This window comes from Ovis canadensis, chromosome 1, assembly GCF_042477335.2.
Source record: "Ovis canadensis isolate MfBH-ARS-UI-01 breed Bighorn chromosome 1, ARS-UI_OviCan_v2, whole genome shotgun sequence".
In the NCBI taxonomy this organism is placed as follows: Eukaryota; Metazoa; Chordata; class Mammalia; order Artiodactyla; family Bovidae; genus Ovis; species Ovis canadensis.
Window position 1 is genome coordinate 76,633,450 of NC_091245.1, and position 288,358 is coordinate 76,921,807.

Genomic DNA, 288,358 nt, shown 5'->3' on the forward strand with positions numbered 1-288,358 from the left:
ACATACTTTCAAAGTAAGCATTTTTTAAATTATTCAATCACATGTTTACTTTCTGAGAGCTTTTTATTTTTCTCTGATTAATCTATTTTAGAGATATTTTGATAAAATACCTTCTCAAATATTTTCAAGTCAGTTAGAGCAGTCTTGTTTTTATTTTATATTTTTTCTTATTTTTCTCTGGGTTATCTGGATATTTTTCATAAGTAATTTGCTTTGCTAGTATGTCTTCTCTTTTAAGCTATTATATTACTTCATTCTTTAAGCCATTATATTACTTCAGTGTATATTTTTAAATGGAGGACTTGGTTTTCCTTTTTCATTTTTTGATGTATAATTGACATAGGACTTCCAAGGCGGCTCAGTGATAAATAACCCACCTGCCAATGCAGAGGATGCATGTTTGATCCCTGGGTAGGGAAGATCCTGAAGAGAAGGAAATGGCAACCCACTCCAGTATTCTTGCCTGAGAAATCCCATGGACAGAGGAGCCAGGCGGGCTACAGCCCATGGGGTCACAAGAGAGTCGGACACAATTAGTAACTAAAAAACAACAACAACAAAATAATTGGCATACAGCATTCTATTAGTTTCAAGGGTACAATATTATAACTCACCATTTGTATATTTGGCAAAACTCAGCTGACCTTTCTGGATAGCTGATATGGGCTACATATGCAGGCTTGCTCTTTCCTCTCAGGTCCCTCTGTTGAGGGGTCCCTAAAGACACATTCAGTTCAGCTCAGTTCAGTCACTCAGTTGTGTCCGACTCTTTGTGACCTCATGAATCACACAGAACGCCAGGCCTCCCTGTCCATCACCAACTCCTGGAGTCCACCCACACCCATGTCCATTGGGTCAGTGATGCCATCCATCCATCTCCTCCTCTGTCGTCCCCTTCTCCTCCTGCCTTCAATCTTTCCCAGCATCAGGGTATTTTCAAATGAGTCAGCTCTTCACATCAGGTGGCCAAAGTGTTGGCGTTTCAGCTTCAACATCAGTCCTTCCAATGAACACCCAGGACTGATCTCCTTGAGGATGGACTGATTGGATCTCCTTGGAGTCCAAGGGACTTTCAAGAGTCTTCGCCAACATCACAGTTCAAAAGCGTCAATTCTTTGGTGCTCAGCTTTCTTTATAGTCCAACTCTCACATCTGTACATGACTACTGGAAAAACCATAGCCTTGACTAGACAGACCTTTGTTGACAAAGTAATACATTCAGGTTTGGTAATTCAATAGAGTTAATCACAGAATTTAGCATGTGGCCATATTCACAGTTACAACTCACTACAGTAAAAAGATACAGAGCAAAATCAGAAAAGGGAAAAGGCACATGGAGAGATGTCTAGAAGAAATCAGACACAAACTTGTAAGAGGAGAGTCACATGACAGTTAATTTTTCCAAAAATGATTTGAGACAACATTTTCAAAATCTCTCAGGAAAGCTCAATAGAGACTTAGCACCCTAAATTTTTATTGGAATATGGTCACATAGCATACTCTGCTAACTGTTCCACAATTCCAGACTCTCAGGGGAAAAGACAGCCAGCATAAACTGCATTGTTCATGAAGTCTAGGCATAGTGAACCACCGTTATCAGGTACCTATTGACTGAAAACACTCTGAGAGCCAGTTTCCCAGATGCCAGTAAAGGGCCACCCTTGCTATCAGGCTTTTCTAATAATGGCAGTCCAGGCCTTCTAAGTTAATTCTTTACCACACATTCTCTCTTGTGAATATGATGTCTGCTTCAGAACTCTGTAAGCTGGGCTGTTAACATTCACATTATGACAAGTAGGTAGGGAATTGGCCTGAGGTCAGGGAAAGTGGATACACATGCTAGAAAGAGAGGCAGGTTGCAATACACTAAAGCATTGGCATTCATCTTATTTTTTTTTTTATTTTAAAATCTTTAATTCTTACATGTGTTCCCAAACATGAACCCCCCTCCCACCTCCCTCCCCATAACATCTCTCTGGGTCATCCCCATGCACCAGCCCCAAGCATGCTGTATCCTGCGTCAGACATAGACTGGAGATTCGATTCTTACATGATAGTATACATGTTAGAATGCCATTCTCCCAAATTGGCATTCATCTTAATACTGACATTTATCCTCAGCAGTTCTTTATATTTTTGGAGAAGAGCCCTATATCAGACCCATAGCTCCCAAGAGGTCTCTGCACTTTCAAATCCCTCTAAGAGTTTGGTTTTGTTTTTGTTCTGCCTAGATGCCAGAGCCCCACTTCTTCACTTAGAAATGTCCCTCACGTTTAGTTGTTATTGTTTAGTCACTAAATCATGTCCAACTCTTTTGCCATCCCATGGACTGTAGCCCACCAGACTCCTCTGTCAATGGGATTTTCCAGGTAAGAACACTGGATGGGTTGCCATTTCCTTCTCCAGGGGATCTTCCTTACCCAGGAATTGAGCCTGCATCTCCTGTATTGCAGGCAAATTCTTTACCACTGAGCCACCAGGGAAGGCCCCTTGTGTTTAAGAACTAGCTATTAATAATACCTCCACTAGAACTTTCTCCATTTCCACTAGTCAGAATTATTCCTTACTTAAATGATTCAACAAAAATGTTCTGAATGCCAGGTAGTACACTAGGAGACGAGACTTATTTGAAAAGTCTCAAAGCATCAAAGTTGCTTCACCCACAGAAGTTATAAGTGCTGTAATTTTATTACTAACATGTGTTTGCATAATGCTACAGATCCAAATGTTTTTCTCAATAATAGTGTTTTCTTTGACTTTCTGTTATTTATCTATTTTTGTGTCTACTGTAGCAAAGAATGCACTCACACAATAGATAACAAATGTAAAACATTTTTGACAAAGGCAAATACAGGTCAATACAGTTCAATAAGTGTATTGGGATACTTAGAGTATTTCAATCTGCTATGTATATATTTGGCTGTGTGTATTAACTTTGAAACTGAAAAAAAATAACACATTGAAGGAATGTGAATATATTACATTAACTCTAAAACTTAAGAGAAGATGAGAATTCTGCCCAGCACTCAGAAAAAAACCTTTTTCTAGCTCCGACATCAAAACATCCAAAGTCTACTTTCATTTTCTGGGATGAAATGTTTCTAATGTTTTATCTTTGAATGAAAGACATCTTTGTAAGTGACAATCCAAACCAAATTGGTTTTGTACAAGGTTGCAATTATGGTTTCTTTGTTGTTTCCACTATCATTCTGATAATAATTTCTAGGTGAAATCAGAATTGAAAAACCTGAGAACCTGGAATTGCTCATAAACGTCTCCTTGGTGAATATATTGAGCAGAAAAGTTAAAGAAAATCAAGTTTCTTTCAGGAAGGGGAAATGTGGAAGTCCTTGTTAACTTTATTTTAATATTGGGTTGTCTGACTTTACATTTATTTTGTTTTGGACTTCATTTTAGACTTTGAGACTTTTATTTTATTTTAGTATTAGTTTATAAGACATTCAAATTTGCCTTAAAGCTACTTCACATATTTTATTAACTTATCCAAAGCAATTCAGCTTATTTTTGCTTTTACAGAAGCAAATATGCAGATATAGGATAGACTTTTTCCTTTTATGAAATGAAAATATTTGTTATTCTACTGACTCTAATATTAAATATTGCGCAATTTTAACATAGAGATTTGTTATCCTCACAGTGCATATCCATGTTTGAAAAATGGTAAACTTTAAAAAATTATTACCTTTTAATTCACCAGTTGCTCTTTCTTTTTTTGTTGGTTCTCCTTCATCTGCCCAAACTAAACATTGGAATACCACAGATTCAATCTTCAGATATCTTTTATTTTACACACTGGGAAAGCTCATTAAATCTTAGAGCTTTAAATGTTATCCTTATACTTGTGGCTCACATTTTTTAATCTCCTGCCTAGACTTTCCTTGAAATTTTAGCCGCAATATCTAACTGCCTACTCAACATTCCCACTGTGATATCTAATAATTCTCTCAAATTTAACATGTCAAAATTTGAACTCCTGATTTCTACCCTTCCCCAAACATACTTATTACATATTTTCTCATCTCAGTAAATAGCAACACCATTCCTCCAACTATAGTGAGTGAAGTCACTCAGTCGTGTCTGACTCTTTGTGACCCCATGGACTGTAGCCTACTAGGCTCCTCTGTCCTTGGGATTTTCCAGGCAGTAGTCCTAGAGTGGATTACCATTTCTTTCTCCAGGGGATCTTCCCAACCCAGGGATCGAACCCGGGTCTCCTGCATTATAGACAGACACTTTACCATCTGAGCCACCAGGGATGTCTAGCCCCAAAACTTTTACAGCCAGCTTTTTCTTGGGCATGAATCCATGGCCCAGTCGATTGTATTCTAGCAAGAAGGACCACATGACCCAGGTCCTAAGATCTAATTGGATGGGAAATCCAGTTGGTTAAATCTACAGGATTTACTCAGCAACCCACCACATCCTCACTGTTCTCAGCAATCATCTTTTGCCTGTGTGTGTGTGTGTATGTGTGTGCACGCACGTGCTCAGTCTTGTTTGACTCTTTGTGACCCCATGGACTGTAGCACACTGGGCTCCTCTGTCTATGGAATTCTCCAGGCAAGAATACTGACACGGGTTTCCATTTCCTATTTCAAGGAATCTTCCTTACCCAGGGATCGAACCAGGGTCTCCTGTGTCTCCTACATTGGCAGGTGGACTCTTTACCACTGCAAAAGTCTCCTTTCTGGTGTTTCAGCTTCCACCTTCACCCTTCTAGTCTTCTCTTCACACAGTAGTCACAGTGATTCTTCAAAATGTAACAGATTCTTTTGCTTAAATCAGTCTCTTGATATTTTTCCATCCTCCCCAAATTAAAAACCAAAAGCCTAGGTGATCTGATTCCTGGCCACTTCTCTAATCTCATATTTATCAATCTTCCCCTTACTTACCTCCATGACATTGCCTAGAACTAAGCTGCCACAGGTCTTCATATAACTGTTCCTTTCACCTGGAATGTTATCTTCCTGTCTTTAAGGTCTCTGCTCAAATATTACTTTATCAGAAAGGCCTTCCCTAATTACCTATAAAAGAGTAAATTCCTCAACATTAATTCCCTCATCAAGTTTCAATTTTCTTCTTGTGCATACAAGCACTTAATATACTTTGTATTTATTCTTTTTTAATTATTTGATTCCATCTACCGAAATGGAAGCTGCAAAAAGGTAGAGCATTTATGTCTCTGTTTTGTCTGCTGCAGTAATCCCAGCACTAAAACTTCAGTCTGTCAAGTTATAGATACTCAACAAGTAATTGTTAAAATTGCAATAATTTAAAAGTAAGTAAGATTGATTTAATTTTTAATATATGTTAATATAATGAATGCTATCAGCTGCTTCCCAGTGTGGCTCAGACCATAAAGAATCTGCCTATAATGCAGGAGACCCAGATTTGATCCCTGTGTTGGAAAGCTCCCCTAGAGAAGGGAATGGCAATCCAACTCCAGTATTCTTGCCTGGAGAATTCCATGGATAGAGGAGCCTAATGAGCTACAGTCCATGGGGTCACAAAAAGTCAGATGTGACTACCACACACATAAACATCAGTGATGAAAACTTTAAAACATATATAAGATAGTTATAGTATTAACGAGAAAACTATTCTTAGGCTTCAGTTCAGTTCAGTTCAGTCTCTCAGTCGTGTCCGACTCTGAGACACCATGAATCGCAGCATGTCACGCCTCCCTGTCCATCACCAACTCCCGGAGTTCACTCAGACTCATGTACATTGAGTCATCTCAACCTCTGTCATCCCCTTCTTCTCCCGCCCCCAATCCCTCCCAGCATCAGAGTCTTTTCCAATGAGTCAACTCTTTGCATGAGGTGGCCAAAGTACTGGAGTTTCAGCTTCAGCATCATTCCTTTCAAAGAAATCCCAGGGCTGATCTCCTTCAGAATGGACTGGTTGGATCTCCTTGCAGTCCAAGGAACTCTGAGGAGTCTTCTCCAACACCACAGTTCAAAAGTATCAATTCTTTGGTGTTCAGCTTTCTTCACAGTCCAACTCTCACATCCATACATGACCACTGGAAAAACCATAGCCTTGACCAGATGGACCTTTGTTGGCAAAGTAATGTCTCTGCTTTTCAATATGCTATCTAGGTTGGTCATAACTTTTCTTCCAAGGAGTAAGTGTCTTTTAATTTCATGGCTGCAGTCACCATCTGCAGTGATTTTGGAGCCCAGAAAAATAAAGTCTGACACTGTTTTCACTGTTTCCCCATCTATTTCCCATGAAGTGATGGGACCAGATGCCATGATCTTTGTTTTCTGAATGTTGAGCTTTAAGCCAACTTTTTCACTCTCCACTTTCACTCTCATCAAGAGCCTTTTTAGTTCCTCTTCACTTTCTACCATAAGGGTGGTGTCATCTGCATATCTGAGCTTATTGCTATTTCTCCTGGCAATCTTGATTCCAGCTTGTGCTTCTTCCAGCCCAGCATTTCTCGTGATGTACTCTGCATAGAAGTTAAAGAAGCAGGGTGACAATATACAAACTTGACATACTCCTTTTCCTATTTGGAACCAGTCTGTTGTTCCATGTCCAGTTCTAACTGTTGCTTCCTGACCTGCATATAGGTTTCTCAAGAGGCAGGTCAGGTGGTCTGGTATTCCCATCTTTTAAAGAATTTTCCACAGTTTATTGTGATGCACACAGTCAAAGGCTTTGGCACAGTCAATAAAGCAGAAATAGATGTTTTTATGGAACTCTCTTCTTTTTCGATGATCCACCGGATGTTGGCAATTTTATCCCTGGTTCCTCTGCCTTTTCTAAAACCAGCTTGAACATCTGGAAGTTCATGGTTCACATATTGCTGAAGCCTGGCTTGGAGAATTTTGAGCATTACTTTACTAGCATGTGAGATGAGTGCATTGTGTGGTAGTTTGAGCATTCTTTGGCATTGCCTTTCTTTAGGATTGGAATGAAAACTGACCTTTTCCAGTCCTACTAAATATTTCATGAATCATAAATGTCTCCTAAGCCTAGAATTCTCTTCTGAAGGAAACAACCACAAGCCACTCCTTCCAAATAAACTTGCCAAGCCTTGGGTCATGGGATTTTCTCTCCCGGGCCACAACTAACAGGGTAGGAGATTCTGCTGAAGGTAAACAGTGCATAAAGGAGAAACAGAGTTGACCTTAAGAAGGTTATCAGGAAACTATGTCTTGATACTCAGTAACTGGCAAATCATCCCAAACAAATCTCTTTTTGAAATTCTGAAATTGAGATTCACTTTGAGTGAACAGTAGGTAACAAACATGCACACTTCACAGAGTCTAGAAGAAGATAACGGTCAGAGGTATTAAGCTAATAAAGCTCCTGTCATCTCCAGGATGATTGAGGACACTTGATACAACTCTTCCTGAGGCTGACTGTATTCTGACCTGGAAGTATTGGGACCTACATACTGAGATGGTCTTTTTTGTTTATTAATCTCTCCAAGTGCATTTATAACAGTAATATTTTCAAATTAAACATGTTAACAAGCATCACAAACTGTTTAGTGACCAAATTTATTGAGGAAAATTCTAAGCTTTTCTAGAATTTTCTTTACCATCAAATGAGAATTATAAAATACATTTCTTTACCATCAAATAAGAAGTATAGCACATTAGTTAAAAGCAGGGATTTTTGATGCATTCTGCCCTGGAATGAATCCTGACTCTGCTGCTTACTAGCTGGGTAATCTTGGGGAGTTAATCAATCATATAGCCCTCAAGTTACTTATCTGTAAAACAGAGATAATAGTATTACTTACCTCTTAGGGCTGTTGCTAGAATTAAATAAGTTAATATGTGTGAAGTTTTTAGAGATGTGTCTGTCACAGAGTTGTATGCCATAAGTACTAGATACTGTGATATATTACCTCATGCAATGCTTATAATTCCATGACATTTATTCTGTTTGTGTAGGAGAAAATGAAGCCTGGAGATAGTGAGCAATATGTCTCTGTTTGAGCTAGAATTTCAACCCAAGTGTTCTCTGACACCTATGTGGCTAAACACTCCATACTCCCAAGAATGCATTTGACTATGAATTTCTTTCCCTCAAGACCTTGAAAGAAACTCATGCTCTGTGGAATACAGTGGACAGTGCTAACTTAAGGTAAATAGCCTTTGGGAACATAGAGTTTTGGGGTCTTCCTGAGAAACATTTTAATATGGTTAGAGTTAACAATTTGGCATATTTTTTACTCACTGTGTTTCACAGCCATCAGAACTACTATACTTTTCAGTTAAGAGAACTAATAAATCTTCTTTTTTATTCATCAATATTTATTGGGTTCTTTCTTATCTTCAACTGAAAACACACTAAGTGCTACCCTAGAGATATTTTGAAATGTTGTCTTTCCTTGTTACCACCTTGAACAAAGCCTAAAATAGTATTTCTACATTTTAAATTTGCCTTCTTATCAAGGGAAAAAAAATCAGTTTTTTAATAACTTCCCAAATTTTAATTTAATAAAATTTCAATATTAGAACATTAGAATTCTGTTCAGAATTGTTAATCATCAGCAATTAAATTAAGTAATTCTAGGAATTCTCATAAGTGCACATGAAAACAGATTAATCACAGGCAAAAATCAAATATGCTTTGGTTATTCAACTCCGGATTTGGAATTCAAAACTTGAATAGAAATTACTTTTGATTCAATAAATAATATAATTATAGTAAGGAAATTCTTTTACATAATTAACTATACTCAAATCATTTGTTCTTTAGCTAACTTCTCATTTTTTTATTCCCTCGACACAGACAAGCAAAAATTATATTGATTCCTGAGAGACAGCCCATCCTTGAGAGATTACGGCAGCTCTTCCTTTTGTTTTGTCCTGTCATCCCACCAGATTCCCCCTGGGGCCCACTATACACATAATCTGTTTCTCAATCCGCACTCTGCAGGAAGAATGTTTGCAAAGAAGTAAACAAGGCCCAGAACCATGTCCTTGAGAACTAACACTAAACTATTTCATGGCCAACTTGAGATGAAGACTGTGACAGAGAATGAGAAACAAAGAGAAAGATGAATGAGAGGACCAGGCAAGTCTGGTGTTGATCCAGTTATGCTTTCCATTAGAAGGTGAAAACCTAACAAGCAGTGGTGAGTTTGACTAACTCTCTTGAGTAAAAGTCCTGATTAACAGAAAGCTTCAGGCATGATTCTATCAGGATTCTCATTCCGTTTCTTGGAGATTCTCTCATGGTAGTGTTTCCACAGGATTGTTTCACTTCTATGGTAAATGAAGCTCAGCAGAACACAGACTGTGTCCTTTTCCATTTACTTGTGAGGGAGAGAGACCACTTATAGGGATCACTCTTCAGTGTGACCATGTGGATGTCACTATGGGCATAGGTCTCAAATCCATAGCCAGTATTGAATAAATTACTGTGGCAAGAGCAAGGAGACTAATACACACCCACTCCTAAAACTGGGTAGGTTTAGTCCTACCTAAACTTCACCTATGCTATAGGATGAGAGAGGGATGGAGTGGATACCATACAACCAAAATGTCTTTGGCAGTTGTTATGGGTATCAGGGTAGGTAACTGTATCAAGGATGAAGGAGTTATCAACTATATTTACTTTTATGGGGTTGGATGGGCAGAAATCATACTGGAGAGGACAGAGGTGTGAAGTGTGGTACAGAAAAAGGATGGTGTGTACAGGTGATTATACTAACATGGCTTGGATGGGGGCACAGCAATGCAACTGTAGTTGTAATAGGGTTTGGGATCAATGGATTTTTTTTTTAGAATAGGAAGCTTTACGCACGTTTTACACTTTGGGGAATGATCTAGTTATGAGAGAAAAAGAGAAAAAAAAACATACCTGATAAAGCTGAAAGAAAAGACCATAACTGATTGTTATGGTCCAAATTCATATGCTGAACTCAACCCCAGAACCTCAGAATAAAACCATACTTGGGGTTAAGGTCTTTAGAGAGGTCATTAAGTTATAATGAGAAAATTAGGATGGGCCCTAATCTAATATGACTGATATCCTTATAAGAAGAAATTATGATACAGGTACAGAGGAAAGACCATGTAAAGACAAAGAGAGACGAGGACCATCTATAAGAGAAAGAGAGAGGTCTCAAACCTTGCTCATATCCTATCTAAGATGTCTTGCCTCCAGAACTGTGAGAAAATAAGTTTCTATTGTTTAAGCCACCTAATCTGTGGTATTTATTATGGCAGCCCTCACAAGCTAATCCAATGTTAAATTAAAGCCAGTGAGACAGTGAGAAGGCTGGGAGACAGAAGCATATGAGGAGGAACTTGCTCTCCATAAGAGGGAGGCTGCTTCTTCACAACACATGGCATCATGCACCTGCCAGTGGAGGATGGTTAAATTTCCATCAGATAGGTTCCATTTTTTTAATGAAATATGATACCAGTTAGGTTTTTGTTGTTGTTGTTTCTGTTAAGGGTAGGCTGTCAGCACTAGAGGTTTCAAAAGAAAAGGGAAAACATGAAATAATTGCTTTGATGAGTGAGAAATCAAGAAGGGTCATTACCTGACAATTTAACTGAACACTTGTTTTTGGAAAATAACCATGCCTCACTTTAGTTCTTACATAATATATGCTTTTTAAAAATTTTAATTTAAAAATAGAAAAAAGGGAAAAGCCCAAATCTGTAACAAGTAGCCACAATTTATTAAGTGTTGGTATTTATATAACTATAATGTCAGGATTTAAAATGATACTTTTTTAAAGAAAACTTTTGAAAGTTAAAAAATTCTAATCTTTTGGTAATGAGGAAAACAGATATTCCTTTAAGAATGGAATTGTTCATTTCACAATTCATGGTCAATTGCAATCATGTTAAACGTCCTCCTTGTCAGCAACGCTACATATTGGTCGAAGAGATGGGTCAGCTGTATTAAAAAAAAAATCTGAATGAGAGAAACAAATATTAGTTATGACTATCCAAGTACTTTCTAGGGAATAGAGAGTCTCAGCTATCGAACTTTGAGTATGTTAAATTTCAATGGTGAGCTAACCTTGTTGAGACAAATGTATTAAGTTATAGTTAAAGACTTCAAACTTTTCAGTTGCCTGGGAAACACCACCTTATTATAAACTGAATATATTAGAGTGTCTTTCTTAGCCTAATGCTATTAAACAAATTATTTCTAACTTCCTTTAATCCAATTTCGACTTCAAAACTCACTTTCTCATATCTGTATTGGTCTGCCAACATGGACAGACTCCACTGCTATGAGAGACAGATCTTATAGTAAATCAATACGGTTGTGTCTTATTGTAATTTGGAATCTTCTGTTGCTTCACTTCAGGGAGAGAATGTGCTGACCATGGTAAAATGTGTATTTTAGGACAGTGTCCAAATATATTTAAGGATAGAATCAATTGAATCTTTTGGTACGCTGGATGATGGGATGGGAGGAAAGAAAGGGCACTGCATCTGGGTTTCTGATTTGTGTAACTAGTGTGATAGTCATGCCATTTGCTGTGATAAGGAAACCAGAAGAAAACATAGTGGAGAAGATAATAAACTAAATTTCAAAGTTAACATTAAGCATGGGAAAATATTTTAGTAAGATGCAATCTTTATTTCTGGGCAATATTCAGAAGGTAAAGAAAATTCCTTTATTACCTCTTATTAAGAGCAGAACAGTCATCTAAGAAATTTTTGTCATTTTCACAGAGAGAAAACCAAATTCTAGTTTTATATCAACATAATAACATAGTAAAATTTCTTTTTAAAATCTTATAAATAAGCCCATAATCTTAGCCAGGTTTTTACCACAGAAATAAAATTCCTTTCCCATAAGCTTTCTAACTTTTCATATTCATTCAGATTTTATCCGGCCCTCTCTTATTCCTCATTCTGAAGCAACTAATAATTTTAGTTTAGTGTAAAATTACCCTTTTTTTAAAACAGAAAGACAACCTACATATTTTGCATAATTAATTTGGCATAAAACTAGGGTTTTAAGTTACCCAAAGACCTTAGAAACTACCTTCAAGTTGACACACTACATGTAGAAACTAATTACTGTTGAAATAAAGTTTTTTTCCAGAATAAGTTCAGTTTCATTAATTTCTGAGAAAATCAGAAACACGAAAAGGTGTTAAAAAGGAAGAATGAGGAACAGGGATGATTGCTTAGATAAGCCAGTTTGAAGGTTGTCAAGTTCTCCCAAGAGGCAACTAAAGTTCTAAAGAGCCTTTTGGGAAATTTGGCTCTTTCTTAAGATGTTAGACTGAATCACCACTGGAGTAGAAAGCGTGTAGTCTCATGGTGTCAACAGAGAATAAGAGGAAAAAAATGGGCCTTATAGAATGATATAACAGAGGAACAGAGTTTGAGGGAACCCTCGCCCCCAGCACACACACACACACACACACACACACACACACACACACAATCTTCTTGGTTCTGAGAGCTGAGGAAATTCCCACATTCCAATCCTAGTTTAGAGGATCCAAAGGAAAATAAAAGAAGCTCCCAAAAAGGGGCAAAGAAAAATCTGTTTGCCAAAATGAATAAGAGTAACTCTTTAATACCATGCTACAACAAACAAATTTCCTGAGCACTGGATTGGATTAGGAGTTGTGATTCTTCACCAGGGATCCTGATATCTCTAACTAGAAAAGGACACAGAGGGGCTGAGAAGCCACTAGGAATACCAGGATGAAGGCAAAGGAGTCCAAGGAGCAGTCAACAATAGATCCGAAGCAGGGCACCATTAACTGCCAAATGATATACAACTCTTTAGTAAAGAGAGATTTTATTTAAAAGGATGATTACAAGGTAGAGGAAATGACTACTGCAATACAAGGAAGGGGAATTTTGTAATAGGGAGAATTCTTTGACTAGAGATCTGTAAGTATCTCTAAATTCAACTTTAGATATGCTACCTTTGAGGATTCTGAAAGAGAAGGCATGAGAGGAAGTCATCAAGGGGACATGACTTCCTGTTGACCCTAGAACTGGACCTGGACAATCAGAGACTCTTTACTCCTCTCCTGTACTTGGAATGTACATACTGCCCACCATTCTCACAGTGGGAACTGTTTTTAAGGATGTAGCCTTGAGAAAACAATGTGTTGTTGAGACAATCTGGACAGTACATGGGACTGAACCCAGTGAAGACCTCTATATACACTTTTAAGATTGGGTTGGTACAGAGATCTACTCATTTTGCAGCTGTCCAAGACAAACCTCCTTACTTATTAAACCTGCCATTACCAATCTGGAGTGACTGCCTCTTTCTTGGGTCTCTCCTTCCTCTCTGTATTTAGGGCCCATTTAGGTTTCACCCAGGAAATTTTCAAGGTTTTAAAACAGAAAGGTGTCCTACAAACAACTTAGATTTATTCATCTGAAGCTTAGAAGAAAGAAATCTGCAACTATAAGGTTTAATAATTATTAATATATAAAAGAAATTGAAGCACTTTGACTAATGTGACCTAGGAAGAGTGTATAAACAGAGTAAAGATAAAATTCTGAGTAGTACTAACACATAACAATGAGCTGAGAAAGTGCCTCAAAGAATAGAAAGGATCACCCAGAAAGTGAAGGGAAAATCAGGAGCACAGCCCACAAAATCCAGGCAAATAGGCCCTTTCATGAAGGAAACAGAGATGGAAACTTGTGGGATCAGTTCACTCACTTGGTCATGTCTGACTCTTTGCGACCCCATGGACTGCAGCATGCCAGGCCTCCCTGTCCATCACCAACACCTGGAGTTTCCTCAGACTCCTGTCCATCGAACCAGTGATACCATCCAACCATCTCATCCTCTGTCGTTCCCTTCTCCTCTTGCCTTCAATCTTTCCCAGCATCAGGGTCTTTTCCAATGAGTCAGTTCTTCGCATCAGGTAGGCAAAGTATTGGAACCTCAGCTTTAGCATCAATCCTTCCAATGAATATTCAGGACTGATTTCCTTTAGGATGGACTGGTTGGATCTCCTGGCAGTTCAAGAGACTCTCAAGAGTCTTCTCCAACACCACAGTTCAAAAGCATCAATTTTTTGGTGGGATAAGAAGGTTGAATAAGACTGCAATGCAGATCATGGATACTCATGAATAAACCAAATATTTTTCTAAAGCAAAGAAAACAAACAAAATACTGCAATGGACTGGAATGCAACAAAGGGGAGAATGACTGTAGCCATGATCAACCAGCCATGATCCTAGTTACCAACCATGATCGCATCTACCAGCCATGATCACACCATCTACCTGGTGAATATTTAATAAATTAATGAATGAGCTGCCCCCATCCTTATTCCCTGTCACCCTGCACCCTAGTGTAGGTCCCCTACACTACCTGCAAAATGTGACACATGATGGATCAGGCAGTGTCCACCAGGAATTTTAAACTTGAGTGAACTAGAAGCTTCATCTTTCTGGTTGAATTGCTTTTTATGGATGATTATTTCTCGCCACTCAGTAATACAAGTTATCTTGAGATCAGTTTGTTATAACACTATGTTTGCTATAATATAGCCTGTGCCAAGGGAGCCCTCAAATACTTAGCCTTACCCAGTGAGTAAGGTCCACTCCATCCTTTCTCTGGATATCACATTTCCCCTGTTTTTCTAAAACTAACATATTTGCAATGTTCTCTGAAGAAATTTTCAACAATCATTGGCTTAAGAAATCATATGGTGGGTATGGAGAACACTCCTAGTGTTCATTCACTATCTTGCCAGCCAACCCAGATGTTTCCAGATTAACAGCTAAAATTCCCGGACTACTCTGCAGCTAGGGATGACCTTGTGACACTGATCTAGCTAATGATGTGTAAGTTGATGGCTGCTTGTTGGGGCTTCCAAAAATACTATGTCTTTTCCTGATTAAAATAAAAAAGATAGACTGATGACATTCACAGTTTATTCTTTGTCTTTATTACTTCTTCCTCGCTGGAGTATAGACTCAATGCACAGAAGTAAAGTTGCCATTATGAAACGATGAAAACAGAAGCTACGTGATGAGACTGCCAAGCAGACAGAAGAATCTTCTTATCTAGAAAACTAAAATTTGGAATGCCTCCATGGACTTCTTATAATCTAAAAACATTAATAGTAATAGTAACTCCTTATTTGTTAAAGTTACTCTAGACACTATACAACCACTATAGACAGTATACACCCCAAACACAATTTAACAGACAAAATATTCAAGATACTCTCATGGAAGTGGTATCTGTTGTCATGACATGAACTTGACTAACATGACTTTCTAGCTTTTTCTCTCATTATCTCTATATCCCCAAATTTCTGGAGAATGCTGCTCTTTATTTCCATACCTTTGCAAATTCAATCTCCTCTTCCTAGAACTCACTCCTCAGCTCTACATCACAGTTACCTCACCTAGGAAATCTCTGCTTTCTACATAACTTTCTACTTAGATACTACTTTGTCCAGGAAGCCTTCCCAGAACTAACATATCTAGGATGGGCGCCTCCTTTACATGTTCCCTGAGTATCTTCTACCTACCCTCTACCATCCTGATCACACTATATTGTCATCACTTGCTTACTTTTCTGCCACCCTGTCTAGATGGTAAACTCTTCAAGGGAAGTCCTCCTGTCAGTTTTACCTTTGTATCCCCCAAACCAAGTATGGCTTATAGTATATACTAAACACTGTTCATGGAGTGAATGAATGGAAATATATAAACATATTAATATATACATACATACGTACTCACATACAAACAACAAATGGTGCCTTGGGAAGTTTCTGTCTTTAAAGAACTATTGTGTCTTAAATTTCAAATATACTGAAAGATATGTGAAATAGTAAAGGAGACATTTTGTAATTATAGCCGGGTCTACACTTCAGATTTTATCACTCATAACCATGTGACTTGGGGGAATTTACCTATTTCTTTTGAGTATCTATATATTAATTAGTATAATGATTTAAAACTATCTTGTGGGTTATTTGTGAGTACACAAAGGGATGATATATGCAATGCCTACCACAGTAGACTCTCAAGAATGTTGGTTCTCTTCCTTTCCTAACATGCAGCCTCTCCATCAGTTATCTGGTCACACATTCATTTAAAGGATTCAACTTTATACTGAATTCAACATGCTCCTCTATATGTGAGCCCTTGTCATTCCTTCACTTAACCAATCACAAAATTAATACAATTATTAAAGTACATAGAAAAGAAGAAGGTAAAAGGGAGTAAACAAAACTAATTTTGTTTAACATTATTCACAAATGTAACAAATTTAAAGAATATATACATAAGAAGAAAGTATTATGGTTTCAAGCCAAAATTTGTGAGTGTAGGTTTTATACTTGACAAATGGCTATCAACTAACTATTCTGATGGAAATATTCTATATCATGATTTTGGTTGGGATTATACAGCCGTATATAATTATAAAAACTCATCTATTTGTATATTTAAATTTAGTGAAATTTATTGACTGTTAATTATACCTCAGTAAGGCTTTCCATGTGGCACTAGTGGTAAAGAATTCACCTGCTAATGCAGGAGACATAGAAGATGTGGGTTTGATCCCTGGGTCAGGAAGATCCTCTGGAAAAGGAAATGGCAACCACTCCAGTGTTCCTGTCCATGGAGAAGTCCACGGACAGAGGAGCCTTGTGGGCTACAGTCCATGGGTCACAAAGAGTTGTACAAAAGTGTCCTGCATAGCAGGTGGATTCTTTATCACTGAGCCACCAAGGAAGCCCAAGATTCCTAATAAAAGGAAGAAGAACTGCATGCAGGCAGAGGTGAGTGGGTCTGTGTTTGGCAACTGGAAGCTTTTGTTTCTTTTTTATTTGTAAACTAAGAGATAAAGTCATCTGTTGAAAGTGAGGAAGGAGTTTATGCAAGCTGGGTTCAGAATCTTCTCTGAACTTTTAAGCGACATCTGACTTTTGAAATAACCATTGCAGTAAGAAGGAAAACAGAATAAAGAAACAGTAGAATAACTGAGCATTGGTGAGAACACAGTTGAGATGGGTAATTATGAAGTCGCTAAAACATGTTCAATGTTTCTCTTTCAATAGTACTCAGTACTCAGGTGTGAATACTGAGAAAATAACCAGTTGTAATTGTCACATTGAGGGTATTAGTGTCTGTGCGTGCTAAGTCACTTCAGTCATGTCTGACTCTTTGTGACCCTCTGGACTGTAGACTGTAAGGCTCCTCTGTCCATGGAATTCTCCAGGTAAGAATACTGGAGTGGGTTGCCATGCCCTCCTCCACGGGATCTTCCCAACCCAAGGATGAAACCCTTCTCTCCTGTGTCTCCTGCTTTGGCTGTGCTGTGCTGTGCTTAGTCGCTCAGTTGTGTCCAACTCTTTATGACTCCAGGGACTGTAGCCCCCCAGGATCCTCTGTCCATGGGGATTCTCTAGGCAAGAATACTGGAGTGGGGTTGCCGTGTCTTCCTCCAGAGGATCTTCCCAAACCAGGGATGGAACCCAGGTCTCCCGCATTGCAAGCAGATTCTTTACCATCTGAGCCACCAGAGAAGCAGCAGGGGGGTTCTTTGTCACTAGCGTCACCTGGTGAAGGTGTAAGTTGTTAAGCCACTCAGTCGTGTCTGACTCTGTGATGCCATGGACTGCAGCGCTCCAAGTTGTATTAGAGGCACATACAAAAGAAGAAAAAGGGGACAAGAGGACAGATTGCTAGAATAACAGAAATAAAGGATCAGGAAATCTAAGCTGAATGATGATATATTAGAGAGAAGTAAAGATATGACTATCCTGATGGTTCAGTGAGACATAATAATGGTCATGAGATAGTAGAAAGAATAAGCTAGAATAATAGAAGATTGTATTCAGGAAGCACAATGTTTAAAGCACAGTGTTTTTGGTAGCAGAGAAGCTTTTTAAAAAATTAAATATTTTAGGGGAAAGGAGAAAGGGAAAAATTGGGAGTTTGGGATTAAGAGATACACGTTTCTATATATAAAATAAGTAAACAACAAGGATTTATTGTATAGCACAGGGAACTACATTAAATATCTTGTAATAACCTATAATGGAAAAAAAGAATCTGGAAAAGGTTTTATATATACATATAGATATATCTATATATACATCTAAATTATTTTGTTGTATACCTGAAACTAACATAGCATTGTAAATCAACTATACTTCAATCATATGTTACTTGTTTTGAAAAAATTAATTTTTTATAAAGCATGAAAACATGAAGCCATTCTCCTTTAAATTTTGAGAAAAGCCTAAATTCTTACATGCATTTAAATAAAGGTTATATCACCTTTGGCCACTCACATCCTCTCCTCCTCTCCAGAAAGGTGAATCATGATCTTGGTTTGATGTTTATTTCACATACATACATAAGTACCCATACAACATATATTGACTTGTGTATATGTACATAGATTTACTACTAAAAAGCATGAGAATTCCAGAAAAATATCTATTTCTGCTTTATTGACTATGCCAAAGCCTTTGACTGTGTAGATCACAATAAACTGTGGAAAATTCTTCAAGAGATGGGAATACCAGAACACCTGACCTGCCTCTTGAGAAATCTGTATGCAGGTCAGGAAGCAACAGATAGAACTGGACATGGAACAGCAGACTGTTTCTAAATAGGAAAAGGAGTACGTCAAGACTGTATATTGTCACCCTGCTTATTTAACTTACATGCACAGTACATCATGAGAAACTCTGGGCTGGATGAAGCACAAGCTGGAATCAAGATTGCCGGGAGAAATAGCAATAAGCTCAGATATGCAGATGATACCACCCTTATGGCAGAAAGTGAAGAACTAAAGAGCCTATTGATAAAAGTGAAAGAGGAGAGTGAAAATGTTGGCTTAAAGTTCAACATTTCAGAAAACTAAGATCATGGCATCCAGTCCCACCACTTCATGGCAAATAGATGGGTAAACAGTGGAAACAGTGAGAGACTTTATTTTGGGGGGCTCCAAAATCACCACAGATGGTGACTGCAGCCATGAAATTAGAAGATGCTTGCTCCTTGGAAGGAAAGTTATGACCAACATAGACAGAATATTAAATAACAGAGACATCACTTTGTCAGCAAAGGTCCATCTAGTCAAGGCTATGGTTTTTCCAGCAGTCATGTATGGATGTGAGAGTTGGACTGTAAAGAAAGCTGAGCACATAAGAATTGATGCTTTTGAACTGTGGTGTTGGAGAAGACTCCTGAGAGTCCCTTGGACTGCAAGGAGATCCAACCAGTCCATCCTAACGGAAATCAGTCCTGAATATTCATTGGAAGGACTGATGCTGAAGCTGAAACTCCAGTACTCTGGCCACCTGATGTGAAGAGCTGACTCAGTTGAAAAGACTCTGATGCTGGGAAAGATTGAGGGCAGGAGGAGAAGGGGATGACAGAGGATGAGATGGTTGGATGGCATGACCAACTCAATGGACATGAGTTTGGGTAGGCTCCGGGGGTTGGTGATGGACAGGGAGGCCTGGTGTGCTGTGGTTCATGGGGTTGCAAAGAGTAGGACACGACAGAGTGACTAAACTGTTGTTTGTACTGCTACTTGCTGTTTTCATTTGATGTTTTATTTAACCGTCATATCTGACTTTGTTGATAAATGAAGCTGCTGTTCATTCCTTTAACTACTGTAGATCATTTAATTACATGAATATATCATAATTTATTGAATAATTTCCTTATTGGATGTGTATCAGTCAGGGTTCAGTACAGGAGGCAAATAGCTATATGTATATTAAGCATGTACAAATAACATACAGGGAATCGGGGCTTACAAAACTATTAGAAAAGCGAAAAAGAGAAAGTTCTCATCAGGTATTTCAGAAATGTTTTGCAAAACAATGTGAAATTGACCAACTAAGGTAGACACTGCCTTGAGGCCACTTCTGAAGCTGTACCAAAATCAGTTTGCCAACACTGTTTCTACTGCTTCCACCCCAGCTTTCTCAACACCCAGGAAGCCAGGGAATGGATCCTGAAATAATACTACTGTAGGGACAGTCAGTCAAACAACAACAGCAAAGGCCAAAACCTGTACATTTTCACTGCCTCACTTCCTTTTAGAAATTACCAAGTAAAATCAGAAAGATGGTGTCCACCTCACTTCCAAACCCCATGTGAACACATTTAAGTAATGAACCCAATTTGCACTCAAAGCTCTAGCTGCAGTAGTGTCTAGTTAGCTTTCTGATTTCAAAGAATAGGAGGCAAACAAAATTTGAGTGAGCTGATCCATAATATACAACACAGAAGAAGGTTACTCAGATTACTTCCAATTCTTTTCAATTATAAAAATTACATAATGAGCATACCTGTATGTGTCTCTGTGTTTTTATCTAAAGAAAAGACTTAACTGGAATTTCTGGGTCAAAATGTATCGCATTAATCATCTCAGCCTGCTATAGCAAAATACCGCAGACTGGATGACTTAAATATCAGATATGTATTTTCTCGTGGTTCTAAGGCCAGAAGTCCAAGATCAAGGTGCTGTCAGGGCAAGCTTCTTATTAGATCTCTGTGCCCAGATTACAGAGAGCCATCTTTTCATTGTACTCAAACAAGGTCTTTCCTCTGTGCACAGGAGGACACAGACAATCATTTGGGGTCTCTTTATTATAAGGACTTTTACTATAAGGACATCAGTCTTACGGGATTAGGGCCCTACCCTTGTGACCTCATTTAACCTTTATTAGTTCTTGATAGGCTCTATTTCCAAATATTGTCATAATGGGGATGTGGGCTTCAATGTATGGGTTTTTGGAGAAAGGCAATTCAGCTCATATTATATATGTAAAATTTTTATTTGCCAATTATTTCTAGGTTTCTTTTTTTTAATTACTATCAAATTGAGCCAAAACTCTCTAAACAACAAAGTTTGAAAAATTAAAAAAAAACCTTCAAGATCTTAGATAATTACATAGATTAAAAATGAACTTTATTTTTTAAATTATTATGTTTTTCTTTTTAAATACTTAAAATCCATTCATATATATATATATATATATATATATACATTTTTCTGACAAAATAATTGAGTTGAAATGGTCAGAAAATCTTCACTGTTATAGAAGATAGAGAACTTAGAAATAATCATGAAGAACACATTCGCTCAGGATGACTGTAGGATTTTGAATATAAGGAAAAACTGTAGACCTAAAGCCAGAATCATTATGTCTTTAGGGAAGAGATAGAGAGCTAAGTGGATGGCATTACCAAGAATGGGAGGAGTACGCTCTATCCCCATGCCCTATGCCTCAACGGCTTTTGATATGCAGGTTCACCCAGCCAACAAATACTCTCTAGATTCATATGAAAGACTATGTGCTGAGGTTTCTGCCTTCAGAGAGTATGTGGTTAGAGCATTCACCAGTACTGTCACTATTAAGTTGTTTTTTTGATACAACCATTCAAAAGAGAAATATTCTTATCTGAGACTTCTACACATAAAATTCTTCTTATCTTTAAAAAAAACAGTTCTACCACATAAGATCAAACATTTACATAACATATTTAAAGCAATATTCAGTCTCATGATAATAACTGCAATTTTTTTCAAAAAGATAAGGTCAAGGTTAAAATTGTTGTTTAATACTTATAAATATTCAATACTGTTGCTTCTGTTCTCAAAGAATATTAATAATTCACTGCAATTTTTTCTCTTTTTCCTAGAGCTATTAAATGTGAGAGTTTTAGTGTGTTTATTTATTTATCCCTGTTTTATGCATTTATTTGACATCATCATTTTTTACAGCCCAGGTATATTAAAGAGTTAATTTTTCAAACACTCTTTAATTTTCAGAAACTGTATCTAATGTAGATCATTTAAAAATATTTCCCCAGGCCAAAGTGTTGATACTAAGTTCTGATGCTAAGGAAATTTCTTGACAAGTTCTTTTTGAAACAAAAATGCAATTTTAAGAAAAAGAAATGAAAGATTTCCCTGGGATCATGCCACATTACAAAAATTGTATCTTTCAAACTCAGCATCATAAGGAAAGGAAGTAAAAACTACTGTAGCAATTTTCTAGGTGGTTTTTATTTACAGAAAGTGAGCATTAGCAACAACTTCCAGAACGGCAACATGAGGAGCTCCATAGACCTGATTCTCAGAAGAACAATGATCGAGCCTGTGCATTGATTCCATCTCTGCCACCACAATCACTTAGTTCATGGGCCCATTAAGCAAGCGATGTGACAGCTAGGAGGAAAGGATGACTGACATCCCCAGAGTTGATCATTTTGTTCACCTGATCACTAAGAACCTCCTCTGCAGTACTGGTCCTCTGGCGGACATTTCACATTCACTAATACCTCCACAGTCTGTGCCCATTCTAAAGTCCATCCACGTACTTATTCTTCCCTAAGCTTACTTTCCATCAGTTTTCCAATATTGGTCCTTCCAAATCCCTGACCAGTCCAACCAAACCATTTGCAACTACCCATAAATTAATACATACCTGTTTGCAAACCAGGCTCAGGGGTTTTCTTCTTTCTAAGAAGAAATTCGGAATGCCATCTTTGCAGGTTATTTTTCTTTTTTTCCTCTGGAATCATTCTTGCATTGTTCGGTGTCCAGTAAGGAAATAACACCATAGAGTCATTTGAACAGGGAAAATTTAACATAAAGCTTTATAAACAGGGGATTGGAGTAAGGAGGAATTGGCTACTGAGAGTTAAAAAGAATTCTAAAGAATCTAGGAATAGCAGATATAAGACATGGTCTCTACACCTATGGCTGAAATAAGTACCTAAGAAAAAGCCTTCTTGCTGTGGTTGAGATGCAGATGTCATCAGAAAGAATACCATCTTGGTTTCCTGAATGGTAAGTCAGTGAATTCACTCATTAGTGGAACCTGTTGAAAGTCCAGCCTCTGGGAGGTGCTGAGCCTCAGAACTTGTTAGGCACCAGGAAAAACTACTAGACACTGTCAGCCAGGGGCTTGTAGGTCCTGGTCTCCTGGAGGTAAATGCACTTCCATGTACAGCACGGACTGGGTCAGTTCCGGGCTGGCTGTGCAGAACAAAGGTTAGGGAATGGCTGACCTCCAGTGCACCTGAAGTGCATCCATGGCTGGGACTACGGAGGGGATATGGGGTGTAGCAATCTGGGCTGAGAATGCCACAGTATCTGGATTTCTAGACTCTGCCTCTGCAGCTGCATGCGTCTGAGCAAACACAGTGAAACTGTGTCCTGCAGGAACTTTACATTCTAGAAACTATGCAGGGGCTGAACAAAGGAGGAAAAAAGCTTTCTGCAGGACACTAGCTAAGAGAGTGCACCCAAAACAGGAAAGGAAAACACTTTCTCCTCTAGTGTCCTTCCAAGCCCTCTACTGACAAAGCTTAACATTATGCTAGGGTGCGAAGTAGAAATATTTGTAAGGCCCAACACCATTATTACGGGGGCTTCCCAGGTGGTGTTAGTGGTAAAGAAAGTAAAAGTGAAAGTCGCTCAGTTGTTTCCAACTCTTTGCGACCCCATGGACTACACTGTCCATGGAATTCTCTGGGCCAGAATAGTGGAGTGGGTAGCCTTTCCCTTCTCCAGAAGATCTTCCCAATCGAGGGATTGAACCCCAGTCTCCTCCATTGCAGGAGGATTCTTTACCAACTGAGCTTTCAAGAAGCCACCCACCAATGCAAGAGACATAAGAGACACAAGTTCAATCCCAGGTTCTGGAAGATCTCCTGGAGGAGGGCATGGCAACTCACTCCAGCATGCTTGCTTGGAGAACCCTATGGACTGAAGAGTCTGGTGGGCTATAGTCCCTGGGGTCACAAGGAGTCGGATGTAACTGAAGCAACTCAGCACGCACACACCATTATTACAAAGCAGGCAACAAGAGTCAGTTTGAAGTGAACAGGCAAAGAAACCAACCATCAGTTCATGGTAATTGTTTTTCATTCTTGGATTTTTAGTTTTTTTGGTAGCATCCTGTAGTTATTTTTGTTTTTTTTTTTTATTTATTCTATTTATTTATTTTTGGTGTATTGTTTAAAGTTCTTTGGGGCCCTAATCCTTTAATTATTTTAATGGGTGTATGTGCTCAGTGCTCAGTCCCATCTAACTCTTTGTGACTCCATGGACTGTAACCCTCCAGGCTCCTCTGTCCATGGAACTTTCCAGACAAGAATACTGGAGCAGGTTGCTATTTCCTACTCCAGGGGATCTTTCTGACCCAGGGATTGAACCCATATCTTTTGTATCTCCTACACTGGCAAGTGGATTCTTCACCATTGTGCCACCTGGGAAGCTCTAATCCTGTTTTGTATGGTAACCCTGGTCATGGTAGATCACTTCCTTCAATGTATTTCATTTGGATTGTGATCTCATCTGCAGTATTGCTTTTCTGAAGTGGTTCTGCCAGAAGTGAACTGAAAAGAGATTTTGCGTTTGATTGTGCCAGAGATCCCAGGGATATATTACTCAACCGGCCTTTCTTGTAGTTTTTGAACTGTGGCTTCCTGAACCATAGTCAGGATTTTGAGGGGAGAGGTCTCTCCCACTGTGAGCCTAGGCTGATCAAGAAGAGTTTTGTTATTGAGAGAATACTTCACAAATTTCCATTTCCATTATTCTCTCATGACAATTCAGACTCATACTTTTAGATTCTTTAGGCCAGCCCTACCACTCTACCCTTGGGAGCTGGCAGAGTATCATTCAAATGTTTAGTCTCATTCTCTATTTAAGCTTTCTTTGTTTCTCCATGCTAGAAGTCAATTACTTCCTTGAAAGCTCATCCGTGCATTTAAAAAGATTCTTGTTATAGTTTGTCAGGATATTTAGCGGAAGGATTGTAGAATTATATATTTTGCTACAATCCAAGTACCAACAGTCCCCTAATATCCTTATAAGTCCTCTCCTCTATTTTTTAAGGCAACATGCATAACACTTTCTTTCAGCGAGTCTTATTTACCAGTTGTTATTTACCTTGGGTAAGTTATTAAACCTCAGCTTGCCATGGCAGCTACTACTCCTGGTCCTCCTGATGCCCCAAGATCTAGCAGAACTCATTATTTGTCCTTTGTGGAAAAGATACACTGGGTTTGCTTCTCCTGCTTTTCTCCCAACACAGTCATCCATGAACTTACTGACTGGTTTATTTCCCATCAGATTTTGCATATCACATTTTTTCCTGATCAATTAAATCACCTCCAGCAAAACAAGCAATGATCATGGGGTGACCTGTCTTATCATGGGTCTCATTATCAGAAACAGCTGACTTTATGAATGGCTGAATGGCATATTAACAGGCAGTTATGGTCTCAGGAGATCCTACCTGGAAAATATGAGAAAGAGGGAACTTTCTGACAAGATGTATGTTTTCAGAACCAAAAATTAATATATATTAACCAGAATAAGAGTCCCAAAACCAAGGGACAAAACTGGGTAGGACATCTCTTAATACTATATCTGTATTTAAGGTTTTGTATTATAGTGATTGAGAGAATTTAGTACCCAACTAAGAACTCTTCCATTAAAGGACTTAGTGATGACCCTATTTAATGGGAAATTGGGACTGTTATGTGGCAATTTAGCATTTTTCATACCATTGAATACATAAGCATGGCATGTTGGTAATTAAACTCTGAAATGTAGTTCATCAGGTACAAAATATCAACAGTTACAGCAGAACCACACGAGAAAAAGACATGTTAGAAGCGCGCGCGCACGCGTGTGTGTGTGTGTGTGTGTGTGTGTGCGCGCACGCGCGCGCTCAATGGTGTCCAACTCTTTGTGACCCCATGGACTTTAAACCAACTGACTCCTCTGTCCTTGGGATTTTCCAGCAAGAATACTGGAGTGAGTTGGCATTTCCTTCTCCAGGACCTCTTCCCTACCCAGGGATCAAACCTTGTGTTTCCTGCATTGGCAGGCGGATTCTTTACCACTATGCCACCTGGGAAGCCCTTTAGACTTAGAGCTACCCTAGATGTGAGCAGGTTTGGATTTTCCTCCTTTGGGGAGCCGGGGACTATATTCCCAGGAGTTTGAAGCATAGCTGAAGTATAGTTAGAAGAAATTGGGGAAAAAATAAAGTATGTGAGGAATTGTGATTTTACTGTTGGGTGGCCAAAGGAATGAGTTATAGTAGGGATTTTTTTTTTTTTCTGTTCTTTCTTTCTCTCTCTCTCTTTTTTTTTTTTTTGGCTGACCAGTATCAATCTGGACTTAATACGCTTAGCAACCTAATTTGTCTTTTAAATGTCTAATTTGTCTTTTAACCCCCTTTCGGGGTTTTGAAAGTAGAATAATTAACAGAGAAACAGGACTTTCTGTTAAACAGAAACTTTGGGCACTTTTGTGGTGTAACAGCAAAGGAAGTTCGCAGAGACAGCTGTGGTACTGATGTGGGATCAGCACCTGGAGCTCAGTGATATCACTGTCAGTGGCAGTATGCGGAGGGGGTGTGATATCTGATGCTCAGTACTGGTGGTGGCAATGTCTGCTCTATTAGTTCCGTGGTATGAGTTTGGCTGTGATACAAGCTTGGTTTGTTCTGTCCATTTTCTGAGCTTGTTTCTATGCTTTCTGGCAATTCTCTGAGTCACAGTATCCTTAAGAATTTTCTGGTTCAGACTGCAATTTGAAAAACTTGAATCTTTCTCACTAGCCAGTGTGAACTTAGAGAGGAAAAGGTCTTTTAATAACTTGTATCCTTTGTATTCTCTTAGCAGAGAGCCATTTTGAATGAGTACATCTGCTACTGTGATTTATTAATAAATAATGTGATCTCTAATCTTAGAATGATATAATTTAATAAAGAATGTAAGACATTTACATGAAATAAATGCAATCTATTACATGAAATAAAAGTAAATGCTAAATTGGGAACAGACTGTGTCAATCAGAAAATCTTCCTCAAAGACATGGGTTTACAGTTAACTCCTGAAGGATGGGTAGGAGATGGCATTTTGGGTACAGGAACCATAAAGTATAGGAAGGAGCTTGGATATTCAACCAGCAGGGAGACATGCTTGATTGATTTAGTGTGTTTGTGAACTGAAACCAATATGACTGGTTAAGAGGCCCATATTACTAAGGGCTTGTCTTCTAATCAGAAAGAAATTCTCTTACACATGTAAATTTTTTTCTGAAGTTAAACATGTTAAACATTAGGCTGAACATTTTGCCGCAGACATTTTAGAAACCAAGTTTGAATTAGCCTCTGCTCTATGTGCAAACTTCTTAGCTATTCTTTCCTGGCTGATGGGAGAAAAGAGTTGGGCGGAGGTGAGTAAGTAATAAAACCTAAAAATAGTTCCAAATATATCGATTTACTTTCAATTTTCCTTTATTTTTGGAATTTCTTTTTAAAATTATTTTTAATATTAATACTAAGTAGCGAACAACTAAACAGTTACAGCTTTGCATTGGCAGTGTAAAGACTGAAGACTATTTCTCAATGGCAACATCCAGTCATGCTTGCTGTCCTTGACCCTTAGTAACATTCTTGCTCACTGATTTCAGAAAGACTTCCAGGAGTAAAGATACATTTGAAAGTGGCTGAGAATAGTTTTAAAATCCAACTTCCCTGGCTTGATAGTGAAATGACCACACTGTCTGGTCACTGGGTCAAAAATCAATTACAAAACAGGAGAGTTTTTGCATTAGCCTTAGTAAAAGACGGACTCGAAAACCACAACCGGGGGAAAAAAAGCAACCATTAAACTACAGGAAATACACTATTGGTTTTTTCCTCTTGGCGAGATGGGTCGACTGCTTTCCAGCTCCGCTGTGGATCCTCTGAAGTTCACGGTTCGCTCTGTCGCTTCTGCCCAGACCCCCGTCCCCATAGAAGCCTTCGCAGGGTAGCCTTGCAGCCAGGTCCCACTCCCTACCTTCAGGGGACCTCGTGCCAGGCCCCACCCTAGCCAGAGCCCCAGAGTCCCACTCCATCGCCTCCGGCAGGCCCCAAGCCAGGTGGGGGACGAGCCCAGGCCGGGCGTTAGCTCCCAGTTCCGCGTCTGCGCAGCGGACGTGGGGCTGGAGCGGGGCCGGCCGGGGAGGCGCAGGATGCGCGGGAGCCAATGGGCAAGCTCGGGGAAACCGGGCTGGCGGCGACGGCCGGACCGGCGCGCACTCTCGGGATGGAGGGCGAGTGCCGGGCGTCTCAGGCGCGCTCCTGGGGCCTCCCGGCTGGGGGCGCCGGCGGGGAGAGCCCGGGGGGTGACGCCCCCCTCTCCGGCAGCATCAGCTCCTCCGCCCTGCTGCAGGCCGAGGTGCTGGATCTGGACGAGGACGAGGACGACCTGGAGGTGTTCAGTAAGGTGAGGGCTGCGCGGCGGCGCGTCCCCGGAAAGTTCCAAGTCAACTCCCGGAGTTGGCCCCGCCGCGCGGCGGCCGCCCTAGCGCGCTCCCCCGGCCCGGCGGAGGCTCGGAGCCGAGGGTGGACGGGTCTTCCCAGGCCGCCTGATCCTGCCTGGCTGCTCGCCGCCCCGGGGCTGACTCCCAGCACGTCCCGAATTGCAGCAGTTCACTCTTCTGCACTTTGACCTTGCGTTCGGCAGGGCCATGGCTTCGTGGAGTCTGCAAAGTTGTGCCATTTCCCACTTTTCTCCTCTTTCCTTCTCTGACGCGGATATTTCCAGGGGCAGTGCTGGAACCCGGGAGGCGGTAGCCCGAAAGTGCCCCCGCCCCTGGCAGCTTTTACGGCGCAGCCAGCCTTGAACCCTGGGAGCGAAATCACCCGAGTCTAGGGAAATTATTCTCGATTTAGTGTCGTTGCTGGTTTTGGATTGGAGACTTGGGTGGCGCCGGAGGTAAGTCTTAAGTCTAGTGGGAAGAGGCGTTGGGAAATCCCTCTTCAGGAGAAAACAATTCGTGTGTCCAACTAGGAAGCTCCTGCGCTGCGGAGCTCAGGATTTTTTAAATATTAGCTCCTGCCACCCAGTTCACCACCGGCGCTTTCATTTTTAAACCTAACCCAGGGAAACCTAGAGACCAAAGGGTCCTCTGAACTTTCAGGATAGTTGGAGAGAAATTGACTCGGTCACTGGCAGACTTGTGGTGCCTGTAGGCTGATGGTTGTAATTTTGTTTTGGAAAAGAAAAATACCATTCTTGGGAGGCCATTCAATGCCACTGCAGCTTCTCTCAGTTGCTGCTGGCAGAAGAGTTGAGATGGGAACATTGTATTTCATTACTAAGAAGCCTGTGCAGTAGGTGTTACCTTGAGGTGTTAAGTAAAGCAACAGACTTCACCACTGCTTTATTCTGGGAGAGAAGTTATAAAGTGGACAAGCATACTCAGACCCCAAAGAAGAATATGCAAAACTCCCCCCTCCCCCCCCCCCCCATTTTTCCCTTTAGGATTAAGTGAAGTGGTAGGCACAGGTGTATTGGGGAAGTTCAGACAGAGTATCTGGTTTATATGCTTGATGAAATCACGTGACCTTTCAGTGTGTTTAAATTGTAAAACAGTGGAATTATTTTTTGTTTACTTGTAAAAAGTTTACACTGACTTTTTTGTTGTTGTTCCACACATACTTTATGTTCAGATCAAGGACAGTTGATCAGTTCTTATTGCCTTCTAAGATACCATTGTTGTTTAGTCACTAAGTCATATCTGACTCTTTGGGACCTGGTGGATTGTAGCCCACCAGGCTTCTCTGTCCATGGGGTTTCCCAGGCAAGAAAACTGGAGTGGGTTGCCATTTCCTTCTCCAGTCCCGACTCAGGGATCGAACCTGTGTCTCTTGCTTTGGCAGGAAGATTGTTTACCACTGGAGCCACCAGACTATGAGCGTTAGCCTTTGGGGCTCTGCACTGTGAAGCTTGGGGTGGGGAGGATGTGTACAGGGAGTATGTAGAGAGTGGCAAGTGCATACGTATCAGGATCATCTGGGGTGGTTTAAATGTCACGTGCTTTCTCTCTCCCCAGATTCTAAGTGTCCTGGCCTCCACCAAGAATCACCGTTTTAATGAGCCTCTTGTAGTCTGAGGCTGATCTTAGATGAAGCTAATGAAATTTGAGTTTGGGCTGTTTGTTTGCCTAGGTCTGTGGAAAATGTGAGATACTGGGAGTAGTACAGGTTCTAGGTGGGAAAGGAATGATAGATTGTAGCCAGAAGCATTTCTTTCATTTTTTTTAAAAATATAAATTTATTTATTTTAATTGGAGGCTAATTACTTTACAATATTGTATTGGTTTTACCATACATTGACAGGAATCTGCCACAGGTGTGCATGTGATCCCCATCCTGAACCCCCCTCCCACCTCCCTTTCCATCCTATCCCTCTGGGTCGTCCCAGTGCACCAGCCCCGAGCATCCTATATGTGAAAGGAATCGCCAGTCCAGTTTCGATGCACGATACAGGATGCTGGGGGCCAGAAGCATTTCTAAGTAAGCATTTCTGGTGAATTGCTTAAAGCCATCTCAGAAGAAAGGAATCTAGAACTCTGAGACTCCAATCAGCTGTTGAGCTTTCTTTTCTCATTCCAAATAAAACAATTGTTTTTCCACCTAATTTTGTTTTGTAATTGTGTATTCTGTTTTAAAAGAATGTAAGTTTCAGCAACATACTTAACCACTGCTTTATTAAGCAGTGCATTTAGTAAGGTGCAATATTGTATCTTTACCTTAACCTATGTGGCTGGCTTCTATAGAAGAGGGCCTTGACTTTTATATGGCTCCAATACAACACTAGCAAGCAGGATGGATCCAAGCGTATGAATCCTGCTTGATTATATTTTAGTAAGTTGAATTTTGCAGCCATTAACTGCAGTTCGACAAGCAGATTTAAGAAACTCGTCTTCACTTGGCCTGCTCTCTCTGCTGCTGCTAAGTTGCTTCAGTCGTGTCCAACTCTGTGTGACTCCATAGACGGCAGCCCACCAGGCTCCCCCATCCCTGGGATTCTCTAGGCAAGAATATTGGAGTGGGTTGCCATTTCCTTCTCCAATGCATGAAAGTGAAAAGTGAAAGTGAAGTCGCTCAGTCGTGTCCGATTCTTAGCGACCCCATGGACTGCAGCCTACCAGGCTTCTCTGTCCATGGGATTTTCCAGGCAAGAGTACTGGAGTAGGGTGCCATTGCCTTCTCCTACTGCTCCCTTTTTAGCCTGCTTCTCTGTAGAACCCTACCACTGTCCAGCATACCTTAAGCTGGTATCAACTATTGCTTTTGAAGTGTACTAACTTTACCCTTGAGAACTTTGAGACTGACAGTTTTCATATTCAGTTTATATTTACAATTGTATCTCTTATTTCCTTAGATTATTTATGAGTATATATACCGTACCCCTGTCCAAGTGCTTTTTCTTTTAATCTTTTTATAATGGAAGTAGAGTTGATATACAGTAGTATAGTAGTTTCTGCTGTATGATGTAATGATTTGACATTTGTATGCATTATGAATCCGACTACCATGATAAATCTAGTAACCATCATAAATTCACTGCAGTATTATCGACTGTATTCTCTACATGTGCGTTACATACCTGTGACTTTAGTTGCTTTATAACTGAAAGTTTGCACGTTTTAATCCCTTTAACCTATTCCTCCCTCTTCCAAACTACTAGTTTGTATCTGTGGATCTTGTTTCTGTTTTTATTTGTTCATTTGTTCTATTTTTTATATTCTACATATAAATGAAATGATAAAACATTTGTCTGACTTATTTCACTTCCTAATACTCTCTAGGTCCATCCATGTTGTTATAGGCGGCAACATTTTATTTCTTTTTTATGGCTGAGTAATATTCAGTTGTGTGCATATATACACAGTATCTTCTTTGTCTGTTCATCTACTGATGGACACTTAGATTGCTTCCATAACCTGGCTGTTGCAGATGATGCTACTGTGAGAATGAAAAAAAAGTAGTGAAAGTGCTAGTTGCTCAGTTGTGTGCCACTCTTTGCAAACCCATGGACTGTAACCTGCCAAGCTCCTCTGTCCATGGAATTTTCTGGGTAAGAACATTGGAGTGGATAGCCATTCCCTGCTCCAAAGGATCTTCCTGACCCGGGGATCAAACTTGGGTCTCCTGCCCCGCAGGAGATTCTGACACTGCCCTGACAGATTCTTTACTGTCTGAGCCACTAGGGAAGCAAGTGAGCATTGGGGTGCATGCATGCATGCTAAGTTGCTTTAGTTGTGTCCAACACTTTGTGACCCTGTGGACCATAGCCCACCAGGCTCCTCTGTCCTTGGGATTCTCCAGGCAAGAATACTGAAGTGGTTTGCCATTCCCTTCTCCAGGGGATCTTCCTAACCCAGGGATCGAACCCACACCTCTTATGTCTCCTACATTGGCAGGCATAATTTTTATCACTAGCACAACCTTGGAAGCCCCAAAATATATAGAGGTGTGTATATCTTTTCAAATTAGTGTTTTCATTTCTTCAGACAAATACTCAGAAGTGGGATCGCTAGATCATATGATCATTCTTAATTTTTTGAGAAACCTTCATACTGTTTTCCATAGTGACTGCATCAATTTACATTCCCACCAATAGTGCATGAGGGTTTCCTTTTCTCCAAATTTTTATCAACACTTGTTTTTTGTTGTTCATTTTATTAAAACCATTCAGACAGGTATGAGGTGATATCTGCCATATTATGATTTGGATTTGCATTGCCCTAGTGATTAGTGACATTGAACATTCTTTTCCTTTGTCTTCTGACCATCTTTATGTCTTCCTTGGAAAACTGTCTATTCAGGTCTTCTACTCATTTTTAAATTGGGTTGTTTCTTTTGTTTTGCTTATTTTCTTTTTAGTGATTATTCATTTTATTTATTTTATTTTTTTAATTTTTATTTTTACTTTATTTTACTTTACAATACTGTATTGGTTTTGCCATACATTTATATGAATCCGCCACGGGTATACAAGAGTTCCCAATCCTGAACCCCCCTCCCACCTCCCACCCCATATCATCTCTCTGGGATCATCCCTGTGCACCAGCCCCAAGCATCCTGTATGCTGTATTGAACATAGACTGGCGATTCATTTCTTACATGATAGTATACATGTTTCAATGCCATTCTCCCAAATCATCCCACCCTCTCCCTCTCCCTCAGAGTCCAAAAGTCCATTCTATATATCTGTGTCTCTTTTGCTATCTCGCATACAGGTTATCATTACCATCTTTCTAAATTCCATATATACGTGTTAGTATACTGTATTGGTGTTTTTCTTTCTGGCTTACTTCACTCTATATAATCGGCTCCAGTTTCATCCACCTCATTAGAGCTGATTCAAATGTAGTCTTTTTAATGGCTGTTCATTTTATATTGAGTTGAAGGAGTTCTTTATATATTTTGGATATAACACCCTTATCAGATATATCACTTGCAGATAACTTCTTCCATTCAGTAGGTTGCCTTTTCATTTGTTGATGGCTTTCTTTGCTATGCAAAAGCTTCTTAGCTTGATATAGTTCCATTTGTTTAATTTTGCTTTTGGTACTCTTGCCTGAAGAGATAAATTCTTAGATATTGCTAAGACCAAGATTAAAGAGCAGCTGCCTTTGTTTTCTTTTAGGAGTTTATGGTTTCAGGTGTTACATTTAAGTCTTTAATCCATTTTGAGTTTACTTCTTTTTTTTAGTATAAGAAAATGGTTCAGTTTCAGTCTTCTGCATGTCTCTGTCCAGGTTTCCCATTACCACCTATTGAACAGACTGTCTTTTCCCTACTATATATTCTTGTACCACTTTTCATAAATTAATTGGCTATATAAGCATGGGTTTATTTCTGGGCTTTCTGTCCGGTTTCATTGATCTATGTATCTGTTTTTGTGACAGTACCATACTGTTTGTTTACTATAGTTTTTTAGCATAGTTTGAAGCCAGGGAACATGATACTGCTCACATTGTTCTTCTTTTTTTTTTTTAATGTTTTTCATTTTATTTTATTTTCAGATTTTATTTTATTTATTGACTTTACAATATTGTATTGGTTTTGCCATATGTCAGAATGAATCCGCCACAGGTGTACACATGTTCCCAATCCTGAACCCCCCTCCCACTTCCCTCCCCTGTTCTTCTTTCTTAAGATCACATTGATTATTCAAGGTCTTCTGTGGTTCCACACAAATTTTAGGATTATTTGTTCTACTTCTGTGAAAAATGCCATTCATATTTTGGTAGGGCTTGTATTGAATCTGTAGATTGCTTTGGGTAATATGGACATTTTAACAATATTAATTCTTTCATTCCATAAACATGGTATATCTTTCCATTTATTTGTATTTTCTTCAATTTCTTTTATAAGTATCTTATAGTTTTTAAAGGATAGATCTTTTACCTTAGTAGTTTAAATTTATTCCTTGGTATTTTTTTCTATGAAGTTATTTTAAGTGGAATTATATTCTTATTTCTCTGACAGTTGATATTAGTGTATAAAAACACAACAAATTTCTGTATGTTGATTTTTGTATCCTACAGCTTTAATGAATTCATTTATTCTGATAGTTTTTTTGGTGGAGTATTTTTTTTTTCCTATTTTTATAGTGTCATGTCATCTGCAAACAGTGATAGGTTTTACTTCTTCCTTTTCAATTTATAATTCTTTTTACCTCCCTTTGTCTGATGCCTGTGGCTAAGACTCTCTATACTCTGTTGAATAAAAGTGATGAGAGTTCAGTTCAGTCGTTCACTCCTGTACGACTCTTTGTGACCCCATGAACTGCAGCACACCAGACCTCCCTGTCCATGACCAACTGCCAGAGTCCACCCAAACCAATGTGCATAGAGTCGGTGATGCCATCCAGCCATCTCATCCTCTGTCGTCCCTTCTTCTCCTGTCCTCAATTTCCCCAGCATCAGGGTCTTTTCCAATGAGTCAGCTCTTCACATCAGGTGGCCAAAGTATTGGCGTTTCAGCTTCAACATCAGTCCTTCCAGTGAACACCCAGGACTGATCTCCTTTAGGATGGACTGGTTGGATCTCCTTGCAGTCCAAGAGATAGTCAAGAGTCTTCTCCAACACCACAGTTCAAAAGCATCAATTTTTCATTGCTCAGCTTTCTTTATAGTCCAACCTTCGTATCCTCACATGACTGCTGGAAAAACCATACCCTTGACTAGACGGACCTTTGTGGACAAAGTAATGTCTCTGCTTTTTAATATACTGTCTAGGTTGGTCATAACTCTCCTTGCAAGGAGTGAACATCTTTTAATGTTATGGCTGCAGTCATCATCTGCAGTGATTTTGGAGCCCAGAAAAATGTCAGCCACTGTTTCCACTATTTCCCTATCTATTTCCCGTGAAGTGATGGGACCAGATGCCATGATCTTCGTTTTCTGAATGTTGAGCTTTAAGCCAATTTTCACCTCCTTTTTCACTTTCATCAAGAGGCTGTTTAGTTTTTCTTCACTTTCTGCTATAAGGGTGGTGTCATCTGCATATCTGAGGTTATTGATATTTCTCCCGACATGCTTGATTCCAGCTTGTGTTTCTTCCAGTCCAGCATTTCTCATGATGTACTCTGCATATAAGTTAAATAAACAGGGTGACAACATACAGCCTTGACGTACTCCTTTTCCTATTTGAAACCAGTCTGTTCCATGTCCAGTTATAACTGTTGCTTCCTGACCTGCATACAGGTTTCTCAAGAGGCAGGTCAGGTGGTCTGGTATTCCCATCTCTTGAAGAATTTTCCACAGTTTATTGTGATCCACACAGTCAGAGGCTTTGGCATAGTCGATAAAGCAGAAATAGATGTCTGGAACTCTATTGCTTTTTCGATGATCTAGCAGATGTTGGCAAATTGATCTCTGGTTCCTCTGCCTTTTCTAATACCAGCTTGAACATCTGGAAGTTCACGGTTCATGTATTGCTGAATCCTGGCTTCGAGAATTTTGAGCATTACCTTACTAGCATGTGAGATGAGTGCAATTGCGCAGTACTTTGAGCATTCTTTGGCATTGCCTTTCTTTGGGATTGGAATGAAAACTGACCTTTTCCAGTCCTGTGGCCACTGCTGAGTTTTCCAAATTTGTTGTCATATTGAGTGCAGCACTTTCACAGCATCATCTTTCAGGATTTAAGATAGCTTAACTGGAATTCCATCATATCCACTAGCTTTGTTCCTAGTGATGCTTTCCAAGGCCCACCTGACTTCACATTCCAGGATGTCTGGTTCTAGATGAGTGATCACACCATCATGATTATCTGGATCATGAAGATCTTTTTTGCACAGTTCTTCTGTGTATTCTTGCTACCTCTTCTTAATATCTTCTGTTTCTAGTAGGTGCATACCATTTCTGTCCTTTATGGAGCCCATCTTTGCATGAAATGTTCCCTTGGTATGTCTAATTCTTGAAGAGATCTTGTCTTTCCCATTCTATTGTTTTCCTCTATTTCTTTGCATTGATTGCTGAGGAAGGCTTTCTTATTTCTCCTTGCTATTCTTTGGAACTCTGCATTCAAATGGGTGTATCTTTCCTTTTTTCCTTCCTTTTCACTTCCCTTCTTTTCACAGCTATTTGTAAGGCCTCCTCAGACAGCCATTTCGCTTTTTTGCATTTCTTTTTCTTGGGGGTGGTCTTGATTCCTGTCTCCTGGACAATGTCGTGAACCTCGGTCCATAGTTCATCAGGTACTCTGTCTATCAGATCTATTCCTTGAATCTATTTCTCACTTCCACTGTATGGTCATAATGGATTTGATTTAGGTTATACCTGAATGAGTAATAGAGTTTTGCCAAGAAAATGCACTGGTCGTAGCAAACACCCTCTTCCAACAACACAAGAGAAGACTCTACACATGGACATCACCAGATGGTCAACACCGAAATCAGATTGATTATATTCTTTGCAGCCAAAGGTGGAGAAGCTCTATACAGTCAACAAAAACAAGACCAGGAGCTGACTGTGGCTCAGTTCATGAACACCTTATTGCCAAATTCAGTCTTAAATTGAAGAAAGTAGGGAAAACCACTAGACCATTCAGGTATGACCTAAATCAAATCCCTTAGGATTATACAGTGGAAGTGACAAATAGATTTAAGGGCCTAGATCTGACAGATAGAGTGCCTGATAAACTATGCACTGAGGTTCACAGCATTGTACAGGAGACAGTGATCAAGACCATCCCCATGGAAAAGAAATGCAAAAAAGCAAAATGGCTGTCTGAGGAGGCCTTACAAATAGCTGTGAAAAGAAGAGAAGTGAAAAATAAAGGAGAAAAGGAAAGATATAAGCATCTGAATGCAGAGTTCCAAAGAATAGCAGGAAGAGATAAGAAAGCCTTCCTCAGCAATCAATGCAAAGAAATAGAGGAAAACAATAGAATGGGAAAGACTAGAGATCGCTTCAAGAAAATTAGAGATACCAAGGGAACATTTCATGCAAAGATGGGCTCAATAAAGGACAGAAATGCTTTGGACCTAACAGAAGCAGAAGATATTAAGAAGAGGTAGCAAGAATACACAGAAGAACTGTACAAAAAAGATCTTCAAGACCAAGATAATCACGATGGTGTGATCACTCACCTAAAGCCAGACATCCTGGAATGTGAAGTCAAGTGGGCCTTAGGAAGGATCACTACGAACAAAGCTAGTGGAGGTGATGGAATTCCAGTTGAGCTCTTTCAAATCCTGAAAGATGATGCTGTGAAAGTGCTGCACTCAATATGCCAGCAAATTTGGAAAACTCAGCAGTGGCCACAGGACTGGAAAAGGTCAGTTTTCATTCCAATCCCAAAGAAAGGCAATGCCAAAGAATGCTCAAACTACCACACAATTACACTCATCTCACACGCTAGTAAAGGAATGCTCAAAATTCTCCAAGCCAGGCTTCAGCAATACGTGAACCATGAACTTCCAGATGTTCAAGCTGGTATTAGGAAAGGCAGAGGAACCAGGGATCAAATTGCCAACATCCGCTGGATCATCAAAAAAGCAAGAGTATCCAGAAACACATCTATTTCTGCTTTATCGGCTATGCCAAAGCCTTTGACTGTGTGGATCACAATAAACTGTGGAAAATTCTTCAAGAGATGGGAATACCAGACCACCTGACCTGCCTCTTGAGAAACCTGTATGCAGGTCAGGAAGCAACAGTTAGAACTGGACATGGAACAACAGACTGGTTCCAAATGGGAAAAGGAGTACGTCAAGGCTGTATGTTGTCACCCTGCTTATTTAACTTATATGCAGAGTACATCATGAGAAATGCTGGACTGGAAGAAACACAAGCTGGAATCAAGATTGCTGCGAGAAATATCATTAAGCTCAGATATGCAGATGACACCATCCTTATGGCAGAAAGTGAAGGGGAACTAAAAAGCCTCTTGATGAAAGTGAAAGTGGAGAGTGAAAAAGTTGGCTTAAAGCTCAACATTCAGAAAACGAAGATCATGGTATCTGGTCCCATTACTTCATGGGAAATAGAAGGGGAAACAGTGAAAACAGTGCCAGACTTTATATTTTGGGGCTCCAAAATCACTGCAGATGGTGACTGCAGCCATGAAATTAAAAGACACTTACTCCTGGGAAGAAAATTCATGACCAACTAGATAGCATATTGAAAAGCAGAGACATTACTTTGCCAACAAAGGTCCGTCTAGTCAAGGCTATGGTTTTCCAGGGGTCATGTATGGATGTCAGAGTTGGACTGTGAAGAAAGCTGAACACCGAAGAATTGATACTTTTGAACTGTGGTGTTGGAGAAGACTCCTCACAGTCCCTTGGACTGCAAGGAGATCCAAGCAGTCCATCCTGAAGGCGATCAGCCCTGGGATTTCTTTAGAAGGAATGATGCTAAAGCTGAAACTCCAGTACTTTGGCCACCTTATGCGAAGAGTTGATGCATTGGAAAAGACTCTGATGCTGGGAGGGATTGGGGGCTGGAGGAGAAGGGGACGACACAGGATGAGATGCCTGGATGGCACCACTGACTCGATGGACGTGAGTCTGAGTGAACTCTGGGAGTTGGTGATGGACAGGGAGGCCCGGCCTGCTGCGCTTCATGGGATCGCAAAGAGTTAGACACGACTGAGCGGCTGAACTGAATTTGAACTGATATCTGAATGGTTTAGTGGTTTTCTCCACTTTCTCAATTTTAGTCTGAATTTGGCAATAAGGAATTCATGATCTGAGCCACAGTCTGCTCCATGTCTTATTTTTGCTGACTGTATAGAGCTTATCCATCTTTGGCTGCAAAGATTATAATCAATTTGATTTCTGTGTTGACCATCTGGTGATATCCATGTGTCGAGTCTTGTCTTGTGTTATTGTGGACAACTCATTTTGTTCTTGATCATAGAGGAAAAGCTTTCAGTTTTTCACTGTATGTTAGCTGTGGCTTTGTCATATATGCCTTTGTTATGTTGAGGTATGCTCCCTTTATTCCCACTTTGTTGAGAATTTTTCTTATAAATAGATGTTAAATTTTGTCAAATGCTTTTTCTTATCTATTGAGATGATCATATAGTTTTCATTCATTTTGTTAATGTGGTTTGTGTGTATGCTCAGTTGCTTCAGTCATGTCCGACTCTGTGTTCCCGTGGACTTTAGCCCGCCAGGCAATGGGTTGCCATGCCCTTCTCCAAGGGAACTTCCCAACCTAGGGATTGAACCCTTGTCTCTTGGATCTTCTACATTGCAGGCAGAGTGTTTACTGCTGAGTCATTGAGGAAGTCTTTAATGTGGTTTATTGGGGTACATTTGCAGATGAGAAGCTTTTTAAAGAGCTTATTTCTTTGATTTATAATCTTTTTTTTTCATAGTCCGTTACAAGTAAGTACCTGTTAAATACCTGTTAAATATTTTTGTGTAAGATGCTATGCTAAGGATTCTTTGGAACAAAGAAATGCAAGATTCGTATCTTGTTATCACAGTCTTGGAGTTCAGCTGGAAGATGTGACAGAAACTCTAAATGACAGTATACATCAAGAGAGATAGGAAAGTAAAACAAAGTATTGTTCTGAGTTTTCAAATAATCCAGTTAGGAGAAAATGACATCAGCTCTCAATAGAACACAGAGAATGCAGAGGCTATTGACTTAAAAGGACAAAAATAGATGTGGAAGATAGGAAAACATAAATGATAATTTGTAAAAAAAGGATAAGAATAGGATAAAAAGTGTAGCAATAATTTTAGAACTGGGCCAAAATAAGGTGAGACTTGCAAAAAATTTACCTAGAGAATAGGGAGAAACTTGCATATATAAAATAAAGTTTTTTGGGGAAAAAGATTATATTAAAATAAGTTACCTTTATTTTTATTAAATACTGTAATGTATAGAAGAAATAATAGTTGAAACAGAGCATAGGTGAATATGTCACAGTGAAACACTGAGATATTTATGTGTTACTCAGTAAATAATAGCCAATAAAGTGAAGGTCTATATTATTTAGGATAATCAGGGAATTTACACATGTAATTATTGTCATCACCACTAGTCAACCTCGAGAAGTCATGGTGTGTAGGCTTAGTGTTCAGAAGCTGGAGCTTCTGAGGTGAAAATTCTTTTTAAAAATAATGGGGCAGAAAAAAGGTTCTGCAAGGTATGTGCGTGTTTCCTCAGTTGTGCCCCACTCTTTGCAACCACGTGAACTGTAGCCTGTCAGGCTCCTCTGTCCATGGGATTTTCCAGGCAGTAATATTGGAGTGGGTTTCCATTTCCTTCTCCATCTGGAAGGTACAGACAAACAAAATTAATTTCAAGCTCTGACAAAGCTTTAAAAGCAACAGAACTATTTAGTATATTTAGTATAAACACTTTGAAGAGAAGGAGGTGATCATTTTTAATGAGAATGGTAGATAACTAAGATTATTTTATAGTAAATTAGAAATATAACAATGTATGTATTATATATGTATATATTATATGTACAATGTATATAGTATATATAGTATGTATGTATATTTATATATATAATATACGTATATGTGTATAATATACATAGTATATGTATACCTAATACATAATACATACACAATATATGTATACATATAATGTATGTATATTATGTATATTGTATATATGTATATACATATATACATAATATACATATACATACATATACATACATACACATACATATACATATATACATATATATTATATATACATAATATATGTATACCTAATATATAATACGTACACAATATATGTATACCTAATACACAATATATACATATGTTAAAATACACAGTACATACATAATACACACATATATAATACATACATACTATATGTATGTGTACCTAATACATATACATACATAATACATGCATACCTAACACACACATATGTACATGTAAATATACATATGTAAATATATGTATATGTAAATGTACATATGTAAATATATGTAAAATATATAATGCATTATATATTAATAATATATTAATAATGCATATTATTTTATGTAATATATATAAAATATGTATATGTAAATATACATATATAAATATATGTAAATATATATTTTATATAATATATAATATATATTAATCATACATATTAATATATAATATATATAATATGTACATATTAAAATATATACATATTTATGTATTAGGTATACATATATATGTATAGTATATATAATATATACATGTATTATATACAATATGTATAATATAATATGTATATATTATATGTACATGTATATAGTATATATATAGTATATATGTATATATTATATATATAACACTATATATTATGTTATGTATATAACAATGTATATGTTATATATATAACAATGAATATACTATTTCCGAAGCTTGAAAGAAACACTCATATTTTTGTGGAAAAGGTTATTTTTGAAAGAATAATTAGCTCTATTGTTGAGACTTCCAGCTCTGATATGTTGTGTGTTTGTATGTGTATGTGTGTGTGTCTGTATAATCTTTATCAGTGGAGGGACAATTATACTATTTAATAATTCTATCAAATACTTAGAAGATATTGGAAATCTGGTTACTAATTTTCACATTTGTTCTCGAAACCATTTTTATTTAGCTCCTATTGTTTGCCTCTATTAGTCATGATCATGATAATCAAAATTCTCTCCATTGATTTAAATGAAGAGAGTTTAATGCAAGGACTATTTATAGCATTTTGGGCAAGTTTCAGGAACAAAAGAAGGATACTGAGGTATTTAGAGACTTGCAGTAATAAAAAGCGATTAGAACCCCTTAGTTCTAAAGGGAAGAGAAATGGAAATAGTGTTGCTGGAACTCAAGGATGCTTGGAGCTGTGGAGAAGAGGCCACTTCCACATGAGCTGTGTTGACACGGAGATGAAGCTAGAAACATGCCACTGCCTGAGGTGTGGTCCCAAAGCAGGGAGGAAATGTAACAGTGTATATATTTATTTGAACAAGCTGTTGAAGAAATCACTCACATTTTGGTTGGAAAGGTTATTTTGGAAAGAATTAGCTTTCCAAAAGCTATAGTTGTTGAGAAATCCAGCTTTGATGTGTGTGTGTGTGTGTGTGTGTGTGTAAAATCACTTTAGCCGTAGCTAAAGTTCCAGGCAACATCCAGCATTAAATGACTAGCTTATGAGTAAAGATGTCTAGCATGATGTCAGTCCTTAGCACTGAGGCATGGTATCTTCTCAGCCAAGCCCCGCATATAATGCAGGTGAAACATCCCGTTTCTGCTGTATCTTGTCAGAATTCTTGACCTAATAAACCACTAAGCAAATAAAATATAAAAACAAAATATCTGTGTTGATTTGTTATTCAGCAGTAGAAACTATAACAAAAGCTAGTAGTCTGTAAAACATAATCGGCCTTTCGGATCTTTTGATAAATACAGGATTACAGCAGGCAAGTTATGTGTTCCCCTTTCTCTGACCCTCATCTTGATCCTGCCTCCATGAGTCTTAGCATTTTGATGGTTAAAGAGGAGCCGATAAAGGAAAATAGGGCTGATCCAGGACTATTTCTGTTCCTCCCTCTAGACACTCCACTGTCTACCAGCTCAGCCTTCTTATATGTTAAGTACTTTTATATTCCTCCTAGAGGAGGAAGAGTAGGTGAATGAAGTAGAAAGATGAAAAATCCTCAAGTTCTCCTTATGAGTGAGCATATATGGTCAGCAATAGAATTAAAACAAATGAGGAACTTGGAGGGTAAATTTGGATAGATTGTGTATAGAACCATTTTATGTACAAGCATCCCTAGTGGTTTGCAGTGACTGAATGGAAATATATCCAAATGACACAGTTTCTGAACAAATAATATATTTCAAGATCATATGGTGTATTAATTGTACTGTAATTCAAACTGTCTATGCAGCTGAAGTTCCATTCCACCTTCTGTATTTTAAAAGGGAGTTGATAGTCTGTGTCAGAAAACAGCAAAGGGATATTATGTCTTCTGTGGATACCAGTGACCTGACTGTTTGGAATACTGTTTTGTGAGACAGTCTTAGATCCAGTCTGGGCTTGGCAGAGTGAGGGTTTGGATCCAACAGCACTGTCTTTCATTGGCACAAGGAGTAGGGAGGGCTGCTGCAGTAGTAACAGTCTCACTGTACATTTGCCATCATGAAGGAGAATAAACTAAGGCGTTTCACTGATGATATGTTCTGGCAACCATGGCCTCTGAAGAAAGGCTGGGAAGAGCAAAATGTAGTTTAGCTTGGAAAAAGACTTGGGCTGATTTTTTGAAACAAACTTTATGAAGAGTTCTTCCAGTGGATTAAATGTGTATAGTTTTGAAGGGCAGAACCAAAACCTAGGTCAAAGTATATAGAGATCAGTTTTAGGTCAGTTGATGGAATAGTTTTGTAATTGAAGGTTCCAGAATAAAAGTTATACTCAGCTACTTTGGCCACATCATGTGAAGAGTTGACTCACTGGAAAAGACTCTGATGCTGGGAGGGATTGGGGGCAGGAGGAGAAGGGGACGACAGAGGATGCGATGGCTGGATGGCATCACTGACTCGATGGACGTGAGTCTGAGTGAACTCCGGGAGTTGGTGATGGACAGGGAGGCCTGGCGTGCTGCGATTCATGGGGTTGCAAAGAGTTGGACACGACTGAGCAACTGAACTGAACTGAGGCCGTAAATCCTGTCACTGTAATTGCTCTAGGACAAACTGAATGATTAAGTGTCTCAGAGGAGAAGAGCCTGTGACGGTTGCACAGTCGCTTCCACTATTAAGAGGCTGTTACAAATGGAATTTTAACTTTTGCCAGACTTGACTATGAGAGCAACAGGGCACATCACATAGGTGTTCCTGCTCATCCCTTCAGCTAACCACTGCAGCTTAATTTCCAAACTAAATTATGTTTTACAATTCCCGAATTCTAATATTTCTCTTCCTACACCTGTTATGTTTTTCATTGAGTTCTCTATTAAGGGTGTGGCAGTTTCTTAGCTATCTAAGATGAAATATCTGTGCCATGTCTTAACCTTCTGTTTATGCCTTTCACTCACTCTCTCTGTTCTTTACATATCTGAGAAGTCCCATTTGGTTTTATCTTCTTGGTATCTGGAATTAGTGCCATTGCTCCAACCCTACGTAAAATTGTGGTTACCTTTGAGAACCATTAATATAGCCTCAGAAGGTCTTCATTCTTCTGATGTTTTGCCTGTAGGCTGACCTACATCCTCACAGAGAACTAATGTTTCCAGAGCACACAGCTTGGAACATACTGAATATATTGTCACATTGTGACATCCAGGCTCTTGGTGATTAGACTACACCCTGGCTTTCCTTGCCTCCTCCCTCACCCACCTACCTTTCTGTCTCTCCCCTTCAGTTCAGTTCAGTTCAGTTGCTCAGTCGTGCCCGACTCTTTGCGACCCATGAACTGCAGCACGCCAGGCTTCCCTGTCTATCACCAACTCCCGGAGTTCACTCAGACTCACGTCCATCAAGTTGGTGATGCCATCCAGCCATCTCATCCTCTGTCATCCCCTTCTCCTCCTGCCCCCAATCCCTCGCAGCATCAGACTCTTTTCCAATGAGTCAACTCTTCACATGAGGTGGCCAAAGTACTGAAGTTTCAGCTTTAGCGTCATTCCTTCCAAAGAACACCCAGGACTGATCTGCTTTAGAATAGACTGGTTGGCTCTCCTTGCAGTCCAAGGGACTCTCAAGAGTCTTCTCCAACACCACAGTGCAAAAGCATCAATTCTTCGGCACTCAGCTTTCTTCACAGTTCAACTCACACATCCATACATGACCAATGGAAAAACCATAGCCTTAACTAGATGGACCTTTGTTGGCGATCTGCTTTTGAATATGCCATCTAGGTTGGTCATAACTTTCCTTCCAAGGAGTAAGTGTCTTTTAATTTCATGGCTGCAGTCACCATCTGCTTCACCTTAGCACCCAAAATATGTTCCATGAGTCTGTTGGATCACCTGGGAGCTTTTTAGAATTGCAGTCTCAGAACCCATTCCAGACCAAATGAATCAGATTCAGTATTTTAACAGGATTCCTCAGTGATTTATTTGCACCTTACAATTTACTGTTGGGTCTCAACAAACCAAAATCCTTTCTGTTATTTATGGCCCATTGTAAAGTGACCTCTTTCCTAAGGACATTTTCATTCTCTAGCTAGAATTAATTTCTTCCTATTCTGGGCTTCCTGTAATAGTGTTTTGAATCTCATTAATACCTAATATGTTTTGCCTTATAAAGAGGTATTTTTATTTCTTCTCTCTAAAATCTTGATTGCCTGTCTAGCTCCAATAAATTGAACTCCTTGAAGGTAGAGAGTAGGAACTCTAAATATTAATGGAATAAATACATTAATGAATTTTATGGCCTGTGCATTTTTTTCATGCATACGGACACAGTTATCACAGTAATTTGCCACTGATCTGTTTTCAGTAAATTTGGTTTGTATTGTATTGGTCTTTCCAGTCAGGTTACTAGACCAAATAGAATTTAAAATAAATTTGTCTTGATAAATGTTGAGTAAATGTTATTGATGGATGACACAGGGCTGTGCTGAGCATCAGTCCTAACAAAATCTCCTATTTAGATTTCATTAGGAGAGATAAACACAAAGAATTAAAAAACCCAAAGAAATCATTTAGAAACCTTTTATTTGGAAAAATAAATCCTGTTAAGCCTATAACACCTGTCTCAATCAGGGGGCTTAGTTGCAAGCAATGGAAATCAACTCTGGCAGGAAGAATGAAATAGTAGCTCACAGAGTAGATCTGAAGGCTGGAAATGCAGATACAGAAAAGGACAGGCTCTAGCAGTATCTATGTTGTTGAGTTGCTAAGTCATGCCCAACTCTTTTGCACCTCCACGGACTGTAGCCTGCCAGGCTTCTCGGTCCGTGGAATTACCCAGGCAAGAGTTAACGTGGATTACCATCTTTTTCTCCAGGGGATCTTCCCGACTCAGGGATTGGACCTGCATCCTCTGCACTGCAGGTAAATTCTTTATCGTTGAGCAACCAGGGAAACAGCAGAATCTACACCCAGTTTTCTATTTGGAAATAAGATTGGATGTTGTGTAGCTAAAAGAAAATAAAATCCACGAGAACCTTCAGGGAGAAGAACTGTATAGTTCTTTTGTGCAGATAACAATATTTTGTTTATTGGTCAGTGACACTGGGGAAAATTATTACAAGTATTTCAGGAAAATAATATTAGAAGACCAGATTTGAATTTAATATACTTTATTCCATTGAGTTTTGAAGATGGTGTTTTATTTTTGCAGTTTGGGGGTTCGGATAGGATGTTCTAGTGTAACCCTGATAGCCTGCTAGTTTTTACAACTGGCTAGTGTGATCAAAGGAGGAGGCAATGGCACCCCACGCCAGTACTCTTGCCTGGAAAATCCCATGGATGGAGGAGCCTGGTAGGCTGCAGTCCATGGGGTCGCTAAGAATCGGACACGACTGAGCGACTTAACTTTCACTTTTCACTTTCATGCATTGGAGAAGGAAATGGCAACCCAATCCAGTGTTCTTTCCTGGAGAATCCCAGGGAAGGGAGAGCCTGGTGGGCTACAGTCTATGGGGTTGCACAGAGTCAGACACGACTGAAGTGACTTAGCAGCAGCAGTGTGATCAAAATGAAACAACAGATTCAACAGTTATGTAGTTGTAGTGTTTAAAATTTATTTTTTAATGCATTTTAAAATTGTATCACACACTTTTCAATGACGATATTAGACTAAAAGTTAAACATTTACAGTTACTTTAAGAAGATGCTTTATAGTTGTCTCAATGAACAAATAAAAATTTATAGGCATGAACAGTTTTGTCTGTTTTAAACAGAATATTTGATTAACTCTGACACTACATATATCTAGTCACCCTGGATAACGCAGTGTTACTTGTAGTATTAATAAAAAAGGATGTCAGACAACCAAAATTATTAGCAAATACTGATATAAAAATCAGTAAAACACACCTATGATAAAATAGAACAGAAGGTTAAATTGGCAATTTTTAAAACTGATACTGAAATGATATTTTTGGACCTTAAGAAATTCTTTGGTATGACATACCCTTTGAAAATTATTTTTAACTAACTTAATTGAGATATAATTATATACCACAAAATCCATCCATTTTGGGTAGATGATTTTTTTTTAAAGTAAATTTACTGAGTTGTTCAACCATCACTGTCAACTAGTTTTAGAACATTTTCATCTTCTACCCAAATCTGTCATTCCATTTTCAGTTAGTACCCATTTTTACGCCCAGCCATAGACAACTACTAATCTCCTATTTTCTGTCTCTATAAATTTGCCTTTTTAGGACGTTTCACATAAAAGGAATCGGACATTTTTTTGTGTGTCTGGTTTTTTTAATTTAGCATAATATTTTGTTTTTTTTTTAATCATTTAAATATTATTGTTATAAGAAATAAAAATTTTATTCTAAAATGAGAATCAGAGCTTGTTCATTTAAAATGAAACATTAGGAATAGAAATCCTGTTTAGAATTAAAATGAAAACCTTATTATGTGTGACCAAAAACAAAAGGTAAACTCTTGGTATATGGGTTTTGAAAATTGGGGGGAAAAAGTCCCTCATTCATTCTTTTGTATTAATTCTGAGAAGGTTAAGTATGTGCATCTGTGTGCATACATACATAATACATATGTACATGAATACATCTGTATTTAACTCGAATGAAGGTTGAATGGTATTTTGGGTCAAGCGGGCTTCCCTGGTGGCTCAGAGGTTAAAGCGTCTGCCTGCAAGGCGGGAGACCCAGGTTCAGTCCCTGGGTCAGGAAGATCCCCTGGAGAAGGAAATGGCAACCCACTCCGGTATTCTTGCCTGGAGAATCCCATGGATGGAGGAGCCTGGTAGGTTACAGTTCATGGGGTCGCAAAGAGTCGACGTGACTGAGGGGCTTCACTATCATTATCACTATCCACTAGATAATGCTGTAATACAAATAGCCTCAAGTTCTTAGTGGCTTATCTGCAGTAAAGACTTCTTTCTTCCTCGTGTATATGTCAACTGTGACTGACTGTGAGTCTGGTCCAGGCTTTGGGTCTACTTCATCTGGGGATAAAGACTGAAGAAGTGATGCTAATTAGGTCAAGTCATTTCCGTGGCAGAGGGAAAAGGATACGAGCACTGGTGGAAGCAGACAGTGGCTTCCAGATCTTCTGTCCACACACATGACACCATCCACAGCAAGGCACTAGTCAGATTCACTGGGATGGGGAACAATTTTGCTTTCATAAGGAGGCACTGAAAGTTACCTGGCAATTGACCAGGAGATATATCCCTTTCACAGAAAGACAAGAGATCATTGGGAACAATCAGGCCATCTTCCACAAAGGTTTTGTGGCAAATCCTATGTAAATGGCGTGTCGAACCTTTCTGAATAAGGAAAGCTAATTTTTTTCTATAGCCTACTAAATACAAGCAAGACAATTTTCCACTAGATAGGAAATTACTCAAGCATAATTGAGATAAATGGAAAGACATTAGTCATGATTAATAACCTGCAATTGGTTAATGCTCATGAATAATCTGAGGAAGATCATACAGATCCTTAGCAACCTCTAGCTGTGCAACTGGCGCCTGACTTTGGATTTCAGGGGCAGCATTCATTTATCCTGCAGTTCTCCACTCCTTTTTTTTTCAAGACCTATCAGATGAAAATGTGAATGCTTCCAATTCTGCCACAGTGAATGTCAGTATAAGTTTTGTTGGTTATACCTTCATCAAAGCCTCTGTTCTACCTGTTTGCCTCCTTTCTAGTCCTTCAGCATCCTAAGGGCTTTCCTGCCGTAGGCATTATTGGTTTCCTGGACTGGAATCCACTTTCCTCAGTGTCTTTCATGGCTGGCTCCTTCTCACATCACTTCCTTAAAGGCACCTTCCCTGATAGCTCTCTCAGAAGTATTCCTCTCACTCCTTGCCTTAAATGCTCCAGCAAATCACTCTGGAATTTACTCTCTTTCTTTGTATCTGGACTTATCTTATTTTTCTGTAGTTTTATTTGTTTATTATCTGTTACCCTCCCTGCTAATTACAGTGTAAGCTTCATGGGAGAAGGCATCATGGCAGCCAGTCTTGACTACTATAGAATCCCCAGCCCAGTGCTTAACACATTGTTGACATTCAATGAACCTTTGTGAAATGAAATAAAACTGCTATGCTAGGTGCTTTTTGTGTGTGCATATGGGTGGTGGCAGCCGAATCTTGGCTCTTCCAATTAAGAAATAAGTGATTTGGAGATAATTATTATTATCCCTATACTACAAACTGGGCTTGCCAGGTGGCACTAGTGGTAAAGAACCTGCCAGCCGATACAGGAGACCTTGGAGTCTCAGGTTCGATTCCTGGGTAGGGAAGATCTCCTGGAGGAGGGCATGGCAACCCACTCCAGTATTCTTGCCTGGAGAATCCCATGGACAGAGGAGCCTGGAGAGCTATGGTCCATGGGGTTGCACAGAGTCATATACGACTGAAGCAACTGAGCACACAAAATCCATTTTAGCCAACTATTGCACTTCTTGGGAACCATTTTTTACTATATCCCTGAGTTGGGTGTGCAGTGTTATCTCCCCATGGGACCTATTTTCAACCTCTTTGGGAGTTCTGATTAGTATAATTGCTTCTTCTTGGCTTGCTCTGCTTCCAGTTAGTCATCACAGGAATCTACAATAGTAGAACAATAGTAGATTAGAAGTAGCAGTAGTTGGCTGATACTATGTTTCATATATGTATCCATTACCACAGACTTATTTTCAAACACATTTAGTAGACTGTTATCAGTTATGGATTTACCATTCATGGCTTTAAATGGCTTTTCATGGAATGATGTAACATATCTCTAAGCGAAGTCGCCCAGTCGTGTCCAGCTCTTTGCGACCCCATGGACTGTAGCCCACCTGGCTCCTCCATCCATGGAATGTTTTAGGCAAGAGTACTGGAGTGGGTTGCCATTTCCTTCTCCAGGGGATCTTCCCGAGCCGGCGATCAAACCTGGGTCTCCTGCATTGCAGGCGGACGCTTTACCGTCTGAGCCACCAGGGAAGCAATACATATAAATGCATCTATGATTTGAAGGACACAGTGGAAGATTCTCAATGGTCTTTCAGTCTTCATGTTTTACTTGTTTTTTTCTTTATTTTTTACTTGTCCTTGTTTCATATGTAGTAATCATTACTGAGGTGATCAAAAATATTATTTTGTGAGTGTATTTGTATACCTATCCAAGTGTTAAGAAAAAAATCCCTAAAAGTTATGCAGATGCTAAAAATCTGAAACTTATTTTGACTTCTGCCTACCTACAAAGGGCTTCCCAGATGGTGCTAGTGGTAAAGAACCTGTTTGCAAATGCAGGAGACCTAGGAGATGTGGGTTCAATCCCTGGGTTGTATGGCTGTTTTCAAGAAAAAAATCTTACTAAAATTTTTTAGTGTATCCGCTATGCAATAGGCTTCACAGGTGGCGCAGTGGTAAAAAATCTGCCTGCCAATGCAGGAGACGCAAAAGACACAGATATGATACCTGGGTCGGGAAGACCCCTTGGAGTAGACAATGGCAACCCATTCCAGTATTCTTGCCTGGAGAATTCCATGGATAGAGAAGCCTGGCAGTCTACAGTCCATAGGGTCTCAAAGAGTCAAACATGACTGAAGCACCTTAGCATATATGTACTAAAAATGAAGAGGATTTAATTTTTAGCTTTAAGTTTGATGAGAAAATTATGAAAAGAAAATTAGTGGAATGTTTTCAATAATCAAGAATATATCCTATCCTACTTGAACTGCCTTTTATAAAACTTTAAAAATTATTTTTAATATAGAATATTTTCATGTATACAAAAGAATATGTAGATATCCATATGTATCCATATTACATCCATCACTAAAGGTAATATAACTATTTATATAATATCTATAACTATATAATATCTACAGGGGCAAACAGCCTGTGTGGCCAACTTCGGTCTGCGTTTTGTTCGCAAATAAAGGTTATTGGCATATAACCACACCCATTGATTTTGACTACTTTCACACTGTAGTGCCCAAGGTAAGTAATTATAACAGAGACCAGATGGCCTGTAATGGCCTGTAAGACCCAAATTTGCTATCTGGCCCTTTATGGAAAATATTTGCAGACTCTTAGTAATAGAATAATAATATTGCATCCACCACTAGCTTAGGAAATAAAGCATAACCTCAAATTTTGGTACAGATATGCCTCAGAGATATTGCAGGTTCAGTTTCAGACCGTCACAATAAAGCCAGTATTGCAGTGAAATGAGTCACCCAGTTTTCGTTTTTTCAGTGCATATGACAGTTATGTTTATGCTGCAGTCAGTTAAGTGTGCAAAAAGTACACATACCTTAATTTAAAGATACTTTATTGCTAAAAATTATGTTAACCATAATCTAAGTTTTCAATGAACCATAATCCTTCTACTGCTTAAGGGGCCCGTGTCAGTTTTGGTGGCTGCTTACTGATCAGAGTAGTGGTTGCTGAAAGTTGGGGTGACTATGGCAATTTCTTAAAATAAGACAACAGAATGAGGTTTGCCACATCAGTTGACTCTTCCTTTCACAAATGATTTCTCTGTAGCATGCAATCCTGTTTGGTAGCATTTTATCCACAGAACTTCTTTCAATGCTGAAGTCAGTCCTTTCAAACCCTGCCTCTGGTTTATCACTGAGTGTATCGATTTATGTAATAATAGTCTAAATCCTTTGTTGTCATTTCAACAATCTTCACAGCATTTTCACCAGGAGTAGATTCCATCTCAGGAAACCACTTCTTTGCCTATCCATAAGAAACAACTTCTCATCCACTCATGTTTTACCATGGCATTGTAGCAATTCAGTTACATCTTCAGGCTCCATTTCTAATTCCAGTTTTCCATCTGTATATACCACATTTTCAGTTATTTCCTCCACTGAAGTCTTGAACCTCTCAAAGTCATCCATGAGGGTTGGAATTAACTTTTTACAAATTCTGTGAATGTTTATGTTTTCACCTCTTCTCATGAATCAGAGATGCTCCTGGTGGCATCTAGAATGGTGAAATTGTTCCAGAAGGTGTTCACTCTCCTTTGCCCAGATCCATCAGAGAAATCACTGTCTATGGCAGCTATAGCCTTGTGAAATGTAGGCTTCAGTACTGAATGTACGTCAGTACATGTGCTTCAGTAATGTACTTCAGTAGTAAGTCTGAAAAGTCTTAGAAGTCTTTAATCTATGACCTGAAGAATGGATGTTGTATTGGTAAGAATGAAAACATTAATCTCAGTAAACATCTCCATCAGAGCTCTTGGGTGTCCAGGTGCATTGTCAATGAGCAGTAATATTTTGAAAAGAACTTTTTTTTCTGAGCAGTAGGTCTCAACAGTGGGCTTACAATATTCAGTAAACTACGTTGTAAACAGATTGGCTCTCAATTAGGCTTTGTGATTCCATTTATGGAGCATGTGCTTACTCAGTTGCTTCAGTCGTGACTCTTTGTGACCCCATGGACTGTATGTAGCCCACCAGGCTCCTCTGCCCATGGGATTCTCCAAGCAAGAATATTGGAGTGGGTTTCATGCCCTCCTCCAGGGGCTCTTCCTGACCCAGGAATTGAACCCTTGTCTCCTGTGTCTCTTGCATTGCAGGCAGATTCTTTACCACTGAGCTACTGGGAAAAACCTCTTTTATAGAGCATAGGCAGAATCAATTTAGCATCATTCTTAAGGGCCCTAAGCTATGCAGAATAGTAAATGAGCAATGACCCCCAACTTAAAGTTAACACCAGCATTAGCCACTAAGAAGCACTTTAAAGCCAGACATTGACTTCCCTGCTCTAGCTATGAAAGTCTTAGATGGCATCTTCTTCCAATATAAGGCTGTTTCATCTTCACTGAAAATCCGTTGTTTGGTGTTGCCACCGTCATTAATGAACTTAGCTAGGTCTCCTGGATATTTTGCTGCAGCTTCTACATCAGCAAGTTGCTGCTTTACCCTGTATTTTTATGTTATAGAGATGGCTTCTTTTTTTAAAGCTCATCAGCCAGCCTCTGCTAACTTCATACTTTTCTTCTTCAGCTTCCTCACCTCTTTCAGCCTTCATGGAATTAAAGAGAGTTAAGGACTTGCTCTGGATTAGTTTTTGGCTGAAGAGAATGTTGTGGTTGGATCTTCTATCCAGATCGCTAATACTTTCTCCATATCAGTAATAAGGCTGTTCTGCATTCTTATCATCTGTGTGTTCACTAGAGTAGCACTTTAAATTTCCTTCAAGAACTTTTTCTTTGCATTCACAACTTGGCTAACTGGCACAGGAGACCTAGCTTTCAGCCCATCTTGATTTTCAGCATGCTTTCCTCACTAAGAGATTGATTATTTCTGGTTTTTTATTTAAATTGAGTCTTGAGACTCTTCCTTTCACTTGAAAAGGACTGAGTTGTGTATGACTCTTTGTGACCCCATGAACTGTAGCCCTCCAGACTTCTCCATCCATGGGATTTCCCAGGCAAGAATACTGGACTGGGTTGCTATTTCCTTCTCCAGGGGATTTTCCTGACCCTGGGATTGAATGTGGGATTGAACCCACATTTCCTGCTTTGTAGGCAGATTCTTTACTGCTGAGCCATCAGGGAAACCCATGGTAGGATTATTACTTGACCTGTTTCAGTACTGTATCTCAGGGAATAGGGAGGCTCAAGGTGAGGGAGAGAAATGGGGGGACAACCAGTGAGGGGAGCAGTTAGAACGGAAACTTTTATCAAGTTCATATCTTATATGGACGTGGTTTGTGGCATCCCAAAACAATTACAATAAGAGATCACTGATCACAGATTACCACAACATATAGTAATAATGAAAAAATTTGAAGTAGCATTGCAAGAATTACCCAAATGTAACAGAGACATGAAGTGAGCAAATGCTGTTGGGAAAAATGGTACCTATAGACTTGTTCAGTGCAGACTTGCCAAAACCCTTCAATTTGTGAAAAACATGGTATCTGTGAAGCACAGCAAAGTGAAGCAAGATAAAATGAGGTATACCTGCATTCTCTGTGTGGTCCTCCCAAGATTCTCTCTCTTGCTTAACAGAAAATAATAATTTGGGTTTTGTTTTTTTCATTCATTTGTTTTCCATAAGAGTGATGGTCCTAAGTGCAAAATGGTTTGACGTATGATATTTAGACTTCACAGTGCAAAAGTGTTACACATTCAGTAAAAACCATACTGTGAATTTTGATCTATTCTTGGGTAGTAGGAGATAAGCTTTCCTGGAGCTGGGTAGCAGCAGTGAGCCACAGCTTCCAGCCAGCCACACCATCACGAGGGGAAACAACCATACACTTACAAACATTCTGTGCCTATACAGCCATTCTGTTTTTCTCTTTCAGGCAACATTCGGTAAAGTACATGAGATACTCAATACCGTAAGATTCAGTTCAGTTCAGTCACTCAGTCTCGTCCGACTCTTTGAGACCCCTTGAACTACAGCACACCAGGCTTCCCTGTCCATCACCAACTCCCAGAGCTTACTCAAACTCATGTCCATTGAGTCGGTGATGCCATCCAACCATCTCATCCTCTTGTCCTCCCCTTCTCTTCCTGGCTTCAATCTTTCCCAGCATATGGGTCTTTTCCAGTGATTCAGTTCTTTACATGAGGTGGCCAAAGTATTGGAGTTTCAGCTTCAGCATCAGTCCTTCCAATGACTATTCAGGACTGATTTCCTTTAGGATGGACTGGTTGGATCTCCTTGCAGTCCAAGGGACTCTCAAGAGTCTTCTCCAATACCACAGTTCAGAAGCATCAATTATTTGGTGCTCAGCTTTCTTTATAGTCCAACTCTCACATCCAGACATAACTGCTGGAAAAACCATAGCTTTGACTAGACAGATCTTTGTTGGCAAAGTAATGTCTCTGCTTTTTAATATGCTGTCTAGGTTGGTCATAGCTTTTCTTCCAAGGAGCAAGCATCTTTTAATTTCATGGCTGCAGTCACCATCTGCAGTGATTTTGGAGCCCCCCCAAATAAAGTCTCTCACTGTTTCCATTATTTCGCCATATATTTGCTGTGAAGTGATGGGACCAGATGCCATGATCTTAGTTTTCTGAATGTTGAGTTTTAAGCCAACTTTTTCACTCTCCTCTTTCACTTTCATCAAGATTGGCTTTATATTAGATGATTTTGCCCAACTGTAGACTAATCTAAGTGTTCCGATCATATTTAAGATAGGCTAGGATAAGCTGTTATGTTCAGGAGGCTACGTGTATTAAATACTTCTTGAATTACAGTATTTTCAATTTACAGTGGGTTTATAGGGATGTAACCCCACTGTAAGTTGAGGAAGATCTGTGTATGTATTTGAAGCAATATCTGTTAGATTTTTCTGAATTTTGACCTTGTATGTTTTAGGACTTTAAAAAATGATGTTGCCCTGTGTGAATTCTTCTCTGATTTGCTTTCCCCCCTAATATTTAGCTTATAATTTAGCTTATATTTATCAATGGCCTTATATGAGGTTGTAGTTGATTTCCTATTTTCTTTAAAAGATTTCTTTTATTTATTTGGCTGGATTGGGTCTCAGTTGTGGCAACGGGATCTTTGTTGCATCATATAGGTTCTTTCATTGTGGAGCAAGGATTCTCTAGTTGCGGTACATGGGATCTTAATTTGCTAACCAAGGATTGAACCCATGTACCCTGAATTGCAAGGCAGATTCTTAACCCCTGGACTACCAGGGAAGTCCCTGTGGTTGGTTTTCATTGCTGTGTAGTATATGTAACCTTGTGTGCATGTACCACAATTTAGCTATCTATTCTGGGCTGCCCTGAATGTTTTTGTAGTGCCTTAGGTTGTATCTACTACATGACAGTGTTTTAGCCATAGAAATTGTTGTATTCTTGTTTTAGATTTCTATTTAATTTCAAGGGAAACTGAAAGAGTGAATTCAGGGATAGTGCCCAGTACACGCGGCTTACTGGCTGTTGTTGTTCAGTCTCCCAGAGCTGTCTGACTCTTTGCAACCCCATGGACTGTAGCTTGCCAGGCCTCCCTGTCCTTCACCATCTCCCTGAGTTTGCCCAAGTTCATGTTCATTGCCTCAGTGACGCCATCCAGCCATCTTATCCTCTGATGCCCTGTTCTCCTTCTCCTTCTGCCCTCGATCTTTCCCAGTGTCAGGGACTTTTCCAGAGTCCTCTATCTGCATCAGTTCAGTTCAGTTCAGTCGCTCAGTCGTGTCCGACTCTTTGCGACTCCATGATTTGCAGCACGCCAGGCCTCCCTATCCATCACCAACTCACAGAGTTCACCCAAACTCATGTCCATTGAGTCGGTGATGCCATCCAGCCATCTCATCCTCTGTTGTCCCCTTCTCCTCCTGCCCTCAATCTTTCCCAGAATCAGAGTCTTTTCCAGTGAGTCAGCTCTTTGCATAACGTGGCCAAAGTACTGGAGTTTCAGCTTTAGCATCAGTCCTTCCAAAGAATACTAAGGGCTGATCTCCTTCAGAATGGACTGGAGAGTCCAAGGGACTCTCAAGAGTCTTCTCCAACACCACAGTTCAAAAGCATCAATTTTTTGTGCTCAGCTTTCTTCACAGTCCAACCCTCACATCCATACATGACTGCTAGAAAAACCATAGCCTTGACTAGACGGATCTTTGTTGGCAAAGTAATGTCTTTGCTTTTGAATATGCTATCTAGGTTGGTCATAACTTTTCTTCCAAGGAGTAAGCGTCTTTTAATTTCATGGCTGCAATTACCATCTGCAGTGATTTTGGAGCCCCAAAAAATAAAGTCTGACACTGTTTCCACTGTTTCCCCATGTATTTCCCATGAAGTAATGGGACCAGATACCATGATCTTCGTTTTCTGAATGTTGAGCTTTAAGCCAGCTTTTTCACTCTCCACTTTCACTTTCATCAAGAGGCTTTTTAGTTCCTCTTCACTTTCTGCCATAAGGGTGGTATCATCTGCATATCTGAGGTTATTGCTATTTCTCCCGGCAATCTTGAGTCCAGCTTCTGCTTCTTCCAGCCCAGTGTTTCTCATGATGTACTCTACTTATAAATTAAATAAGTAGGGTGACAATATACAGCCTTGACATACTCCTTTTTCTATTTGAAACCAGTCTGTTGTTCCATGTCCAGTTCTAACTGTTGCTACCTGACCTTTATATAGGTTTCTCAAGAGGCAGGTCAGGTGGTCTGGTATTCCATCTCTCTCAGAATTTTCCACAGTTTATTGTGATCCACACAGTCAAAGGCTTTGGCATAATCAGTAAAGCAGAAATTCAGATAACCAAAATACTGGAGCTTCAGCTTCAGCATCAGCATCGGTCCTTCCAGTGAATATTCAGGGTTGATCTCCCTTAAGATCAGCCTAATGGAAATCAGGTGGTGGTCAAATGCTGTCTCCTCTACGTATTAAAATAGCAGTTAAAGTTTGAACAAGTGATTTAACCTGGTTCCTCATTTGAAAACAAGAGGTAAAATAGCAGCTACTCAGTAGTATTGTTACCTAGTTTAAAAAAGGGGAGGAAATAGAACATATTCTACAGGGTCATGGTAATGTTTGCATAATTCACATAAAGCCTTTAAGCAGACAGTGTCTATATACATCACATTTATTTGTCTCTTTTTATCCTCTTCTTAATCATCTGGCATCCAAGGTGAGATATGACCTCTCTGAGGTTACAAAGGAGAAAACTGAATCTCAGAAAAGTAACATGACTTGACCAGGTTCACACAGCTAGTATATGTCTAAACTTGAATAAAGAATCTGCCTACAATACAGGAGACCGAGGTTTGAGCCCTGGGTCGGGAAGATCCCCTGAAGAGGAAATGGCAGCCCACGCCAGTTTTCTTGCTTGAAGAATCCTATGGGCAGAGGAGCCTGGTGGGCTACTGTCCATGCGGTCACAAAGAGTCGGACATAGCTGAGCAACTAACACCTTGACTGCCTAACCTTTTTTTTTTTAAATTTTTTTTTACCACTTTTCTTTTTGTCCAGAGGGGAAAATTTTATCAAATAAAATTATTTGTGACATTTCTATGGTTAGTCTCTAACTATAAATGCAAAAACCCTGAAAAAGCCCGAGTATATTCAAGGCAACACTGTTAGAAAATAGAAAAAAAAATGGATAAATAAATTATGATATATGCATACAAGGGTATATATACTGCATCACACTGGAAATTATGTCAAACAAGATTATTGAGTGTTGTATGCCCCTTTATAGAACCCAACACAGGCTGGCTTTTCCCCCAATCACATTTTCAACAGTGTTCCACAGAAGGCCTTTCTAATTTTTATTATTATTATAAGCAGGCAGATTGGAAGGAGCTGTAAACCAAAACACAGCTGGTAAGTCTAAATTTAGGCCCATCAGGATGAGTGTCCCTCATAGCAACATGGTTTCTCAAACTCCTTCCATGTTAAGTTGCATTTTACCAGATGTCTCTTGGTGTACGTGTTTCTTGTACATCAGCAATTTTATTTGCATGGCCTTTTCATGCCAGTATTCTGATTTATCACACTTCTCACATTGATTTTTCCCCTCTCGGCTTGTAAAAAGAAAATAGCTGTTTGTGCACAGATGGTGGATGCAATTTAGTATTATCAGAGTAATTCATGTTATATTTATGAGATGTTCTGGAGTTGAATCTTAGGGAGGGATATTAAGGAAGGACACCTCTCAGAGAGGTCATATCTCACCTTTCAACCTGTTTCTTATGGAGTTTATCTCCTGAGTACCCAAATATTGGCAGGCCGTTGTTTGTTTTAAATTTCAGCTGTGTATTTTATTTATTTCAATAATAGAACTTTGGAACCATCAAATAGCATTAAAGGAGGGAGGCAAAAACATTTCTCAGAAATTATTGAGGTTGTTTGTTAACTGGTTTAAAAAAATGAATGGATCGAAGATGGAATGTTTTAATTATAATTCCTTCCTTCCCTTTCTACCCTTAGTTTCCTCTTTACACATTTATTGTGTGCCATTCTGTATACAGAGGTGCTCTTCATTTGCCAGGGCTGTCGTGGTGAAGTACCACAGACTAAGTATCTGAAACAAATAAATTAATTTTCTCACAGTTCTGGAAGCTAGAAGTCTGAAATCAAGGTGTCAGCCGGGTGGGTTCCTTCTGAATGTGTGAGGGAAGGACCTCTTCCGTGCCTCTCAACTTGGCTTGTAGATGGCTGTCTTCTCCCTGTGTCTCATAACATGCATGTCTTTGTCCAAATTCCCCCCTTTTTGTAAAGATCCCAGTCATAGTGCGTCAGGACCCACTTCAATGACCTCATTTTAACTCGATTTCCTCTGTGAAGCTCCCATCCCCAAATAAGGTCACATTTTGAGGTGGCAGGGTTTGGAGTTCAAAATATGAATTTTAGGAGGACATGGTTCAACCCACAGCAGATAAAACAAAAGTAACGACAAGGAAAACTTACCCTTATTTCATAAGTGAGTTTGTCAATAAATTGCAGCATGATGCTGCTGCTGCTAAGTCGTGTCAGTCACGTCCGACTCTGTGCAGCCCCATAGACGGCAGCCCACCAGGCTCCCCCGTCCCTGGGATTCTCCAGGCAAGAACACTGGAGTGGGTTGCCATTTCCTTCTCCAATGCATGAAAGTGAAAAGTGAAAGGGAAGATGCTCAGTTGTGTCTGACCCCATGGACTGCAGCCCACCAGGCTCCTCCATCCATGGGATTTTCCAGGCTAGCACAGTGCCAATGTCCATTTATTTTAGGAAAGTTATTTACATGGATTTTCGTATAGTGAATGTGCTAATTGGGAATAAGGGTAAAAGACAGTGCCATCTTGGTTGTTTCCATGTCTTAGCTATTGTAAACAGTGCTGCCACGAATACTGGGGTGCATGTGTCTCTTTGAATTATGGTTTTCTCAGGGCATATGCCCATTAGATTTTGGGGTCATATGGTAATTCCATTTCAGTTTTTAAAGGAATCTCCATACTGTTCTCCATAGCAGCTGTATCAATTTACGTTCCCACCAACGGTGCAAGAGGGTTCCCTTTTCTCCGTATGCATTTGTAGATTTTTTTAATGATGACCATTCTGACTGATGTGAGGTGATACCTCATTGTGGTTTTTATTTTGCATTTCTCTAGTTATGAATGATGTTGAGCATCTTTTCACATGTTTGTTGGCTGTGTGTATGTCTTCTTTAGAGAATTGTCTGTTTAGGTCTTCCACCCATTTTTTGAGCTCTGTGACAACCTAGACAGGTAGGTGGTGGGAGGGCAATTCAGGAGGGAGGGCACATAAGTATACCTGGGGCTGATTTCATGTTGATGTATGGCAGAGACCAACATGATACTGTAAAGCAGTTATCCTCCAAAGGGCGGGGGGAACCTAACAAAAAAGAGAGAGAAAATAAGACAATGACTTCCTGCAACAATGTGACTTACTTCTCTATTATGCATATTTAGATTTTAGCCTTAAACCATCCCTAGATGATTTGGTGCATGCCTCAGTGTGTGTGTGTGTGTTCACTATGCTAGCTATAAGTATTCAGGGTTATTTAAGAAGTTTAAGCATGCAAATAATTTCCCCTCTGCTTTAATCTCTTGAAGGGGAAAAAAAAATGAAAAGATGTATTTTCACTGTCTGAAATATCATAAGATAGTGGACATATAACCAAATAAAAGAATGAACAAATGTATAAATGAAGTTGAGGGCAAGGGAAGGAAGAGAGAGAACTAGCAGGAGAAAGAGGCCTCCATTGTCTTGGAGGTGAGACCTTTGTTTGGAAAGAACAAATTTTAACGATCCATTTCTCCTGAAAAGGATCAACCACAAAAGGTTAAATGGAGTTTTTTTTTTGGTTAATTTCTTCTTTGGATCTTCTCAAGCACTTATTTTCTTCACTTATTCATGTCCAAATGTAAATCTTTTAAATATCATCAGTGTATTTTCTTTTCCTTTTTCTTTGAAGTAAATATAAAACTCTTTGAATAGTCAGTTTTATTGAGGTTTTAAGAATGTTTCTGAGTGATTCATAGTAATTTGAATCTTTCTGCTGAAATCTTGGAGGTTGCTAAATTTCAGCCTGTAATTTTCTTCCTTTGCTAGATATTGAAGCATATTTTTATGACACCACACTACACTCATTGGAATTGTGAGCCTTTGTAAATTCATGCAGATCTTTCCCACTCTACAAAAGGATGCATTTTAAGCAGAAGAAATAGAATGCTAAATTATGTAGTAGGTAAAAGAAGTGGGTTGTGGTAAGTCAAGAGGGTGACTACAAAGAACGCCAGAGCACATGGTTGTGTGCACTGTCAGTGAAATTGAAAGCACATTTGCCCATCAAATTAAAATTTGTCAGCTTAGAAAACTATTATTTATATGAAATGAATATTGAGAGAGATTTTTGTACTTGCTGGCTGCATGTTTATTTGGAACCTCTAAATTCTGTTGTAATAACTGCTTAGTATTCCATTGTGTTAGCATCCCATAATTTTGACAATCCCATTTTCTTGTGATTCCGGGCATATTTTTAAGTTTCCTTTTTAACTATATAACTTTGATGAGTTCAGAGAAAAAACAATCAAATGTGTAATCCAAGGTCTTCCGCCAAAATGGCCCTAGATACTCTTTTAACTTATTACAGTGGTTCTTACTGTTTATGAACACACTAGATACAGTGTTGACTATAAACAATTAAAAATCTTTCTGCAAAATAATACACATTTATTTTAGAATATTTGTAAACACAGAAACTCAGACAGGAAAATATTAAACTCAAGAGGAATCCTGATACTTGAGATAACGTCTGTTAACTTTTTGGTATAACTTCCAAGTTCACGAGCATATACATATTATGAGTCGCTCTTTGTTACTTTTTCTCTCATACCCTCTGGAACCCCTCTGTCATAAACACACAAGCACACATGCATGCATAAGAATCTAGTTAAAGATAAATTTTATAAGCTGCTGTTTTCTCTTAATAACACACTGTGAACCTTTTCCCAAGTTTCTGTATATTCTTCTAATACATTAATCACTTTACTGTATTCTATTATATGGATAGACTTTATTGTATTCTGTCCTAGGGATATACTGTAATTTATCTCACTGAACTTTTGTTGCAAGAAATTTATTATCTCCGTGTTTTTTGTGTGTCTGATCAACCCAACTGTGATTTGTTTTCTATTCTTTGGTCTAAATCATGCCTAAGATGCATATGTTTTCATACATTTATATCTTATATTGTAAATACCATTCTTCTCTTAAAGGAACCAGAGCTCTTTGGATAAATGTCTGATTCCATGACTGGGGGCGGGGAAAATAAGTATAAAGTAAATCTGAAATATCTTGATATGCCTGAAAATGAAGTGCTTAAGGAGTAATGAAGACATCAAAAACACACAGATGCCAGTTTTAAGGGACTCCTACTAGGCAAGTTTTGGACACTTAGAACATCAAAATGAATTATATTAATGAATTATAACCCATTGAGTAAAATAGGTCTCTGAGTCTATACTCATAATTAATTGGCTAAATAAATACTCTTTATCCTCCTTAGTAGGAAATCTACTGATAATATCAAAATTGAAAAATTAGGAAAAGAGTATATGTGTTATTTTGAAATAAAGCATGTAACAAGGAACAAATATAGTTAAGAGTTCTGAATTTACTTCTAAGGAGTATGAACTGATAATACTAATACCGGAACATGGGATGCTGCATTTTTATTTTTAATTTGTTTCATTTTATTTTAAGCCTTGTTGAATAACTTGACTTTTGAAAACTATGAATATATTTTTAAATTTTGAAATAATTTCAGACTTGAAGTCTTGCAAGAATGCCACAAAGAATCTAGGTCTGCCGGATTTGCTTTCTGCCTCTCTGTAAATTGAGTAAATTGGAAACATATTTTATTTCTCATAATTAAATCTCTGTGTATTTTTGAAAACAAGGATACTCTCCTACATAATTACAGTGTAAATATCTTAATCAGGAAATTAACATTGACATAATACTATTAACATATTCTAATCCGCAGACCCTTTCAAAATTTTCCAGTTGTACCAAAGATATCTCTTAGAGAGAAAAAAAAACAAAGGTTCTCAAAGGTTCTCCTCCTTTGGTACAGAATACAGTCTAAGATCACGTGTTGCGTGCTGGTTGTCTCTTAGGTGGTCATCAGCAGTCTGGAATGGTTCGTCTTTTTTTTCCATCATGGTATTAGCATGTCTCCTCCTCTCAGACATACTAATGTTTTTCTTCCTATTATCTTAACCTAACTATAGCACCATTTTTAGTTAAATTTGGGATTAAGAACAATTTATTTTTATTCACAGTCAAGGGATGTGATGACCTGTGATTACATTTTCATTCTTGTACTTTTTGTTTTCCTTAGAGTTCACCATTCATTCATTCATTCATTTTTTAAGGCCCTCCCTTTCTCCCTGTCTTGCTTTCTCTTCCTTTCACTTTTTTTTGCATAAATCTTAATGCATTTACAAAGTCTAACATGGCACGCTTACTTTCATATGCTTAGATGTATCAGATATTGTCAGTCTCCTTCTTTCCTTCTTTTCCTCTTTCTCTTTCCCTGCTTACTTTGCTCTTTCTCTTTCCTTCCTCCTTCTCTTATCATTTCCTCTGTATAACCTTGCCTCCCTGAAGTCTTTCAGCTCCTCTCTGTATAGGTTGTTCTCTGTCTGCTGCAGAGCTGTCAACCTGAAACATTCTTCCACTGTCATCCAAGGAATTTCCTTTAATTCCCTTCTCTGTTGAATCTCCTGCTTTTAGATCCTATTTCTTCTTTCTTGGTATATGCCCTTATTTTGGAAAAGTGAAGTCCTCCAAAGAATGGATGCATGGGAAGTCAGATTTTGAAATCTTTCATATCTGAAATGGCTTTATTTTTCCCGTATACTTGAATGACTGTTTGTCTGGCTATAAATAGTTCTCGGTAGAAAATATTTTCCTCTAAAATTTTTGAAGATACTAATTTATTATCATTTTGAGAAATCTGAAGGCATTCTGATTCCTGATATTCCTGTTGTATTTTGCCTGTTTATATTCTCTCTGGAATTTAGGCTTTCCTAAATTTTTTCCTAAGCTTTTAGGAATTAAAAAACCTCTACGATTATGAAATGTCGTGGTAATGGAAGCTTGTGGGAGTATTCCCCACCCCGCCACTGGTCTTGTTCATTTTGAGGAGGTCTGATAGACTCTGTCAATCTGGAAATATTTCAGTTTGGATTTACCTTCTTCATTTTCTGGAATTATTTTCACTCAGGGTCTGTCAACCGGGATCCTTTAATTTTTAAAAATATCTTCTTTTCTTTCTCATGTTCTTTTGGTCCAGCTTAGTTCCTTAGTTCTATCCTTGGAGCTTTCTGTTGAGTTTTTATCCTTTCGTCATATTTCAGCTTTCATGAGCCTCTTTTTTTTTTTTTTTTGGTTTCTCTGCTGTTCTCTGAATTCTTAAAAAATTTAACACCTGTTTTCATTTATGAATTTGATATCATTCTTGTCTCTCATGCTTTCCTTTCTTGGTAAGCATTCTATTCTCTATTCTGTCTGCCTGTCATATTCTCTTTGTTGGTGAATCTTTCCCCTCAGAGCCTTCCCACATGTTGAGATGTTTGGTGGCTCCTGCACCAGGTAATGAAAAGCCACGTAGACAGTCAGTGTTTGGCCAGGAAGGGCCTTCCCTGTAGGGTTAGTGTGCAGAGGCTTGGCTGATTCCCCAGGGCACTGCAGCTGTCAGATTTTTCTTGGAATGGTCAGCTAAGAGAGGAAGTCTCCAACTATTACGTGTAGTTTTCCATCTTGCTGCCACTTTCTTGGGGCCAAATGATGGGAAAGGACAGGATATCTTTCCATCTAGTATGTAGGACTTTCCCTTGATATCTGTATTTTCACAGGGCCTGTCTCTCCCTCCACCCTACCTGTGTCCTTGAATTCAGAGGCACTCCAGTAAATTTCAAGTTTTCTGCAAAACTGGGAAAGAAAAGTCACCTGATTGCATGGGGTATGTCAGGGAATCTGAGGTACCAACTCTCTTTTGTTTTATGAGCTTTTCAACCAGTCCCCTCATTAAACTCTACCAGCATTCTGTGTCTACAGGTTTCTGGAAATTTTGCTTCTTGAGTCTCTCTGTGATCCTCCGTCTCAGTGTGCCTTCTTCTTCCCAGTTAACCATCCTGTCCTAGGCTTACTTTAGCTTTTTTTTTTAGTGGTAGCTTTTCAGTTACCACTCAACCATCAGACTTCCAGTTTCCAAAAGATAGTTTACTTCCTGCTTCAGTTCAGTTCAGTTCAGTTCAGTTGCTCAGACGTATCCGACTCTTTGCGACCCCATGAACTACAGCACGCCAGGCCTCCTTGTCCATCACTAACTCCCAGAGTCCACCCAAAACCATGTCCATGGAGTTGGTGATGCCGTCCAACCATCTCATCCTCTGTCGTCCCCTTCTCCTCCTGCCCTCAATCTTTCCCAGAATCAGGGTCTTTTCCAATGAGTCAGCTCTTTGTATGAGGTGGCCGAAGTATTGGAGTTTCACCTTCAGCATCATTCCTTCCAATGAACACCAAGGACTGCTCTCTTTTAGAATGGACTGGTTGGATCTCCTTGCAGTCCAAGGGACTCTCAAAAGTCTTCTCCAACACCACAGTTCAAAACCATCAATTCTTCGGCACTCAGCTTTCTTTATAGTCCAACTTTCACATCCATACATGACTACTGGAAAAACCGTAGCCTTGACCAGCTAGACCTTTGTTGGCAAAGAAATGTCTCTGCTTTTTAATAAGCTGTATAGGTTTGGCATAACTTTTCTTCCAAGGAGTACTCATCTTTTAATTTCATGCCTGCAATCACTATCTGCAGTGATTTTGGAGCCCCCCAAAATAAAGTCAGCCACTGTTTCCACTGTTTCTCCATCCATTTGCCATGAAGTGATGGGACCAGATGCCATGATCTTAGTTTTCTGAATGTTGAACTTTGAGCCAAATTTTTCATTCTTCTCTTTCACTTTCATCAAGAGGCTCTTTAGTTCTTCTTCACTTTCTGCCATAAGGGTGGTGTCATCTGCATATCTGAGGTTATTGATATTTCTCCTGGCAGTCTTGATTCCAGCCTGTGCTTCATCCAGCCCAGTGTTTCTCATGATGTGCTCTGCATATAAGTTAAATAAGCAGGGTGACAATATACAGCCTTGATGTATTCCGTTTCCTATTTGGAACCAGTCTGTTGTTCCATGTTCAGTTCTAACTGTTGCTTCCTGACCTGAATACAGATTTCTCAAGAGGCAGGTCAGGTGCTCTGGTATTCCCATCTCTTTGCTGCTACTGCTAAGTCGCTTCAGTTGTGTCTGACTCTGCGCGACCCCATAGACAGCAGCCCACCAGGCTCCACCGTCCCTGGGATTCTCCAGGCAAGAACGCTGGAGTGGATTGCCATTTCCTTCTCCAGTGCATGAAAATGAAAAGTGAAAGTGAAGTTGATCAGTTGTGTCCGACTCTTTGCGACCCCATGGACTGTAGCCTACCAGGCTTTTCCATCCATGGGATTTTCCAGGCAAGAGTACTGGAGTGGGATGCAATCGCCATCTCTTTAAGAGATCACTATTGTGATCCACATAGTCAAAGGCTTTGGCATAGTCAATAAAGTAGAAGTAGATGTTTTTCTGGAACGCTCTTGCTTTTTCCATGATCCAGCAGATGTTGGCAATTTGATCTCTGGTTCCTCTGCCTTTTCTAAAACCAGCTTGAACATCTGGAAGTTCATGGTTCATGTATTGCTGAAGCCTGGCTTGGAAAATTTTGAGCATTACTTTGCTAGCATGTGAGATGAGTGCAATTGTGCAGTAGTTTGAGTATTCTTTGGCATTGCCTTTCTTTGGGATTGGAATGAAAACTGATCTTTTCCAGTCCAAATTTGCTGGCATATTGAGTGCAGCACTTTCACAGCATCATCTTTCAGGATTTGAAAGAGCTCAACTGGAATTCCATTACCTCCACTAGCTTTGTTCGTAGTGATACTTCCTAAGGCCCTCTTGACTTCACATTCCAGGATGTCTGACTCTAAGTTAGTGATCACACCATCGTGATTATCTGGGTCATTAAGATCTTTTTTGTACAGTTCTTCTGTGTATTCTTGCCACCTGTTCTTAATATCTTCTGTTTCTGTTAGGTCCCTAGTATTTCTGTCCTTTATTGAGCCCATCTTTGCATAAAATGTTCCCTTGGTATCTCTAATTTTCTTAAAGAGATCTCTAGTCTTTCCCATTCTATTGTTTTCCTCTATTTCTTTGCATTGATCGCTGAGGAAGGCTTTCTTATCTCTCCTTGCTATTCTCTGGGTATATCTTTCCCTTTCTCTGCTTTTTGCTTACTTTCTTTTCACAGCTATTTGTTAGTACTCCTCAGACAGCCATTTTGCTTTTTTGCATTTCTTTTTCTTGTGGATGGCTTGATTCCTGTCTCCTGTACAGTGTCACAAACTTCCTTCCATAGTTCATCAGGCACTCTGTCTATCAGATCTAGTCCCTTAAATCTATTTCTCACTTCTACTGTATAGTCATAAGGGATTTGATTTAGGTCATACATGAATGGTCTAGTAGTTTTCCCCACTTTCTTCAATTTAAGTCTGAATTTGGCAATAAGTAGTTTAAGATCTGAGCCACAGTCAATTCCCGGTCTTGTTTTTGCTGACTGTATAGAGCTTCTTCATCTTTGGCTGCAAAGAATATAATCAATCTGATTTCGGTGTCAACCATCTGGTGATGTTCATGTGTAGAGTCTTTTCTTGTGTTGTTGAAAGAGGGTGTTTGGTACGACCAGTGAGTTCTCTTCACAGAACCCTGTTAGCTTTTGCCCTGTTTCATTCTGTACTCCAAGGCCAAATTTGCCTGTTACTCCAGGTATCTCTTGACTTCTTACTTTTGCATTCCAGTCCCCTATAATGAAAAGGACATCTGTCTTGGGTGTTAGTTCTAGAAGGTCTTGTAGGTCTGCATAGAACTGTTCAACTTCAGCTTCTTCAGCATTACTGGTTGGAACATAGACTTGGATTTCCGTGATAATGAATGGTTTGCTTTGGATACGAACAGAGATCATTCTGTCATTTTTGAGATTGCATCCAAGTACTGTATTTCGGACTCTTGTTGACTATGATGGCTACTTCGTGCTTAGCCTATTTTTTTTTTACTTTGACGGTTTGTACCTTTTTATGATTTTTATCTTGTTTTTGTTTGTTTCTTTACTGTCATTTTTAATGTGGGATTTTGTGAAGAAACACAAATAAACATATACTTCTACATACTTTATTTAAGCAAGTGTCCAGTTATCCTTTTTGTTCTGGACATATTTGACTAGTATTTCTGGTAGCTAAGAAAAAGAGAATTTTAACTCTTTTCCACCTAAACTTTAATTTTTGAATGTTTTATTCATAGGATGCCTCATTGATGGACATGAATTCCTTCAGCCCTCTGATGCCGACATCCCCTTTATCAATGATAAACCAAGTCAAGTTTGAAGATGAGCCAGATTTGAAAGATCTTTTTATTACGGTTGATGAACCTGAAAGCCATGTTACTACAATTGAAACTTTTATTACTTATAGGATTATTACTAAGGTAAGTATTTAATGAACATTTTCTTGACTGCAGTTGCTTCTTTGAACTTTTGGAACTACTTTTTGTTCACTTTGACACTCAAGTTAGAGAATTTTAGCAGAATTAAGTGCTGGTCTTTCAGCCATTTTGAATAAGACATTGCATCTTATCTATTCTTCACTTGTCCTGTATGAATTTGGATTGACTTGAGTACCAGTCACTTGTCTGTTAGCAGTTGTGCTTCTTATAATAGGAAGACTTTCATGTTTTAGTTTAAAGATTATAAAGAAACATATCTGGGAAAGAAGTTTTGCTAATAAAGAAAACAACTGGTTGAAAACATAATACAGTATTTTGTATTCACATTTTTTCTGAAGATTAAAAAAATTTTTTTCATTTGTTTTCCAAATAAGAGCGCATGATAGGATTTCCCTGGTGGTGCAATGGTTAAGAAACCACCTTCCAATGCAGAGGGACATGGGTTCAATCCAGGGAACTAGGATCCCACATGCCGTGGGGCACCTGGGCCAATGCACTGCAACTAGAGAGCCTGTGCACCACAGCAAAGACCCAGCAAAGCCAAAAAGAAAAGAAAAAAAAAGCAAATGGTTACGCTATCTCTTTATCTCATATATGAGATGCTTTTAGTTGTTTAGTGATGCAAAGGCAGAACAGATCTGGAACCCAGGTCTCCTTAATCCTCAGACAAGGCTCTGTAAAATGACAGCTTACACTAACAAAACAGCCAAATAGTATAATCCTTTCTATGATGATAATCTTTGTGTAACAGCAGCCTTTAAGAATTCTGTTTATAAGTTATAACATTTTGTTTGTGAATTCTTACTCTCTGACTCTGGAAGTGCATCCCTTTTGTAGCTGAAAATCTTTTGGACTCTCCACATACAAGCACTTCCTTCAGTACAGCCTGCTAATTATGTTCCACTAAGATGTGTGTATCTCAGCTCCTCACTCAGATTCTTAAAAATCCTGCCTGACTCCTCATTTCCTACAGAACAAGGTGCAGACTCCTTTGTATGACATTCAGAGACTCTCTCAGTCTGGAGCCAGTCTACTGTACACGACTTGCCTCTTACTGCCTACTTTTAATACCCCCGCTCTTCACTCGCATAGAACTGCCTCTTTTATCTGAATATTCTAGGGCATTTCTTGCTTTCATAAGTTTGCATACGCTGCTTTTTCTGTCTGGTATGCCCTTCCCACTCTCAGGCAGAAGAACTACTGTTTATTTTTCAAGATGCAATTCGAAATGATGCTTACCTCCTCTGCTCCCACAAGCTAAAAATCCTTTTTCTACTGTTTGCTCACACTGTTCTAACTGAACTCCTAAAGAAAATGAGATATGACAGTGCAGCAAAGAAATTAAAAGCCTATGCTTAATCCTTCTAAGCCTCAGGTGTTTTTTTTTTTTAAATCTTTAAAACTGAACTGAAAATAGGACCTGGTTTTGTACAGTTGCTGTAAGAATTAATTTAGGATGGGTAATCAATGTAAAACACTTAACAGGGTACCTGACACATGATAAGTATTCAGTATTTGTTACCTACCTGTGTGTATGTCAGTAACTACGTGTGTTTTTTATTTATTCCCAATGAGTCTGTGAGCTTCTCAAGGTAGGTAATTGTATCTTAAATTATCCATAATTCTGAACACAATCCTTCGGATATAACTTCTAAGTCATTTAACCTTTTGGTGAGTGGGTGAGTGAAGAAATTTATAGTGTCAGAGTCCTGTCAAAAGGCTGCAGAGCAAAACAGCTTGAAGTAGAATCTTTGTTGCTCCCTTTCCTTGCTATTTAATTAACCTCTGTGTGCTTAGTTTCCTCATTTGTAAATAAGATAATAATACTAACCTAATAGGATCTTTGTGAATATTCCATGTGTTAATACAGCACACTGCTAAGAACAGAGCCATATTTCTCCTATTACTGCTATTATAATCATAATCATCCATTTTCATTATCCTTTCTAGCAAAGATTTTGTGACTGAATTATTTTCCCCTCATTTATTTCTTTCATTAAGACACTTTATAAGCCATCCTATGGATTTCATTCTGATCATAAACATACAATTCTTATGAGTTATCTGTATTGCATCATTCTTTAAATGTGCTGCTGTTATAGTAGAGGTAGTAGTGGTGATAGTGATATTATTATAGTGTGTTAAACGAACTTTTGTTGTGGGACTACTTTGTGCCAGGCAATGTTCTAACCACTTGATCCATAATAATATTAACTGATTTGAAGCTTACAGCAATCCTAGATCTTGTGATTTACCCCCATTTTGTGGGTGAGGACACTGAAACTTAAAACTCGCCAAAGGTTACACAACATAGTCATTAGCTAAGCTAAGATTTAAATCTAGACAGTTTATTTTTATACTATTATAGAGAGCTTCCTTGGTGGCTCAGCAGTGAAGAATCCGGCTGTAGTGCAGATGATGCAGGCTCAATCCCTGGGTCAGGAAGATCCCCTGGAGAAGGAAATGGCAACCCACTCTAGTATTCTTGCCTGGGAAATCCCATGGACAGAGGAGCCTGACAGGCTGCAATCCACGGGGTCACAAAGAATCAGACATGACTTAATGACTAAACAACAGTAACAAACTATATAGATTTTCATTATACTTTTGTGCATCCGTATGTGATTGTGGCAGACTATCTTTCAGCTTAACTGTTATAAAGTATGTCCCTTTATTATACATTTGGTTACTTTTACTGCATCCAGTGGCCACAGTACTGGAAAAGGTCAGTTTTCATTCCAATCACAAAAAAAGGCAATGCCAAAGAATGCTCAAACTACCACACAATTGCGCTCGTCTCACACGCTAGCAAAGTAATGCTCAAAATTCTCCAAGCCAGGCTTCAACAATACATGAACTGTAAACTTCCAGATGTTCAAGCTGGTTTTAGAAAGGCAGAGGAACCAGAGATCAAATTGCCAACATCTGCTGGATCATGGAAAAAGCAAGAGAGTTCCAGAAAAACATCTATTTCTGCTTTATTGACTATGCCAAAGCCTTTGACTGTGTGGATCACAGCAAACTGTGGAAAATTCTTCAAGAGATGGGAATACCAGAGCACCTGACTTGCCTCTTGAGAAATCTGTAAGCAGGTCACCAAGCAACAGATAGAAATGGACAGGGAACAACAGACTGGTTCCAAATAGGAAAAGGAGTACATCAAGGCTGTATACTGTCACCCTGCTTATTTAACTTATATGCAGAGTACATCATGAGAAACGGTGGGCTGGAGGAAGCACAGGTTGGAATCAAGATTGCCGGGAGAAATAGCAATAACCTTAGATATGCAGATGACACCACCCTTATGGCAGAAAGTGAAAAAGAACTAAAGAGCCTCTTGATGAAAGTGAAAGGGAAGACTGAGAAAGTTGGCTTAAAGCTCAACATTCAGAAAACTAAGATCATGGCATCTGGTCCCGTCACTTCATGGCAAATAGATGCGGAAACAATGGAAACAGTGCCTGACTTTATATTCTTGGGCTCCAAAATCACTGCAGATGGTGACTGCAGCCATGAAATTAAAAGACACTTACTCCTTGGAATAAAAACTATGACCAACCTAGACAGCATATTAAAAAGCAGAGACATTACTTTGCCAACAAACGTTCGTCTAATAAAGGCTATGGTTTTTCCAGTAATAATGTATGGATGGGAGAGTTGGACTATAATGAAAGCTGAGCACTGAACATCTGATGCTTTTGAACTGTGGTGTTGTTGAAGACTCTTGGGAGTCCCTTGGACTGCAAGGAGATCCAACCTATCCATTCTAAAGAAGATCTGTCCTTAGTGTTCATTGGAAGAACTGATGTTGAAGCTGAAACTCCAATATTTGGCCACTTCATGAGAAGAGCTGACTCATTTGAAGAGACCCTGATGCTGGAAAAGATTGAAAGTGGGAGGAGAAAGGGACGACAGAGGATGAGATGGTTGGATGGCATCACCGACTCAATGGACATGAGTTTGGGTAAACTCCAAGAGTTGGTCATGGACAGGGGGGCCTGGAATGCTGCAGTTCACGGGTCACAAAGAGTTGGACACGATTGAATAACTGAACTGAACTGAGTATATAAACTGTACCAAATATACTAAAATATGTATTACAGATACAAAAATATAAACTTTTAGTAGATGTATATTGTGTGGGAAACACAGTCTTTTCTTTGTTATTGACTTAGTATCACTTATTTACTGATATATTTAATAAAGTTCTACTGAGTGCCAGTTATGTTTTAGGCACCGTGTTGTATGTTGAGACTATGCCAGCAGTTGAGACAGACCCTCTGCCTTCGTGGAATTTTCAATACGAGGGGGGCAGGGCATTGATGATGGATATTAAACAATTGCATGTCTTATTAGTTAATTATAGTTATAAATATTGTGACAGAAAAGTACAGAATTTTATGAGCATGGTGGTTGTTTTTCGCAGCAGGTACTCCATCTAATCAGGAGATTCAGGGATGGCTACCCTGGGAAAGTTTTAGTTTTATAAACATTTATATTCATGGGCACTAAGATTATTAGGATAAATGCACATACTCTTGCCTACATGTACACTGGCAGTCCCTACTTAGGAATACTGAATAGTGCCATGGCTGATTGTGCCAGGAAGCCCACGTTCCTGGCACCTGTTCCCCTTATGAGGGATTACCCTGATTCTCCAGGTTGAAATATCCGAAGTAACTGCTCTGAAGAAGTACTTTCAGTTTCAGAGATCTAGAGGTGTGCCTTGACTTAGGACATGTGGGAGTAAGAACTCAAGAGGTTTAATAAAGCTTTGTCCTCTCACATCCTCATCATGAAGACAGACTCATAAATACCTGCCAGTATGTGTCAGTAGTTGGTGATAAAAGTATGTTTTTTTTTTCTAAATTCATTTTCCTCAGAAAAATAGTTTTCTAAACCTTCAAATTTTAGAGTAACTATTTGCCCATGACTGAAGGTCAGTATTTGCTAAATAAATGCATTTTGAGGTATAGTCTTTTAGTCCTCAGCTTCAAGTACCCAGGCTCTTATGGTCAGACATGAAAAATTAAACACCATTTACAGTTTACCTTCTATGGGAAAATGTTTTCTAGACTAGAAAAGAGATAAAGCTTCCAAATAATAGGAAAATTTGATGACAGATTTCCAACTTAGAAAGGACTTGTGTTGTAAAGAGTTATTTTGGAGGACAAACAATATGTAACTTATAGCCCTTGAGAAGTCCAGTGAAGTCTTAGAGTAGGAAGAATGAAATGCACCATCCTTAAGGTTTGTACTTATCCTCTGCTTGCTTCTCTTTATTGTGGTATGTTAGAGAACTCTTACGTCACTGGCAGGGTGATGAGGCCAGAAGCAACCAATTATTTGACTTGATTTTATATCTTCCTGTTGCTGAAATTTATACATGTTTCTTCTGTGTCAACTTGAAGTTTTGGGAATTCTTAAGAACATGTAATGTTCAATCTTATTTTAACTTCACAGTGTTGGAGTGTTTTTATTGTTAATTGTGGCAACTTATTTTTTCTTGGAAATTGGTAGTAAACCTGTACACATGTACCTGGTATGAAGAGGTATCAGTGAGTATTGTTTAACGAGTTACTTTATGTTTTGTGTGTATATGTATGTATGCATGTGTGTGTATTTCCATATATATGTACACATACCAACTTGTATATATATTGTTAAACTGTGTTTCCACTAGATTTAGTTGGCCTATTTTTACCACTTCCACAATTTGTACCATTTTGCATAATAGATTTTGTAGTTTTTTTTTGAACATGTAGTTCCTTAGACTTCTGCATCTCATTTACCTCTACTTTTTCCCACTAAAAAGGGAGTGTTTTGCTAAGATATATTTTATGATATTCTAAACATTCACTTTATGAGAATAAACCTTGGCAAGTGTAGATTTTGTGAACCTTATTTTATGACAATTAAGATTGCATCTTATTTTGACTTGAACTGCTTAATTTTACAATTGTGTTCATCTGTGTGGGTGATTGATATTTCTGGTGAGTGTGAAATAATGTGATGTGTTATTTATTACATATTTATTCCTCCAGGAAAATCTCAAACAATATTTCTGTATAATTTTCTTAAAAACTACTTAAGTGACTTTTTTTCTCATAAGAGGCAAGTGTGCATTGTCTAAGCTATTTTTGTGATTGGCTTGTAATTCAGGTAACAGAGGTGAGGTTGATATTGTGCCCATGTTCTTCTTGTCGTATGTGTTGGAATAGATTCTGGCTTGTTGAGAACAGATATTTTAATGTGTTTGCTTAACTTTTAGGAGTTTAGGCATATAGTTCAAAATTCCTTGAGAAATGACAGAAAGATTTGCTTTTCACATTAAATTGCCATTAATAACATTTTTAAACAGTGGTAAAATCTCTCTGGTTAATGTTAGAATTTTCAAATACTAAAAGCAAATTTTAGCAAAGCAATTCATTTGAGCAGATTCCAAGGAAACATTTTTTTTTTCTCAGTTATGTTCAGGTTATTTTTCCAAGTTGCAAAAATAGGACTTTCCTCAAATTCTGAATTTTGATCATCTTGAGAAACGAAATATATTTGAAACCTAAAGTCAGAACACACTTTCTTGTTAGCAAGAAAGTCATGCCAAAGATAATAGTAGTTAAAATCTTGTGGAAGACAGATGGTTGCTCTGAGACAGATTTTTCAGTTTGGATTTTAAATTTGAGCATGATGTTTGCTTTCTTTCTGGGAATACTGGAAAGTTTGCTTTGTTTCTTCTGCTGCATGAATTGATGACTGCAAAGGAAAAAAAAATGTACAGGCTGACAAACACTGAATAATTAGAATTTGTTAGTTTTTCTTAGAGACCCATTTATTTCAGAATGTCTAAAATAACATTAGGCAAATGTCTTCTGTCTTATATTGCATGTGCTGTTATTTTTTCCTACTTTCTTCAGACATCTCGTGGGGAATTTGACTCCAGTGAATTTGAAGTTAGGAGACGTTATCAAGATTTCCTTTGGTTGAAAGAAAAACTTGAAGAAGCGCACCCAACTCTGGTTATTCCAGTACGTTTACATTTTTTTTTTTTCTCACAGAATAGCTGCCATTTTGTCTTGTGAATCATTAGAATGTCTTAACACCCAATTTCAGACCTTTGATTCAATGCAATGCATTTATCTGGGAAACATTTGTTTTTAAACTTTTCAATCTATGTACAGATTTGTTTTTTAAAACTATTGTAATGTGTTAAGATTTTCTGGTATTTGGCTCTAACATTGTGAATTTTGAAAAATTAGTTTTATGAGAAATGATCACATGTTCACACAGTCTTCCAGAAAGCAGAAGTGTGGAATTCCTTATAACCCCATGCCACGTGATGCTCAGACACCTTTTTATTTCTTGCCCTAGCCATTGCCGGAAAAGTTCATAGTGAAAGGAATGGTGGAGCGCTTTAATGATGACTTCATTGAGACACGAAGGAAGGCGCTGCACAGGTTTCTGAACCGAGTCGCTGACCATCCAACTCTAACATTTAATGAAGAGTTTAAAATTTTTCTTACTGCACAAGCTTGGGTAAAAAATTTTAATTTATACTCATGTAATCCTTCAGTATTTGTATGTGTAGTAGGTTGTATGCTTCCTCTATTTACCTTTTAAAATCAGGTAGTAGTAACCTTGAAATAAGATGGAGTTTTAAACATTTAAGAAATATCCTTTGGATACAACTCTGTATCAGGTCTACACACGAACATTATGAAAATCATGTACCTTTCTCACTTATACATCCTCATATTTCTCTTGGTAGCTGATATATTTTTTAAAACACCGGGGTACTCCTTGCATGTAGCTAATACTGAAAATATAAAAACATTTTTAAAGTAACACTGTTTTGAGTAGTAATGAGTCAGGGCTTTTCAAGTTAAGATAGAAGTTTTTTTATTGATAGGTGGATGGATAAATGGATTGATAGATAATATAATTTTCTCACTTTTCCTTCAATTACCTAATTTTAGAGGATCTAATTTCTAATAGAGATTCCTTTTATATTCCTTTTATTTTTTTTTTTCTTTTCTTCTATGAAGATATAATTCACCAAGAAAGATGATAAATAGGACAAACAGTCAATACCAAACACTTACTGACCAGTGCTGAGTTTTCTGTCTCTCAGTTGTTGCCAAAGTGATTGAAGCTAAAGAAGTCATTCATCTCTGCTTTGACAGTACTTGGTGTCTGGAAGCCCTGTGTGACTTATGTGAGAAGAATTTGTGGCCTGACTCCAGACCCTTAGAAGCTGTTAGAAACATTCTCTGCAGTCAGCAGTTGTAGTAACAGCTTGCTAGTTGTGACTTGTGCTCTTTCTGATAATATTTACTCTATCAAATGATGCCGTAGACCTCCTGAATAGATGTACTGCCTGGTCAAGGGTGGCATTTGTTATTATATTCTTTGCACACAAAATCATACTGACTTGGAAATTAATAAGTTTATATGTTGTTTTGGGTAAGACCTTCAAGAAAGAAGATCTTAGAAAAATAATATATTATTTAATATTTGGGTAAATAATATATAATAATGTTTTTATCTATAGATCTGGTAGTCAGCATTGTTATTTATAGATTTTTGGACTGTATGAATGTTTATGTTACTCTTTGACATTGTTACTCTTCAGTAACAATGCTGACTGCCAAATCCACAGATAAAAATATTATTATGTACTATTTATCCAAATATTAAATAACATATTATCTTTCTCCAGATCGTCTTTTATATCAAAGCTATGTTTCAGCAAGTGCTATACCCATTGTCAGAATCCTTTGTCCTTCTTGGTGTTCTTTTTGAGTAGGCCATACTTCTGAAGAGATATTTCTGTGCAGTGTATCCTTTTATAACATTTCCTCTTTGCAAATCTGTAGCTAACTCTCCTAAATTAACTATGAACCATCTATTACATATTTTATTAAAAATCTTTCTCCAAAGACAGCCAGTCAGTGGAGACAGTATAACAGTTTATCCAATTAAGTTGGTTGCAGAGCTATGGTCAGGGAATTTATTTACCAACTATTCCAATGACTTTAAGAAAGCAGAGCCAGTTAGTGCTTAGCAGTGAAGCCCGTGGGGTCAGACTGCCAGGACTTTGATCCCTACCCACCAATTCATTGCTCTTGGACCTCGAGCAAGCTTCTTTAACCTTCCTTTGCTTCTGTTTTCTTCTGTACAATGAGGGTAATAATAGAAGCTGTTTCATAGTGTTATCGTGAGTGATGTGTATAAAAAATGCAAGTATAGTGCCCATAACATTAAGCTCTTAATAAATGCTAGCCATTATTATAACTAAAGGATTAACACAATTTCCCAATTTTTCTTCCTAGTGTGTAGATTAGACTCTGAGAGATCTTTTTCTCAATCATTTTTCTAAATTCCTGTTAATAAAATACAGGTTTCATCTCATATCATTTTCGTATCTTCTCCAGTATCTCTATAAGTGCAGTTCCCTCTGTTACACCTTGTTCTTTGAAGGATCCATGCTCTGAGAAAACATGATTACATGTTTCACAGGAGCACTTTGGAAATGAATGTTATCAAGGAGACTGAGACTTAGAGACTAAATGTATATGGAACCTTTTTATCATCTTTATTCTGATTAGATTTCTTTTTTCATTGTTGGATCTTAGAATATCATTGTTTGCTTCATCACTGATGTTTTTTGTTTTTGTTTTTGTTTTTTTTCTTTTATTCCTAGGAATTCTCTTCTCACAAGAAGCAAGGGCCTGGATTACTCAGCAGGATGGGACAGTCAGTCAGAGCGGTTGCATTGTCAATGAGAGGAGTTAAAAGTCGCCCTGAGGAGTTCATGGAAATGAATAACTTCATTGAAATATTTAGCCAGAAAATAAATTTGATAGATAAAATATCTCAGAGAATCTACAAGGAAGAACGGGGTATGTAGAACTGCTAAACTGTGATCTCAAAGTTGTTGCATTTCTGATGAATCTTTTTCCATTTGCTGGTGTGGTAAGGCAGCATCAACTTAGCATTTCTTTTTGGTCATTCTTAGGATTACTGTCTCTGCTTACAGTGCCCATCTGTTATTGCATGCTGTTTACTGTATCTAATTAGGGCCCTTAGCATATTCATCATAGTTGTTTTAAAATCATGCTCTAATTCCAACATCTCTGCCACATCTGGTTCTGATGCTTGCTCTCTATTTAAATTGTGTTTTTTGCCTTTTAGTATGTCTTTTAATTTTCTTTTGCCCATGGTAGCCAGACATGATGTACTCATAAAAGTAAATAGGCCTTTAGTAATGTGATGGCGAGGTGTGGGGAGGGGAAGCGTTCTGGAGACCTGTGGTTAGGTCTCAGTGCTTTCATGAGTCTGTGCCTTGGACCACTGTGAGCCTCACAGAAGTTCAGGGTTTTTCCTTCCCCCTCTTAGTTGAGACAGGATGACCAGAGGAGGCTCAAGTTGAGTATTTCCTTTCCTCCAGCTCAGTTGTGCTTAGTCACTCAGTTGTGTCTGACTCTTTGTGACCCCATGGACTGTAGCCCCCCAGGATCCTCAGTCCATGGGGATTCTCCAGGCAAGAATACTGGAGTGGGTTGCCATGCCCTCCTCCAGGGGATCTTCCCAACCCAGGGATCGACCCCACGTCTCCCACATTGCAGGCAGGTTCTTTGCCCACTGAGCCACCAGGGAAGCTACCAGGTCAGTTAGCCTCTGATAATACCCCAGCAGGTTATGCTCTGGGTAACCAGTTTCCCACAAGGGGAGGCCTTGTTAAAAAGAACCCTGGCTATTAGGCAGAGTACCTTGGCTATTACAAAATGGCTTATTTTCTCATCTCCTGCAGGAAGCAGAAGTAATTTTTGCCTGATATTTACTGTGCAGGCTTTTGGAGGTAAATCTCACAATATTGTGGGATTTCACCCATGGCTAGTTTCCCTGGAGTTTTTAACTCCTTGAATTGTCCACACTGAGACTCCAGCAATTCATCATTGACAGTTTCAGTTTCCCAGCCTGGGCACTGGCTGGGCATTCCTCTCTCTTTTTTGTTTTTAAAAATTTTTATTGGAGTATACCCAGGTATGCCAGTGATAAAGAACCTGCCTGCCAATGCAGGAGACGTAAGAGATGCAGGTTCAATCCCTGGGTTGGGAAGATCCCCTGGAGGAGAAAATGGCAACCCAATCCAGTATTCTTGCCTGGAGAATCTGATGGACAGAGGAGCATGGAAAGCTACGGTCCCTGGGGCTGTAGAGTCAGACATGACTGACATGACATAGCACACAGGGGCTTCCCAGGTGGCACTAGTCGTGAAGACCCCGCCTGCCAATGCAGGAAATGTAAGAGACCTGACCCAGGTTTGATCCCTGGGTTGGGACGATCCCCTGGAGGAGGAAACGGCACCCTGCCCCACTATTCTTGCCTTCTTACCTGGAGAATCCCATGGACAGAGGAACCTGGCAGGCTGCAACCCATAGGGTTGCATTGAGTCAGACATGACTGAGCACACACACACATTCTTTTTTCCATTTATAAATAATAGGGATAAAGAGCTTAATATTTTGGGTGTAGTCAGTCTCAAATGTTCAACATGGGCCATAATTTTAATCAAAGAAGTGATGTTTCAGGAAATAGGGTTTCCACATTTGCTTGGGCGGGGGTGGGGGAGGAGGTGCAAGAACTCTATATTAGATCTGTCCAAGCAATGGCAGAGAGATTTAAAATAGATCTCTTTTCCTATTTTCAAGTTAGATTTTATTTCATGATTCTATGAATTCTATAAATTCTATGATGAGTTTTTGCCAACTTAGATGGCTAAGTCTGACAATAATTTGATTTATGCCTTCTTGGTCTTTGTATTTACCATTTGGAAGTTTTAAGAAAATCAAGAAGATAATTGTTTTAACTAGGTTTAGTGATTCCAATTCTATTAAGTGAATTCTTGATGGATAGTTAAGTGGTATGGCAATTCAAAGAAACCCCTGGAAACTCTTGACATTTAAGAGTTCTACAGAATATCAAATAGCATCATTATGTGTTATATTTACTGGGGCAAGGGACTAGTTTTCAAATCTCTGATCTGCTCTAATATTTGTGAAATCCTCAAAAGGAAAACTGGGTTTTTGTGGTGGACTTTATAAATTTGAGCTCTCAATTTCAAGGAGTGGAGGCACACTGGCACAAACTTAAGGGATTTCTTGGTCTTTCGAATGTAAAGCCCATTTTTCAAGATTTCATTTAAAATGATGGGGTGTTTTTTTTGTTTGTTTGTTTGTTTGTTTTTGAGTTCTGGGAGTCTAAGCTATATAAGGCATTTCATATTTAAATCATGAAGAATTTGTTTATCATAATGAGTCATTTTTCTTTTGACTTGCTTTTATTCCTTTTTTTTTCTGTGACTTTGTTTTGTGTTCCCTAATTAATTAGGCAAATTTGTATTGACCACATTATGTGCTAATGCTTTGTGCTAAAGATTGAAGGAGGGTTAAAATAGTATCTGTCCCTGAGTTCACAGTCTAGTTGGGGAAACAGATATATTAACAGACAAATTACAGTGCAGCTCAGTAAGTGTTTCCATACAGATGCAATTTGAGTGCTATATAAGCACAATTTAGAATTTCAAGGAAGCTCTTTATATTAAAATAAATACTTTACAGGGTAAATAACACACTTTGATATATGCAGAAATTAAGAAAAGAAATAAAGGAGAATGTTTTCTTTTCTAGAAATATTGGGGCCTCCCTGGTGGCTCAGACAGTAAAGAATCTACCTGCAATGCAGGAGACCTGGGTTTGGTCCAACGGGAATATACCCTGGAGCAGGGATAGTGTCACATGACCATTATCTAAAATAAAAGATAGGCCTAGATCAGGAGGATGCAATTTGGAAGGATCCTAGTGGTTGTCGAACATAGTATCTTCTTTAGGTGATAATAATATTTGTATTGTTTTTAAATCTTTAAAGTCTTTTTTAGTTTACCTGATCATATAAACTTTTGAAAAATGTAATAGTTTAATAAAAAAGTTTAATTTAGAGCAATATGACATATTTCAACTAACCCCAATGACTAATAAGATGATTAAATATAGAGAACTTAATTATACTTATGTGGGTATTAGACCAAAAATTCTCACTATTCATGCATCCTCTACCATAAAAAGCCATCTGTCATTCAACATTGATAGTGTGAAAGCAAATGTATAAAAATATTCAGATTTTAAAATGAAATCCAAATTTTTGGATAAATGGTTTATCAAGCATTGAATAGTCTTTTGTTCATTCTTTCATTGATATGAAAATATTTATTAAATACATTATGTATTAGGCTTTGAGATTAAAAAAATAATGACTCTGCCCTATTGTAATGAGCGTATGGCCTTAGAGTATGTGAGTTATGCAAGCAGTTATAATAGAGTGAGATGATAGTATTAAATTATGATAGGCTTTAATAGAACCATAAAATTATGACACTCATTGAGGACAAAGCATCTACAAATCCTCTGGAACAGAAACGGGAGAGATTTACTTGTGTTACGACTTCAAGTGTGAGAAGTAGTTTGTCAGATGATAGAAATGGTAGAGGGCAACTAAAAGACATGTGCAGTGTTTAAGTTAGGAGAAATCATGATATTCATGAATAAGCTGTTATTTTGGCTTGAACTAAAATATCTGTGAGGGAGATTTTTCAGGAGTTAGATCTGGAGAGGCAAGGTAGGGACTGAAGGACTTAAAGGACTTTCTAATTCAGCTAAGAAGCTTTAATGTTCATATACTGTGACAAAAATTGAGAGGGAGAATTGTTAGAAGTCTCTTGCAGGAGCACAGGTTAGAGATGCTGATGATGGTGCAAGTGAGGATAGGTAGATGGGTGGGGAGATGGATGGATGGGTGGGCAGATAAGTAGATACAGATTTAGAAAGACTGGAATTAGTGATTGGCTGTCTCTTTGTAGGTGTCAGTTTAGGGTGCAGGATGACCCCACAGTTTTTGCTTAGATCTCTGGAAGCAATTACCAGTAACTAGGATATGTAAACAGGGGAAGAGGAAAAGAAGACATGTTTTGTTTACATCATGTTGCCAATGAAATACTCAGGTAGAGTTTGTTTGGTAGGCAGAAGTCCATGATACAGTAGACACAGTGATCATATAATTTATTGCCCAAGCCAGGATATATTTGACAATGAAAAAGCATGTTATTATTGATTACACCTGGAAAGCTTTTATTCAAGGACTGTTCTGAGCAGACTGGGAGGACAGGTCAATTTAATGAAAGACGATATCTGCATTAATGTTCATCTATAAGAACATGCGCATAGTGAGAAAAATAAGGTCTTTTCTTATTGTCTATAATATAGGGATTTTTAAACTTACAAATATACACATTTTAATGTATTTTAAGTATATAATTAAAGTTATGTTGAAATATATATTGAAAGAGCATATTATAAATTGAAGAACTTATTATCTTTTAGAATATTTAGATGAAATGAAAGAATACGGTCCAATTCATATTCTGTGGTCGGCATCGGAAGAAGATCTGGCTGATACTCTAAAAAGTGTTGCCAGCTGCATTGACAAATGCTGTAAGGCCACTGAAAAACGGATGTCTGGATTCTCAGAGGCCCTGCTACCTGTCGTACATGAGTATGTGCTTTATAGTGAAATGTTAATGGTAAGGACTCCTAACTATACTTCTACCTGAGTCCCTGACTTGCTTTATAAGCTTTATAAAGGCAGTTTCTGTTTCAGTTTGTTCATCACTATCTTCCTCTCATAGAAAGATGCTTTGCATGTAGATGCTCATAAATATTTGTTTACTGCGTGAATGAATTGATGAGTAGAAGAATATGTTAATAAAAGACAGGCATATTCAACAGTAGTAACAGTAGTTTATAACATAGGTTTGAAGCATCCTCAGTCAAGATTTACATAGAGAATATGATTAGTTTTTCCAGTGTTTTAAAATTTTACTTTAAGAAATTTCAGCACTTTAGAAATTCCTTTTCATGGACAAGTTGCTTTCTTGCTTCTAGGTACATTTGAAAGATGATATCCACATTCTTAATGTTCATGTACAGGAACATGTGCCCAATGAGGAAAAATAAGATCTTTTCTTATTGTCTATAATATAGGGATTTATATGAATATACATTTTTGTTACATTTTGTTTTCATATTTGTATGAAAATCCCTATAATATAGGGACTTAGTATGTTTTGTTTTGTTTGTATTGTTATGTAGAAAGTACTTGAGTAGGATCTTGATGTTTGTTCTGCCTTCTGGATGCTTCTAAAAAGAAATCCTCCAAATTACCATGTTTTTCTTTCATGACTTGAAAAGGCTTTTATTCCTTTTATATCAAAGTTTTACGTGTAACCTCCTAAGTTCCAGTTTAGGTCTCCAGATATTTGGGATTTTGTGATGTTATCTGCAAAGCTAATGTTTTTCATCCTGTATTCTCTGCATAATACCTCACACAGTTGAACTGACACCCTCAGCTTTCTGGTGTTGTAGGTGACAGTGGTGGAATAAGTCAGTTTGCATTGCCTGGTAGTCCATTTTTTCCTGCCATTTATGCTTGAATCTATGGTTTCTGTTTTCATGTACTCTTGATTTGGGAGGATTTAAAAATTTGTTTTGCTTCTGTCTCGGTAAGAAAAGCTCTCTCAACCTTTCAGCATAATATCTGCCTCTTTCATGTTTATTATGTTTAGATTTTCCTTCACAGAATCATTAAATATTTTGTTATTCTGCTGTTATTTGACTTTGTCAGGGTCCTCCTATAAGCACATCCTCCCTGCTTCCCAAAGTCCTCTAGTATTTTACTGTTGAGGCACCTCCGCTTTGCCTCCATCAATTTCCCTTGGCTACATTCCATTGGTTTACTTCATTATTGATCTCCCTCTTGTGTGGCTATTCAAAGAGATCTGATTTTTATCATTAAAAATATAATATTACTTTCCCTTAATTATATGTGTTTTGCTCTTTATTATGTCAAGATGGAAATTATGCAGTTTAAATCATGTGTCATTAAAGGTGTGGAAAAATGATAATAGCAACCAGAATTGAATTATTTTATAAGTCCTCATTTGATTGTATTATTTTGTAGGTTCCCAGGGTATAATCAGTAGCACTTACATTGCAGATCTGTTGGAATGTTTTCTTCAGTGTGAGCTAAAATAATGAAAAGTATATGCTTTGACAGAACAATTAAATTTTTGCTGTTTTTACTAGTTGTCTTCTGAAGCCACCTCTTACTTAAAATATTTCTATCTATATGAAGCACAATATTTCATATTGATGGAAACAGATCTTAATGGGACTAAATTATTGCATGTGCCATTTGGGTTAGAAAATGGAAGGAGTTCCTGACATTAATGGAAATTAAACATTGAAGTAAATATAAAAGAATTTGTGACAATTAGTTGAATTTTCTATTCATTTCTTTGAACACAAGAGAGTTGTTAATCTCTTTGAACATTTTAAGAGTGATTCTACCAGGCACAAAACTAGGGTGAGTTATTTTCAGGACGCTTTTTATCCTTGTGTGCTGTGCTTTGCTCAGTCACTTCAGTCATGTCCAACTCTCTGCAACCCCTTGGGCTGTAGCCCACCAAACTCCTCTGTCCAAGGGATTCTCCAGGCAAGAATACTGGAGTGGGTTGCCATGTCCTCCTCCAGGGGATCTTCCTGACCTAGGGATCAAGCCCTCATCTCTACATCTCCTGCATTGGCAGGCAGATTCTTTACCACCAGCGCCACCTGGAAAGTCAGCTTTCTATCCTTAATGACTCAGTTTTCACACAAATACTATAGAGCCAGCTTGTTTGGTTCCATTTAAGTGATTTGCTGTTTAGGTTTTTCTCTTCCTCTGAAAACACCCAAAAGACCTGTACCACATTAAGGTTCTTCTCTTACACGTCCTACAACTCCACTCTTCCTGGTTGAACTGTTTGCTTGCTCAGAGTTAGTTTTATTTTTGCCTTGAACTGTTTAGGCCACTTGTGTTTATTATTACAATTTCACTATTTAATTAATACTATGAAAACCAGTGAAAGATGGGTACAAATAGTCTTTGCATCTGCAAAGCCCAGGTAGACTGTCTAGAAGAAAAGTGAGTCACCAAGGGAAAGACATTGTAAAATGCTAGAAAACATCGTAAAAGATGTAGATGAATTCTGTACTTAAATGCCTTCACAGGGGTGTTTTAACTGAAACATAAAATCATGATTATTCAAGTAAGTAAGGTGGAACTCCTATCAGTCAGAGTAGAGGCCATATTTCTTCCTTAAAAGCTTGGCTAATTGGTTAACACTTACATATTTTAAGCTAAAATAAAATCTTAAGATGTGAATGCATACTTCCATTTTGATTCCCCACTGTAATTGACTTTGTTTAGCTATTAGCTTTTGGAGTCCAGTAAGAAGGCTGATTGTAGATACTTTCAGATGCGTGGTGCATATGCATTCACAACTGCAACTAGTTTACACCATAGCATGTATTTTCAATGCTTCTACTGATTTTATGTTATTGTTGTAAATTTGTTTTGTTCTTCGGTCTTTTTGAAGAACTGTACATGCCTAGAGTACACCACCAAAACATTTGTGTTTTGTGCATAAAATACATCAGTAAGAGGCACATTGGGAAAACTAATAGAAGATTTATGAACAAGTTTCTTTTAAGTGCTTGCTATCTGTTTAGCTTTTAGAGATTAAAAACATTTTAAGGCATTATACCCCCAAATCGACTGATGGCCTGGGGAAGAGATGCAACTTGTATTCTTGAATGTATATTTTTGCTATACAAAGATTATTAAAACAAAGTACAGCCTATTTCCTTCCTGTGTTTTAATACAAAGGCTGTCATGAAAAGAAGAGACCAAATACAGGCAGAACTGGATTCCAAAGTTGAAGCTTTGACGTCCAAAAAGGCAGATACTGATCTGGTAAGTTTTTAATTTTCTTGTTATAATCATGTAGAATTCATTGTCTAAGATTTTTATTAGCTCCATTACACACTTGTTTTAAGCATTCAGTAACTGATGCTAAAATTCCTTCCGAAAATTGATTATACATTGCATACCATGTGAGTCTGTAAACTTAAGATGCTCTTCTGCCTTTCTGTCTTATATATTTTTCTTACAGTGAGTAAAGTATAAAGTTAATTTTGTAAAATTAGAATGTTTAAATAAGGTATGGATAAAAGAACTTAACATTGTTCCAGACGGTTAGTAAGTATTCAGTACATAAATCTATTTTTTACTAGTTTTATAAGAAAATTTTATAAGCTAAATTGGTATTCTTAATATTTTCCAATTATTATAAATATCTTTACAAAGGAAGTATATTTGTTTTCAATTCTTTCCATAAAATACTTTTTTATGGAAATTTTTAAACATAGAAAAAGGTCTAATAATATAATAAACTCATATATCTATCCTGGGTTTCATTAATTCCCAACATTCTGCCCAGTTTTTTTTTCTTTTACCTATTTACTCTTTTTTTTTTTTCTGAAATATTTGAAAGCAATTTTCAGACATTATATTTTCACCCGGAATAGGTTAGTATTTATATTTTATTGTCTTTGTGTATTTTCAAAGTAATACTATCTGATCAGAATTGTTATTATCATTTTAGAATTGAGGAAGAGGCTTGAAAGGTAGAGTAACTTGCCCAAATTTGTACATTTCTTGAAACAGTGGTAGCACTGGAGGTGGTGGGATCACTTGCCTGCCTCAGACCATGCTGCCTCTCAGAGAACAAGTATAAATGTAGGAAAATTTACTCATTACCCTGTTAACTTTCATTGAATTCTCTATGGAAGAGATTTCCCTAATTTTATTTTTAATTTAAGAAGTTAGAGTACACTTATGTCATCTGAATGGGTGAATCCTTGAAACCCCCCTTGTTAATCCATAGTACTATTACTGCCTGTTCTAACTTGGCTTGGGGCTTAACCTCTCTCCTCCCTGCTCTAATTTTCTCTCTAGCTTTAATAATTTTCTAACACAACAGATGATAGTCTTACTGATTTTCCTTTTATCTTCTCTTTCTTTCTGTTTTCCCCTGTCCATAATCTAAATACTCTAAGGGTAGGAATTTTTTAATTGTTTCCTAAAGCATTCTCAGCCCAAAGAACAATGCCTGGTACATGGTGGACAATGAATAAATAATTGTGAATTAGTAAGAATTGCAGTGATTGCTCTGATTCGTAAGACATATTGAAAGCTTGAGACAATGTCTCTAGAAAATCAGACTTTGTGTTAAATGTTGAGCTTTGACTAAATAATAATTATGAATTATCCTCATCTTTCTTAACTATATTTATTTTTCAAACTTAAGTTTATTCCCCCGAATGGAACATGAGTGGGGAGTGGTGCGCTGTTATGGACAGAGTAGAATGGATTCTGTGAAAGAGAGAAACAGAATGTAGAACAAATGAAACCAGTGTTTGAGGGGAAAATCATTTCCTTTAACCTCAACAGAGGAGAAAAAAGAGAAAAACCAAAATTAGCCTTTTCAATACAATAAGTGATGTGCTCAGTTGCTCAGTCATGTCCCACCCTTTGCAACGCCATGGACTACAGCCCACAAGGCTCCTCTGTCCTTGAAGTTTTCCAGGCAAGAATACTGGAGTGGGTTGCCATTTCCTGTTCCAGGGGATCTTCCCAACCCGGGAATAGAACTCTCGTCTCTTGCATGTTCTGCATTGGTAAGGTGATTCTTTACCACTGCACCACTTGGGAAACTCTACAATAAGCAATATGTATGTGTGTATATATGTGCATATATATTTTTTGACTTAAAGGATCAACTGGAAGGAACAAAAATGGGTGAGCACATGTAATACAAAATTATAATTGTGTCATTGGAACTGTAGAATTTTTTAACTTGTTAAATAGTTTTTAAAGATACATAAATTCATGAGATATTGAAGTTTGTGATTAGATAAAAATTTGCCCTTGAATAGATACTAGAAAAAAGTACAGTATTTTAAAGTTTCAGGAGAATAGTAAAATGGCTTAAAAACCAAGCATCTGTTCAGAATGGCTTATATTCGTATTTTAAATTGAAAGGAAGAGTAGTTGAGATTGTTCCAACCACAGAAATACAGGAAAAAATAGCTTAGGCCCAAATATGGCTAGGCTTTCCCAACTCAACTAAAAAACACATTTTTTCTTTTCATTTGACTTGCAAATATTTTGTCTTTTTGCTCTATAAAAATTTCCTTGATATCCAGTTATAACCTGATGAGCCATCTGTATTTTTGCTTTCATTGTGTATGTGTGAGAAAGAGATGTGTCCACTATAAAATATTTTTTACCTAGTTAGAGTCTATGCTGTGAGATTGGAGAAATTTGGAACTTTGACTATCTGCATCATTCTGTAAGATAATTTTTATTAAGATTTGAAACAGAGATGTTTAACAAAGACATTACAAGTATTTTTTTGTTACCTATCAAAAACAGATCCTAAAATGCACAGGCACTAATTTGATGATTTGTGAATGGTTCCACTTATATTTTCATGTCATTTGTTTATAGACCTCACTTTGAAATACCTATGTTATGATGATATCTTTGGAAGCAACCTTCCAGGGTTACTCTCAAAATGAACCTGCTGTGATTGGTCACAGAACAACCAAAGGAAAGTTGCTTAGAAATATGCAGGATAGGGTCACCATGGAAACGTGCCCTTGTGAGGTCCTTCTAAGGAGCCCTCCTTTGCTGTCACCATGGCGACCCTGGCAGGGAACTGAATAGAGCAATCTATCCTGGTTGTTTACCATGGTAACTCAAGCAAGGCCACTTTGGAGACAACCCTGGGGCCATTTCTATGGAGACCTGCTGAGGATGCCTTCAGAGGCTCCATCAAAGTCACCTTTGGGTGGGATGCTATATGCAAACCCGACAAAGAAGCTCATAATGCAAAGGACAGTGAAATGAAGCTCTGCCAAGGAGGGCAAAGACTAGGGGAATTATAATTACTGGGTGGAAATAGAGCCCTGATGTAACTAACATTCCAGAGGTCATGTTAGACAGATGATCTTTATGTGGGCTACGTGCCATGTGAATGCAAGGCTCTTATCTTTTAGCTTGCCTATAACTTTGTATGTGCTGTAAACTGGCAATTATGGCATTATTATTTGTTTCTCTCATCACATAAATATGCCCACAAAAATTATATGCTTTTCTGCAAGCCAAAATAATGTTTTAGAGTGAATTCCTTGATTTATTACCTGGGTAGTTGCAAAGTGGCTGCTGCTTAGAGTTGTGGCTTATACTTCTTGTCTCACAACAATAAAATTAATGGTTTCAAAATGACCTTAACTTAATAAAGACTAGAATACTCATGTGAAGGTCAGTTCAGCTGTTCATTTAGTGTCTTGTCATTTAGACTTTGGGGTTAGATAGACCTAGGATCAAATCCTGTCTTATTTGCTTATTAAATCTTAAGGCATGTTTCCTAACATTTTAAAGCCTCATTTTATCTTGTATAAAGGGGGAGATTATTAGTACTTTTCTAATAGCCTTGTTAAGGATTCAGTGATAAAATGTAAGTCAGTTATTTGGATGATATGACTAGAAAGCAGTCAGTGGTTGTTAGCTGTGTTTATTTTGATGGCTTTACAAAAGTTTAACACTTGAGTTGGGTCCTGTAAAATGAGTAAGGAATGGTTCCTTGAAGACTAATGAGTGGCTATTATGAAAAGTAGTAAAAGCTGAAACAAGTGTGAGGAACCCTGGTTGATGTGTAGTGAGCAGAGTGCTGGAGAATGTGGTGAAGAAGAATCCTGTTGGAGGATGTGGCTCTAAAGGTGGGTTGCAGTCAGATCAGAAGGGAGCCCTATTTTTCAGGATGAAGCATATGGGCTTTATCCTTTGGACTGTGTGGTTCCAGCAAGTGCCTGAACTGAAGCGGTGGTTGCAGAGTTGCTGAAAAGAGAAATCTGAGAGAGATGTAGGTGGGAGATAGAATCTGAAGCATATAAAGAATGAGGGTGGCCCTTGTTTCAAGTTCTTAGTGACCCTTGACATTTCTAGCTCATAAGGAAGGCAGATTGTGGCTCAGTAAACTGAACTGTAGCATATAAGGGAAGAAGAAAATTGGAGATGTGCAACTTTATGTCATGATGAGACAACATTTAAGGCAGAATATTCAGTGAAACATTTTATCGAATGTTGTTGGGTACCTAACATATAAGAGACATTAATCCAACACTAGGGAGAAAATGGTCAAGAAAAACCCTAGTGAGTCCTAAATTCTAGAGACAGAGACAAAAGCAACAAATAAAATTTATAGTGTATTGTCACATATGATGAGTATGGACAAGAGGCAGAGTTGGGGAGCAGTGTGATTTAAAGTTAGGGGTCAGGAAAGGTCTTACCAAGAAGCTGTTTATGTAAAACCCCAGAAAGTTGAGGTCTTGAGCTCCGTGAATACCTGCAGAACATGTCAGGCAGTGGGGACAGTACATGCCAAGTGGAGTTATGCCTGCATGTTTCTTGCAAAGCAAGGAGACCAGTGTTGCTGGAGTGGAATGAGAATGCAGAAGAGCTGTGGGAAATGAGGTTGGAGAGGTAAGCAGGGATCAGATAGTGTAAGATTATAAGATTTGGTCTCAACAAGTTCGAAAGATGACAGTGAAATGGAGGAGTGACATGGTAAGACTTGTTCTAAAATGACTACCATGCTTGGGAGAGATGAAAGGTAATGCATATGTGGGGTGTGCATGGAATGGGAGGCCAGAGCTGGAGACTAGCTCTTCCAATCCCAGGCCACACCCTAGCTTGGATCCGGGCAGAAGTAGTGTGGAGTGGTCAGATTCTGAGGATATTTTGCAGATATAGCTGTTGCTATTTGGTGCACTATAAATTGTGAGTGAACAAGGATTATACCATGGTTTTCAAACCAAGCAAGTGGGAGTTAAGTGTTGCCACTGAAATGGAAAAGACTTTGGGAAGAACATGGAGAGGATGAGTAAATCAGATCGAGTGTAAGAAGCTGGTGTGGCTGGAGATAACCCAAGTGAGGTGTTGAGCAGGGACATAGGGAAATCTGTATAAAAATCCAGAGGTCAGGGAGGGACCCAGCTGGAAATTACTAGTAGATGAGTTGTAGTTAAAGCCATGACATTTGTTCAGATCACTAAAGGATGAGAAAAAGAGACCCCTAGACTTCATAGGACTGAGCCGTGATACATTCCAACAACAACAACAACAACAAATCAGAGATGAGATGGCTGGTTATGAGAAGGAAAGGGAATTTATATAGCTTTGGCTGGAGGTAGATAATTTGACCTATAAGATGAACTAAACAGATTTACTTGGGCTTCCCTTGTGGCTCAGCTGGTGAAGAATCCACCTGCAGTGTGGGAGACCTGGGTTCGATCTCTGGGTTGGGACGATCCCCTGGAGAAGGGAAAATCTACCCACTCCAGTATTCTGGCCTGGAGAATTCCATGGACTGTATAGTCCATGGGGTTGCAAAGAGTCAGACATGACTGAGCGACTTGCATGTTCACTTTCAAACAGATTTACTTAGCGTCATTCAACTTTTTTAGTCACTTCTCTGTTTATGAGGTATTTGTAAAACAATTTGATACAGAATAAAGTAAGTGTAGATAATAAGATATTTAATAGACATTAAGAGTTATATGCTCTGATAAAGAAGATATTAAAAAACAGTTATTCAGTCAAAGTAAGGAAATCTCGGCCTGTGAAGATGAAGGTATAACAGTAACTGAGATTTTGAGGAAAACTCAAATATTTGCAGGAACTTGTGGTTTTTGCAGTTTAGTTATAAGTTTTCAGAGTCAGAGCTTCTGTTTGAAAATGCTTATTCATTTCACTGTTTAACTGTAAGATAAATAAGGTTCATCTGTGCTGCTAAATAATGCTGCATATCCATTTTATTTTTATTTTTATTTTTGAATGGATGATTTATAGTTTGCCACTCAAAGCAGCATTCAAATATAAATGAATATGAATACATTTGACATTTAGCAATATGTGCATAGAATCTGAGAGTTGGATCTAGATATAATGCCATAGCCGTTTAGCAGTATATTTATGTGAGCAAAAATAAAAAATGCATTTTCATAAGATCGTTACAGTTTGGATTTGCATATAGCCACATTCAGAAGATGCAAACAGACACCAAATTTATTTAATCTGGTCCTTGCTTCGTGTGAGTTGCTATTTTTGAACCAGTTTTTTACTCCCATCCTCAAATTGTGGTTATTAATCTTGAAATGTTCTTGATACTGTACTAAATGCTTTTTAAACTTTAAAGAAATAACATTGACATAGCTTTTTTTTCTTTTTTTGTAGTCAGGGCAGAGGTTGGCTCTACCTTTTCTTGGATATTTGTTATTTCACTTCTCTCCCCTGATTTTTTAACAAATTTATTCCTTTCTATAGGCCTCATTTTCTAGTGTCTGTTTTTCTCTCTCTGCTTCTTTTGTGTCTATTTGCTTCTACATGGGTTTCTCATGCACACAGATGATATGCATATGTACATATATACACACTCACACAGCAGTGAAAGACATGATGCTATCCAGTGAAAGAAGAGAGGACTTTCTTTTTGTATGTTTCGTTTTATCATTTTATCCTAGAAGATATCAGCAGACTTTTTCTCATATCTCATGGTGAGTCCATGATCAAACTAGTACTTTGGAGTAGAAATGTGACTATCAGTACTGAATTAGACCAGCTCGAAGCTGCCCTCTGATGCAAATACATAAAAAATAAAAACAAGCAAACTGGGGCTTTTACATGTAGTAAGAGGGAGAATGGGGAATGGATTTGAAGTAAATAATTAGTATGTGCCTAACATACACAGTGTAGCTGTACATTGGAGTTGTAGACACACTACTGGTTGGGAATCCGGGTGAATGAGTGATGAAAGCCCTCAGTAGCCCCTCCTCCCAGAACAAGTACCAGGCAGTGCCTAGAATCCCTCTCCCTCTGAACCACCACTGGCAGGCCTCTCATTCAGGGCATCATTGGTTCAAATGGTTGGAAAAAAAAAAAATCCATGTGCTGCTATTTATATAAACTTGTAGAGGGTAATAATAAGTATTTGATTAAAAAGCAAAGAATTATGTCAGTTCTATGAATAAGAGCCTGTTGAGCCTGAGATCTTTATTTGGAATTTTATCAGGTTACTTTTCTCCTCTGTTATTTATCTCACGGCATTGCAAGTAGAGCAGTATCTGAAAAGTATTTAATAAAAGATCTTAAACCCAGTTGTAGAATTGCATGTGATTTTAGCCATAGCATTGTGTGCCTTTATAGTTTAGGAAAAGTTACTTACATTCTCCTTGCTTTAGTTTCCTCAACTATAAAAGTTGTGGGTAACACCTTCCTTGGAGTGCTGTTAAGTCAGCCTGTGAATACTGTGAGTTCAGTACCTAGCTAGGTAGATTGTAATTTTGTATTTGAAATATATATTGATGTCTCATTCAAAGTTTGGAAAGTGGTAACTGTAATCCTGCTTGTTAGATCATTATACTGCTTAAAAAAAATGACATAGTAATTATCTTGAGTTAAATAGTGACTGCTCCTGTTACCCCACCTGATCACTAGGCAATTGAATATATAATTTAAAATGTATATGAATATATACTGACCCTTAAAAAGTTTTTTTACTACACACAGTTGTTTTACTAAACTGCATTTGGCATTGTACCATTGATTTGTAATAAAGGACATTTTAAAAAAGAGAACCATTAATTTCTTTATTATAAGCATCATCATCACTGGCTACTTACTAATTAAGTTTTTCTTTATGAGGATCCCTGAGAAACAATTCATTTATTTATCAGCACCAGCAATAGGATTTAATTTCTCTGGAGCCATTAACTTGTTTTCAGTGTGTGCACATCTTGGGTTTTATACCTATTCCTAGAACACTCTTTATCCCACTCTTTACATTAGTTTCTAGAATTTTGAGAACCCCAATTCTGATCCACTTCTATCTAGCCAGTGTGTTTTGTGTTTCTAACTCACCCCTGGCTTTACCTTGTTTTTCCCCTACTTTTGTTTTCCCTTTGTGCTTTTGTCTTTATCTACTTCAATTCAGTTCAGTTCAGTCGTTCAGTCGTGTCCAACTCTGTGACCCCATGAACTGCAGCATGCCAGGCCTCACTGTCCATCACCAACTCCTGGAGTCCACCCAAAATCATGTCCGTGGAGTTGGGGATGCCATCCAACCATCTCATCCTCTGTCATTCCCTTCTTCTTCCACCTTCAATCTTTCTCAGCATCAGGATATTTTCAGATGAGTCAGCTCTTCACATCAGGTGGCCAAAATATTGGAGTTTTAGCTTCAACATCAGTCCTTCCAAGGAACACTCAGGACTGATCTCCTTTAGGATGGACTGGTTGGATCTCCTTGCAGTCCAAGGGACTCTCAAGAGTCTTCTCCAACACCACAGTTCAACAATGTCAGTTCTTCAGTGCTCAGCTTTCTTTATAGTCCAACTCTCCCATCCATACATTATTACTGGAAAAAGCATAGCCTTGATTAGAAGAACCTGTGTTGGCAAAGTAATATCTCTGCTTTTTAATATGCTGTCTAGGTTGGTCATAGTTTTTATTCCAAGGAGTAAGTTTCTTTTAATTTCATGGCTGCAGTCACAATCTGCAGTAATTTTGGAGCCCAAGAATATAAAGTCTGTCACTGCTTCCTTTGTTTCCCCATCTATTTGCCCATGAAGTGATGGGACCGGATATATTGATCTTAGATTTCTGAATGTTGAGGTTTAAGCCAACTTTTTCACTCTCCTCTTTCACTTTCATCAAGAGGCTCTTTAGTTCTTCTTCACTTTCTGCCATAAGGGTGGTGTCATCTGCAGTTCAGTTCAGTTCAGTTCAGTCACTCAGTTGAGTCCGACTCTTTGAGACCCCATGAATTGCAATCCATACCATTTCTGTACTTTATTGTGCCCATATTTGCATGAAATGTTCCCTTATCTCTAATTTTCTTGAAGAGATCTCTGGTCTTTCCCATTCTATTGTTTTCCTCTTATTTCTTTGCACTGATTACTGAGGAAGGCTTTCTTATCTCTCCTTGCTATCTTTGGAACTCTGCTTTCAAATGGGTATATCTTTCCTTTTTCTTCTTTGGTTTTTGCTTCTCTTCTTTACACAGCTATTTGCAAGGCCTCCTGATAGCCATTTTGCTTTTTTGCATTTCTTTTTCTTGGGGGTGTACAATGTCAGGAACCTCTGTCCATAGTTCTTCAGGCACTCTGTCTATCAAATCTAATCCCTTAAATCTATTTCTCACTTCTACTGTATAATCTTCTCACTTCTACTGTGTAATCCTAAGGGATTTGATTTAGGTCCATACCTGAATGGTCTAGTTGTTTTCCCTACTTTCTTCAATTTAAGACTGAATTTGGCAATAAAGAGTTCTGTGATCTGAGCCACAGTCAGCTCTTGGTCTTGTTTTTGCCAGTTATATAGAGCTTCTCCATCTTTGGCTGCAAAGAATATAATCAGTCTGATTTTGGTGTTGACCATCTGGTGATGTCCATGTGTAGAGTCTTCTCTTGTGTTGTTGGAAGAGGATGTTTGCTATGACCTGTGCATTCTCTTGGCAAAACTCTATTAGCCTTTTCCCAGCTTCATTCCACATTCCAAGGCCAAATTTGCCTGTTACTCCAGGTGTTTCTTGACTTCCTCCTTTTGCATTCCAGTCCCCAATAAGGAGAAGGACATCTTTTTTGGGTATTAGTTTTGAAAGATCTTGTAGGTCTTCATTGAACCATTCAACTTCAGCTTCTTCAGCATTACTGGTCAGGGCATAGACTTGGATTTCCATGATAATTCAATGGTTTGCCTCGGAAACGAACAGAGATCATTCTGTCCTTTTTGAGATTGCATCCAAGTACTGCATTTCAGACTCTTGTTGACTATGATGGCTACTCCATTTCTTCTAAGGGATTCTTGCCCACAGTAGTAGATATAATGGTCATCTGAATTAAATTCACCCATTCCAGTCCAGTTTAGTTCACTGATGCCTAAAATGTCGACATTCACTCTTGCCTTCTCCTGTTTGACCACTTCCAATTTGCCTTCATTCATGGACCTAACATTCCAGGTTCCTATGCAATATTGCTCTTTACAGCATCAGACTTTGCTTCCATCACCAGTCACATCCCCAATTGGGTATTGATTTTGCTTTGACTCCATCTCTTTATTTTTTTTGGAATTATTTCTCCACTGATCTCCAGTAGCATACTGGGCACTTACCAACCTGGGGAGTTCCTCTTTCAGTGTCCTATCCTTTTGTCTTTTCATAGCATTCACAGGGTTCTCAAGGCAAGAATACTGAAGTGGTTTGCCATTCCCTTCTCCAGTGGGCCACATTTTGTCAGAATTCTCCACCAAGACCTGTCTGTCTTGGGTGGCCCTACAGGACTTGTCTCATAGTTTCATTGAGTTAGACAAGGCTGTGGTCCATGTGATTAGATTGGTTAGTCTTCTGTGATTGTGGTTTTCAGTCTGTCTGCTCTCCGAGGGAGAAGGATAAGAGGCTTATGGAAGCTTCCTGATGGAAGAGACTGCATGAGGAGGAAACTGGGTCTTGTTATGATTGGCAGGGCTGGGCTCAGTAAATCTTTAATCCAGTTTTCTGTTGATGAGTGGAGCTGTGTTCCCTCCCTGCTATTTCAGTTCAGTTCAGTTCAGTCACTCAGTCGGGTCCGATTCTGCAACCACATGAATTCCAGCATGCCAGGACTCCCTGTCCATCACCAACTCCTGGAGTTTACCCAAACTCATGTCCATTGAATCAGTGATGCTGTCCAGCCATCATCCAGTGTCATCCCCTTCTCATCTAGAGCCCAGTCCCTCCTAGCATCAGGGTCTTTTCCAATGAGTCAGCTCTTCGTATGAGGTGGCCAAAATATTGGCGTTTCGGCTTCAACATCAGTCCTTCCAGTGAACACCCAGGACTGATCTCCTTTAGTATGGACTGGTTGGATCTCCTTGCAGTCCAAGGGACTCTCAAGAATCTTCTCCAACACCACAGTTCAAAAGCATCAATTCTTTAGCACTCAGCTTTCTTTACAGTCCAACTCTCACATCCATACATGACCACTGGGGTGGGGGGTGGGGGGGGAATAGCCTTGACTAGACAGACTTTTGTTGGCAAAGTAATGTCTCTGCTGTTTAATATGTTGTCTAGGTTGGTCATAACTTTCCTACCAAGGAGTAAGCATCTTTTAATTTCATGGCTGCAGTCCCCATCTGCAGTGATTTTGGAGCCCCAAAAAATCATCAAGAGGCTTTTAGTTTCTCTTCACTTTCTACCATAAGGGTGGTATCATCTGTATATCTGTGGTATTTAATATTTCTCCTGGCAATCTTGATTCCAGCTTGTGCTTCCTCCAGCCCAGCATTTCTCATGATGTACTCTGCATATAAGTTAAATAAGCAGGGTGACAACATACAGCCTTGATGTACTCCTTTTCCTGTTTGTAACCAGCCTGTTGTTTCATGTCCAGTTCTAACTGTTGGTTCCTGACCTGCATACAGATTTCTCAAGAGGCAGGTTAGGTGGCTGGGTATTCCCATCTGTTTCAGAATTTTCCACAGTTTATTGTGATCCACATAGTCAAAGGCTTTGGCATAGTCAATAAAGCAGTAATAGATGTTTTTCTGGAACTCTCTTGCTTTTTCAATGATCCAGTGGATGTTGGCCATTTGAACTCTGGTTCCTCTGCCTTTTCTAAAACCAGCTTGAACATCTGAAGTTCACGGTTCATGTATTGTTGAAGCCTGGCATGGAGAATTTTAGCATTGCTTTAATAGCATGTGAGATGAGTGCAATTGTGCGGTAGTTTGAGCATTCTTTGGCATTGCCTTTGTTTGGGATTGGAATGAAAACTGCCCTTTTCCAGTACTGTGCCCAATGCTAAATTTTCCAAATTTGCTGGCATATTGAGTGCAGCACTTTCACAGCATCATCTTTCAGGATTTGAAAGAGCTCAACTGGAATTCCATCACCTCCACTAGCTTTGTTTGTAGTGATGCTTCCTAAGGCCCATTTGACTTTGCATTCTAGCATGTCTGGCTCTAGGTGAGTGATCACACCATTGTGATTATCTTTCTTGCCACCTCTTCTTAATATCTTCTTCTTCTGTTAGGTCCATACCATTTCTGTCCTTTATCGAGTCCATCTTTGCATGAAATGTTCCCTTGGTATCTCTAATTTCCTTGAAAAGATCTCTAGTCTTTCCCATTGTTTTGTTTTCCTCTATTTCTTTGCATTGATTGCGGAGGAAGTCTTTGTTATCTCTCCTTGCTAATCTTTGGGACTCTGCATTCAAATGCTTACATCTTTCCTTTCTACTTTGTTTTTCGCTTCTCTTCTCTTCACAACTATATGTAAGGCCTCCTCAGACAGCCATTTTGCTTTTTTGCATTTCTTTTCCATGGGGATGGTCTTGATCCCTGTCTCCTGTACAATGTCACAAACCTCAGTCCATAGTTCATCAGGCACTCTATCTATCAGATCTAGTCCCTAAATCTATTTCTCACTTCCACTGTATAATCATAAGGGATTTGCTTTAGGTCATACCTGAATGGTCTAGTGGTTTTCCCTACTTTCTTCAATTTAAGACTGAATTTGGCAATAAGGAGTTCATGATCTGAGCCACAGTCAGCTCCCAGTCTTGTTTTTGTTGACCGTATGGAACTTCTCCATCTTTGGCTGCAAAGAATATAATCAATCTGATTTCGGTGTTGACCATCTGGTGATATCCATGTGTAGAGTCTCCTCTTGTGTTGTTGGAAGAGAGTGTTTGCTATGACCAGTGCATTCTCTTGACAAAACTCTATTAGTCTTTGCCCTGCTTCATTTCATACTCCAAGGCTAAATTTGCTTGTTACTCCAGGTGTTTCTTGACTTCCTACTTTTGCATTCCAGTCCCCTCTAATTAAAAGGACATCTTTTTTGGTTGTTAGTTCTAAAATGTCTTGTAGGTCTTCATAGAACCGTTCAGCTTCAGCTTCTTCGGCATTAGTGATTGGCACATAGGCTTGGATTACTGTGATACTGAATGGTTTGCCTTGGAAACAAACAGAGATCAGTCTGCAATTTTTGAGATTGTATCCAAGTACTGCATTTCAGACTCTTTTTTTGATCATGATGGCTACTCCATTTCTTCTAAGGGATTCCTGTCCACAGTATGAGATATAATGGTCATCTGAGTTAAATTCACCCATTCAAGTCCGTTTTAGTTCACTGATTCCTAGAATGTTGATGTTCCCTCTTGCCATCTCCTGTTTGACCACTTCCAATTTGCCTTGATTCATGGACCTGACATTCCACGTTCCTATGCAGTGTTGCTCTTTACAGCATCGAACCTTGCTTCTATCACCAGTCACATCCACAACTGGCTATTGTTTTTGCTTTGACTCCATCCCTTCATTCTTTCTGGAGTTATTTCTCCACTGATCTCCAGTAGTATATTGGGCACTTACCAACCTGGGGAGTTCCTTTTTCAGAGTCCTATCATTTTTACTTTTCATACTGTTCATGGGGTTCTCTTCTTGCTATTTAACTGGGGCCAAACATGGTGGAGGTAATGAAGATAATGCTGACCTCCTTCAAAAGATCCCGTGCATGTACTGCTACACCACCAACTCATGCCTATGCTGGAGACTCCTGGATACTTACAGGCAAGTCTGGGTTGGTCTCCTGTGGGATCATTGCTCCATTCTCCTGGATCCTGGTGCACAGGGTTCTGTTTGTACCCTCAAGAGTCTATTTCCCCATCCTGTGTAAGTTCTGGCAGCTCTGTGGTGGGATTAATGGTGACTTCCTTCAAGAGGGTTTATGCCATACTCATGCCTGCTACACCCAGAGCCCCTGTCCCTGTGGCTGTCCACTGCTGACCCATACCTCCACAGGAGATACTCAGACACAGTTCTGTCTCAGTCTCTGTGGGGTCCCTGGGTCCTGGTGAGCACAAGGTTTGTTTGAGCCCTCTTGGTGTCTCTGATAGGAATCGAGTTTCACTCTGAATGCAACTTCGCCCCTCTCATCTTGCTGGGATTTCTTTGACCTTGGATGTGGGGTATCTCCTCATAGCCAGTCCAGCGAAGCACATCCACTGCTCCTGAATTTCAGTGTTTGGTGTCTCCTCATGGCTTCTGCTCCTGACCTTGGACATGGGGTATCTCCTTTCTGCCACTCCAGCGGCTCCAGCGCTGCTCAACTGCAGCTCGCTGCTCCTTTAAACTAGTTGTAGGATCTAGTTTTGGAGGCCATCTTAAATCTAAAATGGATCAGAAATGATAAATTTAATGACTGAAGTAAAATGCTCCAGATAATTTCAAAGATCACACTTTTTCAAATATATTTTTGACCTCCCACCTCCAAAATGTATTCTTATTTTTTAAAGACTGTTCCATACCCAACATATCTGATGTGAACACAAACTTGAACATCAAACTACTTGTGTTAGCTGTATTAACCCAGAAAATTAGTCAGGAGCTGTCTGATGGCGAAGTGAAAATATTGTACTACTTCCAAAATTTTTAGCCATAAAATTTGCTTAGGGAAGTTATTGCATTATTAAGGTTTATTGATTTGAAAATGAAACATATAAACTTACGGTGTTGACGAATAAGGCTTGTGTACCTTTGTGGTGGGTAAGTGTGGATGGAGTTGGTGGAGGAGAAAATGAAATACTGTACCATAAGAGAGGCAGTGGGACATTATGGTAAATTACTTTCTAAGGGAGGGTTGTCAGCTCTGTGTCTTTCTGTAGGAATGTTTTGTTTTTTTTTTTTTCCTCCCCACTGTCTTGACTGCAACAGAAAAATAACAGATGGATAAGTGAAAGGAATAGTTTAAAATTCCAGTCATTTCTTCTCAGGATTTAAGAAATTCTACTTATAGTGTCCTTGTGGATTTGTGGTTTGGTTTGTGGAGTTCTGCCTACCATAGATATAATAGTTTAAACAGCTGTCCCATATAGAAACTCAAAATAGATTCTATTTCCTTTTAATTTAGACTTTTTGTTAATAAGGAATGTGTCCTAAGGGTCTATCTTACATATCTCTTTCACTCCCAGCCCTGCCTGGGCACTCAATAAATATTTGATTATGCTTAGAGCAGGAACACACTGGGAGTCTGAAGCCTGGAGAGGGCTTTGATTTGCTTTTACTTAACTTGTGACTTAAATCAGACGTTTAGTATTCTTTACCCATGAACATGCAGAAATAATGCTTACTTTGAAGAAACTTTTTTTGAAGATGAATTAATGTTTATAAATCTAGAGCTTGTGTCAGTAGAAATTTTGGTAAGTTAGAAGAAGAAAGTATAAAAGACTAATATACTATAAAATATGTAATGGTATCATAAAACATTATTTAAAGTATGAATCATTTCTAAATATTACTTCTAAAAATTAAAAAAAGCCTATTTCTACAAAGAACTGGAAATTCTCTTCTAGTACAGTGCCACATGACTAAATTAACTGCATTTTGATTTATTATATTTCTCGGTTTTGGAGAGTAAACTTTTTTTCCTACTAAATCTTAGTCAATAGGGAGGCAAACTTAGTGGGGAATGCCCCAGTCAAATTTCCATTCACTTTTCAAAGAGGTTCTAGACTCTCTTTCTTGCTTTCCTTTCTGAAGCATATTTAGCATTTGTTTAGTCCCTATTATATGACAGGCACTGTGCCAATAGTTTACATTTACTATCCCTTGGAAGAGGAAATGACAACTAACTCCAGTATTCTTGCCTGGAGAATCTCATGGACAGAGGAGCCTGGTCCATAGGGTTGCAAAGAGTCAGACACACTCAAGCAAATTAGCATGCACACATGCATACAATGAATAATACTCTAAGGTAAGCATACTTGAGTCTCATTTTTGTAGATGAGAAAATTGAGTTCTAGATTATCAATCAGCCAAGAGTTGTGAATTCCCTCCTTTGACTTTTGTGACCATTTATGCTGAAGACTGCAGGCAAGTTACAGTAACTTGTTTGATACTTCCTTATGATTAAATTGTCAATATTTGACAGGAATATTATTCAAGTGATGCTGTGATCTATGTGTTCGGTAGCACATATTTATTTGTCCCATTAACAAATAAAGGCAATGTCAAATAATGTTCAAACCACCACACAATTGCACTCATCTCACACGCTAGCAAAGTAATGCTCAAAATTCTCCAAGCCAGGCTTCAGCAATACTTGAACTGTGAACTTCCAGATGTTCAAGCTCGTTTTAGTATAGGCAGAGGAACCAGAGAACAAATTGCCAACATCCACTGGATCATCGAAAAAGCAAGAGAATTCCAGAAAAACATCTATTTCTGCTTTATTGACTATGCCAAAGCCTTTGACTGTGTGGATCACAGCAAACTGTGGAAAATTCTGAAAGAGATGGGGATACCAAACCACCTGACCTGCCTCTTGAGAAATCTGTATGCAAGTCAGGAAGCAACAGATAGAACTGGACATTGAACAATAGGCTGTTTCCAAATCAGGAAAGGACTCCATCAAGACTGTATATTGTCACCCTGCTTATTTAACTTATATGCAGAGTACATCATGAGAAGCACTGGGCTGGATGAAGCACAAGCTGGAATCAAGATTGCCGGCAGAAATGTCAATATCCTCAGATAGGCGGATGACACCACCCTCATGGCAGAAAGTGAAGAAGAACTAAAGAGCCTCTTGATGAAAGTGAAAGAGAAGAGTGAAAAAGTTGGCTTAAAACTGAACATGCAGAAAACATAGATCATGGCATCTGGTCCCATTACTTTATGGCAAATAGATGGGAGAAGAGTGGAATCAGTGGCAGACTTTACCACTCCAAAATCACTGACAGATTGGGATTGCAGCCATGAAATTAAAAGATGCTTACTCCTTGAAAGGAAAGTTATGACCAACCTAGACAGCATATTAAAAAGCAGAGATATTACTTTGCCAACAAAGGTTCTTCTAGTCAAGGCTATGGCTTTTCCAATAGTCATGTATGGATTTAAGAGTTGGACTGTGAAGAAAGCTGAGTGCCAAAGAATTGATGCTTTTGAACTGTGGTGTTGGAGAAGACTCTTGAGAGTCCCTTGGACTACAAGGAGATCCAACCAGTCCATCCTAAAGGAGATGGTGTTCATTAGTGTTCATTGGTGGAGAAGGCAATGGCACCCCACTCCAGTACTCTTGCCTGGAAAATCCCATGGATGGAGGAGCCTGGTAGGCTGCAGTCCATGGGGTTGCTGAGAGTTGGACACGACTCAGTGACTTCACTTTCACTTGTCACTTTCATGCGTTGGAGAAGGAAATGGCAACCCACTCCAGTGTTCTTGCCTGGAGAATCCCAGGGATGGCGAAGCCTCGTGGTCTGCCATCTATGTGGTCACACAGAGTCGGACACGACTGAAGTGACTTAGCAGCAGCAGCCGCTGCAGTGTTCATTGGTAGGATTGATATTGAAGATAAAACTCCAATATTTTGGCCACCTGATGCGAAGAGCTGACTCATTTGAAAAGACCCTGATGCTGGGAAAGATTGAGGGCAGGAGGAGAGGGGGACAACAGAGGATGAGTTGGTTGGATGGCATCACCGACACAATGGACATGAGTTTGGGGAAACTCCAGGAGTTGGCAATGGACAGGCAGGCCTTCCATGGGGTGGCAGAGTAGGATACAACTGAGTGACTGAACTGAACTAAACTAAACTGAACAATATACTCTTTGGTTCCACTTGGTTAAGATAATGTTTGCCTACCTTCTCCATTGTGAAATCACTCTTTTCCCTTTATAAGTAGTAAATATTTTGGGGGGTGCACCTTTGAGGCCGTATAATTGTCTCATTCCTTACCTTAGTTTAAACTTTAAATTGATATGTTGTGTGAGTGTTATGTGTGTGTGGTTTTCTGTTTCACTCAGTGGATTTTAGTCCATTATTATGCCTATGTATTTTGATGTATTAATTGCCTGTTTGACTAGTAGGACCAGTTTGGCAAATGGCACCATCTTCAAACATTTTTATTACCTTTTGACACAGTCCCATCATTCTTTGCTTCTTTCTGGTACAGCAAGACATTCTAGGCTCTTCTTGCACTTTTCTTACCTGAGCCCTGCAATTAGCCATTTCTCTAACAAGCCCTGGTTAGTATTTGTGGAAAAAATTGTGTTTAGGAGAACATAGTATTAATATCTTGGCATTAGATATGTTCATTGCTTTTTAGATATCATTATTCTGAGATCTGAGTGGACATAGATACAAAACATTTCTGTATAATCACATGTTTTTGTATCTATATTGAATTGTCTATTTATATATATTAAAAACAATTTCATACCAACACCTCCAACTTAAACCTGATATCATGAGAGTTCATTCTAGTTTTCTTTCTTTCCATATTTGTAGTTCCTTTTCTGACTATGAGAAACAGACTCTCATTATCCTTTACATATCAACTTATTTGATTGATTTTGTTTGTAAACAATCTTGCATAACTCATGTCATCTTCTTTCCTAAGTGGAGGTACTCCTCACCTCACCCTACTGGACCACAACCACGGGGGAGAGGGGCATCCTCTTTTCTGCTCTAGGATCTTGTTCCATGCTGGCCTCGGCTCCCCCATGCTGCCCACATGGGGTATGCACTTTCTGCCCCTGACTGGGCTGTTACTTCCCATTCTGGACCACTCTGCAGGGACGACCTTATCATCTTGCTAACACCTTCACATCCTGCTCTGGGCCACCTTGCCTTTGCTGCCTTTCCTCCACCAGCATGGACACCATCCTTGCTCTGCATTACAAATAAGCTTTAAGACTGAATTGTTCGGGAAGTGAAAGGGGAAAGGAAGAACTGACAGTTGCTTTCAAGTGCTCATGTTGTTTCTGCAAGGGAAGCAAAAAGACTATTGAGTCCAGTGCGATAGGAAGGAGATGAGGATGGCATAAACCAAGGTGGTAGTAGGGAGGTTTTGATCAGAAAAGTTAAGTGATTTGTCCACAGTGGTACAGTTAGTTAAATAATAGAACCAGAACTATAACCTGGCACTGTACTCCCTGGTCTCTTATAAACACGTTTTCCCCCACTAATAGATGAGTTTGAAGTCTGTTAGGGTATAAGACTATGAAGGCAGTTAATAATTATAGTCTGTGAAGATCAAAACAAAAAGGAATTTTAAGAATCTAATGATTATTTTTTCTTTTTTTCTGCTTACTTTATTTTTATTTTTATTTATTTATTTTTTAATTTTTGTTTTTACTTTATTTTACAATACTGTATTGATTTTGCCATACATTGACATGAATCCACCACGGGTGTACATGCGTTCCCAAACATGAATGCCGCTCCCACCTCCCTCCCCATAACATCTCTCTGGGTCATCCCCATGCACCAGCCCCAAGCATGCTGTATCCTGCATCAGATGTAGACTGGCGATTCATTTCTTACATGATAGTATACATGTTTCAATGCCATTCTCCCAAATCATCCCACCCTCTCCCTCTCCCTCTGAGTCCAAAAGTCTGCTCTATACATCTGTGTCTCTTTTGCTGTCTTGCATACAGGGTCATCATTGCCATCTTTCTAAATGCCATATATATGTGTTAGTATACTGTATTGGTGTTTTTCTTTCTGGCTTACTTCACTCTGTATAATCGGCTCCAATTTCATCCATCTCATTAGAACTGATTCAAATGTACTCTTTTTAATGGCTGAGTAATACTCTAGTGTGTATATGTACCACAGCTTTCTTATCCATTCATCTGCTGATGGACATCTAGGTTGTTTCCATGTCCTGGCTATTATAAACAGTGCTGCGATGAACATTGGGGTACACGTGTCTCTTTCAATTCTGTTTTCCTGGGTGTGTATGCCCAGCAGTGGGATTACTGGGTCATAAGGCAGTTCTATTTGCAATTTTTTAAGGAATCTCCACACTGTTCTCCATAGTGGCTGTACTAGTTTGCATTCCCACCAACAGTGTAGGAGGGTTCCCTTTTCTCCACACCTTCTCCAGCATTTATTGCTTGCAGACTTTTGGATCGCAGACATTCTGACTGGTGTGAAGTGGTACCTCATTGTGGTTTTGATTTGCATTTCTCTAATAGTGAGTGATGTTGAGCATCTTTTCATGTGTTTGTTAGCCATCTATATGTCTTATTTGGAGAAATGTGTATTTAGTTCTTTGGCCCATTTTTTGATTGGGTTGTTTATATTTCTGGAATTGAGCTGCATAAGTTGCTTGTATATTTTTGAGATTAGTTGTTTGTCAGTTGCTTCATTTGCTATCATTTTCTCCCTTTCTGAAGGCTATCTTTTCACCTTGCTTCTATTTTCCTTTGTTGTACAGAAGCTTTTAATTTTAATTAGATCCCATTTGTTTATTTTTGCTTTTATTTCCAGAATTCTGGGAGGTGGCTCATAGAGGATCCTGCTGTGATTTATGTTGGAGAGTGTTTTGCCTATGTTCTCCTCTAGGAGTTTTATAGTTTCTGGTCTTACATTTAGATCTTTAATCCATTTTGAGTTTATTTTTGTGTGCGGTGTTAGAAAGTGATCTAGTTTCATTCTTTTACAAGTGATTGACCAGTTTTCCCAGAACCACTTGTTAAAGAGATTGTCTTTACTCCATTGTATATTTTTGCCTCCTTTGTCAAAGATAAGGTGTCCATATACGTGTGGATTTATCTCTGGGCTTTCTATTTTGTTCCATTGATCTAGATTTCTGTCTTTGTGCCAGTACCATACTCTCTTGGTGACTGTGGCTTTGTAGTAGAGCCTGAAGTCAGGCAAGTTGATTCCTCCAGTTCCATTCTTCTTTCTCAAGATTGCTTTGGCTATTCAAGGTTTTTTGTATTTCCATACAAATCTTGAAATTATTTGTTCTAGTTCTGTGAAAAATATCGCTGGTAGCTTGATAGGGATTGCATTGAATTTATAGATTGCTTTGGGTAGGATACTCATTTTCACTATATTGATTCTTCTGATCCATGAACATGGTATATTTCTCCATCTATTAGTGTCCTCTTTGATTTCTTTCATCAGTGTTTTATAGTTTTCTATATATAGGTCTTTAGTTTCTTTAGGTAGATATATTCCTAAGTATTTTATTCTTTTTGTTGCAATGGTGAATGGAATTGTTTCCTTAATTTCTTTTTCTACTTTCTCATTATTAGTGTATAGGATTGCAAGGGATTTCTGTGTGTTGATTTTATATCCTGCAACTTTACTATATTCATTGATTAGCTCTAGTAATTTTCTGGTGGAGTCTTTAGGGTTTTCTATGTAGAGGATCATGTCATCTGCAAACAGTGAGAGTTTTACTTCTTCTTTTCCAATTTGGATTCCTTTTATTTCTTTTTCTGCTCTGATTGCTGTGGCCAAAACTTCCAGAACTATGTTGAATAGTAGCAGTGAAAGTGGGCACCCTTTCTTGTTCCTGACTTTAGAGGAAATGCTTTCAATTTTTCACCATTGAGGATAATGTTTGCTGTGGGTTTGTCATATATAGCTTTTATTATGTTGAGGTATGTTCCTTCTATTCCTGCTTTCTGGAGAGTTTTTATCATAAATGGATGTTGAATTTTGTCAAAGGCCTTCTCTGCATCTATTGAGATAATCATATGGTTTTTATTTTTCAATTTGTTAATGTGGTGAATTACATTGATTGATTTGCGGATATTGAAGAATCCTTGCATCCCTGGGATAAAGCCCACTTGGTCATGGTGTATGATCTTTTTAATGTGTTGTTGGATTCTGATTGCTAGAATTTTGTTGAGGATTTTTGCATCTATGTTCATCAGTGATATCGGCCTGTAGTGTTCTTTTTTTGTGACATCTTTGTCGGGTTTTGGTATTAGGGTGATGGTGGCCTCATAGAATGAGTTTGAAAGTTTACCTTCCTCTGCAATTTTCTGGAAGAGTTTGAGTAGGATAGGTGTTAGCTCTTTTTGGTAGAATTCAGCTGTGAAGCGTCTTGACCTGAGCTTTTGTATGCTGGAAGATTTCTGATTACAGTTTCAATTTCCATGCTTGTGATGGGTCTGTTAAGATTTTCTATTTCTTCCTGGTTCAGCTTTGGAAAGTTGTACTTTTCTAAGAATTTGTCCATTTCTTCCATGTTGTCCATTTTATAGGCACATAATTGCTGATAGTAGTCTCTTATTATCCTTTGTATTTCTGTGTTGTCTGTTGTGATCTCTCCATTTTCATTTCTAATTTTCTTGATTTGATTTTTCTCTCTTTTTTTCTTGATGAGTCTGGCTAATTGTTTGTCAATTTTATTTATCTTCTCAAAGAACCAGCTTTTGGCTTTGTTGATTTTTGCTATGGTCTCTTTTGTTTCTTTTGTATTTATTTCTGCCCTAATTTTTAAGATTTCTTTCCTTCAACTAACTCTGGGCTTCTCCATTTCTTCCTTTTCTAGTTGCTTTAGGTGTAGAGTTAGGTTATTTATTTGACTTTTTTCTTGTTTCTTGAGGTATGCCTGTATTGCTATGAACTTTCCTCTTAGCACTGCTTTTATAGTGTCCCACGGGTTTTGGGTTGTTGTATTTTCACTTTCATTCATTTCTATGCATATTTTGATTTCTTTTTTAATTTCTTCTGTGATTTGTTGGTTATTCAGAAGTGTGTTGTTCAGCCTCCATATGTTGGAATTTTTAATAATTTTTCTCCTGTAATTGAGATCTAATCTTAACGCATTATGGTCAGAAAAGATGCTCAGAATGATTTCGATTTTTTTAAATTTATCAAGGCTAGATTTATGGCTCAGGTTGTGATCTATCCTGGAGAAGGGTCCGTGAGCACTTGAGAAAAAGGTGAAATTCATTGTTTTGGGGTGAAATGCCCTATAGATATCAATTAGGTCTAACTGGTCTAATGTATCATTTAAAGTTTGCTTTTTTTTGGTTAATTTTCTGTTTAGTTGATCTGTCCATAGGTGTGAGTGGGGTATTAAAGTCTCCCACTATTATTGTGTTATTGTTAATTTCCCCTTTCATGCTTATTAGCATTTGTCTTACATATTGCGGTGCTCCTATATTGGGTGCTATATATTTATAATTGTTAAATCTTCTTCTTGGATTGATCCTTTGATCATTGTATAGTGGCCTTCTTTGTCTCTTTTCACAGCCTTTGTTTTAAAGTCTATTTTATCGGATACGAGTATTGCCACTCCTGCTTTCTTTTGGTCTCTATTTGTGTGGTATATCTTTTTCCAGCCCTTCACTTTCAGTCTGTATGTGTCCCTTGTTTTGAGGTGGGTCTCTTGTAAGCAGCATATAGAGGGGTCTTGTTTTTGTATCCATTCAGCCAGTCTTTGCCTTTTGGTTGGGGCATTCAACCCATTTACGTTTAAGGTAATTATTGATAAGTATGATCCCGTTACCATTTACTTTATTGTTTTGGGTTCGGGTTTATACACCCTTTTCGTGTTTCCTGTCTAGAGAATATCCTTTAGAATTTGTTGGAGAGCTGGTTTGGTGGTGCTGAATTCTCTCAGCTTTTGCTTGTCTGTAAAGCTTTTAATTTCTCCTTCATATTTGAATGAGATCCTTGCTGGTACAGTAATCTGGGCTGTAGGTTATTTTCTTTCATCACTCCAAGAATGTCTTGCCATTCCCTCCTGGCCTGAAGAGTTTCTATTGAAAGATCAGCTGTTATCCTTATGGGAATGCCCTTGTGTGTTATTCATTGTTTTTCCCTTGCTGCTTTTAGTATTTGTTCTTTGTGTTTGATCTTTTAATTTGATTAATATGTGTCTTGGGGTGTTTTGCCTTGGGTTTATCCTATTTGGAACTCTCTGTGTTTCTTGGACTTGGGTGATTATTTCCTTCCCCATTTTAGGGAAGTTTTCAACTATTATCTCCTCAAGGATTTTCTCATGGTCTTTCTTTTTGTCTTCTTCTTCTGGAACTTCTATAATTTGAATGTTGGAGCATTTCATATTGTGCTGGAGGTCTCTGAGACTGTTCTCATTTCCTTTAATTTGTTTTTCTTTTGTCCTCTCTGATTCATTTATTTCTACCATTCTATCTTCTATTTCACTAATCCTATCTTCTGCCTTGGTTATTCTACTATATGTTGCCTCCAGAGTGTTTCTGATCTCACTTATTGCGTTATTCATTATATATTGACTCTTTTTTATTTCTTCTAGGTCCTTGTTAAACCTTTCTTGCATCTTCTCAATCCTTGTCTCCAGGCTATTTATCTGTGATTCCATTTTGATTTCAAGGTTTTGGATCATTTTCGCTATCAATATTCGGAATTCTTTCTCAGGTAGATTCTCTATCTCTTCCTCTTTTGTTTGGTTTGGTGGGCAACTCTCCTGTTCCTTTACCTACTGAGTATTCCTCTGTCTCTTCATCTTGGTTATATTGCTGCGTTTGGGGTGGCCTTTCTATATTCTGGGAATTTGTGGAGTTCTCTTTATTATGGAGCTTCCTCACTGTGGTGGGGTTGTATCAGTGGCTTGTCAAGGTTTCCTGGTTAGGGAGGCTTGTGTTGGAGTTCTGGTGGGTGGAGCTGGGTTTCTTCTCTCTGGAGTGCAGTGGAGTGACCAGTAATGGGTTATGAGACGTCAGTGGTTTTGGAGTAACTTTGAGCTGCCTGTATAAAGAAGCTCAGGGGTGTGTTCCTGTGTTGCTGGAGAATTTGTGTGGTATGTCTTGCTCTGGAACTTGTTGGCCCTTGGGTGGAGCTTGGTTTCAGTGTAGGTATGGAGGCGTTTGATGAGCTCCTATTGCTTAATGTTCCCTGAATTAAGGAGTTCTCTGATGTTCTCAGGCTTTGGACTTAAGCCTCCTGCTTCTGGTTTTCAGTTTTATTTTTACAGTAGCCTCTAGACTTCTCCATCTATACAGCACCGATGATAAAACATCTGGGTTAGAGATGAAAAGTTTCTCCACATTGAGGGACACCCAGAGAGGTTCACTGAGTTACATGGAGAAGAGAAGAGGGAGGGGGTATTTAGAGGTGACTGGAATGAGATGCGGTGAGATCAAAAGTGGAGAGAGCAAGCTAGCCAGTAATTACTTCCTTATGTGCGCTCCATAGTCTGGACCGCTCAGAGGTATTCATGGAGTTATATAGGGAAGAGGAGAGGGAGGAAGTAGACAGAGGTGGCCAGGAGGATAAAAGAGGGAAATGAAAAGGAGAGAGACAAATCCAGCCAGTAACCAGTTCCTTAGGTGTTCTCCACCGTCTGGAACACAGAGATTCACAGAGTTGGATAGAGAAGAGAAGAGGGAGGGAAGAGACAGAGGCCACCTGGTGGAGAAAAAGGAGAGTCCAAAGGAGGAGAGAGTGGTCAAGCCTGTAATCTCGCTCTCAGGTAAAATTGGGTAGTGAAGTTTGGGTTTTTAAATGTACAAAATTGACAACAAAAACCAAAAAGGAAAAATTAAAAATCTAGGGTAGAGGTTGGATTTTCAAAAATACAATATTAAAGAAAAGAAGAAGGAAAAAAGAAAAAAGAAAAACAAAAAAACAAACAAGAAAACCAAAAAAAAACAAAGCCACAAGAATTATTAAAAAACACCAACAACAACCATACAAAGACTATATATGGTGTTTACTTTTAAAAATAGTCTTTTTTTTGAAAAGTAATTGTAGATTATAGAAATAAAAATTAGAGGAGAAATAGAAGACTTAACAATTTTAAAAAGTTAGAAAAAAAAAGAAGAAGAAAAAGAAAAGAAGAAAAAACAACCCCACAACAGCATCAACAAAAAACAAAAATAAAGAAAAAAAATAAAGGAATGATTGTAAAAATAGTAAAGATATATCTGGCCCTTTCTCTGGTGTTGTGGGCAGTGTGGGGTCACTTCCAAGGCAGTTCCCTCTGTTTAACTTCTGTTTGCTGGTTTCTTCAGTGTCTGATTTCCGTCCTGACACAGCGGGGCGGTGGTGGACACTTTTTTTTTTTTAGGCTCACTTGTTCAGTCGCGCTGTGGGGAGGGAGGATGCTGCAAACAAATAGCGCTGTCGTGTGCACACAGTGCCTCAGCCCCGCTGGACCTGTCCCTGCTCGCAGCGCACAAACTGCTCAGGCTCTACGATGCTCAGCCGGAACCGTCTGAGGCCAGCCCTAGGCTGCATGCACTTCCCCGGTCCAAGCCGCTCAGGTTCGGCGCTCAGGTAGCCCTTAGAGGTGCAGATTCAGTTGGGACTGCGTTTTGTGCCCTTCCCAGGTCCGAGTAGCTCAGAAATTTGGTGAGCACGGTCGCTGCGACTTGTCGCCTTTCCTGTCTCTGCTGCTCAGTTTTCTGGGTGTACTGCTGGCGCCCTTTGTGAAGCAGATGGTGACTGTCCAGCACCCCCAGAAGTCTTAGCAAAGAAGCCTGCTTGCAGTTTGGTAGGTAAAGTCTCTCCGGGGCTGCGATTGCCCCTTTCCAGCCCTTACGGCTCTGGCTGCCTGTCCCCGGCGGGGGATGGTCTGCAGCAGGCTATTTCCGTTCTGTCCTTTGTTCTGTGTGTGGTCCTGGGGGTGTCTTATGTTCGAGCTTTTTGCGTGGTAGCTATCCCACAGTCTGGTTTGCTAGCTCAAGTTAGTTCGTTCTGGTTATGCGCGGGGCGTTCCTGCCCAATTCTCACAAAGCACTGCAGCCCTCACCTCCCGCACCTCCCTGCCCTGCCCCCACTTGCTAGTGGCGGATGCAGGCGTCTGTGCTGCTTTTCCACTGGGGGAGTTACTGTTGGGCTTATAATCTGTTGGTTTTAATTATTTTTTATTTATTTTTCCTTCCTGTTATGTTGCTCTCTGTGCTTCCAAGGCTTGCCACAGACTCGGCAGGGAGAGTGTTTCCTGGTGTTTGGAAACCTCTCTTCTTAAAATTCCCTTCCCGGAACGGCTTCCCTTCCTGGGACAGAGCTCCCTCCCCACCTCCTTTGTCTCTTTTTTCATCTTTTATATTTTTTCCTACCTGTATTTGAAGACAATGATTTGCTTTTCTGGGTGCCTGATGTCCTCTGCCAGCGTTCAGAAGTTGTTTTGTGGAGTTTGCTAAGCGTTGAAATGTTCTTTTGAGGAATTTGTGAGGGAGAAAGTGGTCTCTCCGTCCTATTCCTCCACCATCTTAGGACCGCCTCTCTAAGAATCTAGTGATTATTTTTTAATCCCTTCCAAAAATATATATATTTAGAATCACAATAAATCAGAAATTGCAACTTGGAAGCACATTTGGAACATGTAGAGCTGTGATTTCAGAAAGCTGAAATTCTTTTTTTCCTTCTTTCAAGGAATTATATAAAATTTTATTTTAACCAGGTCAGTATGTTAAACTGAAACTAATGGATGATGATGATGATGATGATGATGATGATGATGATGATGAAGATAAGAGCTAATATTCTTTAAGCACTTACTAGCTGCTAAGCAGGATTCTAAGTACTCTAAATGCCTTATTTAAGTCTCACACAGTACAATGAGGTAGATAGTATAACTTTCCTCATTTTACAAATGTGAGAACTGAGGTACAGAGAAAAGTTACTGGCTCAATATTGCATGTGTAGAGGTTGTGGAAGCAGGACTCCAGAAATTGTGCCAGTAACTTGAAAGCTATATTCTAAGGTAACATGTGAAAAGATCCTTATCAACATGCTTCAGATGACTAATATGGATCATTTAGAGTTTTTACTCAATGTACAGTCTTGTTGCCATGCCTGCCACAGGACATTATTGTTGATTTGAAGTATTCTGTGATAGTGAGCTGGCAGTTTTAATGGTATGAATTTTAGAGTAAATTGACCTGCCTTGCTTATCGCTCAGTTAAAATAAAAAAAAAAAATGAAGAGAATGTGAAATGAGTTAACGAGGCACAGTGTATATCAGTGGTTCTCAGTAGCAGTGTGGCTGGACAGGAGGGTAAGAGTTTTGGATCCCCAGGTGCAGTTTCAAAATAAACTGCAAACTTGCAGAGGTTCTGTCCTTCCTGGAGGCAGGTTCTGTTGCTACTGAAACCCTTTGATGGAGAAGCTTTTAATCTAAAGTGAGTAAGAGAAAGGACAAAAAAATGTATTCAGAATAAATCTCGAATGCATTAAAAGACCTATCACAGCCCCTTCCACCAGGAAAATGCTGGACACATTCTTCATATTCCATTAATGAGGATACAACAGGGGCATGCATGTATGCCACATATGGTCATCACTATCACATGTAGAAATGCACATGTAAGGTTACCCTGGCATAAATTTCCCAAAGATGATCCCACACCAGTAGACAAGATTTTCATCCAGTGCCAATTTTTTAGTTATGATGTTTAGATTAACTTACTTATATACATTGCGAACAGTATCAGACCTTATTTTTGGGGCTCCAGAATCATTGCAGATGGTGACTGCAGCCCTGAAATTAAAAGACACTTACTCCTTGGAAGGAAAATTATGACCAACCTAGATAGCATATTGAAAAGCAGAGACATTACTTTGCCAACAAAGGTCCGTCTAGTCAACGCTATGGTTTTTCCAGTGGTCATGTATGGATGCGAGAGTTGGACTGTGAAGAAAGCTGAGTGCCGAATAATTGATGATTTTGAACTGTGGTGTTGGAGAAGACTCTTGAGAGTCCCTTGGACTGCAAGGAGATCCAACTAGTCCATTCTAAAGGAGATCAGCCCTGGGATTTTTTTGGAAGGGATAATGCTAAAGCTGAAACTCCAGTATTTTGGCCACCTCATGTGAAGAGTTGACTCATTTGAAAAGACTCTGAGCTGGGAGGGATTGGGGGCAGGAGGAGAAGGAGACGACAGAGATGAGATGGCTGGATGGCATCACTGACTCGATGGACGTGAGTCTGAGTGAACTCCAGGAGTTGGTGATGGACAGGGAGGCCTGGTGTGCTGCGATTTATGGGGTGGCAAAGAGTTGGACATGACTGAGCGACTGAACTGAACTGACTGATACACATTTAAGATCACATACATATATGAATGTGTGATTCTTCAATATACACACTAAATGACTTATTAATGTAGAAATACCACCTTTTGCACTTCCACATGCATCTTCAGCACGCCTTTGAGTCATCTAATATTCTTTTTTCATTGGAAGAAGTGATATAGTTATTCAGTTCAACAACCAGAAAGAGGGAGCTCAGAGTCTCTATGTCTGTGTCTCATTTTTAGTCCCTGTATGTGTCCCTCAAATGTTGTCTCCAACCACCAGTGCTCATTTATAGAACATTAGGAATGTCAGCATTTCATTGTTCCCAGAGATGTATTTCTTGATCTCTAACATAAGCAATTAAATGTTGCTTAAAACCCACCAAAATGATTTATTTGAATATGTAATATGTTGTGTGTGTGTGCGTGTGCTCAGTCATGTCCATCTCTTTGCATCCCCATGGACTATAGCCTACCCTGCAACTCTGTCCATGGAATTTTCCAGGCAAGAATACTGGAGTGGGTTGCCATTTCCTGCTCCAGGGAATCTTCCTGACCCAGGGATCTAATCTGCATCTCCTGCTTTGACTGGCAGATTCTTTACCACTGAGCCACCTGGAAAGACTGTAATAAATTCACATGGTTCAATATTCATAAATTTGAAAGCACACATTTAATGAAGTCTCCTTCCCGTCTTATATGCTATCTCCCCAACCCCCACTCCCACTTATGTGCATGCTGCCATTCGTTACTTTTGTAGCCTTCCAAGTTATTTTATGGATGTGCAACAAATACAAATATACATTCTGAATTTACTTTTTAACGAATGTAATAATATGCTATAAAGATTTCTGTACTTTGCTTTAGATAATTTCAGTTATTAGTCTTTTATAGCTACATGATCTTCTGATATATGCATGTACCAGAATTTATTTAATCTGACTCCTACTGGTGAAAATTTATTTTTAACCTTTTGCTACTATAAGCAGTGCTTCAGTGAATACCTTGTGCATGCATTATTTTGTGAATGTGCCTGTAGATCTGTGGAATAAATACCTAAAAATAAAATTGCTGAACCAGAGACTATTCAGGTTTGATAGCTCATTTTTAATTGTTCAGCCTTGAACAAGTTAGCTAATTTCTTGTCAACTTTGTTTCTTATCTTTGATAGGGATTCAGATGGAAAAGAGATTAATGTCTGAAAAAACCTCGAGAATTCACTTGATTAAAAGTCTGATGTACACACTACATCAGCAAAGATAACATTTCAGTCACTAGACTTTTTGATCTATCACCTAAATATTTTTAGCACATCTCCCCATATGTGTATATTTTAAATTTACAAATTATCTCTACTTATACGACTATACTTATATATTTTATCTTTACTATAAACTATGCATGTAAGTTAAAAACATTACATGAGTTAAATAGAAGGTGGTCAAAAGGTACAAACTTCCAGTTATCAAATAAGTGGTGGGAATGTAATGTATAGGGTGGTGACTGTAATTAATAATACTCTTATATATTTGAATTGCTAAGAGAGCAAATCTTAAAAGTTCAACAGATCTCATCACAAGAAAGAAATATGATAAATATGTGTGGTGATGGATGTTAGCTAGACATCCGTATTATGGTAATCATTTCTCAATATGTACATATATCAAATAATTTTGTTGAACACTTTAATATAATGTTTTTTGTCAACTGGCTCCCCTGTCCATGGGATTTCCCATGCAAGAATACTGGAGTGGGTCCCCATTTCCTTGTTCAGGGGATCTTCCCGACTCAGAGATCAAACCTGCATCTCTTGTGTCTCCTGCCGGCAGATTCTTTACCACTGAGCCACCTGGAAGCCCCCAGTAAAAAAGAGTTAAATACAAATGGAAGTTCCTTCATGTAGCCTATGAGCTCTCTAATATATATCCTGAAATTCATGGACCCCTTATGGAATTTTGTAATATAGTAGAGTTGGATCACAAATTAGGGAACCTGGAAACTCTGGGAGAAAGTTACAAAAAAGCAACTTAAACTTCTATAAGCATTCCTTTTTCTTGTTAGTAAAATGGGGAAAATAATGTTTATATTATGGATGTATAGTGAGAATTGAATGAGATAATATGTGAGATATTGTTTGGTTAAGTAGTGAATAAAATATTTAATGGCAGAAAATTGTATGACCTGTGAAAGTCTATTAAAGAAATGTGTAGATTTGGCTTCAAAATAATTTTTAACTTTATTGAAACCTAATGATAGTATGGCATATCACTTTTCTAGGCTTCAATTATGTTCTTCCAAAACAACTATAGGAAATTATACCTAAAGAATTAAAAGACTTGATTAAAAAATTTTTTTCAGGAGCCATATCATTTCTTTTTTAAAGGTTTATAGGGCTCAGGGAAACAGTAGGAAAAATTAATCCTCTTCTATCTTGTATGTTTTTACTGTGCTTCTGTTGTGCAGAAGAGATCACTATATTTCCTAAAATGGGGCTGCTTAATAATTGGCTTTCTGTTGCCTCCAGTGTCATGATTATTCCTTACTTGAAGGATGTTAATGGTGGTGGAGGTACTGACTTGAAAGGAGATGTGTCAACTGCATTTGTGGGTGTTTTATGACTTAATTTGTCATTTTAAGAAAATGCATTGTGTTTTACTGAACAAGTTACATTTGGATAATAAAATTGGCAGTGAATTTCAGGAAGAGAGGTTTTTACTTTTAAAGAAAAGTGTGTATTATAAACTATATAAAAAGGGTACGCACGTGTAGTAATCACATGTATGCTTGAGCAGCATTGTATAATCAAGCATCTAATTTTTCAGACACATCTTACCTCTCTCACAAATCAGAAAATAATGTAATTTTATTGTTAAGAGCCCTCTTCTCCCTCCCCTGCAATTTAATTAATACTTGTTAAGAGGAGGTAGCTGTCAGATTAGAACTGAATTTTAGAATTTTCTATTGTCTTCTGATGGAGTAGCAATCTAAATCTTTTTATTTAGGTATATTATTTTCAAGGACTTTCAAAATGGTAATTCCTCAGCTTTTCTGATTATGAAGAGAAATTTTTAGCATTTGAATAAATAGATTGAATGGTTATTTTTTTTCCATAAAAGGCAATAATAGAGAAACTATTTAAAAAGAAAAAAGTGAAGATATTCTTAAGTAAGAATAGCTGTTATTCTCAAGTTGTATTGTTTTGCTCAGGAATTTTGGTGATACATACCTTTGGGATAAGGTATAGGCAGCTTGTAAGTTTCTGTGGTATTTCACAGTGTTAATAAAACAGTCCGTGGAAAGGAGTGGTGAAACAAGACTAGATTTGTTGCTAATATTTCACCTTTCTGAAATCATTAATTTATTCTACAAATACTTATCTCATTTCTAAGTAGTAAGTACTAAGGATAGAATGGTCAAAAGATAGACACATGGCTCATGTTAGAACTTATATTGTAACAGGAAAGTGCATAAACATACATAAAATGATCGTCATAATGAATGTTAAGGAGAGGAACAGTGGACTGAGGGGAGAGAGTAGTGAAAAAATACCTACATTGTACATAAATGCTATTCTGATAAGAACTATCTGAGGAACTGGTACTTAATCTGAAATTAAAGGAGGTACTAAATAGAAGACTTAAGGTAGAATAATTTTCAGAATTCATACTTTCTTTTGTCTTCTTTGATATATCTCAATAAAAAAGTTTTACAGTGTCTTTTCCAAAAAGGTCTTCTACACTTTTTCATCAGTTTAGTCCAGAGTATTTTATATTTTGTTTGTATTTGTCCTAAATTATTACTACATATTTAAAAATTTTTCTTTTCTATCTTTTGTTGTGCTAGAGTATAGAAATATAATTTACTTTTTCATATTTATCGTTTATCAGCCATCTTCTAAATTATTTTTATAATAATTTTTGATAACTTCTTCATATAATATTTGAAATTTTTAATGTAGAAAATCTTATGGGTGTATATTAATAGTTTTGTCCTATTTATTCCACCTTTATACCTTATATTTATTTTTTCATTCTTATTGATCTGGCTAAAAGATGCATTATAAAGTTATTAGTGATGAGACATCCTTGTATTATCCCTGTTGCTGTTTCTGTTGTTCAGTTGCTAAGTCATGTCCGACTCTTTGCGACCCCCATGGACTGTAGCATGCCAGGCCTTTTTGTCTTTCACTGTCTCCTGGAGCTGCACATATTCATGTCCACTGAGTCAGTGATGCTATCTAACCATTTCATCCTCTTCTGCCCCTTTCTCCTTTTGGCTTCAATCTTTCCCAGTATCAGGGTCTTTTCCAGTGAGTCGGCTCTTCAGATCAGGGGGCCAAAATATTGAAGGTTCAGTTTCAGCATCAGTCCTTCTAATGAATATTCAGGGTTGATTTCCTTTAGAATTAACTGGTTTACTGATGGTAAAGTAAATTTGGGGGGGATTTTTTCTATTAGTAATGATGCTTGCTAAACTTTTAAAATTACATATTTTTAATCAGGCTAAGGCAGTTTTTATTTACTCCTGTGTGATGACAAGTTGATTCATAAGTGGGTGTTAAAATTTATTGAATAGTTTCCTGTACCAGCTAATGTAGTATGATTTTCTCCATTATTCACTTAATTTGGTGATTTACACTAAGACATTTTCTCATTTTAGCCATCCTTGGATCACTGAGATAAATTCAACTTGGCACTTGTTCGATTTGGCTAGCTCAACTTAAAATTTAAGACTTTTGTGTTTACATTTCTGAATAAGAATGATTGGTCATCATGTTGTATATTTCAAACTTATACATTTTCTGGGGTCAATTATACCCTGGTCATTTCTTCCATCCCCTAATAAAGCTGGGGGACAGGGGAAGAATGATTTGTAATTACCATTGTTTGTATTAGAAATGTCAGTTTTTGTATCAAGGTCTTGCTATCCTCCTTAATTTCAAGATGCTAGAGTAATTTGTGTGACATGGTGATTATTCATTAGGAAAAGAACTCTTCCAATATTGCATTAGGAGGAGACCCTTGTAAGTGTTCAGATGTTAGGAGCTCAGTTACAGTATTGGATAGAGACAATCACAGGGTGAGGCAAAGGGGTGCTTACTTGCTATACTAGTAATATCAGGGATAAGTGGTGAGTGATTAAATAGTAAGGTGGTTTTTTCTTAGAGAGGTAAGTGAAATTTTCCTAGATTGCTGTCTAGCAGTGATAGATCAAAGTACTTGAAAAAAGTTTGACTTTTCTTCTATCATCCTGACTGCTATTCCTGAAGAAATAGACAGTGAGGAAACTTCTTTTTCAATCTGTAATTTTTATAAATGATACTTTGATAAAACTTGGTAATCTTGGCAATTAACTCAGCTAGAATTATCATGCCAACGTGTATTAATTCCTTATTAAGCATGTAGTTCAGCAGCAACCAAGCAGATTTACTTCTAACAAATTGTAATGCAGTGTGTAGTTTAAACATTTTTATCAAAAGTGTTTATTTTCTTTGGTACAGGGAAGTTGAAATGTATACCCCAGTAGTCTTAGAGACACATCTATGACCAATGCAAGCTTAATGTTTCTTTAAGATCTTCTGTTTTAAAGTTTCATATAAATATCACTACTCCATAATATATTTATATTTATGTTAATTTAAATATTTTTCTCTGATCTCCGTAAAATATCTATATCAAGATTATGCCATGTTTATTTATGACATTGATGATCCTCTAGATTATTACTGAGTATTGATGTGGATATAGAAATCCCAATTTAAGAAACACCCGTCAAGGCATTCTGTAACTTATGTCATCATGAAACTGTATCTGAATTGGGAGGATTTTCCAGTTTAAGGGAAGATTTACCTCTGTGACATCAGTATGCCAAAAATTCAGTGAGAAAAAAGTATTTCACATAGGGGCACTGTGCCTAGTAGGTACTCTTAACTGTGTGCAGATTTCAATGAATAGTTCTTGAATGAACTAATATATTTTCTAAAAATTAATCTCTGGTAAATAAGAAAAACTAAAGGCTTAAGAGAATGTTTGGAAGTATAGGAGGTCTTCTTAAGTTGCTGGACAGGCTTTTTTAGTTATGAGGAAGTATACTTTTAAGGTCAGTTAGGCTAAGGTCCACCTGCATTTTTTGTCTTAGGGTTTATCATTCCATAATCAGCAAGATACTAATATATCTTGTATTAGAGTAAAACAATGTACTGATGCAATGTGATAACCTAGTTCCTCAAAATGGAGGTAATTTCTGGCCTTTCTGGTCTTGCCCATCTGATTTGGAGGAGGGTCTGATGAAATGGCCTTACATAGACTATATAGCCTGACTACCTTTTCCGTTTCAGTCACCAGCACTCCCAGACATCTTGGGGGCATTTGGGGAGCTTTCTGACCTATTGCCATCTCTTTGTTTCTCCAAAGTTGTTCTTTTTACATGCATGCCCTCAGTAAGGATTCCCTAACTTAGTAGAAGTAAACTGGCAGATTCAGTCAGGACATTTCTGAACCCTACAATAGTCCTTTCGTAATCACTTCAGAGTGCCACTATAACCCTAACATGTATTCAGTGCTTAAGTCCCAGGCACTTTGCTAACACATTATTCAAAACAGTCCTATGAAGTGGGTACTTTCTTTCTCCTCATTTTACTAATGAGGAAACTGCAACCTATCAAGGAGCTAAATTTAAGATGACACAGTCAGGATTCCCATCCATGGACTTCAGAGCCCAACCTCTAGATCACTTAGAGTGTGTGTGATTATGAATTTATTAAGCTTCACGAAAAAAAGGAGAGGAGGAGCCAAATACATCTTATCCATACTCTAAGGCAACTTAAAAAGATGAAAATAAGGGTATTTGTTGTATATAAAGATAGATTTCTTCTTTTAGGGAAAGCTTTGAGTCTAGATGGTCTTGATTTCTTCAGATTTTATTTGGAAGATAATTCCTTATTTTATGAAACAAAACAAAACACAAACTCATTGATAGATTCTCAGGCAGTTGGTCAGATGACACAGAGGGAACGCCCAATGCAGTGTGGATCTGAAACCCTTCCTAGATTGTAGCTCCCAGCTACAGTAACCTTCCCTCTCATATTCATCCCTGTGTCCTTGCTCATGTGCCTGGCACGAAGTAAGAACTTAAAGATTTGTTAAATAAATGTTTACTTTTATACTTTATTTGTATTTTATTTATATTCTACTTGTATTTTATATTTTATTTTTTATATTCTATTTTATATTTTGTACTCTATTTGTATATTGGAGGAGAAGAGAGATTTAAGGAGTACAAATAAATAAAATTAAAATGGAAGGGGCTAGGAAACATTAAAAGAAAAGAAAAGAAAAACTTGGATTGAGTTTGCCAAACAATTCAGAAGAAGAAATACATAACTGAGAACTGGCCAAAGGATGTTAAAGCTTTTCAGATTCATCTGGTGCAGAGTTTGTTAACACTACTGAAAACCTGAACCAGCTAGACTAAGAGGAAGAAAACTACCTCTAAGAGTTATAAAGAAAGTTAAATGAGATGCTATATGTGACATGCAGCTCCAGACCTGACTGCAGGAGGAGCTCAGCATTGTTAAGTGAGCAGGCAGCTGTTGTGAATGTGCAACATAAATACACAAACAAGATTCCTTTCCCTAACTCTCCCCCCTCCATAGCTGCAAGCCACTTCTCGTAAATCCCTCCTTTTCTTGCTATCAGACCATTCTTGATAGTGTTAGAGACAAGGAAAACTAAGATAATCAAAAAGGTTTCCAGCAAGAATATAAAGGAGATCAGGGTTGTTTGTCATCTCCTAAATAACAACAGTGACTTCACTCATCTGACTGGCTAGGTGGTCACATGTATTTTGTGCCACCCCTCCAAAAGTTAATTGCTTTCTTTCATAGTCCTTGTGAAATCTAAAGCCTTTCTAAGTGAAGTGAAAGTTGCTCAATGGTGTCCAGCTCTTTGCGACCCCATGGACTGTAGCCCACCAGATTTCTCTGTCCATGTGATTTTCCCAGCAAGCATATGGGAGTGGGTTGCCATTCCATTCTCCAGGCAGTGTTCCAGATCCAAGGATTGAACCTGGGTCTTCTGCATTGTAGGCAGATTCTTTAACATCTGAGACACCAGGGAAGCCCAAAAATAATTCCTAAATACCTGCACTCCCCTACCAGAAAGTCCTAATAAGATTTCAGAGTCCATTTGTAGGGGTAAATGGTTCAAATGTAGGAGGAAAAAGTCCATTTTCATGGTTCAGTTCAGTTCAGTCACTCAGTTGTGTCCGACACTCCTCAACCCCATGGACTGCAGCACACTAGGCCTCCCTGTCCATCACCAACTCCCGGAGTCCACCCAAACCCATGTCCATTGAGTCAGTGATGCCGTCCAACCATATCATCCTCTGTTGTCCCCTTCTCCTCCTGCCCTCAATCTTTCCCAGCATCAGGGTCTTTTCAAATGAGTCAGCTCTTCACATCAGGTGGCTAAAGTATTGGAGTTTCAGGTTCAACATTAGACCTACCAATGAACACCCAGGACTGATCTTTAGGAAGGACTGGTTGGATCTTCTTGCAGGCCAAGGGACTCTCAAGAGTCTTCTCTAACACCACAGTTCAAAGGCATCAATTCTTTGGGGCTCAGCTTTCTTTATAGTCCAACTCACACATCCATACATGACCACTGGAAAAATCATAGCCTTGACTAGACGGACCTCTGTTGACAAAGTAATGTCTCTGGTTTTTAATATGCTGTCTAGTTTGGTCATAACTTTCCTTCCAAAGAGTAAGCATCTTTTAATTTCATGGCTGCATAGGTGATACCATTTTATAAAATTTGTGTCCAAGCTTTATTATAAAATATTTTTGGCAATTTATTTGTGTGAAATATGTTCTTTTCAGCAATATTTTAAAATATTTTTTCATGTTTTATTTGTAATCCTATTTTATTCACTACCCTAACTTTGATTTTATCCTATTTCATTCATTAGCCTAACTGATCATATAATTCTTATCTATATTATTTTATTCATAAATATATATTTCTGATATAATTTCCAGGGCCACATTTTATCACAAAGAAAAATAATTATCTTTATTGTGGGATTCTAAAATGTTCTATCATGTATCTTTTTTATTAAGTTAATAAAATACTAATTTTCTGTGAAAATTTTTAATCATTTGTTCAAGAAAGGTAATAAATAAACTATATTTGCATGGGTTCATATAACTTTTCTATAAATATAGGAAAGCATATTCTTATAAATTTAAATATAATAGAACAATAAAATATACAAAAGGCCTATTTTAACAAAAATTATGAAAATTCTATACATTTTTTTTGGTTTCACTTTCTAAAGTCAGCTTTGAGGGAAGAAGGAGGAAAACCTCCAAGGTGGTTAATTGGGTTTGAGGGACTCTGCACCTGGGGTTGCCTTAGCAGATGCATGCTTTAGCAGACATGTACTTCTAACACTAACTCTGAAAAATAGTGGAATGGTTTATACCTGTTTAATGGTTCCCAGGGCTATCCCTTAGAATGTAGCTTTTGTTTCCTAGCAATAATGAATGATTTGGGTGGATTCATCCAAATCATTTTACGCACTTTCCCACTTGACCTGTGACAAACATACATAGCGTGATATAACCACGGTTCAGAGCTATAAGTGACGTGAATGGAACCAGTACATCTGCTCTTGGCTCTTTAGCCATCAGGTCTTTCTCTAGATATCTTTGAACTGAACCAAAGAAACAAAACAAGAAGCAACACCCTTCACCTGAAATCTAGGATACCTCCAAGTTGATGGGATAAGATATGAACCTCATGTATCTTTTATTCTTTGATTTGACACCCACCTCTTAGACTGTACTTTTATGGATGAGAAATAATGAAGTATAGTAATTATGTAATATGTTGATAGTGTGTGCATGCTAAGTTGCGTCAGTCGTATCTGACTCTTTGCAAGCCCTCTTTGCAATGGACTGTAGTCCGGCAAGCTCCTCCATCCATGGGATTCTCTAGGCATGAATACTGGAGTGGGTTGCCATTTCCTCTGCCAGGGGATCTTTCAGACTCAGGGATTGAACCTGTGTCTCTCAAACATCTCCTACATTGGCAGGCAGATTCTTTACCACTAGCGCCACCTGGGAAGCCCTTGTTGAAGCCTTGATATTAATGGTGGATTATTTTTAGCACAATCTTTTTTTTTCCCATTGTTATTTCATTATTTTTTCCTCTGTGACCCCATCCCTTCTCAGGGATCAGTATTTTTTTTTTCCGCTTTGTAAGAATTGGAGTAAATTTTTAGTGAAATATGTCACAGGGTTGACCTCCAAAATTTGTTTGATGTATACCTCACTCTGCATGACTATTACTGTTGTCTTTCGGCCTTCATTTCCTCTTACCCTACCTGACCTGTTCTTCCAGTGAATGTTATCCGGTTTAAAAGACCAGATGATCTTTTCTTCCAATACCCACACTTAATCACTTTTCAACCCACTACTGATTCTGCCTCAGGGTCTCCTCCTCTCAGATCCCCTCATATCTGGAACCTGATTGTTATGCTCCCTTCCTGGTCCTCTTCCCTAAAATTCTTCAGTGATTCCACTTGTTTTTTTCTTTTTTTAATTAAAAATCCTCCCCCCGGGAAATTCCTTTAGGATCTGGCAGTTGCATGTCTCTTTTTCCTCTTTTCAGTTCAGTTCAGATGCTCAGTGGTGTCTGACACTCCTTGTGACCCCATGGATTGCAGTACTCCAGTCTTCCCTGTCCGTCATTAACTGCCGGAGCTTGGTCAAACTCAGGTCCATCGAGTCGGTGATGCCATCCAACCATCTCATCCACTGTCGTCCCCTTCTCCTCATGCCTTCAGTCTTTCTCAGCAAATGAGTCAGGTGGCCAAAGCATTGGAGTTTCAGCTTCAGCATCAGTTCTTCCAATGAATATTCAGGACTGATTTCCTTTAGGATTGACTGGTTGGATCTCCTTGCAGTCCAAGGAACTGTCAAGGGTCTCCTCTAACACCACAGTTCAAAAGCATCAATTCTTTGGCTCTCAGCTTTCTTTATGGTCCAACTCTCACATCCATACATGGCTACTGGAAAAACTATAGCTTTGACTATATGGACCTGTGTAGGCAAAGTAGTATCTCTTTTTTCCTCTTTTGCTCTTTTCCCACTCACACTCCAGGTACCAACCTTGACAAACCACTTGCAGTTTTTAGAAACTTCAAAGTAAACTTGCTTTTAGGATGGTACACACTATTTGCTTTGCATTGAATGTATATCACATTTTATCTAGTTGTGTTTATTTTTCCCTTTAGGCATGAGTTCTTGGGGCAGTCAGTTTTTCACCCTTCATCTTAGTTCTTAACACAGGAAGTAAGGATGGATGCTGAGTGAGTGCTGCTGGATGAGTGAAAGGGAGTGAGTGAGCCAAATCCTCATAATTTTTCTTGCTGTTTCCACAGTCCCTGTGCAGATTAATTGGTTTCTTTCTTCCTGTCCTCCTTCCTTTCCTACTAGCCAAAATCTTTCAGTGGCTTACCTTTTCCTAGAGAATTCATTTTATGCTCATTATCAATTATACCCTCTAGTCCTCAGTCTTCAGTTGGCCTGTCCAACTATATTTCCCATATTTTGTCTTATGCGTGTGGTAGCCACTCAGTCATGTCCACCTCTTTGCAATGCCATGGACTGTATAGCCCACCAGGCATCTCTGTCCATGGAATTCTCTCAGCAAGAATACTGGAGTTGGGTAGCCATTCCATTCTCCAGGGGAGCTTCCCGATCCAGGGATCAAACCTGGGTCTCCCACATTGCAGGCAGCTTCTTTACCATCTGAGCCACCAGGGAAGCCCATGTTTCTTCTTGACTACCTTCAAACCTATTTCTTATCCGTTCTTTTATCATGCTCTATACCATAACATCTCTGTGGTTTTATTCATGCCACACCCTCATCCATTCATTGCCTAGCCGTGTAACACTTGGAATGTCCCCTACCCCTGTTAGAATCAATCCTCCATTCTGTATCTTTCTATATTCTAATTTAATTTTTTCCCTCCATTATTATATATATCACATTCTGCTTTGAATGATTGCCTTTGGTTTTTGTTTTATTTTTGCATATCTATTTTCTGTTAGATTGGCTTCCCTGCTGGCTCACTGGTAGAGAATCTACCTGCCAATGCAGGAGATGTGGATTTGATCCCTGGGTTGGGAAGATCCCCTTGAGAAGGAAATGGCAACCCACTCCAGTATTCTTGCCTGGGAAATCTGTGGACAGAGGAGCCTGGTGGACTATAGTCCATGGGGTCACAAAAGAGTTGGGCAAAAAACACCAACAACATTCTATTAGATAACAACTCCTTGAGCTAAGAGCTGAATTAGCTTAAAGCTGAAAGCCATAGGCAAGGCTCAGTTCAGTTCATTCGCTCAGTCATATCCAACTCTTTGCAAACCCATGGACAGCAGCACGCCAGGCCTCCTTGTCCAATACCAACTCCCAGAGTTTACTCAAACTCATGTCCATTGAGTCAGTGATGCCATCCAACCATCTCATCCTCTGTTATCCCCTTCTCCTGCCTTCAATCTTTGTCAGCATCTTTTCCAGTGAGTCAGTTCTTCGCATCAGGTGGCCAAAGTATTGGAGTTTCAGCTTTAGCATCAGTCCTTCCAATGACTATTCAGGGCTGATTTCCTTTAGAATGGACTAGTTGGATCTCCTTGCAGTCCAAGGGACTCTCAGGAGTCTTCTCCAACACCACAGTTCAAAAGCATCAATTCTTCGGTGCTCAGCTTTCTTTATAGTCCAACCTTCACATTCATGCATGACTATTGGAAAAACTATAGCTTTGACTAGATGAACATTTGTTGGTTAAAGTAATGTCTCTGCTTTTTAATATGCTGTCTAGGTTGTTCATAGCTTGTCTTCCAAGGAGCAAGTGTCTTTTAATTTCATGGCTTCAGTCACCATCTGTAGTGATTTTGGAGCCCCCCCCCCAGATAAAGTCTGTTACAGTTTCCCCATCTATTTGCCTTGAAGTGATGGGACCAGATGCCATGATCTTAATTTTCCGAATGTTGAATTTTAAGCCAACTTTTTCACTCTCCTCTTTCACTTTCATCAAGAGGCTCTTTAGTTTTTCTTTGCTTTCTGCCATAAGGGTGGTGTCATCTGCATATCTGAGGTTATTGATATTTCTCCCGGCAATCTTGATTCATCCAGCTTGTGCTTCATCTTGCCCAGCATTTCTCATGAGGTACTCTGCATATAAGTTAAATAAGCAGAGTGACAATATACAGTCTTGATGTGCTCCTTTTCCGATTTAGAACCAGTCTCTTGTTCCATGTCCAGTTCTAACTATTGCTTCTTGACCTGCATGCAGATTTCCCAGGAGGCAGGTCAGGTGGTCTGGTATTCCCATCTCTTTAAGAATTTTTCACAGTTTGTTGTGATCCACATAGTCAAAGGCTTTGGCATACAGGCAAGGTAACTTGGGGCTATTCTGCTACACGTAGCTACAGGCAAGGTAGCTTGGGGCTATTTAGTCACTGTGGAAAGAATATGTGTTTTGACTTGGTTTTAATCTCTATAATGCCACATAAAGTTATGTGATCTCCTTTGTATATTTCTCCCAGTTTCTCCTTTGTATATGTCTCCCAAAAGCTAGACAGTATTACAAAATTTGCAGCATTATAATGTAGATTAAATGAAATAATGTATGTAAAGCATATAGCTTAATATGGTGGCCTGTGGCAGAAATACAATAAATGCTCATTATTATTGTTGCTGTTCCTAGTACTAAAGTATTGAAGAAGAATATTGTTTTGTTTTCCTGAGCTCTCAGTATTTATGGTTTTCATTTAATCGTGTGACTCCTTTTTAGCTGAATATAACTGAAGCTAGAGATTACCACATTAGCCTGTGGTTAAATCTAAATCATTATTTTCACTATGTTACATTCTTTTATTACTTATTCTGATATTTCAACATTTTCCTGGCAAAAAGGATTGTTTACTTCTTCAGTTTTTCCATCAACAGAGGGCCAATTTTCCAGTGTTTGTGAAATGAATGATTCAAACTTTAATCTTTTAAAACTCAGTCTTTATGTTGTTTTGCGGTAGAAACTATGAATTTAATTTCCTGCGTTTAGAGTTATTGAAACTTTGCCATGTGGTTAGAGGGGCTCCTTTGGTCTGCCAGGCACCTAACATGTTGTTCTCCCACTTTGGTGAAATTATATTGAGTGTTTATGTTCATAACCTTGACTGCACCACCTGTATGGACATATTTTAGCAAAAACTTGCTAAAATTGCAGTCAACTAAGGGAAGGGAGATCTAATAATATATCTTTATAAATTTGTAAGAAAGATAGAGTCCAGATTATTTCTAATTTGAATTAAGTGTTTTGTACTTATTATCAGTTAGAGTTTCCTAAAAGTTAAAATTATGGGAAGATGATTCAGTGTGAGGAAATACCTAATGTCACTTTCCTGTTTTTCAAACTAAAGTCATGATGGAGTCATCAATAAAAATGGTCTCTCTCCATATATATAGCCAGCAAAAATAAGAATTGGTAAATATATATTTAGCATGAATTATATAGAATTGGATATGTTATCATGTACATTGGTGAGAATAAATCAAGAAATTGCAGTGGAAATTAATACCTAGATCCTGGCAGAGGAATAGGATATTTCCAGAGACTAAAATACTGGAAGAGGAGAGGCAGTCAGCTCCCATTCCACCAGCTGATCATGGTGGTGCTGGTGATGGTTCTGATAGATAACATTTAGTAGGCAAATTGTCAGACACTGTGAACATTAGTTAATGTGTTCATTATCTCAGGCAATTTTAAATAAAAATTCCTATGGGATAGGTATCATTATTTTTATGTTCATTTTGTAGATGAAGAATCTAAGCCTTCAAAAAGTAGTCTACCCAGTGTCATACAGCTTGTGAAAGACCAATATGGAGTCTGAGATCAGTTCAACCTATCATTAATCATATAATCTCAGTGCCATGCTGATAAGGCTACAAACCTTTCTGTGGATTGGAGTGAAGTCAGAGAACAGGACAGGTCTTCCTTAAGAATGTAGTAGCTCTGGGCCAGAGCAGAAGCACCAACCAGCCTAGCCACCACTAACAAGGGCTAGCAAGATGGGGAGTTGAAGGTTGGTAAAGAGAAGATTATTGTAAAGCCCTTATGGCGGTGACACCATTTTAAGCTCTATCAGGAGGGGAAGCAAGATGAAACATATGATTTAGATACTGTTTCCTAAAACTATTTTCAGTAAAGAATTTTGCAGGTCATCCCACTCCAGTGCAGAGCAGTTTTAGACTGCAGAACCTAAGCGGAGGAGAAAAAGTGTAGTTACAGTTGGTATAGTTACCTCTTGATCCTAGATATAAAAAAGATACTTTTCCAGTCATTTCCATCTGGCTGTGAAAATGGGAAGATTTGAGCCAACAACCCAGGGAAATGAGGTTTTGTAACCAGTGCATGAGCTTTCTATGGACCCTGTTTGAATTTGGCCTGTCAGTAATTTTACCTTAGCTTATTCCCCAGCATCCAAAGTCCACTATTAGACTTCCCATTAATGTCCTGTTGGGCTTCCCAGGTAGCACAGTGGTGAAGAATACATCTGCCAATGCAGGAAATGTAAGAGACACGGGTTTGATCTCTGGGTTGGGAAGATCCCCTGGAGTAGGAAATGGCAACCTGCTCCAGTATTCTTACCTGGAAAATTCCATAGACAGAAGAGCCTAGTGGGCTACAGTCCATGAGGTTGTAAAGAGTCAGACACGACTAAGCAACTGAGTGTACATACCCACACAACACCGTTTTAGACATCCTCTATGATTTAGTAAAATAATTACCCCATAGAGTCATCAGTTCAGTTCAGTTCAGTCACTCAGTCGTGTCCGACTCTTTGCAACCCCATGAATTGCAGCATGCCAGGCCTCCCCGTCCATCACCAACTCCCAGAGTTCACCCAAACTCATGTGCATTGAATCAGTGATGCCATCCAGTCATCTCATCCTCTGCCATCCCCTTCTCCTCCTGCCCCCAATCCCTCCCAGCATCAGAGTCTTTTCCAGTGAGTCAACTTTTTGAATGAGGTGGCCAAAGTATTGGAGTTTCAGCCTCAGCATCAGTTCTTCCAATGAACACCCAGGACTGGTCTCCTTTAGGATGGACTGGTTGGATCTCCTTGCAGTCCAAGGGATTTGCAAGAGTCTTCTCCAGCACCACAGTTTATAGGTACCCACAAAAGTAATAAATGGCCTCTCTGAGACAATTGACAAACAAAACAAGAAAGTTAAGGGAAAAAAAATAAACAAAACTACATATTCCCACCACACCCAAACCATGAAAACCAACCCTACATACGAAATAGATCTCCCATGGGTAATAAAGAGTCGGACGTGACTGAGCCATTAACACATTACATTTTGCAAATAATAAAAGAGTTATATAATACCAAACATCTAGTCTGAGGGAAATAAAAGCAAATATGGCTACAATGAAATAAAGTCTGAGTGAAATTTCATAGCAAAATGAATGAATAAGAAGTGAAAAAAATAAAAATGAATAAAATGAAATGAAAAAAATTTTAAGCAAGCATTGAAAGTAAAATAACATTTTTTTAAAAAAATTCTAAGACATACATTATTACCTTTTAACATGTCTGTAATGGTGACCTTCTTAATGACAGCCTCTTTTGAATACTTGGAGTTAAGGAAGAGTAGTAATGTATAATGCCCCTTTTATTAATAAAACATGGGAGAAATGGTGTTATTTCTCCTTAACTGTCCCTGCCTTTGGTCACACTCAATAAAACCTAGGGCCTTTATCATGGACTGCATAGTAAGATCTGGTCACCCAACTGCTTCTCTGACTGCATCACCTAGGATCTTCCCTCTTTTTTAACTCTGCCACCTGCTACAGTCATACTGGTCTCCTTGCTCTTCTTGGACCATCCAGACCTACTTCTGTCTCTAGACCATTGCCCTGTTTTTTTTCTCTGCCAGGAATGCTTTTCCTGCTAAGAGCTTCATGATTCACTCTAAGATCAACTTTAGATATGACACTTTATTTAGATTTTCCCTAGCCATCTTATCTAAAAATGCATTGTTCTTATACTCCTTATCTACCTTTCTACTTCATTTTTCTTTTTGGCACTTATTATCAAATAATAGATATTTCATTTGTCTTGCTTATGGTTTGTCTTTGCTGATAGAATATAAGTTCTGGTAAAAACAGGAATTTTTGTCTGTTGTCTTCATTATTGAATCTCCAGGCCCTTGAAGAATGCCTGATACATAGAAGACACTTAATAAATATATGTTTGCTGAATATAAGAATAAATAAAATATGGATAAATATATTAAAATTTGTATAAATATAATATGTTAAATTTAAAGCAGTACATTGGTGGGTTCCATGCTCAAATATTGCTGGGTGATTTGGGGAGGAGGTTTGACTGTCATACACAGCTTGTCTAATGGAGTGTGGAATCAGTGTCACGTGTCTTGAGGTATAAACCTGTCTCTGTTACCAGCTGAATGGAATTGTAGCCAGTTAATCCCCTGGGCCTCCAGGCTGGATAATCTATATGGACCTTATAACATGTCAGTTAATTGAGCATTCTGCTCAAAACAGTTGAAAATTAAGAAGGAGGAAAGAAAAGCTGAAGATGTGAAACCGTATCTTTTAACATAAATATTACCACCACCAACAGTGGTAATGAGAGAGTTATTGCAAAAGAATTTTGAGATTACTTGTAGCTCATTTTCCTTTGATTTATAAATAGTGAGACTGAGGCCCAAGGTTTGAGAGATTTATCCAAAGTCAAGTGCTATTGGTCGCAGACCTTTAGAACTCTACATGATATCTCTGACTATACTGGCAACTCTTCAGAAAAAATATTCTTGTGCTTTTTAAAAATATAGAATATTCATCTTAGATTCAAAGAATTTGCTTAGTGGCAGGAATGCATAGATCAACTGATCTCTCTTTGTGATCTAACTCAGCTTACAGAAGAGATTGGAAAACTGGAAGATAAAGTGGAGTGCGCTAATAATGCCCTGAAAGCAGATTGGGAAAGATGGAAACAAAACATGCAAAATGATATCAAGTCAGCGTTTACAAATATGGCTGAGGAAAACATCCTCTATTATGAACAGGTAATTAGTGATATGCAGTATTGCTTTCTTTTTCTTTTTAAAAAGTTATCCTCTCTCTTACTTTCTGTTTATCTTGTGTTGAAAGAGTCTGTTCAGGAACCAAGTGTCACATTCAAAGCCCTCTCTGGTGGCTCAGTGCCAGTGGAGCTGCCAGTCAACAGAGCATCACTAAACCCACCCACCAACACAAAGTGTTTACCTGTAAGAAGGTGATGAGCTTTCCTTCCTCCACAGCATGCCCATGTGCCTAATATGAGCTGAGCTTGACGTGAGAGAGAATTCTGCTATCTTCATGTAAAACTGGTGGCTCAGAGGTTAAAGCATCTGCCTGCAATCCGGGAGACATGGGTTCGATTCCTGGGTTGGGAACATCCCCTGGAGAAGGAAATGGCAACCCACTCCAGTATTCTTGCCTGGAGAACCCCATGGACGGAGGAGCCTGGTGGGCTACAGTCCATGGGGTCGCAAAGAGTTGGACGTGACTGAGCGACTTCACTTTCACTTTCATGTAAAACTCAGAATATAGGGGAAGGGAAAAAAAGTAAGTGCCATTTTGCACATTTAGGCTGATCTAAGATAAGACTCAGGATGACAGGAAGCGATTTAAGTTTAAGAAGTAGCCATTAAAAAAAACCTCAAATGTAATATTTATTAATGAAGCAGACAAGAAATTACAAAACCACCATAAGTTGTAGTCATGACTTTTAGCAGTTATACTGAAGTTGTTTCGACCAGTGCCAAATTGAAATGGCTTCATAATATATTAATAAAAAGCTACAAATATTTTATATGTTACAATTGAGCTTATTTAAACACTGATTTTTTTATTTTCTATTTTTCTATTCCCTAATTTTAAGCAATACAAATAAACTGAACAGAATCTTATATATGAAAAAAAAATTAAATGCTACCATTTTGTTTTGTTTGTCTTCCCTTCAGTTTCTTGTTTTGGCAGTATCTGACATCTTCAAAAATCATTTGATTGGGCTTCCTAATGATTCTCCTATCTGATTAAAATTTCGTTTCCTCTCCTTTTCTTACCCGGGCTTCCCAGGTAGTTTGGTGGTTAAGAATCCTCCTGCCAGTTCAGGAGACACGGGAAACACGGGTTCTATCCCTGGGTCAGGAAGATCCCCTGGAGAAGGAAATGGCAACCCACTCCAGTATTCTTGCCTGGAAAATTCCGTGGACAGATGAGCCTGACTAGTTACAGTCCTTGGGGTCACAAAGAGTTGGATATGACTTAGCCACTGAGCATGCACACTCCTTTTCTTGTATTGTTTGCAAAGTCAGGAAAGAAATAGAAGTTTGAATGAGCAGGAAATTAGTTCAGAGTTTATATATGTCCCTTCCATCCCCACCTTTCCTCTGTAGCTATTCAAAAAGGTCAGAAAAGAACATTAGCTCACTCTAGTTTAGTTCGATTGGTTTTGTTTCTTTCTTTGTTTACCTTAGGAAAAATGCCTAATCGACATTTTGCTTTTCAAATGATTGTCTTTTTTGAACACAGTAGTATTTATTTTCAGTGAATTTTATGCTATTGCTTGCTTCATCTAGCTATTCTGAACGTACTTTTCCTAGAAGGTATATATTAAAATACATCTTTAACCTTATCTCTGTCTGAATATATGACTATATGAAATTGATACATTAAAAAACTTATATTTTGTACTCTGTAGTGCTTGCCAGGTTAAAGGTACTTTAAAATATTTTATATTTTGCAAGATTATCTAACTGATACTGATATTTTCATTCAGCAAGAAATGCTTGAGCCCCTACTACCACCAGCCACTGTGCTGGGTCCTGGAGAGACCACAGTGTGCAGGACAAACACAATCTCTTTCTCATGTGGTTACAATTAAAATATTATAATAAAAAATATAATAAGATCCAGGATAGGAAGACTTTGCAAGGGCATCTAACCTAATCTAGAAGGAAAGAGGACAGTTCCTCAGAGGATATATTTAAGCTGAGTCCTGAATAATGAATGAGAGGTAGCAAGATTCAGATATGAGAAAGAGAGTTCCAGGCAGAGAAGACATGCACAAAAGCAGAGAGGTGAGAAAGAACATGTTCAAATGACTGAGGTTCCTTTTGGGAGAATGGTGGAGTAGAGATAGTGTTGAATTGAAAAATGAGGCTTGTAGAGGAGGAAAATGTTTCCCTCAACCCTCACAGGATCCCTGGCTGGGTCTGAAAATGAAACTGACAAGGATAAATTCACAGGAGAAAACGCATATAAGTTGAATGAATATAATTTCTTTGTGGCACAGGAGCCTTCATCAACAAATCAAGATCAGAAGAAACAGATCTGAGTATTTTTATGCTAGTTTTGATGAAGATTGGGTTGTTGTGTAGAGAGGGATAGGTTAAGGGGTATAACGTAAGCCCAGTAAACTGAGGGAGACTTAGCAGGGCCTGTTTGTTAGGAGTCTTCTCATGTCCTTGGCTTCAGAGGTAAAGATGTACCTTTCCTCTGGGGATGAGGATCCCACCTCTTACTTGAGGATTTTATGACTTGCCTCAGGAGATAAGGGTTGGAAGAAGGTCAGAGTGACCTTTCCGCTTCTATTTCTCAAACTCTTTCATCTTAATATGACAGTGTGTCATATTTTGTGTTAGTATGTCCTGAACCCTATTAGGCTGAAAGTGAAAGTGAAGTCGCTCAGTCGTGTCTGACTCTCTGCGACCCCATGGACTGTAGCCTACCAGGATCTTCCTTTCATGGAGTTTACCAGGCAAGAATACTGGAGTGGGTTGCCATTTCCTTCTCCAGGAGATCTTCCCAACCCAGGGATTGAACCCGGGTCTCCCGCATTGTAGGCAGACGCTGTACCATCTGAGCCACCAGGGAAGTCTGAAGAAGGCCTTAATAAGCTTTGTTTTTTATTTCTCATTCTAAGGGAAATGGTAAATGCCATTAAAGAGTTTTCAGCAGGGAAGAGACAATTTGGACTTGCCTTTTAGAATGATCATGCAGGCTATATATGGGTCATAGTGGAACAAAACTAGACATATTGAGCCTGGTTAGAAAGTGGAGCAACAGACAGAGAGGTGAACTGACATAGAGGTTTCATGGCAGCAGGCTACAGATTGGAGGACAGATTTAAGTGATTTTCTTTTTAGCAAGTGGTGTTGGAAAGATCGTTTTCTACCTCCCCTCCTTTTTTATTCTATAATAACAACCTTAAGTAGATCAAAATATCTAAAAGGAACTCCCCGTAAGTCTCAGATTTTGAAATGATTTAAAATATTTCTGTTGGATAAAGCAGATTTGTCACTATACGCTTTTTTTTTTAACAACTTTAACTGTTTTAAATCCACAGAAATAACTTTATCTCTCCTTTATAATAGAACATGGCCACACTGACATTATAGGAGTGCTATGACAATTAATAATTGAAATAATTTTTTAAGAAAGTTAGAATACACATTATACTATAAGTGATTGCAATTATAAAACATATTAGGTTATAAAAATCGTGTGACAAACACTCAATACTATGTTGTCTTCTCAATGATAATGTCTGCAAAACTTAGTTCTAAGTTTGGATTTTTAATTTTCTTAAGAGAAAATGTTCATAGTAGTTCCATTGAACTTCAACTGAAATGTTTGCATTTTGACTATACCTCTCACATAAATGCACACTTTTTTTTATTCTCATAGATTGCACTCAGTTTATACAAAATACTATCTTCTTAGAAATAGTTAAATTAGCATCACTGTGCCATATTGCCGTATTGCAAATTTTGTCCCTCACAGCAGTTTATAGCTATGTTTTTAACTCTTTCCTCCAAGCGAATTGTATTTCTAAATCTTACTAAAATTATATCAAGTGTATGGCATTTTAGATGGAGATGTTTGGAGGAATCATTGGTTTTCTTTATTGTAACTTCATAAGGTCTCTACATCTCAAGTTATTTATTGAGTTTTTTCCTGAGTGAATAACTTTTAACTGATTTGGCACATGATTCCAGGTATAATCGGAAATTAAAGCCCTTATATAATCAAGGCTTCCTAATTAACACACAGACTGTATGGCCTGAAACAGCAACAGTCTGCTGTTATCTGTTGACTTCAGAATATATCAAATATATAAGGAAGTAAAATGTTGCAGAATCTTTCCAGTTCCTTTTTAATTTAATCACATTATTATGGAAATACTTCTGTCTTCATCAACATTTGTAAAAAAATAAATAAATAGTAAATCCCTAAAGGGGTTTGCTCCTAGTGTGACAGAAAAAATAGGGTATAAACATTTGTCTTTGGACTTTTATGAAGTGAAATGGTCACAACTTGTTTATAACTTAAAATTTAACTATTAAAATGCCAGAGGAAAATCAGTTTGTAAATATGAGATATGTCTGTATCAAAGGTCCATTATTGTCTAACTAAAATATTGTACTTAGATGTGTGAATTTACTTAGAAACAGTTGACCTCAAATATAAAACAAGGATCTGAAATAAACTCTGAATAGGTAAAATGAAGCTATTCCCAATTGTGTTCTGTATGACCAGTATCCAAGAATAAACTTGAATCATTTTTGAAAAAATTAGAAGAACAAAGCAATAAAATAAAAAGTCCCATTAACCATAGGTGAATAATTTCAAAGTGAATAATTTCAAAGTATATAAGTATCCAAATAACCAAAGAAAGTTATTTCTTACTAAAATGTGAAGGGATGCTAAAACTATAAACTATGACATGTTGGATAAAGTGCACAGACATTTTCTAATTGTTCTTTAGTAGGTACAAAATAAGACTGCCCAGGTGGCTCAGTGGTAAAAATCTGCCTGCAGTGTAGGAAAGTGAAGTCACTTGGTCGTGTCCAACTCTTTGTGACCCCATGGACTGTAGCCTATCAGGCTCCTCCGTCCATGGGATTTTCCAGGTAAGAGTGCTGGAGTGGATTGCCATTTCCTTCTTCAGGGGATCTTCCCGACCCAGGAATCTAACCCGGGTCTCCCGCATTGCAGGCAGACGCGTTACCATCTGAGCCAAAAGGGAAGTACAGTGCAGGAAATGCAGGTTCAATCCCTGGGTTGGGAAGATCCCATGGAGAAGGAAATGGCAATCCATTCCAGTATTCTTGCCTGGGAATCCCATGGACAGAGAAGCCTGGCAGGCTACAGTCCATGGGGTTGCAAGAGTCAGACATAACTTAGTGAATAAACAAAAACACAAGGTACAAAATAGTATGTTTTTATTCTTGTTGATGATGCTGATAATCATTATGATGGTGAAGAAATTTAAAAGGAAGGAATCCTTGGTAGATATCATAAACTGAAATAATATGCTCTTTAAAGTTTAACAATATAATCATGAAAAGATCACATAATATTAATTATTGCCAAATAAAATCATTTGTAGTTAACTGAATATAATACTTGAAGTAGTAAAATTTATTTCTTTACATAGTTTATTTTAGAGTTAATATATGGAAGTCTTTTTGGCCTCATTTTCTGGTTTTAGAATTAATACATGTACAAAAACAACAAAAGTTAAGTACACAAATGTATAAAGAAGAAATAAAGAATACCCATAACCTTATCTCCTACAGAGCGGTATATTGAAATGCATTTACAGAAAAATAATTTGCTCTATGCTGATCAAAATATTTTAAGATTTCTGCATTTCCAAATATGTCAACATAAAAACATGATACTTATTTGTGTCATGATGACTACAGTGGACATGTGTTATTTTGAATTCTATATTTTTCACTTGTTTAAATATTTTTCTGTGTAACTTGATCTTTATATAGTACATAATGTTCATATATCTTTATTAGTGAAGATAACTACTAATAATTGAACATTTATGTAAATTTTTATGCTCTCATAAACAATACTATTTAAAATAATTATGAACATTAGACTTAAGATCTTTCTTGATAAGATATTCAAGAAATAGCCAAGATAGAGGTGACTTCATTTCAAATGCTATCAGTCTTATTTAAGAATGTTAGTTGCCTCATGTAAAATCATTCTTTAGGATTCTATTAACATCAAAACCCTATGCTAAGCAGCATTCAAATTCAAACTTAAATCTTCCCCTTAGGGAAGAATAATAAGTATATGTATTTTTCATTTGATTGATACAGCTTTACAATATATTACTTTTTTAATGAAAGAGTATTTGAATTCATTTAGTTGAATCATAATAAACTGACTTAGTAGAAGGTTCTATCATTATTGAATAATAAAAATATTTATATCTACATGGGTATCTAGGAAACAGAAAAGCATCTAGTATAGGATGTTTTCTCTGAAATAAAAGAAGAAAAAAAATCATTTCAAGAGTTCACAGTCTAGCCAAATCAATAACACAACTAATGCTTCCCTAAAATCCAAGTCCAGCTATATACGGACCATTCAAACAGCAGAGAAAATTTTAAAAATACACATCATAGAAGTTCTTTTACAAAGTAAGTAACAGATAAGCATTGAATCTCCTAGAAGTTTTCAGGTATAGTTGTTTTTATTTAGAAATTTATTCCTTGTTATATTGGGGAATAGTAAAATAAACTGGAGCGAAAGAGTTTTTTGTTTTACATTCATTGATGTGCTACATATTTTGGAACATTTTAAAATTTTTTCATGAATATTTAAAACACCATGATCCAAGTAAAGGTATCTCCCAAACATTGTGACTTTAAGAGGTTAAAGTTGATAATGATATGTTGATATCATTGATAATGATAATAAAACTGCCAGCTAAGAAGATTCTGATGAGTGGAATTTATGTATCTGTCTGAGATTTCATTATTTTTTCCTAAATTGGGTCTCAGATAAATTATGGACTTGCTGTTCATCTACAGTAATTGAAAGGAGCAGTGAGGGAGAATAACTTTCCCAAGATCTAATCCATCCGACAAAGAGGAGCTGTTATGTAACAAGACAGAAACTTGATGACAAAGTACTATTTTGAAAATCTGGGAGTCAAAGAAAAGGAAAGGAAGGAAACCCGGGCCATCTAGTCATATTTCCTAGAATTTAGTAAAGTGATTTGAAAAATTACAAAAAAGTTTAATTTCAGCATCAGTATTATGTCTTTCTTGTAGAGGGGATGGAAGTGATTGAAGGTTTACTTAACTATAGTTGTTTAGTATCATTTTGGTCACAAAGAATGACCTGTAGTTTCTTAGTTTTCCTTTTAAATGTTGGGAGAGAGGCATAATAGTTGCTCTATGTTGAGCAATTTAAATTATATTTTTATGTTGACAGTCTCTTAAGATGAAATGGAGTAAATAGATACTTTCTTTAAGGTTAATGTGTGTCTCAACTCCCTTTGAAAATCATAAAAACAAAAAGCTAGAATAATTCAGTGTTATCTAGGACAGGGATTTTGGAATCCATATCAGGGTACTTTTCTTTTTACAATCATGCCTCATAACGTTTACTTAAACTGGTACCTTACCGAATCTCTAGAACTCAGGAATACAGATCTCCTGATGATGGTTAAACAACCCTTCAGAAAATAACAGTCTCTATTTGGAACTGTTAGAAGAATGTTTCAGAACTACGTTATACACCCTAGTGAATTCAGTAGATTTACATTAATGGGTAAGATAGATTTCCTGAAAAGTAAACGTGCTACCTGCTTAAGAGGCTAAGATGCTTGGATATTTACTCAACCTGACCATTTTTGTGCCAGTTAGAATTTCCAATTCATTACATTCTTTTGTCCACGTTATTGACTTTTTTACTCACTGGAAGGTACTCATTAGAAACCTGATGTCAATATTAACAAATTTGGGCTACAGTACACCACACATTTAGGGACCATCCAGTTTATTTAGGGACAGTCATCTTCATCAAAACATCAAGTTTTCATCTTCTTAATGCCATAATGCTCCATTGAATGCCTAGGAGCTTATCCCTTTGTATTTTTAGTAAAGAGACCAACACTATTGATTATTTAATGATTAATCTTGTCCTTTTTACCATTTATTCTATCGAAATCCTTTTTTTTTTTTTTTGGTAAGCAATCAATTCCTGTTTGAAATAGAATCTAAAGGTACATAATAATAATGCTTAAAACAAGGGAAGCAGAGAGGAAATAACCTTGTGCATCCTAAGACTTTAAAACTTTTTATTATTACTCTCAGATGAGAGGTTTCACCGCTGCTTATAGAAACAAAATCTTCAATAAACTCTTGCTTGGGCTGTTCATGGGATGCTGTTATGGTCCTCTGTTATTAGTTGATTGGTTGTGGGAGAGGCATCCACGGAGAATACCAACCACAGAGGCTGGGAAGCTGCCTTCTCAGCTTGATAGATTGTACCAGGAATCTTGGTTGAGTGAAGAGATGAAATTATAAACTGAGCTGAGGGAATGCTACATTAAAGACATTTTATAAATTTTTAAAATCAACTAGTACAAATGCTGGAGGAAGTCCCTGGGCATAGTTTTTGAGTCTCTAATTGTTTATTTGAGGACATATTTGATCGCACAATCATTTGCTCCCATTTATTTTACTTTCGCTGTCATTGGATATGACAACTTCATAGCCAAGTGCCTTCCTCTTAAGTTATGCTGTTTCATTTTATTGAAGAAGGTTGCACTGCATCTTGACACATTAAAGTTCCTAAGATACTCCTTAGAAAAGAACTATGTTCACCTTTGTTTAAGATCTCAGATTTATTTGTTCACAGAAGTCATTTATGGAATTCATGTCTGAAATATTTATGGAACTATTATCTAGAAAATACTTAAGAAACTGATAAAAATGTAAGACTTCTAATGTTCATTAAAGCCTTTATTGTAAAACCATCTGAAGATGTTTAGTAGCTATGAACTCTTGACAGAGTAAATTTCAGTTCCACTTGTCTTAAAAAAAAAAAAAAAAAGAACTGCTCAGTGGTAGCCAACTACCTTTTTAAAGTTTCACCTCAATAATTTGATACAGCTTTTCAGTGATTCAAAGGAATTCTCTCTCATAGCAAATAAGGTAAATGTTATCCTCTATATTGATGACAAAGTCCTTTCATATTCCAAGTTGTAAACCTACTTCTAACTGGTTTCCCCCACCCTGCACCCTAGCACCAAGGAATCTTTATATTCAAACCAAAAATACTTTGCAAAAAGATTGTTTTCAGCATGTAGAATGATAGTATACTTTGTCAAGTTTAAGTCATTTAATTTACTAGGTCTTTGTCTTAATCACCACATTGAAATTTGCTTCTTTCCAAATTGAAGTTTTATAAGATTCCTGAGGTCTTGTTATGTTGCTGCTGCTGCTGCTAAGTCGCTTCAGTCATGTCCAACTCTGTGCGACCCCATAAACGGCAGCCCACCAGGCTCCGCCATCCCTGGGATTCTCCAGGCAAGAACACTGGAGTGGGTTGCCATTTAAAGACACTTTAAAAAAAAAGTCCCTGCCACCCTTCCTGTTGTTGTTCAGTCACTCGGTAGTGTCCACCTCTTTGCAACCCCATGGACTGTAGCACACCAGGCTTCCCTGTCCATCACCAAGTCCCAGAGCCTGCTCAAACTCATGTCCATTGAGTTGGTGATGCCATCCAACCATCTCATCCTCCGTCGTCCCCTTCTCCTCCTGCCCTCAATCTTTCCTAGCATAAGGGTCTTTTCCAACGAGTTGGCTCTTTGTATCAGGTGGCCAAAGTATTGGAGCTTCATCTTCAGCATCAGTCCTTCCAGTGAGTATTCAGGATTTATTTCCTTTAGGATTTATTGGTTTAACCTTGCAATCCAAGGGACTCTGCAAAGTCTTCTTCAATACCACAGTTCAAAAGCATCGGTTCTTTGGCACTCAGCCTTCTTTATGGTTCAACTCTCATATCTGTACATGTCTACTGGAAAAACTACATAGTTCTGAGCAACTATACGCCAATGAAATTTTTTAAAAAAAGAAAGCATATCTAGAATTAACTTTTGGAAGTTGAATAATTTGAATTCACAAAAAAAGAATCATATCCTATGTATTATAATTCTCTATATTAAGTTGCATTGCAAAGAAATTAGTTCTCTGCCACTGGGAATTTTAAAGCAGTTGTTGAATAACGTACATCAGCAATTCTGTTTAAACTAGAATTTCTCTATGCATTTTATAGGAAATTAGTTTTTGTAATGTTAAAGGGTGTTTATCTTGATAGAAAAGATAGATTCTGTAGTCAAATAAGTTTGAATTAAACAGGCATGTTTATTAAAGAAGTTCTCAGAACCTTTTATGTGCTTATATGGGCTTCCCAGGTAGCACTAGTGGTAAAGAACCCAGTTGCCAGTACAGAAGACATAAGAGACAGGGGTTCAGTCCCTGTGTTGGGAAGATCCCCTGCAGGAAGGCACAGCAACCCACTCCAGTATTCTTACTTGGAGAATCCCATGGAAAGAGGCACCTGGAGGGCTTCAGTCCGTGGGGTCACGAAGGGTCAGACACGACTAAAGTGATTTAGCGCATGTTCTTATATGGTTTATGAATCTAAGACATAACTTTGACTAGGTTAGCATTTCTTCTTATAGCCTTAGCCTGTCATGGAACACAATTTAGGAAACCTTGGGTAATTACATTGATCTCTAACGTTATGTTACTTAAAGTGTGGACTAATGCCTAATTCATAAATTATTTATTACAGATTTATAACATAAATTCAGAAATAGAATATAACCAGTTGAAATATTCTAGGGCAATTTGACATTGTCATGATGTCCAGGTGATTATTAGACTTCTTTTGTTGAATCAAGTATAGGCCAGTTGGGATATTGTCCAGCTTTTGTGATGATTTCTTGTGGCATGAAGTGCAAACTAGTCAGCTCAGTAGGATCACTAATGGTTCTTAGCCAACAACAGATGTGTTCTTCACCACAGATAGTTTGAGAAGCACTGCTCTGAAGTTCCTTCTGTTTTCTAGAAGTTTGTTCATATCTTCAAATTAACATAGGTAGTGTTTTATATCATTTAAAAATTTATAATCTGGCTGATATTCAAGTATTATATTAAGCATGATTAATTATAGAATTCAGTTTAAAGGCACCAAGGTCTGATTTTTATATACTTCTAAGGAAACCTTAAAAATAAAGTATTTATCATTATTAGAATTCAAAAGTATCATGTAACTGTACTTTTATTTATTAAGTGATTGCAGCCATGAAATTAAAAGACGCTTACTCCTTGGAAGGAAAGTTATGACCAACCTAGATAGCATATTCAAAAGCAGAGATATTACTTTGCCAACAAAGGTCCGTCTAGTCAAGGCTATGGTTTTTCTAGTGGTCATGTACGGATGTGAGAGTTGGACTGTGAAGAAGGCTGAGCCCTGAAGAATTGATGCTTTTGAACTGTGGTTTTGGAGAAGACTCTTGAGAGTCCCTTGGACTGCAAGGAGATCAACCAGTCCATTCTAAAGGAGATCAGTCCTGGGTGTTCTTTGGAAGGAATGATGCTAAAGCTGAAACTCCAGTACTTTGGCCACCTCATGCAAAGAGTTGACTCATTGGAAAAGACCCTGATGCTGGGAGGGACTGCGGGCAAGAGAAGGGGACGACAGAAGATGAGATGGCTAGATGGCATCACAGACTCGATGGACGTGAGTCTGAGTGAACTCCGGGAGTTGGTGATGGACAGGGAGGCCTGGCGTGCTGCGATCCATGGGGTCACAAAGAGTCGGACACGACTGAGCGACTGAACTGAACTGAAGGAAACCTTAAAAATGAAGTATTTATCATTTTTAGAATTCAAAAGTATCATGTAACTGTGTTGTTTTGTTTATTAAGTGGTGAGTTCTATTCTAAATTGCATATTCCAAGGCTGTAGTTCATATTTCCAAATAACTATGAACATTTTTTATTGTGTTCATGTAAGTTTTAAAGCTTTTGTTGTTTTATAGGTTTCTGCTTTCTTAAAAACTTATGTTAAAAACATTTTCATTAATCTCTTATATTCTGAGATATAGTTATTTTTCAATTATTTATACAAGCGAAGTTGAATTTAGGTGTAGAAGTGACAGTTATACCATAGCATCGACAGTCTATCTTTTCCCAACCTTTGAATTAGATGAGTTTTTCTGTAGTTAAGTTAATCAAACATTTAAATAGGTGATTACATTTTATAATGTAATCATTTCTAAAATTATCTAGATTCTGAATCAAGAACTTACATCTCACTGTGCTTCATAAAGGACAGATTATATGCTATGGACCAATATAATAGTTCCTGTAAAGAAAAGGAAGAAATGACTTAAAACACACATGTACACACTGCATGTTGTAACATTTTGAAGAAAAAAGGTGGATTTCCTAATGAAGCAAATTAAACTTAGATATCAGGATGGCTGCTACTAAATGTAAGAAAAGATCTTGGTCATATTTTCTCCATACCTAGCTTTCTAATCTGTCAAAAGGTGGAACCAATGGTCTTCCTCTGCCCCTGCCCCCTATCCACACACATCCCTCGCAGGTTTTTAGAAGAATAAAATTAGAAAGTGTGTGAAATGCTTTAAAATAATGTGCTTTATCATAGCTGTGCCTTGATCCAGTAATCCAAAAGTAAATGTGCTTTTCTTTTAGTTTATTGTATTTTCATGTGTGATAAACAAGATCAGCTCACTGTTTGAAGTGTCTGGTACTAAACTGGACAAACTTCATGTAATTGGCTTGTTACTAGTTAAAAAAAAGAGAATGATGATATCGTATATAAAAGTGTGAGTGGAAAATATGAAAATTTTGGCTCTTGTATTCTCTATATATATTTCCAGTGTGTTAGATCTTTGGAGCTCCAACTTTTCCACATGTAAAAATGAGAGAAATGGAATTGGTTGTATCTAAGGACTTCCCTGGTGGCTCAGACGGTAAAGCGTCTGTCTACAATGCAGGAGACCCGGGTTCAATCCCTGGGTCAGGAAGATCCCCTGGAGAAGGCAATGGCACCCCACTCCAGTACTCTTGTCTGGAAAATCTCATGGACAGAGGAGCCTGGTAGGCTACAGTCCATGGGGTCGCAAAGAGTCGGACGTGACTGAGCAACTTCACGCTCACCTTCAAGGCTCTTTCTATCCTTAGAAGATCTTGAGTTAGAGATCTACAAACTACAAAATAATTTTTAAAAGGACCACAAGATGGCGTTTGTAGCTAATGAGTTGTTTTATGTTAACTGTTGCAATCATTTAACAGTATTAACATTTGCAGTATTTACAAATGCAAACTTATTACTTATATTCTTGAGGAATATGTAAAACTAATTTTAGAAAAAGATGCAAATCTTGTCATTTTGAAGTTACTGATATTTCTCAAATTATAAATTAGTTTATTCTGAATTTAGACTTTTCAAAAAATGAAATTTATTAAATAATTTTGAGCCATTGAAAAGTAATAGAAGTTGATTTCCTTTTATAACATCATCTCTCATTTTTTTCTAGATTGGCTATATTTCAGGAAAATGTTTAAATATGCAGCTCCTAATAGTTTTCATTACTATTTGGATCTTAGGTCTAGGTGATTTAAAAAGCAGTTACTAAAATGTTACACACCCCATTGCCCTCATTTTAGGTATGGCCTACAATTTTTACAGTGTAATTTATTTTGCAATGATATTGGCCTAGTATGGAGATGTTTACATATTTGAGCTTCAGTGTTTCCTCACATGTAGGTTATGTCATCTATGCCCGAGATAGTTGAGATAGCATTAAATTATGTAAAGGATGTGCAATCATATTTCTGTTTTAATTTATTAAGAGAGATACAGTTATTATGTCATTGGGGTTAGTAGGAAAACTAGAAGCACAGCTTTTGACTTAATGTGGAAATTTCTGGTTTAAAAAAAAGTACATGGTAAGGTTTGTTATTGTTTCAGGCAAATTTATGGTTATTTTACTTCATTAGTAGAGATATATAGATAATATTTTATTGATTTGATTCTTGTGATAATTTACATGAGACTAGGTTTTCCACTAGCTGTTTAATGAACAGAGTCATAGCATTACCTATGGAGATATAAAACTTTATGTTGGCACTATCACCTGGTCACTAAGAACATGGGCTTTGGATAGGCCTAACTTGTGACTTTAAGTTCAGACACCTTTCATTATTTCAGTGAGCCTCAGTATCCTCTTTTGTAAAGTGCTGAAAATAATAGTTTACACATCATAAATTTTATTTGGTATTAAAATATATATGTACATGTATGTACATATGTACATAATAAAATAAAGATGAAAGAAAAGTCTTAGAGGCAAAAAACTTATAAATATCAAATACCGAGGGGAAGGGTAAAATTGTATATTTGATGCCTTTCCACACTCTGTTAAGCCAAATAGAGCAAGGCATATTTATTAATTATATGCGATCTCATTTGCCAATTTAAAAAAAATTTATTCAAGTACAGTTGATTTACAGTGTTGTATTAGTTTCAGGTGTATAGCAATGTGATTTACTTGTACGTACATTTTTTTTTTCCAGATTCTTTTGCCTTATAGGTTATTACAGAGTATTGAGTATAGCTCCCATACAGTAGGTCCTTGCTGGTTATCTATTAAATATATAATAATGTATGTATGTTATTCCCAAACTCCTAACTTACCCTCCCTTCCCACTGCTTTCCCCTTTGGTAACCATAAGTTGGACTTCCATGTCTTTGGGTCTATTTCTGTTTTGTATATAAGTTTACTTGTATTTTTTTTTTTTTTAGATTCCACATGTAAGCAATATCATATGATACTTCTCTTTGTCTGACTTACTTCACTTTGTAATGTTAATCTCTAGGTAATGTAATGTTCATGTAATGATAATCTCTAGGTCCATCCATGTTGCTGCATATGGCATTATTTCATTCATTTTTGGCTGAGTAATGTTCCATTGTGTATATATACCACCTCTTATTCTTTCATCAATGGTCATTTAGGTTGCTCCCATGCCTTAGTTCTTCCAAGTAGCACAGCAATGAACATTGGAGTGCATGTATCTTTTTGAACTATGATTTTCTCTGGATCTATGCCCAGAAGTGAGATTGTAGGATCATATGGTACTTCTATTTTTAGTTTTTTAAGGAACTTCCATCCTGTTCTCCATGGATGTTCTCCATACAGTGTAGGAGGGTTGCCATTTCTCCACACCCTTTCCAGCATTTGTTGCCTTAGATTTTTTGATGATGGCCATTCTGAGCTGTGTGAGGCGATGTGTGTGTGCTCAGTCACTCCTCACTGTAATTTTGATTTACATTTCTCTGATAATTAGCAATGTTGAGTATCTTTTCATGTGGCCATCTGTATGTCTTCTTTGGAGAAATGACTATTTAGAACTTCTGCTCATTTTTCAATTTTTTCCTTTATATTAGGCTGTATGAGCTGTTTATGTATTTTGGAGAGTAGTCCCTTGTTGGTCACGTCATTTGCAAATATTCTGTAAGTTGTCATTTCATTTTGTTTATGGTTTCCTCTGCTGTGCAAAAGCTTTTAGGTTAATAACTAGGTTGCATTTGTTTATTTTTGTGTTGGCCATTTTAGGTCCTCAGATGAAAGTTGAAGCATGCACGTGGTTTAAGCCTCCTCTACTGTGAATGGGTAAATAGGCCCAGAAAAATGAAAACATTCGCTTGAATGTTTTCAGACTGTGGGACAGAACCTCTTTATATCCCACCATTTTGAGAAAATAGTGATTCTGAAATGTGGAAGCTTTCATTGGAAGCTATATTATACCAACAGAAACCCCATTTTTGTTATCATTTATTCTTTAGAAAATTTAATCACATCTACTTGTGGATCACTGTCACTTTTGAGAGCTAAAGAGACATTTACCTTTTCTTAGGGCAAAATGTCATCACTGCTTTTACTGAGATAGCAAGAGATTTACTTTCAAGACTAGTTTTGTAATTAAAACTTACTTTCTATTTAAGAAGTCTTTAAGCATGTGTCAGAACAAAAGGGCTTTTATTTACCTTTTGGGTCTGTTTGCCCTAGTTCTGGCTCACTTTCCTAACTGTACAGTCTTTCCCAGTCGTGCCTTCAAAGAGAAGCTACAGTTTTTGGTCTTTGGCTATAAACTGGCACCACCTAGGAACATGCCTAATAGCATGTTCAACATGTTTATGGGCTTTCTTTTACTGCAGTGAGAAGCATAGGGCAATAGAAAAGAGTACTGGACTCAACAGATCAGTTCTCTTACCTATAAGATGCAATTACTTCAGTTTGTCAGAGTATTGTTATATCAAATAAAATAATATGTATAAAAAATATGCACATTATTCAACTAAATGTGGAATTGCTATTGATGCTCTATGACAGTATGATAATCAAACTAGAATGAGCTAAGTTGCTGCTGCTGCTGCTGCTGCTAAGTTGCTTCAGTCGTGTCCGACTCTGTACGACCCTATAGACGGCAGCCCACTAGGCTCCGCCGTCCCTGGGATTCTCCAGGCAAGAACACTGGAGTGGGTTGCCATTTCCTTCTCCAGTGCATGAAAGTGAAAAGTAAAAGTGAAGTCGCTCAGTCATGTCTGACTCCTAGTGACCCCATGGACTGCAGCCTACCAGGCTCCTCCTTCCATGGGATTTTCCAAGCAAGAGTACTGGAGTAGGTTGCCATTGATGAGCTAAGGGGTACAATTAAAGGTCAAGTCAACTGTGACACTAGGTATTTTTGATTGTTACTTTAATTTTAATAGATATTAGCTTGCTTTATTAATTATAATGATTTAAAAATGGGAATAAATCTGTTCCTTGATAGAAAACGGTGAGAAGCCAAATAACAGAAATACTTTAAAATATATATATAATTTACAATTATGAGCAAGTCTCACACTGGGTTTTCAGATTTTTGTTGTTGTTTTGATGATTCTTTGTATCATTCAATTATCCCAATTACTTATGGTATAAAAAATCCATTTCTTGAGTTTTCACTTAGTTTTTCATACTCAAAAAATGATAAAGAGATTTAAAGAGCATTAGAGGTTATCTTTGATTATTTAAAAATAGACTTATATACATTGACTGAATAAATATACAACATATCAATATTAATAGGTTAATATTAAACATTGGCAGGAGGGGGCAATTAGCATATTTAGTTAGTGAAAATATCTGCTGTCAAAATTCCAGAAGATGATTGGTAGCATCAGGAGTTACACAGTTCAGGGCCACGTCTCAACTTTGTAGACCCAGAAAACTGATTGGTCAGCACCCTGACTAGGGATCAGGTTTTTATGGCAAAACTGAACATTAACACATTTAGTGATCAATAGAAGCCAGGATGTCAGTTGATTAATATTCAGATTGAAAAGTGCACTGTTTCTGATGACCAGTGTATTTGCATCAGCAGCTCAGTACCTTCCTTCCCTATGCTCTCGGCATGTATTGAACACTTACTTTCTGCCTGGCATGTTATTAACTCAGTCATCTTCAAAGAGAATACATACACCTGGAAATGCTTAAAAACTTCCAAAAGGTATGTAAAGAATCAGTTTCTACACTCAACCTGCATTTATACACTTTCCTAAAACTGGATCCACCTGCAATCATGCATTTTTTTTTTGCCCTCTTCTCCTCAAAAATGGTTCTTCTTACATTGTGTAAAAGAAAGTTATCTCACCTTGATGGCCCAGTGACTTATTAAATGTACTCTTGTGGTCATTCAAGCTATTAATTATTTTCCATTTCCTAGTAAATGGCTGTCCCTCTTATCAGATTTGTCATGTCACAAACATATTTAACCACTGATCCTCAGCTTTCTCATCTGTAAAATAAGATTCATAGTCATCATGTGAAGTTTAAAGAAAGTGATACGTGATAGTCAAGTGTGAAAGTTGCTCAGGCGTGTCCGACTCTTGTCCATGGAATTCTCCAGGCCAGAATACTGGAGTGGGTAGCCTTTCCTTTCTCCAGGGGATCTTCCCAACCCAGGGACTGAATCTACGTCTCCTGAATGGCAGGTGGATTCTTTACTAGCTGAGCCACAAGGGAAGCCCAGTATGGGATAACAACCACAATGATGCCTCACCGAGTATTCATATAGATATTTAGCAGCATCATGATGCTTGTTTTCCTATGCTAGTGTTCTATAATCTATATTTCAAAATACATAAATTGTTTTTCTGCCTTTCATGTGGTGGATGATAAGGAAATGGTTAAGTAGCTGGTTTGTTTCTTTTACCACATTTCACTGTCCTGAGGATTTTCTTTAGAAATGAAAATATTAATTCACAGCAATAATCAGCGTGGAGGGCTGATCTCCCTTAGACATTTATTAAACTAGGATATTTGAAGAATATGACAATGATAGAAGCTTCTTCACATTAGGATTAATACCATTTTTGGTGCAGTTTGGATCTATCTGACAGGAATTCTAAATAGAGCAGACTGCTCACATTTTCATTGAGTTTTGCCTTGAGTATGTTCAGAAGTTTATTTAAATAATAGTTTGGCAGAGTTATCAAAAAGATATGATATCTCCTGAAAGCAGTAATTGCTTTGGGCTACCCTGCAGGGTTACCAGATAGTAGATTATGTATGAATTTGCAGAAGAGGCCAGAAATGAGTTTCACACAGGAAACAGGACTTTTTACAAAGGTGAACTATGATTCTACTGTCTATTAGCCCTTCAGTTCCATAGTTTTGTATACATTGTGGATAGATTTTTAAACATTATATGTATTTAGGTATTGCTTATTTCCTTTCTTATGTTCAGAATTTGGTGAAGATTTTTAAGTATCCATAGAGCTGGATTAAATTTTTTTCTTGGCATTCAAAAGAAATAAAATACTAATAACAGCTAGTAGTTAATACATTTGTCCATATGATGTTAACTGTAAGTTTTTTGAAGATGTTCTTTCTCAAGGTGTGGAAGTCCCCATCTGTTTCTAGTTTGCTGAGAATTTTTTTTAAACTAAGAAATGGACATTTGTAATTTGACAGATGTCTTTCCATGTTAATTGAGATGATATTACATTGAATACAGTCAGTTACACTGATTGATCTGAACATTAATTGAATCTTACATTCTTGGGATAAACTCCATTTGGTCATGATGTATAATTCTTTCTATAGATTTCTGCATTTGATTTGCTAAAATTTTGTTTAAAATTTTTACACCTGTATTTATGAGGGGTAGTGATCTGTAGTTTTCTTCCCTTGTAATATCTCTGGTATGATGGAAACCTTTCCTTTCTCTTCAGTTCTCTGAAAGTTTGTGTAGAATTAACATGATTCTTCATTAAATTGTTGATACTGTTTGCTAGGGAAGCCATTTATTCCTGGAGTATTCTTTATGGGAAGATATTTAACAAAAAATTCAGATTTATTTGGATTATTTATTTTTTCTAGATTTACTTTTTCTAGAGTGAGTTTTGGTAATTTTGGTAGTGTGTGTCTTTTCATTGGTTTTATTCATGTTCTCAAATGTGTAGGTATAAAGTTTTCAATAATATTTTCTTTTCCTTCGGTAGAATTTAGACTGATGTCACCTCTCTTAACCGTAACAGTTGGTAGTTTATATCATCTCTCTTCTTTTATGAACAGTCTGGCTAAAAGTTTATCAATTTTGTTAATCTTCTCAAAGATCCAGTGATTCTTCTTTCATTGATTCACAACTGCTATCTTTTCTGGTTTTTTCCTTCTACTACTTACTTTTGGTATAATTTGTCCTGTTTTAGTTTTTAAGATGGAAATTGAAGTCATTTAAGACCTTTTTCTTTTCTTACATAGGTGTTTAGTGCTATAAATTTCTCTCTATGTACTACTTTAGTGGCATCCCAAATTTTTTTTATATATTGTGTTTTCATTTTCATTCAGTTTAAAATAAAATACTTTTTAGATTACCTTGTTATTTCTTCTTTAGACTTCAAATATTTGGGGATTTTTCAGATACCTTTCAACTGCCGATTCCTAAGTTAATTTCACTATGCTCAGAGAATAAACCTCATATGATTTACTCTTTTTAAGTGTATTGAGACTTATTGTATAGCCTGGAATATGGTGAGTTTTGGTATATGTTTTATGTGCACATAGAAATATGTATTCTCTTTTGTTCTATAGTTCTCAATTAGATCACCTTGATTCATTTCCTGGACACATTAATGGTGGCTCAGACGGTAAAGTGTCTGCTTATAGTGCGGGAGACTCCCTGGGTCAGGAAGATCTCCTGGAGAAGGGAATGGCAACCCACTCCAGTGTTTTTGCCTAGAAAATCCCATGGACGATGGAACCTGGTAGGCTACAGTCCATTGGGTCGCAAAGAGTCGGACACGACTGAGCGACTTCACTTTCACTCACTACTTAGTCTTGGTAGACCATTATAATATAATAATTGCTGATTTTTAAATATTTACTTTGAGCCAGGCATTCTGCATAGAGATTTATACAGATTACGTAAATTGAATTTTCCACAATTGCTTTTGTGGTATTATCATTAACCTAATTTATAGCTGAAGAAACTGTAACAGAGATTAATCACTTTGCACAAATATATGTGATATAGTAGGGTTCAGATCTGATTAAACATCACTACTCCTCTGTCTAGATGCTTTATGCCTGCCTCATATCCAAGTGGTCCATCTTTTCCTCTGTAATTTAGATCTGTTTTCTGCCCTGACAGTGGGGAAATAGTAGATTATTTCAGCAATCTAATCCATGCTAATTTTTTAACCTTTATCTTTTCATCTTATTTAGCAATAATTTCCCTCATTAAGAGTTAAAATATGTAAAAAATGACAGGGATCCTGGCAAGCCAATGGAGAAGAGGAATTGGCACATTGCTATCAGAACAGTTATATAAGGATTTACTAATTTTTCTATCAGTGAAAGTGAACTACTGTTGATCTCCTGATGGTGTGTTTCCATTATTTAGTGCCTTGCTACATGGGAATCCTTCCTTACATCACAGACAGATCTCCACTTGGAAGAAGCCTCTGAAGATAAATTGTAATCTCATTGAAGACCTCTATGTGATCTTTGGAAGATAATGTCTGTTAACCAAAGTTATTCTTTCTCAGTGGGCTGGATCCTTTCGAAAGTAGATGAAAAGTATTTCACACTATCTGGAAAACCAACAACTTAAAGCTCAGGTGTTCCAGATCATTGATATAAATTTGGATATATATATATGTACACACACATATACATACATATAAATATTTAGCTTAGTTTTAACTATGTTCTTAAATTTGTATGCCAATAATTATACATAAAGTTTTTTTCTTAAATATTTGTCTGTGGAACCTGTCGTTTTAAATATATTGTAAAGACTCAGTTTTAATAAAAAGTTTAATATGAAATGACAGACTATTGTGCGTTCTTTTCCTATTAGTAGCTCAAGGCTCTGAATCGGATTCTAATATGAATCCAGTGTATATTAATAAATATACTGTGTTGCTGCTGATAAGTCACTTCAGTTGTGTCTGACTCCGTGTGACCCCATAGATGGTAGCCCACCAGGCTCCGCTGTCCCTGGGATTCTCCAGGCAAGAACACTGGAGTGGGTTGCCATTTCCTTCTCCAATGCATGAAAGTGAAAAGTGAAAGTGGAGTCGCTCAGTTGTATTCAACCCCATGGACTGCAGCCCACCAGGCTCCTCCGTCCATGGGATTTTCCAGGCAAGAGTACTGGAGTGGGGTGCCATTGCCTTCTCCGAAGTATGCTGTGTATTCACCTTTATTTGATCATAATTTTCTCTGAAATACTATTTACCTTGATGTTAGGAATTCAAAGTAAATATGCAAAACTGATTAAATAATTTTTAGCAATTAAAGATAACTTTGAAAGTTGGTTTGCTAAAAGCTAAAAAATTGTTTAAAGGCTACCAAGTAAATATAAATTATTTTTGAGTTATTATTTAGAAATACTCATATAGTCATTTTCCTACTAGTAACTTTATGTTTTGGGGATTTTTTTTTTTTACATATTCTTTGCAACTCACATCTAGCTTTATTTTTTAATGTACACAGTGTTTATCAAATTTGTTCTCCCATTTTATTTGTTGTAAGTCACAAGTGCAGGTGACTTATGGTAACAGGGATAAACACAAGTTACAATAACAGGAATAGAGACACATGACACCTCAATTCTTTCTCCAGGCTCACAGTCTAGTAATATTTATCATACAAAGTGATTTTATATTCATTTTATAGATATGTAAAAATTGAATATATCATCTAACATTTGCTAATTTTTGGACATAGATATTTCTCAAGCCTTGGAATAAAGTTTGAGGTATTCAGTCACGCATATTACCTTACATGGATGAATTGTACCATTTGGTGGTGGTGGTTGTTCAGTCACTCATGTCTGACTCTTTGCAACCCAGGGACTGCAGCTTGCCAGGTCTCTCTGTCCTTCTCTGTATGCCAGAATTTGCTGATTATTTTTAATCACTTGGTTATTAGCATTTAAATAAGTGTCTCACACACACAAAGTAGACATTTAAATCATCTTAACTAAAGGAAGGAAGCTGAAGCTCCAGTATTTTGTTCATCTGATGTGAACAGCCGACTCATTGAAAAGTCCCTGATGTTGGAAAGATTGAGGTCAGAAGGAAAAGAGGGTGTCAGGGTGTCAGAGGATGAGAAGGCTGGATGACATCACCAATGGCATGGACGTGAACTTGGGCAAACTTTGGTGACTGGTGAGGGACAGGGAGGCCTGATATACTGCAATCCATTGGGTTGCAAAGAGTTGGACATGACTGGGCAACTGAACAACGATAAACTAAAACAAGAGATACAAAATCATACAGAAATATAAAACTAAACATTTTTTTAAAAATACTGACATGTACAATTTTTAAACCATTTGTAGTGAAGAATCTGCCTTCATTGTTTCATGTTTGGCTGCTGACAGCTTTTAAGCTTCACCTGCTTTTTTCCTCTCCTGACCCATGTCTGGACAAGCTGCTAAGAAACCCAAAAGAATGTTCCCTCTTTCAGCACTCACAGGAAGTTCAAACCATTCAACCTCCTCCCTGTGTACAGGAACTCATCTCTAACTACCATAAAAACCTCAAGCCAGTGAGTGTCCTTTCCCAGGTCTCAGGACACTTTCAGAGAGGACTGCCCTGTTGGCCCCATTATGTGATAACTGTAATGGGGAAGCCTCATTATGTGATAACTCTTTTCATACCCTGTTTGTGTGTTCGTGCCACCACTGGTCTTGACATCCAAATCAAATTTGGGTTGAGAAGCCTTCCTATTTATCAGGATGACTCCAGCTGTATTGTTTTGCAAACCATTTAGCCACCCCAAACTTCATTTCCCCATCCAGATATAATAATCTGGTACTCAAACGGAGGTAATAATCTCCAACTAACAGCCTGTTAAATGACACAGAAAACTTAGAACACCTGCTAGAGGGAAGTAGGGGTTGGGGAATTAGGTGAAAGTGGTCAGAAGGTACACACTTCCCATTATAAATAAGGCCTGGCAATGTAATGGACAGCATGACGGTCGTTAATACTGTAATGTGTATTTGAAGTTGACAGGAGAAGTAGATCTTAAAAATTCCCATCAAGGTTTTGGTTGCAAGTGTGAGGTAATGGATATTAACTAATCTTACTGTGTTAGTCATTTTACAGTGTATAAACAGATCATTATGTTGTAATCTTAAACTTAATGTTATTTATCAATTATACCTCAATAAGCCTTTAGCTCTGCATATCTTCCCTCTCTTCTGTCCCTCATTCTATCCATGAGTGACATCCCACATACACACACAAGCCCACAGAGGTTACATGTGGTAACTTGTGTATATCCTTCCACACATTGCTCTATACTTACAGTATCCTGTACAGACTTCACACACATACACACACCCCCTCACAGGCAGTTTTTAGCTTTGTCTTATAAAAATGAAGTCATATTATACATACTATTTTGCCTTTTGTTTCTCATTTCACAGTATCTTGTGGAAGGCTCTTATGCACTTTTTAAATGGCCACACAGTATGTCATGGTGTGAATCTGTAGCGATTCGTGAGCCATTTTGTTGATTAGAGTTACTTACTTTGCTTCTAATTTATCATCTCACCACAAAAAGACACACTATACATTTGGTTACCACTTCCTATCTATAGCCCCTCTCCCCATTTCTCCAGGCCTAAGGAACGTCTAATCTGTTTTCTGTCTTTACAGATTTGCTTGTTCAAGATATTTCATGTTAATGGATCATATAATATGTGATTCTTTTTTGTGTGACTGGCTTCTATCATTTAACATATTTTCAAGTTTCATTCATGTTGTAGCATTGATCAGTACTTTGTTCTTTTTTTATGGCCAAAAATATTCTGTTGTATGTGTGTGTGTTTGCAAGTGTGTTGTTGTTTACTCACTAAGTCATGTCCGACTCTATGGACTGAAGCATGCCAGGCTTCCCTGTCCTTTATCATCTCCCAGAGTTTGTTCAAACTCACGTCCATTGAGCTGATGATGCCATCCAACCATCTCATCCTCTGTCACCCTTTTCTTCCCTTGTCCTCAGTTTTTCCCAGCATCAGGGTCTTTTCTAGTGAGTCGGCTCTTGACATCAGATGGCCAAACTGTTTTAGCTTCAGCTTCAGCATCAGTCCTTCCAATGGATATTCAGGGTTGATTTCCTTTAGGATTGACTGATTTGATCTCCTTGCTCTCCAAGGAACTCTCAAAAGTTTTCTCCAGCACCACAGTTTGAAAGCATCAGTTTGGCACTCAACCTTCTTAATAGTCCAACTCTCACATCCATCATGTCTACTAGAAAAACCATAGCTTTGAGTATACAGACCTTTATAGGCAAAATGATGACTCTGCTTTCTAATATACTGTCTAGGTTTGTCATAGGTTTTCTTCCAAGGAGCAAGCATCTTTTAATTTCATGGCTGCAGTCACTACAGTGATTTTGGAGCCCAAGAAGATAAAATTTGTCACTGTTTCCATTTTTTCCCCTTCTCTTTGCCATGAAGTGATGGGACTGAATGCAATGATCTTATTTTTTGAATGTTTTATTTTAAGCCAGCTTTTTTACTCTCGTCTTTCATTCCTGCACAAAGCTCTTTAGTTCTTTTTCACTTTCTGTCATTAGGGTGGTATCATCTGCATATCTGAGGTGATTGATATTTCTCCCAGCAGTCTTGATTCCAGCTTATGAGTCTTTCATCCTGGTATTTCGCATGATATACTCTGCATATAAGTTAAATTAGCAGGGTGACAAGAACAGATACATATTTACACACACACATATATATGTGTAGACAAATACATTTTTGTTTATTCATTATATTTGTTTTTTCTTTCACTGATAGACATTTAGTTTGTTTTCAGCTTTGGCTATTATGAATACAGCTGCTATAAATATTGGTATGTAAGTGTTTGTGTGAACATAACGTTTCATTTCTTTTGGGCCTGTACCTAACAATGGAATTGCTGGTTCATACCACAACTATATTTGACCATTTAAGGAGCTACTAGAATGTTTTCCAAAATGGCTGTACCATTTTACATTCCTACCATTAGTGTATGAGAGTTCCAATTACTTTACATCCACATCAGCATTTATTTTTAAAATTAAATTTTATTATAGCCATCCCAGTGGATGGGATGGTATCTTGTTTTGACTTGCATTTCCTGTTGCATCTTTCATTGTGGGTCTGTTAGTGATTTATATATATTCTTTGGAAAAATATCTGTTCAGATCCTTTGCCCATTTTCAGTTATTGAGTTGTAAAAGTTATTTGTATAACTCTAGATGCAAATCTCTTATCAGATTATCATTTGCAAATATTTCTTTTTTACTTTCTTGATAATGCACTTTGAATCACAGAAATTTTAAATTTTGATGAAGTTCAGTATATTTTTTTCTTTTTGTTGCTTATCCTTTTGGTGTCATAACTAAGAACTCATTGCCAACACAGCAATCGTGCAGATCTACCTCTAAGTTTTCTTGTAAAAAGAGCTTTAACTTTTAGATTTGGGCTTTTGATATCCACTTTGAGTCAGTCATTGCATATGATGTGTGATAAGGGCCCAATTCTATTCTTTTACATGAGGATATACAGTTGTCTGAGCACTATTTGCTGAAGAGACTGTGTCATAATTTTCACTACTGAGAAACATGTAGTTGGAGCTCCTTGTATTGTCATCCTGGAAGTGGAATTCCTAGTGTAGTTTTGAACTGGCCCGTGTGATGTATACTGTGGTGGTGGTTGTTAGCATATGGAAATATGACTACTGGATACCTCATCATAAAAACAATTTTTAAAAACAGCAAAATGAGACATTTAACTTTTACTTAAAAAATTCTACCCTAAAGTCTATAGGTACTTTTCATTGCACTCATGCCCTCTTTCAACAACTGCTTCTTGAAGAATACAATTCTTGTTGTTCAGTTATTTTTCCACCAAGCACATAGCCTTAAAAAAAAAAAAGGCAAGGGTTTCAAGTGGAACAGGCCAGTAGCCATTGTATGGAATTGGAGATAGACTCGGCATATTTTGAAAGTGGTTTAAGTCCATCTTGTATAATTGCTTCTAGCCAGGTAATACTATTTCTTTCTTTCTAAGGATTCCACCCCCTCGTTTCATTTACCTGGAGGGAAATTTAAAATCTTTTAACCTCAACTTGATATTTAAAGCAGAAACATTCATGGTGAATTTCTCTGTTATTTTGACCTGAGGTCCCAGGAAGGAAAAAAGTTATTTCCTGTGTTGTACTTGGATGAAAGTCACCACCATAGAGTTTGACTCCTGTGAATTTTAGAGTCAGTCAGCTCAGGTTTAAGACATGATTTGAGAATGTTACTGGTTTGGTTCCTAGTTTGTACTTTCCCTTCTCTTTAAAAAATTGTTGGCAGTTGATTGACTAGAAAACATTATTTGCTTCTTTTTTAGAGAACTACAAGCACACAGAGACACATGCTTAAAATAAGAAATTATCACTGGACATGTGTATGATCCCCAGAATATACAAATAAAAGTATTTTTCCACTTTCTTACACCTCATCCCAAGATTACTACCTTGACTAGTTTTATATTACTCTGGAAACTTGGATTTCTACTCATGCTGTCGACTATCTATTTTATAATCAATTTCTTTGTCTTTGCCTTAAACAGGTTTTTAAGTTCTTATATTTTTTTCCAAAACTCACAGTTGATTCTGTGCTTTGATTAACCTATTATTGACTCTGTGTGTGTGTGTGTGTGTGTGTGTGTGTTTTGCCTTTGGTCCAGTTTCTCCTTTTTTTTTTTTTTTTTTTGCCTTTGGTCCAGTTTCTCCTTCAGTCTTTTTGTGATATTGTTTCAGAATTCTTATTTTAACTGATCAAAGAAAGAAACTCCTTTAGAAAAAAATGGGAAATAATGGGCTTATACAACCCAGAAGGAAAAGGGCATAACTGGTTCTGAATAGGTGTATTTCTCTTTCTGTCTTTATTTCCTACTTTGCTCGAATGGGTTAACCTCCCTTCCACCTAGTCCTGCCTTTGAAAGTGAAAAAGTGAAAGTGTTAGTCAGTCAGTTGTGTCTGACTCTTTGTGACTCCATAGACTGTAGCCCACTAGGCTTCTCTGCCCATGGAATTCTCCAAGCAAGAATATTGGAGTGGGTAGCCATTTCCTTCTCCAGGGGATCTTCCTGACCCAGGGATCAAACCTGGGTCTCCTGCATGCAGGCGGATTCTTTACCGTCTGAGCCACCGGGGAAGCCCAGCCTTGCCTTTTCATGAGGCTTATTCTGTGGTTCTCAAATGGGGGCCAATTTAACAGAGTCTGGAGATGTTTTTTGAAACCACATTATGGGAACAGATACTGGCATATAGTTGATAGAGATCAGGGATGCTGCTAAACATCTTAACCCAACAAAGAACTATCTGACCCAAAATGCCATGATTGCCAGGCTGAGAATCCTGGGCTAAATTAGTGTTTCCTAGTAACTCCTGGCTCATGAGTTCCTAGCTTTGCTGCTGGGAAGGAAAGAGCTCTTCTTTTCCAGCTTCAATCAGAAAAGTGGCTTAAGATGTAGCCAACTCTCCCTCTTCCCCACATCCTGGTCTCAGGCCAGTCTGGGGCTGAAAGCCAGGGTACCATTATCAATAAATCCTAGGTCAAGTTCTTGTTTTTATACAAAGAACAGCAGGCAAGATGGTTATTATGGTCAAGGGAAGATACAGCTTTCATTCAGACCTCATGTTAGATGTGCACCCTTGAAAAGAAGAGGGATGCTTTATGCAAAAGAAAGAAGAGGTTGAGGGAACACAAATTATATCCACACTATTATTTTTAAATGAGCATACATTTTTATTTATTTAGAATTGTATAAGTTCTGTACACTCATATAATTAACAATATTCTGTACTTACACCTAAATTCCTCAACAAGAAAGGGCTAATGTAAAAATAGCTCTAAAGGGAACATGGATTAGAAATTGCAAGTGTAAATAGACCATTAGTCCAGCACATGTAATTACATAGGAAGTCAATCATAATTTTATTGGCTAAAAAAATAGCACAAGACTGGGAAATTAAGATTTGTGAGAGTACTCATATATTGAAAATACAGTCTTTACATTAGATTTGATTGAGCCCAGTAGATAAAATATATTCCTATATTGAAGTACTACATTGAGATCCCATCAAAGCATACTGATGTGAAGGATATATTGAATGACAAAGCTATGATCCTTTCTTTTACAAATATATTCAACAAACTACATGATTATTGTAACATGAATAGTGTAATGAAGGATTGCTGCATCGAATTTCATTAAAGATCAAGCTCAGCATTCTCACTGTTTCAAGGAGATTTGAAAATTAAGAATAATGAAATTAGTCTATTATGTGGAGATTTCCATGTCTCTTAAGCTAGGTTAGCAAATGAAATACGGCTTATAAACACCTTTAATTTAAATTGAAGTGACTGTGTTCATGATTAAACTTGTAACTAATCAGTCTATTCTTTGATTCCTCTACCATGTTATACTCTGACCCCCTTTAGCAGTGAACCTCCTAATTCTGGCACCTGTCACAGAAAATGTTCATGTGAAAAGCAGCTATTTTTTCATAATGTCTCAAGTGAAACTTTTACATACACATAGTACCGAATAAGTATTCACATATCAGACCCATTTGTTTCCTCCTTCACAGGTATTTTAGATTCAATTTGCTGTTTTATTTTATGTGGCTTTGTTTTTAAATAGAATTAGTCCTTTTTTTCTTCTGAAAATGAACAAATCATGAATTTCTTACAACTGTCGAATGACTCGAGCCACCTGGTAGGCTTGGTATGACTTCCAATTTTTCTGTCCACTGCACTGTTATTTCGCCAGATCTCTGAGGTATAAGCTCTTGACAAGTTGTTTTATTTCTGTCATTTCACGGATCTGCTTAGCTTGAACATCCAGAATCTTCGCATTTGGCAACCAGTTCTTAATAGTGTCTCAGTTAGCCTTTGTCATATAAGAAAAGAAAAGCTCCAGGGGGCATGATGACTCTTATTTGGTTGCCCTCTCCATCTCATCACTCCTTTCATAATCTCAGGGGCAGAAAAGAAAGTCTTTGGATTTCAGTGGACACCCGCTTCAGTATTCCACTCCCTTGCCTACTCTCCCTAGAGCCTCCAAACCTCAATTTTCTGACTCATTTCATCCTGGCAGCTTTATTTGGTCCATATTAAAATGAGAAAATGAAGGACAGTTACTATAATTTTTTATAGCCAAATTTTTTTTTTACTATAGCCAAATTTAATTCTCATGATGAGTTATTTTGAAATTGTGTCTTATTTAAAGTCATTTTTATTTTTATGTATTTATTTTTGGAAATTTATTTATTTGGTTGCAGTGGGTCTTCATTGCTGCAACAGCTTTCTCTAGGGCGGCTAGAGTAGGCCACTTTTTGTTGCAGTGATTGGGCTTCTCATTGCGGTCGCTTCTCTTGTTGTGAAGCACAGACTCTAGGCTCATGGCTTCAGCAGTTGTTGCCCACAGACTTTAGTTGACCTTGGCATGTGGAATCTTCCCAGACCAGGGATTGAACCCATGCCCCTTGCTTTACCTATTCTATAAAAAGGCTAATAATAGTACTTTATTAATGTAGTACTGTATAAAATAATACATGTAAAGGGCTATACATATTAAGGGCACAGGTTAAACGTAAGAGGTAAAAACAGAATCTTAGAAGTTTTCCCAGAGAGACCCACCTTACAGCATAGGCATCTTTCCTAAATGGAAAAATCATTTTGATTGCTACCTAATCAGAAACAGAAACATGCAACTGATAGGTTCTGACCAACTCATAGGTAACGTAATGATCAAGAAAACTTTCCTAATTTCTAGCTTTTTGAAAGCCAGATGTAGGATTATATCAATGTGTACTGTGAACAGCCTAACATCAGAGGGAAATAGAAATTGTCCAGAAACAGATTTTTTTTCCTGGCAACTCAGTCCTGACATCTAGTTTATAAATGTAGAAATAATGTTCCTTCACATTTAATAATGGCTTTGAATAAACTCTTAGGGTTGTTAAATGTAGAAACAAGTTCTGAGCACACTGTAAAAAAAAAAAAAGGCATTTAACATTTAAAATTCTGAGCCTGTTAGTTAAGTATTCTAGGCCCCAATTTCCCATCTGTGGAAAGGGGAAATTAATCTGCCAGATTTACATTGCTAGGAAGTATTAGAATAAATTATACACAGCTGACTTTGACTACTTAAAAAAATTCTATATCAGCTTTCCTTTGTTACTTATCTAAACACTGAGACTTTCAGTCCATCCGTGAATTCAGGGTATCCTGAGATAAAACAAGCTAATGATCATCGTTACTAAGGTGTATTACATTAAGAAAGATTCATGTGTGTAACTATAGATAGATATAGATACACATTTACGCTTTTTTTTATACACATAGATGGGCGTGTATGTGTGCATATGGGTACGTGGTGTGTGAATGTGTATAGTAATTAGTGGAACAATGTGAATTAAAAATGAATGGAGCATGGGACTTCCTTGGTGGTCCACACATCTAAAGCAGGGGATATGGGTTCAATCTACGATTGAGAACTAAGATCCTGCTTGCCACATGGCATGGCCAAAAAAAAAAAAAAATTATTGGAGCAGAAGTCAACAGCATGCATACTATTGCTTACCTTACTCCCATCTTTCTATGTGTTACAGTTTTTCCAGGTTTGAAAATGTATTTATGTTCATGTTCATAAGGTTCTTGAGCAATGATATCCTTTATAATAGGTCAGCTATTTGTGTGTTTGCCACCACTTTGGCTAGTGAAGTTCTTTAAAGCTGTACTTACATATGTTCAAAACAGAAAAATTGAACTTCCACTGTTCCTGTTTATATTTCTCTTAATATAAGTCATGGAGATTGAAGACATTATTTATATTTTTTATTCTAAACATGACAGTTAGGATCATCTTTGGGTAAGATCAGAACAATGCTCTCTCGTTTTAAGGGAAGTCTTTCCAGAACATGCAATTAAACAGCTAATCAGAGCTGGTTAAATGAGGCATTTGTTAATTATGCATAAACAATGTTCTCTTCCTACTTGAAGTATTATGATTACTGATTTTAAGGTTAAACTAATATTGCTTCTAAGTGGTTTATTTAAGCAATCTGAGATTCTAAAACCTTTTGAAATACTTTGCATTCAAATATCCATCAACCATGCATCCACTCATAGTGTTGTTCACCAATTCTGCAAAGATTCCACTGCTAATAGGGACCAGATACCATCATCTGTGCTGCTGTAAATTGTTGTTGTTCATCCACTAAGTCATGTCCAACTCTCTGTGACTTCATGAACTGCAACCCGCCAGGCTTCCCTGTCCTCCACTATCTCCCAGAGTTTGCTCACATTCATGTCCATTGAGTTGGTGATACTATCTAACCATCTTCTCCCATGCCGCCCCCTTCTCCTTTTGCCTTCAATCTTTCCCAGCATCAGGGTCTTTTCTAATGAGTCTGCTCTTTGCATCAGGTGGCCAAAGTATTGTAAATGGTAATGGTAAATAAACATAACTTGCCTTCAGTAAGTTAAAGTCTAATGAGGAGAAAGACACCATGCATAAATAAAAATTAAATCTCAATCTAATGAATGTATTAGGCTCTTGGGCTGCAGTAATAAAGTATCAAAAACTAGGTGACTTAAAACAACAGAAATGTATTGCCTTTCAGTTCTGGAGGTTGGAAGTCTGAGGTTCTAGGGGAAAATCCTTCCTTGCCTCTTCTAGCTGCTGTTTGCTGGCAGTTGGGGTTCCTGGGATTGTGGGTGTGCCACTCCATTCACTGGGCAATCCTCTGTGTCTTCATACTGATTTCCCTCATTATTGTCCGTGACCAAATATCCTCTTTTCACAAGGACACTAGTCATAATATATTAGGGCCCACCCTAATGACCTCATTTTAACTTCATTACCTCTATAATGACCCCATTTTAAAATAAGGGCACAGTAAGAGATACTGGGGATAGAACTTCAACATATGTTCTTTAGAGGGTGCCATTCAACCCATAACAATGCACAATTACGAACAGTAACAAGTGTTATAATGTAGTCTGACCACTAACAGAGAGAATAATATGAAGCATCTATCTTAAGTTGAGTAAACAGGGAAGGACTACTGAGGAATCAGAAAATAAGAAATTAGCCAAATAGGGCTTTCCAGGTTGTGCCAGTGGTAAAGAATCTGTCCGCCAATGCAGGAGACATGAGTTGGATCTTCCCTGGATTGGGAAGATCCTCTGGAATAGGAAATGTCAGCCCACTCCAGTATTCTTGCCTGGGAAATCCCATGGACAGAGGAGCCTTGCAGGCTCCATAGGGTCACAAAGAGTCGGGCATGACTTCGCAACTAAACAACAACAACAAATAGGCAAAGGGGAGTAGATGAGCTGAATGAAATGCACGTGCCAAGGTCCTGAGGTGTGGAAAAACCTGATGCACAGAAAGAACTGAAACACAACCTGAGTGTCTTAGAGTGTAGTGAATGAGAGAAAAGGTGTTTCAAGACAAACTTTTAACTTTATCTGAATTGTTAACTTTTTTTTTTTTTAGCAATTATAAGTAATTACCAGAAAATACTGAGGTAAGATAGCATAACTTATAAGGAATATAATCAGTATAGTTTGATGCCTTCCTTGATAGAGTGTGTGAAAGGTGAGAACACTAGAGGATATTTGCAAGTTAGGAACTGCAAAAGAACAGGGAGAAGGAAAAGGCTGGCATATCAATGACAATATCAGTGGAATCATTAATGACTTGAAGAAACAGCTTGCAAATTTTCATAAGCAGTGGTGATATTCAAGATGATTTAAGCTAATCCAGTCATAGTTGTCTTTATAATATTTAATAACATTGATGACAATTGGTAAATAACCCCAGCCATAGGCCTCCAGTCACTTTGCTGGCACCTCTCCTGGAGCATTTCCTAGACTGCCCCCAAATTTCAGAATTGAAAGTGTTAGCTTAAGAGATAGCTTGGGCCTGGAAGTTACCTGCATTCACTCTGTTGCTTGCTATTCTCCATTCTGATTGATCTACCCATAATGCACTGGGCATATCATAGCAAGAAACGTTTACATGTGATAAATATATAGAGATACATATTTATGTGCATATACAGCTAGAGGTGCACAGTATGTTTACATAAATGTGTTTATACACACCCATATTATGAAAATTAACTCAGAGGGTAAGCTTAAAATTTATTTATTTTTATATGCCTGTTGGAGCCATAACCTGAAATCTTAGCCATTCACTAAAGCTCAAGAGGTGACTCACTGGAAAGTTGTAGAGGCTAGAGATAGTTGTATCTGGGGAAATAAGCCCTGCAGCAGAAAATCCAGCAGTTGCTAAATTGGCCTTGATTCAGGCAGGTAATCCACATCCTAATTGGCCTCATTCCATAGAAAAAGATTAGAAGTCAGAGGCTTCAGACAGGGCAGTGCCCAAAAGTGAGAAAAATAATTGCATGCCATTTATAGGAGAGCATCCCAGGGATGAGAAACAAGATCCGCTCCATATGGGAGGGACTTGCCGACGCTGGACTCAGGATAGGTCCTGATGTATGTAAAGGAGTGGTAGGCTTACACTGACAAAGAAAGTAGGACACATTGACTGTAATAAACAGGGAAATAATCAACTCTTACAGGTTTAAACAGAGAGGAAATATACCCTCACTTAACTAAGAGGTTCAAAAGAAGGGTAGAGCTTTAGCAGCAGCTTACTCAGATATCCCCTGCCTCTGCCACCTGCTCTCACCCCTTGCTGGTGAGCACTTTGCCTGCTGGCCTTTCCTCTGCCTGCTTTCCTCATCGGGTGAAAATTATGACTTTTGGATTCATATCCACATATGCAGTAGTCAGAGGACACTGGAAGCTGTCTTCCAGTGGTTGTCTATTTTTAAGAACAGGAAAACTTTCCCAGAATGCCCAGCAAACTTCTCCTTGTGTATCGTTTTTCTAGTTGGGAAGGTATGCCCATCTTGAACCAATCCCTGTGTCTGTTTAGTAATGCAACAGTTGGCCTTGGTTTGAGTTCCTGAATTCATCCCAAACAGGGAATGAGATTACTTTTAAATCCATTTAGTCCACTCCCAGCTTTATTACCAAAAGTTACTTTTAAATTATTTGGGAGTGGGCCATTTGATTAGGTCCTCTCTCAAATATCTTTGAAAGTGAAGAATCAGAAAAGGATTTGGTGCCCTAGTATTAGGGTGTGTCAGATAGAAGTGCAGCACACCTATGGACACCTTATCTTTGACAAAGAAGGCAAGAATATACAATGGAGAAAAGACAATCTCTTCAACAGTGGTGCTGGGAAAACTGGTCACCAATTGTAAAAGAATGAAACTAGAACACTTTCTAACACCACACACAAAAATAAACTCAAAATGGATTAAAGATCTAAATGTAAGACCAGAAACTATAAAACTCCTAGAGGAGAACATAGGCAAAACACTCTCCGACATAAATCACAGCAGTATCCTCTGTGACCCACCTTCCAGAGTAATAGAAATAAAAGCAAAAATAAACAAGAAAGAAAGTGAAATCGCTCAGTCATGTCTGACTCTTTGCGACCCTATGGACACCAGGCTTCTCTGTCCATGAGATTTTCAAGGCAAGAGTACTGGAGTGGATTGCCATTTCCTTCTCCAGAGAATCTTCCCGACCCAGGGATCGAACCCAGGTCTCCCATGTTGTAGACAGACGCTTCACCATCAGAGCCACCAATGGAACCTAATTAAAATTAAAACCTTTTGCACAATGAAGGAAACTATAAGCAAGGGGAAAAGACAGCCTTCAGAATCTGAGAAACTAATAGCAAATGAAACAACTGACAAAGAATTAATCTCAAAAATATACAAGCAGCTCATGCAGCTCAATTCCAGAAAAATAAACTACCCAATTAAAAAATGGGCCAAAGAACTAAATGGACATTTCTCCAAGAAAGACATACAGATGGATAACAAACATATGAAAAGATGCTCAACATCACTCATTATCAGAGAAATGCAAATCAAAACCACAATGAGGTATCATCTCATGCTGGTCAGAATGGCTGCTATCCAAAAGTCTACAAACAGTAAATGCTGGAGAGGGTGTGAAGAAAAGGGAACCCTCTTACACTGTTGGTAGGAATGCAAACTAATACAGCCACTCTGGAGAACAGTGTGGAGATTCCTTAAAAACCTGGAAATAGAACTGCCATATGACCCAGCAATCCCACTGCTGGGCATACACACTGAGGAAACCAGAATTGAAAGAGACACATATACCCCAATGTTTATCGCAGCACTGTTTATAATAGCCAGGACATGGAAGCAACCTAGATGTCCATCAGCAGACGAATAAATAAGAAAGCTGTGGTACATATACACAATGGACTATTACTCAGCTGTTAAAAAGAATGCATTTGAATCAGTTCTAATGAGGTAGATGAAACTGGAGCCTATTATACAAAGTAAGTCAGAAAGAAAAACACCAATACAGTATGTTAATACATATATATGAAATTTAGAAAGATGTTAACAATGACCCAATATGCAAGACAGCAAAAGAGACCCAGATGTAAAGAATAGACTTTTGTACTCTGTAGGAGAAGGTGAGGGTTGGATGATTTGAGAGAATAGCATTGAAACATGTATATTACCATATGTGAAATAGATCCCCAGTCCAGGTTCGATGCATGAGATAGGGAGCTCAGGGCTGGTGCACTGGGATGACCCTGAGGGATGGGATGGGGAGGGAGGTGGGAGAGGGGTTTAGGATGGGGAACACATGTACACCCATGGCTGATTCATGTCAATGTATGGCAAAAACCACTACAATATTGTAAAGTAATTCACCTCCAATTAAAATAATTAATTTAAAAAAAGATAGAGACGCAGACACCAAGACAATATTAGAAACATCAAAGATTTATGTAGGATATACCTATAAGAGATAAAGGGTTGAGGAACAGAGAAAGGCTTCAGAGTGCAATGTGGCTCTAAACTTAAGAGGGAGCAGGAAAGGAAACGAGGCTCAGGACACAGTTCAGCCCTGAAAAAGTCAGGCCAGAAGGGAGCCCCAGAGCAAAGACAACTGTTGGGAGAGTCTTGTGTGGGCAGAAGTAGCCCAGCTCTAGTCCCTCTGCCAGGCTCAGTCACTGGCTGTGAGCAGCCCAGGGAAGGCGTCTGGAGATGTCTGCTAACTAGGCTTCTCATAGCAGGTCAGGGTTTGGAAGGAGACCGATGCAACACCTGGCTGCTGTGTAAAGGACTGTCACGCAGTTCTTCATTTGTCAGTTTCTGGGACATACAACAAGTAAGATTTTACCAAAACTTATTCAGTGACAATGATTAATTCTCTTACTCTTTCACTTAGAGGCACCTTGTTAAACAGAAAGGTTTGGGAACATTTAACTATTGCTAATTTTAATAAAAGTTGGCCCTTACAGTAAATTTTGATTAAGTGCATTAATCTTACATATGTTAACCATATATTTGTCATAAGTTTGGAGTTAAGACTTAGCTCATTCAATTTATGTATGTCTGTCATATGATCTAACTGGCAAAACCAGCCCTCATGGTCAAATCAGTTAGACTTTCTATAAGAAATCCTTTCAATTCACAGAAACATATAAGTTTGTATTTTTGTGGTAATCATCTTCTTTCTGAATTCTAAAGTAGGTACATGAGAGATACAAAATAGATGGAAGGATAGGTTCACAGATAGATAAATAGATCGGTCTTGCTACCAGTTTGTTATTGGATAAAGTAAAACAGATCAACTTTCAATATTATATTAAATTCTTTGCTTTGCTTTCCCTGGTGGCTCATGATAAAGAATCAGCCTGCAATGTGGGAGCCCCAGGTTCAATCCCTGGGTCAGAAAGATCCCCTGGAGAAGGGAATAGCTACCCACTCCAGTATTCTTGCTTGGAGAATCTCATGGGCAGAGGAGTCTGGTGGATTACAGTCCATGGGGTTGCAAAGTCAGACACTACTTTTCATGCAGTATAGACATTGGAGCAATGCTTTCTTTCATGATCATCCAGAGATGGATAAGATGAGGTCATGAAGTAAAAACTACATAATTCCACCTCACCCAACTTTCTGAACATCTCTGCATTGACAAGAATACAGCATTTTAGATTGCATGCATTGTTACACATATATAGAATGTTTGTTTAAAAACTAGTGGATTTGTACCCCTGGGAAATTAACCATAGTACAATTCAGTTTTGTAAGAGATATACATCTTCTTTATAAAGTGGGACAAGATCAACTGTAAAAGGGAGATGAGAAAAAAAAAAAAAAGTGGGCCTGACTTCTAGAAAAGTTTTAGAAGTCTAAAACTTCTCAAGGACTTTTAGAAGTCCCATGGACTTGTTTGGCAGTCTCCAAATATAGGTACACCAAAAACTACCGTCCAATTGCACTCAACTCACATGCTAGCGAGGTGACACTCAAAATCCTTCAAGCTAGGCTTCAACAAAATTATCACTACGAACAAAGCTAGTGGAAGTGATGGAATTCCAGTTGAGCTGTTTCAAATCCTGAAAGATGATGCTGTGAAAGTGCTGCACTCAATATGCCAGCACATTTGGAAAACTCAGGAGTGACCACAGGACTGGAAAAGGTCAGTTTTCATTCCAATCCCAAACAAAGGCAATACCAAAGAATGCTCAAACTACCACACAATTGCACTCATCTCAGATGCTAGTAAAGTAATGCTCAAAATTCTCCAAGCCAGGCTTCAGCAATACGTGAACCATGAACTCCCTGATGTTCAAGCTGGTTTTAGAAAAGACAGAGGAACCAGAGATCAAATTGCCAACATCCACTGGATTATCGAAAAAGCAAGAAAGTTCCAGAAAAAACATCTATTTCTGCTTTCTTGACTATGCCAAAGCCTTTGACTGTGTGGATCACAATAAACTGTGGAAAATTCTGAAAGAGATGGGAATACCAGACCACCTAACCTGCCTCTTGAGAAATCTGTATGCAGGTCAGGAAGCAACAGTTAGAACTGGACATGGAACAACAGACTGGTTCCAAATAGGAAAAGGAGTACGTCAAGGCTGTATATTGTCACCCTGCTTCTTTAACTTCTATGCAGAGTACATCATGAGAAACGCTGGACTGGAAGAAACACAAGCTGGAATCAAAATTGCTGGGAAAAATATCAATAATCTCAGATATGCAGGTGACATCACCCTTATGGCAGAAAGTGAAGAGGAGCTAAAAAGCCTCTTGATGAAAGTGAAAGAGGAGAGCGAAAAGTTGGCTTAAAGCTCAACATTCAGAAAACTAAGATCATGGCATCCGGTCCCATCACTTCATGGGAAATAGATGGGAAACAGTGGAAACAGTGTCACACTTTACTTTTTTGGGCTCCAAAATCACTGCAGATGGTGACTGTAGCCATGAGAATAAAAGACGCTTACTCCTTGGAAGAAAAGTTATGACCAACCTAGATAGTATATTGAAAAGCAGAGACATTACTTTGCCGACTAAGGTCCGTCTAATCAAGGCTATGGTTTCTCCTGTGGTCATGTATGGATGTGAGAGTTGGACTGTGAAGAAGGCTGAGCACCAAAGAATTGATGCTTTTGAACTGTGGTGTTGGAGAAGACTCTTGAGAGTCCCTTGGACTGCAAGGAGATCCAACCAATCCGTTCTGAAGGAGATCAACCCTGGGATTTCCTTGGAAGGAATGATGCTAAAGCTGAAACTCCAGTACTTTGGCCACCTCATGCGAAGATTTGACTCAATGGAAAAGACTCTGATGCTGGGAGAGATTGGGGGCAGGAGGAGAAGGGGACGACAGAGGATGAGATGGCTGGATGGCATCACGGACTCGATGGACGTGAGTCTAAGTGAACTCTGGGAGATGGTGATGGACAGGGAGGCCTGGCGTGCTGCGATTCATGGGGTCGCAAAGAGTCCGACACGACTGAGGGACTGAACTGAACTGAACTGAGGCTTCAACAGTACATGAACGAGAACTTCCAGATGTCCAAGCTGGATTTAGAAAAGGCGGAGGAACCAGAGATCAAATTGCCAACATCCATTGGATCACAGAGAAAGCAAGGGAATTCCAGGAAAACGTCTCCTTCTGCTTTATTGACTACTCTAAAGCCTTTGACTGTGGATCACAACAAATGGTGGGAATACCAGTCCTTCTTATCTGCCTCCTGATAAACCTGTATGCAAGTCAAAAAGCAGCAGTTAGACCAGGGATAGAACAATGTACTGGTTTAATGTACTCTTATTTCATTTATATGCAAAGTGCATCATGCAAAATGCCAGGCCAGATGCATCACAAGCTACAATCAAGATTACTGGGAGAAATATCAACAACATCAGATACATATGCAGATGATACCACTTTAATGGCAGAAAGTAAAGAGGAACTAAAGAGCATCTTGATGATGTTGAAAGAGGAGAGTGAAAAAACTGGCTTAAACTCAATATAACGAAGATTATAGCATCTGTTCCCATCATTTCATGGCAAGAATAGGGCAAAAGTGGAGACAGAGACAAATTTTATTTTCTTCAGCTCCAAAATCACTGCAGAGGGTGACTGCAGCCACAAAAGTAAAAGGTGCTTGCTCTTTGGATGGAAAGCTATGACAAACCTAGACAGCATAATAAAAAGCAGAGACATCACTTTACCGACAAAGGTTCGTATTGTCAAAGCTATTGTTTTTCTAGTAGCTATGTATGGATGTGAGACGTGGACTGTAAAGAAGGCTGAGCGCTGAAGAATTGATGGTTTTGACTTGTGGTGCTGGAGAAGACCCTTGAGAGTCCCCTGGACAACAAGAGATCAAACTAGTCAATCCTGAAGGAAATCAACCCTGAATAATCATTGGAAGCACTGATGCTGAAGCTCCAATACTTTGGCTACCTGATGCAAAAAGCCAGCTCATTGGAAAAGACCCTAATGCTAGTAAAGATTGAGGGCAGGAGGAGAAGGGGGCGACAGAGGATGAGATGGTTGGATGGCATCACCGACTCAATGGACTTGGGTTTTAGGAAACTCTGGGAGATAGTGAAGGACACGGAATCCTGACTTGCTATAGCCCATGAGGTTGCAAAGAATGAGACACAACTTAATGCCTGAATAACAACAAAAACTGTCCCTGTGATTTTGCTCGTTTTTCTTTCTACTAATGAATTATTTCCTCCTGCCTTTCAAACTCATACTCAACCTTTAAGACTGACCTCAATGTTACTCGATTTTTTATGAATTTTCCTATCATCACCAAGAATCAGAGTTCCTTCCACCCTCCTTTGACACATTATAGATAGGTTTGTTTATTTATTTAAATTTTTTCAACTTTATTAAGGTATGATTTACACATAAAATTAAAGCTATGTAAGTGCATTTGATGATTTGATATATGTGTTCATTTGAAAAGATTCCCTGGCTTATTTCACTTAGTATACTGCCCTGAAGATTCATCCTTGTTTTTGCAAATGGCAGGATTTCCTTTATTTATTGATTTGTTTATTTATTTATTAAGGCTGAATAATGTTCTACTGTATATCTGTTCATCCATCAGTGGACACTTAGGCTATTGTGAGTAATGCTACAATGAACATAGAGGTACACATTTAAATTTCCAGATAGTGATTTTGCTTCTTATGGATATAAACCCAGAAGTGAAAATGCTAGATCCTTTGGGAGTTCTATTTTCATTTTTTTGTGTGAAGAACTTTATACTGTTTTCTATAGTGACTATACCAGTTTATGTTGCCACCAACAGTACAAACACTCCATTTTCTCCTTGCCAGCAGTAGTTATCTCTTGTCTTTTTGATTAGATATCCTGACAAGTGTGAAGTGATATTTTGTTTTGTTTTTGACTTGCATTTCCCTGATGATTAGTGATAAGAGCATCTTTTCATATACCTGTTGACCATCTATATGTCTTCTTTGGAAAAATTTCTATTCAGGTCCTTTCCCTATTTTTTAATCACATAGTTTGGATTTTGGCTATTGAGTTATATGGATTTCTTATATATTTTTGGATAGTAACACCTTGTCAGATATATGGCTTGCAAATATTTTGTTTTATAGGTTGTCTTTTCATTTTGTGTCTTCTTTTGTTGTACAGAAGCTTTTTAGTTTGATGCAATCCCATTTGGTTATTTTTGCTTTTGTTGTCTTCACTCTTGATGTCAGATCCAAAAAGTCATTGCAAAGACCAATGGCAAGGAACCTATGTTTCATGTTTTCTTCTAGGAGTTTTACTGTCTGGGGCCTTATATTCAATTCTGTAATCTGTTCTGACTTGATTTATGTATATCATATAAGATAGGTAGTCATTGTTATTCTTTTGCACCTGGCTCTTCAGTTTTCCCAGTACCATTTATTGGAGAGACTATCATTTCCCCATTGTACATTCTTGACTTCTTTGTAAAAAATTAATTAACCATATATGCATGCATTTAAAGGTTTATTTCCTGTCCTGTCCCACCGTTCCTGAAATCTGCTTGTCTATGTGATCCTGAGACTACAATCACAGTAATAATAATTATTCTTTAATTCTCTGCCTCATATTTTCAACCTCAAACTGTACTGGTTTAAAGTGTTTAGAGAAAATAAGGTGATTCTGTGCATAACAAACTGAAGTTACATTTGAATTGGAGACTGCAAGATTAACTAAGAATTTGTTGCCATAGCACAGATTAGAGATTACTCAGATCTTAACTAAAGTAGTAGCAGTAGAATTTAAAAAGAGTTGCTAAAATGTTAGGAAAAAGAAGTCAGTTTTGTTTTGAAAGCAAAGGGAAGCAAAAGGAAAGCGAAGTTTCAGAATAAATTAAAAACAAAATAATGTGAATTGCTTCAGAGCCAACATATAGGAATGGACCTACTGAACTTGGCAACTAGGAAGTTAATGCTAACTATAATAAAAGGGGCTTCCCCGGTGGCTCAGACAGTAAAGAATCTGCTTGCAATGCAAGTGACCTGGGTTTGATCCCTGGGTTGGAAAGATCCCCTGGAGAAGGGAATGGCTACCCACTTCAGTGTTCTTGCCTGGAGAATTCCGTGGACAGAGGAGCCTATAGCCCAGGTGGGCTACAGCCCATGGGGTCACAAAGAGTTAGACACAACTGACTGATTAACACACACACACATATAATAAACAGTTTTGCTTATAATTCAATGGATGTAATTTACTGCAACTCAGTGGCTGGTCAGATAACATACTTAGATTCAAGGAAAACTGGAGAATATAATATTTATTTGTATATGCAGTTTCCATAGAATAATATCAAAATTCCATTACTAAGGAAAAGGGAAGGCCAGATATGAGGGAGATTGCTAGCAATACTGCAATGAATTCCATTTCCTATCACCAGGAATTTGGTGCAGTAGATCAGACTGAAAGACTGTGTTCTGAGATGTTTGCAGCCTTGATCCCAGAGTCATGCCTTGACCAGAGTCACTTTTGAAGGACATACGGTTTCTTTCCCCATTATTTGTTTCTTCTAAATTATCGTTGTAGTCAATTAATTTTGTCTTTTGAAATTATTATAAAATATGAATATTTTCTAGAGAAACATCACAGTAAGTTATCTTTTCCCTTTCCCTTCTTCCTCTTTTTCTCTGTATTATCATCCTTTCTTAAACTCATTATTTTTTTTTGAAGTTTCATGCTCTTATGTATTTCTGTCATATTGGAATGCATTCCACTCTAAGGAATTCAGATTCTGACACTTAAAGGAAGGGAAAATTGTGTGCAATAATCAAGATGTCTTTGGAGAGAAAACTTTTTTGTTTATCACAAAGCCCTAAAGGACTCAAGATGGCTTGATGGCATAATTTGTATCATCCAGTAAACTTGAAAGGACTAAAATGGAAAATGTAAGCCAAAGAACTATAATTACCCACTGCTAAACTTTAAGACTGAAAAATATATAATAGCTGCATTTTCTGGTTTTTTTTTTTTTTAGATCTTAGCACATACAGTTTATTTTATTTTTTTATTATAGAAAGATATTTTTATTTATGAAGGTCTTATACTGATCCCTTTCCTCTAACAGGTGACATTAGTTGAATGTTCCATTAGTGATGTGTTGAAAACCATGAAGAATTCTATTTAGGAAGTCAGTATTTTTCTCCTCTTGAAGGCAAGGCTGCAAATACTTGAGGATTTGGGGGTAATTCCTTAAAAAAAAAATCCCCAAAGTCTGCTACAGGTAAACTTTATAATCTTTTTCAACTAAGAAGCATAATATATTATATAGTCAGGACATAGGGCCCTAAAAGCTGTAGAGAAAATTTAACTTACTGTCTGAGTTTATGAAGAAACTGTGAACCAGGGACTTAGTCAGGACCGGCTCTAAATTAGTACCCAATACAAGGTGCTATTTCACCCATAGCCAGGATTCATTTTCATCCATAACCAGGATTCACAGGTCCAAGAGTCAAGTGACAGAAATAGAGATGGCACCACTCCCTGTTACTCCTAGTGACCCACAAGCAAACTTTTTGCTTTCTGTTCTCACAGCTTGATGCTCTACTGGCTTAGAGGGGTTAGTTCCAAAAGGAGGAATATTTCCATCAGGAGACACAACAATAATTCCGTTGAACTGGAAGTTTAAACTGTTGCCTGACCACTTTGGGCTCCTCATGCCTTTGAATCAATAGACAAAGCAGAGGGTTACTGTGCTTGCTGTCTGACTATGAAGAGGAAAGTGGACTTCAATAGAGATAAGAAAGAGTACATCTGGAACATAGAAGATGCCTTAGGACATCTTGATAGTGAAAGGTTGTTGCTGAACCATGAAAGACACTGGGATTCTTGGCCTCCAGAGGAAAAGAATTCAATCCAGGGCCAGAGACAAGGCTTGATTGCTCAGAGCTTTTGTGTTATCAAGTTTTATTAAAGTATAAAAGAGATAGAGAAAGCTTCTGACATAGACATCAGAAGGCAGCAGAAAGAGTGCCCCCCTTGCTAGTGTTTAGCTGGATGTTATATAGCTATCAGCAGTCTGCTAATTAAAGAAAAGAAATGTCTCAAAACTCAGAGAATGGCACTAGGTGAGTCATCCTGGGCCATAAAAGGATTGACATGAATCTTGAAGAAAGGCAGATTTCCATACAAATATATAGTTTCATTAACATAGATTAGGAGAACAATGTATGAGTATGGCATACTGGTTTGTCAAGTTGGTTCTGAGTCTTTAGGCAGAACTGGGCTCCAAAATAACTGCAGATAGTGATTGCAGCCATGAAATTAAAAGACACTTACTCCTTAGAAGGAAAGTTATTACCAACATAGGTAGCATATTGAAAAGCAGAGACATTACTTTGCCAACAAAAGTCCGTCTAGACAAGGCTATGGCTTTTCCAGTGGTCATGTATGGATGTGAGAGTTGGACTGTGAAGAAAGCTGAGCACCGAATAATTGATGCTTTTGAACAGTGGTGTTGGAGAAGACTCTTGAGAGTCCCTTGGACTGCAAGGAGATCCAACCAGTCCATTCTAAAGGAGATCAGCCCTGGGTGTTCATTGGAAGGAATGATGCTAAAACTGAAACTCCAATACTTTGGCCACCTCATGCGAAGAGTTGACTCATTGGAAAAGACTCTGATGCTGGGAGGGATTGGGGGCAGGAGAAGGGGAAGACAGAGGATGAGATGGCTGCATGGCATCACCGACTCGATGGATGTGAGTATGAGTGAACTCCGGGAGTTGGTGATGGACAGGGAGGCCTGGCATGCTGTGATTCATGGGGTCGCAAAGAGTCAGACACGACTGAGCAACTGAACTGAACTGAACTGAGGCAGAACTAACTTGAAATTAGAGTCCAGGGTAAATGCATAGTACATTAACATAGCTTAAGACAAATATTTCCTTAAGAAAAATGCATTGGTTAGCTCAAAGTTTGAGAAAAGTTAAGTGCAGGCGGAACCAGGTGTTAATATGGCAACATAGAATTTTAAGAGAAACCTCTTTTTAAATTTGTATAGAAAAGGGGAAAAAATATAACACTAGCTTGTTTCCTCCTGCCACTTAAGAGAGAGATAAAAAATGTTTAACACTTGCAGCCTATTTCCTCCGTTTCGAGACCCCTGGCCTTCCTGCCTGTTACCCTCTCAATAGTACCACATCCTGTGACATGGCAATGGAAAACTGTGACAGTCTGATTCAAGGAGGGATACCAATGGCCCAGACCCTTTAAGAATGAAGTTTTCGGTCACCTACCAGGTAAAAACTTCAACCAGTGAAGCTGCTTGCTGAAGGCAAAGAGAATACAGAATAGGTAATGGAAGAAGGTAGTTATAAATACCAGGTACAACCACAACCATGTAACCAGTTACCAAAATGAGGACCATCATTTTCATGAGTATTACTTCCTTATATTGTTATTAATGTTTGGGTATCTATTTAAAGCAAATATCTTTGTTTTCTTCCCTCTTTTATCTTTTACCATCAGATATATTGAATCTATATTACAGTATTTAAATATTGTTAGACTTACATTAAAATGTTTAAGTTATAAAATAGCAAGGAGAATAGTAAGCATTATCCAAGAGCTTTGCATATTCTGGGGAAAGGATGAACATCCTGTTCATTATACACAGGATACTTGTATCATGACAGGCAAAAGTAGGATGTGGTTATTGTCTTTATTGGGACTTAAGTATGGTTTAGGAAATACATGAGGGGCTCAAGATGGCCAAAAGTGGACTTGTGATGGCTGATTTTGAGTCAACCTGGTTGGACCACAGAAACACAAAAGATTGTAAGAAAATATTGTAAACAGCTGTATAACAAATTGGGGCTTCCCAGATGGTGCTAGTGGTAAAGAATCAGCTTGCCAATACAGGTAGACATAAGAAGATGCAGGTTCAATTCCTTGGTCGGGAAGATCCCCTGGAGAAGAGAATGGCAATCCACTCCAATATTCTTGCCTGGAAAATCCCATGGACAGAGGAGCCTAGTGGGCTACAGTTCATAGGGTCACAAAGAGGTTGTACATATGATTGAGGTGTATAACAAATTTGACAGCCTAGAAGAAATAGATGGATCTTGGAATCATAACAACTTTCTAAGACTGAAGAAATAGAAAATCTAAATCAATTACTTGTACAGAGATTGAAACAGTAATAAAAATTTCCTCTAAACCAAAAGTATAGTACTTTACCAGTGAACGCTACCAGACATTCAAAGATTTAATACCTATACTTCTCAAACTATTCTTAAAAATTGAAGAGGAGTGAACACTTCCTAACTCATTTTATGAAGCCAACATCACCATCATACCAAAACCAAAGACAACACACACACACACACGAACACATGTGCACACACATCAACACACATGCACACACATCAGCACACATGCACACACATCACAGGTCAATGTCTCTGATGAACACAGATGCAAAAATCCTCAACAACATATTAACACACCAAATTCAACAATATGAGAAAAGGATCATATACCATGATCAAGTAGAATTTATTTTAAGGATGTAAAGATGGTTCAAACCAATCAGCATGAGACCCTGTATTAATAAAATAAAGCATAAAAGCATATGGTAAAAAGCAATCTCAAAAGATGCAGAAAAATTTGACAAGATTCAATATACATTTGATAAAAACTCTCAATAAAGAGTATAGAAGGAACATACCTTAGTATGATAAAGGCCATGTATAAAAACACACGGCTAACATCACACACAATGGTGAAAATTTGAAAGTTATTCCTTTAAGATCAGGACCAAGACAAGGATGCCCACTCTTGCCACTCCTATTCAACATAGTACTGGCAGTCCTAGTCAGAGCAGTTATGCAAGAAAAATAAATTAAATTCATCCATGTTGAAAAATAAAATGCAAAACTATTCCTATTTGCAGATGACATGATTTAATGTATAGAAAGCCCTAAAGACTCCACCAAAAAGCTATTAGAAATAAAAATCAAGTACAGTAGAGTTGTAGGATACAATATCAATATACAAAATTTTGTAACACTTTTATATGCTAACAATGAGCTATCAGAGTGAAAAGACAACCCTCATAATGAGAGAAAAATAATAGCAAATGGAAACAACTGACAAATAATTTCCAAAATATACAAGCAGTATATTTTGTATATCATACAACTCAATATCAGAAAAACAACCCAATCAAAAAAAAAAAGGGAAAAAGACCTAAACAGCCATTTCTCCAAAGAAGACATACAGATGGCTAACAAACACACGAAAAAGTACTCAACATCACTTGTTATGAGAGAAATGCAAATCAGAGCTATAATGAGATACCACCTCACACCAGTCAGAATGGCCATTATCAAAAATTCTACAAACAATAAGTGCTGGAGAGGGTGTGGAGAAAAGGGAACCCTCTTGCATTGCTGGTGGAAATGTCAATTGATGCAGCCACTATGGAAGACAGTATGGAGAGTCCTTTAAAAAACTAGGAATAAAACCACTATATGACCCAGTAATCCGACTCCTAGGCATATACCCTGAGGAAACAGAAATCTGAAAAAGACACAACCCCAGTGTTCATGCTGCATTATTTCCAATAGCTAGAACATGGAAGCAACCTAGATGTCCGTCGACAGATGAATGGATAAAGAAACTGTGGCACATATATGCAATGGAATACTACTGAGCCATTAAAAGGAATGCATTTGAGCCAGTTCTGATGAGGTGGATGAACCTAAAACCTATTATACAAAAGAGTGAAGTGAGTCAGAAAGAGAAATATAAATATCACATATTGATGCATATATATATGGAATCTAGAAAGATGATACGGATGTATTTATTTTCAGTGCAGCAATGGAGAAACAGACATAGAAAACAGACCTAAGGACACACAGGGAGGGGAGGAGGAAGAGGATGAGATGTATGGAGAGAGTAACATGGAAATTAACAATACCATATGTAAAAGAGATAGCCAAACGGAATATGCTGTATGACTCAGGGAACTCAAACAGGGGCTCTCTGACAATCTAGAAGAGAGGGAGATGGAAGGGAGTTTTGGGAGGGAGGGGATATGGGTGTACCTATGACTAAATCTTGATGCAGGACAGAAAAACACAAAATTCTGTAAAGCAACTATCCTTCAATTAAAAAACTAAAGTGCCAGAAAAACAGTCCCATTTACAAAAAGAATAAAATGCCTAGAAATAAATTTAACCAAGGAAGTGAAAGACTTATACTCTGAAAATTAAGATATTGCTGAAAGAAATTGAAGAAGACACCAAAAAAGAAAAAAAAGAAAGAAAGACATTCTGTGCTCATGAATTGGAAGAATTAACATTGTCAAGCGTCTATGTTGCCTAAAACAATCTACTGATTCAATCCTTATCAAAGACCCAGGAACAAGTTCAGTTCAGTCACTCAGTTGTGTCCGACACTTTGCAACCCCATGAATCGCAGCACGCCAGGCCTCCTTGTCCACCACCAACTCCCAGAGTTCACTCAGACTAACGTCCATTGAGTCAGTGATGCCATCCAGCCATCTCATCCTCTGCCATCCCCTTCTCCTCCTGCCCCCATCCCTCCCAGCATCAGAGTCTTTTCTAATGAGTCAGCTCTTCGCATGAGGTGGCCAAAGTACTGGAGTTTCAGCTTCAGCATCATTCCTTCCAAAGAAACCCCAGGGCTGATCTCCTTCAGAATGGATTGGTTGGATCTCCTTGCAGTCCAAGGGACTCTCAAGAGTCTTCTCCAACACCACAGTTCAAAAGCATCAATTCTTCGGCACTCAGCCTTCTTCACAGTCCAACTCTCACATCCATGCATGACCACAGGGAAAACCATAGCCTTAACTAGACGGACCTTAGTCGGCAAAGTAATGTCTCTGCTTTTGAATATACTATCTAGGTTGGTCATAACTTTTCTTCCAAGGAGTAAGCGTCTTTTGATTTCATGGCTGCAGTCACCATCTGCAGTGATTTTGGAGCCCCCAAAAATAAAGTCTGACACTGTTTCCACTGTTTCCCCATCTACTTCCCATGAAGTGATGGGACCGGATGCCATGATCTTTGTTTTCTGAATGTTGAGCTTTACGCCAGCTTTTTCACTCTCCTCTTTCACTTTCATCAAGAGGCTTTTTAGTTCCTCTTCACTTTCTGCCATAGAGGTAGTGTCATCTGCATATCTGAGGTTGTTGATATTTCTCCCGGCAATCTTGATTCCAGCTTGTGTTTCTTCCAGCCCAGCGTTTCTCATGATGTACTCTGCATAGAAGTTAAAGAAGCAGGGTGAAAATATACAACCTTGACGTACTCCTTTTCCTATTTGGAACCAGTCTGTTGTTCCATGTCCAGTTCTAACTGTTGCTTCCTGACCTGCATACAGATTTCTCAAGAGGCAGGTTAGGTGGTCTGGTATTCCCATCTCTTTCAGAATTTTCCACAGTTTATTGTGATCCACACAGTCAAGGCTTTGAGATAGTCAATAAAGCAGAAATAGATGTTTTTCTGGAACTCTCTTGCTTTTTCAATAATCCAGCAGATGTTGGCAATTTGATCTCTGGTTCCTCTGTCTTTTCTAAAACCAGCTTGAACATCAGGAAGTTCACGGTTCATGTATTTCTGAAGCCTGGCTTGGAGAATTTTAGCATTACTTTACTAGCATGTGAGATTAGTGCAATTGTGCGGTAGTTTGAGCATTCTTTGGCATTGCCTTTCTTTGGGATTGGAATGAGAACTGACCTTTTCCAGTCCTGTGGCCACTGCTGAGATTTCCAAATGTGCTGGCATATTGAGTGCAGCACTTTCACAGCATCATCTTTCAGGACTTGAAACAGCTCCACTGGAATTCCATCACCTCCACTAGCTTTGTCCATAGTGATGCTTTCTAAGGCCCACTTGACTTCACATTCCAGGATGTCTGGCTCTAGATGAGTGATCACACCATCGTGATTATCTGGGTCATGATGCTCTTTTTTGTACAGTTCTTCTGTGTATTCTTGCCACCTCTTCTTAATATCTTCTGCTTCTGTTGGGTCCATACCATTTCTGTCCTTTATTGAGCCCATCTTTGCATGAAATATTCCCTTGGTATCTCTAATTTTCTTGAAGAGATCTTTAGTCTTTCCCATTCTGTTGTTTTCCTCTATTTCTTTGCTTTGATCGCTGAAGAAGGCTTTCTTGTCTCTTCTTGTATTCTTTGGAACTCTGCACTCAGATGCTTATATCTTTCCTTTTCTCCTTTGTTTTTGGACTCTCTTCTTTTCACAGCTATTTGTAAAGACTCCCCATACAGCCATTTTGCTTTTTTTGCATTTCTTTTCCATGGGGATGGTCTTGATCCCTGTCTCCTGTACAATGTCACAAACCTCATTCCATAGTTCATCAGGCACTCTATCTATCAGATCTAGGTCCTTTAATCTATTTCTCACTTCCACTGTATAATCATAAGGGATTTGATTTAGGCCATACCTGAATGGTCTAGCGGTTTTCCCTGCTTTCTTCAATTTCAGTCTGAATTTGGTAATAAGGAGTTCATGATCTGAGCCACAGTCAGCTCCTGGTCTTGTTTTTGTTGACTGTATAGAGCTTCTCCATCTTTGGCTGCAAAGAACATAATCAACTTGATTTGAGTGTTGACCATCTGGTGATGTCCATGTGTAGAGTGTTCTCTTGTGTTGTTGGAAGAGGGTGTTTGCTATGACCAGTGCATTTTCTTGGCAAAACTCTATTAGTCTTTGCCCTGCTTCATTCCACATTCCAAGGCTAAATTTGCCTGTTACTCCAGGTGTTTCTTGACTTCCTACTTTTGCATTCCAGTCCCCTATAAAGAAAAGGACATCTTTTTGGGGTGTTAGTTCTAAAAGGTCTTGTAAGTCTTCATAGAACCATTCAACTTCAGCTTCTTCAGCATTACTGGGTGGGGCATAAACTTGGATTACTGTAATATTGAATGGTTTGCCTTGGAAATGAACAGAGGTCATTCTGTCATTTTTGGGATTGCATCCAAGTACTGCATTTTGGACTCTTTTGTTGACCATGATGGCTACTCCATTTCTTCTGATGGATCCCTGCCCACAGTAGTAGATATAATGGTCATCTGAGTTAAATTCACCCATTCCAGTCCATTTTAGTTCGCTGATTCCTAGAATGTCAACGTTCACTCTTGCCATCTCTTGTTTGACCACTTCCAATTTTCCTTGATTCATGGACCTGACATTCCAGGTTCCTATGCAATATGGCTCTTTACAGCATTGGACCTTGCTTCTATCACCAGTCACATCCACAGCTGGGTATTGTTTTTGCTTTGGCTCCATCCCTTCATTCTTTCTGAAGTTATTTCTCCACTGATCTCCAGTAGCATGTTGGGCACCTACTGACCTGGGGAGTTCCTCTTCCAGTATCCTATCATTTTGACTTTTCATACTGTTCATGGGATTCTCAAGGCAAGAATACTGAAGTGGTTTACCATTCCCTCCTCCAGTGGACCACATTCTGTCAGACCTCTCCACCATGACCCACCTGTTTTGTGTTGTGCCGCGGGCATGGCTTGGTTTCATTGAGTTAGACAAGGCTGTGGTCCTAGTGTGATTAGATTGACTAGTTTTCTGTGAGTATAGTTTCAGTGTGTCTGCCCTCTGATGCCCTCTTGCAACACCTACCATCTTACTTGGGTTTCTCTTATCTTGGGCGTGGGGTATATCTTCACGGCTGCTCCAGCAAAGCGCAGCCGCTGCTCCTTACCTTGGGCGAAGGGTATCTCCTCACTGCTGCCCTTCCTGACCTTCAACGTGGGATAGCTCAGAACCAAAAATTCTAAAACATATATGGAACCACAGAAGACCCTGAATAGCCAAAACTCTCAAAGACCAAAAAGAGCAAAGCTGCAGGTATAACACATCCTGACTTCAAACTATATCACAAAGTTATAGTAATCAAAGTAACATGATACTGACAGAAAAACAAATATGTATATATCAGTGGAACTAAGTTGACAGTCTAGAAATAAACTTACCCTTACATGAACAATTAATTTACATTAAGAACATACAATGGAGAAAGGATAGTATCTTCAACATTGTTAATTATTAGAAAAATGCAAATCAAAACCAAATGAGATAGTACCTCAAACCTATCAGAAAGACTATTTTCAAAAAGGTGAGAAATGACAAATGTTGGTGAGGAGGTGGAGAAAGGAATCCTCTTGCACTGTTGGTAGGAACCTGAATTGGTCCAGCCAGCATGGAAGACAGAATGGAGATGCCTCCTTATATTAAGAATTGAAGTACCATATTGTTCACCTATCCCTTTTCTGGGATATTTATGAATATGAAAAATGAATATGAAAGAATATGTTTTCAAAGAATATGAAAACAGTACTCAAAAATGATATTTGCACCCCCATGTTCATTGATGCAGTATTTATGATATCAAGATATGGAAACAACTTAAATGCCCATTATGGGATGAATGGATAAAGGTGGTGTTATATAGGTATATATATTTTACCATAAAAAAAGAAGAAATCATGCCATTTGTCACAACATGGATGGACCTTGAGGGTATTAGATCATGTGAAATAAATGGAGAAAAACAATTGCTGTATGATTTCACTCATATGTAGAATATGAAAAATAATAAGCAAATAAAAACAAAAGAAATGAATAAACCAAATGAAAACAAATAAGCAGATACAGAGAACAGTGTAGTGGTTACCAGAAAGTAACCAGTAGTAAATCGGTAAAGGAATTCAACTATATTCTGACCAATGAAAACTAAATTTTGGGTGGTGAGCATGTATATATATATAGGCTACCCTGGTGGCTCAGATGGTGAAGTGTCTGTCTGCAATGCAGGAGACCCAGGTTCGATCCGATCCCTGGGTTGGGAAGATCCCCTGGAGAAGGAAACGCAGTCCTCTCCAGTACTCTTGCCTGGAAAATCCCATGGACAGAGGAGCCTGGTAGTCTACAGTCCAGGGGGTTGCAAAGAGTCGGACATGACCGAGCGACTTCACTTTCACGTGTGTGTGTGTGTGTGTGTATACACATTAAAATGAAAACCTACATAATGTTGTAGGTCAATGTTACTTTAATTAAAAAATACAGTACAGTCATGGAAATATTAACAATCAGAGAAAGAAACTTTATTACAAATTTGGTAGAGTTAATTTATTCCTTTTAGCTTTCAGAAATATTTCACAAAAGTAGATGGCACAGACTCTAATGTATAATCTTGTTGTGAGTGGGTGGTAATACATTGAGATATCTGACACCCAGTTGTTAGAAGATCAGAAAAATGCAAAGTCTAACTGAAAGGCTAATTGTGTTTTGTGTCACAGGTGGCATCGCAGCAAAGGGGAGGCACACCGTGGGGGAAGAACACACTTTCTGAAGGCTGAGAGCCATTCACTTTGCAGTATGTCCAAACAAATCTTACAGAGAAGAATAACTTTGTTCCACCTTCCTTACCTTCATTCAGGAATTTAATAATTCATTCATCAAAAGATCTTTTAAAATACATGAAAGGAAAATAATTTATTGATATACTATTCCAACAGTATTTCTCTGGTTTCAATACAGGAAGCAAAGACACTGGACATTAATTGATTCAATGAGTATCAGACTCTTCTCTCTTACCACTCAACTTTTCTTGACTCAACTGCTAGGTTGCACTTTCAAGAGCTGTTATCAACTGGACATATGGCTCTCAGTCTTTTGAATCCAATTTGGTTGAAACAATCAAACAGAATGCTGTACGGAGGGTGAAGAGGTGGAGAAAGTCATCCACTAATTCCAGATGTTTACGGGTCACTGCCCTCGCCAGCATACAGGCTGCAGAGCTTCATCGCTGCTATTTTTCAAGCCCATAATTCTTTTGGGTTATGGCCCCAATAAGTCTGATACAGAACTTTGATAACAATATAATATTGATTCTGAAATGATGTGTTTTAAATACTGTATACTTGATCCTTGGAAGCCTGGTTGCCTCAACAAATTTGTTGGCTATAAACTATTCTGTTTTTTTTTTTTCCATTATGAATCTTGAGTAAAATCAAAGGCTATGAGATCACAGTCCTCTTTCAGAGAAAAAAAAAAAAAAAACAAACATTAAGGTTATGTAACCCTGTTTGATTTTATTAGTAACAATGGATAATATTTTCAATAATGGATAAAAATGTTAATGTGTCAATAAATTTACACACATAAAAGTCTTTACTTGATGAGACCAAAGCAGTTATTATTATTACTTTTAAATAAGTGGAAAAGTGAAATCTGTATATTATCTCACATAGCAATCAGTATGATTCACACCAAAGTCTGTGCTCTTAGTGTTACTGTCTCAGTCATGTCTGACTTTTGCAATCCCATGGACTATAGCCCTCCAGACTCCTCTGTCCATGGAATTCTCTAGGCAACAGTACTGAAGTGGATAGCCATTCCTTTCTCCAGCAGATTTTCCCCACCCGGGGAAAGAACCCAGGTCTCGTGCATTGCAGGCAGATTCTTTATCATCTGAGCTACCAGAGAAGCCCCCTGCTCTAAACTGCCTTCCCTATAGAGAACTCCAGGTCTTTGTTTTTGATAAGCACAAGTTACTCAGCATTTCCCTGAAGCATAGAGTCTACAGTGGTGGGGAGCCTTGGCATTCTCCAGCTAAATGCCTTGGAAAAGGATGAGGGTGGCAGGCAGTAGGAGAAAGAGGCACTGCTGCTGGCCATAGCCAGGATCTTTCCCCTTTAGAAACCCTGCTGAGTGGAACGTGAACGTGAAATCGCTCAGTCGTGTCTGACTCTTTGCGAGCCCATGGACTGTAGCCTACCAGGCTCCTCTGTTCATGGGATTTTCCAGGCAATAGTACTGGAGTGGATTGCCATTTCCTTCTCCAAGGAATCTTCCTGACCCAGGGATCAAACCCGAGTCTCCCACATCGTAGACAGACTCTTTACCATCTGCGATCTCAGCCAAAAGGCCGAGAAGCAATAAGGGAGGAGGAAATTTCAAGTCAACCAGTTTGGCGATCCAACCAGTCCATCCTAAAGGAGATCAGTCCTGGGTGTTCATTGAAAGGACTGATGTTGAAGCTGAAACTCCAATACTTTGGCTACCTGATGGGAAAAGCTGACTCATTTGAAAAGACCCTGATGCTGGGAAAGATTGAGGGCAGGAGGAGAAGGGGACAACAGAGGATGAGATGGTTGGATGGCATCACCGATTCAATGCACATGGGTTTGGGTGGACTCCAGGAGTTGGTGATGGACAGGGAGGCCTGGCATGCTGTGGTTCATTGGGTTTCAAAGAGTCGGAGATGACTGAGCGACTGAACTGAACTGAATTTGGTGATCTACCAGGTAGGACTGAGAACTAACTTACAATAGATGTGCTTGGATAGGCTTTTATCTTGTAGCTGTGTGAAGTTTCTTCACTTCCTAAAACATATGTACAGTTAGGGAATGTGTTAGCTGAATGTTAAACTCAAATTATGTGAAACTATGAAACATGACATTTAGATTGTATTGGGTTGGAATATTTCCAATAATTGAAAATATTCATTGGGGTTTTTCTTTAAGATCTTATGGAAAAACCCAAATGAACATTTTCACCAACCCAGTAGTTTTGTCTTACTTTTAACCCAGCCCCCATCTTAGACCATGTTGCTTCCTTTCTAATACTCAGTTCAGCCTGTGTTTTTTTCTTAATGAAAAACATGAAGTTAGGAGGGAAATGGGGATAGGGAAGGTACAATTATCAATACCACTCTAAACTACAAGATTTCAGAGAAACTGTGCTATTCTTCCAAGTTAGTCTCTTTCAAAGTCTCTTAATGTACAAAATAACAGTCTGAGCAAAAACCTCAATTCTGACTATTAAGAAGTTTGAAGCAGGCCTATTAGTACTATTGTGCTTACTGACCTTTCAATGACAAGGAGTGCCAAGATATACTTTGTAAATCCAGCATACATGTACTAACCTATTTATTGAATGCCATTCAAGATTTCTACTCCAGCTTTGCCATGGTCCTTTGGTAAATATTAGACCACTTTCCTATTGGAGAAGGAAATGGCAACCCACTCTAGTATTCTTGCCTGGAGAATCCCATGGACAGAGGAGCCTGGTGGGCTGCTGTCCATGGGGTCACATAGGGTTGGACACAGCTGAAGTGACTTAGCATGCATGCATACATTGGAGAAGGAAATGGCAACCCACTATAGTATTCTTGCCTGGAGAATCTCAGGGACAGAAGAGCCTGGTGGGCTGCCGTCTACAGGGTCACAAAGAGTCAGACACAACTTAAGCGGCTTAGCAGCAGCAGCAGCAGACCACTTTCCTACTGGTGTTTCTTTTTATTTAGTTAATATGAGTGTTCTATTCATGATACCAACAGGGGGTTGTTATTCTAAGTTCTAAATGTGATTTCCTCACTTGATACTGTGTTGCAAAAATGCATTTCATAGACTATTTGCAATCACAGATTATTTCTTCAAATACCAAAGACACTTTAGCTCTAAGGAGCTTAAATACTGTATCTTCAAAATCCTTTGATTAAAAAACATTAGAAGAAAAGAAGGGATTCACAAGTGTTTTTTCAGTGCTCTCCAAACCCCACAGCACTCTACACGAGATTATTCCCAGATTGTCTATGACTCCAGATACAACCAGTTCAACTTTTGATTGACTTCGTGAGTCATTTCAGTGAAACAACCTGTCAGTTTCATATTATATAATGGTCTAACCAATTTAACTGAATTGCTAGGGAGTTTGAAGCAACCAAGCAATCAACCCAGGCAAAGCAGTTAAAGTCATTTTACCTATAGGTACAGTCTGAGTGTTTGATATGAGGTTCTGTAAGCTGGTATGCTTTATCTACACAAAAATTATGTTTTCTTTATTATAAAATATCCCTATTGTTTCAGCCTGTATATTCTTCTAAAGTTAAGTTTACATAGAAACATCCTGAATTTTATTTTTTATTTATTTATATTTTCATTGGTCAGTGTAAATTTCCTTTAATAATTTCTCCATTTCCAGTAGAATTTCATTTTTGAGGTTTAACATATCAAACCAGTATAAACTTTTACAGTTTTAGTAGATCTGGCTTCCCAGTTATTTAAGACAGAAAATGGAAATGCAAAGTTTACTTAAGAAATTTAATTTTTTCTTCTGTAATGTCTGTCTTCCTCCTCTTCATCAATCATCTTGGCTTGCCTGTCATTTCTTAGTCGACAGGTAGATACCTGTCCTGTTCCAGATAAACACTTAGCTGACAGGGATTTCTGAAGAGATGCCTTTGATTTGCTCTTACGATATCTAAACAAGGTAAATCATCTGGTGGATACAGAGAATTTCGGAAAACCTCCAAGTCTTCATTAGTCTTTTGTTTATTTTGGTAGATAGCAGTGTAGACCTCTACAGCTTCACTGTGAAATAACATTTCAATAGTGATAGATTCTGAAAATATAGTCTTTATATCCTTTATTTTCTGCTTTTGAAAATTGTCAGTAGTTTCCTCCAGATGATGAGTTGTTCAGATAGCATCCACTGTAGCTCTTTGTAATTCAGTTTCTGCCTGTGAAATAACATGTCAATCAGATGGGTTTCTCTGATGTGTTCTTTCTAACTGAGTTAACTGTTTAGCTTCTTGATTCCTTGCTGTTAATATTGCTTTGAGTCATCTAATTTTATTTTTACAATGGTTCCGTAAGCTTTCAAAGGTTCAACTAATACTTTGACTTCAAATCTTTCAACTTCTGCCTGTCAATAATCCTGAAGTCTAGCAAACTCATCAGCAAAGTTTTTCAGAACCCTCTTTAAATTTGGGGTCTCTGTAGAGACATACACATTGATATCATTCACCAGGAGTTCTGCTTTGTGTCACAGTCCGGCAGTTTTCTGCACGTAAGCAGCAGAGATTCGGCACAGCTCCCCAAAATGCTTTTCCACATTTGTGACAGCATCTTGGAATTGTCTGGTTTGGATGTCCTAGTTTCCCAAGCTGAGTCTCAACATCTTGCCTCACGCATGACTGGAGACTCTGGGCTAATGACAGGGGCTCCAAGGCACCCAGGCCCATCCTGAATTTTAAGAAAAAATAAATGTAAAATAAAGAATTTCTACATTTATCTTTGTGGTTGGTTTAGTCGCTAAGTTGTATCCCACTTTTGTGATCCCATGGATGATAGCCCTCCAGGCTCTTCTGTCCGTGGGATTTTCCAGGCCAGAATATTAGAGTGGGCTGCCATTTCCTACTCCAATAGTTTATTGAAAAGGACTCTAATTTGGCAGTAAAATCCAAAATTAATACACAGCACTTTAACAGATACCACTACTCAAGAATAGTATGAAAAAACAACAACAGTTCAGGTCAAAGCCATCTATTTTTTTCTTTTCTTTTTGTATATTTCACAGAGGAATAATTGAGACTCCATGATTATATGTGATCGTCTGAACATTATGGTTGCTTATTCACTATTCAGAACACTGAGACTTACAGGTTGTCAATCCAAGTAAGAATGAATACACTTAGGGATAGCCATTTCCAACTAAGATGTAATTTCTGGTAACAGAATTATCACTGAACCTGAAAAAAAAAAAAAAAGGACAGCATGTATGGAATAAGGGTTTTCATAGTATTACTATCAGGGAATGGAGGACAGTGATGCCCGAAAGGTGGGGAGAAATGTGGTATGCTCTATGAATTTCCCTATATTTCTATGCTGAGAGGGCTTCCAGGCCATAGAATATGAAGACAGAGTCTGGCCAACATCCTGAGTTGAAGAGACAAAGCTGGGAGTTTGAGGAAAAATAGCTGCCTAGAGTTTACCTACCCAAAGGGCTGCAGAGGAGACAGCTTCACAGAAAGAGAACCCGGAGATCTGAGCCCATCTCTTTGTTTCTTTCGCAGAGTGGTGATGAGTGAACAGGGGTGAGGAAACTACGCAAGGCCATGGAAAAAATCACCCGAATGGGTTAAAGATGATGGTCCCTGGCAGGGATATAGGGCTGAGTATAGCCTTTCTTCTCTCCAGACAGAGTGAAAAACCTCCCAGTTCATAGGGCATTACAGGGGGCTCAATGGTGTCTTCATCAATTATAGGATATTATTGATCTAAAACACTTTCTTCAGCCTCACCTAACACATCTTAAAAGAAATAACAAACAGTACCCAAGTAAATTAATTGTGACCCAGAACAAAGCTCAAGAGTATTTATGGCAATACAAAAATATCCAGCATCTAGCAAAGTGAAGCTCACAATGTTGGAATTCAATAAAAATGACTGAACAAAATAATAGAAAACTATGACTCATAATGAGAGGGGAAAAAAATCAGTTAAATGTCTGATGTTACAAATGTTATAATTAGCAAATAAAAACATTTAAATAGTTCTCAAAATCCTATTCTATATGTTCAAAAAGTATAGAAGATATAAAAAAGAAAAATTTCATTTCTATAAATGTAAATTAAAATGTTTGATAAGAATAACACACTGGATGGGATTTGTGAAAAAGCAACATTCCAGATGTAAAAATTTGCAAGCATGAAGACTTGGGAATATGTCTATTTACAGAAATAACAGAAGCAGAAACAGAAATAAAGGAGAATTTTTAAAAAATGGATAGAAAATCAGTGAGATGTGAAACAATGTTATGTGGCTAATACACTTAATGGAGTGCTCACAGAAGACAGGGACTAAAGAAATATTTGAAGACATAAAGACAGAAAAATTCCAAATTCAGTGAAGTCTATGATTCCACAGATCAATAATATCAATGAATCCCAAGTACAAGAAACAAGAATAAAACTACAGTTTGTCTAATGATGCATTTGTTGAGAACTAATGGTAAAGAGACCAACCTAGAAAGCATATTGAAAAGCAGAGACTTTGCCAACAAAGGTCCATCTAGTCAAGGCTATGGTTTTTCCAGTGGTCATGTATGGATGCGAGAGTTGGACTGTGAAGAAAGCTGAGCACCGAAGAATTGATGCTTTTGAACTGTGGTGTTGGAGAAGACTCTTGAGAGTCCCTTGGACTGCAAGGAGATCCAACCAGTCCATCCTAAACGAAATCAGCCCTGGGATTTCTTTGGAGGGAATGATGCTAAAGCTGAAACTCCAATACTTTGGCCACCTCATGCGAAGAGTTGACTCATTGGAAAAGACTCTGATGCTGTGAGGGATTGGGGGCAGGAGGAGAAGGGGATGGCAGAGGATGAGATGGCTAGATGGCATCACTGACTCGATGGACATGAGTCTGAGTGAACTCTGGGAGTTGGTGATGGACAGGGAGGCCTGGTGTGCTGCGATTCGTGGGGTCGCAAAGAGTCAGACACGACTGAGTGACTGAACAGAACTGAACTGAATGGTAAAGAGACCTTTTTAAAATCATACATATGGTGAAGAATTTATATCCAGAATATATAAAAACCTCTGAAACTCAATAAAAAAGAGAACTAATTTTTTTTAAATGGGCAGAAGTTTTGAATAGACCAAAAGAGTTATACTATTGAGGCAAATAAGCAAATGAAGCAACACACAGCACAATTCATCACTAAAGAAATGCAAATTAAAATTGCAATAAGGAACCACCACATATCTGGGAGGATGGCTAAATTTATAAAGACTGAACATTCCAAGTGAATGTACAGTAGCTCAAACTCTTATATAATGCTGAGTGCTCAGTTGTGTCCAGCTCCTTGCAACTCCATGGACTGTAGCCCACCAGACTCCTCTATCCTTGGGATTTTCCAGGCCAGAATACTGGAGTGGGTTGCCATATCCTGCTTCAAGGGATCTTCTGGACCAGCGATCAAACCTGTGTCTCTTGTGTCTCCTGCATTGGCAAGCGGATTCTTTACCACTAGTGCCACGTGGGAAGTTCCCATATAATGCTGAAGAGGATATAAAATAGTACAATTACTTTGAGAGCTTGGCAGTTTCTTAAAAAATTACACCCACCTCTACCACGTGATCTAGATAGTACACTCCAAAGTATTCATTAAAGGGCAATAAGTCTTTCCACACAAAGACTTGTAGAGTTCTTATGTTTAATTGCCAAAATCTCTAAACAAATCAAACAAGTGAACAGATAAACTTGTATTTTATATGTTTGTCACATAATTTTACATACATATTATTTTATATAATAAATATTTATAAAAATAAATATAATTTTATCATGTGTATAACATTAATATAATTATTCTATGTAAAATTTTATATAATGGAATTCTGCTCAGCAATAAAAATGAACTGTTGGTGTATTCTACACCATGAATTAATCTCCAAATAATTATGCTGAGTGAATGAAGCAAGCAAAAATAGAGTATACTCAACATAATTCTATTTATATCAAATTCTAGGAAGTGCAAATGAATCCAGAGTGACAAATTAGTCTGTAATCTAAAGTGACAAATTACTTTGGGGACAGGGCATGTGGGTGGAGTGAGGAGAGGTTGGAGAGAGCATTTATAAAAACATAAGGAAATCTTTGGGAATGATGGACATGTTCATTACTTTGATCATATTAATGGTTTCATGGGTGTAAACATACGTCAAAACTCATCAAACTGTACACTTAAAATATGTGGTGTTTGTTGTATGCTAATGTAACATCAATAAAGAAGACTGCATTAGCAGGCAGATACTTCACCACTGAGCCATCTGCAAACGCGGACATTACTATTGTCTTATTTGATGTTACAGATGATTAAATATCTTTCTATATACACATTTTAGGGGCTTCCCAGGTGGCACTAGTGGTACCAATGTAGGAAATGTAAGAGACCCAGGTTCAATCCCTGGGTTGGGAAGATCCCCTGGAAAGGATATGGCCTGGAGAATCTCATGGACAGAGGAGCCTGGCAGGCCACAGTCCATAGGGTCACACAGAGTCAGACGTAACTGAAGCCACTTATGTGTACACACGCATACACATTTTAATCATCTTGGAAACTTCTTCAACGGATTGTTTCTATTGGAGCTGCTATTTTGCCAATAACTAGTTATGTTACTGGCATAACATATCTGGCCTCTCCTGGTCTTAGGCCTGGAAGCCAAAGGAAGAAAAGCGTCCTCTGTGATGACTCATTAATCAGATTTCATTATGCAGCTAACTCTTTAGCACTGGAATCATTTATTCCATGCCACTTGCCAGAGAAATTGTTCTTTGGGAAGTTTAAAACTTTTTGTGGAAACATTTTTGTCATTAAAAAAACAGTACATGTTTCTTATAGAAAAGTTTACAAAATACCCCTTCCCCGAATTTTAAGTATACTATATAGTTATAACTGTTATTTTATGAAAAATCATATTTATATATTATGAGAATGCTCTATAAAGTTATGTAACTGGCTTTTTTCACTTGATATGAAATGACATTTTTTATACTAAAATTTTAATGGCTGTCATAAATTTAGTTATTTAGATATGCCATGATTTTTCACCTATCTCCTCTGTTTAGACATTTATGTAGTTTTAAATGGTTTACTACTATAGATAACATTACATCATTCACATTTTGCATAAAACTGTTTTTTTGGGGAAATTTCTCTGAAATGGCATTCTCTTCTTAAGCACATCCATAATCTAAAAATTCCTCTTTCTGGTTCAAGAATTCATTATTATCTACTGAACATTTGCCATGCAAGATACTATATAGTAGAAGATAAGGACCTGAATGCAGTCAAGTCCTACAGAAGCTAAAGGAAGAAGAGATGGCCATAGGAGTTTCAAAGTAATAAGTTTAAGTTTGAATTTGAAATCTCTTAAACAGTATTTTAAAAATACCGAATATGGTATTGGAAGAAGAATGGTTGAGAGTGCTGTATATCTATTCTTCTGCAGGAATTCTATGCTCTCTGTTTGGGTGTTTCCCTAGGAGGCCCCATTAATATCAGTGTAACTTGAATCACAGGTTCATATGCTAAATAAAAATTACTTCTTGGTATGGCTGGGGTTTTGTTTTTATTGTTGTTGTTGCTGCAATCCCATGGACTGTAGCCCGCCAGGCTCCTCTGACTGTGGGGTTTCCCAGGCTATAATATTGGAGTGGGTTGCCATTTCCTTCTCCAGGGGATCTTCCTGACCCAGGAATCGAACCCTCATCTCCTGCATTGGCAGGCAGGCTCTTTACTTCCGCACCACTAAGGAAGCCTGACTTAATGTCTACCTTGCTGATTTTAATGTTCATAGAAATGATACCAAGATGACAGTTTTTGAGATCCTTAATGTTAGTATGCAAAAAAAAAAAAAATCCACATAAACTTCAAAAGTTAGAGAATTTCATAAAATTAAAATGATGTATTTTTTTCAATGTGTGTAGAAATGTACTTCCACAGAATTCAGATTTATTATAAACACATTTTATTGGAAAGTGTGCTGTTGGAAATATTTGCAGAATCATTAGTGGTGTTGGGTAGGCAAGAATGAACCATATAGTAAAGGATAAAAAAGAGAGAAAAAGAGCAGTCAGAGGCAAATTAAAATCCTGGCTGAATAAGCACAGTATTGGTAATAATGTTATATTGATATCAGTGAAAAGACAAATATTAAAATGTACTTTGAGGGTTATTTGGTTCACTATTGTGAAACTTTGAAAATGCTCATTCACTTTGAAATGCTCAGGGAATTTTGATAACAATGGACTTTGGGAATAATGTCTGATTATTTAGAGAAGGGAATAATGGAGCTGGGCTTCCCAGGTGGTACTAGTGGTAGAGAATCCACCTGCCAATTCAGGAGACATAAAAGATTAGGTTCAGTCTCTGGATCGGGAAGATCCCCTGGAGATGGGCATCGCAACCCACTCTAGTATTGTAGTCTTGCCTGGAAGTCCTATGGACAGAGTTGCCTGGCGAGCTACAGTCCATTGGGTCTCAAGAGTTGGACTGGAGTGAAGCGACTTAGCACACACGCACATATGGAGCTAAGGAAAAATACTGGAACTTATTCTATTCTGGACAGTAGTAAAGGCCTGGGATTATCTGGACAGAGGGACATATGGCCATTTAGTCTTCAGCATTCAGAATTCAGCAGGAAACTACTAAAGGGTTGTTACTATCATTAGTCTTCTAAAAGCAGCTGTGAATAAGATAGAAAATGATTCATAAATACAGACACTGGTTCTGCCACTCCGTCCCCTACCAGCCCTAACAGACATTCTCAATCAATCGTGAATTTTTCCCCATTAAACCTAACAGGAGCTCGGAATCCTTCTTAATGTAATACCACACGTGTGTTCACTACCCACAGATGGGCTTTAAAGATATTTAATATGGCTTCCAAATCTGAGATATATTGATGTTTCAGTGTTCTCATTACCTGCTTATTTGATAGAACTCTTGTGAAGGATACATCAAATAGTTCATGTTAAAGTGCATTGTTAATAAAATGCTATAAACTGTTAATGCAGAGATGACAGCTAGGATGATTATTTGTTTATGCTTATAAAAATGTGGCTAATGCACAAATGAGCTAAATTCCTTTACCTACAGCCTAGAAGCCCTTCCTGTAGGCAGGCTTTTTCGTTAGAGTCACATTAACTCTTGCACATGTGTTTTCCATTATATGGTGTGTTTGCCAAGGGCAGGGCAGAGTATGTGTCTTTCATCTTTGTATTTCTGGGACTTGGTATAACATTAAAAATATAGAATGTGCTCAATGTTGAGCTAAAATTAGAATATAAAGCTAGATAATTCAAACTCGCCATTCACTTTTACTACAATCTCAGATGAGGCCGGCAATTCAGAGCTGTACCTTCCATCTGCATTAGGCATTTTCAGCCACTGTGAGCTTGGATTTTATATAGTTTAGTCTGGATGTCTTTGTCCAATTCTGTTGTGATATTTATAAGCCAACACATATGATATTCTTCTAAATTATGTAATAATGTGCTTGCATTTTGCTGGAGATGGTTCCCAAAAGATAAGTATTAATCCGACCACAAATATATTTACTTTCTGAGATTCAAGGACCTAAAATAGTGATAGAATCTTTGACTGTGTCTTTGTTCAGCCTTGCTACCAACCGGCAACTGATTTTGAGATTCTAAAAAAAAAATATTTTCATATGTGTCCTCTTGAGCATCGTGCACTTTATTTCCTAAGAATTTAGGATTCAACTCACTCTACTCCGAAAGTGGTGCATTTTAGTTTATAGAAATATTGAGACAGCAACGCCCTGGCAAATTTGTTTTGGAAGAAGAGATGACTATTTCACGCTCATGTTCATACTGCCTTGGGAGAAATTTGTAATCTGGATCCCACAGCTGTTGCTAGGTGAACCTGTGGGGTCGTTTTCCTCTGGCTAAGCCAGTAGGGGGTTCCCACCTCCTGTCTCTCCAGCAAGATGCTCTCTGCATTTTTTATTACTTGTTGTAACCTTAACAACCGTGTTTAGAAATGCATGATTTTTTTTTAAAAAAATTCTCTTTATAAATTATGTATGCTGTATTGACTTAAAGTCATGCTCATTCACAGGTTCTGCATTTGAGAGAAAACAAAGAGGATTTGGATAGGGCTAGATTCTTAATGTATTTTTCAAGAGAGGGAGCTAAAAGGGAAAGCTAATTTTTTGACTATCCTAAGAGATGGCTTTTGGACTGATGCCATAAAATCTTGTGTGTATTTGTGTGTATGTGTGTGTACGAGCACAAGAGACGTATCCCTGAGTATTAGCATGAGATTGATCTATTTTACCTGCCTCTCCCTCAGAGCACTGAGCTACTTCATTCAACACGTAACTCTAAATGCCAAGGCTGTGAGACCCTGTGTAAAGCTATCAGCTGAAGGAAAGCAGAGATGCCACATTTTAAGAGATAGAATTTTCCAAGAGTAGACAGAGAGGGGCAGGTGGTTGGTGCCAAATTTTCTGCACCACTATGCACCTCAAAGCAAAACAGTGTTTTGCAGATAGTAAATTCTAGCAAATATCAGTCTTTTGTAGTCTATATTCTTTGAGGAATGTTTTGGTCTGTTTAATAATTATACTTCTGGGAGAAATGAAAACATATTAGCCATATGTTTTTTGCATAAGATAAATATACCAGCCTCTGAGAACACCTACTGTTTTTGTTTTCATAAAACCTGCTTTAGGAAGGAAAAAAAAAAAAGAGACATGTTTTTTAAGGTTTGCCCCTGATATTGATGTTCTTGTTTTTAGAGTTTCTCTCTTTAGTCTGAGAGGAGGCCTTGAGGTCTTTGGGGCTATTCTTATCTTTGACTCACTTGATCCCCAAAGTTGATTTCTCATTTTTAAAATGCATATGATATCATCCATCTGTGTGAATAATGGCATAAGAATGAACTCACTGTTAAGAATCACTTGTGATTTGGAAAGGTTGGTTTCTATAGCTTTTAAGTGCATAAAACTGAGTTGATGTGTATAATGAGTCTTTTTTTTCTTTTTTTCATTCAACAGCAAGATGTTTCCTTCACTGAGCATTGAATGGGTCTTATGAAGAATATTTTCAAGTGGTGCCTGCATTTTGACTTTACAAGGCCATCATTACTGACTTTACAAGAGCTTCTGTGGATATATGTTGCCCTATCACCAACTTTGCTGGCGATTTAAATTCAGCACTAAATTGGCTCCAAGAATGTTAACCAACGAATTTGGATAGCACAGTTTCTGACATCTTATCTAGGGGAAATCTCAGCTGTTCCCCTGCAGAAATAAGTTTGGAGCAGGGCTGCAATGCAACCTTAATTACAGGGCAGATGAACCAGCTACAAACGGACATTCTACTACCACATGTTCTGTTCCAGAGAAGGATGCAATCAGTTCAAGCTGTTTTTGACTGATGTTTCAGATCATGGTCTTGTAAACAGGTCTGAAAATAGCTGCTTTTTAAAGACTGAAAATTCCTGTAATTAGGGTATGCCTTAAAAATTAACCCTAAAAAAAAAATAAAGATTGGAGGATGGAGTAGCTTGCAGTTTTGAATTGCTAGCTGGATGGGTGCAGCACTGTTCTTAAAAGCGGAGGAAGCAGATCATTAGAAGGGATGTGTCTAAAAGCTGTGTGTCAGAAAAGAAAGGAAAATGGAGTTTCCTTGGTGCTGGAGAACTGTGTAATTAACTGGGATAACAAGCACTGATATTTATTGTGGTGGGATGCAAGGAAGAAGCTGAAAAACAAAACTCCTGGTGTCTCTGCTCCACATCTGCCAAACTAATTTGGGGGTAATTTTATCATTTTAATCTGTGTGATGTTCTTCCCCAGTTGCTAAAGTACCCTGGTGTATACCAGATGTCAAACATTTAATGATGTCTCCGAGGTTCAGGATGGATTGGATTGCAGGTGTTTAATGCTTGCCAGGCCTTTAGATAAACCCAGAAACTGGTGTTTCCTGGTTAGCACTGATTGACAATACTTCGATCCTTTAGTAAATGTTAATGGCCATTCTGGCCACTAGGAGGAGCTAGAGGCTATTCCATCCACTTTGCTTTGTATCACCTAAGACTGGTGCAGATGTAAAAGGCTTCGTTCAGGTACTTGGGATCTAAGGAGTTAGTACAATGAAAGATGGAATTAAAACTCCCAGCCGATAGAGATATGGCTTGAAATACAGTAAAGTGACTAAGAGTACATAGTTCCCAGAGGCTAGGATTTAAGTCCTGGCAAAACGTTAACAAAACTCTGAGTCTCGATGTCTTCAACTTTAGTGTAAGGATAATATTAGCATCTACCTCTTAGATTCATTGTGAGAAAAAATTAAAATTATCCAAATGAAGAATTTAGCTTAGTGTCTGGTACAACCTAAATGCTGTGCCATAAATGTTATTTAGTTTTGACATTATTATCTGATTGTGGAGCTTGGCTTCCAGCTAAGGTGAATGATGACTTAGGTTACCTATGCTATAGTTCCCTTTCTAGAAGTGGTTTACCTGGATATTTGAAACACTAAGTCTGGAGTCATACAGACTTGGATTCGAGTCCTGGTAGACATTCAATAAGTCTGTGACCTTGGGAAGTTTATTTAACTTTGTTAAACCTCTGTTTAATGATCTTTATCTTTTCCTGCTTTATTGAGATGCAACTGACACATAAAACCAGGTAAATTTAAGGTACAACATGACAATTTGATACAAATATATTGTGACATGATTACTGTAATAGGTTTAGTTAACCCTTCCATCAACATACATAATTACTTTTTTTTCCTTTGTAGTGAGAACACCTAAGATTTACTGTCTTAGCAACATTCAAGTATATAATACAGAATTGTTGACTATAGTCACCATGCTGTACATTAGGTCCCCAAAGCTTATTCATCTCATACCTGAAAGTTTGTACCTTGTATACATGAATGTTTCTACCTTTTGACCAATATCTTCTCCATTTCCTCCACTTGCCAGCCTCTGTCAAGCACCATTCAATATCTCACTCGTCATAGATTTTCTTTTAACTGGACAAGTGAGTCTTCTCATTTCTACTGAACTTATATTCCTCCTACTTACAACTTTGATTCTGATGGTAAATTTATTTCAGTCAATTTGAGATGATAGATTTTGGCTTCAAAGGACATGGTCTTTGTTCCCTTAGTCTTAGATGGTTCATTATTTTAGGCAACTATTCCTGGATTTTTAATTTGGCTGCACTGGGTTTTAGTTGGGCTTCCCAGGTGGCTCAGTGGGTAAAGAATCTGCTTGCAATGCGGGAAGCACAAGAGACACAGGTTTGACCCCTGGGGTGGGGAGGATCCCCTGGAGGAGGGCATGGCAATCCCTCCCAGTGTTCTTACCTGGAGAATTTAGCTCTCCAGGGTTTTAGTTGCCCTTGCCCCCCCAGGGGTCTTCAGTCTTCATTGCAGTATGTGGATCTCCTTAGTTGTGGCTTGTGGGATCTAGTTCCCAGACCAGAGATCAAACCTGGGCCCCCTGCACTGGGAGCATGGAGTCTTAGCCACTGGACCACCAGGGAAGTCCAAAAATATTCCTGGATTTGAAAATCAGCTAGATGTGATGTTTCGAGAGTCTCTTTTAGCATGAGTTTCTTCATCCTTAAAATGGGAATAAAAAATATATGTTTTGACGTTGCATTTAAAAATGTGCTTATGAAAATAAAGCACAGTGCCTGGTACATGACAGGAAGTTAGTGAACAAGCCAGACTGCTGAGAGAGATGAGAGAGTGTTGGAGCAGAGGGAGCCGTACCATCCAACTGCAGCTTGGCTCCATGGTCTAGAACTTACCTTGTCAGAGGACAAGGGTCTGGACTTTCACTTATATAGAATCCTTTCCCTTCCTCCTTTCAGCATAGACCTTTTTCTTTCTTTGTCCATTCTTATTTCTCCCTTTCCATGCTACCAGACCCAACTCCAAATCAACCAGATATCAAGTATGCAAACATAACTTGGTGCCTCTTGTATTGTTCACTGATGCTTTTTTTTTTTTTTAACTGTGATGGGGGAAGAGTCAACAGTGGCTAAATGCATTGCTCAGATTCTGGAGAAAGTCCAGCATGAGGATTCTGTCAGACTAGGAAGGTAACCTGTGGACCCAAGGACTGACTGATGGTCAGGGTCAAGCAGAAAGATGTACAGTATGTGCTTACTCGCTCAGTCATGTCTGACTCTTTGCTACCCCATGGAATGTAGCCCTCTATCCATGGGATTCTCCAGGCAATATACTGGAGTGGTTTGCCATTTCTTCCTCCAGGAGATCATCCTGACCCAGGGATCGAACCCCGGTCTCCTGCATTGCAGGTGGATTCTTTACCATCTGAGCCACTAGGGAAGCCATAGAAAGATGTATAAGGAACTCTAAAACAACTCTAGAACACATGCAAGACGTCGTGTCATTTCATTCAGGTTTCTGCACCTGACTCCTTTTTGTAGTTGGCTTCTTTCATAGCTTGACTTCTGCCAAATCACACCTTGGAGCAAAAATTAAAAAAAAAAAAAAAAAAAAACTTTCCTTGCCACCACTGATGGATGTCTCTTGAAAATTTTTTCAATGGGTGACAAGCACTCTGAGAACAACCAGATGCCTGAAGTCAACAGTTAGAGCTGAAAAGGAAAAATGCCTGTTATAGTGCTGCTTAGTGAGAATTTAAAAATTTCCTACTAAACTTTAAACCCTTTAACATACTTGCAATGGTATTTTCTGAATTAGAAAAGCATGAGAGAAGCTAAAATGTGAGAAAGAACTACTGAGAAGGTGAAAATATTTTTGCTGACATAAAGGACAGGAAAGAACCCTACAACTTTCAGTGATATTTTGAACAGGACTTTGTAACATGTTCTTATAAGTTACTTCTATATTGGTGTGTGTAAATTATGAGTGAGGAAAAACTATAGAGGAAAAGATGATTACATATTATGTTAGAAGATTACATTACCTTGAGTGTATCTGATTACATTATCTTAAAGACAATTTGAAAAGTATAAGAAGGCACTTTTCTCTTTCTTCAATAAGTAATTATCAGACAGATATTTTTGAAATATTGGTTCAAATGTACATGAAATTATAAGCTGGTCTAACATCCATGGTCAAGGTATGGCGCTGGCAGGGTGTTCAAAATATTCTTAGATATTAGCCTAGTTAGATAAATGGCCTTTGCTTTTACTTTTAAGTTTGATATGAAATAAATTATTTAACATGTCCACTAACACAGATGCTGATAGTCAATCCTGGGAAAAAGGAAAAGAGAAACTAAGTGGAAAAGTCAGCAACACTGTACTCCACCAAATTTGTTTTGCTTACGTCACATTCCAGAAGTATTGATTCATCCTTTTTCAATATACCCTCTATTTGGTGAAAATCCTTGTGACTGTTTTTGAGGGATGTGATCACAGACAGGAATTTTATTTCATTTATTTGGTTTAAGGAGTCAAACAAATATGTTCTGAGGACCTATAGTGCATGTTTCTATGGATTCATGAAATGAATGGAATGGAGGATTTATTTCTGTCAGGTGGTAAAGAATTGCTTCTTTGAGGAGGTGGCATTTGAGCTAAGAAGTTAAGGATAAAAAAGACCAAATGTGAAAATCCAGAGCAGAGAAAATGGCTGGTACAAAGTCTTGAAGGCAGAAGTGGACCTGATATCTGGGTGCATTGGAAAGGAAGTTTCCCTTAAGAATTCTGAACCACAGACATGGGTTCAGTGCATGGCTCCCCAAATACTAAGCAAAGACTTATTTTATGGTGGTCATGCTTGGCATTGCCCTAGGCACCTAACAGAGGTAAACATGAATTTTCTCTACACAGAAAGATCTCACAGTGAAGCTTCCCTAAACATGCAAGAAGTCAAGTCATCATAACTGGGAGACAGCAGAACCTATAGTCTACAAAATTAAAGGCTCAAAAAAGGCAAATGCTGCAAGGATCAAGACAGAATTATAAATGAACATGTTAAATATGTTGAAAAAAATGAAAGAATAGGGTCTTTCTTTAACTAAAAGACATATATTATACATATTTTATGTGCCAGGCAGTGTCCTGAGCGCTGATCTTAAACCTCCTAACATCTTAGAGGAACCAGATATCAAATTGCCAACATCTGTTGGATCATAGAAAAAGCAAGGGGATTCCAGAAAAAACATCTCCTTCATTAACTATGCTAAAGCCTTTGACTATGTGAATCAGAACAAACTGTGGAAAATTCTTCAAGAGATGGGAATAATACCAGACCAACTTACCTGCCTCCTGGGAAACCTGTATGCAGGTCAAGAAGCAACCGTTAGAATAGGACATGGAACAACAGACTGGTTCCAATTTGGGAAAGGAGTACATCAAGGCTGTATATTGTCACCCTGCTTATTTAACTTCTATGCAGAGAACATCATGAGAAATGCTGGGCTACATGAAGCACAAGCTGGAATCAAGATGGCCAGAAGAAATATCAATAATGTCAGATATGCAGACAACACCAACCTTAAGGCAGAAAGCAAAGAGAAACTAAAGAGCCTCTTGATGAAAGCGAAAGAGAAGAGTGAAATGCTGAGTTAAAATTCAATATTCAAAAATGAAGATCTTGGCATCCGGTCTCATCACTTCATGGCAAACAGATGGGGAAACAATGGAAACAGTGACAGATTTTTATTTTCTTGGGCTTGAAAACCACTGCAGATGGTGACTGCAGCCATGAAATTAAAAGATGCTTACTCCTTGAAAGAAAAGCTATGACAAACCTAGACAATGTATTAAAAAGTAGAGATATCATTTTGCTGACAAATGTCCATCTAGTCAAGGTTATGGTTTTTTCAGTAGTCATGTACAGATGTAAGAGTTGGACCATAAAGAAGGCTGAACACTGAAGAATTGATGCTTTTGAACTGTGATGTTGGAGAAGACTCTTGAGAGTCCCTTGGACTGCAAGGAGATCCAACCAGTCAATCCTAAAGGAAATCAACCCTGAATATTCATTAGAAGGACTGATGCTGAAGCTAAAGCTCCAATACTTGGGACACCTGATGGGAAGAGCCAACTCACTGGAAAAGACCCTGATGCTGGGAAGGATTGATGGCAGGAGGAAAAGGGGGAGACAGATGAGATGAGTGGATGGCATCATTGACTCTATGGACATGAATTTGAGCAAACTCCAGGAGATAGTGAAGGATAGAAAACCTGGCATGCTGCAGTCCATGGAGCTGCAAAGAGTCGGACAAGACTGAGGGACCAAACAAGAACAACATCTTATATGGCCTCCATTCAAGTGATTATTTATCCCAGTTTTTCATCTCTGGCTGTGGAACACCTTTGTATGTGCTCCTTCTCCTAGCTACTCTTCTAAGTTCCATTCAAGGTCAGTTTGCTTGTTTTTCAAAATGTATGTCATCTACCTTTGGTTCTGTGTTGTAGAGTGTGTTGTGGGCTACTTCAAGAGCACACCTCTTTTCTATTCTGCTTGTGATCTAAAATGAAAGTGCTCTGTCCTTGAGCCTGACACAATGGGCAGATTTGAAAAGTAATGATTAATTCAATGGTAAATTTCATTGAAATGCACATAGAACTGGCAAATGAGAATTGTAAAAGGATTTGAATTATTTGGACCATTGGAATGAAGGGTGAAGGGCTTTAACATACACACACACACACAAAGATAAAAGAAAAAGGGAGAGAGAGAAAGAAAGAAGAACATTGTTATATTGACATTTGAATTTGAATTTCATGGTTACTAAAATAACCATATAGATGATTTACACTCAATCTATTCTAGAAATAACAGAAAATGTAGGCACAAACTGATGGTATTGATTATAATAAAAAAATGTTTTCAACATAATTGAGAGATGTTGATTCAGTATAAGAATCTTAAATCTTTATTAAGAAATACTATAGCCTCATCTTCTCTGGTGGTGGTGTGTGGTTTAGTCTCTAATTCGTGTCTGATTCTTACAACCCCATAGACTGTAGCCTGCTAGGCTCCTCTGTCCATGGGATTCTCCAGGCAAGAATACTGGATTGGGTTGCTATTTCCTTCTCCAGGGGATCTTCCTGACCCAGGAATTGAGCCCAGGTCTCCTGCGTTGCAGGTAGATTGTTTACCTACTGAGCTATGAGGGAAGCCCCTCATCTTCTGTAGAGACACTTAAAAAAGAAATTATGGGATTCTTATATTCTTTAAGCTTTGGCTAAGTGAAGCTTTATTTAACAAAAGAAAGAAATATATGAATGACCCATTAAATGAGGTTTAAGTTTTCTGGTTTTATGATATTATTTCATGTAGGCCCTTTCTTGGGTACTCTGGCAATGAACTGGATTAAACTAAACAGTATGTTTGTGTGTATCTGTGTGTTTGTATTTGTATATTGTCACATACTTTTTTTTTTTTTAAGAAAGAGTATCATTTAAAGCATATGAACTTCCTTCTTTTTAATAGGACCAGCTAATCATATAGGAACAATCATATAGGAACAATAGTAAAAATCCATTTTTGTTTTAAGAACAGAGGTGACAGTGAGCATGAAACTGCCATAATAATAGAAATAATAAAAATATTTAATAACATTTTCGGTCATGCTTCTATCTTTTACCAAGCATTATTTCCTCTGGGTCTCATAACTGTGTTTAGTGGATAGTTTTATCTCTAATTAGGTATTGTTTGATAGAAAAAGATCTGATGTACTCAAGCTAGATTAAGTAAAGGAAGATTTGTTACTAAGAGAAAGGAGTTCTAACAAAACCAAAAGATAGGTGGTTTGGGAGGGCTCCCACTGTATTGAATCATAGCAGGAAAGCCCTTGGTAACCCAAGCACTTCTCCACTGCTCTCTCGGTCTGCAAGTGTTTCCTAGTTTTCAGTGTCTGCCTGTCTGTCTCCCAACTTCCTCTTTCCTTGCAGAGAGGTCATTATGTCTGCCGCAGGTTTTCATCCTTAACCCTGGATCTCACATGTTTTTCCTACTTCTGGCAGATCCAGCTAATGACCAGAATCCCTGTATTCCAATTTGAAATTTCTGGGAGTAGGGAGCAGAGAAGCTGAAATGTCCTGTATGGACAAGGCGAAGCAAGAGATAGGGCCCCCGGTTATCTAGGGGTAACTCATTGTGGGTGGGGGCAGCTTAGAAGAGATAGAGTAGGCTAGACACCCAACCTCTAGTGTGTCAAAATGCATTCCCTTTACAGATGAGGAAACAAGGCTCTATATTCTTCACTACCCAAAGTCCAACTGAGATCTCAAAGCCCTTAGCATGATAATTCAAGGTGAAAACAACGATAATCATTAAAATACATTAGGCAAAGTCCATCAACGTGTTGATGACAACTTTGATATTTTCTGAAATATTAAAATGTTTCAAAGAGTTTTTATTTTTTGGTATGTATCTGCTTTCTTGTTCTCTAAACACATAAACCAACAAGGCCTTTACCACTCAGAAGAAAATTCCATGCCAAACTGAAAGCTGAAAAATGAAGGGGCTGACTTTAAAAAAATAATAATTTATTATAATTGGAGGCTAATCACTTTACAGTATTGTGGTGGTTCCCTTGTAGCTCAGCAGTAAAGAATCTGCCTGTAATGCAGGAGACCTGTGTCCGATTCCTGGGTTGAGAAGATCCCCTTGAGAAGGAAATGGCAACTCACTCCAGTATTCTTGCCTGGAGAATCCCCATGGACAGAGGAGCCGAGCAGACCATACAGTCCATGGGGTCACATTGTGGTGGTTTTTGCCATACATTGATTTGAATCAGCCACGGGTGCACGTGTGTCCCCTCTTCCTGAACCCCGCCTCCAACCTCCCTCCCCATCCCGCCCCTCTGGGTTGTCCCAGTGCACTGGCTTTGAGCGTCCTGTTTCATGCATTGAACTCAGACTGGTCATCTATTTCACATATGGTAATATACATGTTTCAATGCTATTCTCTTAAATTTGCAGTTCCCTGATTATAGGCTTGGTCTCCTTTCGTGAGTTAGGAGTCACTCTTTCCTAGTGGTATGTGATAATCTGGGGCTTTTTGCTGTCTTATATGGTACCCAGAAACCGTATTTAATGAGAAAATATAGTGTGATTTGTAATCCATTCCAAGATATTCAAACATAGATTTGGTTTTTGTTTCATTTGAAAGTTGTAGAGTCATTATTGTTGCTTAAGTAACAGAAAACAAGTTCTTTCAAATAAACTGCAGTTTGACATATTGAATGGTGAATATATGTCTTACCTTTGTTTGATGACCCTAACATTTCTGGCAGGCCTCTGTCTCACTAACTCTTAAATTTTCAACAGTGAGGCTCTTAGGACTATGTAGACAAGGAGTATGAGATGCTGGCTTTCCCCTTACTTTCCTAATATGTTCATTAACATCATTAAGCAAACAGTTCTAGGCCACACTAAGAGTGGGGCTTATTATCTTTATTAAATCCCAGCTTCTACTTCAGTGTCTCCCACATAGTAGGTGTTTATTCTTTATTAAATGCTATTGTTTCACCGTAAGATTTCACCTGAAAAGAGACATTCAGTTGGAAAGTTCCACCACTGGAAGGTGTTCAGATTAGGCATCATCAGTAGTTCAGACAGAAAACAGCTGTAAACCCATCCAGAGTGAGCAACAGTTCCGAGTGACCCAGAAATCAACCAGCCTTCAGACTGCTGTTTCTCTAAGATATTCTGGAAACTGACGTGGTATTCCATATTAATGCAAAGCTGAAGTAATTTTAAGCACTGTTTATAGGCTACGATATAGGATCTAGAACATAGAAAAAAAAAATTAGTTCCACTCTGTCTTTATGTTATTTTCCCTTGTCTCCATTTCCATTACTTCAAAAAATATTTAATAATATCAAATATCCTGCAGGCTGGACAACAGAGACAAATAAGACAGAGTCCCTACCTTTAAGAACCTTTCAGTTTGCAGAAAACCAAGGGAATTAATAAACAGTAATTAGATAATATTGATACTTCGATTAAGGGTATTGTACACGCATGCATGCTAAGTTGCTTCAGTCGTGTCTGACTCTCTGTGACTCTGTGGACTGTAGAATGCTAAGCTCCTCTGTCCAAGAGATTTCTCCCACAAGAATACTAGAGAAAGCTGCCATTTCCTTCTCCAGGGGATCTTCCCAACCCAGGGATGGAACCCGAGTCTCTTACGTCTTCCACATTGGCCGGCAGGTTCTTTACCACTAGCACCACCAATGAAACCCTAAGGGTATCATGGTTATATGTAAAGGAGGAATTATTTTAATCTTGAGATTTGGAGAGTGGTGTTGTGATGTTTTCATAAAGTTTTAATGTGAATGACAATTCTTCAGATATTTCTTAAAGAATTTTTTTTTCACTTTGGGAGATTAAAAAAAAATTCAGGTATTAACTTGTAAATGAGAACTTTCTACAAAATATTTTTATGATTATCTCCTTTTGGGGGAATAAATATTAAACAGACCACAAGGTAGCAGGGTTTTCCCAGGCACAGAAAAAGGAGACAACTTGTTGTGCTTGATGAATGTAGGGTGGCTGCTCTGGAGCATGGGGTGAGGGTATATGTGATGCTAGAGATGTGCTCCTCTGGGCTGATGTGCATATTTGTGGCTTTCTTCTGTCAAGTATTCTTACTGACTGTCTGATTCTGAGGTTTGAATTGGAAATTTTGAAATGATAGTTAATGACCATTTACTAAGGTATGCATGCATAAAATTCTGAAGGGCAGAAAGCCAAAAGGAAAGAATAGGATCACGAAATAAGAAAAGAAAATTTGCAGGGATTATGTTTATTAGATCTAGGTGCTATTTTCTAAATCCTAAAACTTTTCATGGGGTGTCAAACCATATGGGTTTAATTAATTTTTTTCCTAGCAGATGTTCAAAGACAGTTTTCACATGCCAAAGATTATGAGAAATGTCCAACCAAAAGGATACTGGAATGATAAATCTGACAGGTTTTGGTGGTGAATATAACAAATACAATTTACATACTTAGATGCTTATTTTTACTGCAAAAGCTTTTGGAGAAAATATTTAAACTGTTATTGAAGGTCTCTGATATCATAAATGCCTGTTAGTTGGCTTGTATCTACCACTGCCTGTCATCTCAACTCAGCCTGTTCTATAAACAGTACATTTTCCAAAACCATTTCCTGAAGTCTAAACACTGAATAATGTTTAAATGAAAAGATGGAAAAGAAAGACAGAAAGCCTTCAGATTGGCTTTCCCAGGTACTTTCCTCACACCTTCTATTATTTTCCTTACCTTTGGAGGTCTAGTGACTCAGTAACATAATTACAATTCATTGATCATAAAGACTAACTCATACTAACCAAATTTAAATAAACTGATTGGCTATTTCACTAGTTGAGACTGAGGGATATTCATTTCCAGCAATCAAATAACCTTCTTCCACACAAGTCAATCCCTCCCCAGACATAGAGTCTGGGGTATTAAATTGACAACCAGAATATTCCTTGTGGATGCTAAGTTGCTTCAGTTGTATCTGACTCTTTGTGACCCCAAGACTATAGCCTGCCAGGCTCTCTGTTCATGAGATTCTCCATGCAAGAGCACTGGCGTGGGTTGCTATGTCCTCCTCCTGGGGATCTTCCCTACCCAGGGGTCCACCCTGCATCTCTCACATCTCCTGCATTGGCAGATAGGTTCTTTACCACTAGTGCCACCTGGGAAGCCCCAGAATGCTCCTTGGCAGGCACCAAATTAGATAAATGAAAAGTAGAACATTTTGAAGATGGTTTTACTGATCATGATGATGATCACAAACCTTCCCTAGACAACAGATTTCCCCCTCTCTAATAAAAAAAGTTTGTTAGACTTCATGTCTATTTTCTTTAGAAAGTAATGGAGAAACACTTGGATGTCACTTCAACAGTCTCCATGGATTGAGACAATCACAAAGGTCTGTCCATCTTCACTAGGAGGGGACATAAATCTCACCACTCAATGAGAGGAGTATCAAGATGACATAAGATGTCTTGTCTCATATGGGACAAGATATGTTGATGATGGTCATCTTTGCAAAATACAATCTGCCACAGCCTATTCTCTGTCTACAACAATTCACATCGCTTTTGCATCCCAGATGTGTCTACCTTTGCCTCAAGATTTCCAAAGTTTCATCTCATTACAGCACATGCTCAAAATTCAGTATTTCATCATTTGAATTAGATTTGCTCTCCTCATGAGAGTTTCCTCAAATTTATCACGTTTAGTACAGTTCCTCTCAATCTAAAGACATGTAAATTAAAAGAGATAAATTGTCTGGCCTTTAGCTCGCTGATCCCAAAACACAAATTCTGGTACATGAATAAGATAACTGCTCAAAATGGGGAGTATATAAAAACCATACATTCATTGGCTCAGAGCAGTTCTGAAATCCAGTGGGACACATTTCACCAGTTCTCTGATTAGGGTTCAATCTCACTTTATAGGAATTCGTGGTAGCACTTGATTCTGCTCTCTGAGTTCTTCCTCCCCTCACCTCCAGGAAGCCTGTGATTTCAGTTGAGAAGCCTTCCCAGCCTGCTTCCTGCCTGCAAAATTTTTTAAGTGCAAAAGTTTCTTTTCATTTTGTACTGTCTCTGCTTCTTTCAATCTATGATGACAATACTTGTGACAGGGCTGCTGCTGCTAAGTCACCTCAGTCGTGTCCGACTCTGTGCGACCCCAGAGGCAGCAGCCCACCAGGCTCCCCCATCCCTGGGATTCTCCATGCAAGAACACTGGAGTGGGTTGCCATTTCCTTCTCCAATGCATGAAAGTGAAAAGTGAAAGTGAAGTCACTCCATCGTGTCCGACTCTTAGCGACCCCATGGATTACAGCCCACCAGGCTCCTCTTGTCCATGGGATTTTCCAGGCAAGAGTACTGGAGTGGGGTGCCATTGCCTTCTCCGTGTGACAAAGCAGTTCTTTTTTAAAATATGACTTTTCTATGACTCTTATTGGGGTTCACTCCCATTGACAAAGCCACAAGTACAAGTGTCTTTAAGACTGGCCACCTTTTCTATTTTGGCCTTGCTGAAAGGAAGCTAAATGACAAAATGCTTAATATTCTTATGAATCTAATTTATGGTAGAATCTGCAAGGCATTCTCTAAGGTCCTTAAAGTGCTTTTGACTTGTCCAGAAGTTCTTGTAAGACACTCTATTCAAACTTTATAAACTCAAGAAAAGAGCCTATAATCCCTTCCAGGATTTGATCTTTGTTGTGACACTTAATTTGAGAATCATGTGCCATTTGGAGAGACTAGATATGAGAAATAGTTTTATTTTTGAGCCCAGCAAGTTTCAACTTTGATATTTAACAGTTTTTTCTTTAGCTCAACTTGTTCCTTTCATATTTTATCAAAACCTAGGAAAAGAAGCCAGGTGGCAAGTTTAATATTTTGCCTGGAAATCTTGACTATATCATTATTTCCGTGATAATACATTTTCTATTTTTTCACATTACAGCAGGCAATAGTGTTGGCAAGTTTTCTGCCTCTACATAACAAGAAACCCATTTCTATAGCTTCCAGTAACATTTTTCTTATTTTTCTTTAATTTCTCACCCATAGCCTTTGGGCTTTGAGATCCTTTATATATCTGTAATATTCCCTTCATGTCCCTTCTAGCTTTCACAGTCTTCAGCTCCTTCCAGCTTCTACCCACTACTGTATCCCTAAACCAAAATCTCATATTTAGGTTTTTGTTATGGCCTCCCTCATTTTGGAATATCAAATTATGTGTCAGATGTCTACCATTTTATAGCAAATCACTGCCAATCATAGTGGCTTAAAACAATAACAATCATTTATTTTGTTCACAACTGTGCAACTTGGGCAGGGCTCAGTGGGGACAGCTTATTTTTGCTCCATCCAGTGTCAAACAGGACAGCATGCTTGTGGTCTGGATGACCCGTTTTCAGGATGGTTCACTCACTGAAATCTGTTGACTGGAGTTCAACCAGGGCTTTTAGCCAGGGGCCTTGATTCCTATTCATGTGAGCCTCTCCATGGGTTTCTTGGGCCTGCTCACATCATGGTGACTGAGTTCCAGGGTTGAGCATTCCAAGAAAACAAGGTAGAAATGCATGGCGTTTTTCTGGCTTAGCCTCCAAAGTCGTATAGCACCACTTCAGCTGAAGTCTACTGGTTGAGACATGTCAAGGTCATATTGCTTGAAAAGTATATGGAAAGGGAATTATTGTTACAACCAATTTTGGAAAGAAACAGCCTGGTCCAACTAGGATTGTTGAAAAAGTCTTCCAGTTTATGGGCCATTGGTAAGGTATTTTTTGTCTAGTTTTCAGTCTTCCTATTTGACTTATTGATTTATATATGTTCTTTGTACATTGAGAATATTGGTGTCTATCATATCCATTGACAATATTTTTACTCCAGAACATTCTTTGTTATAATCCAATAGATTTTTAAATGGACCACACTGGTGTCGCCACCCCCAGCATCCATGCCAGAAGTGTGCTGTGGTCGAGGTGCACAGGAATGCTCAAGTCCTCTGGCTCTCATTTGCTACACCTATGACAATAAACAATAGAAGAAAGCAAAAATTTATAAAGTAAAAATAAGGATATTATATTTGTCCTACAGTTGATGGGAACAATCCTATGCTAGTGAAGTATTTAAAGGAAAGAACTTCCTAGAATAAGAAATTAAAATATATCTCTTATATGCAAACACTGGACAGTACCTAGCACATAGTAGGTGCTCGTTTAATGCTTGCTTAATGACTAGTTTCCTTCCATCTGGGATAGGCTTAGTTTGTGCTCTACCAAATGCAATCCCTGAGTATTTTATTTGGGAAGGGAGTTCAGTAACCAAAGAGAGGATGGTGCTATGATGAGTTTCTGAGTATAGACAAAAAGAAACTTAATCTATCTGGGACTCTTTAAAAGGCTATAAGGAACACACTTCAGAATAATCTCACCAGGAGGCAAAGGATACTGCAATGTCAGGCTACCAATGCTAGTGCCTGTGGGTTGAGTGTTAATTCTGGGAGCATTTGCCTGTGACAGTTCCAGCCCTCTCTGAATGCAGGTGCTTGAGATAAAAAGCCATTGACCCGCACAGAAATGCATGCCAAGGCACAGTTACCCTCCCTCTGCGGTAGGGCAATATTCAGGTGGGCCTCTGGCAGCATTTACTATAGTGATATATTGGATAAAGGGAAAAAGAAAAGAAAACCTGTAAAGGTGGACCAACAGAAATGAAACAAGAAAGAACGGATTTCCACTTATGGAAGGAAAATTCATTCTCTTACAGCTCCTAAGAAGGATGGAAAACCAGTTACTTTGGAGGTCAAATAATATAAGTGAGAACTTTAAGTCAATTTCAAAGTTTATCTGAGATGAATGTGTTGAAGTGGTATATTTATGAATCAAAAGTAACAGACTTTGGGTGAGAATTATTTGCTTATGAGGTAGCTCTTTAAGTATATTAGAAAAGAAAATGATGCTCTAATACCAAAAGAAAGATGAGAGTCTTGAAAAAAAGAGAAAGCACAAAATCTAACAGATATTTTCTATCTCTCCCTCCCCTGTTTGCATTTCTTCTTTAGAATGTACAAGTCCAAGAGGAATACTGTTAAAAATAGCTATGACCAAATATAGGCTTGGCCTTACTATGAAACCTTTGCTTTTACCTTTTATGTCGTCCTGGGACCTCCTAAGGTAATGACATGTGATTAACTGTTGCTTATCACTTAGGGTCTATTTGGCCCTTAGAAACTATCCTCTCTTTACATTAGCTGCAAGCTGCCGCAGTCTGATTACTATTCAGTACTGATCTCCCAGTGAATGATAATAGAATTAACTTAACAAACATACAGAGTAAAAATGAAATGTCAACTTTTATTACATACTTTTCTCCCATCTGCCAGAGTAATTTAAATGCCAGTTTTAAAAAGTAAAGAGACAACCAGCCGGCCTTTCAGCGGGCGCTTTCGTATGGCTCCTCATAGTGGATGGCGTTTGGTGTTCTGCATGCCGGCCCAGAGCGCTGGTGGTGGCACTGGGTAGCACATGGCAGTAATCCCTTGTCCATCTGTGTCCTTCCTCTGTCTGGGATAAGCTGTTATGGTTGAACAGCTCTGCTTGGGCCTTCCTTTTCTGAAAGTTTCTTGAATTTTGAATCCTGGCTGTTGCGTTGGCAGAAGTTCTGCTGTCCTCATTCAAGAGAGATGCTGCATTTTCTCTTGCTTGTCAGACTGCTGTTCTTGTTGGTTGTGAGCCAGCGGTTTGGATGACAGCATTTGGGGTTTGGGTGGTAATTCTCTGATGAAATATGGCAGCTTGTAAGATAGATTTTGGAGGACATAGAGTATAATTTTTAATCTTTCTGGATACATCAAAGTCTACTCTAGGATATTAGTAACCCACCCAGAATAAAGCAGATACTTTATTTCCTCCACCTGGCTTATCTGTACTTCTTGTATTTTCCCTATACTTACTTATTTCCTAGAGCTTCCCCGGTGGCTCAGTGGTAAAGAATGTGCCTGCAATGCAGGAGCCACAGGAGACGCAGGTTCAATCCCTGGGTCAGGAAGATCCCCTGGAGGAGGGTATGGCAACCCATTCCAGTATTTTTGCCTGGATAATCCCATGGACAGAGGAGTTTAGCGGGCTATAGTCCATGGGGTTCCAAAGAGTCAGACATGACTGAAACAACTTAGCAGGCACACACTTATTTTCTATAGTCCCATTAAAATGCAAGTGCCAAGAAGGTGAGAGCTCTATTATTTCTTCTCTGCAAATCCTTTCAGCCTACTTGGTGCATAATAGTTGTTCAATAAATACATTTTGAAGAGTAGAGTGTTGGGGCTGGTGCACTGGGACGACCCAGAGGGATGGTATGGGGCGGGGGAGGAGAGAGGGGGGTTCAGGATGGGGAACACGTATATACCTGTGGTGGATTCATGTTGATGTATGGCAAAACCAATGCAATATTATAAAGTGATTAACCTCCAATTAAAATAAATAAATTTATATTTAAAAAAAGAGAGTAGAGTGAACGTCATCTTGCTGCCTATTGAGTCCATCCATTTCTAAATATATTGAGTTCATAATCAATGAAATTGGCAAGAACTGAAGCTGCCTTCTCAAGAAAATATTGCCTGTAAAGATAGCTTCAAATATGCCTCAGAACAGTTCTTCCCCTGTCACTGTAGCAGACAGTGAGTCAAAAGTAAATAAATCAGAAGCACTGAATTATCTCACTTCCTGCTTCTGTCAGGTAGTGCCCAAGTCAATCTGAGTTTGAGGCTGGAAGATATAGGTCACATTGCTTAAGGTCAAAAATAAAAAAGAGAAAGGGATCCAGCGATGGCAGAAATGTAGAAGGAGAAAAGCTGTTGATTAGCAAATGCTGGGAGAAATATCAATAACCTCAGATAGGCAGTAACCTCAGATGACACCACCCTTATAGTGAAAAGCAAAGAGGAACTAAAGAGCCTCTTGATGAAAGTGAAAGAGGAGAGTGAAAAAGCTGGCTTAAAACTCAACATTCAAAAAATGAAGATCATGGCATCTGGTCCCATCACTTCATGGCAAATAGATGGGGAAACAATGGAAACAGTGACAGATTTTTATTTTCTTGGGCTCGAAAATCACTGCAGATGGTGACTGCAGCCATGAAATTAAAAGATGCTTGCTCCTTGGAAGAAAAGCTTTGAACAATCTAGACAGCATATTAAAAAGCAGAGACATTACTTTGCTGTCAAAGGTGCATCTAGTCAAAGCTATGATTTTTCCAGTAGTCATGTGTGGATGTGAGAGTTGGTCTGTGAAGAAAGCTGAGTGCCAAAGACTTGATGCTTTTGCACTGTGGTGTTGGAGAAGACTCTTGAGAGTCCCTTGGACTGCAAGGAGATCCAACCAGTCAATCCTAAAGGAAATCATCCCTGAATATTCATTAGAAGGACTGATGCTGAAGCCGAAACTCTTATACTTTGGCCACCTGATGCGAAGAACTGACTCATTTGAAAAGACCCTGATGCTGGGAAAGATTGAAGACAGGAGGAGAAGGGGACAACAGGTGATTGGATAGCATCACTGACTCTGTATGAGTTTGAGCAAACTTCGGGAATTGGTGATGGACAGGGAAGCCTGGCATGCTGCAGTCCATAGAGTCGCAAAGGGTTGGACATGACTGAATGACTGAACTGAACTGAGAAAAGCTGAAGTCGGGAGCCACAAATAGTGGTGCCTGGAGGGACCATTGTAGGGATGTTTGGGACCCTGGGGAGTTTTACCAGTTCATCAAAGGTTGTGATGAGACAAGAGTTAAACCTCTTGGTGTGGCAGCTTTCTAGAGAGGCAGCTGGTACATGTATTCTCACCGCCATTAGAGAGAAGTAGCACAGGTCTTCCCAGGGAGCCTTGCTAGGGGTCATTCCCCTTCTTAAAAACTATTGCTTCTCCCAGAATGATACATCTCCCTGTTGGAGTCCTGGTCTAATAACCTGTGAAATACTCCAATCCCTCTCCAATGTTCCCAGTGTCCAAACACCAACAGTGTTTTTTATTCCTTAAATTATGAAAATATGATAGCACATTTACAGGAGACTTGGAAAATATGGAATAAAGTTACATATATTTCCACTGCATGTTCCAAATCTTTTTTTTAAAGTAGATAATTAAGATTTTTTAGTTGGAGTTTCTATATCAAACTCAAAAATTAATAGAATGAATACACAAAGTAGATCATAGACCTGAAAATCACTATGAACCAATTCAACATAATTAATATTTAACAATTTTCACAAGCAGTACTTATTTTTTAAAAGAACCAAATTCATCTTTGGTGGTTAACCCTGGTGGCCATTTCAGATAAACCCTGAAATCTAAGTGTCTTAACACAGTGAAGGCTTGTTTCTTTCTCTTGTTGGTCAGGATGTCTTTCTGAACCTTGTAACTATGCTTTCTGAAACATGGGACCTTGTGGATCACTTTGCCAAAGGAAGAGAAATCTGAAAGAGGCAGAGCAACTGAAGTGATACACGTCACTCAACCCACTGACCCAGCTTAGTCATGTGACCATAACTGAACTGCAAGGGATGCTGGGAAATTTAGGAGAGCACAAGGATATTTGGTAAACTCTGTGTTATCTGCTACATGCTGCTCCCAGTGTTTTAAATTTTTTAACTAGCTGTATTTCCCACCGTGTTTGACTCTTTTTTTTTCTTTTCAGTTATTTCTTATAAGACAGAATTTGAAGTACCCTCATCACCTACAATCATATTCATCAGCTGTGCTACAGTCCCTGTATGGTCATTTTTTTCTGACCATCATTGTATCTAGACACCTTTCCCACACAGAGATGAAAAACTTGTACACAGGTGAATAGAATATTAAAACAAAACGTGAGAAGTGTGCTGCTTATATAAATACAGAGTTTTTAGTCACACACAGAAGGTTTACCTAACCCAGACCTTTCCTGAATGAAGAGATGTCTAATTTGAGTTCCCAGTAATTAATTGGTGTCAACCAGGTAGGAGCAAGGGGTTCCAAGGTGGTACAAATGGTAAAGAACTCACCTGCCAAAGCAGCAGATGTAAGAGACAGGGTTTGGTCCCTGGGTGGGGAAGATCCCCTGGAGGAGGACAGTGATAACCCACTCCAGTATTCTTGGCTAGAGAAGCCCATGGACAGAGGACCCTGGCGGGCTATAGTCCATGGGGTTGGAAAGAGTAGGACACGACTAAAGCAACTTAGCGCTCATGTACGCAGGTAGAAGGAGAGAACTGAAGGTGGGTGTGTCAGGACAGAGGGCACGTGGGAAGTCAAAGACCCAAGTACAACAGCGAGCATGATGCATTCAACGGACTGCCAGGTGTCCCTTTCTACTGGAAGGTGGGAGGTGAGGGGGGGAGGGCATGGATGGGCTGAGACACAGGCATTACCCAGACATTCGGAGACCTGTGATGTATACTCATGGTTTTGACTTTATTGTAAAAAGAATGGGATTCACTGACATTTTTAAGCAGGGGGCACACAAGAATCAGAAGTATTTTAGAGAGATTGTTTTGGCTTCAGTGTAGAGGTATCAAATTCAAACTAGAATTGGATTAATTTAGAAGCAGAAAATTATATAAGTATTGTAATAATCCTAATGGAAATGTGTAACACTAAGGGTGAAGTCAGAGACACTGGAGATATTAGAAGATAGCTTTCAAGATATCTTCCACCTGCCCATCTAGAACTCATCTCCACTGGGGTTTCTAAGTCAAAGAAATCACAACCAACTAGGTGTTTTCAACCCCCTAATCTTGCAAATAACCAAACTTCAATTTGAGTTTAAATATGACACCTGGATAGGTGTATATTTATCTTTCCCTTAACTAAAATGTGGGCTTGTTTTATACTTTATTTTATCTCTGTCTGGATTTCTAGGTATATAATAATTTAAAGCTGGTACAGCATAATGTATAAATAAATAAAACAAACTTTGAATCATTATTATTACAAATACATCTACCATCTCTCAGATGATCGATCCAGTAATTCCTCAATCTTATAACAGTGCTTTGGAATATATTTACAGTGGAATGTCTTTACTTACCAGCAAGAAGAAAAATAACAATAATATGGATTAACTGGATGAAGGGACCCCCCCAACAGTGACTTTGTTTGGAGGAAGATTTTCATGTGATTATCTCTTTAAGATACTAATCTGATAAAAATATTCAAAATAATAAATTATATTCAACTTTGGAAGACAGACTAAAAGTCACATATTTGGAAGTTAAGTGAAGCACATTTATTATAGGAAATGCCACTAATAGTACAGTGTCTTTTTTGACAGGAGTAGGGAATGAAAACAAAAGTTTATTCTGATCCCCAGAGCTAAAGGCAGAAGGTGCTAACATCTAAAAAGAAGATATTGTTGACTCCACCTTTACTACAGATATGGATCTTTCTTGGGCTTCCCACGTGGCTCACGGGTAAAGAATCTGCTTGCCAATGAAGGATAGGAGGGTTTGAACCCTGAGTCAGGAAGATCCCCTGGAAAAATCTCACTTTCCACACACATCAATCTTTGGGGCTTCTCTGGTGGCTCAGATGGTAAAGAATCTGCCTGCAATGCAGGAGACACAGGAGACCCAAGTTCAATCCTTGGGTAGGGAAGATCCCCTGGAGGAGGAAATAGCAACCCACTCCAGCATTCTTGCCTGGGAAATCCCATGGACAGAGAAGCTCAACGAGCTATAATCCATGGGGGTTGCAAAGAGCTGGACATGACCAAGCATGCACTCTATCACTATGAAACTATGAGCAAGAGCTCATAGTTGTAGTGTCAATGTTGATACATTCATATGAGAATATTAGTTAAAATAGCAAAGTGCAGCTGTGGCATGCAAGCAAAACAGCCTCTTCAACACATACCTGCAGATGAGATCCATTCACCATCTGCTCGAAGTAGAGCCATGCCGTGGTTGCATAGTTAGAGTTGATCACTCTGGCACAGAAATGAATATCTCAGTGGGAGCTGAGCACCACCACAGAGTTGAAATTCTTGTTAAATTAAGATTACCCAACCCCACTGAGGAGGATAATCCATTTACATATTTACACTCCAAGCTCTTAATTTTCCAGACAGGCCTTAGCAAGAAATACTGAATTTGCTACAGGAAAACAAGGCAATTAAATGCTTATTGTATTCCTTTCTTCTTTCTACCTAAATCATGTAATAAATAACAGAACAACATGGTCACTGATATTTCTAACAGGCTTCAATTTCCAAAGAGTTTCAATTTGAAAATTTAAGCTTTATGAATTAAGCTGCTATTTGTAAAGCAGAAATAGAAACACAGACATAGAGAACAAATGTATGGACCACGGGGGACAGAGGGAAGTGGGAGGAATTGAGAGACTGAGATTGACACATATACACTATTGATACTGTGTATAAATTTTATAACTAGTGAGAACATACTATATCACATGGGAACTCTACTTAATAGGATAGGGTGACCTCAGCAGGAAGGAAGTCCAAAGGGAGGGGATATAAGTATATGTATGCTGCTGCTGCTGCTAAGTCGCTTCAGTCCTGTCCGACTCTGTGCGACCCCATAGACGGCAGCCCATCAGGCTCCCTTGTCCCTGGGATTCTCCAGGCAAGAACACTGGAGTGGGTTGCCATTTCCTTCTCCAATGCGTGAAAGTGAAGTCGCTCAGTCATGTCCGACTCTTCGTGATCGCATGGACTGCAGCCTACTAGGCTCCTCCATCCATGGGATTTTCCAGGCAACAGAACTGGAGTGGGGGTGCCATTGCCTTCTCCAGAAAACAACTATACTACACTAAAAATTATTTTTAAAAAAGCAAATTTAAGTTTCATGAGGGCAAGGATCTAGACATTTTTGGTCTTTCTTAGAGTCTTGCCAAGTTCAGAGAAAGTGTTCAGTAAATAATCATAGAGTGAATATAGGAATTAATGGTTTATGTTAATTCCACTGCACGTTTTGTCTCCTAGAGACCTCCAGCACTCAACTGCTAGTTTTATGATAATTTTATTCTAGTTAAGACTAGGTTTGTAAGGCTAACATCATGTTTCAATACATAGAATATAACAAATTATTTTAATTTTGAATATTTGTAAAGTCGATTACAAAAGCCTACACATTTTTGTTTCAATAAATTTTTAATAAAACTAAACCCTTCAATAAGCCTCTTCATTTCATGTTTTAAGAAAACATGTTCAAGGAAAATGTTACTATTTTTTTGTTACTGATTCATACTTTGGCTGTTCACAAAATAATCCAACATCATAATTCTAAACATGTATTGAACATATTTCCATAGATTTTTAAATGTTATAAAGAGAATTTAGGTAATCGGACCTCCTTTGGGGACATGAGAAAACAGGAATGTGGCATCTATAGTTTTCGGCCCTGATGGAAGAAAAATTCCAATTCCACACAGTGCAGCATGTTAAATTCTGCCCAAATCTCCATCATGCTGGCAGGTTGGCATCAGAGATTTGGTAGCAAATGGGCATTAACTTTGTGTGTTTCTTTGCTTTAAGCATTAGAAAAGGAAATACAAAACTCTTAGCTATTAAAATAAATAGTAGTCTTCTTTGAAAAGGTATACAGACCTGAAAATGGTAATCTAGGAGATTATTCAAAAACATGTAGAAGGATAGAGAATATAATGTTAAGGGGAATATATGTTATATAAAAATATAGATGCAAATAGATAAAGGATTGGAAGTTGTTGCACAAAAATTAAAATGGCTAGTGAAGGCTCAGGATTAGAGGTAACTATTTTTCCTTTTATAAAATTATACTCAAAACTGTTGCAACATTTTATTTTTCTTTTGACAAAGGTAAGTCAATACATTTAGTGCCCTTATAGGACAGAAAGATGATTCTGTGTTCCTAGTATGGGCCTTCAGTTTATACCACATTTGTCTTATTAAAAAGCAAATATTTTCATTCATGTTATGACTATTAAATTCAGAAGTGCCTAATTTTTAATAATTCTAAAAAAATAAGCTCTGGGTTATAGATGTTCAGACATACTAAAGACTGAGAGAGAAACAATTATTAGCAAAAGGGAAAAGAAATAGTCACACTCATATCTATTAATCCAAGTAAATGCTAAATGACAGTTTGAAATTATTGTAAAAACTCTTCCCTAAGTCATATTTTTCATTTTAAAACTTCACATTTTACAATGTCTATACTCATATTTTACTTATTAATTGGTTACACAGACAAAAATGATAATGTTTTGTGATTATTAAACTTAAACTCATATGGTGCTCAATACACACATATTATTGGCAACAAGAGAAAAATTAATAATGGACACATGATTTATTTTATAAGTGGAAAAAAATGTTTCTTAAAATTATATAGTTTCTAATACAGCATGAAATATCCATAATGGGACATAAATAAAAGCTTTACATGTGAAGTGACCTTGTCATTTTTTTCTGCTTTCTTATCCAAATTGCAGGTTTTTACTTTTAGGCAACAGTATAGTCCTGCTGTCATACAGAACATGAGTTTTCCCTGAGCCTTCATTCTTAAGAAAATTTACAAATTACACTAGAGTTGATAAATTGTTCCCTCCACCCCAAATCACCAAAGGAACATCATACATTAAAAACTTTATGTCAGTTATCAAATGAGGCATAGTACAACCTAATGGTTACACAGGAATAGCGAGAAAGGACAACTGACTTTGATGTATGACAGCTTAACCTGGAGAAACTAGGTTCTGCAAAGAAGAGCTCTTTTGTGAGAAACACACACACACAGAGCCGGTAAGAAGGAAATGTTGGAATTATTAAATACACCAGGGTGCCAAATCTGCTCATGTATACTAAGTATCAAAATAAAATTCACATAAAAGACTTAGAAAGAAACAGAATCCTGGTTCTAGAATGAGCAGTCAGTAATATGACAACTGTAAAAGACTTTGGAATTCAGAGATCAAAAAGGAGCTGTAGTCTTTGCAGCTCCATTAGGAATTAGACCCAAACTGCTTCCTTTTTTATGACAGTATTCAACTGTGCACTTTAGATCGACTCAACCGAAAGCCTAATGAGCTCTGTGGAGGCCGCACTACCTGCCAAGAAAATAATCCATCCTCCAAAAGCCCCGGCAACAGTATTCTTCAAGGCTCAGAAAAAGTGCTGAAATGTCACTCAAAAGACTTTCTACAATCCTCCCTAGCAACCCTGGAGAAGCTAATGAGTGAAAAGCCAAAGTACACCAAAGAAACATCATCTCCAAATTTAGAAGAGAAAAAAAAGGCAAGTTCCATAAGTCAGAAAATTAACGACTGACTGTCAAAAATGACCTTCTTGGAATATCCAACGATGCCTGTCACAGCTTCTCAAATTACCCAGCAGGAAGGCCCAGGAACTGAGGGGAAAACCACAGTGTAGCAATTCACTGCCCTGCTGATGTGCAACCTGTCCCTAACATTTTTATTTCTGTTTCATTTTTGGAGATATATTTTAAGACTAAATCATCCTTAGTCCAGTGAGTGAACAAATCTGGAAACAAGTGTTACAAAGGAAAGACTTGTCTTTCTTCTTTCTTCCCCCACCTTCTTCTTTTATACCTCTCACTGGCCTTTTTTTCCCCTCTCTCATGAAACATCAGCATAAGTTTTATTTTTATTTAGAAATAAATAGAACACTCTCTGGGACATTTATAAATCATATTTCTGGAGCCTCTTCCTCTGTGTATGGTCTGCAAAGGCATCGGATGAACCTAGTGTCACTTTCATTTCTCCTCCAACCTCTGCTCAATTTCCCATATTTCAATTAAAGTCTGTTTTCTTTGCTTTGACAAAGGAAAACAATTATTTTTGATCCTGAGGTAGGTACTTTCCAGTAGATTGTTAGAAAAAAATCACATGCAACCACGAATCAGGCACCCTATCTGCCCTCAAAGAGCTTGTGTTAGTAGTTATTATATAGACAAGTACAACTAAAGTTACAATACAGGATGCTAATTACAAATACAACAACAGAGACCTAAACAATGCCTAAAGTTTGTACCAAATTTAGTCTCATAGAACTGGGGAACTATTTTGGAGAAAATAATTATTAAACTGAGATCTGAAAAAAAGAGCAGGAGTTGAACGTTGAATGTGTCACTCTTTGACTCTACAATAAAGAATTTTAGGAAATCAAAGCTTTAATTTCAACTGACAATTCACTTAAGCTCCTTGAGTATTGATTTTTCTCTTCTCTGAAACTAATTTTGTATCCTGATAGGATGATTGTGGGATAAGGATGTCTGAGACTAAAAAACTAAAGATAGGTACTCAGTGACAAGCTGTATATTTTATATACAAATATAAAATATATATTTTATGTATTTTATTATAAAAGCTTATATGATGTGGTAGGCAACTATTAAGATGGAAAATGGAAAGATTCCCACTTCCTGGTATTTATTCCTTCTTATCCTCAAGTATGGCCTGGATTAATTGACTCACTTGTAAAGATAGAATATGGCAGAAATGAAGGGATGTCATTTCCAAAATCAAAGTGATAAAAAAGACTGGGACTCCTATATTGGGGCTTGGCTTTCTCTCACCCTCTCTCTGAATTCCTGACCTTGGGGAAAGCCAGCTGCCATGTGATGAGGTGGCTTTATGCAGAAGTCCATGTGATAGGGAGTGAAACTCTGACAGTTATCAGACACAAAGAAAGAAAGAAAGTGAACTCGCTCAGTTGTGTCCAACTCTTTTCGACCCCATTGACTGTAGCCTACCAGGCTCCTCCGTCCATGGGATTTTCCAGGCAAGAGTACTGGAATGGGTTGCCATTTCCTTCTCCAGGGGATTTTCCAATCCAGGGATTGAACTCAGGTCTCCCGCATTGCAGGTAGACGCTTTACCATCTGAACCACCAGGGAAGAGAATCAGACACAAGTGAGTGACAATAATCTGACACAAGTGAGTTTGGAAATGGGTGTCCCCCACATCCACACAGCTGAAACTTCAGAAGAGACCCAGCTCTGGCCAACAGCTACCTCATCAGGGATCTTAAGCCAGATTCAACCAGCTAAGCTGTGCCTGGGTTCCTGATATTCTTGTTAAACACTTTGGGATTTCCAGTGAAATGCTATAGAGGCCACAGACTAGAAGAAAAGAGCATGACCAGAACTAACGGAGTCATCATAGGATTAAAGGCCAAACTAAAATAGTTCCTCCCTAACGAAGTATAAAATGAGCCTCCATTCAATCAAGGTAATCTGGCAATAATTTAACTGTATTTTCAGGCAAATCTCAGTACTATTTGTTTAACAAATAGCTGTTTAACAGAACTCACACTCTCCATAAGTATCATTTACAGTGTCCAATATAAAATTTGCAAACATGTAAACATGAAAAAAGCAGAAAAATATAAACACATAATTTAGAAAAAGTCAGTCAATAAGCATAAACCTGTAGATGTTGAAATTAGCAGGTAGGGACTTTAAAATAGCTGTGGTAAATGTCTTCAGTTCAGTTCAGTTCAGTTCAGTCGCTCAGTCATGCCCGACTCTTTGCGACCCCATGAATCGCAGCACTCCAGGCCTCCCTGTCCATCACCAACTCCTGGAGTTCACTCAGACTCACGTCCATCGAGTCCATGATGCCATCCAGCCATCTCATCCTCTGTCGTCCCCTTCTCCTCCTGCCCCCAATCCCTCCCAGCATCAGAGTCTTTTCCAATGAGTCAACTCTTCGCATGAGGTGGCCAAAGTACTGGAGCTTCAGCTTTAGCATCATTCCTTCCAAAGAAATCTACCAAAAAAGTATAAATAGTGAATAAATGAAAATACCAGAAGAGACAGACTATATAAAAAAAAGTAATTAAAAATCTCAGGATTGAAAAAATTCAATATCTAATTTTTTTTAATCTACTGGCTGGAATTAACAATACAATGACAGAAAACAGACAAAAGTGTCAGTAAACCTGTAGACAGATCAATACAAATCATTGAATTGAAGACAGACAGAAAAAAAATCTAGAAAAATGAAAGGAGCCTTAATGTACTGTGGATAGCATCAAGCTTCATCATGTACATGTAGTTTTAAAAAAATGGACAGAAAGGAGCAGGAAAAAAATAGTTAAGGCAAAAAATACTAGGTGACAGATGTCCAGATTTGATCAGTAAAAAAGCCCTACAAAGTAAAGAAGCTGAGATAAATACAAAAAGAAAGTTACATTTAGGCACTTCAAAGACAAATTGTTAAAAAGGAAATAAAGAGAAAAAAAATTAAAAGTGACGGAGAGGAAAACGCTGAATTTTTGTCGGAAACAATAGAAACTTAGAAGATGAGACAATATTCTTAACAAGATAATAGTGAAAATAAGCAAATCTGTCAACTTAGAATTCTATATCCAGACACATATAGATTGAACGTGAGAGGATGAAAAAAGATACTTCATGCAAACGGCAATGACAAGAAAGTGGAAGTTGCAGTAATCAGAGAAGACAAAATAGACTTTAAAGTAAAAGCTGTACACCATTTTTATCTTCATTATTATCTTTACTACTGCTATCACCACCCTCGGGATCAACTGTGAACAATATATGATTATTTCTGTTGGCATATAGTTCACAATGGCTGAGTCATCAAGGAGCTCACCCAAAGTCACTTGGGGGCTTCCCTGGTGGCTAGGTGGTAAAGAATTAGCCTGCCAGTGCAGGAGACAGTTTTGATCCCTACTCCGGGAAGATTCCACGTGCCTTGGAGCAGCTAAGCCCATGTGCCACAGCTACTGAGCCAGTGCACTGGAGCCCAGGAGCAACAACTGCTGAGTCTGCCAGCTGCAACTACTGAAGCCTACATGCCCATGTGCTCCACAGTGAGAGAAGCCACTGCAGTAAAAAGCCCACACACCACAGCAAGAGTGTGGCCCCAGCTCACTATGAATACAATACAAGCAGTATTTAAAGGAAAGTTCATAGCAATACAGGTCTTCATCAAAAAACAGGAAAAATCAAAATTTGTCTACAAAAGGCACATATTCAAATATTCATGGCAATGTTACTCATAATATTAAAGAATCCAGAAACAACCCAAACATCAATTTATAGAAGAATGAATAAACAAACTATAGTATATTCATAATGTGTAATATAGCACACCAATAAAAAGGAATGAACTACTGGAACTCTTTAAGATTTGGGTAATGAATCTCAAAATATTATGTTGATTGAATAAAGTCAGACACAATAGACTCTACAAGTGTGTGTCAGAAAATCCGAAATGAGGTCTTAAACTGAGGCAAGTGGGACTATAATGCTGAAATATTCGAATGGTGTATTATAGATACATGGTCTTTAAACTGAGAGAGACATAATCTTCAAGTCCTTTCTTCCTCCTCCTCCTTCTCCTCTTCTCCTCATTCCTTTCCCCTCATCTTTCTCCTCTTTATTTTTCTTCTTTTATTAAAGAATGGAAAGAAAAAGACCTCAGTAGTTGCAGCACATGGGCTCAGTAGTTGTGGCATGTTGGCCCTGGAGTGTGCAGGCTTCATTAGTTGTGAAACATGGGCTCAGTATTTGAGGCTCACAGGCTCTAGAGCATGAGCTTAGTAATTGAGGTGCATGGGATTATTTGCTCCCTGGCATGTGAAATCTTTCAGGACTAGGGACTGAACTTGTGTCCACTACACTGGCAGGTAAATTTCTATCTGATATGCCACCAGGGAGGTCCTCACTTTTTTCTATAATCTGCATTCTCAATTTTTAAAAAAGTAAAAATGTGTTTATTTTTAGTATCAGCCAAAATATTAACTATTTGAAAAACTTTGAAGTATTTATTAACATCATTTTTCCTGTGCAAAATCTTGATTGAAATATCATAAATACTAATGCTTATGAGTGTGAAAGAGTTAAGACCAGAAAATAAGAGAAAAAATATAAGGATTAAAAAATACAAGTGTGGATGAATATATTTAGAAGGTACATGTATGATTAACTTGAATTTGCCAACGCAGAGACTAAAAACCATAACTATAAAAAGCCATCGTTAAAATATCTTCCAAGATGAAATGAGAGAATGAATGAGAAAATGTGTTCCAAAGTAAAAATCTAGATAAAAATCCAGTGTTATTTTCTAACTGAGAATCATGAATCATAGCAATTTATAAAAGATGTCTCCTAATTGGAGGTGGGGAGTGGATTGGCCTGACACTATCTGGCATTTTCCCCCAGAGAATAAGGTCATATTCTCATAAGATGGGAAAATCAGACCACCTGACCTGCCTCTTGAGAAACCTATATGCACGTCAGGAAGCAACAGTTAGAACCAGACATGGAAAAACAGACTGGTTCCAAATCGGGAAAGGTGTATATCAAGGCTGTATATTGTCATCCACTTACTTAACTTATATGCAGAATAGATCATGAGAAACACTGGGCTGGATGAAGCACAGCCTGGAATCAATATTTCTGGGAGAAATATCAATAACCACAGACATGCAGATGACACCACCCTTATGGCAGAAAGCGAAGAAAAACTAAAGAGCCTCTTGATGAAAGTGAAAGAGGAGAGTGAAAAAGTGGGCTTAAAGCTCAACATTCCGAAAACTAAGATCATGGCATCTGGTCCCATCACTTCATGGGAAATAGATGGGGAAACAGTAGAAACACTGACAGTTTTTATTTTGGGGGGCTCCAAAATAACTGCAGATGGTGATTGCAGCCATGAAATTAAAAGACGCTTATTCCTTGGAAGAAAAGTTGTGACCAACATAGCATATTGAAAAGCAGAGACATTACTTTACCAACAAAGGTCTGTCTAGTCAAGGCTATGGTTTTTCCAGTAGTCAGGTATGGATGTGAAAGTTGGACTATAAAGAAAGCTGAGTGCCGAAGAACAGATGCTTTTGAACTGTGGTGTTGGAGAAGACTCTTGAGAGTCCCTTGGACTGCAAGGAGATCCAGCCAGTTCATCCTAAAGGAAATCAGTCCTGAATATTCATTGGAAGGACTGATGCTGAAGCTGAAACTCCAATATTTGGCCACCTGCTGCGAAGAACTGACTCATTAAAAAAAGACCCTGATGCTGGGAATAATTGAAGGCAGGAGGGGAAGGGGGCGACAGAGGATGAGATGATTGGATGGCGTCACCAACTCAATGGACATGAGTCTAAGTAAACTCTGGGAGTTGGTGATGGATAGGGAAGCCTGGTGTGATGCAGTCCATTGGGTCGCAAAGAGTCAGACACGACTGAGAGACTGAATTGAACTGAACTGAAGGGATCCATTCTGTTATCAACAAGCAGTATTCAAAAATTCTGACCTTTGCTAATCAAAATTGAGCTCCATCTGGAAATCAATGAGGGCAAATTTTTCTCAACTTTCTAATTGGTTCTTTGTCATGCTCCTTGTAAAGGAATTTGTTGTTTGTTGTTTAGTCACTAAGTTGTGTCTGACTCTTTTGCAGCCCCCAAAACTGTAGCCTGCCAGGCTTCTCTGTCCGTGGAATTTTACAGGCAAGAGTACTGAAGTGGGTTGCCATTTCATTTTTCAGGGTATCTTCCTGACCCAGGGATTGAACTTAAGTCTCCTTCATTAGCTGGTGGATTCTTTACCACTGAGCCAACAGGGAAGTCCCCTGTAAGGGACCATCTGGCAAAACAAATAGTTGGTGTAATTGATGTACAAGAGCAGTATATGTTTACTTGACTTGAGAAAAACACATTATACTGAAAAACCCCTAGACAGTTTTTTACTAGTACATAGGTTTTAATAACACTATGTGTAACAACTTGAAAGTTTGTAACAGGGCTTTGTTCCCCTTTATAGTCATTTTTTTTTTCTTGTTGTTCATTTTAGTTCAATGTGGTACACTCTCTGAGCCAGCATGGACTTCACATACATGTGTTAAAAAGTTCTAAATAAAGTCTTGTCAACCAAACTTAGAGAAGGATAGAATGCTTTAATAGTCCACTGATATATTTAAAGAATCATAAGGTTTCTAAACCAGAAGGGCCTTATAGGTTTATCTTCAAATCCAATCTTCTTACTTTTTGCAGCAAAGAGAATAATTTTTCCAAAATCACATAACCAGCGAACTAGGAACAGAATCTGGGTCTCTTGGTCACCCAGCTTGAATTCATTCAAGAAATTAAATAACAGTTGATCAAATAACTTGCCTTTTGGGGATGCTTTACAGTTTCAATGGTGTTTTTAAATGTATTTCACATAACCCTTTCAGGTAAAAAGAATGTAATATTTGTGTTTTGCACAGAAACTGAGGCTCAGATTCTTTCTAAATAAGTTTACTGGAAGTTCCAGTGCATAGACTGAGGTTAATATTTAATTTGTCTACTGAGCAATTAACATGGACTAGGCACTGTGTCAGGTAGGTAGTTTCTCACCCTGCTAAATATCAGAATCACCTGAGACGATTTTAAGTCTCATCCATACTCTGGCTACATCCCTAAAAAGCCAGATTTACAATGGTGAACAGTATGTTTAAAGGGTTCCCCAATGATTCTATGTAGAACTAGATTGAGAACCACTGTGCTGTAAGAAAAATGTATGTTTGTTCATTTGACAAATATTTATTGAATGCTTGTTATGTGTCAAGCACGGTCTTAATTGCTGAACATGCAACAGTGAATGCCACAGAACTATCTGTTCTCATTGTATTTTACATTCCAGTTGGAGAGACAAATAACAAATAGAATATTGAAAATGATGATAAATAAAATGGAAAACAAGCAAACAGAAAAACTGAAAGCAAAGGAGAGGAATTATAGCTGTTCAGTCACTCAGTCATGTCCAACTCTTTGCGACCTCATGAGCTTCAGCATGCCAGGCTCCTCTGTCCTTCACTATCTCCTGGAGTTTGCTCAAATTCATGCCCACTGGATCAAAAGAGAAGGAGATAGGTATTGCCAATTTAAATAGACTAGAACATAAGCAGACATGAAGGAGATGGGTTTGAGTTGAGTGGAGGAGGGAGGAGGTGTTACTTTTGAATCAAGCTTTCTGGAGAGAAAGAAAAGCAAACACAAATGCTTTAAGGCAAGTGTGCCTGATGTACTCTAGGAACAGGAAGGAGACTGTTAGGGCTGATTTAGTGGGAGCGAAAGTGATAGGAGATGAGGTAGGAAGAGGGGACAGATGGAGGGCTTGTGAACCTTTTAAGGAATGTGGGTTTTATATAAGAAAGACAGAAATCCAATGGAGTCATTCAAGCAGGAGAGTAACAAGTCTGATTTTCATTTTAAAAGGATTATTGTGTGTAGAATAGATGTTAAGGTGGCCAAGACATAAATTGAAGAATGACACATACTGTAATTTAAACCACAGTGATAACACTGTAGGTATTGAGAAACAATTGGATTCTGGATATATTTTGAAGTTAGGACAAACAGAATCAACAGTTTGATGTATGAAATTAGATAATGGTACTAACCCAGGATGACTGTGAGTTTGGGGTCTGATGGATTAGGATTTCAGAGCACCTAATAAAATTTCCAAACACTTGACACCAAAAGTGATCAAACTGAAATAAGAACAGACAAATCCACAGTTATAGATGTAGACTTAATAATTGATGAACAAGTAGACTAAAAAATTAGTAAGGAAATGAAGACTTGAGCAACATGCCCAATTATAGAACATTACAGTAATAACTTTAAGAGATCAACTCTTTTCTAATGCACATAGACTATTCTCCAAAATAGACAGTAAAATAAGTTTAAAGAAGTCTGAATGATTTAAATCTTTCACAGGATGTGTTTTCTGACTTTAATAGAATAAATTAAAATCAATAATGGTAAGGCATCTAGAAAAGCATCTAAAAATTTAGAAATTGAATAATTCATAAATAATTTATGGGATAACTGTCATAATATTACCAATTAGAAACATGTCCAGGAGAGAACAAGATGGTGGAGTAGCAGGTGGATGTGAAGTACATGTCTTTCCACAGATACATCAGGAATACACCTTCCGACACAAGTACGTGCAGATTACCAATTGAAAGTGGACAGGAGTACTTGACCACCAGAAAAGAATATATAGACCCATGTAAAACTCGAGATCAAGCCCTGAGCCTTTGGAGTGGGAGCACTGACTCTAAGAACCTAGACTATCAGAGAACTAACCTTAGGGAGTATCAAATAGTGAGAACTCACATGAAGGAGACCACTTGAATACAAGACCTGGCATCACCCAACCACCAGCAGCACCCTCTGCAGGACGCCTCATCTAAACAACAAACAGAACAAAAATACAAACCAAATCATCAGTAGAGAGGACTAACACCTCACTCAGCCTGGCCCATCAGAGGATAAACAAGCAAAGAAAAACTCAGCACAAATCTCACCTTATATGAAGCTTACACAAACCACTGGACCAACCTTAGGTGGGCAGAAACCAAAAGGAAGAAAGAATTCAACCTTAAGCCCTGGGAAAAGGAGATCTCAAACACAATTAGTTAAAAGAAAATAAGGAAAAGGCAGAGAAATACTACACAAATGAAGGAACAGACTAGAAACACAGAAGTCCAAATAAATGAAGAGGAAATGGGAAAACTACCTGAAAAAGAATCCAGAATAATGATTGTAAAGATAGTCAAAAACCTTGAAAACAAAATGGAGAAAATGCAAGAATCAATTAACAAAGACCTAGAAGAATTAAAAAATAAACATACAGAGACAGACAACACAATTACTGAAATTAAAGATAACCTAGAAGGAATCTATAGCAGAATATCTGAAGCAGAAGAATGAATCAGTGAGCTGCAAGATAAAGTGGTGGAAATAACTCCTGAAGAGTAAAGTAAAAAGAATGAAAAGAACTGAGGATAGTCTCAGATACCTCTGGGACAATAAAACGCACCAACATTCGAATTATAAGGGTCCCAGAAGAAGAAGAGAAAAAGAAAGGGTATGAGAAAATTTTTGAAGAGATTATAGTTGAAAATCTCCCCAACATGGAAAAGGAAATAGCCAATCAAGTCCAAGAGACACAGAGTCCCATATAGGATAAACCCAAGGAGAAATACGCAAGACAGATACTAATGAAACTACCAAAGACTAAACACAAAGAAAGAATACTAAAAGCAGCAAGGGAGAAGCAAGAAGTAACATACAAGGGAAACTCCATACGCTTAACAGCTGATCGTCCAGAAGAACCTCTGCTGGCCAGAAGGAAATGGCAGGATATATATAAAGTACTGAAAGGGAAAAATCTACAACCAAGATTATGGTACCAGACAAAGATCTCATTCATTTCGATGGAAAAATAAAAAGATTTTCAGACAAGCAAAAGTTAAGAGAATTCAGTACCACCAAACCAGCTTTACAACAAATGTTAAATGGACTTATATAGTCAAGAAATACAAGAGAAGAAAAAAAATCTATAAAATCAACCCCAAACAATTAAGAAAATGGCAATAGGAATATATACATATATCAATAATTAGTTTAAATGTAAACAACTGAAAGAAAGACTGGCTGAATGGATATAAAAACAAGACCCACGTATAGGCTTTCTACAAGAAATCCACTTCAGACCTCAAGACATATATAGACTGAAAGTGAGAGGAGGGAAAAATATATTCCATGCAAATGGGAAGCAAAAAAAAGCTGGAGTAGTAAGCCTCATATCAGCCAAAATAGATCATAAAATCAAGAAGATTATAAGAGATAAGGAAGGACACTGCATAATGATCAAGGGATCAATCCAAGAGGAAGACATAACAATTGTAAATATCTATGCATCCAACATAGAAGCACCTCAATACATAAGACAAATACTAACAGAGATAAAAGGAGAAACTGACAATAACACCATAATAGTAGGAGACTTTAACACCCTACTCACACTGATGGACAGATCATCAAAACAGAAAATTAATAAGGAAACACAAGCCTTAAATGATACATTAGAAGAGATGGATCTCATTGATATCATCAGGACATTCTACCCAAATGCAGAAGAATACACCTTCTTCTCAAGAGCACAGGAACATTTTCCAGGATAGACCATATCTAGAGTCACAAATCAAACCTCAGTAAATTAAAAAAAATTGAAATCATATCAGGCATCTTCTCTAACCATAATATTATGAAACTAGATATCAACTATAAGAAAAAACTGTAAGAAACACAAACACATGGAGGTTATACAACACGTTTCTAAACAACCAACTGGTTACTGAAAAAATCGAGAGGGAAATAAAAAAATTTTCTAGAAACCAATGACAATGAAAAGGACAACTCAAAACCTATGGGATGCATAAAAGCAGTTCTAAGAGCAAAGTTTATAGCAGTACAATCCTACCTCAAGAAACAGGAAAAACATTGAACAGACAGCCTAACTTTACCTAAGACAACTGGAAAAACAAGAACAACAACAACAATGAAATCCCCAAATTAGTAGAAGGAAAGAAATCATAAAGATCCAAGCAGAAATAAATGAAAAAGAAATGAAAGAAACAATAGTATTGATTAATAAAACTAAAAGCTGGTTCTTTGAGAAAATAAAAAAAAAAGACAAACCTTTAGCCAGGCTCATCAAGAAAAAAAGAGAGAAGAATCAAATCAACAAAATTAGAAATTAAAAAGGAGAGGTTACAACAGACAATGCAGAAATACAAAGGATTATAAGAGATTATTATGAACAAATATATGGCCAAAAAAAAAATGGACAACCTGGAAAAAATGGACAGATTCTTCAGTTCAGTTCAGTTGCTCAGTCGTGTCTGACTCTTGGCGACCCCATGAACTGCAGCACACCAGACCTCCCTGTCCATCACCAACTCCCAGAGTTCATCCAAATCCATGTCCATTCAGTCGGTGAAATCATCCAACCATCTCATCCTCTGCCATCCTGTTCTGCTCCTGTCCTCAATATTTCCCAGCATCAGGGGCTTTTCCAATGAATCAGCTCTTTGCATCAGGTGGCCAAATTATTGGAGTTTCAGCTTCAACATCAGTCCTAACGATGAATACCCAAAATAATCTCCTTTTGAATGGACTGGTTGGCCCTCCTTTCAGTCCAAGGGACTCTCAAGAATCTTCTCCAACACCACAGTTCAAAACCATCAGTTTTTTGGCTCTCAGCTTTCTTTATAGTCCAACACTCACATCCATACATGACCACTGGAAAAACTATAGCATTGACTAGACAGACCTTTGTTGGCAAAGTATTGTCTCTGCTTTTTAATATGCTGTCTAGGTTGGCCATAACTTTCCTTCCAAGGAGTAAGCATCTTTTAATTTCATGGCTGCAATCTCCATCCGCAGTGATTTTGAAGCCCAGAAAAAAGTCAGCCACCCTTTCCCTATCTATTTGCCATAAAGTGATGGGACTGGATGCCATGATCTTAGTTTTCTGAATGTTGAGCTTTAAGCCAACTTTTTCACTCTCCTCTTTCATTTCTTCAAGAGGCTCTTTAGTTCCTTTTGACTTTCTGCCATAAGGGTGGTGTCATCTGAATATCCAAGGTTATTGATATTTCTCCCGGCAATCTTGATTCCAGCTTATGCTTCTTCCAGCCCAGCGTTTCTCATGATGTACTGTGCATAGAAGTTATATAAGTAGGGTGACAATATGCAGCCTTGACGTACTCCTTTTCTATTTGGAACCAGTCTGTTGATCCATGTACAGTTCTAACTGTTGTTTCCTGACCTGCATACAGATTCCTCAAGAGGCAGGTCAGGTGGTCTGGTATTCCCAAATTCTTTCAGATTTTTCCCAAGTTTATTGTGATCCACACAGTCAAAGCCTTTGGCACAGTCAATAAAGCAGAAATAGATGTTTTTCTGGAACTCTCTTGCTTTTTCCATGATCCAATGGATGTTGGCAATTTGATCTCTGGTTTCTCTGCCTTTTCTAAAACCAACTTGTACATCTGGAAATTCATGGTTCACATATTGCTGAAGCCTGGCTTGGAGAATTTTAAGTATTACTTTACTAGCGTGTGAGATGAGTGCAATTGTGCAGTAGTTTGAACATTCTTTGGCATTGCCTTTCTTTGGGATTGGAATGAAAACTGACCTTTTCCAGTCCTGTGGCCACTAGTGCATTTTCCAAATTTGCTGACATATTGAGTGCAGCACTTTCACAGCATCATCTTTCAGGATTTGAAAGAGCTCAACTGGAATTACATCACCTCCATTAGCTTTGTTTATAGTGATGTTTCCTAAGGCCCACTTGACTTCACATTCCAGGATGTCTGGCTCTAGATGAGTGATCACACCATCGTGATTAGCCGGGTTGTGAAGATCTTTTTTGTACAGTTCTTCTGTGTATTCTTGCTACCTCTTCTTAATACCTCTTGCTTCTGTTAGGTCCATACCATTTCTGTCCTTTATCGAGCTCATCTTTGCCTGAAATGTTCCCTTGGTATCTCTAATTTTCTTGAAGAGATCTCTAGTCTTTCCCATTCTATTGTTTTCCTCTATTTCTTTGCATTGATCGCTGAGGAAGGCTTTCTTATCTCTCCCTGCTATTCTTTGGAATTCTGCATTCAAAAGGATATATCTTTCCTTTTCTCCTTTGCTTTTCACTTCCCTTCTTTTCACAGCTATTTGTGTGGCTTCCCCAGACAGCCATTTTGTTTTTTGCATTTCTTCTTCTTGGGAATTGTCTTGATTCCTGTCTCCTGTACAATGTCCTGAACCTCCATCCATAGTTCATCAGGCACTCTGTCTATCAGATCTAGTCCCTTAAATCTATTTCTCACTTCCACTGTATAGTCATAAGGGATTTAATTTAGGACAGATTCTTAGAAAGGTTCAATCTTCCAAGACTGAACCAGGAAAAAATAGAAATTATGAACAACCTAATTACTAGCACTGAAATTGAAGCTGTGATCAAAAAACTCCCCAAAAACAAAAGCCCAGCACCAGGAGACTTCACAGAAGAATCTATCAAAAATTATAGATGAGCTAATTCCTATCCTTCTAAAACTCTTTCAGAAAATTGCAGAGGAAGAAACACCTCCAAACTCATTCTATGAGGCCATCATCACCTTGATGCCAAAACCAGACAAAGACAACACACAAAAAGAAAACTACAGGCCAATATCACTGATGAACATAGATGCAAAAATCCTCAACAAAATTTTAAAAAACACAATTCAGCAACACATCAAAAGGCTCACACACCATGATCAAGTTGGGTTTATCCCAAGAATGGAAGATTCTTCTCTAGAAACAAATCAATAAATGTGATACACCATATTAACAAATTGAAAGATAAAAACCATATGATAATCTCAAAAGATGCAGAAAAAGCCTTTGACAAAATTCAGCACCCATTTATGATTAAAACTCTTCAAAGAAAGCTCATAGAAGAAACCTACTTCAATCTAATAAAGACCATTTATGATAAGCCTACAGCAAACATTATTCTCAGTGGTGAAAAACTGAAAGCATTCTCCCTAAGATCAGGAGCAAGACAAGGGTTTCCACTTTCACCACTATTATTCAACATAGTTCTGGAAATCCTAACTATACCAAACAGAGAAGAAGAAAAAAATAAAACGAATCCAGATTGGAAAGAAGAAGTAAAGCTCTCACTGTTTGCAAATGACATGATATTGTACATAGAAAACCCTAAGATAGTATCAGAAAATTACTAGAGCTTATCAGTGAATTTAACAAAGTTGCAGGATACAAAATCAATGCATAAAAATCACTTGCATTTCTATATACTAACAATCAAAAATCAGGAAGAGAAATTAAGGAATCAATCCCATTCGCCACTGCAACAAAAAGAATTTGATATCTAGGAATAAACTTATCTGAGGATGTATAATCAGAAAAGCAAGAGGGTTCCAGGAAAACATCTATTTTCGGCTTTATTGACAATGCCAAAGCCTTTGACTGTGTGGATCACAAGAAACTGTGGAAAATTCTGAAAGAGATGGGAGTACCAGACCACCTGACCTGCCTCTTGAGAAACCTATATGCAGGTCAGGAAGCAACAGTTAGAACTGCACGTGGAACAACAGACTGGTTCCAAATAGGAAAAAGAGCGTCCAGGTTGCGTATTGTCACCCTGCTTATTTAACTTCTATGTAGAGTACATTATAAGAAATGCTGGGCTGGAAGAAGCACAAGCTGGAATCAAGATTGCCGGGAGAAATATCAATAACCTCAGATATGCAGATGACACCACCCTTATGGCAGAAAGTTAAGAGGAACTAAAGAGCCTCTTGATGAAAGTGAAAGAGGAGAATGAAAAAGTTGGTGTAAAGCTCAACATTCAGAAAACGAAGATCATGGCATCTGGTCCCATCACTACATGGGAAATAGATGGGGAAACAGTGCAAACAGTGTCAGATTTTATTTTGGGGGGCTTCAAAATCACTGCAGATGGTGATTGCAGCCATGAAATTAAAAGATGCTTACTCCTTGGAAGGAAAGTTATGACCAACCTAGAGAGCATATTGAAAAGCAGAGATATTATTTTGCCAACAAAGGTCCATCTAGTCAAGGCTATGGTTTTTCCAGTGGTCATGTATGTATGTGACAGTTGGACTGTGAAGAAAGCTGAGCTCCAAATAATTGATGCTTTTGAACTGTGGTGTTGGAGAAGACTCTTGAGAGTCCCTTGGACTACGAGATCCAACAAGTCCATCCTAAAGGAAATCAGCCTTGGGTGTTCTTTGGAAGGAATGATGCTAAAGCTGAAACTCCAGTACTTTGGACACCTGATGCAAAGAGCTGACTCATTGGAAAAGACTCTGATAATGGGAGGTATTGGGGGCAGGAGGAAAAGGGGACGACAGAAGATGAGATGGCTGGATGGCATCACTGACTCGATGGAGGTGAGTCTGAGTGAATTCCGGGAGTTGAGATGGACAGGGAGGCCTGGTGTGCTGCGATTCATGGGGTTGCAAAGAGTCAGACACGACTGAACGACTGAAGTGAACTGAACTGAAGGAGACAAAAGAACTGTACACAGAAAGTTATGACACTAATGAAAGAAATCAAAGACAACATTAACAGATGGAGAGATATTCCATATTCCTGTGTAGGAGGAATCAATATTGTGGAAATTACTATACTACCGAGTGCAGTCTACAGATTCAATGTGATCCCTATCAAAGTACCAACGATATTTTTCACAGAACTAGAAGAAAAAAATTCACAAATCATATGGAAACACAAAAGACCCCGAAGAGCCAAAGCAGTCTTGAGAAAGAATGGAGTGGGGAGGAATCAGCCTTCCTGACTTCAGATTATACTACAAAGTCATCAAGACAGTATGGCACAAAACAGAAATATAGACCAATGGAACAAGATGGTAAGCCCAGGAATAAACCCATGCACCTATAGGTAACTTATTTTTGACAAAGGAAGCAAGAATATACAATGATAAGAAGACAGCTTCTTCAATAAATGGTGCTGGGAAAACTGGACAGCTATATGTAAAAGAATGAAATTAGAACACTTACTAACACCACACACAAAGACAAACACAGAATGGATTAAAGACCTAAATGTAAGACCAAAAACTATAAAACTATATGTTTAGAGGAAAACATAGGCAGAACACTCAATGACATAAATCAAAGCAAGATCCTCTAGGACCCACCTCCTAGAGTAATGGAAATAAAACAGAAGTAAACAAGTGAGACCTGATTATACTTAAAAGCTTTTGCACAGCAAAGGAAACTATAAGGAAGGTGAAAAGACAAATCCTTAGAATGGGAGAAAATAATAGCAAATGAACAGCTAACAAAGGATTAATTTCCAAAATATATAAGCTGCTAATACATCTCAATGCCGGAAAAACTAACAACCCAATCAAAAAGTGGGAAAAAGACCTAAACAGACATTTCTCCAAAGAAGACATACAGATGGCTAACAAACACATGAAAAGGTCCTCAACATCACTCATTATTGCTGCTGTTGCTTCTGAGTCGCTTCAGTCGTGTCCGACTCTGTGCAACCCCATAGATGGCCGCCCACCAGGATCTCCCATCCCTGGGATTCTCCAGGCAAGAACACTAGAGTGGGTTGCCATTTCCTTCTCCAATGCATGAAAGTGAAATGTGACAGTGAAGTTGCTCAGTCGTGTCCAACTCTTAGCAACCTCATGGACTGCAGCCCACCAGGCTCCTCCATCTATGGGATTTTCCAGGCAAGAGTACTGGAGTGGGGTGCCATTGCCTTCTCTGTCACTCATTATTAGAGAAATGCAAGTCAAAACCACAATGAGATTTCACCTCACACAGGTCAGAATGGCCATCATCAAAAAGTCTACAAACAAATGCTGGAAAGGGTGTGGAGAAAAGGGAATGCTTTTGTACTGTTGGTGGGAATGTAAATTGATACAGCCCCTATGGAAGATGGTATGGAGATTCCTTAAGAAGCTAGGAATAAAATTACCATATGACCCAGCAATCCCACTCCTACGCATGTACCCTGAGGAGACAAAAATTGAAAAAGACACATGTATCCCATTGTTCATTGCAGCACTATTTGCAAAGCTACGACATGGAAGCAACCTAGATGTCCATTGACAGATAAATGGATAAACAAGATTTGGTATATATACAGAAGGGAATATTACTTAGCCATAAAAAGGAATACATTTGAGTCAGTTCTGATGAGGTAGATGAACGTAAAACCCATTATACAAAAGAGTGAAATGAGTCAGAAAGAGAAAGATAAATATCATATTCTAATGCACGTATGCAGACTCTAGAAAAATGGTACTGAAGAATTTGTTTACAGGGCAGCAATGGAGAAACAGACACAAGGAAATAGACTTATGGACATGGGGAGAGGCGAGGAGAAGGTGAGATGTATGGAAAGAGTAACATGGAAACTTACGTTACCATATTAAAATAGGTAGCCAATGGCAATTTGCTGTGTGTCTCAGGAAACTCAAACAGGGGCTCTGTATCAACCTAGAGGGGTGGGATAGGGAGGAAGATGGGAGGGAGGTTCAAATGGAGGGATATATGTATACCTATGGCTGATTCATGTTGAGGTTTGACAGAACACATCAAAAGCTTTAAAGCAATTATCCTTCAATTTAAAAAAAGAAAAAAACGTACAAAATTTCTTATCAACATATTAGTAAATTAAGTCCAACCATATTTATAAGAGGTAATAAATCACAAAAAAGTGAGATTGAGTGCCTTAATTTCAAGAACATAAGATTAGACTACATTAAAACACCAAAGAGTATGTTTCATCATATTAACAGAATAAGAAACATAATCATTTCAATAGATGCAGAAAAATAATTTTGAAAACTTCATAACCTTTTCATTATATTTAAAACATTCTCAGCAAGCTAGGACTAGAAAGGAATTTTCTTAATATGATAAAGGACATCTATGAAAACTCTACAACTAATATTATACTACTTAATTGAGAATTATAAAAATTTTTTCCCTTCAAAATTGAGAAAAAAAAAAGTATACTGAGAATCCTAGCCAACAAAAAGCCACAAAAAAGAAATGCAATACAAAATATTAGAAATGAATAAGTAACACAATTTTTGTTTTCAGGCAGTGTGATTGTTTACATAGATAATCCTAAATAGCATCATCCTAAAAGATGATGTTGTGAAAGTGCTGCAATCAATATGCCAGCAAATTTGGAAAATAGCACTGGCCACAGGACTGTAAAAGGTCAGTTTTCATCCTAATCTCAAAGAAAGGCAATGCCAAATAATGTTCAAACTACTGCACAACTGCATTCATCTCACACACTAGTAAAGTAATGCTCAGAATTCTCCAAGATAGGCTTCAACAGTATGTGAACTGAGACCATCCAGATGTTCAAGCTGAATTTAGAAAAGGCAGAACCAGAGATCAAATTGCCAACATCCATTGGCTCATAGGAAAAGCAAGAGAATTCCAGAAAGAAACATCTGCTTCATTGACTATGCTTAAGTTTTTGACTGTGTGGATCACAGCAAACTGTGGGAAATTCTTCAAGAGATGGGAATACCAGACCACCTTACCTGTCTCCTGAGAAATCTACATACTGGTCAAGAAGCAACAGTTAGAATCAGACATGGAATAATGGTCTGGTGCCACACTGGGAAAGAAGTGCATCAAGGCTGTATATTGAGTGACAAGCAAAATATTTTAATTCAAATTTCTAAAAGTTATGTGAATATAAAGTCCAAGAAAAAAAAGCAAGATATAATGAAAAAAAATTTAATGTATCTCACCTACTGTCTTTATACATCTTTGTGCTAGTGCTAAGCCTCTTCAGTAGTGTCTAACTTTTTGCAACTCCCTGGACTGCAGCCTGCCAGGCTCCTTTGTCCATAAGATTCTCCTGGGAAGCATACTGGAGTAGGTTGCCATTTCCTTCTCCAGGGGATCTCCACAACCCAGGGATCGAACCCAGGTCTTTTATGTCTCCTGCGTTGGCAGACAGGTTGTTTATCACCAATGCGACCTGGAAAGCCCTTATATCTTCGTGAAGTCACTGAAGTCACTCAGTTGTGTCCGACTCTTTGTGACCCCATGGACTGTAGCCTACCATGCTGCTCTGTCCATGGGATTTTCCAGGCAAGAGTACTGGAGTGGGTTGCCATTTCCTTCTCCAAGGGAATATCTTTGTAAACTGCCTTTAATTTTTTCAGGAAAAGATGTTTTCCGGTTACAAGTGCTACATAACCAATTATACTGAACATTTCTATATTAAAACAATCATTTTCGTTTTGGTCATAATTTCGTGGGTCATGAATTTGAGGATTCATCAGGGCAGTTCTTGTGTGGGGTGTCTGATGTGGGTGCATCCAGATGTGGGCTGTAATTGCAGTCATCTGAGGGACTACCTGTGCTTGGTGTCCAATGTGGTTCACTAATAAGAAAATGACTTGCTGGCTGTTTGCTGGGACTTCACTGGAACTTCACAGTGAGAATCTATAATGGCCTCTCCAGCATGGTGGTCTAACAGTAATAGGACTTCTTAAATGGGTGCTCAAATCTCCAAGCATGACTGTACCAGTGAACACAACAGAAGCTCTGTCACATTTTCTGATTTAGCCTTGGATGTCATGCAGTCACTTCTGCATTCTATTAGTTACAAATGAGGCAGAAGCTTAGCCAGATTCAAGGAGAGAAGACATAAGAGCACAGTTCTTCTTAGGAGTTGTGTTAAAGAATTTCCATTCATTAAAAAAAAAAAGCCACAGATAAAGAGAAAGTAAATGAATAAAAGAAATTTATTGTTTTGTTTTGACTTGAATTGTTGAGATCCATAGAGATCCAGCACATTGTAGGCTGAGTAGTCAATAATTTGAGAGGTATAAATTTCACCTAAAAGTTGAGATCAATGTTGTTGTACTCTTACAATCTCTCTTAATATTTTCACCTAATAAGGACAGTGTTCATAATTAATTCAGTAGCTGGAGATAGGTGGTTAGGATTTCAGAGGAATTAATATAAATGTGTCCTTTTGGTTCAACATTTTCTCAGGGATGGAAGAATAAACTACTTGTTAGTTCATCTACATTGGAGCAGAGTTAGGTGAAAATATAGAGCTATCATTCTGTGTCGTGCTGTACTAAGTTGCTTCATTAATATCCGACTCTTTGCTATGCTATGCACTGTAGCCCACCAGGTTCATCTGTCCATGGGATTCTCCAGGCAAGAATACTGGAGTATCTTCTCTCCTTGAATCTGGGTAAGCTTGTGCCTCATTTGTAACTAATAGAATGCAGAAGTGACTGTGTGACATCCAAGGCTAAATCAGAAAATGTGACACAGCTTCTGTTGTATTCACTGGTACAGTCAAGCTTGGGGATTTGAACAGCCACAAAATAAGTCCTATTATTGTTAGACCGCTAAGCTGGAGGAGCCATTCTAGGCTCTTTGGTTGACAGCCTAGTGAAGTTCCAGCAAATAGCCAGGTGGAACAGTGGTAAACAATCTGCCTGCCAAAGCAGGAGACACAAGAGATGTGGGTTCAATCTCTGGATTGAGGAGGGCATGACAACCCACTCCAGTATTCTTATCTGGGCAATCTCATGAACAGAGGAGCCTTGCAGGTCATGGGGTTGCAAAAACTAGGACACTATAGCGCGACGGAGCCCATGCACATGCAGTCAAGCAGAGGAGAAAAAAATTGAACTCTCTGAAACCTTTGCAAATTTGTTTTCTATCTGCAAAATTCATTTCATCTTATAACAGAGCACGGGCTGAGTGCCAGCAGAAACAATGAAAGCTACAGATGTGTAGTTTTCATTCAGTTTACTTCAGCCTCTTGAAACATGTTGAACTAGGAAAGGAGAGGTGGGATCCATAAACTTAGTCTTTACCTTGAACTTCACCATTTATTTTGGAATGAGGACTGGGAAAATGCTTATTTAAGACTATCTAGATTCCTCCATTCAAGCTAAATTTTGTAATAAAATAGCAATTTATTTGTTCAGTTCTCTTGGCTCTGACATAACAATGCATTGGGTAAATATGAAACCATATTACTCTATCATGCAAGAAAAAATTTATATATCCTCAAATGGTTCTCAGAGTCATTTTTCAAACAGGTCTCCTAATTTAGTTGGAAACTAATGGCTTATCCCCAGGAAATATGTATGAAAACTGTTATTTTATGATTGTGTGCAATAGTAAATGAGATGTTATATAAGCAATCAATCAACTCTGTAAAGTATCATCTGTTCTCTGTAATAAATAGTTTCCTCTCAACATTTGGTTAATTTTTCTTGCTCTGAACTAAAAAGTCTTGTTTGAATCCAAACCACAGTGATAGAGCCACATACCTAACTGTTTTTGAGGTTGTGTTTCAGGGACCATATACTTTTATAAAAGGGATGAAGTTGGGTTATTTGTAGAGACTGTCATACAGTAAGTCAGAAAAAGAAAGCAAATACCCTATATTAACACATATATGTCTGTGGAATCTAGAAACATGGGTCAGTTAGTTCAGTTCAGTTCAGTCGCTCAGTCGTGTCTGACTCTTTGCGACCCCGTGAATCGCAGCACGCCAGGCCTCCCTGTCCATCACCAACTTTCGGAGTTCACTCAGACTCACATCCATCGAGTCAGTGATGCCATCCAGCCATCTCATCCTCTGTCGTCCCCTTCTCCTCCTGCCCCCAATCCCTCCCAGCATCAGAGTCTTTTCCAGTGAGTCAACTCTTTGCATGAGGTGGCCAAAGTACTGGAGTTTCAGCTTCAGCATAATTCCTTCCAAAGAACACCCAGGGCTGATCTCCTTCAGAATGGACTGGTTGGCTCTCCTTGCAATCCAAGGGACTCTCAAGAGTCTTCTCCAACACCACAGTTCAAAAGCATCGATTCTTCAGCGCTCAGCCTTCTTCACAGTCCAACTCTCACATCCATACATGACCACTAGAAAAATGGCTCAGATGACCCTATTTGCAGGGCTGGAATAGAGAACAGACATCTGGATGTGGATGGCAAGGAAGAAGGGGATGGAATGAATTGTTACACTGCTACATGTAAAATAGGGCTTCCCTGGTGGCTCAGTGGTAGAGAACCTGCTTGGCAATGCAGGAGATGCAGGTTTTATCCTTGGATGGGGACTATACCTGGAGAAGGGCACAGGAACCCACTTCAGTATTCTTGCCTGGAGAATTCCAAAGACAGAGGAGCCTGGCGGGCTACAGTCCATACAGTAACTAAGAGTCAGACATGACTGATGCAACATAGGTCACACACATCTGTAAAATAGACAGCTAGTGGGAACCTCCTGTATAGCACAGGGACCTCAGCCTAGTGCTTTGTTATGACCTATATGGGTAGGACATGGGAGTGGGAGGGTGGTCCAAGAGAGAGGTGATATATGTATATATATAGCTGATTCCCTTCATTGTATGGTAGAAACTAACAACTTTATAAAACAACTATATCCCAATTTTTTTTAAAGGCCCTGCTTCAGTGATTGCTTTGCTACAAGCTTATAGTTATTTTCTTTCAGTTCTGGACTATAAATATGGCATCTCTGGGAAGCCTCAGATGGCTGTACCAAACCTAGCCTGAAAGAGGTGGCCCTTCCCTCTTTATATCATTGAACTGGAAACCCTAGCACTAGAATAATGAAATACAGAGCCTCAGAATACTGGAGCAAAATAAAGATTAGAGTAATTCGACTTAAAGCTTTTGTTTTACCTCTCCAGTCGTGGAGTCCAAGAGTGCATAACTGCTTTTTCCTAAAGTCACCTGTTGTATATCTTCAGATCAGCAGTGAATCCCTTCTCCGTTGAACTCTTCTGTTATCATATAAAGATTAAAGCAATGAGGTAAGTCAGTTCTATAAAGTGGGATGACCGTGAGCTATTAGACTCATTTTTTGGTATTACTTTTGATCAGTAACCCCCAGGAATGAAATATGTTGAATATTTGGAACTCTTGGGATAAATGACTGGTTAAAGCACTCCTCATTGTGATAATGACTTTTGTATGTTTTTTATCTCCTTTTACTCCTGGACAGAGGAATCATTCTCAGACCTTAAGTTTTCATCCTTGTCATGTATAATGTATCACATAGATGTTCCCTGTTGATAACAGGTCGTCTTCTTCCTGCCATGGGTATGATTTGTTGTTGCTGTTGAGCCACTAAGTCTTGTCCAACTCTTTTGTGACCCGATGGACTGTAGCTCACCAGGCTCCTCTGTCCATCAGATTTAACAGGAAAGATTACTAGAGTGAGTTGCCATTTCCTTCTCCACTGGACCTTCCTGACCCAGGGATTGAACCCATGTCTCCTGCATTGGCAAATGGATTCTCTACCGCTGAGCCACCAGGAAAGCCCCTGGATATGGTAGACGTCCACTAAATGTCTGGGCCCATTTAGGTAGGCTCCTGCTGTATTGCCTGAATCTGTATCTTCCTAAATACATAAGCCTTTAGTTGCATCAGAGACAAAGAGCATTAAATAAATTGAATTATGTCTTTTGACCTAACAAATAGAAGAGCTAGCCATTTGATGTAACTTATAAACTATTATCTCCAATTAGCAACTCTCTCATTATAATTATTTTTATATGTTAACTCTCATGTATTACTAGCTACCTTTTTGTACTAAATTATAGTGCTCATATTTTTATTTGGTGAACTTTAATGGAATATTTGGACAGCTTAAGAATGTGATTTAATATGGCATATACTAAGGAGGACTACCATTAAATAAGAAAGTGTTTTGTAAAGCAGAAGTAGGACACAGAAATTTCACATGCTTTTTGATTAAAATTTGACCCTAAGCTTTAATATTTGCTGATAAAATTACAGACATCTTTGTTTTAATCATTACTCAAAAATATAATGATTTAGAGAATATAAGTGAGAAAGCACTTCAGCCACAGCAAGTGTATGCCATAATGTGATTTCATCACTTGTTAAGGATATTTGAAAAGAAACAACTTTATGCTGTTAAACCATGCAATTTAAAAAGTTTCCTCATGAAATAAGAGTAAACTCTATACTTCTGCTGTGACATCATTTTAGTAAGATAATGTAATGAATTATTTTCAAATTGAATCCAAGTCTAAGTCCTAGCATTTTAAAGTTACTCCCTTTAAAACGGAAGAGCTGGCTCACAGATAAATTAATGCTGGTCGGTGCACATTTCCCTTTGGCTAACCTTTTTTTTTTTTTTTTTTGCCTTTTCTCCCTGAGACCAGCCATAAGCCATTTGCTTGGGTTTATTAGGTCTTAGAAACGCTTTAACAATCTGGAAGCTTTCTAACATATCTGCACACCATGCACTGCATCTCAATGAATGGCATTCTCAGCATTAGAATTTGGAATCTCTTACTGTGCAACAGCAAACTGTATAGTAATCCTGCTGACCTAGCTAGTTTGGGGAAAAGGTCTTCTGAAAAGCCAAGTGCTGCTAACTGAAAGCTACCTTTGTTTTATCGAGCTTCTGTTAAGCAAGATAGGGCTTCCCTGAAGGCTCAGCGGGTAAAGAGTCCACCTGCAATGCAAGAGACACAGGAGACATGGGTTCGGTCCTTAGGAAGATCCCCTGGAGGAGAGCATAGGAAACCCACTCCAGTATTTTTGCCTGGAGAATGCCCATGGACTATGGAGCCGGGAAGGCTACAGTCCAAAGGTCACAAAGAGTCAGACCCGACTGAGGAACTAAGCATGCATGCACATATTAAGTAATCTAATGAAAATCAGAAAACTCAATCATACTTCATAAAAATCAGACCCAACACATATAGGGATTCATATATATTGTTCAAGAATAGTCACACAGAGTAATTATATTCAGTCTTATTTACTGAATGAGCAGGAGGGAGCAGAAATAAAATTATGTCAAAACACTTCAACCTATAAGTGTACATTCTTTCTTTAGAATATTGCTTTGGAATCCTATAATTTTAATTACATGCCTGAAATAGGTTTTACTGATATTCTTTTCACTTTTATTTCTCTTCTGCCTCTATCACCAAGTAGGATTTTCTTCTGTTGATTATACAACAAACAGTGGATTTGAAAGTAGCTTGGGGTTTCCCTGGTAGCTCAGCTGGTAAAAAAAAATCTGCCTGCAATGCAGGAGACCCTGGTTCAGTTCCTGGGTTGGGAAGATGCCCTGGAGAAGGGATAGGCTACCCACTCCAGTATTCTTGGGCTTCCCTTGTGGCTGAGCTGGTAAAGAATCCACCTGTAATGCGGGACACCTGGGTTGGATCCCTGGGTTGGGAAGATCCCCTGGAGAAGGGATAGGCTGCCCACTCCAGTATTCTGGCCTGGAGAATTCCATGGACTGTATAGTCCATGGTGTCCCAAAGAGTCAGACACGCCTGAGTGACTTTCACTTCACTTCACTTTGGAACTCCCAGACTTCTAAGTGGAGCCTTGAGAATGGCTGGTTTCACACCAGACTATACTCTACACTTTTTCCCCATCCTGGGCTCACTCCATTTTGTCACTATGTATAGCTATAACTCTGTGACAGATATAGTTAAGCTCAATCTTCTATTTTCATAGCATGAGCTGTTGCTGGGAGCTTTACAGAGCCAGAGACAACATTTCCTAGACATTTTGCATCCAGGTGAAACGATTTTCATCTATGGAACTGGAACTGAAGTAGGGTGATCACTTTTGGACCTGGGTTTTTAAAAAGCAATTATACTTTCTTCAATGTTTCTGACACTGTCTCCCTTTCCCCTTCTGCTGGCTGCAAGCAGATGACACAGAAGTCCCAAAGGAATCCAGAGCCACAGAAGAACAGGCAGAAGAACCTGTTTCTCTGAATCACTGTATGAAGGAATGTCACACCTGCCAAACCAGAATTGCCAACTTGAACTTTTGCATGAGTAGGAAAAGAATTTCTTCTGGGATTAATCATGGAAACTTGGTGATTTATTTGTTACAGCAGCTAATAGTTCCTAACCATAATAGTTTTGTATGCTTTTATGAATGTACTAAAAAATAAAACTGAATTGTTGATTTTTGAAACTTATATTCCCACTCAGAGACTGGTACAGTGTTCTTATACTCAATGGGTAACAATAATGAACTGCTCCATGTATGCAAAGAAATGGCATAGCTTGCTCAATCTCACACAGTTAGTAAAAGTTTAAGCCCCGTAATAACTAATTTTGAAACATTTTTTACACTAAGCTGTTATCCTTGCAAATTTAATTTAGAGAGTGCTTTCTCTGGGCCATCTTTGTATTTTGTACGACTAGACTATCTCAAGGAGTCCTTCAATAAGCATATGTGAAAGGTAATAATAGAATAGCCAAAACTATTTTATAGCTTTTGTACACTTAAGCAATTTTCCAGCACTTCTCCTGTGCATTTTTTTATATGTGAAATCCAAAGAAAGTAAGTTTATTTACTAATTTACAGAGTAGTTAGGTAGCCAAATGCTGATACAAACAACCAAAGAACTTAAGCAATCTATAATAAATATTAAAATTGAGAAAATCTGTAACTTGGATATGCAAGACAACTGTTAGAAAGAAGTTCCATTAGTTTACTAGGGTTTAAACAATGGGGTGGCTTGAATTCCTTAAATATCTTGTCTCACTTCTAGAGACTATAAATCTGAGGTTAAGGTGTGAGCATGGTAGGTTCCTTCTCAGAGTTGTGAGAATCAGTTCCATGCCTCTCACTCAGGTGCTGGTGGTTGGCTGGCAATGTTAGACTTGTCTTGGCTCATAGAAGCATCACCTTAGTCTCTGCTTTTGCCTTCACATGGTGTTATTCCTATGTGCATATCTATCTCCTAATTTCCTCTTTTTATAAGGACTTTAATCATATGACCTCATTTTAACTTGATCAATTTTTTATTTTTTTATTTTTTTTTAAATTTTAATATCTTTAATTCTTACATGCGTTCCCAAACATGAACCCCCCTCCCACCTCCCTCCCCATAACATCTCTTTGGGTCATCCCCATGCACCAGCCCCAAGCATGCTGCATCCTGCGTCAGACATAGACTGGCGATTCAATTCTTACATGATAGTATACATGTTAGAATGTCATTCTCCCAAATCATCCCACCCTCTCCCTCTCCCTCTGAGTCCAAAAGTCCGTTATACACATCTGTGTCTCTTTCCTTGTCTTGCATACAGGGTCGTCATTGCCATCTTCCTAAATTCCATATATATGTGTTAGTATACTGTATTGGTGTTTTTCTTTCTGGCTTACTTCACTCTGTATAATCGGCTCCAGTTTCATCCATCTCATCAGAACTGATTCAAATGAATTCTTTTTAACTGCTGAGTAATACTCCATTGTGTATATGTACCACAGCTTTCTTATCCATTCATCTGCTGATGGACATCTAGGTTGTTTCCATGCCCTGGCTATTATAAACAGTGCTGCGATGAACATTGGGGTACATGTGTCTCTTTCAATTCTGGTTTCCTCGGTGTGTATGCCCAGCAGAGGGATTGCTGGGTCATAAGGTAGTTCTATTTGCAATTTTTTAAGGAATCTCCACACTGTTCTCCATAGTGGCTGTACTAGTTTGCATTCCCACCAACAGTGTAGGAGGGTTCCCTTTTCTCCACACCCTCTCCAGCATTTATTGCTTGCAGATTTTTGGATCGCAGCCATTCTGACTGGTGTGAAGTGGTACCTCATTGTGGTTTTGATTTGCATTTCTCTGATAATGAGTGATGTTGAGCATCTTTTCATGTGTTTGTTAGCCATCCGTATGTCTTCTTTGGAGAAATGTCTATTTAGTTCTTTGGCCCATTTTTTGATTGGGTCATTTATTTTCCTGGAATTGAGCTGCAGAAGTTGCTTGTATATTTTTGAGATTAGTTGTTTGTCAGTTGCTTCATTTGCTATTATTTTCTCCCATTCAGAAGGCTGTCTTTTCACCTTGCTTATATTTTCCTTTGTTGTGCAGAAGCTTAAAAATATGGAACGCTTCACGAATTTGCGTGTCATCCTTGCGCAGGGGCCATGCTAATCTTCTCTGTATCGTTCCAATTTTAGTATATGTGCTGCCGAAGCGAGCACTTGATCAATTTTTTAAAGACCGTATGTCCAAATAAGTCACATTCTGAGGAATGAGGGGTTAGGACTTCAACATATGGGTTTTGAGGGGACATATTTCAAACTGTCCAAAAAGATATCTATGCATTTACTTAATAAGCACATGACTACTAAATATCTCCTGGGTGCCAATCACTGTTTCGGGTGGGAGGAGAGTAAGGAATAAATGCGACAAATAAAGTCCCTACTTTCATGATATGTTTTCTCGCTGGTACTTGCCTAGCCCAAGGTTCTTTCTGCTATATTTCACTGGACTCCTTATGAATTTTCTAAACAAATTAATTTAACATTTTAATCCCGTATATTAAGTAGCTAAACTAATACATATATCTTTCATTTTTCAAACCCTGTGCAAGAAGTAAACACTTCAGCTGTATTTAATAAATGAATACCACCTGGGGATAAAGTTTGGATGTTAGAAAAACTACTGATTTTTTTTAGGTCCCCAGCATGACCTTCAGTGAATTAATTCTGACTGTGTGTTAAATGACATAACATACAACATTGTAAGCAAATTAATTGCTATTCAGCATAACATTGCTTTGCTCTAATTTTGTATTTCTAAGCTATTAAAATTTAGACACTCCAGGCCCGATACTTCCTAAGCTAAGCAATTTGCAAAATGGTGTACTAACAAATGTTCTTACCACATCTGCTCTTTTCAGTGCAGGGAAACTGGCAGGATTCAGGGAAAGAGATCCTTATGGGCAAGAGCTAACAGGAATCAATGCACAGTCAGTCTGAAATGATAAATGTATTTTAGGAGTTCTCCTAGAAGAAATTAGGCAACAGTCCTTTGAGATGTGAAGCACACGAATCAACCTTATGATATCCAAGAGTTCTGCCAATTTCTTGAGAAAAAAAATAATTAGAAAAGAAAAAATGATCCTTCTACTCAGATGGCCTCTTGGACTAATGAGACTCAACACAGTGCTGTTGGTATCTGGGTAGCATCTGTTGAGTAGCAGGTGTGTTACACAATGTTGGGAAGCGGGGACAGATCAGTTCTGCTGAACTGGAACACTCTTGGGAACCGGTTCCCAGCTCACGTTGGTTCTTCTTTTTGGAACATCATCCGCTATCCCCATCTCCCATTTTCCATGCTAGTTTTCTCAGCTACAGTTGGCAAATATGAGTTACCACCACTGAGAAATTCTTCTCAATGTCACCAACTTCATATTAGTGTCCTCTGCTCCCTGCCCACACCCCCTGACACAGTACTTACCCCTATAACAGTTCCCACTGGTTTAAGAATAAATGCCAACCCACTAACATGTCTCTTCTACTACATAATGAACTTTCTGAGGTTAAAGATTACATTGTTTTCTTTGTTGTAGACCTGATGTCTGAAACATACAGTGCTCAACATGTATTTGTCAAAAGAAAAGGTCAGAATGATAAATATTTTATCCAGTTATTTTTCTAAACATATTATTTAAGTTAAATTAGAAAAGCGCAGTATAGAGGGCGGTCCTAAGATGGTGGAGGAATAGGACGGGGAGACCACTTTTTCCTGCACAAATTCATCAAAAGAACATTTAAATGCTGAGTAAATTCCACAAGACAACTTCTGAATGCTGGCAGCGGACCTCAGGCACCCAGAAAAGCAGCCCATTGTCTTCTAAAGGAGGTAGGAAAAATTATAAAAGACAAAAGAGACAAAAGAGGTAAGGACGGAACTCTGTCTCAAGAAGGGGGTTTTTAAAAGAGAGAAGTTTCCAAACACCAGGAAACACTCTCACTGCTGAGTCTGTGGTGAGCCTTGGAAGCACAGAGGGCAACATAACAGGGAGGAAAAATAAATAAATAATTAAAACCCACAGATTACAAGCCCAGTGGTAACTCCCCCAGTGGAGAAGCAGCGCGGATGCCTGCACCTGTCACTAGCAAGCGGGGACTGGGCAGGAAGGCAGGGGCTGCATTGCTTAGAGTAAGGATCTGGCCTGAATGCCCCATGTGCAATCTGAGCCGACTAACTTGGGCTAGCAAACCAGACTGTAGGATAGCTACCATGCGAAAAGCCCTAAGACACCTCCAGGCCCACGCACAGAACAAAGGACTGAACAGAACTAGCCGGCTGCAGACAATCCCCCTCCAGTGACAGGCAGCCAGAGCTGGAAGGGGGCAATCGCAGCCCCAGAGAGACATTATCTATCAAACTGCAAGCAGGCTTCTTTGCTAACTAAGACTTCATGGGATTCTGGACAGTCAACATCCACCTGAGAAGGTGCACCAGTTGTACACCCAGAAAGCCGAGCGGCAGGGACGGGGGAGGAGATAAGTCACAGCAACTGCGCTCGCCAAAAACCTCATCACCTGAGCTGCTTGGACCTGGGAAGGGCACAAAACACAGGCCCAACCGATCTGCACCTCTGAGGATTACCCGAGTGCCTGAACCTGAGCGGCTTAGACCTGGGAGGGGCATGCAGCCCAGGGCCAGCCTCTGATGGTTCTGGCGAAGCAACCTAGAGCCTGAGCAGTGTGGGCAGGGAAGGCACACGTGCTGTGAGCGGGGTCAGGCCCAGTGCGGCTGAGACACTGAGAGCACATGCCAGTGTTATTTGTTTGCAGCATCCCTTGCTCCCCACAGCGTGACTGAACAAGTGAGCCTAAAAAAAGTGTCCACCACTGCCCCCTTTGTGTCAGGGCGAAAATCAGACACTGAAGAGACCAGCAAATGGAAGAAACTAAAACAGAGGGAACCATCTTGGAAGTGACAGGTGCAATAGATTAAAACCCTGTTGTTAGTACCGGCTACATAGGAAGGGGCCTATAGATCTTGAGAAATATAAGCTGGACCAAGGAACTGTCTGAAAATGAACTGACCACACAATACCCACATCACCAGAGAAAGTCGTAGATACATTTTTATAATCATTCTTTTTTTTTTTAATTTTAAGACCTCTATTACTCCTTTAATTTTCACTTTTATAACCTACTATTACTTTGCAAAAAAAAGACCCTATTTTTTTTAAAGCAAACTTCATATATATATATATATATATATATATTTAAAAATTTTTGTGACTTTTTTTCTTTCTTTTTTTTCTTCTTTTCTTTAATATTGTATTTTTGAAATTCCAAACTCTATTCTAGATTTTTAATCTTTACTTTTTTGTATTTGATATCAATTTTGTATCTTTAAGAACCCAATCTTCAGTACTCATTTTTACTTGGGAGTGAGATTACTGGCTTGACTGCTCTCTCCCCCTTTGGACTCTCCTTTTTCTCCACCAGGTCGCCTCTGTCTCCTCCCTACCCTCTCTCTTCTCTACTCAAATCTGTGAATCTCTGTGTGTTCCAGACAGTGGAGAACACTTAGGGAACTGAATAGTGGCTGGATCTGTCTCTCTTTTTGATTCCCCCCTTTTATCCTCCTGGCCACCTCTGTCTCCTTCCTCCCTCTTCTCTTCTCTGTATAACTCTGTGAACATCTCTGAGCAGTCCAGTAGTGAAGTGCACATAAGGAAATGATTACTGGCTAGCTTGCTCTCTCCTCTATTGATTCCACCACATCTCATTTGGGTCACCTCTAACTCCCCCCTCCCTCTTCTCTTCTCCATGTAACTCTGTGAACCTCTCTGGGTATCCCTCACTGTGGAGAAACTTTTCATCTTTAACCTAGATGATTTATCATCAGTGCTGTATAGAAGGAGAAGTCTTGAGACTACTGTAAAAATAAGACTGAAAACCAGAAGCAGGAGGCTTAAGTCCAAATCCTGAGAATACCAGAGAACTCCTGACTCCAGGGAACATTAGTTGACAGGAGCTCATCAAACACCTCCCTACCTACACTGAAACCAAGCACCACCCAAGGGCCAACAAGTTCCAGAACAAGACATACCACACAAATTCTCCAGCAATACAGGAACACAGCCCTGAGCTCCAATATACAGGCTGCCCAAACGTACTCCAGCTAAACCACAAGGGAAGCCCAGAATGTGGTCCACTGGAGAAGGGAATGGCAAACCACTTCAGTATTCTTGCCTTGAGAACCCAATGAACAGTATGAAAAGGCAAAATGATAGGATACTGAAAGAGGTGCTCCCCAGGTCAGTAGGTGCCCAATATGCTACTGGAGATCAGTGGAGAAATAACTCCAGAAAGAATGAAGGGATGGAGCCAAAGCAAAAACACTACCCAGCTGTGGATGTGACTGGTGATAGAAGGAAGGTCCGATGCTGTAAAGAGCAATATTGCATAGGAACCTGGAATGTCAGGTACATGAATCAAGGTAAATTGGAAGTGGTCAAACAAGAGATGGCAAGAGTGAACGTAGACATTCCAGGAATCAGCAAACTAAAATGGACTGGAATGGGTGAATTTAATTCAGATGACCATTATATCAACTACTGTGGGCAGGTATCCCTTAGAAGAAATGGAGTAGCCATCATGGTCAACAAAAGGGTCTGAAATGCAGTACTTGGATGCAATCTCAAAAATGACAGAGTGATCTCTGTTCGTCTCCAAGGCAAACCATTCAATATCTCAGTAATCCAAGTCTATGCCCCAACCAGTAATGCTGAAGAACCTGAAGTTGAATGGTTTTATGAAGACCTACAAGACCTTGTAGAACTAACACCCCCCAAAAGATGTCTTTTTCATTATAGGGGACTGGAATGCAAAGTAGGAAGTCAAGAAACACCTGGAGTAACAGGCAAATTTGGCCTTGGAATACAGAATGAAGCAGGGCAAAGACTAATAGAGTTTTGCCAAGAAAATGCACTGGTCATAGCAAACACCCTCTTCCAACAACACAAGAGAAGACTCTACACGTGGACATCACCAGATGGTCAACACCAAAATCAGATTGATTATATTCTTTGGAGCAAGATGGAGAAGCTCTATACAGTCAACAAAAACAAGACCAGGAGCTGACTGTGGCTCAGATCATGAACTCCTTATTACCAAATTCAGACTGAAATTGAAGAAAGCAGGGAAAATCACTAGATCATTCAGGTATGACCTAAATCAAATCCCTTATGATTATACAGTGGAAGTGAGAAATAGATTTAAGGGTCTAGATCTGATAGATAGAATGGCTGATGAACTATGGAATGAATTTCGTGACATTGTACAGGAGACAGGGATCAAGACCATCCCAATGGAAAAGAAATGCAAAAAAGCAAAATGGCTGTCTGGGGAGTCTTTACAAATAGCTGTGAAAAGGAGAGAGTCCAAAAACAAAGGAGAAAAGGAAAGATATAAGCATCTGAATGGAGAGTTCCAAAGAATAGCAAGAAGAGATAAGAAAGCCTTCTTCAGTGATCAATGCAAAGAAATAGAGGAAAAGAATAGAATGGGAAAGACTAGAGATCTCCTCAAGAAAATTAGAGATACCAAGGGAATATTTCATGCAAAGATGGGCTCGATAAAGGACAGAAATGGTATGGACCTAACAGAAGCAGAAGATATTAAGAAGAGGTGGCAAGAATACAGAGAAGAACTGTACAAAAAAGATCTTCAAGAACCAGATAATCATGATGATGTGATCACTCATCTAGATCCAGACATCCTGGAATGTGAAGTCAAGTGGGCTTTAGAAAGCATCACTATGAACAAAGCTAGTGGAGGTGATGGAATTCCAGTGGAGCTGTTTCAAATCCTGAAAGATGATGCTGTGAAAGTGCTGCACTCAATATGCCAGCACATTTGGAAAACTCAGCAGTGGCCACAGGACTGGAAAAGGTCAGTTTTCATTCCAATCCCAAAGAAAGGCAATGCCAAAGAATGCTCAAACAACCAAACAATTGCACTCATCTCACATGCTAGTAAAGTAATGCTCAAAATTCTCCAAGCCAGGCTTCAGCAATACGTGAACTGTGAATTTCCTGATGTTCATGCTGGTTTTAGAAAAGGCAGAGGAAGCAGAGATCAAATTGCCAACATCTGCTAGATCATGGAAAAAACAAGACAGTTCCAGAAAAACATCTATTTCTGCTTTATTGACTATGCCAAAACTTTTGACTGTGTGGATCACAATAAACTGTGGAAAATTCTTCAAGAGATGGGAATACCAGACCACCTCACCTGCCTCTTGAGAAACCTGTATGCAGGTCAGGAAGGAACAGTTAGAACTGGAACTGGAACAACAGACTGGTTCCAAACAGGAAAAGGAGTACATCAAGGCTGTATATTATCACCATGCTTATTTAACTTCTATGCAGAGTACATCATGAGAAATGCTGGACTGGAAGAAACACAAGCTGGAATCAAGATTGCCAGAAGAAATATCAATAACCTCAGATATGCAGATGACACCACCCTTATGGCAGAAAGTGAAGAGGAACTAAAAAGCCTCTTAATGAAAGTGAAAGTGGAGAGTGAAAAAGTTGGCCTAAAGCTCAACATTCAGAAAACGAAGATCATGGCATCTGGTCCCATCACTTCATGGGAAATAGATGCAGAAACAGTGCAAACAGTGGCAGACGTTATTTTGGGGGGCTCCAAAATCACTGCTGATGGTGATTGCAGCCATGAAATTAAAAGATGCTTACCCCTTGGAAGAAAAGTTATGACCAACCTAGATAGTATATTTAAAAGCAGAGATATTACTTTGCTGACTAAGGTCCATCTAGTCAAGGCTATGGTTTTTCCAGGTGTCATGTATAGATGTGAGAGTTGGACTGTGAAGAAGGCAGAGCATTGAAGAATTGACGCTTTTGAACTGTGGTGTTGGAGAAGACTCTTGAGAGTCCCTTGGACTGCAAGGAGCTCCAACCAGTCCATTCTCAAAGAGATCAGCCCTGGGATTTCTTTGGAAGTAATGAAGCTAAAGCTGAAACTCCAGTACTTTGGCCACCTCATGTGAAGAGTTGACTCATTGGAAAGGACTTTGAGGCTGGGAGGTATTGGGGGCAGGAGGAGAAGGGGACGACAGAGGATGAGATGGCTGGATGGCATCACTGACTCGATGGAGGTGAGTCTGAGTGAACTCCGGGAGTTGGTGATGGACAGGGAGGCCTGGCGTGCTGCGATTCATGGGGTTGCAAAGAGTCAGACTGGACTGAGAGACTGAAATGAACTGAACTGAAAGGTACTCCAAAACCATTGACATCTCATAACTCATTACTGGACACTCATTGCACTCCAGAGAGAAGAAATCCAGCCCCACCTTCCAGAACACTGAGACAAGCTTCACTAACCAAGAAACCTTGACAAGTCACCTGTACAACCCCACCCACAGTGAGGAAACTCCACGATAAAGAGAACTCCACAAACTGCCAGAATATAGCAAGGCCACCCCAAACTCAGCAATATAAACAAGATGAAGAGACAGAGAAGTACCCAGCAAGTAAAGGAACAGCATAAATGCCCACCAAACCAAACAAAAGAGGAAGAGATAGGGAATCTACCTGATAAAGAATTCTGAATAATGATAGTGAATATGATCCAAAATCTTGAAATCAAAATGCAATCACAGATGAATAGCCTGGAGACAAGGATTGAGAAGATGCAAGAAAGGTTTAACAAGGAACTAGAAGAAATAAAAAAGAGTCAATATATAATGAATAATGCAATAAATGAGATCAAAACACTCTGGAGTCAACAGATAGTAGAGTAACAGAGGCAGAAGATAGGGTTAGTGAAGTAAAATATAGAATGATAGAAATGAATGAATCAGAGAGGAAAAAAGAAAAACGAATTAAAAGAAATGAGGACAACCTCAGAGACCTCTAGGACAGTGTTAAATGCCCCAACATTCGAATCATAGGAGTCCCAGAAGAAGAAGACAAAAAGAAAGACCATGAGAAAATACTTGAGGAGATAATAGTTGAAAACTTCCCTAAAATGGGGAAGGAAATCATCACCCAAGTCCAAGAAACCCAGAGAGTCCCAAACAGGATAAACCCAAGGAGAAACACCCCAAGACACATATTAATCAAATTAACAAAGATCAAACACAAAGAATAAATATTAAAAACAGCAAGGGAAAAGCAACAAATAACACACAAGGGGATTCCCATAAGGATAACAGCTGATCTGTCAACAGAAACTCTTCAGGCCAGGAGGGAAAGGCAAAACATACTTAAAGTGATGAAAGAAAATAACCTACAGCCCAGATTACTGTACCCATCAAGGATCTCATTCAAATGTGAAGGAGAAATCAAAAGCTTTACAGACAAGCAAAAGCTGAGAGAATTCAGCATCACCAAACCAGCTCTCCTACAAATGCTAAAGAATCTTCTCTAGACAGGAAACACAAAAAGGGTGTATAAACTCGAACCCAAAACAATAAGAAAGTGAAGTCGCTCAGTCGTGTCAGACTCTTTGTGACCCCATGGACTGTAGCCTACCAGGCTCCTCCTTCCATGGGATTTTCCAGGCAAGAGTACTGGAGTGGGTTGCCATTTCCTTCTCCAGGGGATCTTCCCAACCCAGGGATCGAACCTGGTTCTCCCTCATTCCAGGCAGACACTTTAACCTCTGAGCCACCAGGGAAGCATCCAAAACAATAAAGTAAATGGCAATGCGATCATACTTATCAACAATTACCTTAAACGTAACTGGGTTGAATGCCCCAACCAAAAGACAAAGAGTGGCTGAATGGATACAAAAACAAACCCCTATATATGTTGTCTACAAGAGACCCACCTCAAAACAGGGGACACATACAGAGTGAAAGTGAAGGTCTGGAAAAAGATATTTCATGCAAAGAGAGAATAAAAGAAAGCAGGAGTAGCAATACTCATATCAGATAAAATAGACTTTAAAACAAAGGCTGTGAAAAGAAACAAAGAAGGACACTACATAATGATCAAAGGATCAATCCAAGAAGAAGACATAACAATTATTAATATATATGCACTCAATATAGAAGTACCACAATATGTAAGACAAATGCTAACAAGTATGAAAGGGGAAATTAACAATAACACAATAATAGTGGGAGACTTTAATACCCCACTCACACCTATGGATAGATCACTTAAACAGAAAATTAACAAGGAAACACAAACATTAAATGATACAATAGACCAGTTAGACCTAATTGATATCTATAGGACATCTTACCCCAAAACAATGAATTTCACCTTTTTCTAACGCGCATATGGAACCTTCTCCAGGATAGATCACATCAGTTCAGTTCAGTTCAGTTGCTCAGTCATGTCCAACTCTTTGTGACCCCATGAATCGCAGCACGCCAGGCCTCCCTGTTCATCACCAACTCCCGGAGTTCACTCAGACTCACGTCCATCAAGTCCGTGATTCCATCCAGCCATCTCATCCTCGGTCATCCCCTTCTCCTCCTGCCCCCAATCCTTCCCAGCCTCAAAGTCTTTTCTAATGAGTCAACTCTTCACATGAGGTGGCCAAAGTACTGGAGTTTCAGCTTTAGCTTCATTACTTCCAAAGAAATCCCAGGGCTGATCTTTTTGAGAATGGACTAGTTGGAGCTCCTTGCAGTCCAAAGGACTCTCAAGACTCTTCTCCAACACCACAGTTCAAAAGCATCATTTCTTCAGTGCTCAGCCTTCTTCACAGTCCAACTGTCATATCCATACATGACCACAGGAAAAACCATAGCCTTGACTAGACGGACCTTAGTCAGCAAAGTAATGTCTCTGCTTTTGAATATGCTATCTAGGTTGATCATAGCTTTCCTTTCAAGGAGTAAGCGTCTTTTGATTTCATGGCTGCAATCACCATCTGCAGTGATTTTGGAGCCCGAAAAAATAAAGTCTGCCACTGTTTGCACTGTTTCGGCATCTATTTCCCATGAAGTGATGGGACTGGATGCCATGATCTTCTTTTCTTGGGCCATAAATCTATCCTTGGTAAATTCGAAAAAATTGAAATCATTCCAAGCATCTTTTCTGACCACAATGCAGTAAGATTAGATCTCAATTACAGGAGAAAAACTATTAAAAATTCCAACATATGGAGGCTGAACAACACGCTGCTGAATAACCAACAGATCACAGAAGAAATCAAAAAATAAATCAAATATGCATAGAAATGAATGAAAATGAAAACATAACAACCTGAAACCTGTGGGACACTGTAAAAGCAGTGCTAAGGGGAAAGTATATAGCAATACAGGCATACCTCAAGAAACAAGAAAAAAGTCAAATAAATAACCTAACTCTACCCCTAAAGCAACTAGAAAAGGAAGAAATGGAGAACCCCAGGGTTAGTAGAAAGAAAGAAATCTTAAAAATTAAGGCAGAAATAAATGCAAAAGAAACAAATGAAACCATAGCAAAAAGCAACAAAGCCAAAGGCTGGTTCTTTGAAATGCTATGCTATGCTATGCTAAGTCACTTCAGTTGTGTCCGACTCTGTGCGACCCCAGAAACGACAGTCCACCAGGCTCCCCTGTCCCTGGGATTCTCCAGGCAAGAACGCTGGAGTGGGTTGCCATTTCCTTCTCCAATACATGAAAGTGAAAAGTGAAAGTGAAGTCACTCAGTTGTGTCCAACTCCTAGCGACCCCATGGACTGCAGCCTACCAGGCTCCTCCATCCGTGGGATTTTCTAGGCAAGAGTACTGGAGTGGGGTGTCATTGCCTTGAAAGGATAAATAAAACTGACAAATCATTAGCCAGACTCATCAAGAAACAAAGGGAGAATAATCAAATCAATAAAATTAGAAATGAAAATGGAGAGATCACAACAGACAACACAGAAATACAAAGGATAATAAGAGACTACTATCAGCAATTATATGCCAATAAAATGGACAAAGTGGAAGAAATGGACAAATTCTTAGAAAAGTACAACTTTCCAAAACTGAACCAGGAAGAAATAGAAAATCTTAACAGACCCATCACAAGCATGGAAATTGAAACTGTAATCAGAAATCTTCCAGCAAACAAAAGCCCAGGTCCAGATGGCTTCACAGCTGAATTCTATCAAAAATTTCAAGAAGAGCTAACACCTATCCTACTCAAACTCTTCCAGAAAGTTGCAGAGGAAGGTAAACTTCCAAACTCATTCTATGAGGCCACCATCACCCTAATACCAAAACCTGACAAAGATGCCACAAAAAAAGAACACTACAGGCCAATATCACTGATGAACATAGATGCAAAAATCCTTAACAAAATTCTAGCAATCAGAATCCAACAACACATTGAGAAGATCATACACCATGACCAAGTGGGCTTTATCCCAGGGATCCAAGGATTCTTCAATATCCGCAAATCAATCAATGTAATACACCACATTAAAAAATTGAAAAATAAAAGCCATATGATTATCTCAATAGATGCAGAGAAGGCCTTTGACAAAATTCAACATCCGTTTATGATAAAAACTCTCCAGAAAGCAGGAACAGAAGGAACATACCTCAACATAATAAAAGCTATCTATGACAAACCCACAGCAAACATTATCCTCAATGGTGAAAAATTGAAAGCATTTCTCCTAAAGTCAGGAAGAAGACAAGGGTGCCCACTTTCACCGCTACTATTCAACATAGTTCTGGAAGTTTTGGCCACAGCAATCAGAGCAGAAAAAGAAATAAAAGGAATCCAAATTGGAAAAGAAGAAGTAAAACTCTCACTGACGCAGATGACATGATCCTCTACAGAGATAACCCTAAAGACTCCACCAGAAAATTACTAGAGCTAATCAATGAATATAGTAAAGTTGCAGGATATAAAATCAACACACAGAAATCCCTTGCATTCCTATACACGAATAATGAGAAAATAGAAGGATAAATTAAGGAAACAATTCCTTTCACGATTGCAACGGAAAGAATAAAATACTTAGGAATGTATCTACCTAAAGAAACTAAAGACTTATATATAGAAAACTATAAACACTGGTGAAAGAAATCAAAGAGGACACTAATAGATGGAGAAATATACCATGTTTATGGATTAGAAGAATCAATATAGTGAAAATGAGTATCCTACCCAAAGCAATCTATAGATTCAATGCAATCCCTAACAAGGTACCAACGGTATTTTTCATAGAGCTAGAACAAATAATCTCACAATTTATATGGAAATACAAAAAAAACTCAAATAGCCAAAGCAATCTTGAGAAAGAAGAATGGAACTGGAGGAATCAACCTGCCTGACTTCAGGCCCTACTACAAAGCCACAGTCATCAAGACAGTATGGGACTGGCACAAAGACAGAAATCTAGATCAATGGAACAAAATAGAAAGCCCAGAGATAAATCCATGCACCTATGGACACCTTACCTTTGACAAAGGAGGCAAGAATGTACAATGGAGAAAAAACAATCTCTTTAACAAGTGGTGCTGGGAAAACTGGTCAACCACTTGTAAAAGAATGAAACTAGAACACTCTCTAACACCATACACAAAAATAAACTGAAAATGGATTAAAGATCTACATGTAAGATCAGAAACTATAAAACTCCTAGAGGTAGAACATAGGCAAAACACTCTTCGACATACATCGCAGCAGGATCCTCTATGATCCACCTCCCACAATATTGGAAATGAAAGCAAAAATAAAGAAATGGGGCCTAATTAAACTTAAAATCTTCTGCACAGCAAAGGAAAATATAAGCAAGGTGAAAAGACAGCCTTCTGAATGGGAGAAAATAATAGCAAATGAAGCAACTGACAAACAACTAATCTTAAAAATATACAAGCAACTCCTGCAGCTCAATTCCAGGAAAATAAACGACCCAATCAAAAAATGGGCCAAAGAACTAAATAGACATTTCTCCAAAGAATACATACAGATGGCTAACAAACACATGAAAAGATGCTCAACATCACTCATTATCAGAGAAATGCAAATCAAAACCGCAATGAGGTACCATTTCACACCAGTTAGAATGGCTGCGATCCAAAAGTCTACAAGCAATAAATGCTGGAGAGGGTGTGGAGAAAAGGGAATGCTCTTACACTGTTGGTGGGAATGCAAACTAGTATAGCCACTATGGAGAACAGTGTGGAGATTCCTTAAAAAACTGGAAATAGAACTGCCATATGACCAAGCAATCCCACTGCTGGGCATACACACTGAGGAAACCAGAATTGAAAGAGACACGTGTACCCCAATGTTCATCTCAGCACTGTTTATAATAGGCAGGTCATGGAAGCAACCTAGATGTCCATCAGCAGATGAATGGATAAGAAATCTGTGGTACATATACACAATGGACTATTACTCAGCGATTAAAAGGAATATATTTGAATCAATTCTAATGAGGTGGATGAAACTGGAGCCTATTATATAGAGCGAAGTAAGCCAGAAAGAAAAACACCAATACAGTATACTAATGCATATATATGGAATTTAGAAAGATGGTAACGATAATCCTGTATGCGAGACAGCAAAAGAGACATAGATGTATAGAATAGTCTTTTGGACTCCATGGGAGAGTGAGAGGGTGGGATGATTTGGGACAATGGCATTGAAACATGTATATTACCATATGTGAAACAAATTGCCAGTCCAGGTTCGATGCATGATACTGGATGCTTGGGGCTGGTGCACTGGGACGACCCAGAGGGATGCTATGGGGAGGGAAGTGGGGGGGTTCAGGATGGGGAACACGTGTATACCTGTGATGGATTCATGTTGATGTATGGCAAAACCAATACAATATTGTAAAATAATTAACCTCTAATTAAAATAAAAAATTTATATTAAAAAAGGGAAGCACAGTGTAAAATGAAGAAGCATGCAGATATACAGTATTCATTATTAAACAAGAGATTTTCTGTCTGCTCTTTCATTTACAGCTGAATGACATTTGAGAAGTCAATCTTGATGAAACTTAGACTCTTCATGAATACAAAAAAATCTCATCCACCTGTCAGTGATGTTGTGAAGATTGCCTAAGACGTATACAAAAACATTTTGTTAAAGTATTAAGTTTGTTATTATCACTAAAAGAATCAGTGTCAAAAGTCAGACTGCATAAAACTCACTTATGGAAAGAACAAGTACCCAAAGATCTTCAAGTCTGCTTTATCACCAAATATTATTTTGGTAAATTTTGCTCTGATCATTGTCAACAAATGTTTATAGAACTTGTGCTGGAAACAGAATTTATTCATTTGTATTTTTGTGAAAGTGCAGGAAGTTTGGCATCATCCAATGCATTTTCTGATTAAATGGTAAGAGTTATTTGAATTCCTTTCTTTTGAGTATGGCAACCTTTGTAGTGTGTTTGCTCAGAGTAGAAGCTTGGTTTGCTTATAGAAGGCTCAGGGAGGCTTCTGTAAGATAAAGTGAAGCAAACCACTGTTTTGACTTCTGTTTTTCTTTCCTGAGGCACGGTATAGGTTTTAGTATAGGTATAGGTTTTACTGTTTTGGGTTCTTGCTACTATAACAAATTACCACAAATTTAATGGCTGAAAAGACACAGATTTATACTATTAAAAATCTGGAGGGCAATTACCTGGAGGATTCAGTATGGAATCAATTTCCCATCTTTTTCAGCTTCTAGAATCTGCCTGCATTCTTTGGATCATGGTCCCATCCATGTGTCACTCCAACCTCCTGTTTCCACTGTTTCACCTCCTACATCCCATTTGACTCTCTCTTCTCCCCCTCCTAAGGATGCTTGTGGTTATATTGGGCCTACTTGGACAATCCAGGGTAACCTCCTCACTTCAAGATCCTTAATTTAATCACACCTGTACTATTTTGTCATGTAAGGAAACAATACATGCAAGGAAACAAAACAAAACAATAGAGGTCCAGAAAGTTGAACCTCTTTAGTCCAATGGACATCTGTGTGAGGCTGTTATTCTGTTTACCATAATACCCAAAACATTTTCTCTTCCTGAATGGTTTCTTCTAGTAGAATTAGATTCACTGTTTCCTGGGATTATGAGTGATCAATCTGTGGAATGTATTAGGTGTCTTGATCGTGTTTATTAGATAGCTCTAGTTGTTGTGTAATAAATAACTGCAAAACTTGCTGCTTAGATTAACATAAACACACTATTAAAACTACATATATGATAGATAACCAACAATTACCTACAGTATAGCACAGGGAACCATACTAAAAGAACTATACTAAATATTTTGAAATAGCCTATAAGGGAAATGAATCTGAATATATATATATATGGACTTCCCTGGTAGCTCAGCAGTAAAGAATCTGCCTACAATGCAGAAGCCAAGGGGATTTGAGTTTGATCCCTGGGTCAGGAAGATCCTCTGGAAGAGGACATGCCAACCCACTCCAGTATTCTTGCCTGAAGAATCTCATGGACAGAGGAACCTGGCAGCCTATAGTCCACAGGGTCTCAAAGATTTGGACAGGACTGAGTGACTTAGCAGGCACACACACACACACATATATGTGAAACATACACACACATATATATGCAGATACACACACACATACTCACACATAAGTAACTGAATCACTTTTCTGTAGACTTGAAACTAGCACAACTTTGTAAATCAGCTATACTTCAACTTTTAAAACTTTCATTACTCCCCTCCCTTTGGGGAGAAGGTGTTTTCAGAGCACAAGCCCTGCCTTCTCCATCCCTTGATCAATGAATAAAATTTCTGCTTCCTCAATATGCCAGCAAATTTGGAAAACTCAACAGTGGCCACAGGACTGAAAAAGGTCAGTTTTCATTCCAATCCCAAAGAAAGGCAATGCCAAAGAATGCTCAAACTACCGCACAATTGCACTCATCTCACATGCTAGTAAAGTAATACTCAAATTCTCCAAGCCCGGCTACAGCAATATGTGAACCATGAACTTCCTGATGTTCAAGCTGGTTTTAGAAAAGGCAGAGGAACCAGAGATCAAATTGCCAACATCCGCTGGATCATGGAAAAAGCAAGAGAGTTCCAGAAAAACATCTATTTCTGCTTTATAGACTTTGCCAAAGCCTTTGACTGTGTGGATCACAATAAACTGTGGAAAATTCTTCAAGAGATGGGAATACTAAAGCACCCAATCTGCCTCTTGAGAAATCTGTATGCAGGTCAGGAAGCAACAGTTAGAACTGGAACTGGAACAACAGACTGGTTCCAAATAGGAAAAGGAGTGTGTCAAGGCTGTATATTGTCACCCTGCTTATTTAACTTCTATGCAGAGTACATCATGAGAAACGCTGGGCTGGAAGAAGCACAAGCTGGAATCAAGATTGCCGGGAGAAATATCAGTAACTTCAGATATGCAGATGACACCACCCTTATGGCAGAAAGTAAAGAGGAACTAAAAAGCCTCTTAATGAAAGTGAAAGAGGAGAGTGAAAAAGTTGGCCTAAAGCTCAACATTCAGAAAACAAAGATCATGGCATCTGGTCCCATCACTTCATGGGAAATAGATGGGGAAACAGTGTAAACAGTGTCAGACTTCATTTTTGGGGGCTCTCAAATCACTACAGATGGTGATTGCAGCCATGAAATTAAAAGATACTTACTCCTTGGAAGAAAAGTTATGACCAACCTAGATAGCATATTCAAAAGCAGAGACATTACTTTGCCAACAAAGGTCCGTCTAGTCAAGGCTATGGTTTTTCCAGTGGTCATGTATGGATGTGAGTTGGACTGCGAAGAAAGCTGAGCGCCAAAGAACTGATGCTTTTGACCTGTGGTGTTGGAGAAGACTCTTGAGAGTCCCTTGGACTGCAAGGAGCTCCAACCAGTCCATTCTGAAAGAGATTAGCCCTGAGATTTCTTCTTTTTTTTTTTTTAAATTTTAAAATCTTTAATTCTTACATGCATTCCCAAACATGAACCCCCCTCCCACCTCCCTCCCCAGAACATCTTTCTGGGTCATCCCCATGCACCAGCCCCAAGCATGCTGCATCCTGCGTCAGACATAGACTGGCGATTCAATTCACATGATAGTATACATGTTAGAATGTCATTCTCCCAAATCATCCCACCCTCTCCCTCTCCCTCTGAGTCCAAAAGTCCGTTATACATATCTGTGTCTCTTTCCCTGTCTTGCATACAGGGTCGTCATTGCCATCTTCCTAAATTCCATATATATGTGTTAGTATACTGTATTGGTGTTTTTCTTTCTGGCTTACTTCACTCTGTATAATCGGCTCCAGTTTCATCCATCTCATCAGAACTGATTCAAATGAATTCTTTTTAACTGCTGAGTAATACTCCATTGTGTATATGTACCACAGCTTTCTTATCCATTCATCTGCTGATGGACATCTAGGTTGTTTCCATGTCCTGGCTATTATAAACAGTGCTGCGATGAACATTGGGGTACATGTGTCTCTTTCAATTCTGGTTTCCTCGGTGTGTATGCCCAGCAGTGGGATTGCTGGGTCATAAGGTAGTTCTATTTGCAATTTTTTAAGGAATCTCCACACTGTTCTCCATAGTGGCTGTACTAGTTTGCATTCCCACCAACAGTGTAGGAGGGTTCCCTTTTCTCCACACCCTCTCCAGCATTTATTGCTTGCAGATTTTTGGATCGCAGCCATTCTGACTGGTGTGAAGTGGTACCTCATTGTGGTTTTGATTTGCATTTCTCTGATAATGAGTGATGTTGAGCATCTTTTCATGTGTTTGTTAGCCATCCGTATGTCTTCTTTGGAGAAATGTCTATTTAGTTCTTTGGCCCATTTTTAGATTGGGTCGTTTATTTTTCTGGAGTTGAGCTGCAGAAGTTGCTTGTATATTTTTGAGATTAGTTGTTTGTCAGTTGCTTCATTTGCTATTATTTTCTCCCATTCAGAAGGCTGTCTTTTCACCTTGCTTATATTTTCCTTTGTTGTGCAGAAGCTTTTAATTTTAATTAGATCCCATTTGTTTATTTTTGCTTTTATTTCCAGAATTCTGGGAGGTGGATCATAGAGGATCCTGCTGCAATGTATGTCGAAGAGTGTTTTGCCTATGTTCTCCTCCAGGAGTTTTATAGTTTCTGATCTTACATTTAGATCTTTAATCTATTTTGAGTTTATTTTTGTGTGCGGTGTTAGAAAGTGATCTAGTTTCATTCTTTTACAAGTGGTTGACCAGTTTTCCCAGCACCACTTGTTAAAGAGATTGTCTTTACTCCATTGTATATTCTTGCCTCCTTTGTCAAAGATAAGGTGTCCATATGTGTGTGGATTTATCTCTGGGCTTTCTATTTTGTTCCATTGATCTATATGTCTGTCTTTGTGCCAGTCCCATACTGTCTTGATGACTGTGGCTTTGTAGTAGAGCCTGAAGTCAGGCAAGTTGATTCCTCCAGTTCCATTCTTCTTTCTCAAGATTGCTTTGGCTATTCGAGGTTTTTTGTATTTCCATACAAATCTTGAAATTATTTGTTCTAGTTCTGTGAAAAATGTGCCTGGTAGCTTGATAGGGATTGCATTGAATTTGTAAATTGCTTTGGGTAGTATACTCATTTTCACTATATTGATTCTTCCAATCCATGAACATGGTATATTTCTCCATCTATTAGTGTCCTCTTTGATTTCTTTCATCAGTGTTTTATAGTTTTCTATATATAGGTCTTTAGTTTCTTTAGGTAGATATATTCCTAAGTATTTTATTCTTTTCGTTGCAATGGTGAATGGAATTGTTTCCTTAATTTCTTTTTCTACTTTCTCATTATTCGTGTATAGGAATGCAAGGGATTTCTGTGTGTTGATTTTATATCCTGCAACTTTACTATATTCATTGATTAGCTCTAGTAATTTTCTGGTGGAGTCTTTAGGGTTTTCCATGTAGAGGATCATGTCATCTGCAAACAGTGAGAGTTTTACTTCTTCTTTTCCAATTTGGATTCCTTTTATTTCTTTTTCTGCTCTGATTGCTGTGGCCAAAACTTCCAGAACTATGTTGAATAGTAGCGGTGAAAGTGGACACCCTTGTCTTGTTCCTGACTTTAGGGGAAATGCTTTCAATTTTTCACCATTGAGGATAATGTTTGCTGTGGGTTTGTCATAGATAGCTTTTATTATGTTGAGGTATGTTCCTTCTATTCCTGAGATTTCTTTGGAGGGAATGATGCTGAAGTTGAAACTCCAGTACTTTGGCCACCTCATGCAAAGAGTTGACTCATTGGAAAAGACTCTGATGCTGGGAGGGATTGGGGGCAGGAGGAGAAGGGGACTGCAGAGGATGAGATGGCTGGATGTCATCACTGACTCGATGGATGTGAGTCTGAGTGAACTCCGGGTGTTGATGATGGACAGGGAGGCCTGGCGTGCTGCGATTCATGGGGTTGCAAAGAGTCGGACATGACTGAGCGACTGAACTGACTGATACTGATAAAAACTTTGCTGCTTAAAACAATAAGATTTACTATCTCTTAAAACTATCTCTCGCTGTTTCTGTGGGTCAGGAGTACAGTAGTGGCTTAGCTGGGTGGCTCTGGCTCAGATTCTTTCACAGGTTTCACATGCCATCTGGGGCTACAGTCATCTGTGGGTTCACTGGGCTGCAGGAGCTGCTCCCAAGGACACTCAGAGACCCAGATAGCAAAGCAGTGCTGGATATTGGAGTTCTTAACCAAATAGACATCTAAATAGACTTCTTGAGTGTCTTGATATAGCAACTGACTTTCTCCAGAGATATTCCAAGAAAAAGCAAGGTGAAAAACGCAATGTTTTATGGACTCCCTTTGAAAGTCACACACTGTGAACTTCAGTGTCCAATCCACCACCCAGACCAGTCATGAATCATTGTGGGAGGGGACTACACAAGGGCAGAAATACAAAGAGGGGAGTTTCTCTGAGACCTTCTTGGGGCTTGGCTACCATGTAGTAGTACCCATGTACTGTATAGGTGTACACAAGTGAGTGTTTTCTTGGTGTGACTAAATATTAACCATCTGTGAGAATGAAGGAGAAATCTTTATTAAGTCAGCTATGTAGTCTTCTAAGATGATTCAGAAAAAAAGGCAACAATGAACTTTTTCTCAGATGTGAGTAAGAGGTCGGTCCCAAAACAGCATCAATGTTGGAACGCCGATATTCTGACTTGAATTTCAATGATCTTATCTCTAAACCAAGCCATATTAGAAAAGAAAATTTACTGTGAGATCCACTGCAAATTATTTCACTTCATTTCATCAGATAAATGTTAGGAATTGATTCCTGACTGTCACCTAATGGTTAAGTACATTAACTCCTAACAATAGTTTTCCTCTGCTGAAAAACCCATCTGGAAATAAGAAATGTGTGCAGAATTAGGAGAGAGATGAGCATCTGGCCATCGGCAGTGTTTCTTCTTTAATGTAGTCTGTTGACGTTTTCCCAGCTTGGAAGCTTCACCTATCAGAACTCTCTCTGGTTGATTTCAGGATCCACCACATTCCACTTAGTATGTTGCAGAGTATTAACAAATTACATACTTCACTTTTATATTTAGTGTTTTCTGACAGTATAGTTTTCCTACATTCTGCATCTAACAGTAACTAAATGAGATTTAAACTATGACATTGTCTCTTCATTTATCCTCCTTCCCCAAAAGACAGAGAGAGAGAGAGATGTGAAGGGGATGTGGGGGAGGAAGGAGGGAAGAGAGAGAGAGAGAAACCTCTGTCTCACCACGTGGAAACTAATTTTGTCATTAATAAATGTGAGGTCTTCAGCATTGTCAGTGGTGTGGGGGCTGGTTGAGACTGCCAGAGATACAGCAGTAACACTTTCCTGTAGCACTGAAGAAAGTGTCAGGATAGAGCAGACACTTCAGTAGCCAGAAAAACAGATGCAGACAGCCATTCTCTCCCAGGCTATTCCTGGAGACCAGGATTCTCCTGTCATGAAGAACAAATTTGGAACTGGAGTCTCTTCTGAAGACAATCTCTTTCCCATGAGACTCTCTGGAAGGCTGTCTTCTCTCCTGCACCTGAAACAAGCAGGTGCTAGAGGTGAGGCAGGAGCCCTGCTTGCCTTACTGTCCCTGGTGGACCCTTCCTTCTCTTTCCTTTCTAAACCAACAGAAAACCCCCAGTGCATCCCATCTATTAACCCATCTGCCAAACCAACACCTCCTTATTCCTTGAAGATGTTAGATCCAGGCTTACTGTCACTCTCTCCAGCACTACTCCTATCATAACAGTGGACGATTTCAATATTCACTTGAGTCATTTTTCCAGCCCCATAAAATCTGTTTGACCCCTCTCCTCTAATGACATTTTTCTTCTCAACTACCACACACATTATTTCTATTGATACTGAAATCTCTTCATAACTTCATAACTAGGGTACTCCAAGTATCCTAGTCTCTGACAGCATCTCTTAGCACTTTTGCTCACTCATGCTATTGCTCTGATTATTGTTTCAACCCCCTTTCAGAGTTAAAATCCACTGATTCTACTACTTTTTAACTTATTCTCATGTCCTCCCTTCATTCCTGAAATTCCATTGTCAATCATTATAATCATTTCTTTGAAAATGCTTTTATCTTTCTTATATCTTTTTGGCAATGTCCCAATCCTGGTTAAATATAAATCTCTGCCTGCCTTATCCTGTAACTATTCAGGGGCAAGTGTCTGGTGAAAAACAAGCAACCATGGTGACTGGTCTTACTTAAGTTCACAATCGATAACTTTCACTGGGCCTCTAACACTGTTCAACAGTAGTGCGGTATTTCATACTTGATTCATTTCCCAGTTCTCCTAAATGACTATTTTATACCTCTCTTTTCACACTTCTAATCTCTTTCTCACATTTTTTGAGGAAGCAATCAGAAAAGGATCTGTCAAGTTCTTGCCATTTCTATGTACTTTATTTCCTCGTGTTACAGTAGAATTGCTTGCACTCTGAGGTAAGGCCAGCCTCTCTCTTTTGTGCTAGATCCCTTTACCTTCTGCTCATTCAAGGATACGACGTCAACCAATTCTGTTCTTTTATGTACAAGTTGATACTGATTTTCTCTCTGTCAGATTTTCTTCATTGGTATACGAAAACACTACCATTCCTTCCATCTTAAAGAATCATCTCTTAACCTAACTTCCCCCTCAGTCACTATTCTATTTTTTTCTTGTCTGAGAGCAGCCCTACTAAAAATAACTGTCTCCACACACTGGTTTGGGGCTTCCCTGGTGACTCAGACAGTAGAGTCACATACTGGTTTGCCTCCTGTATTGAACTCATTCTTTTTTTTTTTTTTTTTTTTAGTTTTTTATTTTTTAAATTTTAAAATCTTTAATTCTTACATGTGTTCCCAAACATGAACCCCCCTCCCACCTCCCTCCCCATAACATCTCTCTGGGTCATCCCCATGCACCAGCCCCAAGCATGCTGTATCCTGCGTCAGACATAGACTGGCGATTCAATTCTTACATGATAGTATACATGTTAGAATGCCATTCTCCCAAATCATCCCACCCTCTCCCTCTCCCTCTGAGTCCAAAAGTCCATTATACACATCTGTGTCTTTTTTCCTGTCTTGCATACAGGGTCGTCATTGCCATCTTCCTAAATTCCATATATATGTGTTAGTATACTGTATTGGTGTTTTTCTTTCTGGCTTACTTCACTCTGTATAATCGGCTCCAGTTTCATCCATCTCATCAGAACTGATTCAAATGAATTCTTTTTTACGGCTGAGTAATACTCCGTTGTGTATATGTACCACAGCTTTCTTATTCATTCATCTGCTGATGGACTCTCACCATTCCACCACAGCTAGTCTTCCTCAGGTCATCAGCTGGCTTGCTCGTTCTAAACCAAGGGCCACTCTATAGTTCTCACCTCCTTTAACCTACAAGTAGAAGCTGACATATTTAATCATTCTTTCCTCCTTGAAACAATTTCACTTGGCTTCCAGAACAGCACAATATTGCTTTTCCTGCTTCTCCTCTATTTCCTTTTGCCTTTCCCTGGCCACTTAATTTTGGTATTGGGGTGCCTCAGAGGTAGGTCTTACTCTATTGGTGATCTCAGTATAGTGTGTATGTGTGTGTGTCCAGTCAGGCTCACTCTTTGCAACCACATGGACTGTAGCCCACCAGGCTCCTCTGTCCATGGGATTTTCCAGGCGAGAATGCTGGAGTAGATTGCCATTTCCTCCTCCAGTGGATCTTCCCAACCCAGGGATTAAACCCATGTCTCCTGCATTGACATGAGGATTCTTTACCACTGAGCCACCTGGGAAGCCCCAGAATAGAGGGTCAGATTTATTTCAGGTATAAATTATACACACACACACACACACACACACACATATAATTTATATCCACATGTGTGTGTGTGTATATATATATATAAACTCCAACTCTCTCTTGAATAACAAACTTGTATACCCAACTGTTTACTGGACATCTCTTGAATAGATAATAAATCTCTATGGTCACAACTCAGTTCACACTATTTCTCTTCAAAACCTGTTTCTCTTTTAATCTTCTTCATTTCAGTTAATGGCAGCTCCATCTTTTTGCCAACATTTTCAAATTAATCCTCAATTTCTCTTTTTCTATCATTGTCACATTTACCTATCTGCAAATCCTATTGTGTGTACCTTCAATCATATTCAAAATCTGACGAATTTACAGTCATCTATGCCATCGTCTCTCACCTGGATAAATGTAACAACCACTGAACTGGTCTCATTGTTTCTACCCTTGCTATCTCTCTCCTTCTTTTCTATTCTTACACAACAGTCAGAGGGACTAAAATAGTTTTTAATTTCCATTGCAATTTGTTCTTTGACCCCTAAGTTATTTAGAAGTGTGCTATTCAATTTTTATTTATTAGGAGATGTTCTACTTTTAAAAATTGATTTCTAGTTTTAATTCCATTGTGTTTAAGAAACGTGCTCTGTATGAACTCAATCTTTTAAATTTATTCAGACTCATTTTTACTGCCTGGCATATGGTCTGTTTTGGTCAATGTTCTATGTACACTTGAAAGCAAAGTATTTTCTGCACTTGTTGGGGACAGTGCACTAGAAATGTTATTTAGGTCAAGTTGTTTAATAGTGAGTGTTTTTCCAATTTCTATATCCTTACTGAAATTTTTGTCAGCTTCCACCGTAAATTACTGAAGAAAAAGTGTGAAAATTTCCAAGTGTTATTTGTGGACTTACCTATTGTTTTTCTTTTCCTTTTTTTCTCCATTTTCCCAAGCACTTTGAAATGTGTTATTTGGTTAAATATGTTTAAGGTCATTATAACTTTCTAATGAATTGACATTTTTTATCATTATGAATTCTCCCCATTTATTTCTGTTAATAATCCTACCTTTGAGCCAGAAAACATGTCTACTTTGCCTTATGTCTTATGGGAAAGACTAGAGATCTCATCAAGAAAATTAGAGATACCAAGGGAACATTTCATGCAAAGATGGGCTCGATAAAGGACAGAAATGATATGGACCTAACAGAAGCAGAAGATATTAAGAAGAGGTGGCAAGAATACATGGAAGAACTGTACAAAAAAGATCTTCACAACCCAGATAGTCATGATGATGTGATCACTAATCTAGAACCAGACATCTTGGAATGTGAAATCAAGTGGGCCTTAGAAAGCATCATTACAAACAAAGCTAGTAGAGGTGATGGAATTCCAGTGGAGCTCTTTCAAATCCTGAAAGATGATGCTGTGAAAGTGCTGCACTCAATATGCCAGCACATTTGGAAAACTCAGCAGTGGCCACAGGACTGGAAAAGGTCAGTTTTCATTCCAATCCCAAAGAAAGGCAATGCCAAAGAATGCTCAAACTACCACACAACTGCACTCATCTCACACGCTAGTAAAGTAATGTTCAAAATTCTCCAAACCAGGCTTCAGCAATACATGAACTGTGAAATCCCTGACCTTCAAGCTGGTTTTAGAAAAGGCAGAGGAACCAGAGATCAAATTGCCAACATCCGCTGGATCATGGAAAAAGCAAGAGAGTTCCAGAAAAACATCTATTTATTCTTTCTTGACTATGCCAAAGCCTTTGACTGTGTGGATCACAATAAACTGGAAAATTCTTCAAGAGATAGGAATACCAGACCACCTGACCTGCCTCTTGAGAAGTCTGTATGCAGGTCAGGAAGCAACAGTTAGAACTGGACATGGAACAACAGACTGGTTCCAAATAGGAAAAGGAGTACGTCAAGGCTGTATATTGTCACCCTGCTTATTTAACTTATATGCAGAGTACATCATGAGAAACGCTGGACTGGAAGAAGCACAAGCTGCAATCAAGATTGCCAGGAGATATATCAATCACCTCAGATATGCAAATGACACCAGCCTTATGGCAGAAAGTGAAGAGGAACTAAAAAGCCTCTTGATGAAAGTGAAAGAGGAGAGTGAAAAAGTTGGCCTAAATCTCAACATTCAGAAAACGAAGATCATGGCATCCGGTCCCATCACTTCATGGGAAATAGATGAGGAAACAGTGAAAACAGTGTCAGACTTTGTTTTTTGGGGCTCCAGAATCACTGCAGATGGTGATTGCAGCCATGAAATTAAAAGACGCTTACTCCTTGGAAGAAAAGTTATGACCAACCTAGATAGCATATTCAAAAGCAGAGACATTGCTTTGCCGACTAAGGTCCGTCTAGTCAAGGCTATGATTTTTCCAGTGGTCATGTATGGATGTGAGAGTTGGACTGTGAAGAAGGCTGAGCACGAAGAATTGATGCTTTTGAACTGTGGTGTTGGAGAAGACTGTTGAGAGTCCCTTGGAATGCTAGGAGATCCAACCAGTCCATTCTGAAGGAGATCAGCCCTGGGATTTCTTTGGAAGGAATGATGCTAAAGCTGAAACTCCAGTACTTTGGCCACCTCATGCGAAGAGTTGACTCATTGGAAAAGACTCTGATGCTGGGAGGGATTGGGGGCAGGAGGAGAAGGGGACGACCGAGGATGAGATGGCTGGATGGCATCACTGACTCGATGGATGTGAGTCTGAGTGAACTCTGGGAGTTGGTGATGGACAGGGAGGCCTGGCGTGCTGCGATTCATGGGATTACAATGAGTCGGACATGACTGAACGACTGAACTGAACTGAACTGAATTTGTCTTATGTCAATATAGCCACACTAATTTTTTAAAAATAGTGTTTGCATGCTGTATAATTTCCTGTCCATTTTCTTTCAATGTATCTGTGTCCTTATATTTAAAAATAGATCTCATATATAGCAATAATTTGGTTCTTTTTTTTCCAGTGTGGTAATCACTGTCCTTTAAATAGAATGGTTTAGTCTGCTTAGGTTTATTGTAATTATTGATATGATTTGTTTTTTGTTTTTTGTTTTTTCCTAGAAAAACTTTACTTTCCCTCCTCCACCTGGTCACATTTGAGCACGTATTCATTATCTCATCTTTCTTTTCTTCTAATATGGACAATATTAGCTTTTATGGAAAGAATGGGTGACTAGGTTTTTTTTTTCTTGCACTTCACATTGTCATGTTTGCTACTACTTCCAGGCCACTATTTGCCCTCTGTAAAAGGTTTTTATTTTTTTATCTATCTATGTATTTTTGGCTGTGCTGGGTTTTCATTGCTGGGCACAGGCTTTCTCTAGTTGCAGAGAACAATCCCTCACTGCAGTGCACAGGCTTCTCACTGTGGTACCTTTACTATTGCGGAGCACAGGCTCAGGTGTATGATCTCAGTAGTTGTGGTGGCACATAAGCTTAGTTGCTCTGAGGCATGTGGGATCTTCCCAGACCAGGGATCGAACTCTTATCCTCTGCATTGGCAGGTGAATGCTTAACCACTGAACCACCAGGGAAATCCTTATTTGCCCTTTCAACCAAACATAAACAAAAGCAAAGCCTCTTTCCATAATCTTATGCTTCAGCATCATTCATGTGTCTCTGCTGCTGCTGTGTATTGACCTCCTGATGTAATCAACAATGTCCTCCCCAAACTACTCCCCCCACACACTATGACCCTGGATCCCCTGCAACAGCTGTTTGAATGAATCATCCAGTATTCTGAGTTGCACTGGCCTTGACACTGGGGGTCCACTGTCCTTTTCAAAACAACATACTTGTTTTTTCTTTGCTAAAGAACCACACTTTGATTTGGGTGACTACCTTCCCCAAAAGGCACTTAAGCAGTTGCTGATCAATCTAGGGAACTTCATATCTTTTTTTTTTTTTTTTTTGGCGTATCATTGATTTATACTGCTGTGTAAGTTTCTCCTATACAGCAAAGTGAATCAGGCATACATACACATATCCCTGCTTTTTGAATTTCCTTTACATTCAGGTCACACAGAGCAATGAGGAGAGTTCCTTGTGCTATACAGTAGCTTTTTTTATTAGTTATCTGTTTTATACCTAGTAGCGTATATATGTCAATCTCAATCCCGCAATTCATTCCAACCCCCTTTTCCTCCTTGGTATCTGTACATTTGTTCTCTACATCTGTGTCTCTATTTCTGCTTTGCCAATAAGATCATATTTAACATTTTTCTAGAGTCCATATATATGTGTTAATATATGATATTTATTTTCCTCTTTCTGACTTACTTCACCCTGTATGACAGTATATGACTCTATAGGTCCATCCACTTCTATGCAAATGACGCAGTTTCATTACTTTTTATAGCTGAGTAATATTCCATTGTATATATGCACCACAGCTTCTTTATCCAGTCATCTGTTGATGGACACTTAGGTAGCTTCCATGTCCTGGCTATTGTAAATGGTGCTGTAGTGAACACTGGGAAATATGTATCATTTTGAATTATGGTTTTCTCTGAGTACATGCCCAGGAGTGGGATTGCTGGGTCATATGGTAGTTCTACTTTCAGTTTTTTAAGTAATCTCCATACTATTCTCCATAGTGGCTGTATCAAGTTACAGTCCTGCCAATAGTGCAAGAGGGTTCCACATTCTACACACTCTCTCCAGTGTTTATTGTTTGTAGAGTTTTTGATAATGGTCATTCTGATCAGTGTGAGGTTATTCCTCTATATATTGATAGTTTTGATTTGCATTTCTTTCATTTTTATTGTTCTACTCTTAAATATAACATATATTCTGCCCCTTATTGGTTTCAAGATTTTTCTGTTTGTCTTTGACATGCTTCAGTTTTTGCCTTTTTTTTTTCTCTTCAGTTTCCACCTTTATGTGCCCCAGCATGGTCTTTATTTATTCATTCTCCCAGAATTTGATGATTTTTTTCATCTGTGCATTAATATTTTTAATCAAATTTGAAAAAAATTTGACAACTATCTTCTCAAATACTTTGTATTCTGCCCCATTTTCTCTCTTTACTCTTATATGCTACTTGCATGTATCTCCAACTCTTTGCCATTAGTCCATAGGATATGTAAATTTGGCCCACATTTTTCATTCTTTCATTTTTCTTCTCTTTACCTCAGATTAGACGATTTCTATGGTTTCTGAGATTACTAAAACTTTCATGCCTTTTTTTCAAATCTGTTTAAGCAACTAAAAATTTTTTCAGAGAGATTTTCTTTTCAATTCTAAAATGTTCATTTGGTCTTTTTCTGGAGTTTCAACTTTTTACTAAAATTCTCCATCTTTTCATATCTTTTGTCCATACTTTTTAGTAAATTATTTAACATATTTATAATGTATGCATACTAAGTCACTTCAGTCATGTCCAACTCTTTGCAACCCCTTGGACTGTAGCCCGGATGGGGTTCTCCAGGCAAGAACACTAGAGTGGGTTACCGTTTCCTTCTCCAGGGGACCTTCCCAACCCAGGGATCAAACCTCATCTCCACCACCAGCATGGGGATTCTCTACTACTAGTGCCACCTGGGAAGCTGTAACATACTCATAACATATTTATAATAGCTATTTTAAACCCCTTACTGTTAATTCCAACATCTGAATAATGTATGGATTTCTTTTTTTTTTCTATTGCCCAACTTTCTGTTAAGATGGACCTTGTGACTTATATTCTTGCATATCCAGTAATTTTATTATATGCTGAACATTGTGAATGATACATTGGAGAGTTTCTGGATTAAATTTTCCTGTAAAAATGAGGGTTTGTCCTGATGAATAGTTAAATTTTCAGCAGGTAATTTTGCTCTTGCTCTTGATTTTAGCATGTTACCAGAGTAAGGATCTTAGGCTGCAGTCAACTCCTAAGGCATAGGCTTTCTAAGTTCTCAGTTGGATGGTCAAGTCATTCCTGAAGGTCTCCCATTGGATGGGGATACCAAATGTTTCCCCAGCACTGTGAGGACTCTGAAATCTCTGTTCACCTCTTATCCTGCCAGAAGTTTCTTTCTCCTTGTCCTCCCAGTTTCGTGTCTCACACATGTACAACTTAGAATTCAGCCAACAACTTGAGGGGAATTTATGTTAATTTTTCAGACTTCTTTTTGTGGTTCCCTCTCTCCAGGGTCCTGCCCTTATAATTACAGATGTCTTAAAATCTCCAAAGTCTGATATTCATTTCTTTTACCAAATTATGTTTTCTCATACCAGTCGTGTAGCTCCTTTCACTTGTTCAATCTTCTGAGAAATGATTTGGAAATCTTTCTCCGACAGAAAGCCAGCATGAATGGAAAATTAACCTCATGAACTTACCTGCTCTCAAAACAATGGACAGCCTTGCCTTGTCCATTTTTCAGCATTTAAAAACAGAAACATTTTTTTCTCCAATATTACAGGTTTTAAAATTTTAATTAGAGGATAATTGTTTTAAAGTTATGGTGGCTTCTGCTGTACAACAAGGCAAATCCATCATAATTATATATATATCCCCTCCCTCTTGAACCCCCTTCCACACCCCCACCCCATCCCTCTAGGTCATCACAGAGTTCTAAGCTGGGTTCCCTTTGTTATACAGCAGCTTCCCACTAGCTACTATTTACACATGGTAGTGAGTATATGCCGATGCTGCTTTCTCAATTTGTCCCGCTCTCTCCTTCCCCAGCTGAGTCCACAGCTCTGCTCTCTACATCTGTGTATCCATTCCTTCCCAGCAGATGAGTTTATCAGTACTATTTTTCTAGATTCCATATACATGTGTTAATATATGATATTTATCTCTTTCTGACTTACCTCATTCTCTATAACAGGCTCTAGGTTCATCCATCTCACTACAACTGACCTAAATTTGTTCCTTCTTATGGCTGAGTAATATACCATTGTATATATGTTCCACAACTTCTTTATCCATTCATCTGTTGATGGACATCTAGGTTGCTTCCGTGTCCTGGCTATTGTAAATAGTGCTTTTTTTTATTACATGAGGGTAATTCTAATACTAGCTTTTCAATAAGGAACTGAATTATAATTTTGTTATTTTTAAATATTTTAATAGAGTTTTAAGTTTTTCCCTATGGAAAAATTTAAATGTTACACTTTTCAGTCCTAGGTAAATGTGCAACAGAAATTAAGAGTAATTAATGTAGTAAAATCACATTTTAAGTGCTGTTAGTGGTATTGATGGTGGTGGGGTGTATAGAGGGTAAATTTTAAACTTGACATCTAAGATAACAACTGCATGTATGCCAACTTACCATTGAAAAGCCCTTGGAACATAGATTTACATACCATCTTTCAGACAGCTCAACAGATAGTTGTTTAGCTTCTTCTTCCACATCAGATGAAGATGTTGGCTATGTTAAAGTAAAACTGTAATCTTTAAGCACTAAAGAATATGAATATGGCAAAGACAGGGAAGATTATATTGTTTGGGAAACTACCAAAAGGTGTCATTTTAAATATATGTTATGATTTGATAATATTGCATGCTCTGATACATAGACTTTCTCTTACAGATAATTAGCTATGAATATTTATTTGATTATTGTAAAACTGTGATCTTAGAATATTTATTCAGGCAGCAGTGTACATGACTGGAAAAATGGGCATGAGACGAGATCAGGAAACAACTGGATACCTATTGTAATGGAAAAAGTAAAACTAAACTGACAGGAATTGATCTGGCAAAGAGGAAGGGCTGGATTTACAAGGTAATTTTAATGTATAATCAATAGTTCTGGTGAGGAATACAGAGCATGCTGTTTGAATGCAGAGAATGGACCAAGTTAAACACAGTACATTAGATTATTAGCTGAAGAAAAACTGTGAAGGAAAAAGAAAACCACTCCACACATTAGGCTATTGAGAATCATTATTCAGTGATATGACTAAACTATATCCATGGCTCAAATGCCAGCAACCTACAAAAGAAAGCAACAAGATCTGTAATAAAGAATAAACACAGAAATCCCCAACATTTACAAACCAAATATATGATCCAGAGCAAAGACAAGGTTATTTTAATATTATTCAGTGCTGTCAATAACCAGGACTGTTTTAGGTACTTACATGAGCTGGAAGAAAAGACTGTAATCTCTGTTAATCAAGAGTACCCCATGACACTTGTTTGCCCCATACAGCTTGGTAGAATAATGTGTCTGAACACAGAGAGTCAAAGGTCTTAGAGAGCCAAAGGCTGCATGTGTCTTAAAGGAATAACCAGAGAATCACTAGCTTAGAGTTGCAAACCAACTGCCAGAATGTTTCATTTGGTGCGCAGACATACTTATGTAGCCTAAAGTGAGTTGTAAACTAAAATTAACAGATTTCCCCTAAAAATCCAAATTTCTGGCTTCTTTTGAAATCTTAGAAGATCCAAAACTAAGTGAAAACATTTAACAAGAGTTGCACCTTGCAGTAACCAGCTGTTTATCTGGGTACACCTCACTCATTTATATAATGTAGGCATATTCAGTCTCATATCCAAGTCGTGTCTGACTACTGTGGACTATGTGGAACTAAGATGCTCTTGAGGGACATACAGAATGAGACGGAAGTAAAAAGTTGTAAGGGCAATCTGCTTGCACTTAAAACCCTTGAGATATTGGAACACAAGCAAGATTTCTTGGGGTCTCTGAGAGAACGTACAAATCTAACAGGTCCAGAGAGTTCTATTTCTACAGAGCACACAACTGGATTTAGTGCTTTGGCTTCAGTAGCAACATACTTCGCATGAGATGGCAATCCCTAGAGGAACAGTGGTAAACTTGACCGGATGAGATAGCTCCTGGAGGAAGTGGTACTCCTTATCTGAGGCTGCTATTGTGCCTGGAAAATAAGTGATGCCCAGAGGGAATGGTGGTACTCAGCAGAAGCAACAGAGGTGTTCATAGGAAGACAGAGATACGTGGTGATGCTAGAGGCACCTAAGGAGCAGTATAGTACTCAGAAGAGGCCGTAGTACCGACAGGAGTGGCAGTATCAGCATTACCGCTTGATGAAGTGGCTGGGCTATTCTGGCAAAAGAGGAAAGCAGACAGGCAGAGGAAAAAAGTGATGTTGTGTAATAGAGTAGCTTACTGGTAGCATGTGTGAAAGACACTTTGAAGCTTTACAGAGAAACTTGACAGCTGGATAGCCCGGGACTAGAGATCTGAATGTAGGAATAAAAGACAGGAAAATATGTGTATAATGTTAATACTGTGCCAGACATAGAGTAAATATCCATATATACATGCCAGTTAAAATACAGGATGCCCAGTTAGCTTAGAATCTCAGAAAAACAGTGAATAATTTTTTAGTACAAGCATGCCCAAATATTGCATAGAGTATCAGTTCAGTTCGGTTCAGTCTCTCAGTCGTGTCCAACTCTTTGCAACCAAATGGACTAAAGCACACCAGGCTTCCCTGTCTACCACCAATTACTGGAGCTTGCTCAAACTCTTGTCCAATGAGTCAGTGATGCCACCCAACCATCTCATCCTCTGTCATCCCCTTCTCCTCCTGCTTTCAATCTTTCCCGGCATTATGGTCTTTTCAAATGAGTCAGTTCTTCACATCAGGTGGCCAAATTGGAGTTTCAGCTTCAACATCAGTCCTTCCAATGAATATGCAGGACTGATCTCCTTTCAGATGAACTGGTTGGATCTCCTTGCAGTCCAAGGGACTCTCAAGAGTCTTCTCCAACATCACAGTTCAAAAGCATCAATTCTTCCTCGCTTAGCTTTCTTTATAGTCCAACTCTCACATCCATACATGACTACTGGAAAAACCATAGCTTTGATTGATGCACCTTTGTTGGCAAAGTAATGTCTCTGCTTTTTAATAAGCTGCTAGGTTTGTCATAGCTTTTCTTCCAAGGAGCAAGCTTCTTTTAATTTCATGGCTGCAGTCACCATCTGCAGTGATTCTGGAGCCCAAAAAATAAAGTCAGCCACTGTTTCCACCATTTCCCCATCCATTTGCCATGAAGTGATGGGACCATGATCTTAGTTTTCTGAATGTTGAGTTTTATGCCTACTTTTTCACTCTTCTCTTTCACTTTCATCAAGAGTCTCTTTATTTCTTCTTTGCTTTCTGCCATAAGGGTGGTGTCATCTGCATATCTGAGGTTATTGATATTTCTCCTGGAAATCTTGATTCCAGCTTGTGCTTCATCCAGACTGGCATTTCAAATTATATACTCTGCATGTAAGTTAAATAAGCAGGGTGACAATATACAGCCTTGACGTACTCCTTTCCTGATTCGGAACCAGTCCATTGTTCCATGTCCAGTTCTAACTGTTGCTTCTTAGCCTGCATACAGATTTCTCAGGAGGCAGGTCAGGTGGTCTGGTATTCCCATCTCTTTCAGAATTTTCCACAGTTTCTTGTGATCCACACAGTCAAAGGCTTTGGCATAATCAATAAAGCAGAAGTAGGTGTTTTTCTGGAACTCTGTTGCTTTTATGATGATCCAGCAGATGTTGGCAATTTGATCTCTGGCTCTTCTGCCTTTTCTAAATCCAGCTTGAACATCTAGATGTTCATGGTTCACATACTGTTGCAGCGTGGCTTGGAGAATTTTAAGCATTACTTTGTTAGCATGTGAGATGAGTGCAATTGTGCAGTAGTTTGAGCATTGCCTTTCTCTGGGATTGGAATGAAAACTGACCTTTTCCAGTCCTGTGGCCACTGCTGAGTTTTTCAAATGTGCAGGCATATTGAGTGCAACACTTTCACAGCATCATTTATTAGGATTTGAAAGAGCTCAACTGAAATTCCATCATCTCCACTAGCTTTGTTAAGTAGTGATGCTATGAACAAAATTATCCATTATTTGTCTCAGATTCAAAGCTAACTGGCACCTGTATTTTAGTTTTCCAAGCCTGACAACCTTATGTCCTTAAAACATCATTTGTTTTTATGGTGACAGCTTCCCTGGTAGCTCAGATGGTGAGGAACCTGCATGCAGTGCAGGAGACCTGGGTTCGATCCCTGACTTGGGAAGATCCCCTGGAGAAGGGAATGGCTACCCATTTCAGTATTTTTGCCTGGATAATTTCATGGAGAGAGGAGCCTGGCAGGCTACAGCCTGTGGTGTTGCATAGAGTTGGACACGACTGAAATGACTAACACTTCATACTATAGCTTGAATGGGCATCCTAAGTGACGTTAGTGGTAACATCATTGCAGGAGATGTAAGAGACAAGGGTTCGATCCCTGGGTGGAGAAGATCCCCTGGGGGAGGGCATGGCAATCTACTCCAGTATTCTTGTCTGGAAGAATACCATGGATAGAGGAACCTGGCAGACTTCTGCCCATGGGGTCACATAGAGTTGGTCACAACTGAAATGACTTATCACACGTATAGCTTGATTAATTGTTCCTTACTATTTGGAAACCATTTTCTGTGTAGCAAGCTTTCCCTCAGGTTTATTGTAGTTGGGTTTAAAACTATTTACTTAAAACACAGTGCCACCTAGCTGAGACTTGCTGTTTAACTATTTCATGCCCACTGCATGTAAGTTTCATCCAAGTAGTCATGATCTTGTACTATGTCACAAGATTCAATATATTTTATTACCTATTGTGAAGAACCCCTTATAACTAATGGGCATTTTTTTTTTCTTGACACTTTCCCCTTTCAGATCAAAGAGTCAGCATCTAAATGCTTCAGATGTACTTGAACTGAGAGCTTAGTTT

At 38.3% G+C, this 288,358-nt stretch overlaps 1 protein-coding gene, 1 non-coding gene and 1 pseudogene across 6 annotated transcripts; 1 reads left to right on the top strand and 2 right to left on the bottom strand.

Annotated features, from left to right (window-relative positions):
- The first annotated feature begins 27,695 nt into the window (after positions 1-27,695).
- SNX7 (sorting nexin 7) lies at positions 27,696-201,250 on the top strand. 5 transcript variants are annotated; one of them, XM_069598468.1, is made up of 9 exons: positions 27,696-28,253; positions 68,763-68,945; positions 75,878-75,988; positions 76,332-76,496; positions 78,664-78,862; positions 83,399-83,598; positions 86,784-86,870; positions 133,832-133,984; positions 200,744-201,250. In XM_069598468.1, exons 1-9 carry the CDS (start codon positions 28,014-28,016, stop codon positions 200,768-200,770), a joined length of 1,365 nt encoding a protein of 454 aa, XP_069454569.1. In that variant the 5' UTR covers positions 27,696-28,013; the 3' UTR covers positions 200,771-201,250. The 5 variants fall into 5 exon arrangements, with proteins under 5 accessions (XP_069454569.1, XP_069454560.1, XP_069454583.1 ...); XM_069598459.1 differs by lacking the exon at positions 200,744-201,250 and adding an exon at positions 154,777-155,203; XM_069598492.1 differs by lacking the exons at positions 27,696-28,253; positions 200,744-201,250 and adding exons at positions 46,256-46,297; positions 154,777-155,203.
- LOC138429363 (CBY1-interacting BAR domain-containing protein 1 pseudogene) lies at positions 191,465-192,336 on the bottom strand (annotated as a pseudogene).
- A 52,250-nt stretch (positions 201,251-253,500) lies between the features above and the next one.
- On the bottom strand, positions 253,501-253,607 carry LOC138431117 (U6 spliceosomal RNA). The gene has a single exon (XR_011253536.1). It is a non-coding gene; the product is annotated as a U6 spliceosomal RNA (small nuclear RNA).
- Between the last annotated feature and the right edge of the window lie 34,751 nt (positions 253,608-288,358).

Excerpts from the sequence above, each read along its gene's own strand:
- SNX7 (XM_069598459.1), top strand. The coding sequence starts at position 28,014 with ATGGGCAAGCTCGGGGAAACCGGGCTGGCGGCGACGGCCGGACCGGCG. Across the intron at positions 78,863-83,398 it reads AATCTACAAGGAAGAACGGG|AATATTTAGATGAAATGAAA; the intron begins GTATGTAGAACT and ends ATTATCTTTTAG. Across the intron at positions 86,871-133,831 it reads AAAAGGCAGATACTGATCTG|CTTACAGAAGAGATTGGAAA; the intron begins GTAAGTTTTTAA and ends GATCTAACTCAG.